This window comes from Pollachius pollachius (genome assembly GCF_949987615.1).
Source record: "Pollachius pollachius genome assembly, chromosome: 3".
Lineage (NCBI taxonomy): Eukaryota > Metazoa > Chordata > Actinopteri > Gadiformes > Gadidae > Pollachius > Pollachius pollachius.
This window is the reverse complement of record NC_136936.1, coordinates 44,982,428-45,193,844: the sequence shown is the minus strand read 5'-3', so window position 1 is coordinate 45,193,844 and position 211,417 is coordinate 44,982,428. Positions and strand designations below refer to the sequence as shown.

At 45.8% G+C, this 211,417-nt stretch overlaps 13 protein-coding genes across 18 annotated transcripts; 9 read left to right on the top strand and 4 right to left on the bottom strand.

Moving 5' to 3' along the window:
* Window positions 1-18,374: 18,374 nt before the first annotated feature.
* pla1a (phospholipase A1 member A) lies at window positions 18,375-26,739 on the top strand (the record flags this gene model as incomplete). Its single annotated transcript, XM_079733834.1, has 11 exons — window positions 18,375-18,438; window positions 18,826-19,045; window positions 19,712-19,889; window positions 20,378-20,486; window positions 22,847-22,948; window positions 23,226-23,318; window positions 23,690-23,863; window positions 24,397-24,486; window positions 24,647-24,752; window positions 26,127-26,282; window positions 26,649-26,739. The coding sequence occupies 11 exons, from the start codon at window positions 18,375-18,377 to the stop codon at window positions 26,737-26,739; spliced, it is 1,383 nt and encodes a 460-aa protein (XP_079589960.1).
* A 659-nt stretch (window positions 26,740-27,398) lies between these two features.
* popdc2 (popeye domain cAMP effector 2) lies at window positions 27,399-33,592 on the bottom strand. 2 transcript variants are annotated; one of them, XR_013811731.1, is made up of 4 exons: window positions 32,836-33,592; window positions 31,301-31,409; window positions 30,573-31,174; window positions 27,399-28,699 (listed from the first exon to the last, which is right to left on the bottom strand). XR_013811731.1 is itself a non-coding variant. In XM_079733371.1 (4 exons), exons 1-4 carry the CDS (start codon window positions 33,330-33,332, stop codon window positions 28,608-28,610), a joined length of 1,155 nt encoding a protein of 384 aa, XP_079589497.1. In that variant the 5' UTR covers window positions 33,333-33,592; the 3' UTR covers window positions 27,399-28,607. The 2 variants fall into 2 exon arrangements, 1 of the variants encoding a protein (XP_079589497.1); XM_079733371.1 differs by having other exon boundaries at window positions 30,718-31,174.
* Window positions 33,593-34,799: 1,207 nt separating this feature from the next.
* On the bottom strand, window positions 34,800-36,721 carry cox17 (cytochrome c oxidase copper chaperone COX17). 3 transcript variants are annotated; one of them, XM_079733409.1, is made up of 4 exons: window positions 36,628-36,721; window positions 35,968-36,087; window positions 35,439-35,539; window positions 34,800-34,942 (listed from the first exon to the last, which is right to left on the bottom strand). In XM_079733409.1, exons 2-3 carry the CDS (start codon window positions 36,078-36,080, stop codon window positions 35,455-35,457), a joined length of 198 nt encoding a protein of 65 aa, XP_079589535.1. In that variant the 5' UTR covers window positions 36,081-36,087; window positions 36,628-36,721; the 3' UTR covers window positions 34,800-34,942; window positions 35,439-35,454. The 3 variants fall into 3 exon arrangements, with proteins under 3 accessions (XP_079589535.1, XP_079589536.1, XP_079589537.1); XM_079733410.1 differs by having other exon boundaries at window positions 36,619-36,689; XM_079733411.1 differs by having other exon boundaries at window positions 36,646-36,683.
* Window positions 36,722-43,833: 7,112 nt separating this feature from the next.
* hcn5 (hyperpolarization activated cyclic nucleotide-gated potassium channel 5) lies at window positions 43,834-50,483 on the top strand (the record flags this gene model as incomplete). The annotated part of the gene is made up of 10 exons (XM_079733833.1): window positions 43,834-44,012; window positions 45,286-45,472; window positions 46,609-46,713; window positions 46,827-46,964; window positions 47,714-47,875; window positions 48,395-48,488; window positions 48,699-48,826; window positions 49,152-49,298; window positions 49,436-49,673; window positions 50,199-50,483. 10 exons carry the CDS (start codon window positions 43,834-43,836, stop codon window positions 50,369-50,371), a joined length of 1,551 nt encoding a protein of 516 aa, XP_079589959.1. The 3' UTR covers window positions 50,372-50,483.
* A 6,432-nt stretch (window positions 50,484-56,915) lies between these two features.
* On the top strand, window positions 56,916-61,564 carry ska3 (spindle and kinetochore associated complex subunit 3). Of its 2 annotated transcripts, none has more exons than XM_079734021.1 (11): window positions 56,916-57,042; window positions 57,215-57,282; window positions 57,434-57,599; window positions 57,822-58,041; window positions 58,367-58,660; window positions 59,112-59,345; window positions 59,666-59,753; window positions 60,054-60,209; window positions 60,710-60,789; window positions 60,880-61,013; window positions 61,283-61,564. In XM_079734021.1, exons 1-11 carry the CDS (start codon window positions 56,931-56,933, stop codon window positions 61,438-61,440), a joined length of 1,710 nt encoding a protein of 569 aa, XP_079590147.1. In that variant the 5' UTR covers window positions 56,916-56,930; the 3' UTR covers window positions 61,441-61,564. The 2 variants fall into 2 exon arrangements, with proteins under 2 accessions (XP_079590147.1, XP_079590148.1); XM_079734022.1 differs by having other exon boundaries at window positions 60,880-61,036; window positions 61,283-61,442.
* Window positions 61,565-63,261: 1,697 nt separating this feature from the next.
* On the bottom strand, window positions 63,262-65,454 carry sap18 (Sin3A-associated protein). The gene is made up of 4 exons (XM_079732793.1): window positions 65,286-65,454; window positions 64,791-64,900; window positions 64,130-64,252; window positions 63,262-63,633 (listed from the first exon to the last, which is right to left on the bottom strand). The coding sequence occupies exons 1-4, from the start codon at window positions 65,355-65,357 to the stop codon at window positions 63,477-63,479; spliced, it is 462 nt and encodes a 153-aa protein (XP_079588919.1). The 5' UTR covers window positions 65,358-65,454; the 3' UTR covers window positions 63,262-63,476.
* A 252-nt stretch (window positions 65,455-65,706) lies between these two features.
* Window positions 65,707-69,785, top strand: LOC307073873 (uncharacterized protein; the record flags this gene model as incomplete). The annotated part of the gene is made up of 2 exons (XM_079733832.1): window positions 65,707-65,884; window positions 66,123-69,785. The coding sequence occupies 2 exons, from the start codon at window positions 65,707-65,709 to the stop codon at window positions 67,409-67,411; spliced, it is 1,467 nt and encodes a 488-aa protein (XP_079589958.1). The 3' UTR covers window positions 67,412-69,785.
* Window positions 69,786-70,390: 605 nt separating this feature from the next.
* lats2 (large tumor suppressor kinase 2) lies at window positions 70,391-86,067 on the top strand. Its single transcript, XM_079732101.1, is given in 10 exon segments — window positions 70,391-70,569; window positions 72,739-73,414; window positions 78,951-79,083; window positions 79,403-80,868; window positions 81,631-81,858; window positions 82,449-82,803; window positions 83,225-83,407; window positions 83,660-83,766; window positions 84,367-84,851; window positions 84,853-86,067. Coding segments are annotated over 9 exon segments (3,441 nt in total). The 5' UTR covers window positions 70,391-70,569; window positions 72,739-73,066; the 3' UTR covers window positions 84,989-86,067.
* Window positions 86,068-88,345: 2,278 nt separating this feature from the next.
* On the top strand, window positions 88,346-122,267 carry xpo4 (exportin 4; the record flags this gene model as incomplete). Its single annotated transcript, XM_079731754.1, has 24 exons — window positions 88,346-88,408; window positions 90,271-90,376; window positions 90,793-90,934; window positions 91,311-91,449; window positions 92,102-92,218; window positions 92,727-92,880; window positions 98,732-98,844; window positions 104,581-104,738; window positions 107,687-107,861; window positions 108,203-108,379; window positions 108,738-108,880; window positions 109,013-109,158; window positions 111,578-111,755; window positions 114,028-114,187; window positions 114,341-114,510; window positions 115,038-115,212; window positions 115,747-115,953; window positions 116,335-116,421; window positions 118,681-118,861; window positions 119,042-119,163; window positions 119,896-120,026; window positions 120,382-120,499; window positions 120,849-120,941; window positions 121,026-122,267. 24 exons carry the CDS (start codon window positions 88,346-88,348, stop codon window positions 121,221-121,223), a joined length of 3,453 nt encoding a protein of 1,150 aa, XP_079587880.1. The 3' UTR covers window positions 121,224-122,267.
* Window positions 122,268-122,946: 679 nt separating this feature from the next.
* Window positions 122,947-158,355, top strand: rnf17 (ring finger protein 17; the record flags this gene model as incomplete). The annotated part of the gene is made up of 37 exons (XM_079734018.1): window positions 122,947-123,010; window positions 123,378-123,490; window positions 123,735-123,832; window positions 125,152-125,461; window positions 126,636-126,734; window positions 128,894-128,997; window positions 130,512-130,680; window positions 130,980-131,056; window positions 131,175-131,249; window positions 131,481-131,884; window positions 140,610-140,705; window positions 141,004-141,177; window positions 141,361-141,529; window positions 141,891-142,032; window positions 143,118-143,305; window positions 146,401-146,527; window positions 146,749-146,914; window positions 147,169-147,284; window positions 148,047-148,164; window positions 148,303-148,417; window positions 148,798-149,028; window positions 149,422-149,566; window positions 149,677-149,789; window positions 149,975-150,062; window positions 150,309-150,430; window positions 150,587-150,767; window positions 151,183-151,294; window positions 152,945-153,108; window positions 153,311-153,430; window positions 153,670-153,750; window positions 154,086-154,208; window positions 155,654-155,710; window positions 156,794-156,904; window positions 157,023-157,140; window positions 157,381-157,516; window positions 157,660-157,846; window positions 158,182-158,355. The coding sequence occupies 37 exons, from the start codon at window positions 122,947-122,949 to the stop codon at window positions 158,353-158,355; spliced, it is 5,187 nt and encodes a 1,728-aa protein (XP_079590144.1).
* A 642-nt stretch (window positions 158,356-158,997) lies between these two features.
* Window positions 158,998-171,494, bottom strand: cpap (centrosome assembly and centriole elongation protein). The gene is made up of 20 exons (XM_079732427.1): window positions 171,398-171,494; window positions 170,529-171,004; window positions 169,987-170,113; window positions 169,402-169,584; window positions 168,719-168,866; window positions 168,474-168,573; window positions 167,759-168,301; window positions 167,159-167,383; window positions 165,973-166,783; window positions 165,623-165,755; window positions 164,933-165,107; window positions 163,665-163,796; window positions 163,140-163,262; window positions 162,584-162,671; window positions 162,137-162,297; window positions 161,251-161,334; window positions 160,954-161,094; window positions 160,400-160,484; window positions 159,868-159,988; window positions 158,998-159,652 (listed from the first exon to the last, which is right to left on the bottom strand). Exons 2-20 carry the CDS (start codon window positions 170,991-170,993, stop codon window positions 159,460-159,462), a joined length of 4,038 nt encoding a protein of 1,345 aa, XP_079588553.1. The 5' UTR covers window positions 170,994-171,004; window positions 171,398-171,494; the 3' UTR covers window positions 158,998-159,459.
* A 450-nt stretch (window positions 171,495-171,944) lies between these two features.
* ttf2 (transcription termination factor, RNA polymerase II) lies at window positions 171,945-183,940 on the top strand (the record flags this gene model as incomplete). The annotated part of the gene is given in 24 exon segments (XM_079732255.1): window positions 171,945-171,971; window positions 171,973-172,039; window positions 172,258-172,363; window positions 172,740-172,826; window positions 172,921-172,990; window positions 173,287-174,186; window positions 174,571-174,691; window positions 174,952-175,131; window positions 175,496-175,653; window positions 175,933-176,014; window positions 176,391-176,510; window positions 176,863-177,013; window positions 177,322-177,427; window positions 177,890-178,074; window positions 178,321-178,474; window positions 179,721-179,812; window positions 179,894-179,979; window positions 180,298-180,440; window positions 180,526-180,708; window positions 181,126-181,184; window positions 181,847-182,000; window positions 183,054-183,136; window positions 183,222-183,296; window positions 183,584-183,940. Coding segments are annotated over 24 exon segments (3,534 nt in total). The 3' UTR covers window positions 183,729-183,940.
* Window positions 183,941-185,314: 1,374 nt separating this feature from the next.
* On the top strand, window positions 185,315-209,200 carry mphosph8 (M-phase phosphoprotein 8). Of its 2 annotated transcripts, XM_079733059.1 has the most exons (14): window positions 185,315-185,541; window positions 187,609-187,770; window positions 188,195-189,241; window positions 190,745-190,838; window positions 191,464-191,718; window positions 192,189-192,308; window positions 192,773-192,861; window positions 204,763-204,903; window positions 205,932-206,018; window positions 206,199-206,353; window positions 206,892-207,043; window positions 207,367-207,491; window positions 207,676-207,759; window positions 207,988-209,200. In XM_079733059.1, the coding sequence occupies exons 1-14, from the start codon at window positions 185,440-185,442 to the stop codon at window positions 208,027-208,029; spliced, it is 2,655 nt and encodes an 884-aa protein (XP_079589185.1). In that variant the 5' UTR covers window positions 185,315-185,439; the 3' UTR covers window positions 208,030-209,200. The 2 variants fall into 2 exon arrangements, with proteins under 2 accessions (XP_079589185.1, XP_079589184.1); XM_079733058.1 differs by lacking the exons at window positions 204,763-204,903; window positions 205,932-206,018; window positions 206,199-206,353; ... (2 more) ...; window positions 207,676-207,759; window positions 207,988-209,200 and adding exons at window positions 195,612-198,072; window positions 198,177-204,299.
* Window positions 209,201-211,417: the final 2,217 nt, after the last annotated feature.

Here is a 211,417-nt window from a genome sequence, read left to right as displayed (position 1 = left end):
CTATGATGGTTTGATCCCCAAGACAGGTGCTGTCCTTTTAGGATTGTGTGGTAAAGTATTTATGGTGAGGGATACAGAGATTTAGACCTACGAGTGTTATCTAGCCACCCTGGGTGACGTCAGACAGGGATGCAGAGGGAAACGCTCTTGAGCGAGAACGCTGCTTGGCCAGCGAGCGTGATATGGCAGAAACTGTGATGTGATCATCTCTGATGAAACAGGATTCCCTTTATTACTACCATGTTTTAAAAAAGCTGTTAAAGTCAACGTGAAAGAACATCTTTTATAAAACCAAACTCTGTTTTTACAACGTAGATGTGTGTTGCCCTGTAAAGCCCACCATATCTATTGTCGCCATGGTGCCCCTTGAAATCGATCTGGGTCCAGAGACAGATATAGGATGAATTAAACTAAAAACAACCCCTGAAGCTCCTTCTCAGTCCGTCGCTGGCGTCAGCCCGTGTGTTGGGCAGAGGGTAGCGGGTGCGCCAGGAGGCTAATATTTTAGTACGTGTGAAAACAGACTGTGAGCATCTGATAATACCTCGGGTGATGTCATGCACTGTTTCTGTGGTCCGTGTGAAGATTGGGGGACGGAGGGGTGGGCTGGCGCGCCGTCGCTGAGTAGGTTCGGCAGTGTGTGTGTGTGTGTGTGTGTGTGTGTGTGGCTCATTACGGCGCAGGGACTGGCTGGTTGATTAAGCGCATGTTTGACTCATCCCCTGACGAGCATCAAAGATGGAGGCTCCGATTACGACGGCGCCTCCGCCTTAACAACCGTTGACTCTGGATGCCCTCCGCCGAGGTCACAACTTCCAGGAGCAGCGTTCCGCGTGGACACGTGTACGTATGTGTGTGTGTGTGTGTGTGTGTGTGTGTGTGTGTGTGTGTGTGTGTGTGTGTGTGTGTGTGTGTGTGTGTGTGTGTGTGTGTGTGTGTGTGTGTGTGTGTGTGTGTGTGTGTGTGATTTTCCCCCACCTCTTTAACTTCTGAAAGGCGAAGAACCGGCTCAACATCTAAAACCCAGATCTCCTCGATCGCCGATGATCCTATTTCGCCGTTGAAGCCTTTCATTGGATGTGCGCGTGGCCGGTCGTGTAGGCCTACTTACGGTTATCACCGCCTTCAACGCCCAGCCAGACTCCGTATCTCGAAGGAGCTCTGGACCAACTGCTGTTCCTGAGCGACGGTGGAGGGTGGAAGTGCTGGTGGAACGCGGGAGCCAAGTCCACTTTCTTTGCTCGCTTTTTCTTTCTTTTTTCGGGGCACTCTCTCCTTCGAGTAAATCCCCCTTTTTATTCTCCTTTTTAATGTGTCTTTACTTTTTCCCAGATGTTTCCAGCTGTACTCAAAATGGATTAGCAAGGTATGCGTGTGCATGTCTGCTGGCTGTATGGAAAGCACTTGATTGTGACACACACAAGGCTTTGTGGGGCCTACGTTTCGAAAACGGTTTACATGCAGACATGGAGTTGCTTTATGGAAGGCCGATGTCTGGTGTCAAGCTGCGGGATACAGCCTAATACTCCTGTAATCATAACGTATGTTGTGGGGGCTGTTGTTCAGCCCGCAGCTGAAACATGGCTCTATTTAAAAAATGCTCATATCTTTTACAGCCTCTGTGGTTTTTTACGCCAATTAGTTTAAGTAAGCACGGGGACACACACACAGCCACACACACATACTTGCAAGTGTATGTACACACATACACACATACACACACAGACACACACACTCGTAAACACACCATACACACATTCTTCTTTTAATGATATGTTCAATGGGTATTTCATTTAAAGTCCTTTTCCTGGTGTGGTTGAAATCCAAAAAAGAATATAAGTTCAATAAATTTACTTTCCAAATTTTAACATAACATAAAATTGTGACTCCACATCTTTTGCTTCATTTACAAGGCCAGGATCTGTGAACATTCTTATGTTTACGCCCTTAGATGCTGTTAAATCTTTCAGCAAAACCCACAGACTTCTGCATAAATTCTCAAATCAGTTCACTACACACACAATAAATATCAGTGAAACGAGCCGGCAGATCAAGTCGACCTTTCAAAACGAGTTTATGGTAACAGCTGTGAAAGTGGCAAAGACCCCAGCGTTAACCAAAACATTGACAGACGCAGATATTTAGTGGATTTAAATGTTAAGTTCACCTTGTTTACAAACGGAGTCGCCGGCCGAGATAAGAACATACATGTGGCTCATGAGCTTATCTTCATAAGCCCACTGCGACCATGGGAGGTAGTTAAAATCCTGTTTACTTCATAGCATAAAAGGACACATGGCCTCCCACAAAACCACCAAAACATGAACAACAAAACCAAGAAAACACAGATGATCGTTAATCAGCTGTGGTCTGCATTTGTTATTATATTTATTATGAATCAGACTTATGTTTCGGAGCGTGTAAAAGTGCATCTCTCACTCTTTAGAATGCAGTGACTGCTGTTTCTAGGTTGTTGCCGGGATCGGCAGGGATGGACCCATCGCAAAACACGTCCTCATCAGCGTTGTGTACCATGGTATCACAGCCCCAATTGAACTGGAGGGAAATAGGATATCCACTCCAGGCTATGCTTTGAAAGTTCATAATTTCCACTTCCATCTCTACACATTCTGCAAATCAATAAAGATATAATGGTGCTAGATGGATCAACAGTATGGTTGATGTTGCTTGCCCTAGTAGAAGCAAGACAAGAGCTTGTTTATAAGTGTAGGTTGTTGTGGCACACTTATTTTCTGCAGCGACAAGGAATACAACAATGCATAGTCTAATCTATCCAATCTGCGATTCAAAATTGGAAACCGATTCTTTCCATTGATCATGCAAACAGGAGTTCATCGGCATAGCGTGCTAAGGTACAGTAGCCAGGGCAGAGATTCACTCTTCTTCTACAGGTTTGAGTTGGTGAGGAAAGGCAAAGTGATGGAGTAGAGACTAAGAGTCAGCGGCTGTCAGAAGGAGACAGCAGCTGGAAACCGGTGACACAGGAAATATTAGAGAATAAAAAAAAATACTGAATAAATAAAGAAAATATGTATGCTGTTTTTACTGTAGCATTCACACGCTCAAAGCACACACACAGACACACAGACAAACACCCACACACACACACACACACACACACACAAACATAAATCATTCTTTCTTCCTTTCCCTGTCATGTCTTGTCATGGTGTGTTTGTCTGTGTGTGTGTGTGTGTGTGTGTGTGTGTGTGTGTGTGTGTGTGTGTGTGTGTGTGTGTGTGTGTGTGTGTGTGTGTGTGTGTGTGTGTGTGTGTGTGCAAGTGGTGTGTATGGCATGTGTAATGTGTACACTGCATACCTGTGTGTGTGTCCCGATCACCTGTTTCTGGTTAACCCTCTGTGTGTCGGTGGACGCTAAATCAGCGGCCCATGCTAAAGACACAGACCCCAGGGACAGAGAGAAGATCAAAGAGGGGCCCTATCTGCCTCCTCCTCTCCTCCTGCTCCCCGTCATCTCCCCCCATCCCCATCCCGACTCCCTATCTGCCTCTGTTGTCAACTTACGGCTTTACCTCGAACTTACGGCTTTACCCCCCCCCCCCCCCACACACACACACACACAAACCATAAACTGTCTGGGAGGCCCCTGTCCATTTTGTCTTCTCTCAAGGACAGCCCGGAAGAATCTATGCATGTTGTTTTATGATGTACTATGTATTTATTGAAATATATATACGTATATATATATATATATATATATATATATATATATATATATATACTTAGAACCTATCAAATAATTTCATGAGCTAAAATACATTACATATTCCATCAGAAATCGATAATGTATAACATCTTCAGAACATTCGTTCATGTTCAATTGCTTGTAGCTGGAAGTTTGATACCCCTGCCCCAAAACTAACTGAGTCGTGGAGACTTAGCAGCTTTTATTCACCCCACTGTCTGTAATCCCACTGAGCTGGCTTTAATAGAATTATATTAAAGAGATGACCCTTTGACAGCTCTGTTCAGTTCTTTTAATACTTTATATCCATGGGTAAATGTGAACTATACAGCTGGCCATCTTCACTATTAAGAGCCTCATGAGGACTGAAGCCCAACATGCATTTATTTTAGAGACGGGGGACACAGCAACACCAGGGGAAACACAGGAGGATGTGTGGCAAACTCCACGCAGACTTCCTCAAGTCACGTCTGAAAGTCCATTCAGAAAGACCTTCCTTAAGTCAAGTTCCAAAATCCATCATAGTGTGGGTGGCACACACTTGACTGTGTGTGTGTGTGTGTGTGTGTGTGTGTGTGTGTGTGTGTGTGTGTGTGTGTGTGTGTGTGTGTGTGTGTGTGTGTGTGTGTGTGTGTGTGTGTGTGTGTGTGCCTCTTACCGGTCCAGCGGGGTTCGGAGAAGGTCACCAGTCAGGGTCCTCCTAAAGTCTTTACAGATGCTCCTGGTCTCCTTGGTGGACAGACGGACGGACGGCCATTACTGGCGGCGCACGGGGAAGCGGAGAGAGACAGCGTCAACGTCTAGGGTTTCACCTCAGGAACAGATTGGACAGGGGTTGCACCGTCTCTGGTTCAGGGAGGGCCGGGTGAATGAGCCAACATTTTATTTTATTTGGTTGAATCCCAGGTGACTTTTAGAGAAATGCCCTCAATGAACCACTAGGACTTCGCACGGCGCATTTCTGAAGAGTCTGGTGGCTCAGTGTCAAAGGAGAAGGAGAAGGAGACGTTTGGTTTTCATAGCACGTATTGTTCCGACGGTCAGTGAACCACTGCCCGGACAATGCAGGCAGAGGTGTGCGATGATTCAAAGACAACAAGCAGCATTAACGTCATGCCAAGTACCTGAAACTTTTCTCTACTCTTTTGCATCCACAACGTTTCTCAGAAACGTGCTGAAGCTGCCATGTTGTAATGTGTACAACACTCATGTGTACGCTACCACATATCACCACATGTCAAAAAGCATTCTGAAAAGAGATTAGTTTAGTCATGCTCCTGCACAGCTAGTGGACCGCTGGGGCAGAAAATTAAAAAAAGTTCTGGAGTATTTTGCCCAGGGGTATTCCCACAAACAGATATTGAACCATCATCCACATGGTCATATGGGGGACCATTGTTGCCACGTCACTCGTAGTAATGTTTCCCAGCCAGTAATGGGGCACTGGGGCGAGATGTTCTCCATAGTGTGACGTGTCTGTCTAGAGGCTGATTCCTGACATGCTATCTTCATTACAGGGAGGGATAGAGGTAGGGGAGGTTTAAGAATAATCTGAAACTAACCAAGGGTGTCCATGCAGCCCCATAAACAGGCCACAAGGATAGACCCTGACCCTTAGGCCATCAATTTACTCAAGTCAACCCAGCCTGTTTGTGTATGCCTATGTGTGTGTGTGCGTGCGTGCGTGCGTGCGTGCGTGCGTGCGTGCGTGCGTGCGTGCGTGCGTGCATGCGTGCGTGTGTTTGTGTGTCATCGCTGGAGTGAGGATCCACATGCCATACAGCTCTTTGGGGATCATCTGGTTCGAATGCTCCACTCTTACACTGCTGGAACTAATCGCTGTTCTGAGATATGTGGCCACTAGCAGCACAAATGATGGTTCACTGTGACGCTATCTGCCTTTATATGGGAGCATGATGTGTGTGTGTTTGTGTGTCTGTGTGCGTGTGCGTGTGCGTGTGTATACAGTATGTGTTTGTGCACATGCATGCCTGTGAAAGTCAACTTAGATGTGTTTTTAAGATTAGGGTATTTTTTCAGTCTTGACCTATAGGAAGTAAAAAAAATGTAATCTGATATATGCATTGATATACATATACACACATGGTGTCTGCCTAGTGGATCACAGATGCTTACATTCAGCATCATAGGTAATCACTGCTGTATGAAGGCCCATTAGGACAATTCACAGAGCGGTACTGTTGCGATTCTGGTTTTCAGAATCCCTCCTCCTATTAATTCAAAACCAACACAATTGTACTTTACAAAAAAATCGGTTGTGAGGCTGAGAAAGAAGTAAACAAACAAGCACAGCACCTTCCGCACAGGCAAACTCCCTCCTCGTTGTTCACAGCAAAAATGTGAAGATAAAGAAAGGTGCGACCAAAATGACTGTGCAGGCGGTTTCTGACAAAGCAACCTCTCTGTTACCTGGTCTCATGTGCTTTTGGACGACAACCGAATTATATGAAACCAAAGCAAAGCGCCTGAATGCCGCTCGACAGACGTTACGTTGGAGCAGAGGAAAAACCGTCGTTGATTTTGGTTGGACGTCCAATAAGAACAACACTAGGCACTGTTGGTGTAAATGGCTTGGGGTGTTCTTGGCTATTAAACATGTTGGCTCTCTGACTTCCAACCATACCTCTCTCCGGCTCCATTGACTCGCGGTGGGAATCACTCTCCATTTAAAATTGGTTTTGTATTACTACGCGACCACATCTTTACTGCCGTTACGCAAAGGTAGCAGAGGTGTAATATCATAGTTGACCTCTCTTCACTGGTTCACCTTAGTTTTAGTAGCCTTTTCCACCATGTGTCCGTGTGAATACACTTACAGATACACACAGACACACATACACACACACACAGTCAGCCCTTCGCTTGGCGGTGCTGGGCTACATGCCCACATCCAGCCGGGCCTGCTTGCACTCAGCAAACCCACGGCCCTTCATCGCTTCGTTGTCCCAGAGCCCATACTGTGGCCAGCCAGCAGGCCCCTGTCAAAAATACAAATGAGTGCCCTTTCTATTTCCATTTTACATAAACTCCAGCCGGAGGCTCAATCCTAATCAGGTTTCACCACTAGGACTGTACCTGAAAGGTTTATAGGGGAGGAGTGCCGCCAGGTCGCGGAGAGCCAGGGAATGCCCGACCTCCATCTGCCTCGCCTCCAAGAGGGAGCGGAGGAGGCTGAGGCAGACGGCCAAGCTGGCCTTGGGCAACAGGAAGCGCAGAGGAAGAGGAAAGGTCACAGGTGCCACACATTTCTTGTAGCCCATCACCTAATGGTGATAGGGTCGGTCAACCTGTGGAAATGATGACGTTTTTGGTGTACCGGAAAGCTACAATGAAATACAAGTTCCCGTCGTTGTAGATGGGACAGGGAAGACAGGCCTTACCCGAGTGATTCATCCTCTTTTTTATGTGTTGGCTTATCTCCCGTAGCCAAACTTCTGCATGCAAGGTCACTGAGTTAATTTGATTAATTCCGGCAAAGTTTTGAAAGAAAATGGCGAAGGCTTCGTCAGCCATCGTCACACTGAAACCAATTATGCAGCAGAACACAAGGGCGGAGCCTGTGGATGCTCCTGCTCAGACTTATTAACCAGATGTTCAAATGAGTCCAACTTTAGAATCAAATAGAGTTAACCCGATCGATTGGCCAGCTTTGGTTCTCTATTGAGGTTGGACGAAATTCAAAATAACACTCATTGGCTATCCTCTTGACTGTTCCCCCGTCCGGATTACGTTCAGACGTCAATAAACTGCTCTGCGATGGAATACATAACGGTCGGCCGTGGATAAGGAGTGGCACATAGTTGTTTCCCAACCCCAATCAAATAAATAATGATATAAAGCACTGGGGACGAACGTCTCTGATGAACGCAGCAGGCCGAGGGCCTCTGCCTCTGTCATCACTCAATGTACATCTGGTCATCAGCAGGGAGACCCGACAGACCTCGTACTGTAGATGAGGGGCGGGGCCTGGAGAGCAGCGCAGCTGCACTCCAGGCCCCGCCCCTCATCTACAGGGGTGTCATCGCAGAGGTGGAGGCAGATGACAAACACTCTCTCTGTCCACGGGGTCAGAGGTCGCCCTCTTCGCATGGATGAGGAGCACGAAGCCCTCCAGGCCCAGTCATGGACCGCAACGCCAGGTGCTTCCAACACACAGCCACACTACACTCGGCCCCGCCGCACGCACACACACACACACACACACACATCTTACGGTGGTACAGGCTTTGATAGGACCTGGAACGCAGGTCAACCCTTATGCAGCAGTTTGCGGAGGTCCGCCTGTGCCAGACGCGAGAGAGAGACAGAGAGAGAGAGAGAGAGAGAGAGAGAGAGAGAGAGAGAGAGAGAGAGAGAGAGAAAGGATGGAACAAGCGAGAGAAACCTAGAAAGAGAGAGAGATAGGGAGAGAGGACGGGACAAGTGAGAGAGAGAGAGAGAGAGAGAGAGAGAGAGAGAGAGAGAGAGAGAGAGAGAGAGAGAGAGAGAGAGAGAGACAGGATATGAGGGATAGAAAGAGAGAGAGCGAGAACGAAAATGAGAGTGAGTGAGAGAAAGAGAAAGAGAGAAAGAGAGAGACATGTGAGTAAGAAAGATGGCAAGTGGAAGGGATAAATACAAAATGTCAGGCGGACATGACATACATGGGAAGCAATAAACAGACCCCTGATCCCCCAGACCCTCCATCACTGTATTTCCCCCCCCCCCCCCAACACCATCACCATTATTTATTACCGTCACTAATGCTAATGTTAATGGTGGATCAGCTGCTTCTTGGGGACTGGCATACAGGGAATATCTAAATGCTTAAAATTATGGAGAAATCTATTTATCATGACAACAACAGTATGAAATATTTGATGCAGGCCTATTCTGAGTTCTATAACTTAATGTTCGAGCGCATGACACTGATTTTGTAAACTTCTACTGCCCCTTAGTGGTCAGATAACAACAGCAACAGTAATACATGCAGGTTAACCGTCATTACATTATTAAGTAAGTCACTACCTCTCTATTATCCTATAGATTCCTACTTTGTTTTACTTTACATCATCATTTCATTAAGATCACTATGGGCTATAGCAAGTCGACTTAAGAGAGGTCTAATGACACGAAATACTAGACAATCATACACTTTGTTTTTATAAAGGTTATCCAGTCGAATAAGAAATCCTGATGTAAATGATCTTAGCTGACTTGATCAGGTTTTCCTCGATGTACGGCATTATAATACAGGTTATTTAAGAAGGGCTCAAGCCAGTGTAATTTTAGTAACTATTTAATTATGCACTAGAACCCGCCTTCATACCTCACATACGTCAAAAAAAATTTAAAAAATTAAAAAATGTAAAAAAATCGGAAAAAAAAAATTCTTGCAACGTGCAAAAAAAGATTTTGCACATTGCGGAAGCAGCAGATAAATGTAATTCCTGTACAGTGTATGTCTGACCTCGAATAATAATTTTCCTTTAAATTGTCACCAGCAACATGTCGTTTTTCATTGATTTAAGGGTTTATCCATCATTTTCTTTCGTTCGTATACAGTCCCTGACAAAAGTCTTGTCACTTATCAATTTTGTAGAAACAACAGCTTATGACCTAACTTAATTAATCCATTGGTTTTAGAAATGGCTCATATGAAATCTAAAACCCTCCCAAATTAAGTTTGATCTTCTTCGCCTTGAGGAACTTTGATGTAGAGACGGAAGTATGCAATGGAGCACCATCCTGCTGCAAAACTTGACCCCTTTTATGGTTGGGAATGTAAGAGGTAGCTAATACTTCTTGATATTTTAGGCTATTGATATTGCCTTCCACCCTGCAAATCTCTCGCACACATAGGCGTCGATTACGGGGGGGTCCCCGTAATCCCCATGTCCCCCCCACTTTCTAAAATACGAATTTTGTCACTTTTGCGACCGAAAAAAAAAAAAAAAAAATCTCCCCACATACTCAACCGAAATCGTCGAGTCTAAATCATGCGATAGGCGCGCACGAAGACATCCTCACAAGTCACAGCATGCACAACAGCTGGCTGTGAGTGGAGCAAATGAGGGGGCGGGATTCTGATCATCAGTATCTCTCATTCAGTGCCGCGCCGCGCGAGCTCCTGTGGTTAGTCATTCCAGCAGGCCTACAACTACACTTGGCAGTTGGAAGGCAGCCTAATAGTTGTTTTACAGACGCTTTCCACACACTTCGCAGCAGCATTGAAGACGACAAGCGTCAAGAAAGTCGACTCCTCAAAAATGTACAAGGTAACTATTCCTAATAGTTCGTTTATAATGTTTCCTCCGAGCATATGCTAGCTAGGCAAGACCACGTTGTAGCTAATTGTTTGCGGTTACAGTGTTAACAAATTTGGAGTGAGCGAAAGTGAATAATATTAGCTGCTATCAGTTTTAGGGCTGGCCCGAATTATTCGAATACTCGTTCGGAAAAATAGTATTCGAAGCTTGAATCAGTATTCTGAGCTTTGTTTATTTTTTTTCCACGTGAGGTAGGCCTACGTGACGTTACCAGAGCGAGGGAGGCAAACTATACCCGACACCAAGCAGAGAAGCGAGAGAGGTGGAGGAAGAATAGGTATCTTGTTGTTTCCCTTTACTTTATAACAACATTAGCGGGATCTCGGGAGGAAAAGTAATGCTTAGCGAAATGCTAACCTTAGCTTAGTTGTTTGTTGACTGATGACCAAAGACGGGTTAACTATTTTATGAATTGTAAAGAATCAGGAAAACAAGTATTTGAAATGGATTATGGATTATTTATTAATTATTCTGAACCACACTGAACTGTTTGATTAGCCTACTACATTACAACATTACCAAGAGTATTGTAATCCAAAATTAAGAATGTGGCAGCACTGAACTTGGGCCGTGTGTGTGTGTGTGTGTGTGTGTGTGTGTGTGTGTGTGTGTGTGTGTGTGTGTGTGTGTGTGTGTGTGTGTGTGTAGGTTGGAGAGTTAAAATTGGCCAAAAACATGCACCCGCCTCTCAGATGTGCCAATGAAAGCTGTCGCTATTTCCCTTTTGTCCAAGGCCTTCAGTGTATCCCTGTGGATATGGCAGACTGCAGTGCTGTTGAGCCTCAACTGGGTCATTGTTGTCCTCAGCCAATTCTTCAGCCGTCGCAGAGCACTGAAGCTCCTTTCTGCCTCACAGGATGAAACTGGGACCACGAGTAGCAGTCTCACCAGAGTCTCCACCTGTGAGAAGAGCCCTCTGACCTCTGGTGGCATGCCTCTGAGAATTTGGACAGCTTCTTTGCATGAAGTGTAGGTGTTATTTGCTTTAAACATGGCCAATTGAATTTGTAGTGCCTGTAGGTCCAGTTCTGGGTACAAGCTCACCACCATATTTTTGTTTCCGGTAATCAGCAGCTCCTCCAGCTTGACCAGATTTCCCAGGCTCACCTGATCAAAACGCTCATGAAGCTGGGTGGTCGCCATGTCAATGGCACTGAAAAACTGGACCCGGAAATACTCCTCTGGTGTCGCAGGAGTATGATGCTTGGCAGGACCACCATGTTTCCTGGATGGCATTCGGACATGAGGTAACTGTATTTGCTGGAGATCCAAGTCTGCGGCAAAATCCACAGCTTTGTCATAGATGGCCTTGAACGCAGCATCGGCCCTCAAAGAGAGAAAGCCCTGCCTAACATATTCAACGGCTTTCAGCATTCCACTGATGGTCTTCCCTCTTGCCTGCAGACTTGAGTTCAGCCCCTCCAACCTTGTGATGACTTCTTGACCCAGGAGAAGGCCAAGAACGGTGTTTCCAGCTTCCAGCTTCTGAAGAACACCATGTGCTCTAGAGGCAGTGTTGTCGTTGACCTTTGCAGCGGAGGCCATCTCCTCCAGCGCACTCAAGATGGCGTTGTACTGGCTGAGGACTGCTCTGATGGCTGGAGCACGCACAGTCCATCTGGTGGCACACAGAGGCTTGATGGAGGTGAAGGAGCCTGTGGTGGACATGGCAATGTCTTTGAAAGTGGTCTTGCATTTTCCAGACTGGGCAAGTAAGCATCCCAGCTCATGGATCCAATGCAGGGCATCCCTTATCACCGGTGTGGATTTGCACGTAGCCTGTGTGACAAGGTTTACACAGTGTGGGCCACAGTGGACAAAGTTGGCCAATGGTTGCTGTCTCCGGATCAGAGCTTGTGTCCCTGACAAGTGCCCCGACATGTTGGCTGCGCCATCGTAGGTCTGCCCACGAAGACCAGAGAACGGCAGGTTTAGACGGAGCAGCACATCAGAGGCAATTCTAAAAAGGTGCTCACCGGTCGTTGAAGAGGCCTCGTACAGACCAACAAAGTCCTCCCTTGGCTCAAGGTCAGCATCCACATACCGGAGGCAAATTGAAATCTGTTCCGTGCCAGATATATCCTGTGTTCCGTCCATTATCAAGGAGAACTGCAGTACAGGTAAAGCATGGATGTTTTTAGCTATTTGCCTGATAATAGCGTTGCTCATTAACTGCAGTATCTCATTCTGACACTCAGGACTTGTGTAGGCATGGTTTCTCAGCAACCAGCTTGCCAGTTTTGGGTCACTCTCAGCCTTCTCCTCCAGATGCTGCTTGAAGTTTCCCTCATCATTGTCATGGCCTCTGAGAGCTAATCCCTGTCTAGCAAGGTACCTCAGTGAACTCACAATCTTTACCAGTGCTGACCTGGCTGCTTCTTGTGATTTTTCTGAGATGCTGCAAAGTTGCATCCTGACAGAGTTGTGTGTATGTGTGTGTTTGTTTACAGCAACAATGTGTGCCTTACTGTTGGTGTGCTTGTCGAACGCCCCCCTACCCTTCTTCCAGTTCCTGAACCCCAAGGAAATGAAGGTTTGTTCTGTATTTCTGGCCATTGTTGGAATATTATGTTTAAAGGCCTTTACACAGTAGAAAACACAAAACTCCTTTAATTTCAGAACTGTAATGTAGCCAGGGGTAGTCTTTGAACCAGCTCTCCTGGAATCGGAGAGTGCGGTTGGGCAGAGTTTGTGGCTCAATAAGCTGTGCATCTGGTTGGTATGGGGAAACTAAAATATCCTCAGGGGTATTGAGCTCTTCCTCTGTTTGGGAAGGGTTATCCTGTTGTCCCTCCTGCTGAGGCACCTCCTCCTGTAATGTAGTCAGTGACATGGATGATAATTTGGTAGTATTTCTTTAAATAGTTCCCTGAAATGTTTTATTTATGTTTTTTGTTCATAATTGCACTTAATATTTGTTGTAGTTGTAGCCCTGCCCACTTCACTATAGTGTATGTTTTAAATTGTGCAATAGCATATTTTTTTTTTAGAAACCTCACCTGCTGCACCTCTACATTCTCAACCCCCTGTTCCTGAGCTTCTTTGTTTAGTTCTGTTCCACTCAGTTCCGGTTCCTTATGAAAATGTTAAACTTTGTTAGTAATGTTTCATGTTATAGTTTCTGAATGTTCAAGTTTTCCTTATGTGACCCTCACCTCCACAGCTCCCGGTCCCTGCACTTCTTTGTTTTGTTCTGTTGCACTTGGTTCCTTTTCCTGATGACAGATGGTTCATAAATAAAACAAACATTTATTGGCACTTGTGTTTTTGTTTTTATTTAACGTTTTAGCATAGATTTGGGGTAAATCGTACTTGTTTTTTGCATAGTTTTAGGGTATATTCTGTTTTTTCTTATGAATAGTATGGATAATCGTATAGGGACATCTAGTGGTAAATCCGCAGATTTCAAACGTGTGAAAAACGCAATTTGGTATCTAGTCGTTTGATTTGTCGACTGTCAGCCACTGTAGAAACATGGCGTTGTAAAATGACATGAGTGTGCATTCCCATGGTGGCGCATACAGATCGAACATTGTGAAATGAGAGAACGTGAACTTGGAAGGCTAGCTTTTATGACTTCTAGTACTTGCGAAGGCTAACGCAATATCATGGAATTAACTTGAGATATATATTTAACAGGAACACTAGAAACAATCGCTACTGTACAAAAGGTATTCCACGTGACTCAACCAATAAAAGTGGAAGTCAAATTTGTAGTAGGCAAAGCATAGACTAGCTAAAGCCGGTATGTAGCTAACTGCAGTGTAACTGCTAGCTGACCGTTAACGTTAGCAGTAGATGAGAACTAGCAGTTAACCGAGTTAATATCAAACATCGTAAAACAAGTTGATTTGTAGATTTCTCTAAACTTACAGCGCATTTTTGCTTGCTGAAAAAGGATCTTATATCGCTTCCCGCTTTTCTCTTAGACATTATGGATCCACTTGAATAGCCTTATAATAGCGAATGTTTGTTGTTTTTATATCATCGCGAGGGGGAGGGGGCAGGCGGCTACGTAGGCTGTCTGTACACACAGCGTTATAATAAAGAAGTTTCAAGACAGCCAGCCAAAATTGAAATTTTTATTCAGAAAATAGGCGGTCCTTTTGCTTCCTGTAAAAAGCATGTTTGTGACACTGGATAACGTGGAATATGGATACATCAACTAGCCTGCATGTGGAGGGCCACATAAGGTAAGAAATTGGTTTACGTAAACTTTGCTGCTGGTTTTGTTTGCTCGTGATGACCTGGCTAGATTACCCACGCCACGGTCCTAAGCGATTGTGATCATCTGATTCTGGTTGGTGCTCAAGATATAGATTGCAGCTAGTAGCAGCTACACACGGTTCGATTGCTATGCCAATGTGGTTAGAGTTGTTTTGTCTGATTGAAATATTTGACGTTGGACTTGGAGCCAGTGGTAGGCTCAGGCCTATCCTGACATAAATATCGTATAACCTGCTGTGTGATTATCTAAACTCTAGGGGATTTTATTTGCGGGCAATTTGCTCATGATGTAACGAGTGAAGTGTGAATTGGTCCTTCGCGAGTGTTTACTGGTGGTCAGGATTTGGCAGATCATGCAATTCTCCTCTGGGTGCTTGTTTTTTTAATTTTTTAATGCAGCATAACATTATGCGACCAGCAACCCTTGCTCTTCTTCAAAAGGCTGATGCTCAGTAGTACCTCGTTTCATTTCGTAGCCTACCCCCTTTACAGTCTGCAATTGATTGTCTGGTAAACTTTGTTGATGTCAAGATAAGTGTTAAATTGCCAACACTTTTCTTTGTCCTGTGTGTATTAGTATTACATATCCGAAATCCCGAGCGCCAATACCCTGGTGTTTCCAACGTCGTTTTGCAAAACAAGCCAACACACAAACTGGTTTTTCAACACCTGACAATACACTGCAGAGCATATTTTAATGCAGCGTTGAATGGATGAATAGCTTACATAAGGGTACCCACCACTTTTCAAACCAAACTCAAGCTTATGGTTATTGTCCCCACCACTTCTAAAAACAAACTGACGCCCTTGCTCGCACACCCCCATATTGGATGTAACGCCAGACCATGATTTTTCCGCCACCAAACTTAACTGTTTTCTGGGTGAATCTCGGATCCATGCGGGCTCCAGTAGGTCTCCTGCAATATTTGCGGCGGCTATGATGTTATTCAACCAAAGATTCATCTGAGAAATCCACCTTCTGCCACATTTCCAGCGTCCATCCTTTTAGCAGGCTGTGGGCCTTGACAAATGCCATACGTTTTTTTAATTGCCTTTTGTTTAGTGCTGGTTTCTGGGCACTGATTCGACCATGGAGGCCATTTCGAGACAGACTTCTACAAACTGTTCTGGTTGACACGGGGACTTGAGTTGACCAGGCCTGGTGGAGCTCTGCTGCAGTGGAAAAGGGGCTGCAAATCTTTTTCTTATTCTTTGTACTTGACGCTGAGACACATCGAAGGTGTCAGCTGCCTCAGCAGTGGATCTGGTCTTCAGCGTCTTGATAATCAACGCTTTGGTCTCAGGGTGAATCTTAGGCATGTTGTCAGAGGTCAAGTTGCAGTTGATATGAAGGTCTGGTGTGCTGGGGTTCTTTTTATACACACCCACTAATTGATTGATCAATTATTGATCACAGGTGAGGCTGTAATCTAGGATTGGGTGCATCATATGACAAGGCGACAAGACTTTTGTTTTTGCAAAAACTGACTCAGTGGGCTTTACCAAGCTGTGAACGTTAGAATGCTTTTCAGCAGTTTCGTTTGGCACCAAAACATTATTTCAAAAGCTGTTGGGGTTGAAATTAACCATTTCTTGTAAAAAAAAAATTGATTAGACATATATTTGAGGGGCACTTAAGGTCAACTTGTCTTTTGTCAGGGACTGTATGTGTTTTTATTCACATAGACATCTATTTACAAAGATAGGTTGAGGCTAGTTTGTTGGCCACGATATCTCCGCTAGTCTAGTTCACAATTGTTCACCTAGAGACTCAATTTCACGGATTATATTTTTAATTTCAATTGTAATTGAGCATTTTGACAGTTTCATGCAAAAATACCAGAAACAGCTGAGAGGCCATCAGAGAGAGAGAACCCTCCTCTTCGTCCCCCATGTTAGATTAGCGTCAGGTGTGTAAGTGGTTGCTGGAATGATGTACGTTTTATTTTTATTTTTTTAAAAATAATTAAGTGATAAATAATTGGATTCGAAAGATTAACACAATTTGGCCATTTATCCTTTTTAGGGGAAATATTAAAAAAAACGAGTTACTCGCTCTTGGTAGAAAACAACATCTAGTCTATAACATATACCATCTAGTCTATAGCTATAGGCCTACATACACAAACAACATAAACCCATTGTGCATACCCCCCATTGTGGGGGGTATGCAGGGTCTGGTGGAGGACCCTGGGGTCAACAGGGTCCTCCACCAGAGGGCACTGTTCTCCTTTCCAAAATGAAAAGTGAATTGGCGGAGCGGGGGGATCTGGCGATCTTGCATATTGCAGATTAATTGCGCTCATAGCATTTTTCACGAGTGAAGGTTCTCTCAGCTCAAACCTCCTTGCTTATATTAGTTACGGTGATACAAGTAAGATAAGCACAACGTTATGGTCATATTCTTAACTAGTGTGCTTAGCTAGCATACAGATATTATAACCAGGCAATGTTGTAAATCGGGCTATTATTGTTGCAGAATGATTCTAATTCCTGGTGTAAGTAGTGGGACTTGCACATTTGTATGATAATCTCTTACAGCGTACTTTAAAAAAAAAAGCTTGATTTGTGTGTACAGGAATCTGCCAATGGAACTTGTAAAACTCAACATAAAATGAAAAATAGATCTGCAAATGTGAAAACTAATCTGTAAATGCCTATACCATGGCTGAAAAGTTCACAAACAGCACTGCCTCAGGCAGTGCACTCAATTAGAGGCCCACAGATTACTGTATACATTCACAAATCTCACCACGCATTAAGATTATTTTACACATTTTCAAATCTCATGATGCTTTTCGATTTATTTTTAGGTCATTAAATTGACATTTCATTCAAAGCTGTTATCACACACATTCAAAAACCAAAGGCAGAATCAACCATGCACTTTGTATCCCTTTTCCTAAAATATTATGCATAAATATGAATAATTATGATAATGTAATTCGGTGGTATGATAATGTAATGGTTGGGAGCTTGCATATTTTGTCCCGCGAGACGTTTTAGGCAGACCAATCTGAAGGAACTTGGCTTTTCAACACAGATGTATAGACAGCATATAAAATAACATTTACAACTGTGAAATCCTCCCAGGACCGAAATGAACTTCATTCATGTACAAACAACAACAAACAACAAAATGTTTTGATGTCAACCTGGATTGTTTTGTGTAAGAGGTAATATAAATACTATTTGTCCCCAACAGCTTTCCATAAGAAAAGGGGTTGCAACTGCTACTCTTATGACATTGCCTAATGCAATTTTCACTCCGCTACACCAGTTCCTTCCCCTAGTTCTATATAAGCTAGATCTTTTTTGGGAATGTGCTACAACATGCACAAACACACACATACACACACACAGAAAAGTATTGAACAGTGAGGCCAAGGTCCAGCCTTCAAAACAAACAGCCATTCAGCACCAATGAGGTCATGGACCCTCACAAGCACACACACACACACACACACACACACACACACACACACACACACACACTCACACTCACACTCACACTCACACTCACACACACGCACACGCACACGCACACGCACACACACGAACACACACACAAAGGCTCCCTGTGAACTAGATTCTAAACCACACTGACAGCCTCAGCGTGAACCCCAGGGGGCATGTCTTAAGTGATTCTTTGTCATTTTACAAGGCGGCTGATTAAACTGCTGCTACAAACGGATGTTATTCTAGTGAACAACCGCTACTATAACGAATGGGTTCTGCTTTCATCTGCGTCATGACTTGACCTCAGCCACCTGCGTTATGCCTGCTGGATGCTAGTGGGACAGACCATTGCCCTACAGAGGTGAGATATAGCGTCTTACCCAGCCAGGGTTGAGGCTGTCTACCCCTAACCTTCACCAGACTGGAGGTATGGAGCAAATTTAGGAGCCACTGAACTACCACATAATTACCTATTGACCTCCTATTTACTAACGTTTACTCTTTTTTGTTAGTTGGTTTGTTTTTCTTGGATCCTTTTTAGTTTCTACCGCTGTCCGGTACTTTCTGCTGGGAATTCCCCGTCTGGGATTAATGAAGTACTCTCCGATCATATGGCCGTCCACAGTTCTACGATGGCCAGGGTACTAACCCCCGTTCACCTGAGCATGGCGATGGTCTTGGTGGCGGTGGTTCTGGGTAAGTGTGCCCTCACTCCTTTCTTTAACCCAATGGTCGGTTTCATCTCCACCCACCAGACACCAACACCAACGCGGAAACCAGAATTGTTCTGTAGTCAACATGTTATTAATGATTCTAAAATGATCAATGTAGATTGATCAGGTACCGTTTAGTGAGTCTCACGGCGATAAAGTAGGTTGCATTGGTCAACATTGATGTTTACAGCGATAAGGAACCATTGTGTGTACCAGCGCTGATGCATCAATCAGTGACTGCGATCAAAACGCATTAGGAACAATCATGTGGATAAACATCGACGAGGGACCATTGTTTGACATCGCCACTCACAGTGAAAGGGGGCTGTGGTTTGCAACGTTGATAAAGTTGTGTTGCCGTGACGTTCAGGTGTCGAGATAGAGAGGCGAGACGACGAATGCGCTTACCTTAACAACACCACGTTCCTGGAGTACCGGCAGAGGCACCAGCTCCAGGTCCAGTACCTCCTCCTGACCCGGGCCAACCCAGACTGTCCCAGACTCTTCAGCCCAGAGGACCCTGTCAACCGCAGCCAGCAACCGCCCTTCAACTGCTCCCGGACCACCAAGATCATCGTCCACGGATACAGGTGGCTGGGTGGAGGGGGGTGGAGGAGAAAAAGGATACATATATATATATACAGGGTGCGATTTGCCGGTGGGGATGGTGGGGATTATCCCCCCCTCTGGTTTACACGTCCTACCCTCTGCTGAATTATTTTTATCCTCGGTGGGGATAAAAATTATCCTATATATACACCCTATATATATATATATATATATATATAGGTTTATATGATTGCACAAAGGACACATTTTATGGGGAAAAACTAGCAGGGACTGTTCATTTGAATCACAACAACAACAATTATGAAAGTTCTCGAATCACTCGGGTGTTCATCTTGAGAGGGTTTTATTCAAGAGAGGCTCAAGAAAAACAAGGCATACAAAAGACATTGGAAGTAGCCTAAAAATAGCTGTACAGTGCTGCACAAACCAAAAAAATGGACTGAACATAATGTATTTGTTTTATTGTGAATAATATATATCAGAGACGGTTTACTGCGTGTCTTACTAATAGGGAAATTCTGGAAATAGAACTTACATTCAAACAAAGCGCTTTCTAAAATTGAACACCAGAGCAGCAGTCCACACAAGTAAAACTAAAAGTGTTGCAGCATATTAGGCCACCTAGGCAATCATGTCAGGCACAATGGTCAACATGCTGGCGTGTCTCTGCCGCCCTTCCACCCCAGGGTGGTGGGCAGTAGGCCGTCCTGGGTGGAGGAGCTAGCCAGGGCCTTGTTGCGAGCGGAGGACTCTAACGTCCTGGTGGTGGACTGGGTGTATGGCGCCTCCTTCGCCTACAACCTGGTGGTGGAGATCTACAAGGAGGTGGCAGTGCAGATCTCTATTCTCATCAACAAGCTGCAGGTGAGAGAGGACCCCTGGTGGTTCACCCTCACCTAGCCAGGTGTGTGAGGCCAACCAGGGCCCTATGGGTGAGGTCTAAGTAACCAGGTAAAATAGGCCGGTATGAATACAGATACAGAGAATTATAACTGTAATCGGAGAGCAGAAAATCACTGTAACAGTTTTTTTATTATGACCGCTCATTTGCATAAACTTTAAATAAAAGTTTTAGAATAAATTTAAATTTGATGATGCGGACCATTATGTTGAGCACAGAGTCACAACCTGGTCACAAGTTAAAATAACAACGCCATTCAACGTTATAATGTATTCGGTGTATACCTCTCTCTCTTTCTACGGCACACCCTTGTTAAAATAGTCCCCCAAAAAATGCCCCAATACTATTTCAAAGGAAAACAATTCTGGTTTGACGTCTAAACACTGATGTAAACTATAGACAAGGCCTATAGTGTTGCAGACAGATATGGTAGCGTTCTGTCTTCCAGCAGGACCAGGGCTGTAAACTGGAGTCCTACCACCTGATCGGGGTGAGTCTTGGGGCGCACGTCGCAGGGTTCATTGGAACCATCTTCGAGGGCAAGATCGGACGGATTACAGGTGAGAAGAATGACTTGAAACAACAGTCAGATTTCCTGGTTGAAGTTGGAAGCTGTGGATAATGAAAAACATAATAACAAAACATTTTAATCTGTTCCTGTTTGCCACTTATCTCTGAGAGAGCGTAGCTTGGGTCGAATACGATTCGATTATTGTGGATTTTCTGCAGCCTTAACCGTTTTAGCCCTAAAGGCAGGCTGATCAGCTTTTTCCCTCTCGTAAGTAATTTGTCATTTGCCCAACTAGAACAATATAACCACTGACTGGTTTAACACCAATATTAATGAGTTATGTTTCTCTTGCTCTACCGCTCTTGGGGCAACCAGACTATAACTGGGTGTGACTAATTCATAATGATACCCCAGCTGTTCATTCGCAATGCAGTTTGAGTATGGTCCCACGATGACTGTGAAAAGTTAAAGGGGTGCTTTGGCTGCACAGATTGCATAATATTTTGCCCGAGAAAAAGTGTGGAGATTATAGCAGACAAAGTAACAAATCTATACATTTTTATGTGGACAATGGAGGTCATTGTCCGAACAAAAATGGAAAAACTGTGCATTTAAAAAAAAATTCTAATAACAAACCATGGATGACAAAGGAAATGAAACCAGCCATTAATAGAAAGAAGGCAGCTTTAAGCTTATAAAAATAAGATTAAGCCGCACAGAAGGATTTTAAATGGGTAATTAGGCAGGGTTAATGGGACTTTAGAGAAAGGTTTAAGGAGAAGCTCCACGCTAACAACAGCTGGGCTGTGGGGAACGGTCTGAATCTCATCACTGACTGTGGAGCCCCCAGTGGGGTGGTTACAGTGGGGGGCCGTGAGGGTGTAGATAAGAGCTTGGCGTTGATGATTCATTGCTATACATACAAGTAAGAGTCACTTGAAGTTGACTCGCAGTGCTGCTCGTTCTCGTGTCCATTGATTTTGCGGGCGCTCATGAAGTGTCCAAAAATTATAAATTGTTATCGTCATAGTTTCCGCCATTGCTTGGGTGACGGATGACCTCATCTCCCAGCCTCAATATGTCAAAGTGAATGAAAGTCCTTCAACATCCTCCTGAAAAGAACAGCCCCCCCCCCCCCCAGGGACAAGTTTTATTATCTTTTTGTATTTTCTTATGACACAGCTGCAGTCATCTTGTCTTCTCCAAAAATCATCTGATGACTCTGTCATTTCTAGGCCACCTTTGGGGAGGTAATAACCAGACTTATATGGATGACATTGAAAGTGTTGATATGAGAACATCTTCCTTAATCTGAACATAAGTCAAACCAAATAGTTGGTGATTGATTTTAGGGAGAAAAAGGAGAAAGCTTATCCAGTTTTTATTAAAAGGAAACAAGCTTTTTTACTCCTCTAAATACATGAGTGTCCTTGTAGATAAGGACTTGGACTGGAAAGAGAATACAAATGCAGTTTTAAAAAGGGCTCAAACCAGATGGTTTTTCCTGAGGAAACTGAAGTCTTTGTAGGTTAGTCAACATCTTTGAACATTGTTTAACAATTCCATCTTGGCCAGTGTCATTTTCTTATGCTGCTGTGTGCTGGGGTAACAGTATTACTGTTGAGATCCAAAAGACAATGGACAAACTGATTAAAAAAGCTGGCTCCTCAATCGGCATGCCTCCTGACACTCCAGAGTTCATCCAGAGTTCACGTGTGAGAGGCCTTTGTAATTGAGTCTTAGAGAGTCGGGTAAGAAGGAACCAAACCAGAAGGAGCGTATGGATCATACTAGAACGAGTCAACATCATTTTACATACTAGTAGTTTATGAAACCAGCAAGTGACGTTTAATAATGCTGTCTTGTTCTACTGAGCCTTTGAGGGCGTAATTTGCGCCATACACTATTCAAATGTCCAATGTTTCAATTATATTCTTGGAATAGTTTTTTAAATAAATAAATAATAATAAATAATTAATACACAAGGTACTGCTGCTATACTGAATATATGCACAGATGTGAATCATTGTAGTTAATTGGCCACAGGCAACTGTCGAAGAAGTCACATCCAGCCATTTCTTACTGTGTGTGTGCCTGCCTGCCTGCCTACTTGTGTGTGTGAGAACAAAGACACTTTCATACAGCTTGGCGTCTGTGAAGTTGTTGTCTCAGACCAGCACTAATCATCTACACACACACACACACACACACACACACACACACACACACACACACACACACACTTTGAGTCCCAAAAAACCACCCACCTCCAAAAACCATCACTTGGCTACTCTAATTTCACTATTGTTAACTTATCTTCAGTCAATGAAGGGCAAGATCTGACATTTTTAACCCAATATAAATGAATCGTCTGAATCAGAAATTCAGCCGTGTTTCTTTCCTGTCCAGGACTGGATCCCGCTGGTCCGATGTTCAAGAAAGCAAACTTATTCGACCGTCTGGACCCCAGCGATGCTCTGTTTGTGGAGGCCATCCACACGGACTCAGACTGTGAGGAACACACACACACACACACACACACAGTACACATACACACAAACACATTTAGATACACAGCCACACCCTAACGCGATGTTGCCCAACCTGTGGGTCGGGAACACATTTGGGGTCACCTGACATTGAGAAGAACACAGGTGAACAGACTGAGGAATCAGTACAGGTCAGGTGACACTGAAATGAATACACCTAGTGAGAAGGGTGCATGTTGGGTGGTCGGTACTCCTGGGTTATGTTGTGTGAGAGTGACAGTTGCTTATTTCCTCACCAGACTTTGGAATCTCCATTCCGGTCGGCCATGTTGACTTCTTCCTGAATGGGGGGATGGACCAGGCTGGATGCACACGCTCTAATTTCGCTTCAGGTGAGTTCAGGCCATAGGTGAGAGAACAACCCACCCAACGGCTCAGAAAACTGCTGAAACTACAGTATATATAATATATGCTAAAACTCCACGGGATCTGGGGTGTGTGCAAAACTACTACACTAAAGTGTCTTGGAAAATGAATATTTCAGCAAAGAACTTTTCTTTTTTTACAGAAAACAATGTAAAGTGTAAAATAACACTATGGCACCAAATTTCTAGTTTTTGGAGCTGCTGTGATATTTGACATATTATGGTTGTGACAACTACTACTTAATTAAATCTTTTCAAATAAAATCAAATCAAAAAAATCTGATTATCAAATTAAATTGTCTTTAGCTCCATTATTGTGTTTTTGTCTGTCTTGTCAGTTTTGGTGTACTTCCCAGTATATGGCTATGTGATCTGCGACCACATGAGGGCGCTGTATGTCTACATCAGTGCTCTGAACGGCTCCTGTCCGCTGACGGGGATCCCGTGCTCCAATTATGAAGACTTCCTGCAGGGCCGCTGTCTGTCCTGCAACGGGCCCTGTCCAACGATAGGTAGCCTATAAGCAACCACTGCAACAGCTATATATTAAAACAACGTCTGACTCTCTGTCCCTTTTCCTTAGTGTGTATGCATTTGAAAGGTTTCAAATGCCTTTATAGTGATACATATATATTTTTTACTCACTTAAATCCTTGTAAAATGTTTTTGAGTGTCGCAATCTTCATTATCATCACTCAATTATCATCGAGTACATTTAGACTCTGTTATTGAATAAATTGATTAAATGTAGGAAAAAGCATTTTTCCTTTTTTATGGTTACCATCACACACACAGACACACAAACACACACTAACAAACACACACGCTTTGTATCTATAGGCTCCATTGCAGCTAGGCTCTATGGGGGATTGAGGGTGTATTTTTGGCGGCTGCTATCAGCCTGATAATGTGTCTAAAGCCGATACAGAGAACCACTTAATGTACATAAGAGCCGTGTGTGTGTGTGTGTGTGCGTGTGCGTGCGTGTGTGTGTGTGTGTGTGTGTGTGTGTGTGTGTGTGCGTGTGCATTGGTGTGTGTTCCAGGGTTATTAAAGAACAGTGGCGTGACAGCGGCTCCTCTTCCTAAAGAACAGAAATTCTTCCTGCTCACGACCTCCGAACCTCCATACTGTGGTGAGTCAGTGTGTGTGTGTGTGTGTGTGTGTGTGTGTGTGTGTGTGTGTGTGTGTGTGATAATATGTAGCATACATTCCGGCACAGCTATGTAACATGTTATGTAAAGATCTGCATTTCAAGTTGAGTTCTGAAGGTCAAGTGTTTGTTGGTTCCTCAGCCTACCACGTTCTCCTGGAGGTCAGAGTGAAGAGGATGGAGAAGAGTGGTGAGCTGGAGGTCACACTGACGACAGACAGCCTGGCTACCAACCACAGGTTCATACTGTAGGTCCCCCCACTCACAACCTGCTCCATACTGTTCCAGCGTGAAGGAAAACCAAGCCCTTAAGCAATCTTTATTTTTTCACATAATAATGTCGGTAGTTGCCATGATATGATCCTGGTCCAAATCTCGATGTTAATTCAAAACGTTTACAACGTTGGATAAAACATGGACTCAAATGACTTCTATTGTTAAACACATGCGATAACTTGCCTTACCTGTTACTGGCTGCTTTGGTTTATGAGGTAACGTCAATCAAAGGTTATGGCTACAAAGCCTGAACAGAAATACAGCCCAGCCTTCAATAAAAAAAATCATCATTCCAATTCATTATGGACCTTTTCTAGACACATTACATCATATGACAAAAAAACTGATAAAAGTCAAAACAACTATCAATAAAAAGTCACATTCAAACTTAAATATCAAACAATTGAAGAGGCAAGAACAGGGACTGAGAGGTGAGGAGGGTTAGACATTAAAGCACTCTCAACAAACTGCAGGCTTCACTGAGAGCTTCTAAATTCATCTCCATCAACATGCATGTATCGTCAGTAACTCGAGGAACTGGAGGCTTTTTGTTTTGGTCTTATTCTATACTATAGGCTGTGCTGCCCCACCTCGAAACAGAAGCTGTGCCTTAAACTAGCTTAGAAGTCTTCCTATAACCTTGATACCTCTTTAGGAAGCTTCCTCGTTAGATGTCAAATTTGTGTGTGCTTCACGACAGCCTAACCAGGTGACTATGGAAAAAAGGAAATGTTTGGAGTGACGTCAAAGTCACTAGTGTGATATCCTATAGACCAACACCAACCAAGGAAGCATCTGAGGCTTCCTTGATTTTTTTCCAAATCTAAGTACTTAGTTATGATGTTTCCTGTGCGCCCCATTGAATTGAAATAGTCCTTCACTGCCATATTACCTATATTTGCCCCCTATTTTGGAAGCATGTTCGCAATTGAAACCAAGCCAGACTGTCCTGGCTAGTGTCAGAGAGCTGCGATGCTACGAAACTGGATTAATCAGGAATGGGGAGGGGATGTGTGAGAGGAAAAACCCGACCGTGTGAATAATCCCAATATAGATCAGAGACTGGCAGACCACAGATATAGAAGCGTAGTGTCCCACTCCTGATTGGTTGGCTGGCTGTTTGGCTGCTACATGATTGGCTGACTGGCTCTGAAGCGTCGCTGTTGGTGCTTAAATGTTAATGCAATGGAAGTGTTTCAGAAAAAGCATTGAGTGGACAGTTTTCTTTCACGTTATGATGTAAACATGTAGTTATTCAAACTAATACTATGCTCATAAGAGTGTAGTGTGACATTGTAGCTTTATGTCTTTAACTGTGTGTGGGTGTGGGTGCGTGTGCGTTACAGTGATACAGAGAGTGTGGTGTACAGAAGGGTCCTGGTACTTCCTTCACCTCTGTGCAAGGTGGACTCCATCCAGCTGAGGAGCACTGGCCTCCGCTTCTACCGCCAGGGAGACGTCCATGTAGAGAGCGTCTGCGTCACCCCCATACCTGCTGCCAGGTACACAACATAGTATATAGACAGACATGTCCATATCAATATATAGATGGATGAATGAGATAGCTGGATGGATAGACGCATAAGATAAGAAAATAAAGAAACATTGAGGTCCACAAATGTTTCTTTATTTTCTTCTTTTCAGTTGCTGTACATTTATCTTTCTTTATGTATTTAGATAAAACATGCTCTCACTCTTGCTCCCGCTGTCTGTCACTTGAAGGAAGCAAGATATTTGTTTCAAGTTGTCTTTCACTGTTGATGCCATTGCTTCATATGTTCCACAAAGTACTACGGCTGGTAGCTAACTAGCCAGTAGCTGACTAGCTAGTGTCTAACGAGTCATAGCTACGTGTTGTTCCCCTCTAGGCCAGAGGAGGCTATGTGTGTGAACAACATCGATGTGCGACGAGGAACGCCGTGGTCACATGACTACGTGCAGGTGTGTGATGACTACTGACGGAGCAGTTACTCACTTGAGTAGCAGAAACCAGCCACAAATGATCTGCACTGTAACTACCACACACACCTGAATAACAACACACACACCTGAACACACATATTCACTATCACCACACATTCCTGCACTAAAACTCACACAAACACCAGCATTACAATCACAAACACCAGCATTACAACCACACGCAGCCCGCTGAACTAGAAGCATACACACATCTGAAATATAACACAGTATAAATATTAGCTCACTTTAATGCTCATTGATACCACTTTCAATGTCGATGCTGTTGTGTAGTTAAATATAGAAATACCTTAACAGACCTATGGGTCAGTTCTGTTGCATGATTTTCTATTTATTCGTGTATTTACAAATTGGAATGTCAGTCCTGCTCTGTGTTCAGGTTGTGAATGTCATTACATCTTGAGTGTATGTTTAAAACATTAAAAAAGCAGCTCTGAAAAATGCAAACAAATGCCCATCTATGCTTCCTGTTCTCAAGACCAACACTGCCATAGCTATATCCAGTCCTATTACTGAGACATATCATCTAAACAGCTTTGAGTTCAATGAAGAGAAGCAACACAACACGACAGAGTGAACACACACACAGGGTTAAACAGTGTCTTCACTGCACACAAAGTTCTTTATAGGTAGGAATCTTGGCCCCGTTGAAACACGTGTAAATCTATGTTCTAAACAGTACACAGGTCTCTGAAGAAATCACACAGTTCACAGTATACAATTGTGTATCGTCGTTGGCATACGGTAAAACTTGAGGCTTTGATGGAAGATACAGGAGACAAGAGGTTACAGATGGTCCATCCATAGAAAGTGGAATTAAAACAAAAAAAGAAAGTATGTTGTGAAAAGGGGGCTCTCAGGCAGAGGTTATTCTCCTTCCCATCCGGAAGAAAGTTTCTACCTGGCAGTAGATGTATGTTCTGTATGTTTTGATTGTACAGACCCCATGTATACAGGCCTGATAGAGTTCAGGCGTGGTGCCTGAATTCAGGCTTGAGCTCGGCCATGTATGTTGTCAAGAAAAGTGAAAATAGGTGAGAGGTGCCTTTTAAAATGTCTAGTCAACACGTCAACCTACCTGACCTTTTGATTGACATGTCTGCCACAAACTAGGCATAGTCTACATAAGGAAGTGTTTTACCTTTGTATATTTGCACTGAGGATGGTCTGAATGGGACTGAAAACGTTTTGCACACCACTTTGGGTAGCACTTTACACTTTTATGCAATAAAAACGTATTGTTGCATTGGCTACATGGTGTGCGAGTTCCGCTCCTTTTATTGTTGTCAAGAAAGGCATTTCTCTATGGTGTCTTCGAATGTATGATAATTTCAAGCACAGATAATTTCACTTCCTATCAGCCCTGTGTATATACAAGGCAGTAGATGGTACGATCTGTACACTCAAATGGTATGGACCCCATGTTTAGTGTATTTTCAAAACATACAAAGGTGAAGAGCTACTGAATGCAGTACTAATTTTACTATTGCTACTACAAAACGACACCCTTCGTTGCTTCTCATCTGCCGTCCAAAAAAAAAATCACAAATAAAGATATTGTTGGTATAACCTAAGCGATTACTTTAACCATCAGAAACAGAAAGCCATACATTGCAACGTTAAATGTGAACGGCACAAGGTGACATCAAAGCCTGAACCGTTTCCGGGGTGATCAAATGTTTTCATGACATCATCCGCGTCAGTACTTTCAAAAAGAAGCTGAAGACCACAAACAAACAGGGAGACAATGACATCCCAGTCAGGGTGGAGGACCAGAGGAAGAGTCAGCTAGAGGCATCCAGCTAGAGGCATCCGAACCCAAACCCTCTATGGTGGAGCGGCCGACCTCACAGCTTGGGGGTGTCTGTAGGGGCCAGAGGGGCACGGCCCCGGCTGAAGCGTGGAGGACGGAGCCTGTCGTTCACGGCGTCATCCCTTCCTGTGGAGGCGGACAGATTTAACCGTTAATATCGCTGAGCTTTGCCGGTCATAATCCTTTTTTGAAAGACTGGATTTAGAACGGTTGAGGAGATTTTAACAATGCGACCGCACAGAGCCTGGAGAGGAACACAGGGACAGATGCGGCAGCAATCACATCAAACGCCATGTCTCTTATATCAGCCCCTCATCCGGTTTCATAACAGCCTCGCCTCAAGTCATGCACACTGCAAAAATAATCACTCAGACAGCTCCTTTGCTGGGTGTTCATTTCATTTTATTCTATAAAATATAAAAAACGTCCATAGTAGAATTGTGTACTGTGCAAGCAAAAGCATGTACAAGTACATTTGTGAATTGTCTCTTGAGATAAAATATTTTAAAGGTCCCATGGCATGCCACCAGGTGTGGTGTGATTAGCCGTGATTACACGCCCACCTGTGATGTCATAAGGGGCAGATTTCCAAAACGGCTTGTAACGGCTAATCACATCACACCTGGTGGCATGCCATGGGACCTTTAAAATGGGCTCTACTTTATTGTCTAGTACAAACTCTAGAGTAACACAAGAGTAGACATCAGATTAAATACTAGACAGTCTATTAATCTCTACTCTGGTGCCCGACTGATATATTGGTTGGCTGATTTGATCAGCCTTTATTGGCCTATCAAAGATATCGATATGCGCCGATATGAACAATTTTGAAATAGTGTAGATTTATAGATGAAATTCCCTCTTTATTAATCCGCTATCATCCCCTAACCCTAACCCTAAATGCTTTCCATCATTTTCTGTGTGAAGTTCAGCAGTTTCTCCCCACACAGTTAATTGGTTCCTTCAATTAACTTATGATTTGAATGGGATGTTGCACTGGCCCGAAGCATTTCTGGAGGGTGGGCAGCAAATTCAAGGGTGATGCTCCACCCTGAAGACACCACAGTATATATATCAAATAACGGCCGATACATCTATATTTTGCATATCTGAGTGATATATTGATATCTGAGATTTTTACTCTCTAATATCTTTATTGGCCCCTACAATCCAGTATGGGTCGAGCTCTAGTCTCTACTGTACTCTCTACTCTGTTGTCTAGTCTCTACCCGGACTCCCTGTGGTTACTATGGACTTAAGAGACTTGCATATATAAATTTAGACACTGAAATACTATCCACAACCTGGTACCAACATCCCGGATTGTATCATTCTTCACCACTCAACTGTAACAGCCAGTGTTTGTGGAAATCTCTGGTGCATACTGGCTGCCTTGCATCCCCCATTTAGGTGCTGCACACTGGTGGTGGAAAAGGTGTCATACCCCCACGCACACAAACACACAATGTATTGGGTGATTTGGTGTCTTGTAAAGCGCTTTATAAATGCAATGAACCATTATTAATTCTACTCTGGTGCGAAGGCTCTACTCGTGTCTACTAGTATTTATTTTGATGTCTACTCTGGCTTAACTGTAAAGGTCGCTCAATGGACCCAACAACAGCTGTTCCTACCCCCCACCCCACCACCCTCAGATACTAGCCGGGTGGTGGGGGGGGTTATGGGGTTCAGGGATTCACTCTCGCTATAACCGTCATCAACACACAGCAGACCCTCAGGTGCAGTCACATACGCACACACACACGATGATACACTTATAAACGTATATTTTATATTTATGTATATTTATATATAACTCAGTGGCACGTGGCAGACATATTTCATAAATAATGCGTTTCTCCTGTAGAGCAGTTAAAAGCATGATCAAGCATAACCCCCCCCCCCCCCCCCCCCCTGCGGAAGTCTCAATGCAGGGTTAGTAGGAGCAGTGCAGGCCAGGCAGGCCAGACATGCACTCGGAGCCCTAGTCCATACTTACATGGAGCTGGAGAGGAGCCGCAGTGTGTTAGCTTCACCCCCCTTCTCTCCCCTCTACCTCAAATAATCCCTCTCATTTCCATAGTCCATCAGGGACCCCGCCAAGTCAGCAAAGTCCTCCAGGGCCAGACTGCTGGAGTCCTCACCGGGGTGGGGTGCCACGCCAGAGGCCCGCTGCTCGGGCGCTTCGTCCTGGGGGTCGTCCTTGGACGAGGTCCTGGGGCCTTGCTTGTGGTAGTTCTGGGAGTTCTGGTAGTCGGCCGCGGTGGGGTCGTCTCCCAGCGAGCCCTGCCGCTGGTCGGGCCCGTCGTCGTCGCCGGAGCCCCGCCCGCCCGGGGGGGCGTTCCCGCTGCCGTCGCTGCTGCGCGAGGCCCCGGCGGGGGGCGCCAGCAGCACGTGGTAGAGGCTGGGCAGCCGGATGTCCAGCCGCACACCGCTCTTGACGAACAGCTTGTTGTTGAGGGCGTAGAGCTTCTCGGCGATGTCCAGGCCCAGCATGACGGAGAAGATGCGCGCCACGTAGCGCTCCCGCGACAGCAGCGTGTACAGACGCCGGCGCCGCCACGACACGTAGCGGCAGTCCTCCTCCGCCGTCAGGGTCACCTGCGGGTCAACGAGGTCCACAGGATCTGTCAGTCACTCTCTAACCCCTGAAGTCAGTATTTGAAAGAACATGGCGGTTCTTCTCAAGAGCATGAAATCGCTGACTATCATCTCAGGTGAACCAACCTGGAAGTTTCCCTCTTCGTTGGGTCGGAGGGACTCCCACTCTGGGGAGTCTAGGAACTGGTGGCGGTGGATATAGTGGAGGAACTGACCCTCCAGAGAGACACAAATCCTGAGAGGTGGGGGTGGAAGATTTTTTTTTTTTTCACTCAGACTTGAATAACAAAAAAAATATTGTGAGGGTGATGGAGTGATAAATGGACAGAGAGAGTCAGGGTGATGGAGGGATATGTGGATGGAGGGAAGAGGGACAGAGGGTGGGATTGAAGCCTGAAAGAAGAGAAGGATGGGCATACATAAAGAGGAGGCTAAGAGATGAGAGGAAATCCATTTTATAGGAAAAAGGGAGGAGTTAATAGACTAAGATATGACACCGATAAAGTGGGAGAGGAGATCCTAAAATTTGATATGAAATCGTTACCATGAACTGTTTCCAGTCATCGTTGTATTTCAGATCTACAGGCTCACTAGCTCTGTCCAGGGCCTCTCCTCGTTATATCAACAATATTCCAGAGGTGTCCTCATTCTCTCATCAGCCCTTCTGTATGCTGTCTGTGTACCTTGCCTGATACTAGAGGATTTTTATGCACTCTGCTCTGTATGTGTTTATGTAGTGTCACTGAATACAAATTATGATTCTCAAGTTATCAGTCCTTCTCAAGTTATCAGTCCTTATCATTCCTCTTCCTATTCGTCTTATCAGTCTGTGCCTGTCTGACAGGATTCTTTCCGAGCAAACACTTCTGTGGTTATGAAACTTTCTAAACCCGACCAGCCTAAGGCGTTGTTCTCAGCCTTGCAGTTCTCTCCCACTTCCTGGTTCACGCCAGGCAACTGCAAGCCGTCACCTTCAAGGTCAAAACTAAATACAGGACGCTATCTCTCAGCTGTTGCTGCTGAATCTACTGTTTACCATCTGCATATCCAATACAGACTTAGTGTGAGAAAATAGTTTAACACACTTAACATTCAAGTAGCGGTAAGACAGAAGCCCTTATCATTTCATGCATGCTTCAAACAGAGGTTGTGGAGAGTGCTTCTACTCCTTCACATCCATATCAGTTGTTTTGGTGTATATATTAACATGCAAACCCATGTAGTGCTTTATATGAACAGCAATGCCTCAACGCTATGCCGTTGTAAGAGTTTCTTGGTCTTGCACCAAGTCTGATAGGCCTTTAAAAGTATCATAACTACAGTCTCAAAGGCCTGCGGTGACTGTGGGCAGATTTCAGAAGTGCAGTGTGGAATGGGGAACCGATTTCCTCTCCTTAGAGAGTGGCTATAAATATAGAAGCTATGAAACCGTTGATATACAACATAGTATCAACATAATGCACCAAAATATAATTCAGATGCACCAAAATACTTTTTCGTGTGCATACAGTAGTACTCTGCAAGTAGTTATACTGCAAGAGACGATATCAGGGATGTGAATTACTTTCTTTATGTATAGCCTGAACAGGAAACACTGAATGTGAAATATGACTACTACTAATAATATAAACAAAAAAAACAACAACCGTAAACTCCCTTACCTCCCAGAAAGCAGAAGGGAGAGCTGATCAATGGGCGTCTTTCCTTCCAGGGAATACGTGTCCCCAGCTCTCAGCTCCAGCACCCTGTTGTCGAAGGCCCCAGACACCTCCTGGAAGACCTGCACAGGCACGCCCAGGGGCAGATACACGGCCTGGTACAGGCTGCCGAGCTCCTCACTGGCTAGACCCTGCTTCCGCAGCCGGTAGATGAGGTGGCAGATTTGAGCCAGGCAGGCCAGCATGAGCAGCAGGTTCCAGGTGAACACATCCACACCACACACGGTCAGCCAGCCCCAAAGCTGCATGCACAGGAAGGAGGGCACCATGAAGCCAAAGATGAAGAGGCAGCCGTGGGGCCCGCTGCCTCCCATATAGCCCAGCAACAGGATGGTGTTGCCTAGCTGAAAGATGGCACCCTCCGTGTTATTGGTCCAGCCGTCGCAGGGCTGGTGCCCGTACACGAGACCCCCAGCCAGTGAGGAGTTGTCTGAACTCATGGTGGCGACGCACCGGGTTGGTGATCCAAACTGGGGAATCCAATTTGGGTGGAAGGAATCACGGTCAAAAAGTTCAAACTTGGGACAGAATCGTAAATAAAAAAAAGGTCTGGCCTAAAACGAATAAAAAAATAATTATTTGTTCCCTGGATGTAGAGTTGAAACCTGTTGATCGCCTCAAAAAACTATCTGACCAGAAATGCATGTGGAATGTTCTCTCCTTATGCTCTCCCTTCCCGGACATGCAGCCTCTGCGTGTCCTGTCAAGAGTTCTTTCCACTCCTGCCCCTCACCCGTCTAGGCTGTTCTGGAGGGCTATCCCCCAGAGGCAGGGAGAATGGTGGGGGGGGGGGGGAGATTGGGACGGACGAGGCGTGGTAACAGAACCCCAGCGGGATAACCATGTTTGGAATTGAAACCCAAGAAGAGGCAGAGACAGAACGCAGGCCTGCTACTTAACATAGCAGCACGTCACTGGGAGCAGAGCAGGGATGATAAAACACGGAGTGATGGAACAACAAGCTGGGAGTGTGTGGAAAGGCACAGGAAAACACTACACTCTTGTTTCTAAACACGCGACACTGTTAACTAACAGCCAGCGGCCATTAAGAGACTTGCATGTATAAATTTAGACACTGAAATACCAGGTCAGATTTCAGAATAAACCAGAGCCAGTCCCCTAGCCCTGGGAACCCCCAGCTATCCAACTGGAAGACCCCTTTATTGAGAGACATTTCTACAGCCATGACATTTAGATGTGGGAATGTTGCTGGGGTTAAATTTAATTGGATGGTTTAGATATTGCAGTACATTTTATCAGATTAGTCCGACCCAAATGGTCACAATTTTACTACCTCGATTTAGAGATTAAAACCAAATCTGGCAGAGGTTGGCTTTTAATTTGCTGATGTCTAGACCGCAATGCTTCCAACCAGCAAGTGGAGCAGAGAACCCATTCAGTTTCCAGTACATGGAAAAGGTCAAGCGGATAGGGAAATCAAGCGACAATTGGGCTAATGTGTAATTTAAAGTCCTGAGTAGTTTTGTTTAGGTGGTGAGATCAGCCCACCGAACGCCAGGCTCTTGGGCACCAGAGCAGTGAGTGAGGAATGCAGATAAAGTGTTGCCTCTAGCCGAGGGTGTTATTTTAAGAGCAAGTGCATACCAGGGACCACAACTGTGGTAAGCAACCCTCGTCACAGGGAGAAAGTAGTGACCTTTAGTGGCAAGCCAGCGGACATTATGGATTCATTTATGAAAAATCAGTCACTCCAAAGAAAAGCCTTTGATGAAGAGCGGTTCTGGGGTTTGTGCTGGACGTGATGTGTATGCCAAAGCACTACGAAGGGGGTCTGGTACAATTGTTTTTAAAGTTTATAGTTGTGCTTTTTACATTTTCTGCTCCTAGTTCATAGGACACAAGAATCCCTCTCAAAAAGACCAGTAGAGTTGTATTTTTTTTTATAGTTTTATTAAATACCAATCAGTGCAGTCATACTTTAAAAAATGTTTGACAAAAACATCCCACCTCACACCCAAAAGCCTCAGTGTTTCACAAGTTTCCCTTTCCATGATAAATAACATCCAGATCCTCCAGTCACACCAGCAATCTGAGAGAGAAGGACACAACATATGCTTCACACCAAATGTCAAACGAGCAACGTGACGGGTCAACCATATGCCATAGCTCAACACTAAAGTCCTGATGACTTAAAGGGCAATGGAAAACGTTGATTTGAAACGAGAACAACAGGTTGGGTTTCTGCCTAAATGTGGGAGCACTTAAAGGATGTATATAGTGAATACCATGGGACAGCCCAGTGGCTGGAAAGCCAACAGATCACCTTGAGCCCATGAACCTAGTCACAAGGTTTAACATAGGGGTCTAGGATTGACAGACCCGTCCTAGCTCAGTACCAGAAGAGGGAGACAGTTGACCTTGGAGCTCTAACCACTTGAGTGCTTCAGAGTTGCACAAATACAAAAGGTAAAAGGAAATCTACCAAATGGGAAAATAACCCACTAACATATTGGCTAATAAAGTCACTGCAGGTGACATAGGGTTACAGTTTTAGTGGGGTAGGAAACTTCTGACTTTTTACTCACCATATACACAAAGTAGTTAAATCTTGAAACCCAGAGACCTCATGCATACTTTATGTGCCTCGATGAGGGACGAGCACTGCTCTTCTCCCCTTTCGATGATACTGGAGAGAGAGAGAAACAAAACACACATGAAATATTCACATAGTCCTTGTTTCCGACAAAGAGCAAGGTTCATTATGCACATTGCAGTACCATTGCCATTTTTAGCATTTGCGGCAACATCAGAGCTGGGTTAGAAGTTAGTAGAGCAATCATGAGAATTAATGCAAGCTATTCACAAATGTTAACTTGCTTTAGTCAAACATAGTTTCCTTATTAGTGTGGTTGGAAAGCAGACTACACTATGGTTCAAGTTGGCTCCTTATTTTGTGCAATTATTCAAATCAGTTCAATTAGTCTTTAATTGCAGTCTGAAAATATACATTTATGGATAATTAGATAAAATGTTATTCATTCCCACAAAACTATTCCGAAAGGAATGCTTTGTTGCCACTAAGAGCTTTAGGAGATGGGGTATGGTGACTCTTACCAGGCATCCCTGACTTTCTTGGTCTCTGGGCAGGCACAGCAAGCCTTCAGAGGCTTCTTCTCAGTGACCTCAGCAGCAGGGGTCTCAACACTGGCGGCGGCAATGGACGACATTATCTGGCTGCAAAGAGATCCAATATATAGAGATGGGGTTTAGATGTAATTAAACATACCAAACATAGCCGGATGATTATAACTCTAAAGAAAATTACTTTTACAGACATTTGACGTCCCAACTACGACAGACCACAACAACGCTTCAGACCTGTAAATACCGTTCACGCAAATAGTCAACCTTTAATTTGAACAAGGAATTTGCTCAAAAAAAAAGTTATGAAACGGTCCAATGCATTCGATTAGGTAATCAGTGTTGCACATAAAGCGTTTTTCTCCACACAGAGTTAGTAGGTCAATAATGAATGTCCAACACAAACAAGGGTACACATTATAAACATACACGACAGCCAGATACAATGCTTTCTATTAGATATCAAGAGCACTTTCCGACGCCATCTTCCAAAATCCACATGTCATGAACGCACCATCAGAATTAGCATCAGCAAAAACGTGTGCTGAACATGCTATACATGATATAACCAGATTGGTACAAACAACAAAATCTGCACAGACACAACCGCAAAAAATAACGCACATTACTCACATAGTAGAGGAGGATTACCGGTGACTGTTGTTCAAGTTCAAGCTTGGCGCAGACGCTGTAGGTGGTAATGTGATGTAATATTGCCCTTCCTTATATACGCGCATGTCTAACCAATACAGACCGGGACTTCTGGGATTTGTAGTCCTTTGGACCGCATAAATTGTATGCACTAAACAAAACAGGTACTAAAGGGATTAGTTAAAATCATCAATTTAATTTAGCAACCGGCGTTTCTTTATGGATCATTGAATTTATTTATTTATGATTTTAAGGCAAATCTTATAATCTTTGCAGAGGTGTGTGGCTATTTAGTATTTTTTTCACAACGATGGCAACATTGTTACAATGACAATTAAGATAGGGGTTTGTATAAGTATCACTTCAGCATTATTCGTTTATTTTTAAAGCTACATTTCCGGGACATGTTGATTCTAAAACGGCACGTGAAGCAGTTTTCTCATATCTGATCCCTTGCTGTATCATTGAGTTTAGTTGGAAAATTGGCGATCCAAATAATCAAAATATCAATCAAAATATTTATTTAATATAAATATATATACGATGTCATATCAACAGGTTATACAGCAAACTCATTATATAAAGAGGAAAACGATGGAAAACGTGGTTCAAGACATCCCATCAACTTTTTCCAACCGGCCGTTAAGGCGCTGGAGCCCCTTGGACCACTGACCTCGACCCGGTAATATCGAGGACCAGGTCACCGTTGCACAGCGGTTCGGTGATTCCTCTAAGTGCCCTGAGGTATGACTGCGCGTAATGAATGCTCTCTCAACCAAGCTACCCAAAATCTATAGTGCCACCCTTCTTTTCGTTTCAAGGTCAGTTTCACAAACACCCCACAATTTAGTGAAAATATGTCTTCATTCATGAATGGTTTGCCAATTAACTAGTTTAATTAGCCTATCTGATTGACTGATGTGTTTAATATATGAATCACTTCATCACTCAGGTGGCCAATGACCTTGGCCTGGGGTTCTTATCGTAAGGTGTTATTAAGTATAAATTAGCATATATTCAAGTAAGAATATTAAAATTTGTTCCTTACAGATTTTATTATGTGCTGTTCATGGTGGCCATCACGTTTGGAAACCTCATCTCCATTCCCGTTGAGATGGTGTTCCATGAGGAGGAAGAGGAAAACTCCAGCCAGCTGGGCTTCAGTATCTTCTGCGATGTCGTGTTCCTTGTTGACATTGTGCTGAACTTCAGAATGGGCCAACTGAGGGGAGAGAGCGAGGTGGGTTTGTTTTTTCTGGTTGGTTCACGCTTGTAAGTTAATTATTTAGATGGAATTGGGGATAGTAGAGCAATCAAACAGAATTTTCCCTCACATTTCCGATTGCATATTAAGAAAACGTTTGTGGTTACTTTAGTGATTCAAGCCATGTTTCCACCAAATGACCCAGAACCTTTGCGGGCCAAGGGGAAGCAGCCCCTTGACCCGCAAAGGTTGGCAACTTTAAGTCCATTTAAATCTGGCACATAACGAATATACAACATGAAAATGCGAGAAATACTGAGAGAAAAATCTGCCCGACAAATTTGCGTCACTTATGACGCCAATATTCTGCATTCTTCAATGAAAATCGCGGCTGTGGAAAAGATGAATGGATGACGTGTGTGTGCGTGTGCATGTGTGTGCATTTATTAGGGGGGGAATCTCTTGGCAGTCGATTCTAAAGCGATTATCAGTGCATCTCGATGCAAAAAAATCTTTATGTACATTTCCATGCATGATTTTCCAAAATATATATATGCATATCTGAGTTTGCTACTCAGAGATTGCTTAATACTTCCTACTTTTGTGATGATCCTTAAAGACATCAACAGATGAATGACCTTATCTAATATTTTATTAGAGAAAATGCTTTTGTCACAAATATGACTCATATGAACAATGCAATAATCCATGTAGCTAGCATTACAACATAAAACGGAATGTAAAAAATAAATATGTAAAAAATAAAACAGATTCAGTTTTCTTTTCTTTCTAATCTTTTTTTTCTATGTAATTAAAGAATAAGCTGTTCTTAGTCAATTAGAAGGAGTTAAATCGTGTCAAGACAAATCAGCTTGGCCAATACACACTGAAGATATATTCAATAATTTTAAAAATACTAAAATTATCCGTCTGGTGAACAGAATGTTGCAGCAGGCGAACAAATATATATTTTTTATTACTATTTATCCGATTATTTATTTATCTGCATCGAGACGGAATCGTGGAGAGAATTGCGATGCATCAAAGAATCGTTGTGTGTATGTGTTTCCGACATATAATTCTATTTTGGCAGAGGAGTACTCGTTTTCTCTGTACCGCTCCGTCTCACCATTGTCCTGTGTCTCGTACGGCTCCGGAGACCCACCCACCAGCAGGTCCTCCTCCGCTGCTATAGGACAGGAGGATGTGATGATACCAATCTCAACAAAACACAGGGCCTTGACACTCAGGAAAGTTTCCAAGCAATCAAGCCCTGTGTGCCCCCTGCCGTCTACCAGGCGGCGTAGAGATTTGGGACGATCGTCAGCGTGGTGTCCGGAAACGCTGGGTTCACCTAGGGAACGTACACATGGTGTCCGATACGGGGCACACCGGGCAGCATCTACGACAGCAATGTTGGTATCTTTGTGGTAGTGGCAGTGTTTGGGTGGGGTAGAGACTATGTATGTGGTAGTGGCAGTATTTGGGTAAGGTAAAAGGTATGTAGGTGGTAGTGGTAGTATTTGGTAGAGGGTATGTATAGGCTGATAGTATTTGGGAGGGGTGGTGGCAGTATTTGGGTAAGGTAAAAGGTATGTAGGTGGTAGTGGTAGTGGTAGTATTTGGTAGAGGGGTAGAGGGTATGTATAGGCTGGCAGTATTTGGGAGGGGTGGTGGCAGTATTTGGGTAAGGTAAAAGGTATGTAGGTGGTAGTGGTAGTGGTAGTATTTGGTAGAGGGGTAGAGGGTATGTATAGGCTGGCAGTATTTGGGAGGGGTGGTGGCAGTATTTGGGTAAGGTAAAAGGTATGTAGGTGGTAGTGGTAGTGGTAGTATTTGGTAGAGGGTATGTATAGGCTGACAGTATTTGGGAGGGGTGGTGGCAGTATTTGGGTAAGGTAAAAGGTATGTAGGTGGTAGTGGTAGTGGTAGTATTTGGTAGAGGGGTAGAGGGTATGTATAGGCTGACAGTATTTGGGAGGGGTGGTGGCAGTATTTGGGTAAGGTAAAAGGTATGTAGGTGGTAGTGATAGTGGTAGTATTTGGTAGAGGGGTAGAGGGTATGTATAGGCTGACAGTATTTGGGAGGGGTGGTGGCAGTATTGGGTATGGTAGAAGGTATGTATTTGGGCCAGGTAGAGGGTATGTATGTATTAGTGGCTGTGTTTGGGTGGGGTAGAGGCTGGAACATCAATAAGACCAGGCGGTTGGGTGTAGCTACCTGGTGGTGGAGCTCCGCTGTGGCCAGATGCTGGTCTGTGTTCCCTGCTACAGGTCGACCTGACGGAGAACTACATGCTCCCCGGGAGGCTCCCCGAACAGCTGAATTTCCGCATCTCATGATACTACAAGAAGCGCTACAGAGGCAGGTGGTTTGACAAGAAGAACACGGTGTCCAAGTCTCTGAAAGAGGTACGCCTTAAATCAGGCCAGTGGCCTCATAGGCCGGGACGAGCATGACGCATCAGACGTTGCCCGTCCTGCCTTTCGTTCCCTCTCCAGGAGATCCTGGCGGTGATGTATGGGACGCTGCTGAAAAAGGTGCCAACGTTCAAGGACCAAAGCGACAACTTCATCAACCATGCGCTCTTCAAACTGACGTACAGAGTGTTCCAGGAGGGGGACGTGGTCCTTCAAGCAGGACGCACCAGAAGACTGTACTTTCTTCGCCAGCCACGGCCACGTCAGCGTGGGGACGGACTTCTTCCAGTGGGAGCTTTGTGATGGAGACTTCTTTGGAGGTGGGTGGGTGACAGTGCGGTTAGCAACACACTAACTAAATCCTCACTATCCAGCAGTTGCTTCTGACACTCAGAACCAGTCCTTATCTTTTCTCATAGCACCACTCCAAAATAAATCCCTCCTGCTACAGGATACTACGATGCTACACCTCTTTAGACCCTGGTACCCATGTCTTATATCTGCACATAGAGGATGCTGTGTAGCCACTTGGCTTCCGCTCCATGACCCAATTGGGCTTCTCTCTCACAACCATACAATTGCGTCGCATGCCAAGTTAGTCTTACACACAGCGAGTGTTGTGCGAGTGTTGTGCGTGTGTGTGCGTGCGTGTGCGTGCGTGTGTGTGTGCGTGTGGGTGTGTGTGTGAAAGTGCGCAGGTGAGCTGTGCTGAGGCAGTACGCACTACGAAATGCTGAGCTATTTCTTTGTGGCGAGCCAGCTGCCTGCTGAATTAATGAGCCTGGGAATTTGTTCTCTTCTATCTGTCCTCCTGTGATGAATGGTTGGCCCGCATCGGAACCACAACCTGCACACTGGGGTCCCTGCTTCCCTCGCTCTCTCCTCCCCTCCTCCTCTCCCTTCTCCTGATGTTTACACCCTGGTTTCATCACTCAGGGGAGAGTGCCCTGCAAGGGATTACACACTGTGCTCTCTTTTGACAAAGCGCCCCCTGGTGACACACTGACTGTCAAACTGTACCCTCCCTCCCTCCCTCTCTCTCCCTCTCTCTCTATCTCTCTCTCCCTTTACCAGAGGTATACCTGCTAGAGCAGGGCCTGCGGGCGTTCACGTAGCGAGCACTGTCCCCCTGACCAGCTGATAGCCTGCACCAGGTCATCAAAAGCTTGAGGGGGCCGGCCTCGTGCGACAGCAACTCAAGGAGTAGGCGCCTTGCTGTTCAGGGGGGCTTGATGACCCCAGTAGAAAGACGTGATTCTAGTTGGGATCTGTGTAGGTCAGTGGTGGTTTTAAGCGATATGCTGACTGCCAGTTTTCAAGTGGCTGAGCATCAGAAGACCACTGAAGAAGATGAATGAGGCAGAGCATGTGTATCGTTACATGGTTCACACATACATGTATAATGAACATACATTAGGACACATATACATATATACTATCCAGATATTTACTATATAAATACATAGATAATATGCATGCATAATGACACATACATATATAGTACATGTATGACACATGTTACTTATATAATGACACATTTGTCACATTCATAACAAATTAAATGTCTGCAACTTCCTGCGGCATGGACGTCTTTGTTTACCCATAAGCCACAACAACATGCAACAACATCCCAGACAATATGTGTGTGTTTGTGTCTGTCCATGGAGATTAACAGGATTCATTCCAGATCATGGATCAACACAACACGCACATGCACACATACACACACGCACACACACTGTCTCACACTCACAAACTTGGGCACGCACATTGACAGCTGCTCTTGTAACAGCTGTGCTTGTTACAGCTGTCCTTGTAACATGGCTAACATGTCCTTCGGGTCAAATTCTACCGTTGTAATACATCCCATAATTTAATGAACATATCTCAACATTTATCCCATCAGTTGTCACAAAAAATGAAGTATAATAATAGCAACATTAATAAGAGTCAATATGTAATCATAATATTGAGAATGGTAAAATGACTAAAATAGAATATTCCCTTTTCTAAAAAGAAGCTGAATATGTTTGGTGGATAATCTATCTGGATAATGATGTGGATAATGCTTGTATTGACATTAGGTATTGACGAGGTGATCAGAGAATCTGTACAGTATCAGATATAGATGAGGTGACTAGAGTATCTGTATGATATCAGGCATTCCCAAGGTGATCGGAGTACAGTAGCAGGCATTGATTAGGTGATCAGAATACAGTATCAGGTATTGATAAGGTGATCAGAATCTACTGTATCAGGTATTGATAAGAAGATGAGAATATACTATATCTGGAATTGTGTGTTCTGTTCATTTTCAGGTGTTGATTAGGTGACTGACCAGAGTATCTACATTTTAATTTGTCAGATGACAAATCTGCCAGCCCATCTGCCCTATCTGAACCCATCCTGACTCCCCGGCCAGATGTCTTGTTCACTAGAGGATAATTGTGATATTTAACCCCCCCCCCCAAAAAAAAAAAACCAGACAGACACACACACACAAACACACACACACGCACACACACTAACCCAACTCCATTGTGTTTCAGAATGAATGTGGCCGACCTGTCACTGTGTCCTTGACGTGGCTTGATTCATGTGGTGGAGAGACAGACGCACTGAATAGTTGATGGGAAAGAGAGAGCGAGAGAGCATAGAATAGACAGTCAGTGATGGAGAGAGATACAGACATAGATAGCAAGAGATAGAGGGAGATAATGAGAGAGTTGGGGGATACTGATAAGGGGCCGGATACAGACAGGGAGGCACAGAGAGATGGAGAGAGAGAGAGTAGGGCAAGGGGAGGGGTTAAAAGTGAGAGAAAGATGACGCGAGAGAGAAAAGTACGGGGAGGGTTTACAGGGAGTTGGAGGAAGATAATGAGAAAGAGATACAGGGCATAACAGAGAGAGAGAGGTAAGGGGAGGGTATAAAGAGAGTTAGAGGGTGGTACCAGAATGAGAGAGAGAGACAGGGAGTGTAACAGAGAGAGAGATGAAAGGGGAGGGTTTGAAGAGAGAAAAAAATGACGTAGAAAGTGATAAAAAAATATTGACGGATAGAGAGAGAGAGAGGAAGGAGACGGGATTCATAGAGAGAGAGAGCTACTGGGAGAGGTAATGGGCGGTACAGAGAGAGAGAGGTAAGGGGAGGCTACAGAGAGAGAGAGAGCGAGAGCAACTGGGAGAGATAAGGGGCGGTGCAGAGAGAGAGAGGTAAGGGGAGGGTACGGAGGGGACGGGAGACTGTGTGACTCAGCCCTGCTATAAGAGCTATACCAGCAGGGGAGTGGGGATGGAACGATACCTTGTTGACAAGCAGGAAAGCAGGTCGAGTCCCGCTCACAGCACAAGCCAAGCTCGCTCGCGCCGGGAGCCCGCCAGACACAATGGCGTGTGTGGCTGAGCAGTAGCGGTGCGTGAGGGCACGTGAGTGTGTGTGTGTGTGTGTGTGTGTGTGTGTGTGTGTGTGTGTGTGTGTGTGTGTGTGTGTGTGTGTGTGTGTGTGTGTGCGCGTGTGTGCGTGTGTCAGCGTGAGGAGGGATGGAGAAGCCGAGAGCGTCAATGTCAGGGTCCACCGGGGTGGGCAGCAGTCGGGCCACCAGCGGCTGGAGGTCCCTGCTCCTCCCCCAACTGAACCGCCAGTCCCTGTACGTGTACGGCAGCGAGGTGGCCGTGGAGAAGGAATGCATCCGCCAACTGCAGAGTGGAGTACTCGTCATACACCCCTTCAGCCTCTTAAGGTAACGCTGGTACTACCTCGTACTTTGTCTTTCATAACTACGCAAAACATGTGATGAAAAGTTGGACCATTGACGTCATCGGGAAATGTGCTCGAACGTGATCGGGCTTGGCGTTCTCCGAAGATGACCAACAACATCTATAGTCGACTTTTCCATGTTTTTTCGTGGAAGCTGTGTTGATGTTGCAGACTGTGTCTTTTCGACCACACACGTGTGAAGCGTTTCTCTCTTATGTTAGAAAATAGCAGAATGTGACAGTTCCCCTTTAAGGTAGGACTGCAATGCAACCAATGCCTTGTACTTTATCCAATACAAGACTCCAGAGTGGAGTACTGATCATCCATCCCTTATTTCTCTGATTGCCTAGTACAATACTTGTTCAACCAGTTCACCTTGTGATTATGTTTTACTGTCATTACTTCTTATAATGATGTATTAGCTCTGATGACGTAGTTTAACAAGGCATGAACATTTGTACTATTCATGATTAGGTTCATACTCTAATTAGTACACAGTTTTAATTTTATTACTGCTCATAATGGGTGAGTGTTGATAACTGTCCGAAGGGATGAGATTTGGACGATTGCATGCATGAGTGGTAACAGAAGGAAGCTGGGCTGGTCCTCTTATGCTCTAATGAAATAATGTGGAAACCAGAATAATCCAGAACTTTATTCAGCCTGATGAAACCTGTCATCTCCTCTCCCTCCCCTTCCTGATCACCTGACCTAGCTTCTGGAAGTTCTGGTCAAAAGAGTAACAGAGCAGAGAGAATTAGATGGCAGACTACACTCCCTGACCACCACACATCTTTATATATAGTTTTGTCATTCTGTCTTTTAGGCATTTTTTCATGCACTGCAGAGTCACAAAAATGGGTTGAAGAGGAGAGTAAATGATTTGTTGCGTAGCAGTGAGTGAATCTAACCCATGGTCGCGATGAGCCGTGTCGCCTTAATGGTCAGCACACTAGCAGGTCGAGCCTGACGCCGAGCAAGCTGCCTATCGCATACACCATAAACCATAAGCCTTGTGGAACCGATCGATTGGTCATCACACAGCGGATGTGGTCCAGCATTTTATCCATTATTTACAGCTACAGTTTCGACGTATTTAGGGAGCATAGATTACCTATAGAAGACAGTGGAAGGGTTAGTAGGTTCGCGGCAAAACCTGGATACGAACAATGTGAGAAGTCAAATGTAATTAAAATCTAGAACATCCCATATCTACCATGCATATCATGGAGTAATGCATGATCATTTGTTTCCAGGAGCTACTACATCATGTGCATGATGGCCATCACGTTCCTGAACCTGATTGGCATCCCCATGGAGATCGCCTTCCTGGACGGTGTGAACGGCCTGGGCTGGGAGGGCTTCAACGTCTTCTCCGACACGCTGTTCCTCATCGATGTGGCGCTGAACTTCCGCATGGGCATCATACCCGAGGACAGCGAGGTAGAAGAGGGTGGCCATTTGGCTCTCTTCCTCTCCGCTCTCTGTCTCCCTCTTTCCTTTCTGTCTCTCCTCTATTCCTCTCCTCTGCATTTATTAATTTGAATAGCTCGATTCCCATGACAAAATACATTTTCTATATTGCCAAAGCATACAAAAACCATCTCATTAAAAAAGACATCTCCCTCTCTCTCCTCTCTCATCTACTCTCATCCTCTCTCTCCCCTCTCTCTCTTCTCACTCTCTTTTTTTTTCTCTCTCTCTCTCTCCTCTCAATCTGGAGGACTAATCCCACCACATACGAGCACATGCACTCCATTTTTGACCCCGTCAGTAATCCCCTTAAAATACGAAGGAACCAGATTACCCCCCCCCCCCCCCCCCCCCCCCAACCCCCAAACCAAAAATCCACCGTGGACTCTGTAGATGACCACCGTGCCATGGTTATTTGGTTTATCTGTAAAGAAGATTTCGGATGTTGGGTGAATTACAGATAAATACAAGCATGGCGCCTCCAGTGGGGCATTAAGGAGATGATATGTGGTGTATTTTCTGGCGGTCGACTCATGCCAGCTTCTTTGAAACCTCTTACAACCATCCCGGTTTTTCCTGTAGACGCTTGTTTACTCCCGGCCCTAGTTCCCGTGCTTGTGCGTTTGTGCAAATTTTTAATGATGTTTTGAAGTGTTGTTTGTGTGTGTGCGTGGGTGTGTGCGTGGGTGTGTGGGTCTGCGTTTTTTTTTCAGCAGTTCCATTAACATATGGCGGTTTCCCTCCCGCTAAGACGTTGTGAAATATTAATCTAGACGTTTCAGTCCCTGTTAGAATCTCAGCCTTGAACTCTGAGCCCTGTAGCCCTGTGTGTAAATGTGCCTTATTCACTGGAGAACCAATTTTATTTTCTGCTTTGCCAAAATAAATGGTCTCATGGGCAAATCGGGCAGCCAAGGAGTCCCCCCCCCCCCCCCCCCCCCCCCACATCAGTATCTTAATTAAAAAAAACTGTTGTGACTGTTTAAAATACAAAGGATTTGTATCTAAGGATATACCTCACTGTCACAATTCAACTCAACAGGTTCTGCAGAAATAGTAATATGTACGTGATTGTTGTGTGCATTTCGTCCGGTCCTTTGTTGCAGGTAGCCATTCTGGATGTAAAGCAGATCCGCGTGAGCTATTTGAGGAGTTGGTTCCTACTGGATGTCATCGCAGCCTTCCCCATCGGCTACATCCTCTTTTTCGCGGTAAGCCTTGACTCGAGCTGTATCCGTCCGGTCGGAGGCCTAGTGAATGCGAAAGCAGCTCGTGTGAAGCGCCGTGCTGTGGTTGAAGAGGAAGGTGTTTGTTGTGTTCCCAGGACCTGCAGTACCACAGCCAGGACAACCCTTCCAAGACCAACAGAATGATGAGAATCCTCATGTTCGTCCGGATCCTGAGCCTCATTCGCCTGGTGCGCGTGTCTCGACTCGTGCGCTTCTTCAACGAGGTGGAGAAAGTGAGTGGAGAGGAGCCACACTCGGCATCAGAAACCCTATAGATCTCATCCTGCCTCTCCAGTGGCAGATCCCCTGACCGGCACCCAGCATCGGGTGACGCTCCGAGTCAGCTCTCACTCAGAGCGGGAAACCGCCACTCGGACCAGGCTATCGATTTCTGACATTTCATCTGGACATCGACCACATATTGCCTCTTACCCACAGCTAATTTAAGACTTCATTCATGCTTTCTGTTCATTCATTCCATGACATCATTCGTTTATTCTGCTATTCTGGACATTGACGTCACTGTTGAAATGAGAGCTTGAGAAATCACTAACACCGTGCTCCACTTGGACCAGGCTGTCGAGTTCTGATATTTCATCTGGATACAGACATAATAAATAATAGATCTTGTTTACTCTTTCATGGCCACATTATTACAGGACCTCATCATGCATTCCATCTCTTCATTCGTCCATATATTTTGTCGTCCTCTGATTTCTGGAAGTGTATTCATCTGCAGTTAAGTTAATATTTTTTTAATTTATATTTTAGGGCATTTAACTTTTGCCTTAGTCCTAAGCGACTTACAACCATTCATACACCGCCAGCAGTGTCAACCAAACTCGAAACCAATGACTTTCCCTCCGAAGCTACTGCCTATGTTATGGTTGTAAGGTGATAGAGCTGGCATGGGTTTGATTCATCTGTCTACTTACTAACAGCGAGAAGGTGCTTCACAATATGATCCCCTCCTCCCACTCAGGTCTCCAACGCCAACCTGGAGGTGGTGCGGCTCTTTTTCCGCATCCTTTCCCTGTTCATGATGATCTTCCTGCTCTGCCACTGGAACGGCTGCATCCAGTACTTTGTTCCCATGCTGGAGGAGTTCCCCTCTGACTGCTGGGTCCGCAAGGAGAACCTCATGGTAGGAACCCCATAAGATCAGGAGATATCTTGAGATCATGGAACTCTGAATTCCCTCTATCCTCCATGCATTTACTATCGTGGAAACCCTACAATCCTATTCTACTGGAGTCATGAATTATTATGGAACCTTTGAATCATAGGATGATGATTTAATGGAATCGTTAAATGTAATGGAAATCGTTAAATGTAATGGAATCCTGAAATGACAGACCCTTGGAATCAATGAACCATTGAATCATGGAATCCTGCATCATTAAATCATAAACTCCTGGAGACATGGAGGATTATTTTATGGGATACAGTTTAACTGAGGAGAAAACCCAAAACGGAATTACAAGAGTGGTGCAATCATACTCTTCTAAATTTCACAAAAGATCCTGTTTTTTATCATGACTCACCACTTTTTAATGCATGCGTGGTTTCTAACATCATCCCACGATATCAAAAGGATCACAGAGCTGGAGGTCATTGTTGGAGGATAAAGCGGGTGCTCTGTGTTTCTCCTGTGTGTGCGCAGAACGCCACGGTCAGCGTTAAATACTCCTGGGGGGTGTTCCGCGCGTTGTCTCAGATGATCGCCCTCTCCTACGGCTCCATGGACGCCCCCACTAGTACGACCTTATTCCTACACATACACACAATTTGCATATATATGGCTTCATAGTACTGCAGTATGCATGCAAGCTTACGGCTTGCTTTCAGAGTAGAGCGGCACTGACCAGTGTTATCTCTGCTTGGTTTGGTTCTCGTTTCCTCTCTCCCACTGCGTAGACATGTTGATACTGATGCCCATTGACTTCTCTGTTCTCATTCTCCCCCAGACTATGTGGAGATGTGGATCGTGATGGTTAGCATGATCTCAGGCTGCATGATGTACACAGTGCTGGTAGCTAATGCTACCACCATGATAGCCAACACCGACCCAACCGCCAAGGAGTACAAAAGCAAGGTCTGCATGTGTCCCTGGTCCCTGAGTCGAAATCTTTCCTAATACAGAAATTGTGTATTACTGTGGAAATGCATGTGACTCGTTTGTATTAGCATCCTGACCAGTAGAGAACAGCATCCTGCAGATGCCTGCTCTAAGCTATTAACGTTAGCTGTTGGCATTCGCTATTAGCATTAACCTTTGCAATTAGCTTTAAGTGTTAGCTGTTGGCCATAGCTGTTAGCATAAGCTGTTAACGGTAACCATTAGCTGCAAGCGGTTAACTGTTAACTGTTAGGTGTTGGCAACTTCTTACTGAATATGCTGAAACCTCTTGTTTGTGTAGATGTGTCGCCTGGAGCACTACATGACCTTTATGAAGCTCCCTCCTGAGCTGCAGCTGAGAATCAGTAGCTACTACCAGGCACGCTATGGTGGGAAGTGGTTCGATGAGAATGACATCATGGATACCGTTTCCACTGCACTGAAAGAGGTAAAAACGTGCACTTGTTTACTATGTTCATACTGTCTTCAAAGATCTACCGGCCTTGAACTAAGTTAAACTATGCACAGCCAAACTATGCTATGCTAAACTAAGCTATGCTATCATACGCTTTTCTTTCTCCACAGCAAATCCTGCTGTCCATGTGCAGCAAGCTGCTGCAAAAGGTGCCCATGTTCGAGGACCTGGACAAGAACTTCATGAACGCCGTGCTGGTGAAGCTGAGGTACGAGGTGTTCCAGGAGGGAGACGTGATCTTCAGGCCGAACTCCCCTGGGGACCGCATGTATCTGATCGACCACGGGCAGGTCAGCGTGGAGACAGACTCCGTGGAGAGGGAGCTCTGCGATGGGGACTACTTTGGAGGTGGGTTCAAACTGCAAGGTCATTTAAACCCTCTAGGGGCTTAATGGCCACTATTAAGCTTTTAGAGACCATTTCTCACACACACAGCAGCTGGGAGTCTTGCTCATGGGCACTTCATCCTTAAGCAAGAAGAAGCGGGGGATTGAACCAGCAACCCTCAAGTAACAGCTTACCCTGCAGAACAACAAAAAAATATCTGGCAAACTAAAATCTGCAGCGAAGACAACTAAACTGCATTTTTTATATATACTTACTTGTCTAAAAAACGACAAGCTTTCCCGATTTGAGGGGATGTTTTTTAATTCTGCGGATTTAGCATTGTCAGGATTAGGAGCTGAATCGGTCTCGGTATGTTGAGCAGCGGGTTGCCTTTAGCTACGTTTGGATTCCCCATGAACTGAGCTGCGTGGCCGTGTTGATGTAACCTCTGATCTACCGGCCAGCAGGTTAACACGCATGTGCGACTGCTTGTGTGTGTGTGTGTGTGTGTGTGTGCGTGTGGGTGTGTGTCCTTGGCTCCCCCAGAGGTATACGTGCTGGCCAAAGGGAGACATGTAGCCACGGCGAAGGCCCTGACTGACTGCCAGTGCTTCACTCTCTCCTGGCTTGGATTCCAGCAGGCCCTGCAGGGCTTCCCTGCCGTCCGCAAACACCTGGAGAAAGTCCCTGGCACAGAGCCCGGGGCCTGCTCCCTCTGAGCCCTCACCACGACCGGCACGGCTCTACCAGGGCGGCTGCAGGACCCAGGCTGGTGGATATGCTGTATCTAGGCATGGCCTATACTGTACTGTACATGTACACTGACATTTATAAAAACACACAAGTATACAATGTCTATAAAGTCTATACTACGCTGTATCTATACACTGCAGTTTATAAAGTCCATACGTTTATAACTCCTATATACACTGAATATTGTTTTTTTTACATTAGTTATTAAGTACGGATACACTGACCAATGGTTTTATACAAGACTTGCAATATTCTGTATGAGTGGTAAGGGACAGGAAACAGCAGTTCTGGAGAACGTTTTCTTTTTTATGTGAATAGATCCATGTTTCTGCCTGGATTAATATCAAGATTATTTTAGCAATAATAACTTTCCCTTTACAGAGGGTTGCCCTATACACATCATCTTAAACTCCTCGATGGTTAACTCCTCGATCAATATGTTCTGTGTACATTATACGATGCAATACGATGCAATAAATACATGCCAATGTTTTTCCTTGTTTTGAAATGGGACGTTTATTTTGAAAAGTACGATTTATTTTGAAGTGAAATGGCAAAAGACAAGTCATTTGTTTGTCACTGTGAAAGAAAAAGCAATAAAGCAGACAAGCTGCAGTTCTCTCTTTCTCTCCCTCCACTTTGCACACTATTCCCCTGCCTCTTTCTCTCAACCTCTCTCTCTCCCCCCCGTCTATCGCTCATAGCCCTCTGCTCTGCCTCTTTCTTCCGCCTCACTCTTTCTATGTCACTCTCTCCCCCTCTCCCTAGCACCTCACCCCTTCCATCACTCCCCCCCCCCCCTCCATCCCTCTCTGTCTCTCTCTGTCCCTCTCCCCCCTCCCTCTCTATCCAAACACGCACACGGTGCCGGTAGCCAGACGGTGTTTGTATTCGTACAGGTAATACGATGCGGTTGGGAAGTTGCACTTCATCTCCATGCGCCCGGGCACCACGTGCACGGCCACGCCTGGCCCCAGCCCCTCTTGCAGCTTGCTGAGCATGCGCGTGGCCAGGTAGCGCTGGGCGAGGCCCGGGTCCTTCTCTATGGCGGCGTACACATCTGGGGGCGGGTTGGGGATCTTCCACTCCAGGTCCACGATCAGCTGGTGGATGCGGCTCTTATCCAGCGAGGTGGGCTGGTCCTTGAAGCACGCCACCACCTGGGGGCACGGCGGCTCCGACGCCACCGACAGGAAGTGCTTGGGCTGCCGCTCGGCCGGCACGCCCTCCTCGTCGCCCAACGGCTCCTCCCCCTTGGCGTGGGCGGGGTGCAGCATCACCGCCCAGCGGAGCCAGTCGTAGTTCTTCTCCAGGGCGTCGAGGATGGTGGCAGCGGCGGCGTCGGGGGCGGCGCGGATCTCCTGGGCGGCGTTGAGCTGTGACCTCACGTCCTCCTCCGCCTGCTCCAGGAAGTAGCCGGAGCAGCGTCCACCTGTGGTCTTCATGCGCCGATAGAGGGCGCCCATGCGCTCGGACCAGGTCCGGATGAGCAGCGCCTGGTCGCGGCCCGTCAGCGATGCCTGGGTCAGCAGACACAGCAGACCGGTGCCCAGCACGAAGTTGATCTGCAGGCGGCCAATCACAGGAGGAGGGGGATGATATTGCTGATGGAGCTAGATTATCTTTTCATGGTTGAATGTCTCAACGTTACCTTTGCTAGTATTGCATAGAAATGTATTATATTTTATCCATCTAGCTATGAGCAGCAACAGAGATAATTTCCCCCGGGATCAATAAAGTGATGTTTCGGTAATTAAGTTTGGTAATGATGTTTAAATAAGTGCTTAGTGTGCTCAAGGGCAACTGGCGGAAAGGCATCATGGGTATAATCACCTGCAAGTCACCATTCACAGTCATTTCTAGAGATGTTCCCTCTCTCGTATATAGTGTTGGAGCAACCCAGCCTAGCTTCAATGCAAATTGAAGCGCAGACAACCCAGCCTAGCTTCAATACACTCAGACAAATACTAGATAGACAGCTTGTGTCTATCCGACTGGCAAAACACACTCACAGACTTATGCACGGATGCACACACACACACACAAACACACTCATGCTCCATCTCTGAACACATATTCGCACACACATACACAAACACACTAAATCACATTCCCACACACGCACATTGACACGCTTAAATGCACACACAAACACACACTTGCATGCACACACACACACACACGGCAATCCCATTTACAAAAGACTGTGCCCTTTATCTTCGTGACAGGCTGCAGGACGAGTGCATGAAACTCAATGCAAATGATGTTCGTTGTTGTGGCATAGCGGCAGTTAGTCAGCAGCCAGCCTCCAGAGATCCGTGACCCAGAATAGACCACCAAAACACCGCTAGCGCTCCACAGAAAACTCCCTGCGTCAGGACACACACGTCCCAACCATCGCATGCCCTGCAAGACTCATGAAACATCTGGACTTCCCAGGAATGTAGGCCTGCTACTATATATTTGGTTTTTGCCTTGTGTTGCGCTACTGTTAGATGTGCATTGCCCATTCGGCACCGCTTATAACCCTAACCGTCCCTGGAAGAAGAGGTCCCTCTTCTGCATCCTTCTCCTGAATTTTCCCTCCGGTTTTGAGGAGTTTTTCCTTAAAGTCCTTTAGAGGGCTTAGGGTTAGGGGGTGTCGCATAATGCATGGTCTTTGAAGCCCTAGGAGACTGGAACTGTGATTAAAGGCTAGACTAATTCAACTGACTTGGCATGTAAAACCGAAGGTCTTGCATTGAGTTGTATTGTTAGTTGGTATCTCATTAAATCAGTTTGAAACTCAAAAGACTGCCTGAGAGTAAAATGATATACCTAACACAATTATTCTTCAGAGGAAGAGAGAAACCTAGGATTGCAGCACTCTTCAGTCAGGACTGAAGACACGCGAAGGAGAGACTGTTAAGGTCCCCGCCATGTTTGTAAGTGATAAGCTCTCCAAGGGTGACGTGGTCCATGCCCCACTGAAGGTCAAATAAACGTTCTCAGTCCTGGGGGTGAATTAATGTGGAGGCAGCCCAGCCACGAGACCTGGACCGGGCACTTATCCACACCTGCTATCATAAACCATAACCCTACCCAGTTAATGGGATGAGGCAGCTTGGACATAAAACTATACGATGTCTTGTCAATATTTCATTTCTATATAGCTGTGGTATCTTAACCAATCAACTGCTGTAACAACCCTTCCGCATACAAACTGCTATTGGTTCAGAACATTCCTATGGTTGTGTTGTTATTAAGTGGATATCTGAGCAAGGACAGATGTTCTGTTATGTTGACCCTGGGTAGCAGCCAGTTCTTTATTATATAAATCACCATCTGATGATGCTCATTGCCACAGGCTTAGAGCACACTCACACGCACACACACACACACACACACACACCTATACTCACATGCACACTAACAGCTGCATGCACATCCAAACGCAGATGCATGCGCAGTTTGCACACATACACCCAGACACGCACACATAAACACAGCCATAAAGGGCACAACACACAGATTCACACACTCACACAGCTGCAGGCACATCCACATGCAGTCGCATACACACACTACGTGTGTGGTGTATGTATACACATACATACACCACCTCCACACACATGCCCAAACACAAATTATATCTTGCACACAGAACCACGTGTGCACACACACAGACACACTTTGCCAAAAACAATGCCACAAATACACACACACACAAACACACACACACACACACCTCACCTTAACACAGAACTCCCTCAACTCCCATCGTTTGGGCCTCTGGTTCTGGACCATTTCCTCTAGCAGGGGGGGCTGCTGAGTCAGCACCGTAACCCCCATCAGACGGGCGTGCAGAGCCGTCAGCTGCCGCTCCAGCCGGTAGTCCGTCATGTACTGGAGGAATACCTCCTTCTCCCGCTCGGTGAACTCTGGCTCGGCGCGCACCTACAAGACAGCGTCGCCTGGTCAGCACATTCAAGAAACACCGGTTTTCTGGTCTAATGAGCAAGATGAAAAACGCAGGGCTCAGACGACGGTGCATAAGGGATACGTAATCCTAACTGAAAAGATTAACTTAATGTACCAACGCAGAGTATAATAGAACAGTGAAAGTGGGACCAAAATTCTAATTCCAACTGTTCTTGAAATACAACAAGATTCTAGGCTTTTTTCTTCATCTTCTCTACAGAAGTGTAATTAACACTGTTATTTAGCTCAGTAAGCTACATACAAACGAGTTTAGTTCTTGAGGACATTCTATTGATTCTATATTTATATATTTGGACATTTAACTTGTTTTTGGGGGCTTTACTGGGTTAAACCAGTTACTTCTATCTATCTATTTATATAACTACCTTTAAATCAGTAAAAACATAACAGTTTTGAGAACAATGGCTGTCCTTCAAGGGCAGCTTCACCTCTAATTTCTTCTCTGACTTTCAACAGCTTCCCTCTGCTTAACTCCTGTCCCTCTAGGGCCCTCTGGTGGCCCATCAGAGGCCCCTAAAACAGTTTCTTAAAGCTACGGGTCGGGACCAAAAGGGATCGCAATACAGTTGGAGGTGTGCACCACAACCTGACAATGCATAGACACTCTTATAGTGGAATAGATAGGTAATCCTAAAATCAATAAATAATTTTAGGATCAATCAAAAAACACCAAATAGCGTTTTGTTTCATGAGATGAAGCAGTTGAAAGACCCCTATCCCCTTCCGTTCGTCAGCAGGGTTCTCACCGCAGCCCCGAGCTGGTAGTACACCACTGCCAGGTCCCCCTCCAGTTCATGGACCTCCTTGTCAAGGAGGAGCCCTTGTTTCCCAGCACCCAGCTCCTGGTCGATGTAGTCCAGGTTCTTCCTGGATAGCACTGCCTCCTCCTGTGTGGCCCCACCCCCCAGGTAAGAGCTGATCCCCTGGACCAACCCCCTTATCACCAGGACCAGAACCACAGTTAGAAACCATCTAGAACGCTCTGCTAGTTAAGTTACTAATCTAACCTTACTCCACATTACTTCCAGCTTTGTTTTGTGCTACACCATTCTATATCCGCAAATTCAGATTCTATCTCTCTCCTAACCATCCCGGGAAGGAGGGATTCCTCTTCTGTGTTTGTGGTCAAGGTGACCTCCCTCCAGGGTTTAGGGAGATTGTCTTTGTCCTTCAGAGCCCTGAGGTTTAGACGGTGTTTTATCATTTGGGGCTAGGTGAAGCCCTTTGAGACTGGAACCGTGACTGTGGGCTATACAAATAAAACTGATTTGACTTGACAAGAGGCTGACCTAGACCAGGTCTATAGAGACATACTGACTTACATAATCATCCGTCTATGTGTTTATGCCTGGATGAACAGTGAGCATCTAACTCTCGTCACCTCTATGACCTTCCATCTGCCACCTATACATGTTCTTAGGTTCAGATTTGTAATTATGTGGTCAATGACATGTTCACTGTTCATTCTTCCACTGTAAGAATGTAGTTATTACCGCAGTGTGTAAAGTGTACAGAGAGGCTAAACTCTCAGGTCATGAATGAAGGTCAGAGAAATAAGCTCACCTCATCGTCTGCATGTAGCCCACCGGCTCCAAAACCTTTCCAAACATCGCCATGTCACGCTCTGTAACGAAGACGACAACATTTCATTATGAGCTCAAGTTCAAGTTTAACTGTATTGTGACGTGTTTTAAAGACACAATCAAATACTTTGGCCTCTCCCTGCCTTAACACAAAGGACACATCATCCACAGAAAAAGACAAAAACCCTATGGATCTACATGGACTATGTACACAATGCACTCATATGTATACATTAAATACACAATATATGCACATTTGTTTGTGACAGCTGTTCAGCAATCGGATTGCCTTCGGAAAGAACTATTACTGAGTCGGATGGTGGTTGATTTGATGCTCCATTCGAATTGTAATGCTATAAATGACATGAACTGTACAAACTAAAGTAGGTATGGTTTTAGTTTGATTGTGTGTTTGTGTGTCTTACCTCAGTGGCTTTCTTTGCAGGTGTGCAATGACCTTCATGATTCCTCACTATTTATACTCTCTCCTGATTAACCACTACCTGATAACATGTTCCTTCACCTCCTCCTGATATAGGAGCATACTGTAGCATGATGCTATCCTCCCCTTCTCCTCCTGATAGAGGAGCATTCATCTGCAAAAGATGGACGTTAAGGGGGAGAGAAATCACAATCCGAAAGACATTTATGCAAAGTAATCTGCTTTAATCTGCTCTAGTCATAAAGTTGTAACTCTTTTGGTATTGTTTTACAGGGGTGATATGAATCCCAGGTTATCCCAGCAGGTGGCGGTATTTCCCTTTTAGTTGGATGTTATCCGAATCAAAATTAAGAACAAGAATACTCCGATTACTCCGATTCTCTAGGGGGCGATATACACTTCGCACTCTGTTTTCGACCACCGCAAAAACTATTCGAAAAAGTCCCTGTTTTGTATTTCTTGTGGCGCGTAAAATGTTTAGACTGTAGACTGTAGCTTTGAGAGGAAAGTGTTGAAAATATGGACCCAACGTCGCAGTTCTTCTCCAGTTTGCGGCGCCTCGCCGTTACCCTGGAGACCGAGACGGAGAGCCTACAGGTTGCCTACAAGACCCGCGATGATCACGGTGATGGTCAGTCACACTCTTGATAAAAACCTATGTCTTATGTTGTTGAGAAACCTCAGTGTTTCATCATGGGCAACACAAGTAAAGTCAAGTACATGGACAAGACTTGCATAGTCTCGTAGCTTGATAAGAATTCGTGACGGAACATCAATATGTATTTCTTTTATTTATCTGTCAGATGAGTCTGTGACTGAAAGAGGGATGGGAGCCTATCACACTCTTTGCAACGAATTGGCTGACCTCAAGGTAAGATTCACTGATTAGGCACATTACTTTAATATAACACTGCAGGAAATGTTAAAATATATCGTATAGTTATTTATGAATATATTATAATTTAGAAATATCAATGCAGTATAAATGTAAACAAGATACAAATTTAAGATTTGTGAACCAGAAAGAGATCCGTGTCCGGCTGGAGCAGCAGCTAACCCGGGAGGAGGAGGTGAAGAGATACTTGGCGGCGTGCGGTGTGCTGCAGCGACGGATCTCTAACGATATCAACACGGTGGAGGGACACTATGAGACATACGGCTACCAAGCCCCACCTAAAACACACACTCGTAAGAAACTAGACTCGTATCATAGATGTTCCTTTCATCTCTCTGCCTGTCTGCCTCACTTTCTCTTCTCTTCTCTCTGCTCACCAAACAATGTTTCCCTTCAGTGACGAAAAAGGTTTGATCTCATCTATCGGAGCAACCAAAATTGCAACAGGCCCAAAGATCAGCTGGAGAGTTCCACAATAAACAAAACCACCTTTATATGTTCTTCTCCACCCAAAGAGGTAAAGGGTCACCTTCCAGAGTCCGCCGACCTCGGGTTGAAAGAGGAGTCGGCGTCTGTAAAGGAGGAGGATGGAGCCACAGAGAGGAAGGACCCACACCTTCCCTCCACCCCTCAGTCAACCCAGCCCCCCATCGGTGACCCGCTGCGCACGCCAAAACTGGCTGACTTCGGCCTGTCGGAGCTTGCCCTGAAGGGCATGCTCAGCTTGGCCCACAGGTACGAGCCAGATGCTAACCGTTTTCACTCCCTGTCTCTGTAAAACATTCTTACTACCGTAACCCCGCCACTAATGTCCATTACTAATGAGTACCGTCCGTCTAGACCAGCATAGGAAACAATGTAAGGGGCTCCTCTGAAAAATAGTTTTTTTGCATCATGGTGAGCAGCAGAATAATCTCCAATTGTTAGTTAATGGACAAGTGTTCAACACAGACTGCTATCCCGACAATCAGACATATTTCAACATTAAGCAGTAAAACTGTGAACCGGGATCATTTTGGCTGATCATAGCTCTAATTTCTCCCACCGTCCCCACCCGCAGATGTCCTAAATCTCTGGACATGCCAGTGCTGAGTTTCCCACCGCTGCAGTCTCCTCTGGCCACGCCCCTCGCCCCCACCTTGCTGATGACGCCCAAGTGTTTGTTGCGCATGGAGAAAGAGGTGCTGCCCGTGCCACCGATGGAGGACTTTGGCATCCCTGAGTGCACGCTACAGCCCGACAGTGACCCTGTGGCCACCGTGGACCCGCCCCCCACTACCTCCCAGATGCGTACGCCACAGCTGTCGGACTTCGGCCTGTCGGATGCAGACCTTCAGCGCATCGGGGCTATGGGGTAGGGTGTGGAAATTGAATGCAGAATCCTGCCTTCATCGCGTTTGAGATGAGGCACCTCTCGTTCGCAGAGCTGCCTGCCTTCGTGCTTCCACATCACATTAACGTGTACACAAGAGGGCAGTATAGTGCTTCCAACCCCAAATGCACACGCACCAGAGGGCAAATCTAGAACACCACGCCGGTTCAAATACAGTCTAAAACTGAAAATAAAGCATCTAAGTGCTGCGCTGAAAATGGCATATTCAGAATCGGATGATAACGAGCTCCAGTTATGACTCGATTTTCATTTGAAATGTGATCTCATGTAGTGAAGTTTTTTTTTTCAAATCTTTGTAGATTAAAGTATTGCAACCGAATTTATGTTATCCCACATTTAAATAAAAGCGGGATGTATGTAGTTTGGCTGGGATAATTGTGGACAGAATTTCCTACATCATCCCTTCCCACAGGTTTCATGAGGCCCCGCCTATGCCAGCACTGAGTTTACCGACACCGCAGTCGTCTCTCACCCCGCCCCTCTCCCCCGGCGTGCCACTGACACCCAGGCGTGAGCTGCACATGGAGGAGGAGGAGGAGGAGGAGGAGGAGCTACGCACTCCACAGATGAAGGACTTTGGCCTTGTGGAGCACACGCTGTGCCTCAACAACGACTTCACCATGGACCTCCACCGGATGGCTACAAGGTGAGACTGGGACAGGGTGCCCGTGACGTTGAGAGGGTGCACATGATGCGTAGAGAGCCGGGGAAAGTGGCCCGCATGTAGAGATGTGTGTGATTGATTGTGCATGTGATGAAGAGAGCATGGAGTGAGTGCATGTTATCTGGAGAGGGTCCGTGTGATGTGGAACGCCTGGGAGAGGCTGATGTATAGACTGCACATGATGTATAGAGTGTGCATGTGATGTAGAGAGGTTGGGAGAGTGCATGTGATTCAAAGAGTTACTTGCTGTCCTCCTGTCTTCCTCCCTGCTTAACTCCTGCTTTTATTACATTTCTGCACAGATCATCAAACCAAAAGCAGCCCCAGATGGTGAAACTCACATTTGAGATGCCCAAAATGGAGTCTGTGTTCTGCAACACTCTGATCCAGGTATGGACCCAGACAGCCCTGGTACACGAACAAACCTGGACCAGCTGGAACTAACCCAGAACCAGATAGCTACAGGGACAGGGCTGGCCAGGGAGTGGCGATGCGGACAACCAATGAAATCTTGCCTTCGGTTTCTTGAAGGTGCAGCACGGTTTACCATGCTCTATATATCAGACGTTCAGGAGCCAAAGTGGCGTTGTGCGTCTGCACGAAAGAGGCTGAGAAGAGGGACATTGTGTGCTGCTCTGTGAAAATAAAGGACAGCACCGGTTAAAACTGCACCCCCTGTCTGCCCTGTAGGGAAGGGCCTGTGAGTCTGGGGACCCCAGCACCCTGGATGTGGACGGCCCCACCCAGGAGTTCAACCTGCGGACCCCCCGTGTCAGGCTGGACTACCAGGATCCCTCCACCCCTGAGATGCCTGACCTCAGCTCCATCACCCAGGACATCTGTAAAGTAGGTCACCCAGCAAATATACCCATGTATACTTTATCATTTGTCAACATATATATTTACGTTATCCTAAGTGAATATATACACGTATAAATATCCTGTGTCTATTGTTTTATTTGTGAACACAAACCCATGTATATGTTCCTACTCAATGTAACGCCATTCTTAATCCTGCTGAATGGGACAGTTTTACTCCCACCACGACTAGATCTGATACTACTAAATGGAGCAGTATTACTTATATTGCTACTGCTTATTTTAAACCAATGTATTACATAAAGATGATTATATAATGAATGTAACCACTAATGTATGCACAGTTTTTTCACTGGTGGCTTTTAAATAACGACGTGTAAGCACGAACGCACATGACCAAAGAACACTTGTTCAAACCAGATCAACTGAACTATAGGTGTAAAAACAAAAAGCCCTCAGACAGGATGGGCAGTCTCATGTTATCCACAAGATGCCTGCCATGCTAACCTAGCCGGTTTGTTTGCTAGCTGGTGTCACTCGCTGAGCTAAAGGAGAAGAACACCGCCGTCATCATGCCGACTCCCAGAGGGCTGGGGAAAGAAAACGGGTAGATATATGACCCTATGACCCCTAATATTGTGATAAACTAATTACTTTGGGATTAGTAATGAATGTGAACAATCCATTCCCCCTTCAGAGCTGTGTTGCTCGCCCCTGTGGGCAACTCTGAGTTCCATCTTCTCCCTAACTACCTGAGACAGATGTCCCTCAGGAGCCTCAACGACTTCATCCACAAGATCAACACCGCAGCCGCTGCCAAGCACCAACAAGGTACATCCCATCACCTTCCACTGGTTAGAAGCAACCTTTATTTTAGGGCTGGACTAATCATTGTGGGGTGTGGTACCTTCAGGATTTAATTTGTAAGAGCATTTAGCAGATACTTTTATCCAAAGCGACTGATTCTACTTCTACTTCTAGACTGAGTCTAGAAGTAGCCCCTTTTTATTTAAATTCAGATCTCCTTGACTTTCTATATTCAAATCAAATTCTATAAAATATCTTATCCATGTCGTGCTGTGTTTGTGTGCCCTCTACAGGCGAAGTGCTGCAGTTCCAGATTGAAGAACTGAAGAGCTTTACAGGGGTGGGCACCATGGCTCCAACCTACCTCCTGTGTCTGGAGGAGCTTCACCGGCTAAAGCATGTACAGAGAGTGGGCAGAGGCTCAGTGTACAAGCTCCTCCCCAAGCATTGAGACCTCACACCATAGAAGAAGAGATATTTTCTTACGTCACCCAAAAGTTTGCTTACTTTTTTCAGAAGAATCACAAATATTAAGTCAATTAAAATTTCAGAAAAATAAAGAGACCTATGAGTAAAGCAATATGCCTAGTGCCATGCAAATAGCTTACTGAACTTGTGTATTTTATTTTGTCTTGGTATAATAAATGATCTATAATGGGAAGAAAGTGTCTGTTACTCCATTCTTTTGGATGCTCTACTAAGCAGGATGTCAAGTCAAAACCGTAGACCTATATGGCTATAAAGGCCACTTTTAAAACACAGATATAGCAGCACATCAGGTTCATGGTGTCTTCAGCAGAGATGCTGAACCTGATCTAATAGTACAGCTTTAAGAAAAAAACTTTCCTAATGTTTATCTGATTTCGGCCTGATATTTGGTACAAAGTGAAGATATACGGTGTCATAACACATCAGATTTAATGCAATCACATTTTGTAATCCATGATTACAAATCTGATCTATAATCATTATGGATAACAAATGCGAGCTCATTTTTTATCCATAATGATTAAGGATACAATATAAGTGATTTACTAAGCCCATTTATTCATGTTTGCTGTAGAAAAAAATGTTTAAGTACAATAAAATTATATTGAGATAATACCTTCAGACAAGTGTCCTTTATCGTAAATGCAGCTGTTGCAAACTCAGTACACTATGAATAAGGCGACACAGCGAGCAGACCCCTTGCCGAACAAATTAAAGTAGATCTACATATATGTAATCTTCTCAAACCTTAACCACAGACAGTGTGTGTCAATCACGTATGTTGTATAACTCTACATTTTATAAGTCAGGAGCTCCTAGTGATATGGTGAATATATATATATATATATATATATATATATATATATATATATATATATATATATATGTGAATGGTATTCTTGAAAGCTTGAAAACCAAAACCATTCGCTCAGAGTTGGACACACTACTTTCTCACCAGGAGGTGGTTCAAGCCATTAAAAACATGCAAAATGTCAGGTCAATAAAACCAGATGGAAATTGTTGGCCCAACCACTCAAGTATCCCTAGAGCAAACAATGACCCAAGCTTCAATCTGTACCCCTAAAACCACTGACAAGGTCAAATCAACTGGGAAAAGGAATTGGAAATTTAGTTGACATCTAATCCTGTTTAAAAGGCATACACTATTCAAGAGTAAATCAGTTATACCCATTTACTGATAACATGGGAAAGACTTACAAACTCCAGCAAACCTGACATGCTTTGGTCTTTCCAAAATCAGCAAGATTTCTGAATCTTCATTTCCTATCAGGCATTTTAGGGCTGGCATGCTATATTTGGAATACCGTGAACTATGGTCCGTCTTGCAGGAGATTAAATATCTTTGCATTCTCTTCCCTTACAGCGCAGCAGTGAGTATTATGAGAATTTCCTAGACGCAGCATAGCGGACTTGATGTTCTTTACCAAACCGGAACAGATCAAATTCCCTGTTAGCGGATCAGTACATAAATGTTATACCCTTCGATAACCCCTTTTATACATTTAACATCAGATTAAAATAGGCTGATAAATCCTAAACTTTATTTTTAGTTTTGTAATAACCATTTTTTCTTCTCAGCAAATCAAGTTACAACATTGGAACAATAACCAGCAGTTATCAGTAACTACAGTTTGTATTTGAGCAGAACCCACCAGGGAAAAAAAATCATATGAAACAATAATTTCTCTTCATTCTATTTAAGACTATTAAAAAATGAAGCATGAAGGCAAAATGTAAAAATGACATCTGCTAAACACAAGTGTTAATCTTTTGATTTTATTGAAGACCTATAAAAAAAAAGTATGAATGCAAAATGTAGAAATTACATTGCTTTGCTGAAACCATTTTCCCATGTTTTCAGTCTTACAGTTAAAAAAAAACAAGTTATTTGCACGAAGATCACTTTTAAACAAGCACAAACATCTGCCTGATACACTTTCTAAGAAACACAAGGATGGAGATGAAAGCCTGCTCAACTCAGTAGGGCCTCATACGCATGGGCATCGGGGGAGCCCGGTTAGGGGGGGTAATTGCGATGTCCAGGTAGTCTCCGATCTGGAATCTCTGGGACTGCAGGGTGAGGGCATCGTCTGGACCCTTCCTCCCCGACACTGTGTTGCCGATATCCTTCATCCTGGGATCAGAAACCACCAGGAAATGAAGATGTGGAACCCACAGTGGGACAGGGAACAGAAAGACGCTCTACGTTATTACTGGAGGATGCAGTCTGCATCCTCGCCTCTTACCATTGAGTGTTTTAGCAGTCACTTCCATATTTGAAGTGAAAACAGAGACATGTCGTTGAGGAGCAGGTCGGAGTTTGGGGTATCTTGTGCTAGGATGCCAACAGGTAGAATGGGCATTGTGGATCAAACTCAGAACCGTTTGTCTGGGAGTCAGACACCCCGATCACTACACCACCCATATTCTACCCCTCATTCCCCTCACTATTATCTTAGTGCAGTTAAGATTCTGGCTATCCTACTAGCCCGAACACATTTGAGAAAACTCTCCCATTGGTGAACACATGGTTTGACATAGCCGATCCGGCTATGGACTGACGGTCTGGACGAGGATACATTAATAAATCATGGAGATGGCTGAGGAGTAGTTCAGTTGGTGTGGTTTACCTGTACATCTGTCTCATGGGCTCGGGAAAGACGGTGGCAAAGCTGAAGTGTGTTCCTTTTTTCCGAGCCTCAGGAAACACCTCCTTCACCAAGCTTGTCAGTTCCTTCAGAGTAGCGTCCATCCTGGGAGCATGAATGCCATGTTAAATACTTCATATAACCTGTTCTGTTTATGCAGAGATTATAGTATCGGGTACCGCTGGTTAAAGGGGACATATCATACCACCAGGTGTGAGTGTGAATAGCCATTACAAGCAGGTTTGAAAATGTGCAGCATTGTGACATCACAGGTTGGCGTGTCCATCTATCTGTCACACATCTAGATGGACACGCCCACCTGTGATGTCACAATGCTGCACATTTTGAAAACGGCTTGTAATGGCTAATCACACTCACACCTGGTGGTATGATATGTCCCCTTTAAGAACATTTTAGGCTATGTGAGCAGGTTCCAGAGGCTACTCTCGAAGATTTATATTGTATTTTCTTAAACCCAAATACAAAAACAACGAATATATATATTAACTAATGTATTAAAATACATTGTGTGGTATGGGGTACATAGGGGGATAAATGTGGGAGACTACTAGGAGAAAGACATTTAGCCCTTTCCCGGATAAATAAATGATGCTCCGACGAATGGGTATTTTGGTGGTCTTACCAGGTGTATATCTGCAGCTCGCTAGCCGGGACGTTTCCGCGGGTGAACTCGTCCATGCGGTGATGTCTCCCATTGTTTGTGGTGAACACCCTCAGCAGGAGAGGACATGTCTGGAGGACATCCAGGAACAAACACCATGGAAGAATTATGTCGAGAAAATAAACACAAGAACCAACAGACCGGGGAGGGAGAAGGGGGGGGGGGGTAGTCGTGTATTATTTCATATTCTTTAATGGACGATTTCTAATGTCTGTCTTTACGGCAAATGCAATCGTGATCGTGGTAAAAAAAACATCGTCCACCATTGGGGTTTCCAAATAGATGATCAGGAGGACCTTGAAGTAACACAAACGGGCGTAAATGCATGAAGTAGGCTTTACTAAATGCATGCCCTATAATAAGATAGATAGAAAGAATATATGGGTGTTCAGTGTGGTGTGCTTGTTAGAACCGCACACGGAAAACAAACAATCGCAGACGTGCAGGAAAACTGACCTTTTCTCTGTCGATGGGCTTCTCCGGCTCTTTCTTTATCTCCTCTTGGGTGACTCTTGACTCCACGGCCATGGTATTTTTCGGCTGCGGTTATTGTACTCGTGTAACGGCGAAGAGAAAAGTTTTACCAAACGTAAGGCACTACTACTGTACTGCACAATTTGTGTGTGGGCGCCTAATGATGACGTGTAACCAAACAGGTCCATCTAGGTACCATCCGTATGGACCTAGTCCAATCGCGTTGTCCAACTACATCGTTGGAGCTGAACTGACCAATGACTGCGCATTTACGCTCGGAAGACCACCCCCTCTCGCCAGCCACCATTTTGGGAGTCAAAACACCCACCGACCACGTCTCACACACACATACACTCCATGGGCACCACACACACGCATCCGCACGCCTTTTCCCCGCCACGCTATGGTGCACACGTGTGTGGTGTCCGGTTGTAGGAACAGACGAACCCCGGGGACCGCCTTATCGTTTTACCGGTTCCCCCGGGACCCGGAGAGGAAGCAGCGCTGGGTCGACGCGGTGAACCGGCAGGGATGGCAGCCGAACGACGGCAGTCGTCTTTGTAGTAGTCACTTCATCTCCGGTATGGCGGCGCGGGTGGGGGGTGGGCATGTCAATGAAACGGCAGTTAGTCTGGGGTAAGATGGAGTGGCCTGTTGGTTTCTTAAGGGAGAAATTCGAGGTTAAGCGAGAATATCTAAAAATCTTTTTGATTATCCCTAACTTTATCCATCGGAAGAACAGTATAAAATACATGCTTTTTTTGGTCTTTGGAGACCAAACGTTGTGTTCTCATCTTGTCTATTTATTCTGTTGTCCAGGAAAGCAGGTGAAGAACCCTCGTTCCCCAGACTACGTTCCCTCCCTCTTCTCTCCTCCGGCCCCCGACATGAGGGAACCAGCGGACATGAAGGAACCAGAAGACTCGGAGCTCCGGGACAAACAGCAAGCCCAGGTGGAGGCCGCCAATGCCCTTCTCTTCCTGCAGGGCCAGGGCCGCGACCCAATCCAGACCCAGACCCCTAAAGAAGACCGCCCTGGACCAGAGACCCCCTCGTCGCCCCCCAGTGCCGACGATGGCGACAATGAGGAGGAGCAGGACGCTAACTTTGCGAGGGGTAGCAAGAGAGGACGTGTGGCCGTGAAGGAGGAGGAGTCGGTGGGTCTGGAGGAGGCGCTCAGTGCGCTGCAGAACGAGAACCAGGCCCTCAGGGAGGCGCTGGAGAAGATGTCCCTGTCGGAGAGCTCCCTGAGGAACGACCCGGAGAAGGTCCGCTTCTACACGGGCCTGCCCAACTACTACGTCCTGGAGACGGTCATGTGGCTGCTGGCGCCGCACATGGACGACGCCACCAAGACCTCCCCCAAGAACCCCACGCGTCTCTCCAAGTTCCAGCAGCTGCTGCTCACCCTGGTGCGGCTGAGGCTGGACCTCCGGCACCAGGACCTGGCGTACCGCTTCGGCGTGCGCCTCGGCACGGTGACCAGGGCGGTGCGCCGCGCGGTGGACGTCATGTCGTCCACGCTGGTGCCCACCGCCGTCTTCTGGCCCTCCAGGGCCGAGCTGCGCAAGAACCTGCCCGCCGCCGTGCGCGCCGCGCACCCCGACTGCGCGGTCATCATCGACTTCTTCACGGTGTCCCTCGAGCGGCCTCCGACCGCCCCCCACGGGGACCGACCGGGGAGGGCGGGGCCGGGCGGGACCACGCTCAAGTACCTGATCGGCGTGGCGCCGCAGGGCGTGGTCACCTTTGTCTCCGGGGGCGTGGCCGGCGACGTCGGCGACAAGACCCTGGTGGAGGGGTGCGGCTTCCTCTGCAAGCTCCTCCCAGGCGATGTGGTGCTGGCCAGTCACGGCCTGGACATCGGCGAGTCGGTGGCGGCCCGGGGAGCGTCGTTTAAGATTGCCGGGGGCGGGTCAGAGCGAGAGAGCACCCACTCTCTGCTGGGACACGTGGAGAAGGTCATCGCCATGGTGAGGCGGCGCTACGCCGTGCTGGCTGGGCCCGTGGAGAGCTGCTTCGCCTCCGACCGCTCCGCCTTCGACAAGGTGGTGCAGGTGGCATGCGCCCTGAACAACCTGTGCATCTCCGCCGCTCCACTCGAGTGACAGCGGTCAGGACGAGGGCACCTCTCTCCTCATTGCCCATTGCTGCCTGTAATTGGTCACCAATACGCAATTTCCCTTTTAGTTTTGTATGCCGGGCCCTTTAGTGCCGTTTGGAGTATATTTGAGACCAAAAGCCCCCCCCCCTCTCCAGAACAAGAAAAACTGAGACAGACAGAACCATGGGACCAGGGTGTGACATTATCTGAGTAATCGTGATTGGTTCAGTTGATGGTCAAAAGTACCGAGCGGTAAACCCTTTCCCCCAGTTAGGACTAAGCTTTGTGGAAGCCAAATACTTAAATACCCCACAGATTTATGGGGTGGTAGACTGACAAGTCGCCATGAATGAACAATCAAAACATAGGTGCAATGTTCATCAAAGTTGACGGTCTTTGAATAAAGGCACACAGTTAATATTAACACGTGCATGTAGTAGTATGCACCTGCAAATTATGCACACATGGTAAATACACATGCACGCAACTTCGGGTGCTGTTACCAGGGGGAAAATGATAGGATGTTGGTACACCTAGCATTTCAACCCAACCCACAGATGGGTACTTTATTCACTTTTGTGGCATTTATGTAATGTTCCAATGAAGGTCATTATTTGTTCATCCTTTGTGTCATACATAGGGCTTGTATTTGTTACATGTACAATATGTTGGTCAATATAACTTGTCAATATGCATTGACACCCAGTGGTTAAAATGGGAACTGCAGTCCAAATTCACAATATTTGGAGAGGGTTGTCTCCACCCGACCAAACCCTGACTCTGACCCTTACCTCATGAGCTGAGGAAGTTAACTTCGAACAGGATGGGAATAAAGAGCTTCTCTTCAAGGGTATCAATAGAGGGTTAATAAGGGATGGATCCTATTCCCAGGCAGGGCTTCTAACCTATCTTGAAATAAATTGTTCTTTGCTGCTTTAAAATATTAATTTAAAGGGCCACTATTTTACAACCAGGGGTGAGTGTATTAGCCATTACAAGCTGTATAAAAAAAATTGGAGTTGTTGTATCATGTTTGCTGCCTTCTGTGTCCTCTGTGATTAATTGTAAAGGTCTGAACTGTGATTGTGCGAATCAGAGGCCGTGTCTGAAATTGTTTACTTGTTCCCTTTATACTGCACTTCTTGAAATGTTTGTCCCGGTCTTTGGGAAATCGTAGTGTATCAATTTCGTTCCCTGTATAGTGCATTAACACCAAGGTGCTTAAGGATTTAAGCTATTATTTTGGTGTCATTTGATGAAATGCCATAGCCATCCGTCTGCTATTAGTGACTGAAATGCACTGTTAGAATCTGGCTCTGTATGAGCCTATGTAGATTCTAGACCACTCCCAGCAAAGGGTATCTCTTCCCTTGTGGAATCCAATTTTGCCTGTCCACCACAGGTGTCTGAATGCAACACTTCTCAATGACTGAGAAACTCAGTGAGGGGGGAGGCCAAGGGACAGAGGATGATTTTTGGATTGATTAGTTTCCCTCTCAAATCTTACCTACAGCAGCTTTAATGCCCATAATGCACTGTTAAAATAGTTTCCATCTGATCTACACGTACTTCTGCACTTTCTGCAGGTCTCATGATATGCGACCGACCAACACACGTCACGCCGTTAGTGGTTTACGATTACAGGCTGAATTCCCCCACTGCATTCAGTTTCCCTAGTGTACTTTAAAGTGTTTACTAAATAGGGATTAGGGAATGAGTGAACAACTTTGGATACGGCCTAAGACTAGTTAAGAAATAGGATGTCACTTCATGTTGTGGTTTCCAAAGCCAAATTAATTTTAACCGCTTCTTCCGGCTGTGAGCATCTAAAGCTCTCTAAGGACCTTTGATATTTAATTGTTATTTTCCAGAATCATCTGGCACACGACATTAGCTGGTGCCTTAGCGTGGACTTGGTACTTCTGTTATCAAACAGACCCACTTTCTTTCATGTTCTTACTGTTACATGTTATTACCATGTTATTGACATGCTATTACCTTGTTTCCATGTTTTATTTACCACGTGAACATGCCCAGTGTGATGTTTAAAGTTGTGGACTTTGGTGGTATCACTTCTTGTCTTGTATGTTATAAGCGTGAACAGGAGAAGACAGACATGCGTGCCTGTCCTCATATTCCACTACGTGTTTTTTCATGTTCTACATGTCCAGTTAAATGTCTACCCAGCCTATATGTTGGTTGGGATTTCTGACCAATTATTGTATCAGCCTAACCACTACTACTATCCTCTAGCCACGAACCTTTATTAAGCTCACTGAGCAAATTGTATGACCCTGGTGTCTAAACTGACCTTTATGGACCACAAACCAAATGGGAGAAGTTCCTCATAGTTCCTCAACGATAGTTCCAATCCTTCAGGGGTCTTCTACATTCTACTACCTTCTACTGTGTGCCTGGGCTCTGTATACTATTATCTATGGTAAGGTCTTTATTACTACTTGTACACTGCTATTTTAATGCTTATATATCAACACTAAATAAATGGTTTGATTGATCATTTAAAACTTATTTGTTATAGATTCATAATTTGTTGAAATATTTTTTTTACTATATATTAGTAATACTGTTATTGAAGTAATATATATGGCTAATTGAACATATTATATATATATATATATATATATATATATATATATATATATATATATATATATATATATATATATATATATATATTGTTTTTTATATAGGCCTCTATATACATTTTTTCTTTTTTATCAGACTTATTTATACACTCCCTAAGCATTTTATATTATCTTGTGCAGTGCAAATGTAACAGAATCCATTTCCCCCTGTGATTAATGAAGGAATCAGAATGTGGATCCGAATCTGAATTATATTGGCTAGGAAGCCCCGCCCACAGTATGTGCGCTGTTGACGTGCATTGGTCCGTCACGTGACCTGAGGAATGTGAACTATGCAGTAAGAGTCCAACTTTGTACTGCATTCTCAATCTGCCTACAGTGGCAGGAAAATGGAGCCTCGTTTTATCGTATTTACCAGGGCCCTCCGACAGAAATAACTTCAAATTCGTGCGACACGATCAGTAAACACAACTAGGACACGAAGTTTCCGAAGAAGGAGTCTTTTTTTGGGATTTTACCCTCGAATCAAAGTTACTCGGGTCGCCTTTTTCACATGGTGAGTTACGATCTACATTCTTCTTTTCCAATTGTGGTTCTTGCCATTTCCCCATGCGATTGTTTTGAGGAGGTAAGAACCACTTTCGAAAGTTGGGTTAAAGAAGGAGTTTTTCTTTTTAAGTTCGGTTTTTCCACCTAACACAAGCTCTTTAGGACCACGGGGAGGTTCTCCTTCCCATACTTCCACACTTAAGGAGGCCCCGATCCCTTATTATACATCCTTGGCCCAGGTCCGTGCTCCTCTCGACTGACCAAATGTTTCCCCTGCAACTATGTTATGTAATAACTTTCCCTTCTCATATGCTTTTTTTTGTAGTAATTCACTGAATTTTGCTTTCAGTTCATGCTGTTAAGATTTGTTCATGCCTGCTTATGAACACGTTACTGTTTTGAGACATAGGCTACATGAAAGGAAAAATATATATATTGGATACGATTTAGTTCATACAAATAAGGAACAAATAAACAACGCACGCAATTTGCGAATACATACAACATGCTAATCCCCTTTCATTGTTCATGTTATGTTATGTTTATGTTTATATGTACATTTCAGCTCCTTCTTATGTTCAGTGCAAATCAAACAGATTTGTGTATTAATATTACCCTTGCCCACAGGTTGATAAATGACATAAACCTATATGCATATATTATTCTGAGAACAATTAGATAACGTTGAAGGTTTGACTCTCCCCATCAGATCGATATGGGCTTTGATATGGTGAGACACATTCATACTACCTTGATCAGTCAGGGAACCGTGGCCTCTGCTGTTGATGGATGAGAGACCAGCAGATCTTTATAGCCCACTAGCATTACAACAGCCTGTTTTGTTGGATGCCTCGCATTCCCTTTTATTTCCCAAGGCATTCCAAAACTTCTGAAACAATCAGTCCCATTATGCGTATGAATGCGTGTTACATATACTATTAGTTATTTGTTTTGTCAGTCTAAATTTCTTTGCTCGGAGGCAAATCAAAAGGATTTGTCACGAAAAGAACAATGATTTAAGTCAGAAAAGCATCTGTCTGTTTATTAAGTGGAACCTGTCGTCCTTTGCCTGCCATCCTCTCTCCATTCAATCAGAACAAAGTATACTGAACTCTTTAAACTTCTGTTTCTTCATAAATTATGTATTTTTTAAAGTCTTTGGAAGTAAACCCATTAGGCATTGGACTGATTCTGTGTCCTAGTCGTAGGACTAGTTTATTAGTATATTTCAGGATTGGGTGAAAATGCTTGGATAGGCACAGATGTTACTGGGGGGTGAACTTTAGGGGACTTGGATAGTGAACCATCACTAGAAAAGTAGAACCCTTACGGACTAATATCTGGTTCAAGGTCATGATGCAGAGGCAGTGGTATACGTTATAATATGCGGGTTATAATATCTTAATAATCGATTATATCATCTTGTATGCCTACACTATAGAGGCTGTATATGAGCTGAAAGTAGCATTGGTTGTGGATGCATATTTTGTTCACTTCTCTTTTAAAATCCAGTTTATCAAAATAAACTGGATTGAACCACGATCACCCACTTCATGACGCGACGGTCATTTATGAGGGATATTGTCTTTTGTGTTCACACACACACACACACACACACACACACTTGTGTTTACTTGTACCATGGAATGCTCTGGTCTGACCAAAGCATGGTAGGAATGGAGGCAGTGGAGGAGGTACTAGAGGGGGGTAATAGAGATGTGGAGGGAGGTGTAACAGAGGAAGAGGAGGGTGAGATGGACGAGGTAAGGGATCCCAGCCTGTGCGTCCTCAAGGGCATGAGCAGATAATATTATTATTATCTTGTGTGTCTGAGGTTGTGTCTGATCTGTAAACAGTGAGGCCTGTGTTCATCTTCAAAATAAAAGCCCATAGAGATGTTTTTATTTAGAGACCGCCTTGGGGGTCTTTGTTGTAGTTGTACTTTGAAGTTTGACTGGTCAGAGGGCCTTCTATTGGTCTGTTGTATGATACAATTATCACTGTGATAATGGGTCGTTTTTCCTTTTGAGAAATGTATTTAAAGGGTCATGTATTTTTCCTCTGGTAAATTCTAAATTGTTACAATTTACTACGCTGGTTTTGTCCTTGACGCAAGATTTACCCAGTCATCAATATTGTATTGATCTTACCATGTCGCTTTCCTATCTTTTCTTAGGCCCAGCATGGCAGCCCGGTGGCCAGGCTGCCGAATAGAAAGCTTACATAGCCGAGGTCCTCAAGCACTAACAGACCGAAACACAAGGTGGCAGTGCAGTTCACGGCCTCCGGCCAACTCGCCACAGCCCAAGCCAAGACGCCTCGTACCCTAGTCTACTTGCCATAGTCCCTAGTTGCGGACCCTATCCAACCAGCTGCCGCCCATAGGTAAATAGCCAACTAGCTGTGGTCTGTAGCCAACGAGCCACAACCCCTTACCAACTAGCTAGCCGAGGTCCCTAACCGATTAGCCAACTGCGGCATCAAGCAGCGAGTAGGGGGGCGCCATGCGGCCCAAGACGTTTCCAGCAGCACCGTACGTGGGCAACACGCGGCAGCGGCTGCAGGAGATCAAGGAGGGTCTGAAGCAGCCGGCGAAGCTAGTGAGCCAGGCACTGCACGGGGGCAGCTCACGGTCAGACGGCCAGGGGAAGGACACTGCCAGCAGGCAGCAGCAGCTACGGCCCCCGCAGAAGTTCAACAACTACCAGAACGCACTGCGAGAGATCCGCAAGTCGCTTATGCCCTTCGCCAACGACTCTGGGCCATCGTCGGGGTCAGGCCCCGCCCCCTCTGGCTCTGGCGATGTCAACCGACAGATGCTGCAGGACCTGGTGAATGCTGGCTGTGACCAGGTGAGTCAACGTGTGTGTGTGTGCGTGTGTGTGCCTGTGTATGTGAATGTGTGTGTGTGTGTGTGTGTATGTGTGTGAGTGTGTGTAAATGATAATGCTTTCATGTGTAAGGGTGTACCGGAGGGCTACAATGATGTTCCAATTATGAATTGATACACAAGTAACACATACTCCTACGTGTTTCAATACTAAAGCCAGTTAGGCTGATTTCGGATACCTGCGCTCAGTCTATCAGGGCTCGAGCGGGTCCTAGGGCTGTACACACCCATTCCGTAAGCCGTAGCAGGAATGTGTTACAGAAGGAGAAGAGGTGTGTACGCTGCACAACACCGCTTCTCTGCCAAATCTGTCGCGTAGCGCTTATGCAATCCAGGCCAGCGGCGCGTGATTGCACAACCAACCGCTCCGGACGCTCCATCCAACACCTCCGAGTTGTTTTCTTTAGTCCTTGGTGTGGCTCGGGGTCGGGTCGATCGTAGTGATTGGAGGCCATCACTTCCTCCTGGGGAGGAAGCTTAGCCAACAGAGAAACCAGGAACCTGGTTATGCCCTGCCCACTGACTCTGTCAGTGGGCAGGGCACCAGCTCTTAAGGATGGAAGCCGAGGGTGTGCATATAAAGGGAGAACCAAGATATCGCATGTTTTGGTACTCCAGCTAGTGTGGACAGCTCTTTCTCCAGTATGATAGGATCCGTCTACTCTGCAGAGTAGGGTTGGGCGCTGGTTCGTAGCCTGCTGGTTAAAGATCTGAAGTCTCTTGGTAAAAGTGTCTGATAAATGGCTTATCATACAGAGGCCTAAATGTCATTAAGTGGGAAGGGGTGGGGAGTTACATTTCCTACCAATCATAACCCTTGTAGCGCGTTGTCCACTGTGACTTGCTTACACCATGGCCACTGTTTGATAGATATCAACTCCCATTCCTCCTATGTTGGAGCCTGCTCTGGTACAGTGACTCATCATGGCAGGAGCTTCGTGTTGTCATGAACATCAATGTATGCAACAGTTGTACTTGTAGGTAGTAGGAACCATTAGCTGATGTAATGCTGCAGATTCACCCAGGCTCTCTCTGTCGACATACCTGCAATGAGATTGTTTTTGATAGTTGATTTTCTATTTTCGAATACAGAATTAGCATCAGAAAGTATCAAACCTTTACATTTGCATCATAGTAAAACCAAAATGGCTATATACAGATAAAAGTATGCAAATAAATGGTTCTGTGGCTGTTGAATTAAGGGTTATTAATAGTTAATTGTGATCATATATTTTAATGCTAAATATGATATATAATACAATATTTTAATACTTGCATTATGACCTTAATAAAAAAAACACACAACCTTGACAAAATTGAAGTGAGGCTTAGTGGATGGTGGGAAGGATAATGCGGGATGTAGGTTCTGATTGGCTGGCTGGGGCAAAGTGGGCATGTCCAGTCAATACAAACAGGAAGTGAACATTGAATAGGAACAGGGTGGGACAGTTCCTTCTGATTGTGCTCTGTTGCCACCACACGTCTTCTGCCTTTCTCCCTGCTAGTCTGCTGTCTATCTTTAAGCCCTGTCTGTCTGAAAGACCCATCGGGCTCTAAGGTCTTTCTGTGGGTCCTGACTATCTGTAAGGTTTGTCTGTAAGGCCTGTCTGGCTTTCTGTGTCTGTCTTCCTGTCTATGTGGCTGTCTCTGTATCTTACCGACTCTGCGTTAATATGTCTTTCTGTGTACTTTCTGTGTGTCTGTCTATAAGTGTGTCTCTATCTGCTCTACATTCTGCCTTTGTGTCAAACTATGTGTCTGCTGGCTGCCCGTCTGTGCCTGTCTGTTTTGTTATCGTCCAGCGTCTTCAGTACACTTTTGGAGTCGTCCAGGTTTAAACAAATCGCGTTAAGTCTCTATTTTACTAAGCACTGAAGAACTCTTGATAATGATGACACCCCTGAGTGATGGGCCAATCGGCTGTCAGTGAGAGTATTCCTCTAAAGCTGATGACCTCGTAATCCCCCATTAGAACCCATTAGACTGTCTTCAACCCCGCCAGACATCACCCGACACAACCTCCCACACACGCACTCTCCTGGATGGTAGCTGATGATAACCATCAGGGTGATTCCTTTCTGTCTCTCTTGCTCTCTCATTCTCCCTCTGAAAGGGTTGTAGAGAGAGAGAGAGAGAGAGAGAGAGAGAGGGTATTTTCTTGGCGTTTTCCCAAAGTTCTGTATGCCAGGTTAGCTTGGAAGACTTGCTGTTCGCCCTGTGCGGGCTACAGTGTCCAAAGTGGGACAAGCCTGCCTTCCAGGGCTAGCAGGCGTTTATGTAACGCTGAGGCCCACATGCATACCGTGCGTGCATGTGAGTGCACGTGGGGCCCTGGTATGCTGGGCATATGACAAGGCATTCCTCTGTGCAACATGCAGGCTAGGATTTTGCTACCTGGGCTGGGCTAAATGTATACATTAAACACTGTTGATAAAGATTATAGCTGAGAAAGAGGAGGTTTATGGGGACTCTGGAAGGATAATGGGGGATTATGGGTGGATGATAAAGCATGACCAGTTGGATGTTTGGTTGGAGGATAGATGGATGGATGAAGGTTGGATAGAGATATTTGAAGAATCAATAGATGAGGACTGATGGACCGGATGGGTTGATCATAAAAAATGAGAGATGACCGATCCTGTTCCTCACCCTGTCTCTCTGTCTCTGTCAATCTCTCTCTCTCTCTCTCTGTCTGTGTGAGAGAGAGCGAGTGAGAGGGAATCTCCAGATGTCTTTGGTTTGCAGGGTCCGAAGGAATGCACTTCAAAACTGGGTCAAAGTGAAAACGAAAAGAAAAGAAAAACCACTCACTGTTTGTCTCGCTGTCTCCCTCTATTTTAATCTATTCCATTTCAATAATACATAATATACCCTTCTCTCTGTCTCCCATATTTAATACTACCTCTGTCTTGTTGTGTCTCTAGATGTCTTTTACCTAAATTTCCAAACCATCATTTAGGTTTTTTCATTCTCCATCTCACACCAGAAGATAGTCTTGCTATTATTGGATTGATAAATGAGCTCTGGGCGTCCGAGACATACAGAGAGAGAGAGAGAGAGAGAGAGAGAGAGAGAGAGAGAGAGAGAGAGAGAGAGAGAGAGAGAGAGAGAGAGAGAGAGAGAGAGAGAGAGAGAGAGAGAGAGAGAGAGAGAGAGAGAGAGAGAGAGAGAGAGAGAGAGAGAGAGAGAGAGAGAGAGAGAGAGCGCCTCAGCCCATAACAAGAGTGTTGCTCTGAAATAATATGGCATGTGAGTAAATTGTCCCCTTCACTATCCACCACTGGCCTCATCAGGGGTTCATGGTAGTGATATGCACCTCATAAGAGGTGTGCTTGTCTTGTGGGGACGAGCTTAGAGGAATAGGTTTTCTGAGGTGAATTAAACAGAGGATTTATTCAAATGGAAGCCCCATAAGTCACAAGAGTGAGAGATGGAGAGATAGGTTAAGGGAGAGTAAGAGAAGGGTAGAGAATAAGGGGGAAAAGACAGGAGAGAGATGGATTGAGGGAGATAGATATGTTATATGGGAGAGAGGGGCAAGTAGGATGAGGGAGATAAAGAGATGGGGATAATAGAGAGCGTCCAGATTACCAGATTGTTGGCATTCCTTCTTCTTGGAGGTTGGAATGTTGTAGAGGAACATCTGTCGCCATGGCAGCCAGGGTCAGGGTTTGGAACGCGCCACCAAGACTGTCCACGCTGACCCCACCCAACACGTCAACATACACACACATAAGAACACACTCACACAAACTGACTGAGGAAGTGTGTAGGGAAGTGTGGGTGTGTCACTTGTCTCCACTATTTCAACCCTTCCCTGAATTCCTCTGATACTTCAACTGTACACACGCACACACGCACACAAACACACACACACACACACGGTGTGTTCTGGGCTGACAGCTGAATGTGTTCATGTCGGCTGTGTGATTAAAGTTGTGCTTGTGTTTGACTGTTTCCTCCCTGTAAATGGAAACGCCTAGCTTGCTGTGGAAACTGGCCTGACTGGATCCAAAATGGCCACACTCCATGCTGGGGTTTCAGTAATACTGTGAAGTCAGAGCTATACACTAACCTTGACATCGTTTGGGGTTATTTTTCCTGTGAAGAGCAGATTGTAGAGCAAGGCAATAACACTGGCAGGATTAGGGGATCTATTCCCTGTGTATCTTAGTAGGAAGAGCTGGGCACTAACACTGCCAGTTGTAGTGTTTCTCTTCCCTGTTGAGCTCGAACATGACGCATAGCTCATATTCTTCCAGTGGAACGAAGCCATCCAATCCGAGAGCAGAGAGCCTAGTGCTATCAATAGCACTGAGCTCCCCCCTCTCGGAAAAATTTAAATTGAAAGCATTCTGAGATGAATCATCTAAACCAGGTTCCTATGGAAAAGAAAACTGCTGTACAGGTTCAGTTATGATGCAGACTGGGTGTAGTATCAGGTTGTGGCCGTTGGGAATGCTGTGATGTGAGCTGTAGTGCTTTGGTTTGGCCAGTGGGGGCGCCACTCTGCTGCATTTCTAGGCAGTGAGCTCATGTGACAACCAGGGGGATTTCCTAATCTAGGTGTGGATCACTATGTAGAGTGAAACCTTGTTGTCCATGCAGAGTAATCGCTGATACTTAACACATTCGCTGTCCAAAATGTATGAAAGTAACTGAAATCTGTTGCATTTTAATCAGGGTTACAATGAAAACAAAACATAACATTGCATAGCATCGTTTTCCGCATTTTAAGTACATACGATTTAGAAAGTAAATGTATGTAAAGATTTGCGTTGTAATGTTATGTAGCCACAAATAAACACGGAAATATGTTACTGAACTCAAGCCCAACAATATCTTATTATTATTCGCCTGCTGCAAATTAAGAATGCAACTGTTGAAATGACTGGCATTGTTAAATAATAACCATATGGATGTGTCTGTGTGTGTGTGTGTGTGTGTGTGTGTGTGTGTGTGTGTGTGTGTGTGTGTGTGTGTGTGTGTGTGTGTGTGTGTGTGACCGTGTGTGTAATGTGATTGAGGTCAAAGGTTATGGGAGAACTACTCAACTTGTATGCATACCCAGCCGTGGGTTGGTGTGTGTGTGTGTGTGTGTGTGTGTGTGTGTGTGTGTGTGTGTGGGTGTGGGTGTGTGGGTGTGTGTGTGTTGTCCATAGGAAATCTCTGGCACTTGACCTCACATTCAGAGGATGCAGGTGCAGCTGACAATGCTGCGTGTGTGTGTGTGTGTGTGTGTGTGTGTGTGTGTGTGTGTGTGTGTGTGTGTGTGTGTGTGAGAGAAAGATGGTTTGCAAAACAGTGCGGTAAATGAACCCATGCTGGGCCAGTGTATTTTAGTCTTCATTGTTTAACTTTAACTGGGTCCATGAACGCTGTTGGAGTTCGGATTTTACTTTTTGAATGTACTCATATGCATACATGTATTGTAAGTGTTTTGGTCGTGTTTGACTGTGCATCTATTTAACCACTGTAATATTGCTTTGTGTGTGCAGGAGATGGCGGTGCGCGCTCTGAAGCAAACAGGCAGCAGGAACATCGAGGCTGCGCTGGACTACATCAGTAAGATGGGCTACCTGGACCCTCGCACGGAGCTGATAGTCAGGGTCATCAAACAGACCTCCCCAGGTACACACACGCACACACACACACACACACACACACACACACACACACACACACACACACACACACACACACACACACACACACACACACACACACACACACACACACACACACACACACACCTTAGTATGGACCTAAATCTTGTGAATATTAATGTCCTAGTGTGGACATGAACATATTTATTCGCACTTCATTATTACATTGTTATTATAATATTAACAATAATTGTATTTCTATTTTATTATTATGATAACATTATTATCATAATAAGAATGCAATGTGTTATTGTATGTAATTATAATATCTGATTATCCTCCAGGTAAAGGGGGAATGCCGAGCTCCATGGACCACCGGCCCCCCATGGAGGGATCGGGGGAAGTGGTGTCCATGCCCCCGTACCACCAGATGGGGGCCCCCATGTACGAGGGCCCTGCGTCATACGGCCCCGAGGGGGACCTGCCCCGGCCCTACATGGGAGCCCCGCCCGTCATGAACTACATGATGCCCCCCTCCCCACAGGGCCCCATGGGTCGGCCCCCGAGCATGGGCTCCTACCCCTCCGCCATGCCCGGCCCCAACCCCCCGGGCAGCGGCCTGTACCCTCCTGGGGCCCCCCAGAAGGGCTACCCCGGAGCCCTCGAGCAACACGGGCCCCTGATCAGCTACAACATCCCCGGCCAGCCGCTGCAGCTCGCGCCGCCGCCAGCAGGGGGCCCCGGGCCGGGCCCCCACTACGACTACGGCCCCCCCCGGCCCCACATGATGGAGCAGGGAGGGTACGGGGTGAAGCGCAGCGCGTCCTTCCAGAACAAGATGGCCCCGCCCGACGGCTATGTGGGCATGCAGGGAAAGGGCCTGTACCTGCCCGCCCACGCCCACCCCCGCCAGCCCAGCCCCACGTCCCACCAGGTCCACATCATGTCCCGCTCCCCAGGGGCCGGCCCCTCCGTCCTGGGGCCCGACTTCCCCGACCTCCCCCCGGGCCTCATGACCCCATCCAGGGCCAGCCTCAACCTGGACCTCTACGACCACCACTGGGGGTCCGAGGGGGCCCCGCCTCCCAGGCAGCCCCAGTCCCAGGGGCCCTTCAGAGGGGAAGTCCGGGTCCCGAGCAGGACCAATTCATTCAACAGCCGCTCGGCCGGCCCTATCACCGCCCGGCCCCCCATGGCCCCGCCCCCCACTGACCCCTCCCTCGGGCCCCCCAACACCATCACCGCCGTCACCTCGCCGCCCATTCAGCAGCCCGTCAAGAGCATCCGCGTGATGCGCCCGGAGCCCAAGACGGCCGTGGGGCCCTGCCACCCGGCCTGGATGGTGGCCCAGGGGCCGGAGGGGGGCGAGGCCCTGGGGTACGTCCCAGAGGAGTCGTACTCCCTGGAGCCGGCCCAGGACACCCCCCGCTGCCCGCCTCCCCCCTACCCCAAGACCCTGGACGGGCCGGGGGCCATGTGTGGCCCCGGGGAGCCGCTCCCTGCCCCCAGGGCAGTGCACGGCGGGGGCGCGGGCAGCGGGGGAAGCGGGGGGAAGGCGGAGGAGAGTCACGGCAAGGAGAAGGCCAAGGCGGGGAAGGCGGAGAAGGCGCTCAAGGATAAGAAGCAGATCCAGACGTCCCCGGTGCCGGTGAGGAAGAACGGCCGGGACGAGGAGAAGAGGGAGTCCCGCATCAAGAGCTACTCTCCCTTCGCCTTCAAGTTCTACATGGAGCAACACATCGAGAACGTGATGAAGACCTACCAGCAGAAGCTGAACCGACGCCTGCAGCTGGAGCAGGAGATGTCCAAGGTCAGAATGCATGCCAGCTACTTCCGAAGTAAATACATAACACATACTTACTAAACGTATCATGGTACCTACTGCACACTGCATGTGAATGGTATGTACTGCACACTACTGCTACACGTAGCATTCCCCACTACTCACAGACTAATGGAGGTTAAACAAGGTAATGAATGCAGCGGGAACATTCCCTGAAGGTTTGAACTACGACCTGTGTGAGTTCCCCAGGTTCATTTTTGCCTGATCTTGCGCTAAATCATTAGTCTGTCGACTGCCCTGCTGAGGCAGTTCAAACAGAGATCAGTTTTGAAAGATTTAGCCCTCAGTGGACAGAGAACCCCTTTAAACTCCCAACTATGTGAGGTTGACAGGCTCAGGTCAGGTCAGAGATTAGCAACATGTTGAGCATTTAAAACACGTCTGTTATTTCAATTATGGCTTATGTTGAAATCAGTATTTTTAAGTGGTCTCTTTCAAGAATGTTTTGGTTTGATATTTGTCATGTAACAAAGTTGTACTGTCATAAGCCAAATTCCGATGTTTCCGAGACAGATATAATACTACCACAAAGCGCTTCAAAACGCCACAACTGTACTGTAGTACAGCCTAGTGGTCAGTGGGTTGAACTTGTTCACAATGATATACAAACTTTTTTAACGTTGAGTTAATTATTTCAACAGTTGTGGTTTTGGGAAACATTTCTGGAAACCAGAGAATCGTTATTCCTAAGTGTACCGATGGTTTCCTCCCTCCCCCCCGTGTTGGCAGGCCGGCCTATCAGAGGCTGAGCAGGAGCAGATGAGGAAGATGCTGAACCAGAAGGAGTCCAACTACAACCGTCTCCGGCGAGCCAAGATGGACAAGTCGATGTTTGTGAAGATCAAGACACTGGGCATCGGCGCGTTCGGGGAGGTGTGTCTGACCCGCAAGGTGGACACCAGCGCCCTATACGCCATGAAGACCCTGCGCAAGAAAGACGTTCTCAACCGAAACCAGGTAGCACACAGGGCCTAGACCCAACGTGCATTAATGGATGTGGCTGTTTGTGTGTATTAACGCAGTGCTTCCCAACCTGTGGGTCGGGACCCCAGTAGGGGTCTCTTGATATGCTGTCAGGTTTGTTGACTTAAAGGCTGTAGATATATTAGATTATGTGATTTTTCCATTATGAGAAGTTACGTAAAATGGTTTGAAAGGCCTAATGAAGTACAATATATGTTAAAATAAAAATATACACAAATATAAGAAGTTGGGGTTGAAGACAAAAGGTTGTGAACCACTTGATTGATGCATGTTGTATGTATGTGAAGGAAAAATCTCCAACTGTGTTGAGGACTTTCTTTAAAGGTCTGAAGGAAACCATTCAAAAGTAATCCTCATAATAATGCTAATAACTCTTGGTTAATTCAATATAGAAGTTTAGATCTAAACTTAATATAGGAAAAAGCAATAATGGTAATAAGACACTAAATACGAAACACATTGTTTTCCATTGTTATACAAGGCGCTTCAGCTCTTGAGTTAAGATATTGTAGCAGTAAGAGGTAAAACCTCCAGATGATTGAAACGTGCGCTGGGGTCGGCAGGTCGCACACGTGAAGGCGGAGCGGGACATCCTGGCGGAGGCGGACAACGAGTGGGTGGTGCGTCTGTACTACTCCTTCCAGGACCGGGACAGCCTGTACTTTGTCATGGACTACATCCCCGGGGGGGACATGATGAGCCTGCTGATCCGCATGGGCGTCTTCCCCGAGACCCTGGCGCGCTTCTACGTGGCGGAGCTGACGCTGGCCATCGAGAGCGTGCACAAGATGGGCTTCATCCACCGCGACATCAAGCCCGACAACATCCTCATCGACCTGGACGGACACATCAAGCTCACCGACTTCGGCCTGTGCACGGGCTTCCGCTGGACACACAACTCCAAGTACTACCAGAAGGGTGAGCTGGCCCTGGGTGTGGTCTGAGAGGGAGGAGGGCTCCGTGGGCGCGGTCCGGAGTGAGAGAGGAGGTCTGAGAGGGAGGAGGGCTCCGTGGGCGTGGTCCGGAGTGAGAGAGGAGGTCTGAGAGGGAGGAGGGCTCCGTGGGCGTGGTCCGGAGTGAGAGAGGAGGTCTGAGAGGGAGGAGGGCTCCCTGGGTGTGGTCTAAGAAGGAATGGCACAACTGCCCCCATTGGCATTACCCAGAGGTCCAAAACGTTTTCATGTCGCCAGTGAAAAATCTGAAAAATCGTATTGAGAATTTTGGTATTCAAACCCTTCGTTATCTGCCCAGTCTAATGATTTTCATAGAAAAACCATCCAAACATCTTCATACATGCCATAAATTAGTGTCTCTAACATGGTGCCCTGTGGTTCCCCAGGGAGTCACGTGCGGCAGGACAGCATGGAGCCCAGTGACTTCTGGGACGATGTGTCCAACTGTCGCTGTGGCGACCGCCTCATGACCCTGGAGCAGCGGTCGACACGGCAACACCAGCGGTGCCTCGCCCACTCGTTGGTGGGCACGCCCAACTACATCGCACCTGAGGTCCTGCTGCGCAAAGGTGGGTGGCGGGGGGTTCATACAGAAACATACCTCCCATTACTGCTCCTGTAGTAGAGCTTTGGTATTCCTGAATTATTAGAGCTGTATACCTGTTATATTTTTGCTGTATTCCTGCATTATTTCTGCAGTTTTTCTGTATTATTTCTACTGTATTACTGTATTATTATTATTATTATTATTATTATTATTATTATTATTATTATTATAATAAAGTGTGTGTGTGTGTGTGTGTGTGTGTGTGTGTGCGCAGGTTACACCCAGCTGTGTGACTGGTGGAGTGTGGGCGTCATCCTGTTTGAGATGCTGGTGGGCCAGCCGCCGTTCCTCGCCCCCACCCCCACAGAGACCCAGATCAAGGTCAGTCAAACACCACATCATCCTATAAAATGTACTCTTAATGTCATGTGATGTATTCCAATCTTGATATAGCTGATGTAATCTGGATATGGTGTCATGTTGTCTAAAGCTGGTATAGAGTAATGTAATCTTTATGTCCCGTGATGTAGTCTAATCTTGATAACGTGTAATCTAATCTTAATGTCATGTACTCCAGTCTTTTCTTGACATAGTGTAAATAATCTTGACGTATTGTATTGTATTGTAATCACGCTCTACCATATTTGGTGAGCAGTGATTTCTCAGTATTTCTTGTTGAGGTGCGGTGAGTATTTCCCTTCCTATTTGCAGAGCATTAAGGCCGGGTTTAGGGTGAGGCTCAAGCTATGGGTGAGGTTTGAGTTTAGAGAAAATGCCTGTGTATAGCTCTTGTTAACCGGGGCAGAACTGTGGTCGAGGGCTACACAGATGCATTTTATCACGAAGACAACAGATCATAGGCGACCGCTTTTCCATGGTGGCGATCTGATGTGTTACCGCCGTCACTCAGCATGGGCGCCCTGCTGCGTCTCTGCCCCGGTGCGACACTCACCTGTCCTGTGGCCCCACCTCCTCCTCCAGGTGATCAACTGGGAGAGCACGCTGCAGGTGCCCCCGCAGGTCAAGCTCAACCCAGAGTCGGTGGACATCATCGCCCGCCTCTGCTGCTCGGCGGAGGAGCGTCTGGGCGGGAACGGCGCCGGCGAGATCAAAGCCCACCCCTTCTTCCACCAGATGGACTTCTCAGCCAACCTGCGGCAGCAGCCGGCGCCCTACCGGCCCAAGATCTCCCACCCCATGGACACCTCCAACTTCGACCCGGTGGAGGAGGAGGGCGGGCCGGGGGCGTGGAGCGACAGCGGCGACAGCGCCCGGGCGTGGGAGGCGCTCTGCCTGCCGCACGGGAAGCACCCGGAGCACGCCTTCTACGAGTTCACCTTCCGCCGCTTCTTCGACGACAACGGATGCCCCTTCCGCTACCCCAAGCCCCCCGAGGCCACCCAGGCCCCGCCCAGCGAGCGGCCGGTCAATCGCACGGGCCCGGAAGAGAGGGGGGGACACGAGGAGGGGGGGGGGGGAGGACGACGACGACGAGGACGAGGACGACGACGATGACGACGACGACGATGACGATGAGGAGGACGATGAAGAGGATGACGATGAGGAGGAGGAAGGGGAGGGTTGTGAGCCGGTGTATGTGTAGAGGCCAACTTTGACTGGCTGCCCGGTTTGGTGGGCGTCTCTTATAATCGATGGGCACTTTGCTCCCCTGCCAAAGCATTTCCTCGAGGCGTGTGCGTGCGTGAGTTCTTATCTGTATGTGTAAGTGCACAGACATGCAGGAGACATGAATCGTTGTGTTTTAAAAACACACAGTGTGTTGCTTTGAGTGGCTTGAGGTCCAAGGTTAGCTCTGTGTAGTTTTGACCGAGGGGGGGAAAGGTGCAGTAATGGAGGGACAGAGGTGTCATCCTTCTCCCCTACCCCCAGTTTTCCCACACAGGAAAGAGGCGGACTGGAGTTTCCTGCTCTGTCAGATTTAATCCTGGACTCAAATGGATGGACACTTTGCATGCTGGGAAACTAGACCACCAAGGTTTCCATGGCAACGCAACATAAGCTACAAAAACAAACGATTGTGTTTGACGAACACACACATTTGTGTTTTTTGGGCTCTTTTTTTTTTTAAATACAGAGGGTGTGAACAGGTATGGGAGAGAGTGGAGAGTTGTTGCGGGTCGTGAATGTTATAAAAGTGTGGGGAGGTTCGTTAACGGATCATTTCAGATTGGCATTTCTCTCACGCTTTGTCACGGTAGAACCAACTGGACATTGTCGTGTGGTGAGAGTGAGCAGGTACATCTTGCCTCGTTCCTTAAATGCTTTCATGACAGTTGTTCATTTCCAAGGTCGATATTATCCAGAGTTAGAAAGAAAAATCGGTTAAAAAAGCCAAAAAGTGTTTGATGCTGAAGCTTAAAAACTGAGGCCGGTTCCCTCCACGTGGTATCAGTTTGGGCGGATTGTTTACGCTTCTGTTGCTTGGCTAAGAAGACAAAGACTGTTACACTACCTTACTTTTCTCAGAGTCTACCTTACGATGAACCAACTTAACTCAGTGGATCCTGTGACCAAGTCCTGACAATGCTTCTTCTGCCAGGAAAAACACGTGCGCGCGCGCACACACACACACACACACACACACACACACACACACACACACACACACACACACACACACACACACACACACACACACACACACACACACACACACACACACACAGTATTATGTAAAAAATATGCGACGATCAATCAAAACATACACACACTATAAGTTCACAGGTCTCCATGGCGTTGAGGGAGGTCATGTGACAGGAATTGAGGAGGCGGTCTTAAAAGCAACATGTGAGACGTATAACTATGTGCAATAAAGAAAAAACCTGATCTATACTTTTCACTTAATATCCTCCTTAACGTCAAGTACTGAGCGCGTTATGTACAAATATATTAGTTTATATTAATATTATTGTTTTCCTTTCAGTTACAATGTTCACCATGCTGCTTATTATTATGGTTAAAATGTTATATAAGATATTATAATTGTTATCATTATTACATTTATACCAATGTATTTTTTTATTTGTGAATGAAGAGGGTTAGTTTGTTTATGTGCGCTGGGTGTGGGGTGTGATTCAGGGCGGGTGAAACCATGTGTTTTTCTAGTTGTCTGTTGAGGTGAGTTTGTTAAGAACATCTGTGGTGGGTGGACTCCCGCCCCCTGCGATCTGGCGGGTCCTGGCCACAGGGGGCGGAGCCAGGAGTACGGAGAGATGGAGGATGGCTAGATGGATGGATGGATGCATGGATGGAGAGTTGAGATGGCAGATGGAATCGTTAGAAATGGCAGCAGAAAGATGTCTGTCAGGGATGTTTCCATAAACAGAACTTAGATTAACTCAAAAAAATATTCACTTCCTATCTCTTGGACACAACCAAATATATAGTAACAATGCCCATGCATAACAAGGCCGGTGAATTGGAAAGGGAGAGGAATTATTCTGCATTAATGTAACATTAATGCAGAATCACCCCCAGTGGTTTTCAAATAGAAAAGACCACGTCGTGCCATGTTGTTCACAACCACCTCAAACATCTCTGTTGCCTCCTGACAATCAGCCCATAACAACTCAAACTCAGTTTTTCCAACAGTATTCTGTAACCATGGAAACCCCTCAGATGGCGTGGATGGTTGAACTTAATGGCAGGAAGATGGTTAATCCAGAGTGTTGTTTGTTTCACCTGGCAGTGTACTGAAAGGTATTTTATTATTTTTCCTGTTTTGGTTATTTGTTTTTATCATTTCTAATGTGCCTTCTATGTTGGGCAGAATCAACATACACCGCCATCCTATTTCAAAACATGTATTTATCCGTTGAAAGCAGATATTCACGGTAGCATTCAGGCTGAGGGCTGTTACATATAGTCTGCTCCAGGGGGAAAGAGTTGGAGGTGGCATGGAGTACCTTGCTCAAAGGGCATCCTTAAGGGCTAGAGGGTTGCCAATTTGTTACTCCCCTCACTAGCTCCGCCCACTCACTGCCTCGACCTATCACAGAGGTTACCTGAGAACCTGAGCGATTGGAAATGTTTTGGCGATGATTTAGTTTTTCTCAAAGTTGGAGAATGACGACCGACAATCTTTTACTCAGATCAATCTGAATGTTAGCGAGGTGTGTCCAGCTTCACATTGTGTTGTTCTTCTTCGTGTATCATACAAGTTGTTTCTTCCTGAGTTTATATTTATACAGATATACATATTTTTTGTATCTTCGCGTTTTTTGGGGTTTTAAATTCGCCTGTGCTAATGTTAACGTGTCTATGCAGTATTATCGATGATGTGATTTGGTCAACTATCTCTTTTTTACATTCATATGTATTAATCGAGGATTTGTTAAAAAAAAAATGCTTTCACTGTCTCAATGTGTAAAATATATGTATAAATTAAATTAACCAACTTTGACTTGTAGTCATTTCTTGCTTTTCCCCCAAAACTTCTACATATTTGTTTATTTTAAAATTCAGCTTATTTTGTGAGCAAACATTTTGTTGATTAAGAAAGATGTCAACATATTATCTAAGGCTTAGATAAAAATAAAAATAAAAACCTTGTCCTGCAAATACCTTTGCAGAACTTTATTTTATGCATACTTTTTACATTTTCGAGTGAACATTTTTATCCCTCTCCATACATCCGGCATTCACATAGGAATACTAGTAATATCAAGAGGTTTATTAAAAAGTGAAATATACAATATTACAGCAATGATAAAATATACGGGTAAAATATGTTTTTAAATCGAGAATACAAGTAGAAAGAAGTAGAAAAAACACTAATACGATACAGAGGTGTATTAACAGCTTAAATATAATGAAATATAAAATACTACGTTGAAAGGGACTCTGGGACCATCCATCCGATCCACATGGTGGATTGGCGGGGTGGCGCGTAATCCCACAATGCAGCGCTCGGCGCGTCACTGAGCACAGAGCGAGCATCATGGCGGCCCCCGGTCCACCAGAAGTCATCACACAGCTGGAAAGCGCTGCCAAAGTTTTAATGGTGAGAAAACAACCCTCGTTTCTAACTCAAGATACTCAACATGTATTGGGCTTTGTTTTTAGAGTGAATTTCGATGCGGCGAGTGAGCCAGAAAAAGCCAAGAGACACACATTTAGAGGAAGGGGATAGGGATGCGTGGCGCAGTGCCTCTCTCTCCATCCCCCCCAAAAACACAGTTATCGCCTCTCTATTATCATTAACACCCATCAAGAAACTTTCAGAAGGTCGACAGGTGTGCCGAAATTTCATATTAAGCACAAATGTGTCTTCACTATTGCGAAACTTGGCCAGTAAGGTTGTACAGAGTGTAGTGATAGCGTGGACATAGGGATTATTCATGTCTGTATGCACGCTGTTGAGTGGTTCCGATTACTTTATTGATCCCGGCGATCCCTCACTTTCCACCAGGATCCGAGTGGGTTTCCCACTCTCTGCTGTCGGTGTAACGCACACCCCAGACTACATTTAGACATCGTTACTTATATGTTATTATCATAGACCTTAACAATCAGCCAACAACGTTCATATCTGTAAGTCAGTTCAATGCAGTTGCGGTGTAACCCACTACCTGCCTCCCCTTTCACAAAGCCATGCCATGAGTAAATTAGTCTACATAATACTGATACAGCACGTAACTTCACATTATATAATCATGCTGCTCAACTTGTAGTTTGTGTTCAATGATATTGATAGAAAAGACGATAGAAAATAGATCCCATGCATTTAGTACTCAAACCAGAGTTTTAAGTTTAAACCCTAATGACGAAAAACATTGTGGGTGATTGTGTTTTCCAACTAGTGTCATGTGGACACTAGCACTGTGTGTATAGTTCACCCAGTCTAGCTGCAGGCTGTGTTGATTCAAGTGAACTTGATAAATCATGGTTTGCCCATCTGGTTTGTTATGCCAGCTTTTGTAGTGAGAGACGGAGCTATTTTGATTTGATGGGAGCGTTCTTTACCTAATGGCATCTTGCCAGAGAGTAAACATGCCATTGTAAACACCAATAACATTTTATTATCTGATTTTATTACCACGGGAACCTTTTTATTGGCTAATGGCTAACATACCCAGTTGAGTATAAGGAAATCTTTAATGTACTGTACTGTGAGTAGCACATTGGAAATGGGATCACTATGGACATATGTTGATCATTACAGTTTAATATGATATGATGATGGAACTTTATCCAAGTTCTGTTGTTACTACTTTTGTTTTGTATTTATTTTGGTCTCAATATGGTCTTTCAGTTAACAGTTGACTATATAATGTAATATCAGAAATGCCAGTGTTTTATATAGTAGTTTGTGGAAGTATTGTAATAGTATAATGTAATATTTTATATATACTGCATTACACTATTACTATTACAATACTTCCACAAACTACTATATTACATATATATAGTGATATTGGCTCAATTTATAGATTACAGAGTATATTGCACTTCTCTTGCCTTTGTGTGCTGGGTATGTTCTCTGCAGTGGTTTACAGTAACAGGATTATTGAAAGGTTGAATATGTACAGACCAATAGGGTCTATAAGAAATTTCTCTTTTTTTTTAGTCTTTTTTTGCGCTCTCGCTCTATCTTTTGTATGTTGCCATCATCACACGTGTTTCTGCCTACCTTCAAGTCTCTTCTGCATATAAATAATAAAACATTCAGACAATTCAACATAATGAAAAACCGTAACAGTGGACAAACAGTGAGGTAGTGGTCACGATAAGAGATATTCACCCTAGTAAATCCCTCTCACTTACGCTATTTCTCTTTCTCCATCAATTAAATAGGCCTCATGAGCACTAATGCTTAACAAGTTGATAATGATAACAAATGAATGACTGTTATCCCTCCCCCAGGCCCCTCCCTCCATGGTGAGTCCTGAGCAGCGGCAGCATGCAGAGCACATCTTCCTTTCCTTCAGGAAGTCCAAGTCTCCCTTCGCCGTCTGCAAACACATCCTCGGTACGAAACACACTCTCCAGTCTGCTCACGCACCGATCCTTATGAAAACAACCCATGTTTCATAATCTATCCATTCAGTTCTACTCTGAGCAGAAGCACTTATAAGTCAAATAAGTCTGAAGAATTTGATAAAATGTGGATACTTAAAGATGTAATGACAATCGCATAATGTATATGCAGTGAAAAAGTACTTGACTAAGACATGATATGATGATATTGCAGGAACGTGTAGACATTTTGATTTGGGTTGTCAATAAATTGCCATTAATTGTATAAAAAACTCCCCCCTCCTCCCTGTGTATCTCTCTGTCTCAATCTCGGTCTCCTCCCCCGGTTTGCTGTTCTCCTTCTGCTCCTTCTCCTCCTCCTAACCTTGCTCCTGCTTCTGCTCTTGGGCCCCCCCCCCCCCCTTCCAGAGACCAGTAAGGTGGACTACGTTCTGTTCCAGGCAGCCACGGCTGTGATGGAGGCGGTGGTCCGGGAGTGGGTGCTGCTGGAGAAGAGCAGCATCGAGTCCCTACGGACCTTCCTACTCACCTACGTCCTGCAGAGACCCAAGTGCGACACCCCCCCCCCCCCCACTCTCCGCATGTTTGTGTTTCTTGGAGAAGGGTGCTTTAGTTGTGAGCCATTCGAAGGGTTGCTTGTTCAAATGGCTCACAACTAAAGCACCCTTCTTACACATGCCTTGCTCGACGAAAGGACCAGATTTGAGTGAAAGTGTAAATGCGTTTTACGTGGTCATACTCTACTTTTTTTTATGGTCCATTTACTAATCGTATGATCTACATCTCTCTTTCTCCTTTCTCCTTTCTCTCCTTTCTCTCTTTTCGTTTCGGCCTCACTTTCTCTCGCTCTCTACATCCTTTTACTCCCGGCTCTTTTTCTCTCTCACTCTCTGTCTCTCGCCCCTTCCCCCTGGGGCGGGCGACAGTCTCCAGAAGTATGTGAGAGAGCAGGTGTTGCTCGCGGTGGCCGTCATCGTGAAGAGAGGCTCTCTGGATAAATCCATCAACTGTAAGAGTATCTTTCACGAGGTGGGCCAGCTCATCACCTCCGGAAACCCCACCATAGTAAGTACTCACTTCTACTACTACCACTACTACTGCAGTACTACTTCTACTGCTGTACTACCACTCAATAATGTATGTTCATAGTAAAGCTGCAGCCCAAAAGATTATTATTGTTTTGAGTGTGTTTTTTGCGCAGAGAGGAGGACCCCAAAATCACTTATTAAAAAGAAAATCGAGCCTTTAATTTAAAAAGCAATTTAAAACATACTCTATTCATGTAGAGATCAGGTGTTCCAAGCGTCCTTCATATCCAGTATTGTCAACTTCCCCGCAACTAGATGGCGGCAGAGCGGCAGCTATGTGGGAAGCTGTATTAAAACCTCCATACAGTCTATGGTTAAAGTCAGTGAAACGTCTTTGGTCTCTGTTGTGTTTACCAGAGGAGTGTAAGACAAGGCAGAATGTGTATCCCTCCTTCCTCAAAGGATTTATATTGATGTTATATAAAAAAGTCATATTGTGTGTCAACAATGTTATGTTGTGTGTCTTAACATATCTTAGACATGTAGGATGTATGAATGATTGATCACGTGTTTGTTATATGTAATAACGAGGTACATATGTCTAGTTATGCATATCTTTAGATGTATATTTGTGTGTGTGTTTAGTGTAGGTGTATATATCTGACATGCTTGTATTGCCCCCCCTGCAGCAGACGCTGGCCTGCTCCATCCTCATGGCCTTACTAGGGGAGTTCTCCAGTTCCAGTAAGACCAGCAGTATTGGGCTTAGCATGGAGTTCCACGGCAGCTGCAAGAGAGTCTTCCAGGTAGACGACACCACTCCTAATGGCGATGGGCCCCTTATAACCAATAAGGCCCCCTCAAAACCACGTAGAACCACTCCTAACCAATAAGTGCTCCTCCAATAATGACCCTGGGCCCATAAAGCCGACCCTGGTCCCCTCCATACCACTTTGAGCTCCTCACAATGACACTGGGCCCCGTATAATGAGTAAGGGGCCCTTCATGATGAGTTGGGATCTCACATTGTGTCCCTGGAACCCTAATAATAACCCTGGGCCTGATTAATTAAACCGCACATAAACATTCATAAGGATTGTGTTACAAAGGTGTTACCGTTAAAAAATGCGTGACTCAACCGGTCTTTGTTGTTTACGTGGCAGTTAGAAAAAAAACGACAGCCGGAACAAGGTTGCAATCTAGTGTGCATGAAAAACGTATTACTGAGTCATCGAGTGATATGCTATGTTAGCTTCTCTGCTAAGCTAAGCTCTGGCCACACCTGACTGCCCAACCTCTGACCTCTGCCCCCAGGAAGAGGACCTGAAGCAGATCTTCATGCTGACCGTGGAGGTTCTGCAAGAGTTCAGTCGACAGGACAACCTCAACGCCCAGATGTCCTCCGTCTTCCAGAAATACCTGGCCCTGGCCAACCAGGTGCTCAGCTGGAACTTCCTTCCACCCAATCATATCCTTTCTGTTCCCAAGCCATGTCTTCTGATTGGCTGAGGAGTCTGGTCATTCAGAGTCACACTAAGACCTATTTTATTGTGATGAGTGTTATTTATTCCCATGCGTGTCGTTTTCAGTTGGTAAAAATCAATGCTGGTGCTTTGATCGTGATGAAATCTTAGTACTAAGCAATGTGTGTGGTTGTCTTGCGGTCTTCGTGTGTCATTTTCGGAACGTGTCCGTGTTAGTTTTGCCACTCGTGTTTGTATTTAGGGCGGTGTATGTTTGGGGTCTTGTGCTTGCGTGTGCGTGTGTGACTGGGTTTGGGTGTGTGTGTGTGCATACGATTGGCCGGCGCCTGTATCTGTGATGCTAGCATGTGTTTGTGGAATCTGGAGGAAGATCTGTCGTCCCTCCTCAGCGGATTAACTCCCTGGCACTGCCCCCTCACTCAACAGTGTGTGTGTGAGGTCCGCAGACAGGCTCATTGTGGCTTTAATCTTCTGTGTGTGTGTGTGTGTGTGTCTGTCTTTGTGTGCGTGAGCTACAATATGTGTCTTGGCATGTCCAGGGCGTGTGTCTTGACAGGTCATGGATCATTTTCAAAGAGGTGTCTCCGTGTCCATTCCGATATCATTCCTACACCCGCAGCCTCCTTCCGCACCTTAATAAGCCTCCTCCACCCTGTGTGTGTGTGTGTGTGTGTGTGTGTGTGTGTGTGTGTGTGTGTGTGTGTGTGTGTGTGTGTGTGTGTGTGTGTGTGTGTGTACATTGCCACATAATGCGTGAATACACAGATGCCGTGGTTCTTCCATGTGTGTGTGTGTGTGTGTATCTATAATAGGTGTATGCGTATTGAGTGGCTATAATGATTGTGTATGTATATAATGGCGTGTCTAGTGTGCGCTTGGTGGTCGCTGAAAGGAGGACAGATTGATGAGGACCTCAGGGAGGACTGCTGCTGTCCCAGCATGCCCGCGTGTGTGTGAAGACATGCCAGCGTGTGCCAGACACACACACAGACACGCACACACTCTCATTCTCTCACTCCGCGGCCTCTTCATAGTCCCTTTAACCCCATCACCCCCAAGGCATGCGGGCATCTCTCCCCCCCCCCCCCCCCCTACCAGTCACGCTCCCTGATCCCCGAGCGTTTGTCCGGCGGTGTTTCCCCCCCCCCCCCACAGCCGGCTTGAGCTGGGGGCCAGGCTGTAGAGGGGGAGGTGGGGGAGGATCTAGGGGCTGAACGGGGGATGGAGCGAGAGTCTGGCCGGGCAGTATGGGTGGCGGTCAGAGTGGGGGCGCGAGGGGTCAAGTTCTGGGGTCAGTGGGGGGGGGAGGGGTCAAGAAGGGGGGGCAGGCGGTGTGTGTGTGGAGCGGAGGTCATGGCGGGCTCCGTGAGTGTCAGGTGGTCTGAAGGCCAGAGAGAGTCGGAGGCAGGGACCTGTAGAAGCCTCGGCACCTGCTCGGCGAGGGTGTATGCAATTCGGTGTTGTCATGGTTACTGTGGACCCCCCCCCTTCCCTTCCGATAAACCTTTTTTTTTTTAAATGGGTGACTGGGTTCACCACTTTTGATACAAGTTGGCAGACACCCAACCTATCCCAAGAGAGGCCCCTTCTGCCATGACTTGGTCCAATTGTCACCTCATCTCCTCGGGGTTGTTTAGTCAGAGGCAGACACTGCTTTGTTTGAAAAGGCTTTTATTTTTAGAGCCGAGGGAAAGGCAGAGATCGTTAAAGATTTGGATCACACCGGGGTATTTTTATCCCCCAGGTGGTGGTGGAGGAGCGAGGGGGGGTTTTGGCGGCGGAGGATTGCTGGTGGTCTCAGTGGCCGGGGGAAGGCTCTGGTCCAGCTCTTTATGTGAGCACCGTGGTCCCTCACTGTGGAGCCCCAGTAGAGGGACACGATCGAAGGTTCCTCATTCACATTCAGTCTTTTTTGAACTGACACTCTCGTCTCTAGCACGCAAAGCATGCAATCAAAGTTGGAGTAGCTCAAATAAAAGGTTACACTGCTGCATAACCTAGTTGCAAAAACAACATCTGGGCAGAGTGCAGGGTAACTATAGCAATCAGAAATACAATGTTGTCACGGCATATAGATTAAAAAGAAACTGACAAGATGGCATGTGAAACACGCTGGTGGTCGAGATGCCTTGCCCACCAGTGACCCTAAATTCAAGCCTATGGATATAGAAGAGGGCTTTAGCGCCACCATGCCCAGATAGCAATGGCGCTCCAGACGGGGGGTTGTTGTTGAGGCTGGGCGCTGTCAGGCGGGCTTTGGCTGTTTGCTTAAAGGGAGCGCGACCCGGCATAGCGACTGTAGCCTGGCGGTAATTCATTCAGAGGACCACTCACCGGTGGCAATTGCTGCATACACACAAATAGAATATGAACAGTAGGACAGTGTGTGTGTGTGTGTGTGTGTGTGTGTGTGTGTGTGTGTGTGTGTGTGTGTGTGTGTGTTTGTGTGTGTGTTTGTGTGTGTGTGTGCGCGCACCCGCGCATTCCTGGGTTGTTTTTCCACATGGCCATGCTGCTGGCGGGACTTAAGTCAGGATATCTGGTTTAAACCTCTCCACGCTCCTCTGCATGGCGACGGTCTCCGCGGTGACGCCGTTCGGATGAGGGAGGGGTGGGGGGCTTGGGGTGGGGGGGGAGAAGGGAGACATTTCGGCTGGTCCTGCTTCTGCAGACGAGGTGCTGGATTAACAAGCCCAACAGAGCTTTTTTAGACTAAGACGTGTGCGTCTGTGAGACAAGTTGTGTATTAAGATGAGACGAGTCAAAGATGTGTGCAGGTGTGTGTGTGTGTGACCAATTGCTAACCCTCCTGTATCTTTCGGGCGGTCGGAATGTAATGAAAGATATGTTGGTGTTTAGAAGAAACACAATTGTAAACGGGAAAGCTTGCTCCCATTTCTCTGAGCAAGGGAACCGGGGCTCACTAAGGGTTTTGGTTTGCGTGGTTTGTGGTTCCAGTGGAAAAAGTGTGTGTTTTGTGTGTGTGTGTTGGGATGGCAGCAGGTGAAGACTTTCAAATGGAGACCACACACGCATGTTCTAATCACTCACATCTATTACTCATCCTGCTGGCATGCACACATACACACGTGTGCACACACCGACTAAGAGTATACACACTCACACAGAGGGTGATTAGTGGGTAACACAAATCCTCAATAGTTTGACTTCGCTGACGTTAGTAGGTGCTTCATTCATTTAATGTAAAGGTTTTGGCTGGTTAACTAGGACCCCAGGTAAATTGTTGACATTGTCTATGTCAAGAAATAAACCAGCCATGATTTGAAGCCCTCTCGTGGTGTAGGCGAATGCTGGAGTTGTCAGCGAGAGCCATTGACATCCATTCTATTCCAAATTGGTGTTTAGCAGCTCCCAAAGCTCTATCTTTGTTTTGTCCAACACAAGTAAGCTCCTATGATCTGTCCTGGCTATGTAGGTATCCCAAACAGTGCCCTGAAACAAACTAATCCACAAGTTGAGATTCTGTGTACAACGCAACGGCACATGCTCAAAGATTCGACTGAGAGGCGCACCGTTTGAATTCTGGCTGCAGATTGTGGCTTTGATATTGGCAGTCTGATCATTATGATTTTGAAGTTGCAAGGGTAAGTGTAGGAGGGAGTCTTTTAACTGGATTGGAATGCAGCTTCACCATTCACTTCTGACTTAAGATAAAATGCTCAATTCCCGGTTGTTTGACTGTATTTAGAAGTGTCTCCGTCTCTGGGTCAGTGAACATGCGCAGCATGTATACAGCTGTGAGGTTAGAATGACAATCATCAGGTCATTCTAGCTAGATGTTGATTACAGATGTTGAGGCAAGTCCAAGGAATATCTCTGTTCATTAGAGAATTCCTGGGACTTACAGATGTTGAAGCAATTCCAAGGAATATCTATTCATGAGAGAATCGGGAACACAATATGATGTAGTTATAATAAAGCCCACTAGTGTAATGTATCCAATGGAAATATCCTCTGTTAAATCAGGGGTCTGGAGTGCTGCTCTGTCAGGGAAGCTGATGATCATCCTGGTCAGGATGGATTTGGTTCTTCAGATTCAGAAATTAGCACGGTTCTAGTTTACATAGTGTAATTATTCTGAAACTGGTCAGGGAAATGTAAAACTGTAACTCACAGTCACAATCTAACAATTCAGAAAGGTTTGTGTGTGAATGAAAGACAGACGTGAAACAGACACAATTTCTTGCACATAAAGCTGGCACATGTTCAAAGGAAGCTGTGTGTGTGTGTGTGTGTGTGTGTGTGTGTGTGAGAGAGAGAGAGAAAGTGTCTGTGCCCAACTTCTGTCTTTCATTCACGTATTTCCACTGTGCGTGTTTTAAATATCTTCTTTCTTTCTCTCAATATGTCGTTCTCATCCCTGGGTTGTTTCAAAGAACTTCAAACGATTCCCTCCATTTATGAAATTTAAGTCCCTTGAACAAATTCTTAAACACACACAGTCCTTCATTCAGTTGGACCATTTCAAACACACACAGTGACAGAGAGCAGTTCAAGTGATGACTGTAGTGTGGCAAAGGGGTGTGTGTGTGTGTGTGCGTGCACATGTGTTTGCCTTCCCTGGTCAGTGGAATGATTGGCCTCTGCATGTCTTTCAGACGAAGACTTTGATACACATTCCTGAATGTGTGTGTTAGAATAAGCAGCAGTGATTGTCTGCATGTGTGGAGGGAGTTTTGTGTTATTGCGTGTGTCTTGTCTCTCTCGCCTGGTCTGTCTGTCTCTCGCTCTCACTCTCCCTTGAGTGGTCAAGGCGAAAGCAGGACAGATGTGATTGGCTAAGAGGGGTAGAGGGAGTGCTGTGGGTCTGGAAGGAGTCTTGAAGTCTGAGTGAGAGAGGGTGTAGTGAAGAGTGTGTGGATAGAGAAAGGGAGATCGAGAGTGGGCAAGGCAATTTTAAGAGCTGAGCTTAAAAATAAAAGGGATTTAAACAGTGTGTGAATTTACCAAACATTGAGAGACATTTCCTCACAGTGGGGAGCGGGAGGGAGGGAGAGTGAAGGAGAGGAATACAGAGAATATATGCAGTGGGAGCAAGAGGGGTGAACAAGAGGACAAGGAAAGAGAGGCAGAGAGTGGGGGGGACAGCCAGACAGACAGGCAGACAGAGAACGAGAGAGAGTGGGGGATGCAGTGTGTTTGTGTGTGTGCGTGTGTCCAGTAAGTTGGAAGGCAGACACTAGAGACCACAGTCTTTCTGGTGTGGAAAACAAAGAAGGGGAAGAGAGAGAGACCTCTAGTCCTTACAGTGCAGGAGGCGAGAGAGGGAGGGTGGAAGACGTAGAGGATATAAATGTTCTGTGTTGTATAGTGACGAACCTGGAGGGAGGAAGGAGGGGGAGAACAAAAAAGAGGGAGCAAGAGATGGAGGTTTCAAAGCGGTGACACTACTGGCAGCCACATCGGAGCATCAGAAGAGAGAGAGAACGAGTCACACTTAAAGGAAGATAGTAAGTGGTTTGTGACAGCTTCCTGTGTCTTCTGCATGGTCGTGTAGGAGAGATGTGTGCTAGGCGTGTGTGTCTATGTAAGCGCTAGGGGTGTGTCTGTGCGAAGTGTGTACTAGTTGTGTGTGTTTGAGGCTAGGTTTGGGGTAGGTCTCCTCCTCCTACTGGCGTGTGTGTGTGTGTGTGGTTTAGCGTGTCTCCACCTCCTACTGTAGCCTTTAACCCTGTGGTGTGTGTGTGTGTGTGTGTGTTAGCGTATCTCCACCTCCTCCTGTAGCCTTTAACCCTGTGGTGTGTGTGTGTGTGTGTGTGTTAGCGTGTCTCCACCTCCTCCTGGTAGCCTTTAACTCCATACTGCGTGGTGCACTAGGCAGACACTACATGGCCATGCTGGAGTCCACGCAGAACGTCACCCTGAAGCCGACCGAGTCGTGGAGGGAAGCCCTTCTGGACACCCGGGTCATGGACCTCTTCTTCACAGTAAGACCTACCTACCCTACCTACTTACTTGTCCGTCAGTGGACCTACCTACCTACACATCTCCCTATATACCTACATACCTGCCCAACTGTCTGTTTACCTACCTACCTACCTACCTACCTACCTACCAATCTCTGTGTTCTTACCTGCCTACCCATCAGTCTGTGTACCTAGCTGCCTACCAATCTCTGTGTTCCTGCCCATCCGTCTGTGTTCCTACCTACTTACCCATCTGTCTGTGTACCTACTTCCCACCACTGTGTCTGTGTTCCTACCTACTCACACGTTTGTCTGTGTATCTATTTTTCTGTACCTAACTGTTTTTTTTTAACACCTGTCTGCAAATCAGTCTGCATACCTACTTGTCTGTCTGTCTAGCTTTCTACCAGTCGGTCTGTATACATGTCGGTCTATTGTGGGCAGCATCCACAGGTTCTTAACAGATGTCCGCATCTGTTAATGTTCTTTTCCCAGTATCTTTCTATCACTCCATGAATCTGTCTACCATGCATCTATACATTTATCTATGAAGCTATCCTAAATGTTTTTATCCAGCCTTCTTTTTTGTGTATTATCTATGACCAGTCATTAAGAAAAAATATTATTACCAACCTGCAGTGTGAATTGTCCATCACTGTTTTCTGTCTTATGTATTTCAAAAGTTTGTATCCATAGTGTGAGAGGGATAGTGTGATATATGCAAAACACACAGACATACACAAAGTATATATTAAAAATTATCTGGACGATTGAACCAGATGATGCGACTTTTTGATGACTCACTTACTAGTCTTATTAAGTTCTTGAGGGATTTTAATTTGGCGTTCTCACCATGCAGCCATTAAGTGGAGTTATATTTTTTTTTATAGCAGGCTGCTTTTGTTTTCTTCCCTTGCAGCTCGTAAAAGTGACTGTGTGTTTTCATAATGACCTTGGTGTATATTTATACTGCTTATTGTGTATTTTTACACGCCGTTGTGTATTTTAAGAGGAAACGCAGGCGGCTTGGCCGGCAGGGAGGATGAGAAGGTTGGAATAAACCGGTCACTTCTCCTCACATCAACATCTATCCCTGCCAAATAGTACTCCAAAGATCTGGCCTCCATCCTTCTTGCTGCCAAATAGGGGTCCACTGACCTCACATCCAAATGCCAAATGCTGCACTATTGATCTGAACTTTATCATCATGTGTCTGGCTTTGTGGCTCAGGGGCTGAAATGTGTTTTGTTAGATAGATTTTGTACTGCCAGCAGCCGTCTGTGTGTTTGTTAATGGTCTTTTATGAGTGTTTTTATTTGTGCTTTTTATTTGTGTTTTATTGGACGTCAAAGTGTCATAGTGTAGCCTGACGCCAAGCCATCCACTGCATTGGTTGGACTGGTTTTATGAGTGCTGAACGGGTGTAGGATGACTTCTGTAGTGTACATAGTGTAGGGTGACCGGCCGTCTGTCTCTGTCTTGAGGTTGTCTAATGCAGTTGTGTAAGAAACCAAGATAGTGGTAGGCGTGCACTACCTTTTAGGGTTCTGTCTGAGCCTCCCCCATTTTAAAAGCCTCGACCGCTAAATTAATCATATTGCTGAAAAATTATAAAGGTATAATATTAGGTTGGCTTGGCTGAAGGGTACATCAAGCCATACTGACGGGCCTTTGGGGGTACAGAAGATAAAAAAAGAGGAATATAGCTGCTCTAGAATGACGTTATTTAAACATGACATCAGACCTTTGCTTTAGTTTATAGAAGCGATATATATTTTATGCAAGACGTGTAGTTATATACTAGTGTATAAATTGTGATGAGGGTGTCTGAGCGCTGATAGTAGTGGTTACTTCAGTGATTGGCTTGAACTGCTCAACACATGCTTGATGCAGCTGTTGCTAAGATACACAATTTAACGTTCTAATTAACTCTCTCTGTTCACTGTTTTGCACTGGTTATAGTTTGGAGTGATATCATGGCATTTACTGCTGAAAAATCACACACTTGTGCTTTATGTCTTTGAGTATGATTTAGTTTGAGTCATACAAGTGTGTATGTTGCGTGGTGTTTACACTGAGGTGTTTATTGTATGGTGGTGTTTGTGTGTATGGATAAGGTGGGTAGTTATCCTGGTTCCTGGGCTAAAACTAGTGGTTAGTATTAGTTATCCTGGTAACACCTGGTTACTTTATGGCTCAGTATATTTAGACAGCATTGGGGTAGTATAAATGTGAATATAAATACTTCAGCAAGTTTAAGAGAGTATTTAGGAGGACTGAAATCGTATGTTATACACCAGTAGGTTAGGGTATAAATAGAGTAGTTTGGGTATTGCATACTTGCCTTGCCTTAGTATGTTTAATGTTGGTATAACTGTCAGTAATACAGACTTTGGGAGTATAAACTAACGGAGCATAGATGTCTAGCCTACTTCATTAGTTTGGGTATGAGGACTGGGAGTATGTTTGTAGTATAGAGGAAGATTTAGAGTATGTATGGAGGGAGCATTGGATTATACTGGAATCGTAGTATGTATTGAAGTATGTTGGAGTATGTTTGTTGTGTTATGTATGTTGTGTATGTGTTAGTATAGAAGTCTGTCCTGCCACTGTGTTGGCAGCTGGCTGCTCTCAGAACTTAAACCAGAGAAAAGTGTGTGTGTGTGTGTGTGTGTGTGTGTGTGTGTGTGTGTGTGTGTGTGTGTGTGTGTGTGTGTGTGTGTGTGTGTGTGATTTGTCTCCTTGTCGTCCTCACCATTCATCCTCGCTGGCCTGTTAGCCTCTGACCCTTCAATCGACTCAGCTGTTCGTGTCTGTGTGTGTGTGTGCGCACACTGGTTTGTGGGCGGTATTATGTGAATGTTTGTGGTGTGTGTTTGTGTAAATGTGTGCGTATGTGAGAATGTGCGTGTGTTCGTGCTCTATTTTGAGGGTTGCTCTGATGTCTCAGCTGTTGTCTCTCTAGCCCTTCAGCTGTGTGTGTGGGTGCGATTAGTCTGCCTGCCTGTGTGTGTGTGGGTATGTTTTTGTGTGTGTGTGTGTGTGTGTGTTTACGGTAGACCCGTTGCCGGATTAGATCCTGAACCTGAATATTGACCCTAGTTAACAGCACTGAAACACGCACACGCACGCACACAGGATTTGGTTTTATTAAATGATTGCATCACATAACTGTTTGCTCTCTTTTTGCATTGTAAAGTGCTTTGGAAACAATTACGTTTTATTGTACATGACAGAAAGGAAAAGAGAGAGTGATGGAGAGACATGGACAGAGGGAGAAAGGGACACGGAGGGAATGAGGTAGAGCGAGAAAGAGGCCATGAGGGCGACGGACAAGTTGATACTATATACATTTAGAGTTGTACATGGCTATGTACTGGTCTCCTGTGTTTATCACCCGCCAGTCCTGGTTCTGATGATTCTGTAGTGGCTGGTACAGATCTAGATGGTTATTCACTGGATGGTTCTAGCCTAGAGAATTCTGTACTTAATTGTTTTCTGTTTTCGACCGATGATGTGTGGTTCTTCCAGAACCATAGGTCTGTCATCTGGACACCAAACACTTTGTTTGTTAGCCTTTCTCTCGCTCTGTTGATCCAAATCACCCAATCACCCTCTAATTACACACACTCACACTGGACTGTTCTTTGGTTGATCTTATTACTGTCATTGTGCTACCACAAAAACAAAGAACTAAGCACACGTGGCAGAGACAGAGAGGTATGCAACGTAAAGAGGGAGGGAGGGAGGGAGTAAGTTATGTGATAAACAGGGAGAGAGATGGGGCGAGAGAGCTGTGTAATACAGAGAGAGAAGGGTGGTGGGGAAGAGGGATGGATGTAATATATATTGAGAGAGAGAACGGGGGAGAGAGGTATGTAATATATAATGAGCGAGAGTTTAGAGGAGAGAGATGTATGTAATATATAGTGAAGGAGAGCGGTATCTAAATAGTGAGAGAGATGGGTTTGTGATACACTGGGTGAAAGAGGGCGAGAATGGTATGCAATTTACAGGGAGAGATAGAGGAACAATAAGTTGAGGCATGATGCTGATGAGTCTCTGTGGAATAGGACACCAGGCATTGTTATAGACTTCTATAAATACACTGTTATTGTCTCTCCTTCTCTATCACTATCTATCTCTCTCTCACTCTACCACTCTCTCCATTTATCACTCCATCGCCCTCACCTGCTCTATCAGTCTTTATCCCTTTCTCAATCACTCCATGGCTTTATATCCTGTACAGTTGTGTTTAGCACACGTGTTGTTGTATGTTGTTGTTCATAGCAGCAATTCCTTTTATATGTAAAGTTTGAGCTCACTTATGTATTGTTCGGTAAAATACTAAACAAGCCTCTACTACACAAGGGTCTCTCTCTCACTCTCTATCTGGCAGAGCTTTGTCGGGCCTTGTTTTGATTTAAGTAGCCCTCTATAATAACAAAACACACACTCCTGCATGTCTTTCTCTCTTTGGGCGAGGGACATAGCTAGCGTGGTTGTCAGCTGACTTCCGAAGCTCTATCTCTCAGTCTCTCTCTAACCATCACTCTATCACCATCTACCCTTCTGTCCTCTCTATTACTCTCTACCTTCCAGTCGAGTTCTCCTGGTTTTTCTCTCTCTCTCCCTCCTCCCCCCTCCATCTTGCACGTGTTATGATGGCCTGATTGAAAGGGTTGGGCTAATGTGTCCGTGGTTGTTTGTGAGTTGGTGTATGTGTTTGCCGGTGGTCCCTTATCTTTGATGATGGTTCCTCCATTGCTGGCGTGACCGCTGAGCACTATCGACTCGATGCCAGAAATTATTGTTTTTTTCTCTCGATCGCTCTTGGTTTGATTGAGAAGAACTGTGGATCAGGATAACCGCTGCGGTTGTTTGACCCTCAATGTGTTGAGAGTCCATACACCGGTGAGTGTAAACTTCCACGTGTGAATGTTCAGTAAGAAGTTAGTATTGCTACTACATCCTGGCTTTGTTCTTGAATGGCTTGGTGTTCATGTCTGTCTTTCTATTTTACTACTCAGACATTTCTCAGAACTTTGTCAAAGCATTTCTCAGACTTTTGGCTAAAACGACCGCACAACTAGACAAACCTGCTCTTTTGGCTGCCATCAGTATATATATGATATAAATGATATAGGTTTATTATTTAACCAATTCATGTCAAACACTTATGTATATATATTGGCCACAAGCTGTGTTGACTACTGCTCGGGCGCAATAACTTCATGGGCATGAGGGAACTTGTGTACTTCTGCTGTTGTCATCAAGCAGAGATAAACGGACTGAACTTAGAACAAATAACAATACAATTACATGTGTATACCTATATAAATTTATTTCCATATTTTTTGTCATTTATCTGTAAGATGCTGGGTCGTGCAATATTATTAAAATATAAAATTGTGTTCCAAGTAGTATTAAAAAGGTGTTTCAAATTGTTGATTTAAAAGTCTGGTCTTGTGTGTGTGTGTAAGTGGAGTCAACTTTTTTTTTTGAAAACGACACTTTCCTTGCTGACACACTGTTTTCCTACTGGGTTTCCTACTGCGCACCTGTTGCAAACCTCTCTGTTCCCTTTACTATTTAGGTTCAGTCCTTTTAGCGGACACTTTTACATAAAATGACTTGAGGTGAAACTGCATTCAGACACAAGCCATAAATGGACAGAGCGTTGCTTGCGGGATCAAACCCAGACCCTTTCAACCAACCCCCCTAACCCACTACAATGTGTCTCTCTGGTCCCTCCAGGTGCACAGGAAGATCCGGGAGGACTCGGACATGGCGCAGGACTCGCTGCAGTGCCTGGCCCAGCTGGCCTCCATGCACGGGCCTGTCTTCCCCGACGAGAGCGCCCAGGTGTCCTACCTGGCACACCTGGTGGAGGGTCTGCTGAGCATGATCAACGGGTTAGTACAGCAGCTGGAAGCAGCCTGGAATGACACATTCACGTCGCTCAATTTACTAGCTGGGATCGAAAGTACATCTTAAATGATGACTCTGAAATGAGCTTGAGACCCACGCCAACGCCAAATCTGGATTGTTTTTAATGCTATTTTTACTTCAATGCTATTTTTACGCGTTGATCATAAGTCTTATTTTTGTCATCGTTACTCATGGTGCACAAGCACTGTGTCCACTAAACCCAAATGTGGGGTTGTGGGTGGAGAGAAGAGAGGCTTTCCAGAACGTTGTATAAAAGCAACAGTGAGTAGTGTGTAAGTAGAGTTTATAACTTAGATGGCAGCGCTGGTTAAGGCAACATGGGCTAACAGCACGGCTATCCTTCAGGAGATGTTTACGCTCTTCAAGGATGCCTGGGAAACAGAGAGAAACTGGGGGGGGGTGAGGGGGCTCTTCTGTGTTATTTACAGGGGGTAATTGCTTGTTGAGTCTACGCAGTACTCATCCCTGCGTCATTGTAATGCCAGCGACACCATGATACCAGAGTCCCTGTGATGGTGTGAATAAATATTTAGATTTCACAGCGAGGGGAAACTCTATATGCCACTTAATGTCAAGACGGCGCTCTAACCAGCATCTGAACCAGAACTTCCTGGTTCAGATTGTAGAAGGTCTGCCCGGTGTATATATACAGTAAATAGCTTTATTTATAGAGCGCTTTTCGTGCAAAGTGGCAACACAAAGTGCTTCATAGAGGGTAATGAGACGAGAAGAACAAGAATTACATGGAAACATTTGAGAGGTAAAATTAAACAAACGCATTAAGGTATTAGGAGAAAGCTAAACTGAAGTGCTGTATTTCAAGAAGCCGCTAAAGCATATTGACAGCTTGTAAGACACTCGTTTCTCTGTCAGGCTGAGCCACAGACACTCAACACTGCCTCCCCTTATATCTTTGGCCTCACTTTATGAACAATGAAGCCAATGCTATAGGAGTCAATCATCTGCTGTATTTAATGTTTTGTCATTTGGAAGACACTTCTATCCAAAGTAACCTACAGTGAATTCAGCTTCATGTCATTCAGTAAGAGTTAAGGCCCTGGGATGCCTTTGGCTCGAAGCTTCTGGCTGAAAGTCTAAGTAACAAAGCAGACATGAAATCAGTGCAGGGCTGAAACTAACACCTGACAGCAGGTCTCTGAACCCTGTTACACAGAGCTTTCTTAAGAGCTGTTTCTACACATGAAGACTAAAGATAAGCTAGGATGACACTCAATTAATCCTGTGAGGGGTCAATTCAAGTGTGAAGAATCTGCGAGCTGAGCTCATGTTTAATTGCTCCGGCAGATTCTTCCCCTGTCCTGTTCACCAGATCTCCGGCCTACCTGGCCCTGGTAGAGCTAATCACACCCGTTTATCGTATATGGGTCGGGTATGATACAATGACTGTAATGAAATAAACGACCAAGATGTCTGCGGCTGATGTGAAATGGTCTGTTGAATCCGCTATCGGCACAGTATTAGACAAACTGGACGTTTTATATTTTCCCCCAAGGAACGTTGGTCAAAGTTCAAATTACCAACTGTCTCTGCGGGTTACAGCATGATAGCTCAAGCCTGTTCGATACCTGCAGTGAACCCAGCGGTTCCAGACTAATACGCATCTGCAAATTGGTCCGGCAATGTCAGGCTAGAAAAAGAAACGTTGCATGGTCACTGCATTCTAATGTGCGTTGGCAGGAGGCATGCCCTGGTGAGGTGAAGTCGAAATCCCCTCAGACCTCTCCCTAACCTCCGTCCCACAGCTTGGTTATTTTTGGAGTGGCCATCAGCAGGACTCTTAAACCAGCCGTAGGGTCTTAGGGGGTCCAGACCTCCAGCATTAAAGAGAAGGGGATGGTTCTCTCTGCGTCTGCCTGGGGTCTGGGAGGCGTCTGAGAGGTTCCTGGAGTTTGTTTCCATCGCCACGTAACGCCATCGCTATGGAGCGCACAGCTGTCTGTTATTTGTGTGCACAGGGAAGCCGCCAGTTTCCAGTTTTGTGTGTGTGTGTGTGTGTGTGTGTGTGTGTGTGTGTGTGTGTGTGTGTGTGTGTGTGTGTGTGTGTGTGTGTGTGTGTGTGTGTGTGTGTGTGTGTGTGTGTGTGTGTGTGTGGTTGCGTGCATGCACACAGTGGAGGTGGAATTGAACCTGATCTAAATGAAAGGGGCTGGGATCAACTATGTTAATAATTATGTGTGTGTGTTAACACACACACACACACACACACACACATTGGACAGCATGTGTGTTTCTAGCGTGAGCAGGGACCTCTATGTCATCTGCTATATTTGGAGCGTATTTCCAATTGCCTCATCAGGAAACCATGTGGGGGGGGCCGGAGGGTCTCTGCTGTCAATTGAACCCCACCTGATTGGGATTGGCAGGAGAGCATTTTGAACACAGCCATGTGGTTCAGCTGAGACATAGATGCAGATGTCTGCAGCTTAATCGTAGTAGGCGTCCTTTAGTTAACATCTCCCAACCTCTACCTCCTCCTTAAAGTTACAATCGTGACGATTGTATTTACTTAAATGTCAGTTAAGTAACTATCTGTTACCGAATTAAGTAACACAATGGTGATTGAGCATATGGCCCATTCTTAGTTTGGCATTTGCAATATTAAGGATGTTACAAACTTGGTGTCGGTGGCGACATTCCCGCCAAACTTTCAAATTAACAAAGTTTTCCATCCACCACCAGTGGTTTTTCCACCAGAGAGGGTATGGTGGGTCTACTGCAACATAATCCCACTTCATCTAGTTTATGTATGAACTACTGATTTTTGCCAACGCAAACGAAATATGGATCTTCTCGGTTACCACTTTAATGTGTCAGAGTGTCTGCTAAATGATAGACTAGTATTGTAAACCAAACGTTGTATTTGTCCTTTATGTGTGTGTTCTTAATGCAGGATTGAGATGGAGGACTCTGAAGCTGTGGGTATCTCCAACATCATCTCTAACATGATCTCCATGTTCCCCCGGAGTGTGCTCACGGCGTTGCCTAGCGACCTCTTCACCTCCTTCATCAACTGCCTCACGCTGCTCACCTGCTCCTTCGGACGCAGCGCCGCCCTGGAGGAGGTGGTGGGTTCTACACCCAGCAACGCACAACTGACACTGACATTCAACACCGTTTATTATGTGTCCCTCAAACAGTAATGAGTTTTTGTTCAGTGGAATGGCATAGGTGGCTGTACCTTCGAAAGATTTTCTCTCTCCCTCGTTACTCTTCCTTCTCTCTCTCTCTTACTCCCTAACTCTTACTCTTACCCGCTCTCCTTATCCCATTCTTCCCCTCTTTCCGTCTCCTCTCACCCTCTCCCTCCCTATCCCCCATCTCCTCCCTCTTTCCTATCCTCTCCTTCCCTCTTTATTGATTTTGCTCTCTCTTATTCTGACTCTCGCTGTCTCTCCCGCCCCCTCAGCTGGATAAGGATGACATGGTGTATATGGAGGCCTATGACAGGCTGTTGGAGGCATGGCTAACTCTGGTCCAAGATGACGAGCACTTCCCTCGAGGCTGCTTCGTCCAGTCGGCCGTGCAGGTGTTCAACGGCTACATCCAGTGTCACCTGGCCGCGCCCGACGGCACACGCAACCTGGTTCGTAACACACAAACACACACACACAAACACACACACACACACACACACACACACACACACACACACACACACACACACACACACACACACACACACACACACACACACACACACAGGGTAACCCTAACCACAACTGTAGTATATTTATTTCAATATTTTCTTCCCTCTAGAGTTTCCTATGAGTTACCCTTTCTACATATGATTTAGATCAATCAATGACGATGAGGAATGTTAAAATGACGTGAGGCAGACGAACGAATGAATAATAACACAGTTTTCAGATTGAACATGTGTTTAGTTGGTGGCATTTAAGGTTTGTCCTTTCTTTCTTTTTTCTGTCCTCCTCCGCCTCCAGTCGGGCAACGGCGTGACCTCTACCGAGGACGAGGAGATCCATGAGATCCAAGAGGACGACAGGGAGCTGTTCTCAGACCAGCTGGCCAGCATCGGCACACTGGGCCGGGTCGCTGCCGACCACTGCATCCCCCTGCTCACAAGGTACCCGCGCCGGAACCTCAGCCAAGACCGCCGTCACAATATCCAACACCACTATACCGCCGTCGGCCTTTTCCACCGTCTGTATGACATCACGGTGTCCTTGGCTCGACCTCTGACCTCTGACCCCTGCAGTCTGCTGGAGGACCGGGTGACGCGGCTCCACGGCCAGCTCCAGAGGACCCAGCAGCACCTGATGGCCGCCAGCGACCCCGCCACCGTGGACCGCAAGGTCCTGGACGACCTCTACGAAGACATCCACTGGCTGCTGCTCGTCTCCGGTCAGTAGGCTTGGGACCGGGCACTAGAACAGACACCTGTCCTGCCAGCGTGTCTAAACCTCCCTGCTCCCCCCTACCTGTGTAGACACCACCTGTACTTATCGATCTGTCCTAATCCTCCCTGCTCCTTCCTACATGTGTATACACCACCTGTACCTATCGATCTATACTAACCCTCCCTGCTCCTTCCTACATGTGTATACACCACCTGTACTTATTGATCTATCCTAACCCTCCCTGCTCCTTCCTACATGTGTATACACCACCTGTACCTATCGATCTATCCTAACCCTCCCTGCTCCTTCCTACATGTGTATACACCACCTGTACCTATCGATCTGTCCTAATCCTCCCTGCTCCTTCCTACATGTGTATACACCACCTGTACCTATCGATCTGTCCTAATCCTCCCTGCTCCTTCCTACATGTGTATACACCACCTGTACCTATCGATCTGTCCTAATCCTCCCTGCTCCTTCCTACATGTGTATACACCACCTGTACCTATCGATCTGTCCTAATCCTCCCTGCTCCTTCCTACATGTGTATACACCACCTGTACTTATTGATCTATCCTAACCCTCCCTGCTCCTTCCTACATGTGTATACACCACCTGTACCTATCGATCTATCCTAACCCTCCCTGCTCCTTCCTACATGTGTATACACCACCTGTACCTATCGATCTGTCCTAATCCTCCCTGCTCCTTCCTACATGTGTATACACCACCTGTACCTATCGATCTATACTAACCCTCCCTGCTCCTTCCTACATGTGTATACACCACCTGTACCTATCGATCTATACTAACCCTCCCTGCTCCTTCCTACATGTGTATACACCACCTGTACTTATTGATCTATCCTAACCCTCCCTGCTCCTTCCTACATGTGTATACACCACCTGTACCTATCGATCTATCCTAACCCTCCCTGCTCCTTCCTACATGTGTATACACCACCTGTACTTATTGATCTATCCTAACCCTCCCTGCTCCTTCCTACATGTGTATACACCACCTGTACCTATCGATCTGTCCTAATCCTCCCTGCTCCTTCCTACATGCGTATACACCACCTGTACCTATCGATCTGTCCTAATCCTCCCTGCTCCTTCCTACATGTGTATACACCACCTGTACCTATCGATCTGTCCTAATCCTCCCTGCTCCTTCCTACATGTGTATACACCACCTGTACCTATCGATCTATACTAACCCTCCCTGCTCCTTCCTACATGTGTATACACCACCTGTACTTATTGATCTATCCTAACCCTCCCTGCTCCTTCCTACATGTGTATACACCACCTGTACTTATTGATCTATCCTAACCCTCCCTGCTCCTTCCTACATGTGTATACACCACCTGTACCTATCGATCTATCCTAACCCTCCCTGCTCCTTCCTACATGTGTATACACCACCTGTACTTATTGATCTATCCTAACCCTCCCTGCTCCTTCCTACATGTGTATACACCACCTGTACCTATCGATCTGTCCTAATCCTCCCTGCTCCTTCCTACATGTGTATACACCACCTGTACCTATCGATCTCTCCTAATCCTCCCTGCTCCTTCCTACATGTGTATACACCACCTGTACCTATCGATCTCTCCTAATCCTCCCTGCTCCTTCCTACATGTGTATACACCACCTGTACCTATCGATCTGTCCTTATCCTCCCTGCTCCTTCCTACATGTGTATACACCACCTGTACCTATCGATCTATACTAACCCTCCCTGCTCCTTCCTACATGTGTATACACCACCTGTACTTATTGATCTATCCTAACCCTCCCTGCTCCTTCCTACATGTGTATACACCACCTGTACCTATCGATCTATCCTAACCCTCCCTGCTCCTTCCTACATGTGTATACACCACCTGTACTTATTGATCTATCCTAACCCTCCCTGCTCCTTCCTACATGTGTATACACCACCTGTACCTATCGATCTATCCTAACCCTCCCTGCTCCTTCCTACATGTGTATACACCACCTGTACTTATTGATCTATCCTAACCCTCCCTGCTCCTTCCTACATGTGTATACACCACCTGTACCTATCGATCTGTCCTAATCCTCCCTGCTCCTTCCTACATGCGTATACACCACCTGTACCTATCGATCTCTCCTAATCCTCCCTGCTCCTTCCTACATGTGTATACACCACCTGTAGCTATCGATCTGTCCTTATCCTCCCTGCTCCTTCCTACATGTGTATACACCACCTGTACCTATCGATCTGTCCTAATCCTCCCTGCTCCTTCCTACATGTGTATACACCACCTTTACTTAGCTCTCCCTGCCCCCATTTACGAGACGTATAAACTGTCTATACATCCTGCCAATCCTTCCCCCCCCCACCCCCCTCGGTCTAACAGCCCTCTACCCCCCCCCCCCTCTCCCCAGGGTGCCTGTTGGCCGACGACCCCCAGGGGGAGACACCTCTGATCCCGGCGGAGGTGATGGAGTTCTCAATCAGCCACTCCACGGAGGTGGACATCAACACCACCCTCCAGATCATGGGGTCCCCGGGCGAGAAGGCCTCCTCCATACCCGGCTTCAACCGCACCGACACCGTGGTCAGGTGGGTGGGCGCCACGCACCTCCCTCCGACTGGGGGTGGGCCGATGGTGGGGGGGGGGGGGGGGGGGTCTTGTTTTTAGGGTTGTGTCGTTTTGATCCTTTGTATTGTAGTATCTTTGTGTTTTGTTGTTGTTGTGAGGCATGATATAGTTTCTGGTGTAGTATGGTAGAGGTGTATCATCATAGCATTGCTTTGGTAGAGAGCCGTTGTCTGTATGGTGGTGCAGTATGGAAGAGGTGTATCATCATAGCATTGGTTTGGTAGAGAGCAGTTGTCTGTATGGTGGTGTAGTATGGTAGAGGTGTATTATCATAGCATTGGTTTGGTAGAGAGCAGTTGTCTGTATGGTGGTGGCACCATGGTCAAGGGCGTGGCAGCCAGTCAAACTTCCGTCGTCAAGGAGACATTCCCTCGCTTTGTTCCCACTCAGCGGGAGCCATTAGGCATAGTTCTGCTGCGGTTCTGGCATCTGTCACTCATAAAGCACAGAGGGAGAGACCAGGAATAGGACGCACCCCCTCCCCTCTCTAATATACTTACAAAACTCTCATAAACGTCTGGGTCACACACCTGCTCCACACTCTCATTCTCTCACCCCCTCACTCTCCCTCTCTGAGTGGCGTGGCCTGGTGCTAACAGGGTGACATCCCAGCAGACCTTGTGGGGGTAGAAAGTGTCTCGACCCTGGGTGGCGCGTGTCAGCGGCGGTCCCTCTGGCTGGATGTTCAGCCAAATAGTCAGTTTGTGCACACTGTTGGGGAGACTCCAAACTAGGACAAAAGCTTAGTACACGCACGCACAAGCAAACATGCGCGCACACATACATGCACACGCAACTTTTTCCAAGTGAATGGTGCTATTAACCGTATCATCACATTGGACTTTTGGAGTATCTGAGGTCACCTTTTGGATCAATATTTTTTGGATAACGAGCCCTCATAAATCTTGTGGCAGCCTTCTGCTGTTGACGTAAAAGGCAAGCCTGTAGCAATGGAGGATCGTCCACGTCTGAGAGAGCTTTGAGACTAGTACTTGTCAAATAAGAAACGGATATGTACCCTTGTCCGCTTCATCCCTTTTCATAATCATCTTCATCACGGATCATCTTCATGGCGTTAGGCTAAGAGGAGACAGGGGGCCTTACCAGTCCTATTCTCATACACACGCACATGCATATGCACACACACATACGCACACGCAAACTCACACACACACCTTCAGCACTGCCCGTGGTTTCACATTGTTCTGGGAACAACAAAAGCTTGGTGACATTTCCCTGAATTGGTCATACACCCACCGCCAGACCACCTGACACACACACACACACACGCTGACACATGCAAAGAGTGTGCTGGACCTTCTACAACAATGCAAGGTCTACTGTGACCTTAAAGAAACAAACTCAGTGACACATGCTGCCCTGTCTATTGTTGTCTCCTTGTTGTACGTGCGTCTGTGCATCACACACACGATCACTCACTCAAACTCTCTCTCACACACACACTAAGCAGAAGGTAACCGGGCCCCTATCCAATTAGCATTCACCCTGACCCTAAAGATGGTGGAGTTACCGCTGGTGTGGCGTTATCAGAGATGGGCTTTAATTACGTATTGTCTTACGGTATCAGGGTCTCTCTGGGAGAACGTAATGACAAGGTCTAAGTTTAGGAGCAATCTGTTGTCCTGAAGTTAGATAATTGGTTAAGGAGGCATTGTCAAGGCTGAAGAACCTGCTGACGTCCAGAAAGAACATCACAACTGTTAGGAAATGCAAGGAGAGCGAGGGGGGGTTAATGTCAAGGCTGTTCTCCTTGAGTGGTGATAATATTCTTTATTATTCTCTGATGCTCATCGTGGTTTTTGGTTTCATGCAGTCTCCTATCAATTACATTTTCCTTTCTCTCTCAACCTTCACCATGTACCCTCTCTCTGACCTTCTATTTCAACACCCCTCCTCTCATCTCTTTGTTTCTCCCTGTCATGCATTCCTCTCCTCCCTTTCACTCATCCCCTTCTTCTGCTTGTCCTCTTCAATTGTTCCCCTCATTCTCTCACTATGGGTCATTCATTCTTTATTTCTATTGGGTCCAATCCCTCCCTACATCTCTTTCATCTCTCCTTCTGTTTAACTTCTTCTTTTTTGGCACTTAATTGATCAACTTACTTTGTTCCTTTATTCACTCACTCACTCCCTCCCTCACTCACACACACACACACACACTCACTCCCCCCCAACCTCTTCCTCCTCTAATCCTCTCCCTCCTCTCCCCAGGCTTCTGTCTGCGGTATTGAGGACTTCTGAGGTTGAGTCGCGGGCCACCAGGGCCAGCCTGACCACGCTGCTCAGTCCCCAGATGGGGAAAGACATTGTGTGGTTCCTGCGTCGCTGGGCCAAGACCTACCTGCTGGTGGACGAGAAGCTATACCAACAGGTAGAAGCAGGGGGGCAAATGTGTTGGAAATGGTGTGTCAGCCATGTCACCCTGTGTGTCTCCAACAAGCCACTACAAAACCATTTCCCAGGCCGCCTAGGTGTATATTGAAGTCTGAAAGCTGTATCATAATCTTATTATCCGACCCCTTAGGTCAGTATACCTCTGGTTACGGCCTTTGGTGCCGACACGGAGGGAGCCCAGTGGATCGTGGGGTACCTGCTGGAGAAGGTGATCAGCAACCTATCGGTGTGGAGCTCGGAGCCGGAGCTGGCCAATGACACAGTGGAGCTACTGGTGACACTGGTGGAACGGAGGGAGAGGTGAGGAGCGCCGGTTAGCTCTTGGCTCTCTACTGGCTGTTACTTAACAATTGTTTGCCGATGGCGAAGTGAATTGTGGGGAACATGAATTGTTTTTATTAGCGGTTTATTTTTTTTATTAGCGTGACGAGACTGCTGCCACGCAATATGCCGACTTTGAGATTTCAATCATGGGATATTGCGAGCCAATCAAGTTGCGCCATCTTAGGAGGTTCACGTGTAGCATATACTAATAACAGTTATTCTCAAGGTGGATTTATCTAACTGATAATCATTTAAATCGGTGAAATGTATAAAGTATAAAAAAGAGTGGCGTGGTCTGCAAGTTACCAGAGTCCAAAGTGATGTCTGTGAAATGTTCTTCTATTATCTGACAAGCAGCAAAAAGAAGGAACATATTCATTTAAGAATGGCCCATCAAACAAACATTATTTTAACTTATTTTCTATATTTTTGTGTTCGTTCTCCATCCAAATTGTAACATTGAAGCTCCCAGGAAGTGCTGACGGTTACGCTTCCTCCAATAGGGCCAACATGGTGGTGCAGTGTGAGAACTGGTGGAACCTGGCGAAGCAGTTTGCGAGCCGCAGCCCGCCGCTCCACCTGCTGTCCAGCTCGGTGCAGCGCAACCTGATGAAGGCACTGGTCCTGGGCGGCTTCGCTCACATGGACGCCGACACCAAGCAACAGTACTGGGCTGAGGTGGGCTCACTCTCTGTGTGTCGCTCTCTCTTCAACGCTCTTGCTTGCTCGCTCTCTCTCTTTCTTTCTTTCTTTCTTTCTTTCTTTCTTTCTTTCTTTCTTTCTTTCTTTCTTTCTTTCTTTCTTTCTTTCTTTCTTTGGGTCATGCAGTCTCTTAAACCCTCTTTAACAACTCGTGTTCTCTCTTCTACTCTCTCTAACTCTCTCGCTCTGTCTAAAGGGCTGATTATGGTTCAACGTCGACGCAACGCAAGGGGGTTTACGGACCCATTAAGTCCTTCCGGACCCTCCTTGCAAAAATTGTTACCTTGCTTCGAGGCAATGCAGCATCAAGGGCTGTGATTGGTCCGCTCACTAAAACCCGACGCAGAACCAAAACAGGGCCACGACTGGGTTGAAGTGTCTGCGTGGTCCTTGCGTTGCGTCAACGTTGCGTGGAACCATAATCAGCCCTTAACTCTCTCGTACTCTTCCACTCAGCCGACCCTCCGCCCTTCAGTCCTTTTCAGCTGTCCCTCTCTCTCCCTCCACCAGGTGCTCCACCCGCTGCAGCAGCGCTTCCTCAACCTGATCAACCAGGAGAACTTCGCCCAGATCAGCCAGGAGACAGCGGTCCGGCAGGAGATCACCGCCACCCTGGAGGCGCTGTGCGGTATTGCCGAGGCAACGCAGATCGACAACGTGGCTGCGCTCTTCTCCTTCCTCATGGAATTCCTGTCCAGCTGCATCGGCCTTATGGAGGTGTGTGGAGAGGGGTGGTCGACAACGGTTATTACACAAACCTTTTAGTTTTATCCTTTAGAAGGCAAGGGTTGGACTATTGATGTCTGCGTTCCGGCATTTGCATTCTGTTTTTTATTTCTTATATTAGAAAATGGTTGACTGTCTGTTCCCCTTTAAGACAATCTGAATGTACTCAAAGGGATCAGTTGAAGAAAATCTGAATGTAAGGTGTAATGGTTTCAAGGAGGTTAGGGCTCACTTTCCAGTCGTCTTCTGAATGCCGGACCTGCAAAGCCCTTTAAGATTCATCACAATGTTTTATCGGTTGTCACCATGAAAATGGGTGAAAATTAAAGAGATGAATGTATGTTTGTGTGTGTTTGTGTTCTCGTGGCGCAGGTATACCGCAACACACCAGAGACAATCAACCTCATCATCGAGGTGTTTGTGGAGGTCGCTCACAAACAGATCTGTTACCTCGGAGAGGTGGGTCTTGCGCTCCTCAGTCTTTCTATGAGGCTCTCTCTCCCCGGTCTAAGTCTATGAGGCTCTCTCTCCCCAGGTTAAATCTATGAGGCTCTCTCTCCCCAGTCTAAGTCTAAGATGCTCTCTCTCCCCAGTCTAAGTCTATGAGGCTCTCTCTCCCCAGTCTAAGTCTATGAGGCTCTCTCTCCCCAGTCTAAGTCTATGAGGCTCTCTCTCCTCAGTCTAAGTCTAAGATGCTCTCTCTCCCCAGTCTAAGTCTATGAGGCTCTCTCTCCCCAGTCTAAGTCTATGAGGCTCTCTCTCCCCAGTCTAAGTCTATGAGGCTCTCTCTCTCCCCAGTCTAAGTCTAAGATGCTCTCTCTCCCCAGTCTAAGTCTATGAGGCTCTCTCTCCTCAGTCTAAGTCTAAGATGCTCTCTCTCCCCAGTCTAAGTCTATGAGGCTCTCTCTCCCCAGTCTTAGTCTATGAGGCTCTCTCTCCCCAGTCTAAGTCTATGAGGCTCTCTCTCTCCCCAGTCTAAGTCTAAGATGCTCTCTCTCCCCAGTCTAAGTCTATGAGGCTCTCTCTCCCCAGTCTAAGTCTATGAGGCTCTCTCTCCCCAGTCTAAGTCTATGAGGCTCTCTCTCCCCAGTCTAAGTCTATGAGGCTCTCTCTCCTCAGTCTAAGTCTAAGATGCTCTCTCTCCCCAGTCTAAGTCTATGAGGCTCTCTCTCCCCAGTCTAAGTCTATGAGGCTCTCTCTCCCCAGTCTAAGTCTATGAGGCTCTCTCTCTCCCCAGTCTAAGTCTAAGATGCTCTCTCTCCCCAGTCTAAGTCTATGAGGCTCTCTCTCCCCAGTCTAAGTCTATGAGGCTCTCTCTCCCCAGTCTAAGTCTATGAGGCTCTCTCTCCCCAGTCTAAGTCTATGAGGCTCTCTCTCCTCAGTCTAAGTCTAAGATGCTCTCTCTCCCCAGTCTAAGTCTATGAGGCTCTCTCTCCCCAGTCTAAGTCTAAGATGCTCTCTCTCCCCAGTCTAAGTCTATGAGGCTCTCTCTCCCCAGTCTAAGTCTATGAGGCTCTCTCTCACCAGTCTAAGTCTAAGATGCTCTCTCTCCCCAGTCTAAGTCTATGAGGCTCTCTCTCCCCAGTCTAAGTCTAAGATGCTCTCTCTCCCCAGTCTAAGTCTATGAGGCTCTCTCTCCCCAGTCTAAGTCTAAGATGCTCTCTCTCCCCAGTCTAAGTCTATGAGGCTCTCTCTCCCCAGTCTAAGTCTATGAGGCTCTCTCTCCCCAGGTTAAGTCAATGAGGCTCTCTCTCCCCAGTCTAAGTCTATGAGGCTCTCTCTCCCCAGTCTAAGTCTATGAGGCTCTCTCTCCCCAGTCTAAGTCTATGAGGCTCTTTCTCCCCAGTCTAAGTCTATGAGGCTCTCTCTCTCCCCAGTCTAAGTCTAAGATGCTCTCTCTCCCCAGTCTAAGTCTATGAGGCTCTCTCTCCCCAGTCTAAGTCTATGAGGCTCTCTCTCCCCAGTCTAAGTCTATGAGGCTCTCTCTCCCCAGTCTAAGTCTATGAGGCTCTCTCTCCTCAGTCTAAGTCTAAGATGCTCTCTCTCCCCAGTCTAAGTCTATGAGGCTCTCTCTCCCCAGTCTAAGTCTATGAGGCTCTCTTTCCCCAGGTTAAATCTATGAGGCTCTCTCTCCCCAGTCTAAGTCTAAGATGCTCTCTCTCCCCAGTCTAAGTCTATGAGGCTCTCTCTCCCCAGTCTAAGTCTATGAGGCTCTCTCTCACCAGTCTAAGTCTAAGATGCTCTCTCTCCCCAGTCTAAGTCTATGAGGCTCTCTCTCCCCAGTCTAAGTCTAAGATGCTCTCTCTCCCCAGTCTAAGTCTATGAGGCTCTCTCTCCCCAGTCTAAGTCTAAGATGCTCTCTCTCCCCAGTCTAAGTCTATGAGGCTCTCTCTCCCCAGTCTAAGTCTATGAGGCTCTCTCTCCCCAGTCTAAGTCTATGAGGCTCTCTCTCCCCAGTCTAAGTCTATGAGGCTCTCTCTCCCCAGTCTAAGTCTATGAGGCTCTCTCTCCCCAGTCTAAGTCTATGAGGCTCTCTCTCCCCAGTCTAAGTCTATGAGGCTCTCTCTCCCCAGTCTAAGTCTATGAGGCTCTCTCTCCCCAGTCTAAGTCTATGAGGCTCTCTTTCCCCAGGTTAAGTCAATGAGGCTCTCTCTCCCCAGTCTAAGTCTATGAGGCTCTCTCTCCCCAGTCTAAGTCTATGAGGCTCTCTTTCCCCAGGTTAAGTCAATGAGGCTCTACGAGGCGTGCCTGACGCTGCTGCAGGTGTACTCCAAGAACAACATGGGCCGGCGGCGGGGGGAGAGCACTGCGGAGGAGGACCAGTACCAGGACCTCCTCCTCATCATGGAGCTACTCACCAACCTGCTCTCCAAGGAGTTCATCGACTTCAGCGACACAGGTCAGCGCCCCAGCTCCGATGGTACAAACCTTCCATCTATGCAGTCATCCATCAATCAAGGTTCTGGGTCCAAACCGCCAAAGTCTGCAGTGTAACCTGCAGGCACACCCTTAATCCTATGATCAGTCGGGGCCTAGTGTGTGACTGTTTTCGTATGTGTGTGTTTGTGTGTGTCTGTAGACGAGGTGTTCCGGGGTCAGGACCAGGGCACGGGAACCACCACCAGACCGGTCTCAGCGGCCGACGTGGTTCTGTATGGAGTCAACATCGTCCTCCCGCTCATGTCTCAGGACCTGCTCAAGGTACACCTCAGACTAATGCTTATCCCAAACTAAACATGCTCCATTACACCTGATTCTATTCCTGTTAAAATGCTACTCAGACTAATCGTCAACCCAGACCAAAACCTGCTCAATTACACCTCATTCATTACACCTGACCTGACTCTATTCCTGTTTAGGTAAACCTAAGCCTAGCCATTGTCCCAGATTAAACCTGTTCAAATACATTAGTAAATAAGACTCTATTATTCCAATCCCAGATTACATCTGTTCAGACTTCAAAAATAACCCTAATTCCAGATTGAACCGTAAAATACACCTCAGTTTAACCTTAAATCAAAGATGCAAGCTAAAACATAAAGTCCACTTATTAGGAATAAAGAAGATGATAGCAGTCCAAGGAAAACGGATAGATGGTTGCCCAAAGTAATTCGCTGCAAGTGGCACACTGAATGTATTGTACATCAATGTTAAACGTACTGTAACAATCTCAGAGTCTCAAGTGTTTAGGACTCTATTATTCCTTGAACCAAAGATAAAACCTGTTCAAATACTTTTTGGATAAATATGAATCCCAGATCAAACCAGTTCACTTTTATCCTCATATTAATCCTAACCCTCAAATAGTTTGCCACACAATGGGTCTAACCTGCTTTTGATTAAACCTTTTCTGCAGTTTAACTTTAATGCAGTTCTACCAGCTAACCTTAGCTCTAACAGCTAACTGTGTTTATACATGCATCTCTGTTTCAGTTCCCCTCGCTGTGTAACCAGTACTACAAGCTGATTACCTTCATCTGTGAGATCTTTCCAGAGAAGATCCCTCAGCTCCCAGAGGAGCTCTTCAAGAGCCTCATGTTCTCCTTGGAGCTAGGAATGACCTCGTATCCTCCCATCTACCAGAAACAAGACTACTAGGATAGGCTAGGCTAAAGCCCTTGTCTGTTAAGGCTGCTAGGCTAGGCTAGGTCTTCTAGGCTATTAAGATCGCTAGTCTAAGACATGAAGACTGTAGCTGTCACTGATATATACAACATCTGGACCAAGGGGTACATACAATAAATTGCAAATGTGTTGACATTGGAAGCTAAATTCTTGTTGATTCAACGTTTCCATGTGGCCTCTACGCAGTTAAGTTATCAATTTTACCCAGGCCACTGCAGGGTAGTATCTACGTAGCCATTAGCATGTGTACCTGCTACAGATCACTGTGTCCGGACCTTGACCTTTGCCCGGCAGGATGAGTTCAGAGGTCAGCCAACTGTGTCTGGAAGCCCTGTCCCCGCTGGCAGAGCAGTGTGCCAAGAACCAGGACAAGGAGTCCCCGCTCTTCATAGCCACTCGCCACTTCCTCAAGGTAGGGCTGCTCTATTATGGAAAACCTCATCATCACGATTACTTTGGTCAATATGGAAATCCTGATTATTCAAACGATTATTTTTGAGTTTGAAAACATGATGCATCATTCGAAATTTCTCTCCAGAAAAACACTTTGTAAATCAGAACTTTGAAACGTCTCCTTAAAAAAATATACACAATTTTCAAATAAATAATGTAAAGAAATAAAAAAAAGCGAAAATCGCGATCAAATTTCAATTAATGCCCCAGCCCGACCTCAAGGTCCACCGCACGCAGACCACCCACATGTCGACCGGCCTCGGCCACACTGACCTCGCCCCTACCCTAACCTTTGACCCTCTGTGTAGCTGGTGTTTGACATGCTGGTGCTACAGAAGCACAGCATGGAGATGACGGTGGCTGCCGGAGAAGCGCTTTACACGCTCGTCTGTCTCCACCAGGTCAGTGGAACACCGCCGCAGAACAGATGGTGTACCGGTGTGTTATGTCGATGTCCTGTAACCCGCGGTGTTGCTGTGTGTCAGGTGGAGTACTCTGAGCTGGTGGAGGCCCTGCTGGCGTCGCAGAGAGACGCCGTCATCTACCAGCGCCTGGCCGACGCCTTCAACAAGCTGTCTGCCAGCAGCACCCCCCCGACCATGGACCGCAAGCAGAAGGTGGCCTTCCTCAAGAGCCTGGAGGAGTTTGTGTCCAACGTCGGAGGACTGCTCTGTGTCAAATAACCACTGGGGAACACCCCCCAACCCCGCCTCCCCACACCATGCCACCTTAGCACCAGTCGCCCGAGCTTTGTGTTTGGACTTTCTGAGCGGGAAGCCAAGAGACTAGGAACTGCGTCATCGGAGCAGGGACTCCCGAATTACACACCCACACTACGGACACACACGAACGGACGTGCACACACACACACACACACACACACACACACACACACACACACACACACACACACACACTACTGCTTAGACATCATTGAAATTATAGGGTTTTAGGTGGAACGTCCCATAATATCCCTCACACACTCAGCCCTTTCCACAGTGCCTTTTGTTCTCTTGATTGTCCTGTGCATGTCTTCTTTCAGCATGCACGCTGCTTGAAAACACATTACCATAGCAACCGTGCCTGCCACGCGCAGGTGCACACACACATACACACACAAAAACACAAACAGTCAGTTGCATTCAGCCCGATGGGGGCAGGAATTATTATTCAAATGAGAGGGTTGTTCATAACGGTTTCAAAAACCAAATCAGAATTGCATTAATGAAAGGATGTATATATGTTTTCAAAAAAGGAAAAAAAGTTATGTTATGTCTCCAAACCTGACTGAAAAGTTTTTTTTTTAATACGACGAAATATGGCAGGAGATTTTTATTTTAATGAGAAAGGTTGACTTAGTGCATTGATTTTCTTTTTCCCTGTTGGGGTTTAGTTTTATTGTGTGCCCCCCCCCCCTCTCCGTTTCACAGCAGGGCAGAACTCAGACAGTCTGTCTCCCTGGGACTATAAAGTTTAGTGAAAACAAATGGAAAGACGTGGGAAGGTTTCGTGGACATTTTGTTTTATTTTTCTACATGACGCCACTCTCCCCATGGAGAGACACTGGATTGAAGCGGCATAAGGACAATGGAGGGCGGCACAAAATAACCAAAAAACAGCCAAAGTGGAGTGTTACAAGGATTACAATACAACGCCCACACCTTCCATTTCAGAGTGCAAGCCCTGCCGTTGTATAACGGCTGAATAATTTGTTCATTAAGTGTAAAAGTGTACATAAAGTTATTGTATAAAATGTTCTGGCCTCAGTTGTTTTTGTTTGGGGTCTATTGTATGGTTTTTGAACTATTTTGGCTTTTTAATAAAGATTTTAAATGAAGTGGACGTTGAGAAGTATTGAATATTAAGTCAATTATCATGACAAAAAGTATTAATCTCGTACAGAAGGCACTAACCAAGTGTACCAATGAAATCGGTTGAGAGGGTAGGTTATGCATTTGATATCTGAAACACGGGGGATTGCAAACATGAATTTATACTTTATAACTGCAAAAGTCAATTTTCTTTAAAGAAAAAGTTTACGCTCATGCCATTACAGGTGTCCTTACTGCAGCAGCAGGGACGCCCAAATACGATGAAAACTAGAGCCGATTTTTTTATATATTCTACAATATAACGTATACATATATTATATATACATCTATATGTTGTGTTTATTAAAGTTGTTTTACATATTTATGGATATATATTTTTCAGCTCTCTAAATAGCGGGATTTGACTGTGGGTCCATCCATACAAATTACTTTCGAACCAACAAAAAAAGTCAGTCTACGTGAGGTGCACTTGTTAATTGCACCCGGGCGCGCCGCTAACACGTGACGCGGTGTCAGTCACTTCCACGCTGCTCACTTGACTCAACCGTTCTTTCGACTCTACTGCAGGTTGGAGATGGAGAGAAATATCTCTAACTCGTTGGTTTGCAAATTATGCGGGGATGCTTACACGCTACCTGGTAAAATCTTCTTTAATAGGTCCATGGATAAAATCCACACGACAGAAAATAAACCCGCTTATACAATTTATAATGTTCTGTTGCTAATTATTATTTGAGGTTTAACTTGACCGCTAGCTAGCGTGCTAACTTAATGCAACTACTGACCACCTAACTTTGTAACTTGGAAACTTGCAACTTCAACTCTGTGACACAATTGTTTACGTTTTTTTCTGCCGTATATGCCGTCGAATGAACTAACTGCTCATTTGTTAGAAATATAGCATACCGAATCATTTCGACCGAGTTTTACGGTGGTTTCGGGGGAGTGGTTCGGTTCTATGGTCTGGTTTTTACTTCACGGACTCGTTTTATTCACGCTTTCCAGAGGTGGATAACCAGGGGAACCTTCCCCACATGTTGCTGTGCGGACATGTGTTCTGCGGCGGCTGTCTGCTGTCCCTGGAGGACAACAACGCCGTCCTCTGTCCGGACTGCGCGGTACTTAACACACCCTGAGTAGCGGAGTGATCTGAAGTCTCAAATCTCAATTAAGTGCATCCAAAAAACCTGTATGACATGTCCAACTAGTTACTACAATTTTTTACAATTCAAAATATTATTATATTAGAAAAATAAGGGGACGCCAATGATTTAGGAAAGTTACTTGATTGTTGTGAAATAGAGGTTGCAATGTAATAAAGGTGTCAAAAGTACACCTTTATTGCAATGGGTGTGGTTCTAGGTGGAGTCTAGTCTTCCAGCGAGTGGTGTCTATGGCCTGGAGGTAGAAAGTCGGATCATCGGCCTCGTCTACACAGTCCGGATGAAGCAGATAAAGAGGTGAGGGACGGGTGCTTCAGCTACTCCACTCAAGATGCATCATATATTTCTGACCAGCAGAGGGCATCATACCCTCTCAATCAATTAAGAATACCGCTGGGTAAAGTCTTAAGTTTTCCCCACCTTTGGTGCGGAACCCCACTAGGGGATGCATGAGGGGCACGCTTGATCGATTGATCGATCGATCGATAGATGGATACACATACAGATTGCGTAATGATTCAAAGCCACAAGAAAACTACTACAAACTACTTTACTGTTGCAGTTTTAATATGTGTCTTACAAAACAGGGAAGCAGAGGCCCTAAAATTTAAGATGTTACGGTTGCAGGAATTTTTCTATCCGACACGTGTGACACACGTCAGACAGAATAGCTATGTCCTCTGGCACTCAGTGGACCAATCTTTAAGTCTGCAAAGGGAATAATTTGGGATGTAGAACAGGATAATGTGAAAAGTGTTATTGGATAGAAGGGATTGATCTGACAGCAGGCCCATAGAGGGTTATGATTGATTGGTTATTAAGACCCATTAACTTAGGGTGCATCTGAATACTAAGTATATACTATTTCTGTTCAGTGTCTACTACTGCAACCGTAACATCTTAAATTTTCCTGAAAATTCCTGCAACCGTAACATCTTAAATTTTAGGGCCTCTGCTTCCCTGTTTTATAAGAAACATATTAAAACTGCAACAGTAAAGTAGTTTGTAGTAGTTTTCTTGTGGCTATGAATCATTACGCAATCTGTATGTGTACGTTCTACAGCTATGCGTAGAACGCTTCCGAACACCACCGAAACGCCACCGGATGTTTGGAGATTACATATTTCCCCTCTGCGCTGTACATCAGATACCAGCAAAATTAAAGTCACCTGCAATAATTTACCGCAGCTGGAGCCGCTGCTGCTGGTGGTGTAGGCCGGGTCAGCCATCTAGATTTTTTAATTTTTTATTCACTGCGGCGTTCTTCTTCGGTTACCAGACTTCGGCTGAATTGTTGGATAGCGTAGTGACCTACTGTTGTATACTGTGGCGGTAGTACGCATTCGGAAACTTTTTGCCTAGTGCACAATGCGTACTGAGCATTCGGACGCGCTATATTTGTGACGTACTACAAAATGCCTACTATATAGCAGTCAAGTATGAGTATTCGGATGCAGCCTTACTGACAACTGTGCAACAACGGCTATGTCGCTAAAAGTGAACATCCCTAATGCAGATGCATAATATGAGTCGGGGAAATACGCTCAGAAAGTGAAAAGAACATTAATTCAGGGAAGAGGCTGCTTATGATGTGTGTTGATGTGAATGTTTCTTAGGGAAAGGATGGTCTTGGGCAGTCGAAGCAACAGCGCAGCAAGGCATTGCAGGAAACCCCAACATCCCGCATGGCGACCCAACGTCTCAACAGACGACGGCAAAACTGCAGAAGTCATGCAAACTGCCACTGGCAAAACGACTGATACCGAACCAACCGCCAGTGCTACTCCAACAACCTACAACGAACAGGTCTCTGGCAAGGCAAAGGGCGACGCAACAAAGAAGTGCAAACCACCAGGCAAAGTGATGGACGATGTGAGAGACGGTGAAGCCTTAAAGGAGCAAGGCCATGTGGCGCATCCAGATCAGGTAATCCGATGGTCTGATGAGCATTGGTTGTCATATGGTATCTGCTAGCCTGGCTCCGCCCGCCTAAGTACTTCCGCTCAGTTAGAATTTCCCTTCAGTACTAGGTCTGGGTCTGCGGAATGTAGTGGGTTTTCTCCGTCTAAATTTTCTGCGTCCAATCAGCAAACAGAGGGAGTGGCTGAGAACAATGACATTAAAGTCAGCTCTCGTTGACGGACATCTTCACGCATGGTGTTTGGTTTGTTTACAGCCTGCGCGTAACGTGATTCCCGGCCAAACGTTAGTGATTGGTTATGGCAGATCCAGAGTGGCACTGGGCAGATCCAATAGTTTTAAACTTCAACAGACACCCGCCTTCAAGTGAGTTAACATTTGTCTATTGAGTAGGTCCAGACCCTCTGTACAAATGAAATGAAGTACGAGAGTCTGGTAGGACCAGGCTAGGTATCTGCTAGCAGCAGTTACAAATACTTAAGATTCAGAGTCCATTTCGGAAGTACTTCAGGTGTGATGGACATCGGCGGATTTGATTGAAATCCTGATCCAATGAGCTAAGACTAACACAGTAGTAGGGGTGTCAATGTATTGAACCACATGTTGGTCACTTAAAATGTAATTTTCTTCTATATAGCATTTGAGAGCATGGCTACAGATTGCAAACAATATGTATGACTGAATGTACAATAACTAATTGCCAGCCTGTTATGATTAGAACGCAGTAAGTTTGAGCGATATCCATTTTGCAAAACCTCTTCCTAAACATTGAGGTTGATGGTTAAACCGTCCAATGTGCCATGAGCTGCTATGATCTCTTCAGCCAAAGGGTCGACGCAATCCTCTGCAAATCAGTTTTCCCCCGGTTCATATGTAATAAACTCATTAACATATCCAGTATAAGGGCTACTAGGCATGTTTGAGTAATAGATGAGCGATGAATTAGGTCTTTCATAGGCTTGCAATTCTTAACTATGTTAGTAGGAGTTGGAGTTGCACCTGCCGTTTAAAATCTTGTGTTGTGGATTTACAGTGATGTACACGGTCAAGTTGGATAAAATTGATATAAAGCTTTAATTTCATTTAAATCATCGCCTTGACTTTACTTAATGAGATAACAGCCCTAGTTTAAACCATTGCTTCTCACAAAATGTGTGTGTGTTTGTTTTCTCGTCTGCAGTGCGTTAAACCCCGTGCAGATGAAAACCGGGTAGAGCTGGTGGATGAAGCTTTGGCCAAAGCTGCAGAGAACATGGCCCACCTGGAGGACATTCAACGGGTAAAATCACCATGTTCCACCTTAAATTATTTGTGATTATCTAGTGCACTATAGCAAACTTTGTTGAGCTGTTGTGGAATTGTTCTGGAATCTAGAAAGTACTTAATGTAATATCTGTTTGCACTAACATTTGAAAACATTGTTAAATAAATAGTTGACTATCAACTTAAGCGCCTAAAACGTAAACTTTTGTAGCAACTTCCTTTAAATTAAAACATCTGCCAATCGACTTAAAGCAAATGTAACAACTGATACACAGCTAATAAAATCACCTGCTGAACAGCACTTCACACTTCAAAATCTACAAAATCAAACAACCACGAATCATGTTATCACAACATATATCTTAACCACTTAATCGTCAAATCCCGCTGGCGGGCAAGTTTTAGTTACACCACCCCTTCCCCCCAACATTCTGGGTCAATTTTCAGCATCATAAGGTTGAGTGATATAGTCATGTCATACACTGTTTGAAAGCTTAGAATCTCAGGAATGTCATCCAATGCAAACCATTTGGTGGAATAAATATGTTTAGCGAATATAGATCAAATATATCCTAGTGTCTTAGGTCAAAATAGCCCCCCTCACCCTCCCCCTCCCTTGGTGCATTCTTACTTTATCGTCGTTGTGGATATCCTTAGCAATGAGTTGATACTTCATGTTGGGTCTTGAAATGTTCATAAGAGTCCACAGAAATCGAATATCAATATTATTTTAGTCTAATTACATTGTGTATATGCACAAGCCATCTTATACAAAGCAGCCGAAAAATAGAAAACCGAAACGCTGCAATGTTTTTTTGTAGAAAACTGCGATTTAGGGTTTGAATTCCGCTATTGTCGTCTGATTCATGGTATCGCCAGGGTCTCACGTTGACGTAGAGCCCTCACACATGTCTGTAAGACAATACTTCCTTGTTTACAAGCCTTACAAGCCAATGAGGCAAACACTATCAAAACAGGGCATGTATACTTTGATTGACAGCTACACCAGCAGACAGCAAGGGTCGGGGACGGGCCTTAGATATCCTAATAGCCAACGAAAACACCTTTCTGACGATATCCAGCATGTCAAACACTGTCTCACGTGTGGGTGAGAAAACAAATGCGCAAGGGGTGTGCGTAAACTAGCAGGCTCTTCCCCAGAGTGCGAGCAGGTGGTTGATTAGTGCGCTCATGTGTGGTTTTATTTTTATCTATTTTTGTGAGTTTGGTTTTATGAACATTTTGAAAGATAGCTAAACGCCCAGAGAAGAAAGAGGGTGAGGAAGGGAAGGAGGGAGGGAGGGAGGGAATCATGTAAATAGTTATTTTTGTTTATTTGTACATTGTTATTGTAATTTTACTTATTTTTGTTTATTTGTACATAGCTTTTTATAGTATTTTTACTATTTCAGTTTTGGAGTTTATACCATTGCAGTTTTCACTTTTTAAGTAAAAAGAATAGCCAAAACACACATTTTTTCGTCAAAATTGCATAGGCGGAATAGCTAAAAATCGGATTTTTGTGTGATTATGCCTGTCTCATTACATATCAGAACATCTGGTATGCTATCTAAATGGTTCACAAGAAAGCCCAGAGGGTAACCTTTCATTTGAGACCAAGATTATGCTTCTACATGTTTGGGTTCACTTTTTTTTACAGTATGCATTTTGGGTAGCCAAAGGTCTTTTTTGGAGTCTCCAAAAGGACCCTGACCAAAACGAATGGACATATCAACACATGAAAGGAGCTGGAGACTTTATCTTTTATGCTTTGTTAATCTGCTTTTACACACAGCATCTCTAGGGCTAGGGCTCAGTAGTGTTTCCAAGGGATATGGAGTTACCCAGGGTACTACAATCAGCTTGGTTTTAGAGGTGTGTGTAAACGGGTGGAAGGAAAAACAATATTGTAGCCTTCCCAGCACTGTGTCAGTACATGAAAGTTATTCTGATAATGTCATACAATTCTACAGGTTCTCAGCTTTCCAAAGAGACCAAGTATGTGATTTAAGGTCATACTATGAAGAAGCAGTGCTCTCTAGAGTAGGCGCAGTGCAAAAACTAAAAAATGGCCAAAAATGGCCCGAAGACTGGTTAATGCTGCAATATGACTATGAAATGTGCGTGGTGATGTGGTGTTCTGATGGTAGGGTCATTTGTGTGTTCTCTGTCCAGAAACTGGTGTTAGGACAGTCCATCCAGGCCAAGAGAGACAAGGAGAGGATGCAGATCGAGGTCAATGAATCTGTGTTCCAAGCTAACCAGCTCCTCTTCAAGAGGTATAAACTATCTGAGAGACACTACCAAACACTTCCTTCATGAGGTACAGAAAAAAAAAGTACAGAAAGTATCATTGGAACCAGAAGGTTGTCAGAACGAAGATTGTCATCCAGCTGTCATGTCTCTTTCTGCCGGACAGAAAAACATCATTCTGCTTGGCTTGATTCCATCCTTAAATATAAATATAAGCATCAATCGCAGGCTTAGTATTGCGTTTGATAAAGTTGTATTTATATTCCAAGCGCTGTATTAACCAGGGATTGATACGAGTTGTCGATCGTCAATAACTCGTCTGTGACGTGCCTGCTCTGCTTTTTCACATCTTTATTTTTTCTTCACAAAGGCAATGCATGTCACCACTACATGTCATTTTGTCATGTTACTTGTGTGAATAAAATGGTTTGCATCATATATGACCTTGCAATAGGCTAAGCAATAAGACTTTGATGTTGCTGTTAAATAATTGAAAATCACCTTGCCTAGTATCATCGTCTACCGTATTGAAACCACCAGGAATAGAAAAATGTTAACTAATTAAAATGCGTCAATAAAGGTACGGCCACACTCAACGCGTAACGCGCCTAACCTGACGTTTGATCATTGTGTGTTACAAAAATGGTTCAACGCGCCTACGCAGCTAGGTAAGCCCGCCCAGCGGGTGTCTTACTTCGCCCTGAAGGGGCTTATTTTTGATAATGACCGGCAACGTTATATACATTATCCCGCTTATTACACGGCTACTTGCCAAAACGAAAATAACTTCACATGGTGTGTCTTTTTACAATTTATTCGTCACCAGCATTCGTAGTGTTGATTAGCAGAGAAATAGCCCGCGAAAGACGTTGACGTCGCTTAGCAACCGAAGGCGCTGGGGTTGACAAGTTACCAGACTACTACCCATGCAAGTGAACGGAGCGTTCCAGGGCATTGAGAAGACCTGTGTAATAAAGGCCTATAATATTTCTGTTGATGGCATAGATTTCTCCTCAGAGTAGGCCAATAAAGCAATGATTAACAACAACAAAAAAAAAAACGCCCGATCAAAGGCCTGGCCCGAGGATAGTGGTGGGAATAATGGCCCGACCCGGCCCGCGGGTCGGCTTGGGCTCGGGCTCGGGCAGAGAATCTAAACTCTAGTGCATGACATCCTCCGTAGACGCTCATAGCTGGGTGAGTTTCACCACCTCTTTATCGTTTCAGCACACACTTAAACAATGACTTGGTCGTCCATGTTCTTTCTGCTTCTGTGCGTCCTCCGTCTCTCTGCCAGTGAGAGTCTGTCAGGTCAAGCTCAACACTGATTGGCTCGTTGGTGTGTTGGGCGCGTTATTTAGGTGCATAAAACGCATCTAACGCGCTGCTTTAGCGTGTGTAACGCATCTACGCGCCTAAACCAATGGTTCCCTATGCAAAAATGCTGATTTTCAACGCCTCTAAGTCGCGTAACGCGTTCAGTGTGGCCGTACCTTAAGACTACATTTTTTACCACGTGTGTATTTCCGGGGCCCAACAGGCAGGAGGTGCTGCTGAGTGAGTTGAAGGCGACGGAGGTTCACTTCCCCAGCAGCGAGGTGCAGTTGGGACGGGTCCAGAAGAGGATTGAGGCAGTGGAAATTGCCATGAAGAAGGCTCGCCAGGTCCGGCTCCACCCTTCCCTTGAGCTCTACTGTGACCTACGCGAGGTATGGAGCACCAGAACTCAACGAGGCTCAGAACCTCTGTCCTGATCACTATGGGATAGAAGCCACTCTGGTTAGCTCTATATTGAGGAGGCTTCCTGTCACCATGATATCTTTGGATATGGCTTTGGCGTTTCTGGAATCCTGTCCTTATTAGGATACTTCTACTACTTGATGAGTAGATAGGAACCTTCTAGGGATAATATAAAGTGTGTGTGTGTGTGTGTGTGTGTGTGTGTGTGTGTGTGTGTGTGTGTGTGTGTGTGTGTGTGTGTGTGTGTGTGTGTGTTTGTGTGTTCCAGGTATTGGAAACCCTGCAGGCACCTGTGATCAGGGAAAGTTATGATCTGAGCTGCGTCACCATGGGATCAGGACTCAGGTAGATCATGTGATACTGACTGTGTTCCTAACTGTGTGTAGTGTATAAAATGCGTGTTCCTAACTGCATTAAGCATATCAATTGTGTGATCCTAACTGTATTTAGCATGTGTTAACAGCTGTGTGCTCCAGACTGACAGTCTGTCTGACTGTCTCAACGTGTCTCTCAAACTCAGAACTGGACCTCCCAAACCGTGAGAGAGACACACACACACACACACACACACACACACACACACACACACACACACACACACACACACACACACACACACACACACACACACACACACACACACACACACACACACACACACACACACACATTTGGTAACCCTTATCATCTAATCTGGCTATTTATTAACGAAAAGTGTCACAGTATGATGGTATTCTAATCCAGTTTAGTAATAAAATCTTTTTTAAAGACTAACTGTCTTCCAAATCAGCCTGCCGGGGCAGCAGGCTGCCAGACCCCTGCCAACGAGGGGTAGGTCCACTCTCCCAAAGGCTGAGGCGCTGCGGTGGAAACCCCCTGCAGTAAAGGAGGTGAAGGGTTCTCCAAAGAAAGAGGTGGCGGGTTCACCTCACAGAGAGAAGGAGCAGCATGCTGGACCTCCTCCGGTGATGGTAAGGAGCTCCAGAGAGGAGCAGGCGAGCCTCACGGTGAATGGCAGCCGGTCAGAGCCGACCACCTGTCCCAAGCCCAAGACGGAAGCTCTGAACCCAGTCAAACCTGCTGCTCCCTGCCCCCTCATCGCTGACGTCATCATAGAGGGCTTCATCGAGGAGGAGGAGGAGGAGGAGGAGGAGGGAGAGCAGCGCTGTGAGGGTGTGTGTGTTTCCTACTGCCCCTATTTACACTTGCATCACATCATTTAGCAGATTTGTTTTATCCAACACGATCTGCACAAAATGCATTTCAAGTCATCACTAACTTTTCTCCATTAAATTGGATTTCAGTTAAAATAATGCTTGAGACCTCAGTGTTTCCCCTAGGATGGAGTTGCAGCAGCGGATGTGAAATGTTTTTTTTTCCAGTCGCAAATAGTTTGGTTTGCTCACAAAGCGCACCCTGCCGGGAGGTTTCTGTGTGTCTGCCGGCAACATACATACAGTACATTTGTGCACAGTAATGAGCAGGGGAAATATGGAGAGATTGAACATATTACAAGTATAATCTTTAAAACCATTATTTACATTTATTTAACAAAAAATATATTATATCAACAACCACCCTATACAGTAAAATCACATAACACAAATACTACAACAATCGAAAAGGTCTGTGCCTCAAACCAATGCATCCTCCCACTCCCTCCCCTCTCCCCATCACAAAGGTTGGACCATAAAGAGGCCATGCCTCTATTGAACAAGTTTTGGGGCTCTAGAGTCAATAATGGCGACGCTACTGAAATTGTTGCTAAAAAAATGTATATTGACATTTTTGCTAAAAAGGAATTCCTTAAAAATAAGTACATATATTTTTCAAAACTTAAGGTTGCAGTAAGACCATAAAGAGCCCATGCATATGGAAAACGTTTTGGGGATCTAGTCAATAGTGGCAACGCTATTGAAATTAAATAAAGAATCCTCAAAAATAAGAGATATATACTTTTCAAAACTAAAGGTTGTAGTAGGACCATAAAGAGGCCATGCCTCTATGGAACGAGTTTTGGGGCTCTAGAGTCAATGTCGACGCTTTTGAAATTTTACCATTGTGGTCGTTTTCAGTTTTGCACTTTGCAGACGGTCCCTAAGCTCGCGGCTGAGAGCCGACAGCTCATAGAAGCCAATGCAATTCACCGTTCGCTAAAGACGGCTTGTTTGGATGAAAACAATGTTGTAGCTGGTTCTCTTGGTTACTTACATTTACATTTAGGGCAGACATTTAGCAGACGCTTTTATCCAAAGCGACTTACAATAAGTGCATTTGTTACAATAAGTACATTTGTCATAAGAAGTGAAACAATATATCGCTGTCGGTACTGTAATGGGCTCGCTAGCCAAGCAAGCTAACTATCCACTCAGTTAAACGTTTCCCAAAAAACTCCACAGCGTGTTGAGGATTACTCATGTAGTTTAATGGTAATTTCATTCAACACATGGAAAATAAAGATAATACTTACAGACGTTGCTTTAACAAACAAGAAGATGTAGAACTGCATCTTAATGGAAGAGCTGATCAAGCTGTCGATCCTGCATGCTCTCTATGTGAATAACGTGCTTGTGACTTCCGGTCACCTAACTAGTAGCCCCTCCCTTAGAGCATTCCCTCTTAAAGGTACAGGCACCTATGCCACATACATTACAAAAAGCACACTTTCAATGCCAGGGGCAGAACACTCCCCACTTAGGGTCTTACAAGACTCTACATTAATTAACAGAATCAGTCTTAGGAGACAGAAGCAGAACAACTTCTGTAACAGGACGAAAGAACGTCTTCTTGGTTCCACCTTTGACGGCTTCCACTTCAACTTTCCGAACTAGTCCATCTTCTCCTGGAAAGGTCTTGGTGAGAATGCCCATGGGCCATTCATCTCTCTTTGCTTGACTATCTTTTAAGAGAATGATGTCCCCTTCTTGGAGACAAGGCTTCTTTCCTTGCCACTTGTGACGTAGCTGCAGGGTTTTGACATATTCACGCCTCCATCTGCTCCAAAAGATGTCAGCTAGGCTTTGAACTTGCTTCCATTCCTCTTTGAAGAGATCTGCCTCATCAAAGTGGCCAGGAGGAGGAGGAGGAGGAGTAGAACCTGTTTTGAGGGTCAGGAGCATTGCTGGGGTGAAGATGAGAGGCGACTCCGGATCTGATGACACTGGGATGAGTGGTCTCGCGTTCATGACAGCAGTTACCTCGGACATGAATGTTGTGAGAACTTCATAGGTCAGACGAGATTTCCTTTCTTCCAACAGCATACAATCCAGTATACGGCGAGCGATGCCAATCATACGTTCCCACGCTCCCCCCATGTGGGATGCGTGGGGCGGATTAAACACCCAGGTGCAACTCTGAGTGCTCAGGTACTTTTCCACTTTCTGGAAAGTAGGACTTGTCTTGTCCATCTCCAGCTCTCGGGAAGCGCCGACGAAGTTCGTGCAACTGTCGGACCGAATCTGTTTTGCGGGGTCCCTGATGGCAAAGAACCTTCTCAAAGCGTTGATGAAGCTGCTGGTGCTCATTGACTCGATCACTTCAATATGAACTGCCCTTGAACTCATGCATGAGAACATCACAGCCCATCGTTTAGAGTTAGCGTGTCCTCCTCTTGTGCGGCGTGAGACGACTTCCCATGGCCCAAAAACATCAACACCGACGTAGGTGAATGGAGGTGCTACTTGGAGTCGTTCTGCTGGCAGATCGGCCATCTGTTTATGTTCGGTTTTTCCTCGCAGTTTCCTGCAGGTGACGCATCTGTACAGCAGACTGCCGATACAGCGTTTTGCTCCCACCAGCCAGAAACCAGCAGCCCGTATTGCACCTTCAGTAAGATGTCTTCCCTGGTGTTTCACAGCCTCGTGATAGTGACACACCAGCAGAGTCGCCAGATGATACTGGCCAGGGATGATGATGGGGTGTGTTTCATTCATGTTTAAACCTGCTTGTGCTGTGCGTCCTCCTACTCTTAGGAGTTGATCTGGGTCTTGGAGAGGATGCAACTTCCAGAAGCTGCTGGAGGATGGAATGGGGAACCCTTTGGCTATGCACTTCAGCTCTTCTGCATAACAATGGTTCTGAACACTCCTCATGATGCACACTTTAGCTCTCGCCAGCTCTTCCTCTGTAGGACGACAGATGTGCCACCCTTGGCACTCGCCTTGCACAGGGCGGATGAAGGAGTGTAATACATGGATCAGGTGTGCAACTGCTGTGACGAGAGTGCTGAACTTAGAGAAGCGTTCAAAGCGTTGAGGATGAACCATACCTATGGCTGCATGTGTGATACTTGTGGTCACCTGAGGACGTACTTCAGAGTCAGAGGAAGGATCGATGAGGTCGTAGCTCTCTTCAGTTTCAGGCGTGGACAAGGATTCACTCGTAAGAAAGTCTGGCCCGGTGAGCCATGTTGTGCTGCGTAGGAGGGCTGGAGTAGCTGTTCTTGTTCCAACGTCGGCTGGATTAAGGTCTGTACGGACGTACTTCCACTGGCCGAGACAGAGTGATTGACGGATACGTTGAACCCTGTTATGCACAAACACATAGAATCTCCTCGACTTGTTGTGGATGTATCCCAAGACAACCTTGCTATCTGTGTAGTATGTGATGTTGTTGAATGTGACATCCATCTCTTCAACTATCAGCTCGGCTATCTCCACAGCAAGTACAGCAGCGCACAACTCTAGTCTTGGGATAGTGAGGTCAGGCTGAGGCGCCAGCTTTGCCTTCCCGAAGACAAAGCCAACCTCGGGTTGGTTTTCGTGGTTCGTCACCTTAATGTAGGCCACAGCTGCGACAGCTTTCACCGATGAATCTGCAAAAACACAGAGTTCTCTTACTTGTGCACCTGCGGTAGAGAGGGACGTGTAAGGACGAGGTATCTGGAGGTCCTGTAAGTCCTGAAGCGACTCTTTCCATCTTGCCCACTCGATCTCCATGTTTTTTGGGAGTGGTGAGTCCCAATCCTCTGCCTGCGTGGTGAGCTCTCTGAGTATCAGCGTTCCGTGAACAGAGACCGTTGCAACAAACCCTAGAGGGTCATATAGACTGTTTACGGTTGACAGCACCCCTCTGCGAGTGAATGGCTTTTTGTCGTTTTCAATCTGGAATGTGAAGGTGTCTGCTCGCATGTTCCAAGACAATCAAAGACTACGTTGGACTGGCAGGTCATCGACAAAGAGATCCAAGTTGTTGACGTCTTTGGAGCAATCTTGAGGTGGGAATGCGTGAATGACTGCTGGTCGATTTGATGCAATCTTGTGCAACCTGAGGTTAGAGGCTGAAAGCATCTTCTGTGTTCTTCCAAGAACGCTGATGGCCTCTTCCTCAGTAGCGAACGACTTCAAAGCATCGTCAACATAGAACTCACATTCAATGAGTCTTCTTGCGTCACTGCCATACTCTGTCTCTGCTTCTTTGGCCGCTCTTCTCAGACCGTACACGGCCACAGCAGGAGAAGGACTGTTCCCAAAAAGGTGCACTCGCATCCGGTAGTCCACGACATTGCAGGTAGGATCATTGTCCCTGTACCATAGGAAGCGGAGATAGTCCCTGTGGTCTTCCTTCACCACGAAGCAGTGGAACATGTGTTCGATGTCAGCCGTAATGGCTACTTGCTCCTTCCTGAACCTCATAAGTTAGCCTAGCAGGCTGTTGTTCAGGTCCGGGCCGGTGAGCAGGACATCGTTGAGTGAGACTCCTTCATGTGATGCGCTGCTGTCGAAGACCACTCTGATCTTGTCCGGCTTTTTGGGATGGTACACGCTGAACAGGGGTAAGTACCAGCATTCCTTCCCTACTTGCAGGGGTGGAGCGATCTCTGCATGTCCTCTGCTAAGCATGTTCTGCATGAACTCTAGAAAGTGGGCCTTCATCTGCGGTTGTTTTTCCAGAGTGCGGCGGAGCGAGAGGAGGCGGTCATGCGCTTGTCTCCTGTTGTTGGGCAGCCGTTGTCTTGGGGATCGGAAAGGCAGAGGTCCGACCCAGCTTTTGGAGCTGTCTTGGTGGAACTCACCATCCATGATGTGAAGGAACTCTAGATCCTCCATAGAAGGTGCAAGTGTGTGATCATCAGCAGTACGAGTGAAGATGGCTTGGCCTAAGCTGTCTTCTGCTAGCTTTCCTAAGCTATATGCGAAGGTAGGTACTGGATGGTTTTGATATGTAGGTGCTTGACTGAAAACCTCTTTAACTTTGATTTGGTTGTTGCATGGCTGTAGATGGGTAGCACGACCGTTCTCTAGGATGGATGTTTTATAGCTGTTCACCTGTGGTGATCTGTGTGCACCTCCAAGGCAAACGTCACCGATGACGACCCACCCTAGGTCCAGTCTTTGGGCAAAGGGTGCATTGCCTGGACCATTAATCTGATCCCTGACCTTGTGTAACCTCAGAATGTCTCTTCCCAGAAGGAGGAGTACGTTAGCATCAGGATCGAGAGGTGGTATTTCATCTGCAATACGTTTCAGGTGAGTATGGTGGCGTGCGGCGTCCGGGGTAGGTATCTCAGCTCGATTGTCAGGGACTTCGTTGCATTCGAGAAGCGTAAGTAGAGGAAAGCTAAGTTTCTTGTCCAGTGACTCGATAGTGTAACCGATGACTCTTCTCCCCGCTGTCTCTTTAAGCCCTGCACATGTCTTGAGAGTGTATTCGTAGGAGCACCCAGAGATCTTAAAGACATCAAAGAACTCTGAACGTGCAAGGGAGCGGTTACTTTGATTATCGAGTAATGCGTACATCCTCTTGGACTCCTGTCTGTGTCCAGTGGGGTACACACTGACGAGGCAGATCTTAGCACAGGCTCTCGCACTTAATCCTTCGCCACACACTTGAGTGCACCTCAAAGTGACCTCCTGGGCCTCCGCTTTGTCCTCTTCCCCGCTATGCTCTGAAGCGGGAGGGGACGAATTGGACTTCCAGGTTGCTGGTCCAGGGTGTAGTGCTGTCGTGTGGTTGGTGCTCTCACATTCCATACATTTGACATCGGCGGAGCAGTTCCTGGCGAGATGCTCTGTGGAGGAGCAACAGCGAAAGCAGATGTAGTGTTGTTTGAGTAACTGTTTGCGTTCCTCTAAACTCTTTTCTCGAAAGCCTCTGCATTTTATCAGGGGGTGAGGCTTTCCATGTAGGGGGCAGTGTTTGCTTGGGTCCGCTGGTTTGTTACCTACTCTTGACTCAGGCTTGTCCACTGAAGAGACTTGGGTCTTGTGAATGTATACAGGCGCCTTCATAGGCCTCTCCCACTTGTTCTTTTTCTCTGCTGGAACTTGTGTGAAGAGGTTGAAGCTTGGGTCTGTACGTGCTTTTGCTTCATTGCGAATGAAGTCGACAAACACAGAGAAAGGAGGGAAACTGACCGAATGGTCACGTTTGTATCGTGGTCCGAAATAGATCCACTTTTCCTGAATGTTGTGTGGGAGTTTCTCAATGATAGGATTGACTCCTCTTGAAGTGTCCAAGTATGAAAGACCGGTGAAGTAGCCATCTTGTTTAGCTGCTTCCAGCTCTGACAACAGATCTGCTAAATCTCGAAGTCTCTGTGGATCCTTTGTTGTGATTTTGGGGAAGTTTTCCGGTTTACCAAAGAGGGCCTGTTCGACGGCCTCCGGTGAGCCGTATAGCTCGTTGAGCCGCTCCCATGCCATAGTCAATCCAGTAGGGGGGTGGCTGATATTGACCGATTTAATCCCTTTAACCTGTTCTGCTGACTCTTTTCCGAGATACTTGGTGAGAAGGTCGAGCTGTTCTCCAGCAGACAAGTCCAGGTTGTCAATAGCACTATGGAACGACATTTTCCATGACCAGTAGTTCATTGGTTGTTCATCGTATACAGTGAGTCCTGATGTCACGAGGTGGCTGCGGGCCAGATATTTAGCGAGGTCATTGGTGGTTTGACAGTGGTCGCATCCAACTCTACAGGGCGCTCCATGGACAGGCTGATGTACAGGGGATGGCAAAGGCTTATTTAGGCTATAATGTGGCGACGCTTTAATATGATGAGGGACTTGCGGTGTGTAGTCAGGTGTAGTCTCTCTATAATGCGACACTTGAGATGCGTAGAATGACGTAGTCTCATCAGCAGTGGTGTCTTGGGCTTGGCTGATGCTTTGTGGGTTTGGTAATGTGGGATTGTCACCATTTATATTGGCTGGCGAATTAACTGCAGTTATACTGGCTTGCTCTGCCACGTAAGCAGCAGTACGCTCTTCTTTGCTTTTTTTTGATACTTTATTGGCAGCCTCACTGACCACTTCGAACCACTGTTCTCTCATACCAGCCATCAGAGAATCAGCCTCCGCTATGGCAGCATCTTTTTCTTTCTCTTCGTTTAATGCATCAAGATTGGCATTAATCCGTGCTTGCTCTACCTTTAATTCAATTTCCCTTTTTGAATGTGCCGCTCTAGCTTGCGCTGCTTCAGCTTTTGAAGCAGCGCTAGACATCTTTGAGCTGGACGATGTACCGGAAGAGCGAGAGCTCACGGACTTATTATCTCCATTTTCTTTGTTTTTACTGTTAGCTGCTGACATAATGACGGTGCGTTTTTAATACCAGCAACAGATATGACTTTCAATGCCAGGGGCAGAACAGGTACAGTAAAGATGTTCATAGAACCAAGTGCAAGTATTACAATCGCTAGGCTAACCCATTCCCCGTGTAAAGCAATGATAGCAGCTACTGTAGATGCTACACAATTAAGTACCTTGAATAAGTGCAATGTACAAGTGCCAGGACGTTCAACATTCAATGGTGGCTGTGCATTGGTTTCTATGCAGAGTCGAGGTGAACTCTGAACAGGTGAGTTTTGAGACTTTTGCGGAAGCTGGTGAGCGACTCTGCGATCCTGACATCGGTAGGGAGCTCGTTCCACCACTGAGGTCCCAAAACAGAGAAAAGTTGTGACTTCGCTGATCGACCTTTGCTTGCTCTTAGCGATGGCGGTACCAGACGTCATCGCTGTACGTCCTGGCACTTGTACATTGCACTTATTCAAGGTACTTAATTGTGTAGCATCTACAGTAGCTGCTATCATTGCTTTACACGGGGAATGGGTTAGCCTAGCGATTGTAATACTTGCACTTGGTTCTATGAACATCTTTACTGTACCGACAGCGATATATTGTTTCACTTCTTATGACAAATGTACTTATTGTAACAAATGCACTTATTGTAAGTCGCTTCGGATAAAAGCGTCTGCTAAATGCCCTAAATGTAAATGTAAAATGTAAATGTAAATGAATCAGTTTTTAAAATCGTAAAAGTGATGCATGCCTCGTATCATGTGATGCGTCCGATGAGCTGCGCTTTTGGAGCTAAAATAAGAGCGATGACAGTAGTCATCGCTCTTATTTTATCCCAAAAAATATCTAATAATATAATAATAATTATCACACCGTTGGTCTCCCACCATATGCTCTGTTATCAGCAGAAATGATCTGTCCCTAAAAGTTAAAATCCACCATCCCCCCTGGCTTTTTTTTACAACTCGACCGCTGCATATAGGGGAAACACTGGACCTTTTTGCAGCTATGCTGCATGCATACCCCATATCTTTTATTCACAAAGAACCGATAAGAGTACCTTTTGAAGTACTGAATCGATAAGCAGAGTTGATAAGATTAGATAATATACCGGCCTATATCTAGATAAAGCACCAAAACTACATCCTCCAAGCTGTGAGTGTCATTTTGTTTGATTTCAATTGGTAAATGATGGGTTTATTCGCAGTGATGTTAAGTGACAAGAACATTTATTTACAATTTGGCAATATTTGAGAGTTTATAATTACAGTCATTTATACAATTGTTGGTATTTGGGACAGTTGGCCGCGACATGACTGAATGCAACGCATCTCTATGTAAAACCTTCTCTTGACGGAACTGTTTACATTGTGCAACAGCTCCGCCGCCCACTGGCCCTGAACTGGCCAATAACAAGTGGAGGACCCAGAAGAAGAAGACTCGATTGGCAATTGCGCCGCTCAAACAAGGGCCTGGTAGGGGCGTAGCGCTGTTATACATGACCATATGGAAGGAATACTGAATACAGAGTATTTTCTTTTTAATAGTTGGCAAAAAAAACATAATTTCATAACATTATAAACCAAACATATGTTCCAACATATGGGCTTAAGTTCCTCACATTGCATTAAAGCAATGTTACTTCTAGTTAAAAATCATGTATTAAAGGGGCAATGATTCTGTCCCTCTCTCCCCCTGCCCCTCTGTTTCCCCCCCTCTTCCTCTCTCCCTCTCTACCTCTATCCCACTTTCTCTTTCTTTCTCTTCCCCCAGTCTCCAATGCCTCCTTATATCAGTGGGTGGAGGTGACCTATGTGTTGAATCCTAACCACTTCTATGTGCGTTATGTGGCGGATCAGAGAGAGGCGGCCATGTTGTCTCAGAAGATCAACCAGCTGAGCTCCAGAGCCTCCAGCTTCTTCACCTACGGAGACACGCTGGAGACGGGTATGTTGTGTATTGGATAGACGTTATATCCAAAGGACGCTTCATGCTCCAAATGTTCTTCTACTCATTCATTTTTACAATGCCCTATTGCAGCTTACAGACCTGGCATGCCTATGTGAGTGTTCTATTATAGGTGGAGATGTTTTCTATAGAAAAATAATGGTGTGCTTGCATGCTCTCCAGGCGCCCAGGTGCTGGTTAATGATAAAGTCCATCGGTGGTGTCGAGGGACGGTCGTCCGTCTCTCCAAGATAGGAATGGATGATGTCACTTCCTGCCCCGCCCACCTGCTGACCAGTGCAAGCCTGTTCTTACAGGACCACGGCGTTAAAAGTACCGTCAACCTGAACATGTGTGTACACGCACGCACACTGTCACACACATTCGCGCAGGCATTGCTATGGTTACAGGTTCCGATATTTAATGGGGCTACCCACGGCAATTATGTTTACACTCATGGTATTGTAAAATGCCTTTGATAAAATACTAGTATACATAAATGGCATCTCTATACTAATCTGTATAGCGCAGCCCTAGAGGCTGCACATTGCCTCGCCTCATTATATTCCCCTCTCTTTCGCAACATTACAGTTCCCCCAGTTCTGTTTTTAATAAACCATCTCATATACTTTTAGTGTGATATTGTTGCAACAAAAGCATTCATAGGTTAGTCTTGTTCCGTTTGTCATCCGTCTGTCCTTGTTCCTCCACAGTGAGCTAGGGGAGGGAATGGACAAGTTGTCTGTGGTGATGGAGCACCTAAGGAAGATGGATGACAACATGAAGATGGAGCTGAGTGGCTGGACTCCCTTTGCCATCAGGTGTTCCCTCAAAGACCTGGTGCCTGCTGATCTGGTAACGTGCACCTCATGCTTATGACTTGATGAAACTGACCAACTCTAAAGGTATGGCCACACCAAACGCGTTACTCGCGTTAGGGGCGGCATTTTTGCATATGGAACCATTGGTTTAGGCGCGTAGATGCGTAACACGCGTTAAAGCAGCGCGTTAGGGGCGTTAGATGCGGCAGATGCACGTAATGACACACGTAAACGCACCAACGCGCCGAGTTCAAAAAATTGAAATTTTAACGCGTGACGCTTGCACAGAAGCACATGGCGGACATCTTACTCTTTATTCTGGGTGGAAATAGTAACATAGTTACGCCATTAAAAGTGTTTAGGTAAAAACTTTTAACGAGAAATGTGCATTTTACTTTCATAATGTTCGCTCGATGAATGTGAAGGATGTTTGGTTTGATAGTTATGACGAAGAGGGAACGCTCCATTCACTTGCATGGGCAGCGTCTTTGGTTGCTAAGCAAACTCAACGTCTTTGGCGTACTATTTCTCTGCTGATCAACACTACGAATGCTGGAAACACACCAGACACACCATGTGAAGTTATTTAACCCGATTATTGTTGTTTATATCCGAGATTATTTAATCTATCCCGATCAAAACTGTATCATGCACCCAAACACGGCGGCGTTTTGGTTTCCTACCTCAGACTCCTAAATACAGCGCAGCGATGGTGGCTGCGTAGGCACGTTAGGCGCCTTGAACCATTTTTGTGACACACAATGATCAAGTGGCAGGTTAGGCGCGTTACACGCGTTATCCAACGCTAGTAACGCATTTGGTGTGGCCGTACCTTAACAGACACACCTTAAGCTACGCTAACGTGGAAAGACCTCACTTTTAAGCTGCACTAACTCAAACAGACCTCAGGCTAAAGCTACGTTTTCTCAAACTTACCTCAAGCTCAAGCTACGCTGACTAAAGCAGATCCCACCTTAAAGCTATGCTAACTCAAATTGACCTTGCGCATGAGCTACACCAATTCAAAGTGACCTCATGCTAGGGTTGGCTGGTTTTCCGTTGTTTACCGGTAAGGTGCGGATAACGTGTGTGTGAGATTGTGTTTGCCTGTGCGTGTAGAAGAGCGGTTGGGGTAAGGAGGCCCGGCATGCGTTTCGTCGGGCTGTGGGCCCTGCGGTGGTGCAGTTGCAGCTCTTCTCCCGGGAGAGAGACTACCTGCTGGTGGACCTCCGGAAGCCCGCCATGGACCCCACCATCATCTGTCCTGTGTCCGTCCGAGAGTTCCTGGTATTCATAGACGTGGCCAGGTGTGTGAATATACACCTATTAGGGCTGCACGATTATTGCCAAAATGATTATCACGATTATTTGGATCAATATTGATATCACGATTATTTACCACGATTATTCATTGATTTTAGTGATACATTTTTTTATTGAACATTCACGGAAACTTGAATACATAACATAACACAATATATAACATAAACTTGAATACATAACATTAACATAACACCAACTTAAAACAACAGGGCAAAGATTCTACAATGTTTAAATTGTAAACGATTTATGTTGAACTTGTAAAATAGGTTATTATTCACGTGACCTCCTAGAAGCGAAAAAAAAAATTAAAACAATTAAATGCAGGACTATGCAGAAAGGGCACTGCCTTAGAGTTTACAGGTTTTTGGCAAGAAACACCAGCCTGTCAACATTTTCTGGCTTGAGGGATGAGCGAAGGCAGGTCACCACATTTCCCCCAGTGCTAAAAACCCTCTCTAAAGGGGAACTTGTAGCCGGGATGCACAAGTACTTTTTTGCCAGCTTTGCGAGTCGTGGGTAGAGTCGCTGGTGTTCCCTCCACCAGCTCAGCGGGTCCTCCTCAGTGTCTAGGTTACCTGACTGTAGGTAAGACTGTAGCTCAGAGGCTATAGCCTGTTGTTGCTGCTCGGGAGAGGGTCTCGTGTGGTTCCCTCAGTGGTCTTGAAGAAGCTCCCCAAGGTCTTTTTCTTTTTTGGATGTGTGACATCCTCAGCAGTCTCACCATGGGGATCAGTTTGGCCCAACTCCTTGAAAAGTGAAAAATATGAGTATCAATGATCTAGAACAAAACAAATTTAACATTGCTTGATTATATTCATAAATGTAATCCACTTAATGTAATTAATTTGTATTAAATGTTGTATTTATTCATTATAAATACCTACTGTCATGGCTGCATGTGCAGTCCTCCCCATCTCCAAAATCAGCCGGGTTTGGATTAGTCCAACATCGTCCTCACTGGTGTAGCTTAGCTTGAACCGGGGATCCAGCGAAGAGGCCACATTTAGCAGTTCCTGTGTGAGAGGGTCGTTGGACTTCCGTCCAAGTAGGTCATGATTTTATTCTTGATGGTGCAGGTGAGATCTGACTCATCATCCTGCACTTTAAGGATGGAGAACCTGAACAGGTGGAGGACAGGCTTCACAAAGGAAACACTGACGTACTTTTCGCTGGAAAGTGCATCAGTGAACTCAGTGAGAGGTTGAAGGGCTTTACTGATGGACTCCAGGATGTCTGTCCTGCCAGCTCGGGATGAGGTGTCTGGCCTTTCGGTCATCGGACAAGACTTGAGCAATGGCCTTGTGCTGCTCCAGGACTGTAGAAATCATAGCCTGCCTTGATCCCCACCTTGTGGGACACTCGGTCTTGAGCGTATGCTCTGGCAGCTTCAACTCCCTCTGTGCCTCTGCTAGCTGCCTTTTACGCCGCCAGCTGTAAGAGAAGCTGCTTACCAGCTTCTTGCAGAGACCCACTGCTCTGTCAATTCGAGGGTCTTTCATTGCGTTCTCTAAAAATAAACATGAAATATACATATGTTAAATTAAAGCAAGTTAAATCTTCTCTTCTTGTGCTTTTTAAACAATTGATAAACAACAACCCCAATCATATTATTCAAGATTAAATTAGCATTGTTGTAGGCCTATCTAATATACGAATACATTTCTGTTACTAAGTACATTTATTTGGTTAGTTTAGCAGGGATAAGAACAGTCGCTGTATAATATAATTGTTACTTAAAAAGTATTCAAACACATTAACACAATCAGCATTTTCTTTTTAAATCTTTTTATAAATATATTATTCAACTCACCTATTGCTAGATGGAGCCTGTGGCCAAAGCACTGCAGCCTAGTCCAGTTATTGAGAGAAGCTGCCTTGACAACATTGGACCCATTGTCTGTTGTAATGCAGACAAGTCTCTCCTCCTGCAAGCCCCAAGAGGCCATCGCTTCCCTCAGTCCCTGGGCAATTAACTCTCCAGTGTGGTCTTGCGGGAAAAATGCCATTTGCAGGCATCTACTCTGCATCGCAAAATCATCATCGGTGAAATTAACTGTCAAGCTCATGTACGGTTCCATCGTTCTACTTGACCATAGATCAGTGGTAGTGGCAAAGTACTCGACAGCTGTGAGATCCCTCTCTATTTCTCCTCGGCGTTTTGCATACAGTGCAGGTAATGCAACTGTGGAAAAATAATTTCGCGAGGGTATTACATACTTTTTGTCCAGTGTGTTAACCATTTTTTTAAACCCTTCATTGCTGACGGTATTTATTGGAAAGTTATTGCATTGGTGATTTCTGTGTGTCGTTGTGACTTGGAGGCATATGATGTTGCGCTGTACATGCTAGCCTTGATTGAAGTCTGAGCTGCAGCTGACGAGGGACCGGGACAGCTGATGTTAGCAGCCGATGCAACACTTCTGGCCTTCATGCAAACCTCATATTGGATTCTGTGGTGTGCTTTCAGGTGACTGAATAAATTTGTTGTGTTGCCATGCGAAGCAGCCACAACTCTCTGGCACCCTTTGCACATTGTTTTTTGCTGGTTTGTATCACTTGGCCTAAATCCGAAATATTCCCATATAACGGAAGAAGATCCGCGACGAGGGACGAGCTTATCGACCTCAACTGCTTCAGACATTGTAGGCCTAATTGTGTTTGTCTTTCAAAGTAATCGGTCTTTTCCAGGCTTCGCGCCGCCGCCGATGTACTCACGCAGTCGCAGACCGCAGGTGTACAGCGAGCGCTTGGTTTGCAGCGGAGGTAGAGCGTATACTGCATGGGCGGGGCTCGTTTCTTTTTTCGTTTTCCTTTTTTTGTGGAAGCATTATTTAAAAAAGTATCGCGAGAACACAACATGTCACCGTGGGAAGCCAATATCGTCATCGCCATAAAAATTTGATATATTGTGCAGCCCTAACACCTATCCATATATTTATAAAGTGTGTTTATAAATATGTCTACACGCAGACACATGTAGTCTGATGCACGCCTCAACCTTTTTAAATGGTTCTCTGTCCTCTCTTTTCTAAATCTGTCTGTCTATGCATCTCTCTCTGTCCCTCTCTCTCCTCATCAGGTTCTACTCTCCGTTGACCAACAGCAGCACCCTTCTGTTCTACCCCCCCGTCCACCCCAGGATCCAATCAGAGCACAGCGCCTTGGTCACACACATCAACACACCCCAAGACTTCTACATACAGCTGGTACAAACACACACACACACACACACACACACACACACACACACACACACACACACACACACACACACACACACACACACACACACACACACACACACAGGTTCTTGCATCCTTCACTCTGCCTCTCTCTTGCCCTATGTCTCCCTGTCATCTTACTCCCTTCGCTTCTTTCTTAATCATGTCTCTGTTTCATTCTTTCCTTCCTTCCCCCTCCCCCACAGGTGGGCAACATGGAGTTCCAGCTCCTCAGCTCTAAGCTACAGACGTGCTATGGCTCCTTGTCGGTGGCAGGGAGTGGCTGGGGCCTGCAGCTCTACTGCCCCACTTTGATGCAGGCCTGCGTTGCCCGTTTCCGCGACAACCTCTGGTACAGGGCCCGCATCACAGGTCAGCGACTCTCCATCTATGTCGCACGCATTTCAAAATAAAAGCCCCATCCCTGGCATGTAAGTGGCCACACTCAGTAGAAACACAGAAAGATGTTGATCTACATGTCTACTGTTTTGTTCATGATGTATGTTTTTGTGTGTGTTATTGATATATATGTTTTTGTGTTGATTGTGATATGTATATATTTATATGTTTGTGTGTGTGTGTGTGTGTGTGTGTGTGTGTGTGTGTGTGTGTGTGTGTGTGTGTAGGCATGCTGGGTGGAAGGAGTGTGGAGGTTCAGTATGTCGACATGGGTAATGAAGGGATTGTCTCCGTCAGCGACCTGAGGAAGATCAAGGATGAGTTCTTCTCCCTCCCTGCTATGGTCTGTCAGTCCACCCACTATAACCCTGTTGATTCAGTCATCATTAATTTATTCATTCATTCAGTCATGCACCCCATCCTGTCATTTAATGTGATCTGTCACTTTACCTCCTTTTGTCACTTTATGCCCCTTTATCCCTTGTGTATATTTCAAGCAGTTGCACTATTCGTATTTTATTCTATTTTTATATTACTTACCTTTGAATATTTACTTCAATTAAATATGATTGTTATTTGTTAGGAACCATTAAATTCAAACATTTTATGGTCATTATAACTGGATAAAGTGTCAGTGAACCCAAAATCTTGTTTATTTTGTTTTGGACTTGTTAGCGAGTCTTAAGGAGTGTAAGATGCGATGCTTTAACCAGTGCCCGCCAACCTGTTTGTGATTATTGTCCTCTGCTCAGATCTGGTGTTGTGTTGGGGATGTGCCTTTCTGTGGGTATGGTACCGCCAGGGTGTGTGTGGAGCCCTGTATGAGGAGCGCTTAATGTTGTTGGCTGCATCCAAGGGGATGAAGCTTCTCGGACACTTGTAGTGTAACGCCATGGTGTACGGCGCTCTTGATCCTGCAACATCGCTCGTTAGCACACTCGCAGGCCAAAGTATGGCCATAGCCGTAACCGTGGGACACAACCTCCTCTCTCCTTCATAGAAGATGTGCATCGTTTGACTATCGATGCACATGTGAAGAGTACACTTGAAACAATCATCCATTTATTACGTGTGTGTATGTGCTTGTGTGTGTGTGTGTGTGTAGGCAATCCAGTGTAGTCTGGCTGATGTAGTTCCTGCTGATGGGGTCACCTGGAGCCAGGCATGTTCCGACAGGTTCTCCTCCCTTGTCCTCAACAAGCCGGTCACAATCCTGGCAATAGGTAACGCTCTCTCACACGACCCCCGGCAGTGTGTGTGTGTGTGTGTGTTTTTAATTGTATTTCTGATTATTGCTACCACCAAAGCCTAATTAGACACAGGAACCACCCTGAACAGTGCACGGTGTGTTGTCTCTGCAGGTGAGATGCGGTCCAAGCAGCTGGAGGTCCGGCTGCTGGACGGGGGTCTCCAGGGTCCTCAGGTGGACCTGGCGCCACTGCTGGTAGCTGAACACCTGGCCTGCTTCAGGGACGGGTGAGTCATTCATCTACCTTCTATCGGAGATACTCTGTGTATGAATGTGGTACCCCATATAGTGTACTACTTTTCAACCATAATTCACCGTAAAAGTGAACAACTGATGCACACGTATTAACTGTATCCCATGATGTATATCCGTTTTCATTGTTGACGGCTTCATCCAATAGAAATGGTCGGCACATACAGGTTCCTTATGCCAATTAGGGGACATTCAGTGTTCACTATGTGGGAATAGGGCATAAGGACACAAGTTAGCCAATTAAACTCGTCCCTAATTCATCTACTTCCTTTCTGCCAGTCTCTTACCATATATGTCCTTATGTTCCCCATCCTCCCTCTCTTCCGCTCTCTCCCTTCCTCTATCCACTCTCCAGATATACGAGTCCCCAGATCAACAGCGAGACCACCATGTGGAACCAGCCAATCGACAAAGAGCAGGCGTCCCTAGAGCCCCGCCCCCAGCCTCCTGTCAGTCAGGACTCAGAGCCCTGCCCCCAGCTACAGCTGCCCACCTTCCTGGAGAAAATCAAGGTGAAGGTCACCCACTTCACCTCGCCCAGCAGCTTTTACGTCCAGCTGGTGGAGAACGACGCGTTGTTCGAACGGTCAGTACAGAAACACCTCACCACACGACCTTAAAGGGGGATCCCGCTGTAACACCATTTGTATATTGGGTTGCATGCATAGCCTGTGACTGCCTGAAGGGGTGGCGAACACCTGCTGATGAAGCGTTGATGTCAAATAAATCCCAAAAATATTTTTTAAGGCGGGTTTGGCTCTCCTCTTTTAAAGGAAAATGTCAGTAGCTCCGGTGGAGCACATGCAATGTGAGCTGTCCTATCAGAGCAAGGCTACCAACACACACACGTGGTGGAGGTTTGTCTCCACACGTTTAGTTAATGTTCAATCTGTAATTCCTTGTTGTAATGTGTGTGTGTGTGTGTGTGTGTGTGTGTGTGTGTGTGTGTGTGTGTGTGTGTGTGTGTGTGTGTGTTCAGGCTGTCTGAGTGTGTCCAGCAGTTTGCACAGGGCTCGGATTTCATGGAGCTGGTGTGGAAGGAGAACATGTTCTGCGCTGCGCTCGTCAATGGAGTCTGGGAGCGCGCTCAGGTCCTCTCCGACATCTCCGATAACATCGCTGAGGTCACGCCTACATCCTTTTAATACACTAACTTCCTATCTATACACCTAGTTTAAATAATAATACTAATCCTTAAGGGTTTTTGTCCCTCCCTGGTGGTGGTGGTGTGTAGGTTCAGCGCTGTGACTTTGGCAGCAGGGTGAAGCTGCCTGTGAGCAGCCTGCGACCACTGAAGCCCGCACTGCAGGGCTCCCTAGCCCTGGAGTGTAAGCTGGCCGACATAAGGTTGAACACACACGCACGCATGCACTATAGACATTACCTGAGGTATATGGCTGTAGACCTTGAGCTACAAACACGCCCAAGCCTTTGGGGATTTCCCTGTATCGAGGTGGTTGAAAAATGTTGGAGGAAGGAGAGTTAATGTGCACCAACTCTCTCATATATTCCCATGTGTGTATGTCTTCCAGACCAGCAGGGGGTCCTAACTGGACGGCCACAGCATGCAACTGGTTTTCCTACCACCTGGACAAAGGCCCGTTACTGATGACCATCAAAGTACGGTCACACCCCTCCATCCAACTACTCTAGTTACACAGAATGAGATACAGCATCTCTAACTAGAGCAGGGGTTTTCCATTGAGCCCTGACTTGAGCTGGTCAAATTGTTTGCGTCTGTCTCTCTTTCCGTCTATCTCTCTGCCCTTGATCACCCTCCGCCGCTTTGCCTCTGTGTCTACACTGTACTTTTAGTATGTTTATCGATCATCAGCTGTGTTCAATCCCTTCCTCCTCCTCTCCTAGGAGGTGACGGAGGAGAGGCCGTTGTCTGTCATTCTGTCGTACCTCATAGGAGTCGGACAAGAAGTGAACTTTGCTCGCCTTCTGACAAGCCAGGGCGTCGCGCTCAAGGAGAGAAAACCCAGGTGTGTGTGTGTGTGTGGGAGAGTGATGGAATCGGTGGAAGTAGCCCCAGGATGGACAATTATTATTTGCTTATTTTCTGCAGGTATAAACACACGCAAAAATATGTCAGGGTGTGGGTGTATGTGTTGACATGCATCTCTACTCTCTCTTTCCAGTGAGGCTTCAAAGGCCCAGCCAGCAGCTGAAAATCAGGGAGGGGGTGACACACAAAACAAGTGCCCCGCAACTGCTCCGCAGCCAACATCTATTGCACTTCCTAGCCCCGCCCCTCTCTTCTCATCCCTTGCAGACTCCGACCTGAAGCCGGCTCCTCGCACCTATCAGTCCGCTGAGAAGGTGAGGCTGGCGATCACTCCAGCCAATCAGATTAAAGAACCAAGTGACTCCTAAGCTCACTTCATTCAGGCAAAATAAGTAAAGCAAAATAAATTTTTCTCTAATAAGTCTTATGATCTTAAACCTTGTTATGCAGTTTCTGAACTTTCTACTCTAGTATAATCCTTGGGCCTCGCCATTCTTTTTGTAATTCGACAGGCATTCCTTGTTCATCTTGAACTGGAAATCCTTCCCTCCTAGTGTTTTAACATCTTTGGAAAAGGCCTGGAGGCCATACCGATCTTCAGAGAGAAACAGAATGTGATCTTGAGAGAACGGTTTCAGGCTAAAATATATTATTCCCACGGGAGTTGATATTACTGAAGTCAGGTGTGGTGTGTGGGTCTGGGTGTGTGTGTGTCTGTGTGTGTGTCAGGTGAGGACCAAGCTGTACAGGGCTCCAGACCTGCCAGGACTGGGTCACACCAGGATGAGAGTCTCTGCTGTCGGGGAGGACGGCCTCATCTACCTCCAGACACTACACACAGGTATGACCTCATCTACCTCCAGACACACAGGTATGACCTCATCTACCTCCAGACACTACACACAGGTATGACCTCATCTACCTCCAGACACTACACACAGGTATGACCTCATCTACCTCCAGACACACAGGTATGACCTCATCTACCTCCAGACACACAGGTATGACCTCATCTACCTCCAGACACACAGGTATGACCTCATCTACCTCCAGACACACAGGTATGACCTCATCTACCTCCAGACACACAGGTATGACCTCATCTACCTCCAGACACACAGGTATGACCTCATCTACCTCCAGACACTACACACAGGTATGACCTCATCTACCTCCAGACACTACACACAGGTATGACCTCATCTACCTCCAGACACTACACACAGGTATGACCTAATCTGGCTCAAGACACAACCCATTTTTTCTGAAAGGAAGTTGAAATTCCCCAATGAAGAGCAGTAGGTTGCCTTGGATGTAATGACTGAATATTATTTATATTTATAATAAGGGATGTAACGGTTACCGGTCTAACGGTAAACCATGATAAAAATGTTGTCAATAAAAATTTCAGTTTTCATTTCAAATAAAATGATTATCGTGGTGGATAACCGCGCCCGCGGTGTGGAAACCGTGTTCTTAAATCCTTCACAGCGCTTCATCCGAGTCTCCTGAAGTTGCCACGCAGGCGCACTGTGTAGCCTACAACATAATGTTTTTAAGATTCTTGAAGTTGGAATCATGGTGGAAGGAGGAGACGACAGCGCTCAAGACATCCATCAGCCTTCTAATAGGGATGTGCATTTCTGCCAAAAATACTATTCAATATTCACTGAGAAGTATTTGAATAATATTAGATAATCGGGTCAATCAAGAACCGCCCACGCACACACGCACCTCGGATACACGCACACACAATGACACAGGGAGAGGCTTTTATGATTCGTATGAAATCGATCTGTTTATTTCACCAACTGCGCCATCAACATTCAACATCAAAATTATTTCAACGTGGGCTTAGGCAGATAGGCCTACATGTGCTGAAAACAGATCGCTATTTCTTTATTTATTTTACTGAGCACAGCCTGCATGACGGTGAACTAGGCACGTCGAAAAAATAATTTCACACAGTGTGTCTTTTTACAATTTATTTGTTACCAGCATTCGTAATGTTGATCAGCAGAGAAATAGTTCGCCAAAGATGTTGACGTCGCTTAGCAACCGAGGACCCTGGGGTTGATAAGTTACCGGGCTACTTGCGTAGTGATACGATAGGAAAAAAAAATCAACTTTCCTAGATAGCGGTCATTATATGCTTAGCAACAGTGAATTATCAAAAAATGATTCACCACCGGAAGTTGTGAAGGCCCATGCAAGTGAACGGAGCGTTGAACAGCACTAAGAGCAGTGTAATAAATAACGATAGTCACATTCATTATTCGATATTCTACGTGACTCAGACTATTCGACGATCGTTTTCCATCCCTACCTTCTAACAGGACTGAAGTCTGAAGGATGGGCATATTTTTGGTATTTAAAAATACCGCGATAATACCGAAAACCGGGATAACTTTGGTAGCAATAACCGTGAGGTTAAATTTTCCTACCGTCACATCCCTATTTATAATCCACTGGTGGGTTGTGGTCCGACCAGAGAGCCAGCTGGAGGTGCTGAGGACTAGGATCCAGGGCAGGATGAAGGTGGTCCCCCAGAATAAGCCCTACACTTGGAAGTCTGTGCTGGGCTGTGCCCTGATGGGCATTGACATGCTCTGGTACCGAGCACAGGTCCTGGAGGTGCTCAGAGAGATGGTCAAGGTAAGAGGAGTACATGTGTACTCACTAACCCACTGATGTATACAAACATAAAAAACATACACACTTTCTGACACTCGCGCACATACACACTTTCGGACCCTCACACGCACAAATAATTATAGCAGAACATTGACACAAACATGCATAACAGGTGCTCACTGCACACGTATAAAGAAAAACACAAAGGTGTGTGTGTGTGTAGGTGCGCTACGTGGACTATGGCTTAGTGGAGAACATCCCTGTGGTGCACGTGTACCCTATGCTGCTCTGTGAGGAGGTTCCTCAGCTGTGCATGCCCTGCCAACTCAATGCCGTCATCCCAGTAAGTCATCACAGACGGATGAGGACCTGGTTAAAGAACTCTAAACAGACGCCATCTGAAGACTTTTTAGAAGGAAAGACGATGGGTTATCTGTCTGTTAGGGGTTTTCTGTTTCTGTTTCACCGTGATGGCATCACTTTCTCTTATGAGTCAATCCAATACACACTACACTACTTTTTATAAGTTTGCTGTCATTGAGAGGCTAAATTCTGTCTCTCCCCCCAATCCCCCCACAACAGATTGGGAGGGCATGGGAGAAGGATGCGGTGGGTCTCCTCAGAGAGCTACTGATCCAACGAACCGTGGACGTGCAGGTCTTGGTAAGGTCAAAGATCATGTACAGCTTTTAGATACCCTCATGCCCTGTGCCCTATATAGTGAACATGGAATAATACACTATTTAAGTATAGGGGAAATGCAGGCACTAATTATGAGGCAGAAATCTTATCAGCTTGATGTGTATTGGACTCCTATTTGACCCATTGTGTGTTCAATGTTCCTCTGTGACACATTATTTGAAATAAGTAACAAAGATGGTTACGTGTGCATCACCTCGTATACGGTGCGTTATGGCTATAAAGCAGTGCACTTTATAGGGGAACCAGATTTGTGTCACAAAGAAAAAATTTACGCCCCTGTGGTGACCTGGTTATAGGAGGTCCCAGGAGACCCTCGCAGCGTCCTGACGGTGGATATCTTTCTTGACGGACTGTCGCTGAGCAAGATCCTCTGTCACCACCAGCATGCCTACATGGACGAGAAGCTCCTCAGCCAGCAGGTTATATCTACCTGGTCACCACCTACCTACAGTACTCAACACTCATACTCACTCACCACACACTAGATACATGTAGCAAGGGTATGCTGTGTGTGTGATTAGTTCTGTATCAACACGGAACCACAGCAAGTATCAACACTAATTTACACCAAGTATCAACACTCAACTACACCATGTATCAACACTCAACTACACCATGTATCAACACTCAACTACACCATGTATCAACACTCAACTACACCATGTTTAAACACTAATTTACACCAAGTATCAACACTCAACTACACAATGTATCAACACTAATTTACACCAAGTATCAACACTAATTTACCCCATGTATCAGCCCTAATTTACACCAAGTATCAACACATCTACACCAAGTATCCATATTTACCGTATTTTCCGCACTATAAGGCGCACTTAAAAGCCGGTAATTTTCTCAAAAAACGACAGTGTGCCTTTTAATCCAGAGCGCCTTATATATGGATCAATTGGTTAATTGGTTGATCCATACTGGTTGTAAACGGCGCTCTGTCAAAATGTTTCAGTATGAAAAACCAATAAAAACAATTTAATAATAATAATAAAATGTTTCACTACGACTACGATAAAGCCACACCGCTTGCAGCATTACGGCTATCGTAGTCAGTGCACACAGCATTTTACTGCGCTTACTCACAGTCCCACACCACGTCACGTATGTCCGAACTCTTCAATTCGGACACTGAAGGGGAAGAATTCGAGGGATTTGTGGAATGAACTGGAAAAAGTAACTGAACAATTTTGAGTTATGCTAACGTTTGAATTAGCGGTATAAGTTTCTTTTTCTGTTTCGTGTTTACAAGTGAACAAAGTTGTCAGAACGCTTAATAAAGTTTGACTTTGTCTGACTGTTTTGCTGACATTCCCTTTATGGCTGGTTCAGACCACACGACAGATATTCCTCCACTATTAGGAAGGTCACACTATACGATCACAGAGCCAGGAAATCGGGCGGAAGACTGGCCACACTACAAGATTCGAGGGTGCGATGCTCTACTTTGTATCATTCACGTTTGCAAGATATTTTAAAAATCTAAGGTTTGGAACTGCGTAATTGTGTTTTACTTTTTTGTCATAAAGGTTCCAGTTTTATATCTGCTAAATGCAGCAACTCGTCCTCACAGTTGCGTTGCGCGTGACGAGCTATACAATTAGCACAGCTCCATCTAGTGGATGCATAACGCATCCCCAGTCAAAAGTTTGACTGCAGTATCTTCTATGCTATGCGCCTTATAATCCGGTGCGCCCTATTTATGAAAAAAGTTCTAAAATAGGTCATTCATTGAAGGTGCGCCTTATAATCCGGTGCGCGTTATAGTGCGGGAAATACGGTAACTCTGAACATTGAGGACAGTTACCCCAGATCCATAGGGCATTAAAATGAAGCTCATATTTTCCTGCAGGTCCAAATCTCAACACCATGCCTGCCCCACCTGGACCATTGGGACATCTCCCTGCAGGTATGACACAGTCCCTAGAGCAACCACATGCAAACAACCTAGCATCCACATGCAGTAGCCTAGCTACCAAAAGCATTCATCCAGCCACCTCCTCTGATCACCTAGCAACCACATACAATCACCCACCAACCACGTGCAATCACCTGACAACCAAGTGAAATCACCTAGAAAACAGCTGCAATAAGCAACCGTATCCAATCCCGCAGCAATCGTATGCACAGGAAACAGAAAAGGCATAAAAAGACTCCCATCTGGCCCCCTAAAGTGACCCACAGATTGAGATCCCCTGTACTAAGCACTGATCAAGATTATTTTGAAAACCCCTGTTCTAACAACTGAATGTAACCTGTTTTGAAAACCCCTGTGCTAACAACTGAATTTATCTTATCTCGAAAAACCCTGTGCTAAAAACGGAATAACTGTTGTCTTGAAACCCCTGAAACTGTTGTCTTGAAAGCCCTGGTGCTACTGACTGAACGTGACCGTTGTCTTAAAGCCCTTGTGCTACTGACTGAACGTGACCGTTGTCTTAAAGCCCTGATGCTACTGACTGAACGTGACCGTTGTCTTAAAGCCCTGGTGCTACTGACTGAACGTGACCGTTGTCTTAAAGCCCTGATGCTACTGACTGAACGTGACCGTTGTCTTAAAGCCCTGGTGCTACTGACTGAACGTGACCGTTGTCTTAAAGCCCTGGTGCTACTGACTGAACGTGACCGTTGTCTTAAATCCCTGGTGCTACTGACTGAACGTGACCGTTGTCTTAAAGCCCTGGTGCTACTGACTGAACGTGACCGTTGTCTTAAAGCCCTGGTGCTACTGACTGAACGTGACCGTTGTCTTAAAGCCCTGATGCTACTGACTGAACGTGACCGTTGTCTTAAAGCCCTGGTGCTACTGACTGAACGTGACCGTTGTCTTAAAGCCCTGGTGCTACTGACTGAACGTGACCGTTGTCTTAAATCCCTGGTGCTACTGACTGAACGTGACCGTTGTCTTAAAGCCCTGGTGCTACTGACTGAACGTGACCGTTGTCTTAAAGCCCTGGTGCTACTGACTGAACGTGACTGTTGTCTTCTCCAGGGACTCTGCATCCCTCAGCGGCCCCCACTCGGGCCCTTCACCTACTCCTCCCTGCCACCAGAGGGTTCTCAATTTAGTGTTAAGGTCAAGCACATCTGCACACCGAACGAGGTTCGTACAAACAGCCGACTGTAGCCTACCACGAGGAAAAGGTTGAATAAAGGGATGCCATACGACTCTGTCGGTGCCCTGATGACACTCAATGTTGTGTGTGTGTGTGTGCGCGCAGTTGTTCGTATGGCTGATAGAGAGCAGCAGGGAGTCAGATGTGACGGGCCTGGACGAGATGCTGTCCAGGGTCACCGCCGATGTGGCCCGGCTGCCCCACCTGTCCTACTTCCCTTTGGGTGAACCATTCTTTCCCGCCGTCCTAACCCTCTCCCTACCTCATGGGGAAACATTTAGCAAACAAACACTCACACTTTGGTCTGAATGCAAGATGTTCTTGTGTCAATGTTAACAGGATACTTACTCTCTCGCTTTGTCCCACTCAATTCCATTTTAATCACGTTTATTTGGCCAAATGATCTAACGATATGTTACAAGAACAAGAAACGGTAGTCACCGCTATGGTTGTATGCGAACAGGAGGGGCTTGTCTCGCCGAGTATAGAGACGGGCTGTACTACCGGGCCAGGCTGATGGAGTTCTCCAGCTTGGACCCGGTCAGGATCATGGTCCAACATGTGGACTACGGTTCCTACGACACCCTGCCCACCAGCAAGTAAGGCACAACCACCCAGTGGTAGGCCAGGAAGTCTGCAACTTTTTTCATGTATCTTTTTTTTAAGACTTCACCACTGTTTATCCATTAACAGAGGCCTCATTATTCCCGTACGTATACACTGTGTATCGTGTGTCTCTCAGGCTGAGGAAGATGCCAGCAGAGCTCCTGAGGTTCCCCGTCAGGGCTGTGAAGGTGAAGGCTGCAGGGTTTAAGCCACCCAAGATCCTTCCAGACAGCCCCGCGCTGTCCTACGCACCCCAGTGGAGCTTAGAGGCTCTGGAGCAGATTCTGGAGACTCTGCACGGCGAGGTCACCGCCACGGTTGTGGTGAGCATCCATAGCTTCGTCTTAATACAGAATGTTAATAGGTGTTACTCGTGGTTGGAACATGGATGCAAGCCTGCGATCAGAAAGGCTTTTTTTTATATTTTTTTTTTAAAGGAAACAAACAATGGGTCTTTAAGGCAATGGGTTCAATCCCCAGTGTCCACATTATACATGTAGGCATCCTTGAGCCAGATACCTGACCCCTACCTGCTCCTTACATTCACTCTCACTCCCATTGCATATAATTCTGTTTGATAAAACACAAAATCGATGAGTATTGCACTAAATGAACGTCTGGTGTGTTGACTTGAGTTATAATTGACTCTGGTTTCCAGTCTCGGGAGCCGGAGCTGACGGTTCTCCTGTATGACGAGAACAGGGAGCTGATTCACCTGCCGTTAGTGGCCGGTGGGCTGGCTGACCCAGATGACGTCACCCCTGGCCCCCCGGCTGCTACCCCCAGAACCCTGACTGTTGCGTCACCCAGCTTCTGTATCATCACCGACTGAATGGGTCCCGGAATCGCCCCACGTTAGAGGGCCATTACTTGATATTTGATCTTGCTGCCGCTGGGTCCAGCGCTAAACCCTGAGAGCATGGGGTTCCTCTCCTGCTGATGTTTAATTCTGATTGTTTTCCCAGTTCACCTCGGTTTGCATGGTTTTGGTCGAATCTCTGTTAATGTTGCTGTGACACAACGGTGTTCAATTTATTTGGTGTTTTTCTAAAAGCAGTTGTTTGATGCATTCAGATTAAAATGTTCTGTTTAATTTACCAAGAAGGCAACGTTTCAAGTTTTTTGTTCAGCCAAAATTGGTCGAGAGGAAGCAAAAAACATTTTCTGCTTTTCTCTTTACGATTGTTGAATTGCTGTCGCATATCTACACAAAAAAAAAAAAGTCTATTATGAAGCACATTCCTATTATAATTGAGTCAATTGACTAGCATGAAGGTTCAAGCTAGTTATTTTTGACCCTGTGTAAACTACCACTTATTCTCCCCCATGCTTTTAAATTAGGACAACTTTCCAAAGTATTTAAAATTTATTTTACAAAAACAAAACATACATTCAGCTAGAAAATAAATATGTATTAAAGATTTTTACAAATAAATTATATAAAACTAAAACGGCATACCAATTCATACAAAGCGGTCACATGAAACTCATCACTCCAAACTGCTAACATTCACTGATCCAAGGTTAAAATGCTAAGTTGCATCTAGCAAATTTCAAGTGCACCCCGTGATGATCACGCCATGCTGTTTCCTTCAAACTAAAAGCGTGGAAGAACCATCGCATAGAAAAACTGCAAGTATATTTAAGGTACACCATTCTTGCCGGGTGGTGTCTGCAGCGGTTTCGAAAATAAGAGCATACCAGAAGAGCCATGCTTTGTTCCCAGTAAACTCATACCCAAAGTGGCCAGCCTCCCCACCAGGGGGCGACAGAGAAACTTGATTTAAGGTGTCTTGAAGTGTTTTGGGGTCGGCACTGGTTTTAAAAACCATGGGGGCACAACACTTGGTGCTACGTACTGTGCACCAACCGGGAGTTGAATGTCTCAACCTTTGGACCCTCCACCACTCCCATCGGGTTCTGGGCTCTTGGAGGACTACGCCTTGTTGTCAGACAGGACGTTGCCGTCCTTGTCCTTGATGCGGAGCCGCCCGGTGGGGTATCGGGTCTCCTGACGTCCGTCACTGTACACCGTCTTGACGGTGCCGTCAGGATACTCTCGTCGCTTGTAGTCGGCCGTGTGAACCTCCTTCTGGCCTGTGTTGAATTGGATCTCCTTGGTGCCGTCCCTACGAAGAGAGAGAGGGGAGGTGAGGACAAGACTTATTTACCTAATGCACCTAGGAGATGGTTGTCGTGGCTAATGGGGATTGGCATCTTTCAAAAATGTTCAGGTTCTGTTCTGGTAAATTGTTCCGGCCTCTCTCTGACTGCACAACAGCAAGTTGGAGGGTATATCCTAAAGGCTGTAAAAGAGCTGGAAGCTGTGTGGTTCTGTACGTACGGGCTGACGTGGATGACCGTTCCATCGATGAGCACGCTCTCCTCCCTCCCGTCAGGGAACAGTGTCTTCACCGTCTGGTCCGGGAAGGTGATCTCCTTCCTGCCGTCAGGGAAGTGCTTCTCTGACAGACCAACCCCATCACAAGAAGAGCGTTAAGAGAGAACAGTCACAAGACCAGCATAAAGACCCGTAACAATAACAGCATGAACATCACCACAGTGCTATGGTTTATACCGGTGCGTTGGGAGATCTGTTCTTACAGGTATCACTTGAGCCATCAAAGTAATGTACAAGACCAAGAAGTTTTTGATTGGTGACCAATTTACTTATATGCGCCATTTGGTGGACATTTTTTTTATCCTAGGCTTCGGACAATACCATGAGGGCATACATTCTAAGCATGGGAAGATCAAATGGGAATCAAACCCCGAACCATGGCAGTGTTAAAGCCACGCTCTACAAGTTTAACTTGACAGGACTATTTATCTCACTTAGAGGTACCAGTGATGTCTGCGGTAACACTATGTCTTACCATTCTGGTGGTTCGGGAACTGCAGGATCTCCATGCCGTTGGGGAAGGTGGTGTGGGTGGTCTGCGCCTCTGCATAGTAGTAAACCTGATGGGACAGATGATGGCTTATTAACCAGAACTTTCTAACCAGAGAGAGGAACTAGACATACAGCAGACCAACAAACGTCCCCTCTGGTGTGGTTCATGGTCACTGGTATTCAGGACTAGATCTCCTGAGTGGTGCAGTGTTAGTTTAATCTGTGGTTAAAGTGGACTGTGCCTTTTAATCAGAGCCTGATCCATCAGACGAATGGATAACTCCATCTCCACCATTCAACTAAAAATATTGTTTTAGACTTCCAGCAATATTCCTTTCAGTTAAATAAACCTGTCTATAAAGTCTTGTTTTTAAGGTCCAAGTTAGGACTAGTTTATCAGTCTGCGTGTCAACAGCCTAGGAGACTGCATGTCCCATGGAAATACTGTCTCATCCCCATAGGTGGCGGTAATCTGCCATATTCTGAAATGTATACGATGGCCTAAACGGCGTCGGATTGGTCGATTGTTGGTCTCACCACTCTCTGGTCGGCCATGACCTGCTTGGTGTCTCCGTTGAAGAAGGTCACGGTGGTGGCGAGGCCGTCCGCAGACAGCTCCTTCCTGGTTCCGTTGGGGAAGACGATGAGCCGCCCGCCGCATGGAAGAACCTGCTCCGTCTGACGGCACAACACGCACACCTTAACGTGACACGTACACACCTTGAGCCACAGACACAACATGTAACCAATGGGGGAATCCGCTCCCCTCTCCCGGGCTCCTGGCTAGTCCCATGGTGTACGTTTGAGGAGCCGAGACTAGAAGCTCCTCCTCACCTTGCCGTCGGGGTGCGTGGTCACCTCCAGGTTGGACTCTGGGCTCTCGTTGACCTCCTCAACATGAGGCAGCAGAGGCGTCCTCTGCCAGGGACAAACACACGGGCTGAGGATACTCAATGCAATGCATTTGTCAGTGTAAAGTGGTGTCGTGTGCCGTTCCTTTCATGACGTGATTTGTGTGAGATGCGAATACCACAATGTCTGAAAAGTTCTAATAGTCGAGAAATACTTATAGAGCACCTATTATGCTTTTTCGACTTTTATGACCGTTGTTATAATGATTTATACTCTTTTTTAACCATACTAAAGTGTCAAATAATGACGTGCATGCATTTAGACGTGTTCCCTGCTGACCGTCTGGGGCGGCTGTGCAGAGCGCTAAACACTAGGGAAGCCGGTCGCCTTTCACTTGTTCAAATTTCCAGGATTTATCTACGTAGAACAATCCGGATTTTCCATGTATGGTAATGCCCTTCGCAGGTCTAAGGACGAAGCCGAGTGTTGACAGAGAACGCTGAAAGCGCCCAGATGAGAGGAAGAGTTTCCCGAAAATCGACAGTTTTTTGTGCTGTGATTCGTGTCAGGTTGCTCTATAGGAGTCATTAATAAGAAATTAAGACCAGAAAAGTAGTATAATAGGAGATCTTTAAGGTTATTGGCTGCACTGAGGGTCAGTAGGAAGGGTCAAAGTTTGAACTGATTGAACTTAAGTGGAGAGTTTTCACTGCCAATCGCACCTGACAACCATGAGGTAAAGAAGCCTCTGTGTGTGTGTGTGTGTGTGTGTGTGTGTGTGTGTGTGTGTGTGTGTGTGTGTGTGTGTGTGTGTGTGTGTGTGTGTGTGTGTGTGTGTGTGTGTGTGTGTGTGTGTGTGTGTGCGTACGGTGGTCAGGGCAGTCTGCAGGGGGGACTCCGGGACCAGGGTCTTGTCCGGCGGTCTGGCAGAAGGCGTCTCCTCTGCTGAAGAGGAGGCAGAGGACGAGGCAGAAGAGGACGAGGACACTGGCCCGGCCGGCCTCCTCAGGCTGCTCTTCATCGTCCCGGCTATGATCAGACCAGAGGAGAGAAACACACATGAAGAAGACGTCGCCACCATGTGACCCCACCAAGGATGGACGGCCATACAGACACACAAAAGCATATCCAACGTCCAAAATGCAGAAAAGGTAATTTGCATGATTTAACTGACAAGCAGCATAGATAAAGATCAATAATCTTTTAACATGGTCCATGAACAAAAATATGACCATCTCTGAAGCAGATACTCATTATATTTTTCTGCTCATCTGATGGATGTACACTCGTTGTGTGGGTGGTGGTTAGACAGTACCCGGCCCGTTGAGGCTGTTCTTCCTGGAGAAGCCCCTGGCGTCGATGCCCCCCGGGGGAGGGCTGGCTCCCCGGGTGTCCAGAGGACTCTGGGGGATGACACACACACACACACACACACACGTAAGGATCCAGCACAGGCCATCACCATGACAACCTGCCGCAGCGAGAGATGCTTGTAGTAATGTATCAAGAGGCTTTTACCCAGAGCTACCTACAGAGGCTTCAGATACACGGCACCAGGGGGGAGGTAGGGGTCAGGGGGCGTCTCAGCTCAAGGCTGAAGGACTTTGGCTGTTACACCCACTACCTTTTGGCTGAGGGTGGAACGCCAGAGCCACTGGTTTATCACCGTTCAAAAAGGTTACATTTTTACAGGAAAAAACAAACACTAGGTGCTCGGGATGGGGCACATTTAGTTTATCTTTAACCTTTACAAAAATATTATCTTTATTCTAAATTCTTAATAGTCGACCTTGAGCAGAGCAATTGTAACAGTGACGATCTCCTGAGGGATTAATAAAGGGCTCAATGTGATGACATGGTATCCATCTTACAGCAAACTTGACCCCCTTGGCGGAGGAGGAGGAGGAGGAGGAGGGGCCGCCGGGCTCCCTCCTCTCCCCAGGCGAGGAGCTCCTCCTCCAGGAGCCCAGACGCAGCCTCTCCAGGGTGTTCACCTGGAGGAACACAGCCAATCACAGCGCAGAGGTCAACTGGACGTCCCGCTCCAGAGACCACACAGCCAATCACAGCACAGAACACAGCCAATCACAGCACAGGGCTCAACTGGACGTCCCACTCCAGAGACAACACAGCCAATCACAGCACAGAACACAGCCAATGACAGCGCAGCTGGTAGGTTACTCGTTAATGATGTTAAGACGCATTTCCACTAAGGTTAATCATCGGATTAAGTCAATACTCACACGGCGAGGTATTAACACACTGATTAACTGACTGATAGTGTTTGTGTTTACGTGACAGACCACTCGACCGAATGCCTTGAGCTTCATTAAGGTGGACTCATTCAGGTCTGCGTGTAAGTGTCTCCAGCAGAGGCAGCGGGGGGACACGCCTACCTCATCCTTGAGGGCGCCGTTCTCCGTGTTGAGGGCGTCAATCTGTTGGCGAAGGCGGCCGTGGGTGGTGCCCCAGCGACTCTCCTTCCTCCTCACCTCCTCCTGCATGTCCATCAGCTGCTGCCTTAAAGACTGCAGAGAGAGAGAGGGGGAGGCGGGGGCGAGAGACACAGGGTTATACTGCTGCTAAAGGAGAGGGAGAGGGGGCGAGAGTCATAGGGTTACACTGCAGCTATAGGAGGGAGATTGAGGGAGAGAGTGAGGGAGAGGGGGCGAGAGTCATAGGGTTACACTGCAGCTATAGGAGGGAGATTGAGGGAGAGAGTGAGGGAGAGGGGGCGAGAGTCATAGGGTTACACTGCAGCTATAGGCAAGACAAGGTACATTTATATTATTGGCACATTTCGTACCCCAAAGAGTGTAGAGCGAAGCACTAAAAACAGACAAGAACAGTAATCTAGCAAACCGTATGTAAACAGTATACGGTGAGCAAAAAAATAAAACATTCAACAAATTTGGATATAGGCCTATTAGTTAAAGTAAACATTTTTTTAAAGCAATGTTCAACGGAGAGGTCTTTAACTTCAAATCTCCACTGCTCTACTGACAAATTTCCTGAACCGAAGCTCAAAGCAGCTTCACCAGTTTGGACTCTAGGAACAACCAGTAATCCGTCACCTGCTGACCTGAGAGGTCTGCGAGGTCATGCGGGCTCAGGAAGTCTGATAAAGGCCTCACACCATTTAGTGGTCTACGAAGACGCAATAGGATTTTGAAGTTAATTCTGTGAGGATCCAATAGCCAGTGTCGAGTTCTGAGAACTGGAGTTATAGGCTGAGCTTTTGTCTCGCTCTGTAGGAGAGAGAGCAAGTGGCGAGAGTCAGAGGGTTACACTGCTGCTAAAGGAGAGAGAGAGAGAGAGAGAGAGAGAGAGAGAGAGAGAGAGAGAGAGAGAGAGAGAGAGAGAGAGAGAGAGAGAGCGAGAGCGAGAGAGAGAGAGAGAGAGAGAGAGAGCGAGAGAGAGCGAGAGAGAGAGAGTCAAAGGGTTACACTGCTGCTAAAGGAGAGAGTGAAAGAGAGAGAGGGGGAGGGGGGGGGGGGGGCCAGAGTCATAGGGTTCCATTGCTGAAGGAGCGAGAGAGAGGGGGCGAGAGTCATAGGGTTCCACTGCTGCGAGGAGAGAGAGAGAGGGGGCGAGAGTCATAGGGTTCCACTGCTGCGAGGAGAGAGAGTGTGTGTGATTGTGTGTTAGCAGGTCTCTCCCTCACCTGGATCTCCTCTCTCTCCTTCTTGTCCGGTATGGCCCGGGCGGCTGAAGCGTGCTGCTCAAACAACTTCCTGTCTCTCTGAAGCTTCCTGTTCTCCTCCTTCATCACCTCCTCCAGTTTGACCACCCTGGCCAGCTCCTCCTCCCTCCTCCTCTCAAACTCCTCCCGCTCCCTCCTGGAACACATAGTAGAGCATATCATAGTATAACATAGCTTAACATAAGATAGCATCACAGTACAGCATCAAAGCCTAACATAGCATAGACTGATGTAGTACAGCATACCATAGAATAGCATGGTATAATATTACTTTTTTTTTTGCACAGCGTAGCTAAAACATAAAAGTACAACTAGACACTGCCCGGGCCTGCTGGCTGGATGTCCTGCTGCTTGACCTACTTCACATGCAGATAAAGCCATGCATGCCACACACATGGCTTTACTACATTGTGTAACTAAACTCCACCTGCTGCGGCGGCTTTTCGTTTTGGCTTCCGCCAGGCATGCCGGCTATCTCAAGGGTCCTTCTACCCGCTTCAACCTCTTCTCCACCTCCCCTCCACACAGCCCTCCCCTCCCAGCATCATTCCTCCTCCTCCAGCCACCTCCCCTCTCTCAAGTCATCCAGCTTGCCCTCTCCCAGCGCCAGTCCTCCACCTCCCAGTCCTCCACCCCTAGCTCCGGTCCTACCTGAGGTCCTCCTTGCTCCTCTCGTTCTCCTCTCTCAGCCGGCTCAGGGCGTTGTTCTCCTTCTTGAAGCGTTCGATCTCCAGTTCCAGCTCCACCAGACGCTCCCGCAGCTGCTGGGACTGCACCTGCAGGCCTGGGCACCCCACGGTGACCCCAAAACCCTGGTTACCCTCCCACTATAGTTACCAAGCTACAGTTACCAGACTCTGACTTTTCATACAGAGAGAAACTAAACTTTAAGTCCCTGCTTGCTCACCTAAAATGCATCATTTGCTTCCGTTTAAATCAACTACTTTTACTGTTCAATTGTTTGTGGATTCTTAAAACTCTAGATCAGGCTGTTTTCTTACCAGGTGCTTTGTCATTCTGCCTGGGCTCCGGCGCTACAGGAACAGGTGCATTCTGGGACTTTGGCTTAAGAGCGGGAAACAACCTTGTCATAAGCTTGGAGGGGGGAACGGTGGGCTCTGCGAGCTCCAGATTGGACGGGATCGGTCCAGTACTCGTCTCTACCCCTCGGCTCGCCGCCACCTTCCTGGTCAGAGTCCTCTCCGATGGAGAGCGCTGATTGGCTGTTGCCCTGTGCAGTGGACGGGTGGGCAGCGCCACGGCGGTCTCCTCCAGGTCGTTCCAGGTGTCGTCGTCGTCAAACTCCAGCCCACCCTGGTTGCCGTCGCTGTCCTCCAGCAGGGTGGAGTCATCAGGAGTGGTGAGGACACTGTCCCCATCATCATCATCATCCTCCTCCTCTTCCCCGTCCGCGTCCGTGGTGTCTGCGTCCGTGGCGTCTGACCCGGCCCCCCCGCAGTCGTCCTGGTACGAGCTCTTGTCGTACGGAGGGTTGGGCCGATCGGGGAAGCAAAGGCTGCTGGGAAATGCGGTGTGCTCCTCGTCTCGCCGGTTTGAAAGCTTGCCGTCGGCTACATCGACCCCCGACTCCTCCTCCTCCTCCTCCGACTCCTCCTCCTCCTCGGGCTGCTCCTCACCCCCAGCTTGCCCCCCCCCCAGCACCAGGACCTCCGAGCAGGAGGAGGCCCCCGCCTTGCTGCAGTCCGGCGGGCCTTTAGGAGGGGAGCGCCGGGGGGACTTGATGGGCGTGGAGGAGAGCCGGCGCTGGTGGAGATCCTTAGCGGCCTGCAGCTGGCGGTCCATGTGAAGGACCTGGCAGTACAGAAGAGTGACTGTTACACATGGGCATGACCAGGAACGCCCTAGACAAGGAACCCTCAATAGGCATTCATCCAAAACAGATGACGTGGGACTTCTCTTAATAGCTCTTGAATCTTGCCCACAGCACATTTTAAGGACAATTACTTTTTTGTAGGACACCTCGCACAAGGATGCTTACAGGTAGGTTTTTGACAATGGGGTTTCAACCCGGAACCTCTCAGATGGGAGTCCGGCACCCTTTTCTACCCATCGATCACAACCCTTTAAACAGAGTGACTGCTTTGGTGCTTCCTGGGAACGCGGTGGATCGTAACGAAAGGCGCAGCAACCGGATCTAGTTATCTCTGGGGAGGGGCTCCTCCTCACCTTCATGACGAAGGAGGAGTTGGAGGAGAAGGAGAGCTCCTCGGCCGCCTGCTCTAGCAGCTCAAACTCGCCCAGCTCCTCGTACTCCTGGTGCACCTCCCCCTCCCTGCCCCGCAGCCTCTCCTGGAACGACACCTCGAAGGAGTACTCTGCTACACCTCCTCCCTGCTCATCCGCGGCGGCGGACGCCCCGGCCCTCCTCCGGGGAGGAGCTGGGCAGGACGTCTGGGGGTTGCAACCAGTTCAATATAGGAGCTGTTAATACCTTTTCAATAACCCCTTGGAACACAATTAAATACAGATTTCACGGACCAACGACGTGTAGGGGAATGGCAAATCTTCACCTGGAATTATCTTTAAGAATACAAATGTATTGACATAGTGCAGTACAGCACAACGCTGCTTGCCGGATATCCAAAGTATCCTGCACGTGCATGAAGTGTTGCAGTGCAGTGGGGGGGCACAGCTTGTTCATGCCGACTAATTACTATAACGTTGATTGCTTTGAAGTCTATTACTTATCCACTCCCGACAGTCGCAAAAAAAAAAGGACCTATGTAATCTTGAGCTGACATTATTGGATTGAAGACTTGTTCATACCTCCTCATGGACCCTGGCTGGGGGTCCATTACGCCTGGCAGTGGCGTGTCGGCCCTTCGGCCCCGGCTGTCGGGTCCCGGTGCTGGGCTGGACCGGGTCGCTGGCCGTGCGGCCCCTGGAGGTCGGCCCTCCGATCGGAACCGACCTCCTGGCGCTGGGATCCCCGGCACTGTGAGCTGGGTGCGGCCGACCTGGTTTCCGTCGGTCCTCCGGTTCCTCTGGGTCGTGCTGCCGTTGGGGGACCAGGGCCTTCTGGCGCAGCGGCCCTCCCACCGCCCTGGGGTGGCCCCTGGGGACGGCAGGCGGTGGCGGGGAGCGGTTCTCCTTGTTGAGCGAGGCGGTCTTGCGCTGGACAGGCCTGTGGTGCTGGGACGAGGTGGCGGGCTCTGGGTTGCTACGGGAGACGGGCCTGGCGGAAGGCGGCGGGCCGCTGGGGAGGGGCGCTGGACCCCTGGGGCGGCCCTTGTACCGGGACAGGCCCTGGCCCCGCCTCAGGAAGGCCCGTTTGGGCGGAGCTGCCTGAGGCTCCTCCCCCTGGCAGTTCTGAGGGAGCCAGACATAGCCCAGGCGATAAGACACACACGCTATTGACCCAACCCAATTCCTCTTCCAACAGGTAATAGCCTACTTTCTCTGGCAACAGGAAATACAATATACACAGCTTGCTTCCTCCTCTCAACAAAGTTAAAGAAAAGTAACGTGTTCGGTGTCCGACCTGTTTGGGCTGCGTGACCTTTGACCTCTGCTCCTCCAATCTGAGCTGTTCCTCCAGGAGCTCTTCAAACGACTGTTTCTGACCCCCAACCGGGATGGGCCTACACACACACAAACAGCTACATTACACACATGCTACAACACACACACACACACACACACACACACACACACACACACACACACACACACACACACACACACACACACACACACACACACACACACACACACACACACACACACCTCTCTTCCAGGTCGCCGTGGCTCTCTGTGTGGGAGAGTCCGGTTCTCGTCGCTCCATCACATGGGAGCAGAGAGTCCTGGTGGTCATCTTGCTCAGAGCTGTTAGCCCAGCCCAGCTCGGACTGCTCCTCCCCTGACACCCACGCCGCTGATGGGGCGAGCCAAAACGTCACTGGTGGTTTATTACACTCAGAATGGGCTTGGTAGGCTGATGCATCTTCAAGTAAAAGTCTCTTTCTATAGCCCTTATTCGCAGTTAGAGTCAAAGTAAGGTCAAGTGTCAAAGGGATTCAGGGCCCAACGGGATTTATTGTTTGATACATTGTTACAGGACATGATTACTGATACAGGGACGAAGCGACAACATCCCAAAGGAGTTTTATGCATTTAAGGGGTTGGATCTCATCCCTCGGGGTGCAATTACAGAATAGTTGCTTTAGAAAAGAGCAGATGAGGTAAAAAGTCTGTCTCTCATATTATCCTTATAATGTAATAAAACATAATCACACTTATGTAATTTGATTAAAGTGTGATAAATGTATCACTTGAAATGTGGACCAGTAAATCGTTCCAAGTTCACCAGTAGGTCGCTTTATATGCTTCAAGTAATGGCAAAGTATAACAAAAACGTAACAAAGGAGGTGCCTCCAATTACCAACATATGCCTTAAGACTGATTCTCACCCTCCGTTATGGCCTCCACGGGCCCAGAGTCCTCTCTCCCTGCCTGGGGAGACGGTGACTCCTCATGGGGAGTCTCCCTGCCCTGGTGAACTCCGGGGCCGTGTGAGGGGAGACTGCGGGGGGCTTCACGAGGAGGAGAAACTGCCTGCAGTGTGACCTCCCTCGGCAGCAGTCCCGACAGACCTGCCACAACGTTCCCTTTTATACATGTGACACTCAGAACTTTGCGGTTTGAATGAGAGGTTGTGTATATCCATTAATGATTTTTTTTACATTTTTGTTGTTTAGTTTTTATCTATTAGCTGTAGGTTGATGTTATACAGTGGAGCAGAGGAACCTAAACATTTCAACAAGGAAATTAACCCAAAAGTCCATTTAATAGTCTCTGTGGGACCCAATCGCACACTCAAAAAACGAAAGGGTCACCTGTTAAAATCTGCTGGTTCTGTGCGTTGTCTTGACAAGACCCGTTTGAGACCTGATCCTATACAGCTAACCTAACTAAACTATATTATACAGCAGAGTTCAATAGTACTAGCTTTTATATCCATTAGATGTATGCTGAACGCAAGAGTTTCACGGTACCTGTTCCAAAGTACTGAGGTCCGTTCATCACTCCCAGAATCCTTTGCTGCTCCTCCTGCAGCTGCACCAGTTCCTCCAGCTGGTGAGCTCTCAGCTGCTCCTGCATGTGATGCTGCCATCTCCGCAGCTACACACACGGGTAACATTCCACACACACAGGCATGTACATTAACACATTATGTACAGGAGTTCACCACTTTTTCCACAAGCATGCTGCACATTGTCGCTCTCCTACCATAAGTCCTTATCTCCTCTCCTCCCAAACGGCCCTGTTTCTTGCCCCACTAATCATCTCCTCAGACATTAACTAAGGCTCCTGTCTGAACAGGACCAGTTCCTGTTCCTGTTAAACCAGTGAGAAAAGTGGAGATGTTCTAGAATAAGAACTCTTACGTGCAGACCGTCCACAATCCCTTGCTCCAAGACCCCAAGAGGATCATAGGTGACGGGTTAGGTTTAACCCTGGGTAATCCTGGTACATGTACTTCTCAGAACGTTTAATCACCGATCGCATGACAAACAACCAAGACAGCGACACTTACCTGTTCTAGCTTCATTATCAGAGACAGGTCATGTGGTTTGTTGTTGCCCGGCTCCTCGCCACTTTCCTTTGCCCCCGCCGAATGCCCAAGTGGTCCACCGTTAAAACCGTTCAGAGGCTCTTCACAGCCAGTTCTTTCCACTCTAGCAGGTCCAGGTCTCCGGCAAACCTCCCCCGGTTCTGTCAAACACTCGGACTGGGCCGAGACACCGATACAGCAGCTACTGTTGGTGGAGGTGGGGAGTGGAGCGAAACTGGAGTTGAACGAATCGTCGGAGTTCCCTGGTTCGGAGCCCCAAGGCAAGCGGTTCCCGGGGGACTCGGCCAAGCGTTTCCCGGCTGAGTCAACCATGTCCGGGGACAGGTTGAGAATTACCCCGGCGCGGCTACTGCTCGGCATCCATCGAGCCAGGAAATCCACCTGGGAGAAGTGCAGCCCAGCTGAGGATGACATGCTCTCTTCCATGGCACGGTTGGCTAATCCGGGATTAAGAGGACAGATTATTGTGATGGGTTTATGGCCATTCGCCCTTTAATTACATTTCCGGGCATTTACAAGCGGCGACTGTTGCTGAGAGACTGCCCCAAGGTTGGTTTAATCACATAACGACGGTTTGCATGCATCGAATATTTTTATGTTGGAATAATACAACTGAACAATGCACCAAAACACATAAGTGTTATCAATGTCAAATCGATCAAGACTCAAACGGCGACCAGGTGACAGAGTAAATCGTTGTTTAAACGGGATGACAAGGGCCCATCAGGTAACATTACGTGACAACAAGTCCGACAAAAAGTTGAACAGAGGTTTAATGTGGGAATCTGTTGAGCAAATGTAGCTTAAACAACGTCAATTCACGTAGTTACCTTTAAACGTAGAGTTTATTCGCCCGGCATTTGCTTCGGGTTCAACTTTTATAAACAAGCAGTGGAGATTCGAAAGGCTGCCGCCCTATCAAAGCTGAGCCCGCGAGAGAACGGACAACAAAACAGATTGCATCGTGGGAAATGCAGTTTTAAACGTATCCGTAATCCTCGAATTAAATGTGCGTTTGTATTCATTTTATATTAAACCTAAGGTGTATAAAATCTAAAATATATCTTTTGTGTAGGTTAAAACTGATTAAATTAGCCGCAAGTTTATTATTGATATGCGATATTTGTTTTAAAGAATAGTAAAATGTCATTTCCATGTATGTTTCAAAATAAAGCTACTCACACAAAATACAATTTCTGCTACTTTTTTTCTCATTTGGGGATGGTCTATAACTATTAGTTGTTTTTGTTTTTGCATGTTAAATGGTGTTGTTTGTTGTTTGCTTGCGTAGAGTTGTAACGTTTTGTCATTGTTGCCAAGTTCACAAAGATGGAAACATTACTTTGATAGGAATCTTCCGGTAGTAATTCCAAGCCAATGATTGGGCAAAACAAAAATTACAAATTTTCATAGCATTCATCGGAAGCAACGTTACTGGTTAGGTATGGAGAAGGTTTATTGCAAGGCCCATGGTAAGTAATGATATTACATAAATCAAGCTCGTAAGAAAACAGTACGAAGTCTTCAATGCACAGATGTACTGTCTTGTGAATATAGCTGCGTTACTTCCAGTTTCTAACGGGATCTATCAAATGTCATGTTCGATCCCTATCATAATCATATACTGTTCGTTTCGTTTTTGTTTTTAATGTTGTTTCTTATTAAGGTGTGTTTCCTTTGGCATTAACAGGTAGGGAGTGTATGTTGAAAACTGGCGTGAAGGAGGGACCGAATAAGGGCAAAAGTTTTTATGTCTGCATTGACAAACAGGGGTGTGATTTCACCCAAGTGGCAAGGTAACTGAAATGATCATATTCATGCGTTGTTTTAAGTTATTTTTTTATTTTCTGACTTACTTTGGGTAAATCAATTCAAAATAATGATTTGCCCAAGTCTGTGTGATATGAATTAAGTTTCGATTATTTTACCCTTTGCTTTCAAAGTTTCTTTAATTGACTTCATACCCTTCCAATACTTTGAAGTTCATTAAATGTAAACCATCTGTCAAATGTGTCGTTCAGAAACTCCTGCTATTCCTTAAAGAAGCCTAAGTGTATGCATATCCTGACCTCATAAACTAGTGAACTCCTACCAGAAGAAAAAAGATAGGATATAGTGTACTTTATTAATATTTCATCCCAAACGTGACCTCCCTGGTCTTCTTCCTTCCAGCATTCCAGCATCTCACTGCCTCCACCACCATGACTCCATGGTCGAGCTCCAGGCCATTTCCCACAACCCAAAGCAAGCCATTCACAGGTGTGTGTGTGTGTGTGTGTGTGTGTGTGTGTGTGTGTGTGTGTGTGTGTGTTCTGTGTTCATAGTGTAGTGACTGTATTGTGGCTTGTTTCAGGTTGTACTACCGCTGTGTGTCGGGGAAGAAGGAGGGTCTGAAGTGGTGTGGAAACGTCCCTTGGACTGAAGTAAGACACACACACCCTTCACATAGAGTAGGAAGTCTGTGTAGGTCCTCAAGTATGAATTGTGTGGAAAGTGTGAACAAAATGTACACTAGAATGAAATCACACGTGGGAGTGTCTATCCAGGTGAATGATGGATGGATCTTCTTAACAAAGGATTGATCTATGGGTAGATTTTGAAATGGACAATAAACGTCACATCTGCAGGAAAAGCAAGGGCCCTTTTAGAGTACAAATTCAGGTTTGGATAAGTATTAAGTGTGTGAGCTCCTAACATGGCATCTATGTTATCTCGGCAGGGGGAGAGAGATCGGCGCAGCCCCCTGGTTAGCCGTCAGCTGCAGCCCTCTGTCTTGCCACCGGTCCGAAACCCGTTCAAGGCACCGGAAAAAAGCGGGGAGGAGTCAGAATGGAGGAGGATCCAGAGCGGAGCGGCGAATGGAATGAGAGGAGGGCGTGAGGAGCAGGACGAAGGGAGAAGAACGGGCAGAGGAGGGAGTAGCAGTGACGAAGAGGATGGAGGAGAGAATGTGGAGTCCTACCGGGGAAAAGCTCTCCCTACTTGGATGAAGATTAAGAAGAGAGGTTCCGATGAGAAGGGGGGCTGCTCCGACGGCGAGAAAACAAAAACCACAACAACTGAGGTTGAGCCGAAGGACAAAAGAGGCGACGGAGAAGGAAAGAAAGAGAGAATACGTTCTGGTTCGACATACACTGTTGAAACGCCATCACCAAACTCCCTGAATCCTCTAGGAGACCTTCCCCAATCACCACCTGGTCTCATCAGTGCTGCTGGGTCAAAGGTTAACTCTGTGGATAGGTCCTCGCCACGTCTTACGGTCCCGCCTAGGTCAGCCCTCCCCACTACAGGTGAGAAACCAAACCGGTCCCTGGACCCTGCACCTAAAGACGCCCGAGAGGACCCACAACCGGCCAGAAGTGAGACCACCGACCCCTTGACTTCCTGTCACTCACCCCGAGGTGAGGAAGAGGAGGCAGAGGAGGAGGATGATGACGACAATGACGTCCAGATCATCTCAGTGAAGCCCGGCAAGCAGACCACCAGGCCGCCACTGGCCCTTGTTCAGAAGACCCTCACCGCCTTCCAAGGGTTCAAAGCGGCGCCCCAGGTCAAAGGACAACCGGATGACCCAAGGGGGCTGCGTAACCTGCTCCTCAACCAGCTTCAACAGAAGAAGGTATGTGTGATATAACATGATCAGTGATTTCCCCCTGTGTTCATCTCAGATTGACGGAGCAAGACATGGCCCAGCCAGCTGCCTGGCCAAATATTGCAGAGATATAGTCATTTAAGACCTTATGTAGTCTAAAGTCCCTCTGGGAAAGCACTGGCCCAGAGGGTAATGCTGTATTATAAAGTACGGCAGAGGGTATTATGCTTGTCTCTCTAGTGCTACATGCGGTGCTGAGCCTGAACCTAAGTGTGTGTGTTTGTGTGTGTGTGTGTGTGTGTGTGTGTGTGTGTGTGTGTGTGTGTGTGTGTGTGTGTGTGTGTGTGTGTGTGTGTGTGTGTGTGTGTGTGTGTGTGTGTGTGTGTGTGTGTGTGCGCGCGCGCCCACCAGGCCACCCTGTCTGTGGTGAAACTTTCTGCTCTGCCAGATAAGGGCGAAAGACTGAGGACTCAGGTGAAGGAGATGGAGGACGCCCTGAATTCCCTGAGTCTGAACGTCGCCTCCCAGCCGGGTAAACACCATGATGATAATGAATCCCACATGGGAAAATAACCAGCTAAAACAAGGCTTCAGCCTTATTTTAGCTGGTTAATGTGGTCCACCTGCTGGATTTTACCAGCAGGTGGACCACATTAACCAGCTAAAACACGGCTTCAGCCTGGCACAGCGCCACATGAATGGCCAGAGGTTATCACAGGTCATTTCTGTGATACTTCCACCAGTGATGACATGTACCTGAGATGACTGGTTTGTGTGTACTCCTCATGACAGAGCCCCAGGAAGAGGCTAATTCTGACGTTAAGCACAGCAGCGAGGGTCACTGCCCTCCCAAGCTGTTTAGTCGCGTGGGGGGAACCATGCTTCTCCCGGCCCCCGGACCCTACCAGCAGCAGGCCTCAGGGGGGGGCCTGGAGCTGGGACTGAGTCAGGGATACGGCCAGATGTTTGGAGGTAGGAACCGGCTCTCTCCTTCTCTCTTTGACTCCTTCTAATCATCTTTGGATCCTCCTTACATCTCCTTAGCCTCCTGTTAGTCATTATCATTTTTAAGATAAGTCATTAATCGCTTTTCTCCAAAGCAAAGATTCTACAACAATAGCGCCATTCTGCAAGGTGTTGTAGACTGTTCTAGCTAGCCACAAATGAACAAAAGCGCACAATATATATACGTTCTTCATCGTCTTTATACATTTCTCTCTTTCTTGGTCTCACTGGGGGAGAAATAATGAAATCTAGTTTCTTGGTTCTCTCTTTTCATGCCAGGTTTTATTAGTTAACTTTTGACAAGGCATTAAACCCACCTTTCGTCCCCCAGCCAACTCCACGGCTCAAGCGTTCTATGGTGGCCGGATGACTGAGACCCGGGGACTGGCAGTGAAGAATGCCACCAACGAGGCCATTGACCACCTCCACCGGTCCCTGGAGACCTGCCCCGGGCCCGAACAAGAGGTCCCAGATCCCAGGGGCATCAAGGTCCAGTCCCCTTCCTCTTGGTCCTTCTCCTGATACCTCACTACAGCATAGAACACACTTCATTCTTCCCCTAAATCTGCCCTTTGATTGTTTAAACTGTTTTTAAAATTGAAAACAATTTTAAGGTTATCGGTTTTTTGGACACAAGGGATGTCTACACTCTTCTCGTCGTCTCTGGTGATCTTATTGGAATTGAGGTGTTTTGTAACTTAACAAAATTGATTACACTGTCTCTGAATTTTGATTGGTGACGAGCTCTGCCTGTGATTGGCTGTTCAGGTGCCACTCATGACTCACCAGAGGCAGGCTCTGGCTTGGCTGCTTTGGAGGGAGAACCAGATGCCCTGCGGAGGAATTATGGGTAATGAGCACCATTGTTTATTACTGCCTCTGCCCTCAATGACAATTTATTTTGGACAAAACTTATTTTAAAACTTTTTTTTTTTTTTTTTATTCAAAGTAGAATTCATCCTCAATTGACATGGACTATGGTTTGTTTAATTTTCAATTTACTATAGTTGAATGGCGCTTATTTTCGAAGAAAATATCCCCAATATTTGTTCAAAATACTACAAAATATTCACTAACCACTGCTAATTCTTTAGTTGAAGACTGGTTTTCTGACTTTGCGCTACCTGTACTATTGTGTCTTACTAAGTGTTCACGTATGTTGATCGATTAGTCACTGTATGAATACACATTGTGGTATTTTATCCCTGTTGTGTTCCCTTGGCCAGCTGATGACATGGGTCTCGGGAAGACGTTGACCATGATCGCTCTCATTCTGGCCCTCAAGAAGAAACCCAAAGAGGAAGAAAAGGAGGACAAGAAGGTGGAGAACTGGATCTCAAAGAACGGTAATAAGAAGCCTTTAACTGTATCTATAATTTTTTGGGTTTTACCAGAGTGAGGAATTTATCTATCTGAATGTGATGAGAATTGTTCAGTTTGGCCATTGAATCGTTTAATTTCATACACAGCTTTTTGGTCCCCCCTAGTGCCTGCTAGCACCTAGTCCGCAGAACTGTTCCTGACCTACTGTTACCACGGAAGGATCTTAAATACACAGAGAAAAATATTTTGTAGCTCTAACGTTGCTTATGTAGCTATATGCTATATAGCGTGTATATATAGTGTTGTTTCTTTATCTTTATGTTTATATACCACTGGTTCAGATGGGGTAGTACATGTGGATGCTCTCTCTTCTAGACTCCAGCCTGGTGGTTTCCAAGGCAACGCTGGTCATATGCCCCGCCTCCCTGGTGCACCATTGGAAGAAGGAGATTGATAGACACGTGAAGACGGGTCGACTTAGCGTCTACCTCTACCACGGACCCAACCGGCAGAAGAACGCTGCGCTGTATGCACAAACAGATATTCACACAAGCACACCCAAGCTAACTTTTTAATTTAGACTTGCCATTCATGAGATAATGCTAACTGACTTACTTCACTGTGAATACCTAATTTAGTATTTTATTATAATGCATAGGGCAGTGGTGCTGTGCCACTGTTGGATGCATGTAGGAGAAACACTGCTCAGGCACATGCAAACTTGTAATGCATACACTACCTGACTCATACAAATTCACGTTTCTATGTTTGTATGTATCAGGCTCATATTAACCTATGTTTCTGTGCCTCTGTCTGTCTGTCTTTCTCTCTCAGACTTGCTAGTCATGACGTTGTGGTAACCACCTACAGTCTCGTTTCCAAGGAGATTCCTGTTGCTAAGGACGGACCTGGGCATCCCACCAAGGATTCGGAGTACACGGTGCTGGTGTTTTCTCATCTGGTTTGGGAGAAGGGCTGTAGGGTTGATTAGGCTCAACCAGTGCATCGGATGTAGCTTGAATGCAATGAACGTTCGCCTTTGACTCTAACTCAATATTATTCTTTTCATGCATGTCTATATGTATAATGTCCTGTATTTCATAACCTCTCAATTGACCGTCTAGTAATTAATAGGGAGCATTCCCTCTGAGAATTTGTGTTTAATAAGTGACGGTGCAGGATAGCCTAGGGCTCTTTGACTCTCATCACAAAGTTACTGTCCACAGCTGACCTGTAGGCATGCAAGACCCCCCCCCCCGGCCCCCTACCTTTTTTGGGAGGGTTATATTCAGAATCGTACTTTCTTCTGCCCTCTTCTTTTTTTATTTTTTTATGTAACCTACAGCACCTTTTTTAAATCCAGTAAATATTCAATAGTAGTGTCCTAACCCCCCCCCCCCAGGTGTGTGAGTCGGCGCCCCTCCTCAGCGTGGCATGGGACCGGATCATCCTAGACGAGGCCCACAACATCAAGAACCCCAAGGTGCAGACCTCCATGGCCGTGTGCCGGCTGAGGGCCCGGGCGCGCTGGGCCGTCACGGGCACGCCCATCCAGAACAACCTGCTGGACTTGTACTCTCTGCTCAAGTACGCCCTCTCTATACTGCCCTGGTTAACCTATCCAATACATTACAATTTTTTATTAATATTGTTTGCTATCCAGCCCTTTTTAACCTGTGAAACGTAACCTCTATTGAATATAAATGACTGCTGTAATTATGAAAAATAACATGTATAAATAAGAATTCTGTGCAAATTAAATATCTAATGTCATGCTAAAATGAAATGAGACAAAAAAAAAAGATGACTGAACCTCTCCCCCCTCATCCCCAGGTTCCTGCGGTGCGCTCCGTTCGATGAGTTCAAGCTGTGGAAGTTCCAGGTGGACAATGGCTCCAAGCGAGGAGGAGAGAGACTCAACATCCTGACCCGGAGCCTCCTGCTGAGACGCACCAAGCACCAGGCCGACTCCTCTGGCAAACCCCTGGTACAGCCAGCACACGTTTACAGCTAGGAGGAGCACACCCGTTTACAGCTAGGAGGAGCACACCCGTTTACAGCTAGGAGGAGCACACCCGTTTACAGCTAGGAGGGGCACACCCGTTTACAGCTAGGAAGAGCAAACCCGTTTACAGTTAGGAGGTGCACACCCGTTTACAGCTAGGAGGAGCACACCGGTTAACAGCTAGGAGGAGCACACCGGTTTACAGCTAGGAGGAGCACACCCGTTTACAGCTAGGAGGAGCACACCCGTTTACAGCTAGGAGGAGCACACCCGTTTACAGCTAGGAGGAGCACACCCGTTTACAGCTAGGAGGAGCACACCCGTTTACAGTTAGGAGGAGCACACCCGTTTACAGCTAGGTGGAGCACACACGTTTAAAGCTAGGAGGAGCACACCCGTTTACAGCTAGGAGGAGCACACCCGTTTACAGCTAGGAGGAGCACACCCGTTTACAGCTAGGAGGAGCACACCCGTTTACAGCTAGGAGGAGCACACACGTTTACAGCTAGGAGGAGCACACCCGTTTACAGCTAGGAGGAGCACACCCGTTTACAGCTAGGAGGAGCACACCCGTTTACAGCTAGGAGGAGCACACCCGTTTACAGTTAGGAGGAGCACACCCGTTTACAGCTAGGTGGAGCACACACGTTTAAAGCTAGGAGGAGCACACCCGTTTACAGCTAGGAGGAGCACACCCGTTTACAGCTAGGAGGAGCACACCCGTTTACAGCTAGGAGGAGCACACACGTTTACAGCTAGGAGGAGCACACCTAACCTAACACAAGGGATGCGAAGGGGAAGATTGTCACCAATGACCAAACAATGTTTGGATTAATGTTTTAATGAACATGTTGTGAAAGACACAAGCATATATAATCGGACGACTACAACACGTGTACACTTGTATATAAATGGATTTATTATTAATAGATGCTTTGAGAATTAAAAAGAAGTCGAATGTAGAATGATAATTGCAAAAACTGTACAGAAGTTTAGCCAAAACGACAGCATAGTTTACCAAGCCTTTTAGTTATTTGGACAAAAGGACTATCGCTTCCTACTTTATTTTACCAATGAAGAACAGTGGCATGTGCAGCCCTTTTCTTTTCTTTTTGTGGTGTAGCTTGAATCAATGGTGTGCCTAGACTTTTGGTGGGTGCCGCTAACTAATGTTGGGTGTACCAGTGCTCCTCAGTAAAGAGTAAAGTCTGACCCAGACTGGTTTCAGGTGTCTCTTCCTTCACGCACCTACCTGGTGCACCGCCTCACCCTGTCAAAGGAGGAGCAGTCGGTCTACGATGTGGTCTTCGCCCAGTCTAGGTAAACAAAGCACCTTCTCATTCGGGCAAACATGGCTCCTCCCGCCACCTCCTCCCCCTGACGTGTTTCCATGGGACCCAGGTCTACTCTGCAGAACTACCTGCAGAGACATGAGGGGAGAGACATGGACAAGGCCCACGTCAACTCCCCCAACCCCTTCAACAAAGGTATGTCAGACCACAATATGAACCACAACTGAGTCAGTTCATTTGTTCATTTATTTTTGTTGTTTAGTTCGATAGGTCAGCTAACTTGTTAGGTCAGTTAATAAGTTAAGTCAGTTTGTTAGTTCTTTAGGTCAGTAAGTTAGGTTTGATTAGTTAATTTGTTAGATAAAGGAAGTAAGAAAGGTCAGTTAAGTTAGTGAGTCAGTTGGCAAGTTATGTTGGTTAGTTAGCTAGCTCAGTTGCACGTCTATGCAGTTGTCATACTTTAAAGCATAACACTTTTCATAGCTTAATCTAGATTTGTGTTTGTGAACTCAGTGGCCAAGGAGTTTGGTGTATCGCAGGGGGACCCTATAGCCCCCATTTCCCAGAAGCCCGAGCAGCAGTCCAGCACCCTCCACATTCTGTCTCTTTTGCTACGCCTCAGACAGTGTTGCAGCCACCTGTCCCTGCTTCACAAGGTAGATACACAAACACACAAACCATGTCAGTTATGGCTGAATGATATTGATCAATTTTCTGCCTCGGGTCTCTATCTCTCTATAGACTCTGGACGCCACGGAGCTGGAAGGTGACGGGGTGGCTCTTTCCCTGGAAGAACAGCTCAACGCTCTGTCTCTCTCCACGGGGCCCCCTTCGTCCTCAGGCCCAGGGGCCGAGGATACAGTCTCCCTCAACGGGAGCCGCTTCCCCTCCTGCCTGTTTGAGGACCCCAGCACGAGCACCAAGGTGTGTTCTGTTCACCACTCAGCCTATCCAAAGCTTTCAGTGAATTCAGAAAAATCTCATTGAAGGGGCACCTAAGGTGGAAATACAAGCATATTATATAAAGCTAATGTCACTTCAAAGAGTAAATTAAAAAAAAGTGATCAAATACGGTTGATCATAATCTGATATCTGCTGTGTTTCCTCTCATTACTGTTTAAAGTAAGGAGTATTGTGATCACCCAGTCTATAATTAGTCTTTATATTGTATCAGTCTGGGGACAGTCATTACAATGTTGATTTTGTTGGGTTACTTCATAGTTCTGCCAATGGAGGCTACAACAGCACGTATAATAAACTAGCTACTTGATTCTAGCTGCTTGATTCTTTTAGCAAGAGCAGGACAACAATGTAACGCGATGGAGCTGTCTTTGTGTCTAGATCTCTGCCCTTGTCTCTGAGCTGAAGGCCATCAGGAAGAGTGACCCAGATCAGAAAAGGTATGTGACTCCCGCCATCCATCGTAACATGCCAGACCGGAGATTAAGGAATACTCTTGACTAAAAACAAGAAGCACCGTAATCTGTCAATTATATTCTCAAATCAAGCCAGTGCTCATTTCGACAGAGTTGGCATTTGACTTTGAGTTAGCCAATCTAATTGAAGCAGGTGAGATATATTTGCTTCTTAGCTGAAAATTTAATAAAAAATAACTAATCTTGATTATTTTAGAGCTCCATTTGGATTCTGATATATATTTTTTTTCACTATGCTCTAGTGCAAAATGCAGTTGTAATGTTAGGCACAGGGACGAAAGATAAACAAACTAGAGACTGAAATATCTTTACTTTTAAGAAAAGGTTGATGGTATGCTGATTCTAGCCTGAATAAGGGCACGTGGAAAACACCTTATTTCCCTAAAACTCCAAGAATATTCCTTTTAAGACTAAGTTCTTAGTCTTAAACCCATAACATAAATAAAGGAAAGCTTTGCATGAGATTCTCCCCAAAATATCCAATCTGGGATTAAGAGTTTCTTAATTGATCAATGTAATTATTATAGGAATATCCATTGATCATTCAAGATTTGTTGCGTGAATGCAAGAGTAATTTGAGGTTTGTGTGTGTGTGTGTGTGTGTGTGTGTGTGTGTGTGTGTGCAGTGTAATTGTGTCACAGTGGACAACCATGCTCAGAATTGTGGCAGTGCACCTGAAGACTCTGGGCCTGAAGTACGCTGTCATCGACGGCACCGTCCCTCCTAAGAACCGCATGGACCTGGTGGAGGACTTCAACACCGACCCCAAGGGTCCCCAGGTAACACGCAACTGCTCAATGGCACTACAACAGCCAGAACCCCTAATCACCAATCCGGCAATGAACATAATCTTTAACCTTTATCTACCTCTCAATTGTTTATCTCAGATTCAGCAGGTTTTTTTTACATAATTTTCTGGTTGTGCGAGAAAGAACCGGCAGGAGTATAAAAAAGCAATTCTTAAACACTATGTTGTGTGTGTGTGCGTGCGTGTGAGTGTGTGTACTTGTTTGTGTCCATGTTAAACACTATGTAATGTGCGTGTGTGTATACTCTGTGTTTTTTTGTCTGTAACCGATGGGCTTCTGCGTTGTGTCTGGTATTCGGAGTGAGGCACACACAGGAGTCGAGTTATGGAGGTTTATTTATTTTAAAGGAGACAAAAGAAACACCGGCGTCACACACAATCCAAGATATCTCTCTCCACTCCACAAAACAAAGGAAACAAACAATTGACCACACATACCGAATCACACAACTGCATTTCAAACGTCAACACAGGACATGCAACGATCCTCCTCCCATGCCGAATCTCACACGGCCGGGAAACCCCGTAGCCCATGCTAAATCTCACGGGGCCGGCTCAAGCTAGTTCACAAAACCCCTAAAAGCTAAACAAACTAAAAGTCTGCCCTTCCAACAATTAAATGACTGAAAATTGTCTACACACCAGGGAATTTCTCCCACGTGCCCAAAAGCACGCCGCAAAGCAGTGTGAACCACCACCACCGTCCATGGGCAACAAACAAAAGTTTTACAAAAAAATCAAAGGGAGAGAGACACAACTCACCAGCTCCGTGCATCAGCACCCACTGAAGCTTGACACACAGGTGTAACGCCAAACCACTCCCCAGGGAAACAAAAGGCATGCCATAGAAAACAATAATGTGGAACCAACTTACACAGGAACCAATCTTTGGAGAAGTTTACAATAAAACAAAAAAATATGAACATTGACCAAAAATAAAACAAAATCAAATTAAATTTAGCTCGGCTACATGTCCATGTTAACCACTATGTAATGTGTGTGTGTATACTTGTTTGTGTCCAAGGTGATGCTGGTATCTCTATGTGCTGGGGGCGTCGGCCTCAATCTGATTGGGGGAAACCACCTCTTCCTCATCGACATGCACTGGTGAGTCACGCCCACAGCAAACAAAAAACACATATTCATCCCATGTGGAAATGTTTTCACCTTTGACCAATGGGATCGCTTTCAGGAACCCGGCATTGGAGGACCAAGCCTGTGACCGGATCTACAGGGTTGGACAGTGCAGGGACGTCACCATCCACAGGTAAAGACACTCACCTGTTCTGCTGTGTGCTGTAGAAATATGCCACGTGTCTAAGTTACATGCTGTTTAACAAATACACTACCAGGGCTACATGCAATTGAATAAATACAATATCAAGACTACATGACACATTATAAATGCACTGTTTCAGCGATGCAAGATGGTTTAGAAATACACTGTATCAAAGCTACATGTTGAAAAACACGCTGTATAAATGTATACTTTAAAGTTGGCTACATTCAATTTGTAATGTTCAGTGTGTGTGTGTGTGCTTGGGTGTGTCCCAGGTTTGTGTGCGAGGGAACGGTGGAGGATAAAATCGCCACACTACAGGAGAAGAAGAAGGAGCTGGCCCAGAAGGTCCTCTTGGGAACAGGAAGCACCTTCGCCAAGCTCTCCCTGGCTGACCTCCGAGTCATCTTCGGAGTGTGAGCACGGCCCAGCACAACTTCCCCACAGCTCCTTACCTCACTCCCTCACTTTTTGCCTTTATCATTCAACTTGATGGAAATAATGTAACATATAGTTAAAGTGTTCGTTATAATCATTTTTTGTTTTGTTGTCCGTATATATATATATATATATACACATACACACACACTTCCTGAAACATTGTTTGATTGAAGTGGATGCTTTGACTATTGCTGATGTATATGTTAATAAATCATATTAATTGAACAGGAGGAAATGTAATTAGGTGAGTGCAGCGCTCAACTATAGTTTGTCTTTCTTTCTTATTCTCTACAAAACTTGGGACCCTACTCCTTCCACAATTTTTAATTACTTTTAAGATGTTCATATTAGCTTGGAATCGCGCGCTTTTGTTCAATTGTTGCTAATATTTTTTTACTTTGTAACATATTCTACTTTTAAAATATTCTATTTTATGGGAGGACGGTGTCGTGGCAATTGCAGATGTCAATAATCAAATCAGGTAATGTTTGCTCAAGACACAGAGATGCTTGTGTTTTCATTGAGCAGAAGAGTGCACAAGAGGATGTCCTATCCCTTGTGACTGTTTTACCCAAGTACGAAGGTTAACATTACGATTCTGAGGAAGGTAGGCCGGTTATCCATAGGAAAGGGTTATCATTTTGACGACATCACTCACTCCAGCGGTGAGGTGACTGAACCAAGCACAAAGGTCAATATATAGATGGCACTGAGGAAAAGCAGGGTGGCAAGACAATACACAGAATGGAACACTGGTCACATCAACTACCTCAGACTTCTTAACTTGGTCATTTTTTGACCGTTAACCAATCGTTCAAACATTTAACAAATCAACATACTTTGATCTTCAAATATGTCCAAACATATTTTCAATATCATTCATGCAATTTTCTTTGAATCAATAATTGAATTTCACCCCTTCTTCGTTTATTTTTAGTTGGTTACTAAAACATATTTTCAACCTCACTTTGCACTACAGCACTCACTGCATTTTCTGCAGGAAATGCATTATAGTGTGCCTTACTATCTATACTTGTGAGATAAGATGTATTTTATTAGACCGTTATATGTCTATTAATTTTAGGGAAGGCCTTAGACAAGGGAAGGCATTTACATATTTTAACTATGCCATGTGTATCTAAATGTGTACCTCATCTTAATGAGATAATATCTTTCTCTTGAAATACAATTAACACTTACTTGAACTTTACTTACTTTACACTGACCATCCCCGACATTTTCTTTGTCTGTGACAAAATGGAAATTCATTTTGCGATACATTAAATTGCATTCATGTGGCTCAGACCACAGCTTAAAAAAACCTCAATATCAATATAAATTGCCTCCTCGTCCCTACTAAACTCGCTGATGGTCAGCGGCGAGTTTAGTATTGGAATAAGATATTGGAAAGACACGCCCCGCGGCGCGGCCAGCAGGTAGCGGAATGTGTCGGTGGCGGTTTAGTGTGCCCACAGCGTAACCAGTGGTCCTGAGCTGAGGTAGGCGGTGCTACCAGCCACTCGCTTCCAGCTGCTGCAGGAGGGCGGGTTACAGTTGCGGTAGCCAACGCTGCTAGTGCTGGTAGTAGCTAACACGGCCTTTTGAGGGCTCCTCGCTGAATTGTTATTGTTTTTAAATATAGGCTAGTATCCTCACTCTTGGGATACTAGAGTGTGGAATACTATCCGCCATGGACACTGAGGTGGAGAAACCCGAACCCGCGGACAGCGAACAGGACGAGGAGGAGGATGTTTACGAAGTGGAGAGAATCATCGATATGCGCCTCGAAGAGGTAACAGATCGCGCTAACTAGCTAGCTGGCAAAAACATGGCTGGCAATGCTTTCGTCCACCAACGTGTACCTCAAAATAAACACCGAACTGGTTGCACCTGTTGTACATCATACTGTACTGTTTTATTATAAGATTGTAGCCAATGCAAAACATTTTGTAACATGGGGTCTTGCACAGACTTCATTATTTGTATTTAGACAGCGGTCGCGTCTGCACAACTTTTGTCAGGTCCGCTTCTCCCCTGCGGAGGCCGAGGAGGATCTGGTCCCGTGTAGACATGGTCCACGGCCCTAATCATGTATATTCTAATATCTCCTCTAAACTTTTGCTACCAGCGCTATTGATTATGGGGATGTTAATCTGTGGTATTGGTGAAAAAGGAAAGATAGACGCCAGAATCGGGAATGCTTTGTGTCTCAGCAACCCGGCCAACACCGTCCAGGCCCCGGATAATATATTCCTGTCATCAGCTGGGAGGATATTAATATTATCCTTTTGTGGATATTGGTGGTTATTGGTAAAAAATGACAGACCTCGGCATGCTTTCTCCTGATCGATCATCAGACAATAACAGATGTGACCATGCGCTGTTTAGGACATGGGCTGGACTTCAGTCCGCTTTAACATGTTATGTTATTTAACATATGAAGAGGTTATTACTATTTTTTTAACATGTGCTCTGGTTGGTTCGCTTAAGAATGGTTAGCGTTTATCCAACTGTGGCTGTTCCATTCGTATATAGAAAGTCGGAGGAAAGCCACATGCTCTGATGTTGATGAAAGGTTGTCATCAACAGTAGAGGGCTTGTACATCGTGCGTACCATTGCAATGACCACCTCTATTTCGGAAATATAGGAGAATAGGATTTTTATTGGTAGTAATGGTCATTGTTTAGTAGTTAATCGTGAAATAAAATCTGTTTATTTTTGGACATTGATGCGTTTGAAACTACCACAGCGTTTCTCATGCTCGATATGGCAAAATAAAGTTTTGATTAGCCTAGGTCACGGTATACTTACATTTGCTAAATATTTTACATCACTCAAACTGTAATGGCATCACAAAATAGCATTGCCAACAAAAAATCCCATGATGCATTCTGATGTATAAGCGCTAACACTAGTCTTCAGAACCTAGAATGGGTTTAGTGGTTGCATCAAGGCTCACAAGTCTCTCGACCCTAAGCTCTTGGAGACAATCTCACAGGGTTCTTTGTTGAACTAGAAAAAAAACAACTAAAAGCAAAATATATATATATTTTTATATTGGACAAAGTCTCATTATTCCTTAATTTCCCCCATCTTGTAGAGTGAGCACACATTTGATGAAACTGAATAATTGAATGTAACACTGCTCAGGACATCCATTTTCAATGTTTCAAAAGCTCTGTCCCCGTTCCAAAGTGATTCCCTATATCGCTAAATATGTTATTTTTACCTCGGTAGAGAATTGGGGAGAGCAGTATTTCTGCTGAAGAGTAACTTCATGTCAAATACCAGGTTTAGCGGTGAGATCTCAGATTGTCTGGTATCATGGTACTAAATTTAGGTAATGTTTGAGACCTAAACCTGACCATAGCTAAGATTTTATACATCCCTAAAGGGTACTTTGAATAAAAGGGTTGTGTCCGGTTCTGTGTGAATTGTCCACATTTCGCTAGTCCCCATCAGGTAATTTTCCACCTGTCTGCACTGTGTTGCAGCGCCTTAAGGACAGTCATGTAGGTTGTGTTATTTAGTGAACCAACTTCTGCCAGGCAATTATCATGCTCCTAGAGCCCCCGGATAGGACAACAACTCTTCTAACCAGCTGGTTGAGCTGTTTTCCATGTCGAGTCAAGCGATTATGAGTTGGATTATATTTAAGTAACTGACACTTTTAACTCTGATGAATCACTAAGGAAGCATTTCTTTACCAGTTGGTTGTGCAGCCTGACAATACACAGAACTTCTGTAACTAAAGTTATTCTGCACCACAGAATCACATCTTTCATGTCATGACCCAACACGATCCTTTCCCGTATCTGTTGCTTCTGTCTCGTGACCTTGTGTGTCTTGTGTCCTCAGGGGGAGGTTCTATACCGGGTCCGCTGGAAGAACTACTCCTCGGACGATGACACCTGGGAACCTGAGGCCCATCTGGAGGACTGCAGAGAGGTGCTGCTGAACTACAAGAAGAACAACCTAGAACTCAAGCTCAAGAAAGATGCAGAGGCTAAGAAAGTGACGGTGAGTCGCCATGGTAACACGTGGTGACCGTTGGGCTTGTCAGCGGCGTTGTTTGCACAGCATTATGCACACATCATTTAATCGAAGAAAAAAAATTACCTTGTTTATGCAATTTTTTTCGTTTAGCAGATGCTTTTGGCCAAAGATGGAAACACTGCAAACACTTGATTCATGGAAACACTGCAAACACTTGATTCATGCAATCAGAATTGATGGTGTAGCGACAAAGTGTTGCGCAGCTATAGGCTATAGGATAGGCACAGCTATAGGATTCAGAAGTTAATATAGTTGGGTTTTGTTTTGTTTCTTTTTAGAAGTATTTTACTAGATTGCACAATGCGCTTTGAATTTTTGTCTTGACAGACAGCATAACAAAATAACGACGTACAGAAATGCTGACCGGACCTCTGTTTCCTGCCATAAGGTCCCGACAAAGACGGACGAGGTCGAGGAAGACTCTGAGAGCGACAGCGACAAAGAACGGCCTAGCGACATGCCCCTCAAGAAGAAGAAGAAGCTGCTGCCGAAGGAAGGGGAGCCTCCCCAGAAGGAGAAGAAGAGGAAGAAGAAGGACAAGAAGAGAGAGGAGATGACGAAGCCCCTGCCAGCCCCCGAGACGGAGGACGAAGAGGACGCCCTGCCGCCGTCGCCCCCCAGCCCGTCCCCCTCGCAGCCCAGGGAGAAGCCCGTGGAGAGGAAGAAGCGTACGGTGGACACGGACGAGGAAGAGGAGGAGCCGGCACCTACCAAGAAACACAGGAAGGACAAGGGGAAGGAGGCTGGAAAACTCAAAAAGGACAAGGCGGAGGACGGACGCAAGAGGAAGGGGAAGAAGGAGAGGAAGATGGTGTCGTCTGAAGACGAGGACGCCGCTCCCCTGGAGCAGGACCTCAGCGACGAGCCGTCGGGCCGCTCGGAGGAGAGGGGCAAGCAGAAGAAAGGTCCGAGTTCGAAGCTGCAGTGCTTCATGGACCTCGTCCCCGACAAGAAGCTCAAGAAGACTGAGGCGGCCGCCGGGCCCTCGCAAAAGGAGGCCAGCACCCAGAGGACCAAGAGCCAGGCCTCCAAGCTGAGGGAGGACACAGCTCCCAACTCCTCCGACTCCTCCGATAGCTCCTCCCTCCAGAAGAAGCCCCGGAGCAAGGCGGCGCCAGAGGGCGCGGCCCCACCGCCCGCCCCCAAGCTCCCTCCGTCTTCCGCCTCCTCCTCCTCCTCCTCATCGTCCTCACTGGCGTCAGCCGGTGGCGGGGGTGCTAAGGCCCGGGGGGAGGAGGCCGGGGGGAAGGAGGCGGGGATGAAGGAGGCGGAGTCTATCCCGGGGGGTCAGAAGGAAGGCGCCGGCTCCACCAACCTGTTTGAGAAGTTCCTGCTCAACTGTGAGGCCAAGGACCGGGTACCGCGCCGGCACGCCGTGCACCCGCCTCCCGCCGTCGCTACGGAAACCATCAGCAGCGCAGGGAAAACACCCAAGGTCGGGACCAAGGCACCTCAGACCAAACCTAGTCGCTTTGCAGACATTTGTATTTTGTCTTGAACTATTTAGTCATTTAGCTAACACTTTTTTAGACATGCGTAGGGCTGGGTATTGCCAGGTACCTCACAGTTCAATTCAATTCCGAACCTTTAGGTCACGATTCGATTCGATATCGATTCAATAATATGTGCAGATGACAAAAATATCTAAATATTATTTAGGTGTTTTTGTAATTTGTATTGGTTTAAAAAAAAAGGTGACCCCAAAATGAATTAACCATTTCATTGTGCTTTAATTAGCAAAAAGGGAATACAACATTGTATAGAATTGGAATAAAACATTGTATTGTATTGTTCCTGAGCTAAACTTGCAGCATAAAAGTAATAATCATAACATGGACAAATGTAAAAGTGCATGTAAATTTAGGCATACTTGGTTATAGATTACAGGACTGAGTATGCTTCTTTTTTTTTTACGGAAATAATCGATTAAAAGAAAATTCGAAATTGAATCGAGAACAAATTAATTGGAGTGCACTGATGATTCTATATTTTTACCCAGCCCTAGTCATACGATGACATGCAGCATAGGACGACAGGTGGAGCCTGGGTTGCTACAAGGCGTAATGCATACATGGTTGGCACATCAGCGGTTTGAGCCACAGAGCTGCCCCCCTTCTTAAAATTTTTGTGGGCTCAAACTTTGGTCTGCTCTGTTTTCATGTTTTAGTCTGGGCCTCTCTCTTGGCTCTGCCCACTCTGCTATCTACACAGCTGGCAAGTTTGGCTTCTTCCTGCTCTTAACTTTTGGGGAACCTTTTTGTCATTTGGTTACGTTTTTATTCTGCTTATTTGAGCAAATTATTTTGATTTTGTGAATTATTTTGATTTTTACTAGTGCATTCAATCGATAAAAATAATGAATAAATTCATCGCATTATTTGATGTGGATAACTTTTATTTTCTCCAAAGATCCGTTGGGTAACTGTTGCATGCAGCGGTCCAGTGCCACAGGAAATAAACAAAGCTGCATTAATTGCATGGAAAAGACAACTATACGCTGTATCTTTCGGAATTTTGACAGAACTAGTTTTTACCATTTTCATATCTTGAACACTATTCTCAGGCTTCATGCTGCATGGCATCACTTGTTCTGACAAAGACAGTTCCTTGTCTGTCATTTTAGTTTCAGGCTCCATTCAATTATAAGAAACTTGGGAACGGGCCTGTCAAATGCCTCGACTCTTACAGGCTTGGTTCGGAAAGGATCAAATTTTCAGAACTCTTGAGCTCTTTCTCTACGAAATAACTCTGGTATTGCCGAACCATGTTGCAAACACATTGCCCTGTCTGACAGCGATCCGATCAGTTAACTGGCTACATAATTTAAACCATGTCCAATGTTCTGAATAGTGTAAAATAGTCCTGGCTGTATGCATAATATGATAATTAAATCAAATATAAATAATAACAAGAATGCGTATATTTTCTCTCCCTCCAGCTGATAGGGAAGATTGAGAAGAAGGGAAAGGCGACTAAAGATTCTCCTGCCCAGAAACCAGATGCAGAAAAGTTGGCAGCCAAGCAGACAGAAGGTGAGGAGGGACACTATTTATAGTTGTTATTAATGACAATAGAACTTACTGCCATCATAGATATCTTATACCAGTCACTTGTATGGATTCAAAAGTAATTTCCTTCATACTGTTTCCTTTTGAATTGTTACAAATCTTGGTGAATTATCCAAATAGGTAAAATTAACGATTTAATTTCGTTATCGATTTAATTTCTACATAATGTTTGCAAGTGAATTTATTTTTAGCCTGAGAAATTTCAGATAGCACTTCCGGCAGGGTGAGAGGAAATGGAGAGCCAAGATAGCAGTCCTTGTTGCGCATTTGTGGTGCACTTGTAGTAGTGCTCTCCATACAACCAGTGGCTGTTCTGGACTAGCTTTTGTACAAATACATAACTGACAAAAAGAATAATGGTCAACACATCTACAAATTAAAACAATATATATGGTACATATTAACACCGGATGCAGTCTATAGGTTTGTTTGAATATAACTCAATTTAAAATTTGCCTAATGTAAATGTTTTGCACCATCATTAGTATGTCCGTATGTGCCATGACGCCTCAACTTTTGTCGAAGTTGGGGTGTAGGGCTTGTGCGGGGGTGTTGCTTAGCAAACTGTGTCCCGTCCCCCTCCCTGCAGCCCCCCGAGTGGGCCAGAGCCACGGCTTCAGTCTGGACAGCGATGAGAAGGACGTGGAGGAGCCAGCCGCACGGCCCCGCACGGGGGAGGACAGGAGGGACAAGGGGGAGGAGGTGCAGAGGCCCGGCTGGGAGAGGAGGACCCCCACGGACGAGCGGAGGTGGAAGAGGAGGGAGGACAGCGAGCCCAGGCTGTTCATGGCCTGTGACGATGCGCCCGACCCCCAGGACTCCCAAGAGGGAGCAGACAAGTCCAGTGAGTGTGATGCTATGGGGATCTCATCCTGATGATAATGATGGGTGTTTGAACTTTAGTCTGGTGTACATATTAAGTGCCAGCACGTTAGCTTTTGTACATGATAAATGCCAGCCTAATTTCAATACTAGGTTCTAGCCAGGTTGAAATAATGGGTATTGGCACGTTTGCCTCAGGTCAATTCATAGGGCTAGCATGTGAGCCCCTTGTAAATGCTGGGTGCTCAAATGTGAGCCTGATGTCAATGCATGGTGCTAGCATGTTATTCTGTTGTAAATAAAAGGTCCTAGCATGTTTTCCCAGTATAAATATGGTTACTCTGATGAAATTCTAGTGCAAGTTTGTAGTTGCTAGCACACAGTCACTGAGCGACTTGATGCTACGTGCTACTCAACCCCTAGTCGAGTATTCCCTCCCCCTCCCCCGCCTCTTTTTATTGGTTGGTTGACCTACCTCACCGTGCTGTGTAGGGGGCCAAGCCACCCTGAGTCTGGGCATGGACCTGAACCTGGACTGGATGACCCTGGAAGACTTCCAGAAACACCTGAACGGAGAAGATGAGATCTTGTCAGGTCCACCGCTCTCTCCCAGTGAGTAGCTCAAGTGCATTTCCCTTACAGGGTTAATAATCTTTGAATTGCCCCTCGGGGACGAATAAAGTGATTTGAATTGAATTGAATATTAATGTACTGCTTGAAACCATACTTTTATTGATGGGAAATTCAGCAAACTTTTGCAGATACTCTGTGACGGAATCTGTAAAGCCTGCAAGTAGAAAATTCTGAGAAAGTTGACCTCATTATTCACGTTTTGTCACTATGGATATACACATCCCCTACATGCTGTGGAGTGGAGTGAGTGATGACATTTACTGTTTAACGAATTTAGCAGATCCTCTTACCGACTTCCGAGACATGTCTCTAAAGAGCCGGTAGGGGTCAGGGCATCAAGCTCAAGGATGTTGACGGTTGTCACGCAGGTTGCTGACAGTAGGGATCGAACACAGTCCCTCTGTGCCCCCTCTCCCCCATGACGCTCTAGCTTGTGTTCGCAGGTGAACTCCGGGATGCAGTGAAGAGTGGGGACTACATGTCTGTTAAACTGGCGCTCAACTCGAAGGAAGAGTACAACCTGGACCAAGAGGTCAGTCCCACCACTCACCTCACCCTGTTCCGTCTTCTTTAGCGGGTGTTCTTAAGCCTTTTCATCGCTCGAACCAAAAGACAATATCCGGGCATCCGTGGGACCCCATACGCACACTTGTAGAAGTCGGGGTCTATGTAATCTTGTTGAGGTTTGGTGACGATCATTTGCATCTTTTCCAACTGGATTCTGACTCAAAGTCAATAAAAACGCTGTTCTTCAGCAGCTTTATGAAAATTAACAATTTAAAATCTTTGTTGGGTTGTCTGTAGATTTCCCCTACAACAGAAGATCTCTTTAGCCTGCACCTTGGTGGCCCCTGGCGTGTGTCTGTGTGTACGCATTTGTTTGTGTGTTTGTATGCGTGCGTCCGCGTGTACGCACATCTGATGTGATAATTACAGCAGTGTCTTTTTTTACACCTCTATGTCAACAGGGTGCTATAGCACATAAACACCTCTACTACTGTGTCACTATGATAAACACTGTAAAACTTAAAGAAGCACCAAACCCAATAACATCGCCTTAAATAAAAAATCTAAATTAAAGAGTGAAGGGTTAACAAGTTACAGCTTTACATTCACAAACCAAAATGGGATCAACGCAAGTCGCCATATAAAACCACAAATCCTTCTTGCAAATTGACTTCCCTGGTGCAAGTCAATTTGCACCAGGTGAGTCCTGCACAGCTCATATTTTGCAAACCCCTACCCGCCATACTTGAAACCGCATCCGACCCGTTTTTCCGACAGTAGCCCGAATTTCATTCCGAACCCGAGCCGATCCCCTATGAATTGAAACCGACGCCCGACCTGCACCTGAAGAAAAATTACACATTAGATGGAACGCCAGGGATTTCCGATATCTGTTGTTTGGTGTGGTGGTTTGATTGACATGCAAAAAAAGCACATCATCCACGGCTGACGGTTTTAGTAGACTCCTCTGCTCCTGAATAACATATCCAGCAGAGGAGAAGGCTCGCCTGGTTGCTGCGCTGGATGCAGGGACGACGAGGATAAATCGGGCAATCTGAGAAATATTGTAAATGAACGCTCTCCCCACAAAGATAACACATGAAAGGAGTTATCTTTAGGTGTTTTGTAATCAATGTAAGCAGCAACTTCGTCCAGATATTGCAGGGCGTCATCCCTGGAATCCTCTACGTCCGACAGTGTGTCCACTGACCCTCGAGCTCGTTTCTCGGATGGGGGCCGGGGTCCTTGCTGTGTTATGAATGTTATTACCAGAAGCGGCGGTTGTACAATAGAGTGCTGATGTCCACATAATCCGACTGCAGCGGTTGATATGTTGATCTACAAAGACATTTTCTATCTGCTAAAAATTGGAGATATGGGATTTTACAACCAAGAAACCCATTACCTCAAGTTCCTCACCTGCTCCAAAGGACCTGGCGTTTTTGCAGCACCAAAGGTAAACATTAACCCATATTTTCAACTTTTAAATTTACCTTGTGGATTATCTTTACCTTCTGAAATTCAACTATTACTCTTCAACTATATTAGATGAACATAATACGTGCATGTTTAGTGTAAAAGTCAGTTTACTGTAAGTCTCATTTTATCATATGATGATTTATTAAAATACATTTTAAATTATCAATGTAGATATTGGAACCAATATTGATATATACCTCTCATATATATATATATATATATATATATATATATATATATATATATATATATATATATATATATATATATATATATATACTGAAAGAAAATGCTGTTACCGATTTCCTATTTTCCACAGATATAAGAAATTGGATCCTAGAACAGTAAAGAGAAGTTTGGACAGAGGAATTCTGCGATGCAGGTACACCATTGCTCTCAGAACACCTTTGTCTGTCATCCTCATCAGCCCAATTTAAGCAGAAGTAATTCTATTTAATGCACCAAATGCAGCCCGTAACATTGCTCTGAACACAGAAATGATTGTAGACTTTACATATCAGATTCATAAAAGCTTAGTGGTTGGCAGCTATAAACAAAATTCTAAAAGTATGATCACTGCATCCTATGTTCTTATGTTTGGCCTTGAATTGCCTTTTTAAACTGGCATGTAGATCTCAGTCTTGGCATATATTATAAAAGAAATTCAACAATAAAAGTTAAATCAGTTTTATAGTAAGGAATTTAGGATTGGTAGTGCATGCATATTCTGTTTTGTACACCATATTCATGCAGCATTTCACCCCTACATCCCATAATACTAAATACTCTTGGTCGGACATTTACCATGTTCAAACGTTGTAGTCGCTGCTTAATCCAAATAAAGCCGTTAACTATTTCTCGAATGGGTCACATGTGGTTTTTGTACCGACAGTTTGAGAGTGCTCTGTTTTATTGTTTTGAGGGAGGATGGGGGTTATTTCGGGTTGACTTTTTACTACTTCAACACAAGCCGTGCGTTTCATTTACCTGTGCTTGAATGAGCTTGGATGTTTGGCTGGGGTGTTGCCAAGGTGCTTAGAGTTCAGCAGTCGAAGCATCAGAACACGCTTCTCCATTTTAGTAGCCACAGTTTCAGCGATGAGGGGTCCCCAAGGACATAGGTCTACCTTTCTCTTTTGCCGGGATATTTTCTTCAACTGTATCAATCACTTTCTCCTCAACCTATTTAAATATTTAAAACTGGACATGATATCTTCTCTATTTAGATTCAGATGATATATCTGACCCTGAGCCCAGCTCTGTATGTGAGTCTTACGTATGCTTGTTCTCTTACAGGCATGTTCGGTTGAGGAGAAGATGGCATTTGAAGGAGACAAGAGTTTGATTGAGGAGAAGATGGATTTTGAAGGAGACAAGAGTTTGATTGAGGAGAATGCAGCTTTTGAACGTGACAAGAGTTTGATTGAGGAGAGGAGCTCACACACTTTGAATAGGTTTAATCTTGGCATGGAGAGTGTAAAAGAAGAGGGCACTTTGAGGCTCAATAACAGTCACCTGCAAGATCTTGCGGGCCAAATCTGTAGTTATGCCCTTCCAAATACAGCAGATTTACCACAGCAGGTCCCAAACAAAAAACAAGATGAGCGATTTTTAAATAAGGATGAACACACTGTTGGTAACCTGTTGCCAGAAGTTCAGATGCCAATGGACACAAACGTGGATTTTACTGGTGAGATGAATTTGGGTTTAAAGCAGGATAGTTTGAGCAATGGCTCTGAAATTATCTCAAACAATGAGCTAAGCAGCCCTGCTGACCATAACAGGCTAGAAGACATCCGACCAATGCAAACGGATGACCAAGTGGATGATCAAGTTGGAAAATGGAGCCTTCCATCTGAACCTGCAGAAAGCACAGATAGCCTTCAGGCAGCAGATGATAACACCATAATTACATCTGTAAAGAGCAACACAGAGAGCCCAAAAATTAAGACCGGACGCAGGAAAATCAAGGAAAGACGACAACCAACCAGATTTAGCTCGAGGATGTGCAAAAAGGTACTCCAAACTAGTACGTTGGAGGAGGATGACGACGACGACGATGATGATTATGATGAGGATACATCCAAAGAGCACTTCTGCTTGTATTGCAAAAATCCCTTCCGCCGATTACTGAGGCATTTAGAACGCACACATTCAAATGAGACAGAAGTCACTCATGCCATGCACTTCCCCAAAGACTCCAAAATCAAACATACCTTACTGGATCAAATCCGCAACAAAGGAGATTATGAACACAATTGCAGTGTCCTCCAAAGTGGAGAAGGAGAAATTGTCACAAAGACAAACATGAATAATGCTATGCTGTCTGACAGAGACTACTTGCCTTGCCAGCACTGCCTTGCATTTCACCGCAAAACCGATCTTTGGAAACACGAGCGAGCGTGTAAGAGGAAAGGAGATCAAAGGTCAGACATCGGAACAAAGAGATTCAGAGTTCAGAGTGCTGCTTCTCGACTACTTCCCATGTCAGAGTTCCTGACTGGGGGCTGTGAGGAAATAATTGACATCATGCATCAAGATGAAATCTCGCACCATGTACGGAATGACCCACTCATCTGTAAATATGGCAATGCACTGTCTGCTAAGCATGACTACGACAGATCCCAGTTTGCTTACATTGCACAGAAAATGAGGGAGCTGGGTAGATTTGTTCTTGCTGCCAATGAAATTGACAGCAGCGTACACTTTTTGCATGAAATGTGTACACCTTGCAGATTTGAATTGGCTGTTGAAGGGGCTAAGAAGTTGGCTGGTTTTGACCCAACCTCCGGTCGCTATAAGACGGTTTCCCTGGTCTCAAAGATAGGCTACTCTTTAAAACGAGCTGCAGAAATTGCTTTTGGGGAAAGCCGAATGACTGAGGACAGGGAAACAGAGGCCCAAATCCAAAGATTCATAAATCTTCTTGATAAAAAGTGGGATCAAAGTTTCTTCAAAAGCTCTCGTACGGCCTCTCAGAAAGTGGAAATAGATAAATCAACGCTGACAGAGGACCTGATCAAACTTTATAGATTCATAACGACAGGAGGCGAAGAAGCTTCCCAAGAGCTGAAGGAGAACCCTGGTTCATTGTCATGGAGGAAGCTTGGTGAGGTCACTCTCACCGAGGTCTATCTCTTCAACAGAGGCCGAGTGGGAAACACTGGGCGAATGCTTCTGAAGGAGTACAATGGCAAAAAGATAGAGGTACCATTCACGCCTTCTGCTGAACAGATTCTGCAATGCACAAAACTAGAACTGGAACTTAAGGATGGTCTTACAATTTTGGAATTAGAGGGTCATGGCTGTAGAAACATGCTTGTCTTTCTTACTCCAAGGATGGTATCATCCATTGATCTACTCAATGAAAATCGAGATAAGGCTAATGTGGCAGGAGGCAACCCATACGTATTTGCAAGAAATGAATGCCTTTCCCCTCTCAGGGCATTTGATCATTTGAGAAAAGCAGCAGCTGAATGTGGTGTTGCAAACCCAGATGCCATTTTGTCTGCAACCCTTCGAGATCAGGTTGCCAGTTATTGGCAGCTTATGAGCCTGAAGGAACAGGAGTTGAACAAAATTGCCAAACTCCTAGATAGGAGCAACGAGGAGTGCACCAAGCTCCAAGAAAACCCTTCTATGTTGCAGGAAATGAGCAAACAACTGCTCAAGTTGGATAGGACTTTGTATTTCCGACCTAACCCTAACCCTGAAACTTCAGGTCTTGCTGAAACTTCAGGTCTTGCTCAAACTTCAGGTAAGTGTTACTTCTTTGCCCCCTGAAAATATACTTTGGATTTTATGGTTGTGTGGTTCAATTGCTTATTCTTTTCCTATTTTACTGTCTTCTCCAACCTCCAGGAGCCGTCCGGATGAGTTTTGCCAGGAAGAAAGGTTGGAATGAGGAGGAGCAGGAGGCGGTGAGGCGTTACCTTGGCCACTACTTCACACTAATGAAGCTCCCTGGGAAGAAGCAGTGCTTGGCCTGCATCACAGCTGAACCCGCCCTCAGCGCCAGGTCCTGGACTGACATAAAGAATTACATTCACAACAGGTTGCAGTCAATGAAAAGGAAATGTTTCCACCGTAAGGCTCAAGGAGCTAATAAGTTCTTGAGGAAAAGGAACCAAAGAGGGGGTCGGCGTGCTATGAAGAAGGAATTTCCAGACAAAAATAAGGATTTTGTTCTCAGCCGGACAACCAATCCACCAACCGAACATAGAGAAATGTCTCCAACAAATCAGGCTGTTGTACTATATCCTCAAGTAAAACAGGCCATGAACACTGTGCATTTATCGATGGTCGGTTCTAAAACAAACCGAGCCGTGACAAATCCACCAATGATTCCCACGTTTACCCCCTTAAATGCACTTACAAAAACATTTACCCCAGAGATCGCTAGAAGTACGCTCTTGTCTCCGCCGTATTCACCGCAGCGCGCTACAAGTATGCCAGTTCATCCTGCATACTCGCCACAACATGCTACAAGCATGCCGGGACATCTGGCAGGGTATTCGCCACACAGCAGCAGCCCTCTGATGATTCCAACATTTATGCCGTTAAACGCGCCGTGTTCACAACAGCTCCCTCGGTTCACACCGCTGAATGATAGACGTTCAAACATGCTTTCCTCCTTCAGACCCCTGAACCATTCTAGTGCAACAGGTTTCCCCGCAAGCCCTCCCAGAACGCACAGCACGACCCCTCTCTCAAGCACCCTTACGACCAACCTAGTCGCAAGTTCCCAGTGCACAACCACTCTCCCAAGCTACCATGTGACCCACCCAAACCCCAGAACCCACACCACCAACCCAAACCCCAGAACACAAACCACCAACTCAAACCCTAAAACCCACACCACCAACCCGAACCCCACAACCCACTTAAATCACCAGAGCCCAAGCTCTCACACTACAAACTCGGTCCCAAGCACCCATGCACGATCCAAAGGTGTTCAGCACCGGACACCGTCAATGAAAAGTAATGACTCCTCCCCTGATACTCCCACAAGTTCTTCCTCCCAAAAGACTCCCAAGAAAGCCAAGAGGTTGTGGAGTGAGGCGGAGCAGACAGCCGTCCGACGGCAGCTGGGTGACATTGGTGCACTGACGAAGGTGCCCGTCAAGAAGGACTGTGACGCGTGTCTAGCGGCTGAGCCTGCTTTGAGAAGCCGGACCTGGCGGGAGGTCAAGTACTTTGTTCACAACACTATTCAGTCCAAGAAGAAGAGAGCAAACGCTCCTCCTTCCAAACGTTCTGCACCCCTCAGCCCCGGGGTTCATAACGCCATTGCAGAATGGGATGCTCCTGTCTATCTTTCCCTGTAAATACTACAATGAAAAAACATTGTAAGCGACAATTAAGAGAAGCGGGATGGTTGGTCATCCTAAAAAAGGAATCATCTTAAACTCACGGCAAACAGGAATAGCAGTGAATTATACTGATAAGGCTTTGAACAGGATTTATATGTCCTAAGATTCATATTTTGTTTCCCCCCCACAGTGTCCTCCGATTCAGGTAATCATACTTAGGATTTGTGACATCATACAAATAGGAATTGTTTTTGCTTGTTTTTAGAGCAGATGAAGATAAACTCAGCCCGATCTACCTCGAGGCATGGCCTGCCGTTTCTTGCATATTGTCAAGCAAGGAATAAAACAATTATTTGGATTGTAATCCAGAATATTAATATGGAGTAATTGTCTATGGTAGTAAATCTGTGCCACCGGATTTTGAAAATAAAAAGCCATTGACTTCTAAGCACTGAATATTTATGTATTGAAATAAAATAACTGGGTTTTTTGCCTCTGAATTTAACTCAATAAATCATATTCAGCTTTATTTTTCAACGTTAAAAAATTAAACGTAAATATTTTCAACCTCCTCAAATTCAACATTCCAATTTCAGCTGCAAATTTTTTTAAAAAAAGCGTCTGCTAAATGCCCTAATTGTAATTGTAATACGGTCGGCTCTGCGCGCTCGTTCCTCAGTGGGCAGCGGGCTTCAGCATCACATCACAGATCGCCCCAGCAAAACACCAAACATAGGCAAAGTGACCTCGGCGGATTGCCCCAAATTGGTGCCCTAATAAATTGGGCTCCTTGACCCACTACAATTACTCTTGCGTTGCATGTAAATCCAGCCAAGTCACTGCAATCACACACACACACTTCACATGCAGGCATTAGTTCATCGTTTACTTAATACTGCAGTAAAAAAACTAAAAACGGTGTGCATTATAACTAAAACATAAGTCCCCCCCCCCCCACCTTGTTATTAAATGTGCTTAATAAATACATTAGATTTGATTTGTTTAGCATTTTACAGACCGATACAATGGATAGGGCGTTTAGTAAGGTCCACCACCGTTGCTTCTCTCCCCATAAAAAGCTACAGTCAGTGTTTAATGACGTTGATTTACCTTTGAGCATTTCCTATTATAGGCTACTGTGTAAAATGCTGTTTAGAATTAACGTTTGTATCAAGAAAGAAGAATCGAGTGACGCTCTTATTCTCGCTCTCCTTGCTTGACCGCAATCTAGCATCTAGGATAGATGGGTCTTCCTTGGGTCCCCGGATGTTAACACTGAATTTTCCGACATTGAATTTTGCAGCTGAATTTGGCATGTTGAATTTTTTAACGTTGAATATTTGATTTTGAATTTTTAACATTGAAAAATAAAGCTTTATATGATTTATTGAACATTTTAAGAGTTGAATTCAGAGGCAAAAAATCCAGATACGTTATTTCAATGCATGAATATTCAGTGCTTAGAATTCAATGCCTTTTTATTTTCAAAATCCGATGGCACAGATTTACTTCCATAATTGTACTTTGTTTGTAGTTTGTACATAGTGCCCTTGGGTGCTAAAACAGTGAATTCCCTTTTTTTCACCTTACATTAAATAATGTTGAAATAGCTCATCCGTCGTTATCTAGGGCACCCAGTTCTACATGATAAGCTCTATGTTGTGATTGGTTGATTACTCATTAGGGTGCAAGGAAATGCATCTGGTGAATGCTTAAACGCCACCTACTGAGAACGTTGAGACTTTATTTTACCAAGTGGTGGTGTGTTGTAGTATAATTGACACCACAGCATTAAGTAATCCAAGTATGTTTGTAGCTCTGGCTCAAGGGGAGCAAGTTCCATAACATAGTTTGTAATGTATTTATGATCAATGTACCTTTTTAAAAATCATTGGAGATGTTCTGTAGGGATGGTTCTGGTCTGGCTCGGTGGTAGACACGTGAGATGCGCTATCCACTACTCCAGATATCCAAGTGGGTGTTTTCCTTGAATGAAACGTGTCAGCCCAAATTATTTGTCCTGTTAAAGATTTGTCTTGCTTTTCCCAAGCGTTGCTAGCTTGTTTGATTTCTCACTGAATCTTGAATGAACGGGACATTAAAATCAAGTTCGCATTGCGAGATTTTCACTGTTTTTTCCCTACATAATAACCCTCCTTTGTTTTATGGCTTTGGAAAAATGAAAAATACGACATATCTCTCGACTTTGAGGATATCTTCTGTCTGACTTTGAGGTTCCTTGGGCCAAAGATTCATCAATTTCCCGTTCTCTAAAAGCCTGACAGGCCTCCCGCACCTAGTAAAGTTTGCAAACGTCGGATTGGACAGTGGTCATTCTAGGGAGAGATTATCGAAGTGTTAAATGCAATGTACAATGTCATGAAGTAAGCTGCCCTGACTAAATCAATTTGTTGAACTTTTCATAACTCTGCACCTCCCTGTAGGTTTAATATCTTTGTCGACTTATGAACTTGACACAATGTTGCCCACTTGTTATATATACCTAATTTAGCTAGTAGCCTACATTATAGATGGCCTGTAAAAGCCAAAATGCCATTAGCTTCTAGTTACTGCTAGCTAGATATTAGAATACCAAGTATATACCCTTGGTGGGAATCGGTTTCCAAAATTTCCTTTGGAATTTTTAAAAACATGTTTAAATGTTTCTGTTCCTCATGCTCGTGTCATTAACTTTGATTTTTACTAGTGTGTATTGACAAGTTTCAGATTATTTTTTACTTTTCTATTTCTGCACATTTGTTGATAAGAATGGCGATTCGCACATTTTATTGTATTTGTACAAAATTCCTCTAGGCAAAGAACCGTGCTAAGCATTTTTATTCTTGTTAGAAATATAATGACGCCTATAACATGTTACTGATCTGGTGAACTGCTAACATATTCAAAATTAAATCATAATGTTTATCGTTTAATTTAAAAAAGTATTGTTAACTACGCTGCACTAACCAATTACAGTGTGAAAACTGCAATTTGTAGTGGTAAAGGGTTAAACAGAAGTTCTCCAGATGCAATTAATAAATAATTATTTTTGATTTTAATTGAATATTGTAGATCTTTGATAATCTCCCCACCTTCAACGTCTGCACATCAATTTAATTACCAACAATCTGGAACATTCTTTTACATTTTTTATGCCATTTACACAATATCAATTATAATTGAAATGCACCTACAGAACATTAATTTTATGTTTTTTTACCGTAAAGCGATAATGGACTTTTGCTTAGTCCATCGCATTGTAGAGTGCAGCTAGCTGTTAACAGGTAGTTATTTCCCCATCGTCACAATTGTTTTATTATATTGTTTTTAAAACTAATATAATTCCTCATACCGTACAGGGTACATTCATAGTTATGAAGTAAATTTCAGTTGCAAATTTGAGGTATTTTAGTTTTAAATGTGGCACTTAAATTGCCAAGTACAATTTAGTAAGCTGGGTAAAAGTATTCCTGTTGGAGTCGAGATCCACTGAATTAAAGCTTATTTAGAATATCAATAACTTTAACCAAAACGTGTTCCATAGCTGAAAAGTGTTTTATAGTTTTTTTTGTTTGGCCAACAGGCTGTTCTTTTCATGCACTTTTTATGTATTAGCATCTAAAGCGCGTTTCCACCAAAATGACCCTGGAATGTTATTCCCAGGAGCTACACATCAAGGGACTGAAATGTTACTTCAGCTCCTTGTCTGTATTTCCACCCCTGGGTTAAGACCGGCGAAGGTTAGGCAAATTAAGCTCCTTTCACATCAGACAGATAACGAATAAAAAAGCAAATAATACTGAGAGAAATCGGATCAACAAAACTGTGTCAACTATCACTGACGTTGCGAATATGCAGCATTTTCCAATGAGTCAGGGCAGTGAAAAATACATAGATTCCACCCTCAACCTCATATTTTATACTTTATATTTTATACTGTAGCGAATAACTGTTTGTTGATGAGGGGGATTAAGATAATTGGGTGTGCAATCTTAAATACATCCATGGTTAAGAGGCATTAAGCTATCAACCTGGATAATCAACTGAAATAATTTGTGAATGTAGTTAACCTCTAATGGATGCAATATGAAGATTGGTTGGTTTAAGCTGACTGCAGGTTGAAATGAACCAATCAGAAATGTTCAGCGCTGAAAGCTCCTCCCCAAAAGGTTCCTTAACCTTTGGAAAGTCCGACCCCCAAAGAAGGATGTTTTTGGGAGTAAAATAATGCCCCTGGAACTTAATTTAGACCCTGTTTCCTGCGTTGGAAACATACTTAGTTCCTGCAAAGATTCCTCGTTCCAGTGTAAAGTTCCTACGGTGGAAATGCGGCTTAATGCACTATGGTTTTCAAAGTATTTGTGTTCTTATTCAGCCACCGTATTCTACATTTCCATAAACCATTCAGGTATTATCAGGAATGTTTGGTGCTCAACCCAGGAAATATATGATCTAAAGTTTATCTCTAACCATGATCCACACGTTTTTTTGTAGTAGACTGCAAATAACACTTGTATAAACACATTTCACTGAATGGCCATCCTCTTATCATTTACTGTATGGAACCTATAACTTCTGCTTGGACAATAAATTGTTTCTTGGCTTAAATGTATTTCATTGTACCATTATTGATGATTCCTCATAATTGAAACTATATTTCACTGGTTTCCATAGCTCTGATAGCTCCCGGGTCTCGCATGTTGTACTGTTAATTGTTTTTGGTACCTCTGGATTTTTTGAAGTCCCAATGTGTAAAAACGAGCCCCTTCCAGTTAATGGGTGTTAGACTTTCAGATAAAAAAAAATAGTCTTCGTCCAAAATAGTCTTCTGAGCATAGCTCTGCGGGCTTAGTTGCATGAGTGAGAAGAGTTTTCGGATTGTTTTATTTATTTATTTTTTAACAGAAAGAGCAGGACAAAATACCTTCTCTTGGTTGTTTTCCATCATGCATGTTAAAGTGTGTTTTATGTTGTGTGGTTGTTATGTTGCATTTTCATCATGTATGTTATCCATGTTTTATGTTGTTCATGTGTCAAATGTTCTTCCTCATGCATGTGTGGGCTTCCTGTCTGTTATGTTGTTCCTCATGTATGTTCTTGATCACGTGTATGTGGTCATGTATGTTGTGTGTCAGGACTCCAGTGGCATGTCCCTGAGCATGCTGGCGGCGGCCGGCGGTCAGGACGACATCCTGCGTCTGCTCATCAGGAAGGGGGTCCGTGTCAACGGGCGCCAGAAGAATGGGACCAGCGCACTCATGCACGCCGCCGAGAAGGTGACCTAGAACCAGTACTAACCACCCTCCACCAGAACTAGGCATCTAAAACTGGAACAACCTAGAACCAGTATTAACCACCTGGTGCCAGAACCAACCACCTAGAACCAAGATTAACCACTTAGAGCCAGAACTAACCGCCTTAAACCAGGATTAACCACCTGGAGCCAGAAGGAACAACCTAGAACCAGTATCAACAACTTAGAGCTAGAACTGAGCACCTAGGACCAGTATTAACCACTTTGAGCCAGAACTAACCACTTAGGACCAGTATTAACCACCTAAAGCCAGAACTAATCACCTAGGACCAGTATTAACCACTTTGAGCCAGAACTAATCACCTAGGACCAGTATTAACCACCTAAAGCCAGAACTAATCACCTATGACCCCTATTAATCAGCTAAAGCCAGAACTAATCACCTAGAACCAGTATTAACAACTTTTAGCCAGAACTAACTACCTAAAACCAGTATTAACCACTTTGAGCCAGAACTAACAACCCAGAACCAGTATCAACCACCTAGAGCCATAACTAACCATCTAGGACCAGTACTATCCTCCTACAACACAGGACAACTAATACCAGACTGCCTTTCTACTCTAGTAGCATGTCAAATGTATTGAATTCAGTGAGAAAGGTAGAAGTACTCATTAAACATAGGGACTATTTGCGGTACTTTCAAATTCCTTTGTTAATGTGAAAAAATCGGTTGTACTTTTACCTCTCGTTGTTGTTTTCATTAAAGAAACCAATCCAGCAGTTTGTTTTAGCACAGAATTACCAAGTCGGAATCAGAAGTGCCAATAGCATGCCAAGACATTGTTACAAAAGACTTCTTTCAGTACATAAGGTAACATCAATTGCAGAAATCTATTACTTTCCATGCCTAGTAACCATGAGCCTGTAATCAATCAGTAACCAGCTGCAGGATAGACCATCAATATCCTCACCTGTCGACTGAAGGATTCCTTTGTAGGGGATGGCGTTAACTCCATGACCTCATAACCTCTGCTTCGCTTCTGTCAGAACTTCCTGACGACGGTTGCTATCCTGCTGGAGGCCGGTTCCCATGTCAACGCCCAGACGCTCGGAGGAGAGACGGCCCTAATGAAGGTCAGAACACAAAACAGAATAACCTCCAACTCATAAAAAAAAATAACATGTCAGACAGCAAAAAAATTTCAACCTTCAAAAAAGAAAGTAACGTACAAATGTATAACCCTGTGATGAACATCATATCGAGTAAAGAACGCAGAGGTCTGGGAGTGTGAGCTTCCCCTCTTACCTCCCCAGGCCTGTAAGCGGGGGAACGCGGATATAGTGCGCCTCCTGCTGGAGTACGGCGCAGACTGCAACATCCTCTCCAAGCACAAGAACACCGCCATGTACTTCGCCAAGGTCAGCAACAACCTGACCGTCTGTGACCTCATTAAGGACCACAGTAACACGTAAGTGTCGCGCGCGCGCGCACACACACACACACGCACGCACGCACGCACGCACGCACGCACGCACACACTACTCCCTCTCTCATCTTGCTTCCCTCCCCCTCAACTCTTTCTTTTACTTCCACCTCTGACTCATCCCATTATCTCTCCCATGTTTGTATGCCTCTTCCTCTCCCTATTATCTCCTTTCATCTCTCTTGCTCGTTTCCTCCCTATTGCTTTCCCTTCAACTCCCTTTTCACTTCCTCCTTCACACTCCTGTCTCATCCCTCTCTCCCTCCATCTCATCCCCTCTCCCTTCTTCTCATCCCTCTCTCCTCAAATGTCCTCCTGCTCCATCTCTCTATCCCTCTTTTCCTCTTCCTCCCTCTCTCCCACCCTTTTACCCCTATCTCTCCCTCTCTCCCCCTCCTTGTCCCCTTCCTCCCTTGTCTTCTTCCTCCCTCTCCACTCCCCTCTTTCTCCCACTCTCCCCTCTGCACGATCCTTCCTCCACCCTTCCTCCCTCTCCCGCTCGTCCACCCCTCCTCTCCTCCAGGTTATCAGGGGTAGCCGAGGATACCATCAGGGCCTACTTTGAGTCCCGCCTGGCCCTGCTGGAACCCCTGTTCCCCCTGGCCTGCCACCGCCTCTGCGAGGGACCCCACTTCAACCTGGAGTTCAGCTACAAAGCTCAGCAGCAGACTGAGGGTGAGCGCACACACACACACGCCTGCACACACAATACAAACAGACGCACACAATTGAAAATGTGAACCAGCTCTTTCCGGAAGAACACCCGAATCCCAGCAGGATTAGAACCCCCGCATCGAGATCCTAGCCCCTCTTTGGATCTCAGATCTGTTTTGCACGCTTTTAAAAGAACACTTTTATAATCATTAATTAATATTAATTATATTAATATTATTGATCATAACCATTAATACCTTGTGTTTCACACCCGCTCCCTGCCTCTCTTTCTCTCTCAACTTCTTCCCTCCCTCTTTCTTCCCCCCCCCCCCCCCCCCCCCCAGGCTCAGGCGTCCTCCTCTTCATCTTCCACGCTAACTTCCTGAGTGACATCACGGCAAGGCTGTGTGGGCCGTGCAGCGTGCACGCCGTGGTGCTCAACGATAAGTTCCAGCTGCCAATCTTCCTGGTACACTGCGCCAGTTACTCCCATCATACATGTGTGAACACCCGTCAGCTGTTGATATGCCTTAGAGCAAGACTTGGTTTGTCTTGTTCTATTATTTACAATGTTGTTCTCCCTATCTGTACCCCTCTCTCCACATCTCTCTTTTGCCGTCTCTCCCTCTCCATCTCTCCAACTCTCTCTCCAGGATAGTCACTTCATCTATTCCTTCAGTCCGGTTCCAGGCCTCAACCGCCTCTTCCTCCGCCTGGCCGAAGCACACACAGCCAAGGTACGCACACAATATATACACTGACATACATATACCACGCACTACACAGGCAATACACACCAGATGAAATCACACATCGTATCCAGACATGCATACCAACCTACACATCAATGTAAACTGTGGCTAACACAATAGGGGTATAAAACGTATAAAAGACGCAAAGCATTGCATGTTTTTCAAGGTATTCTGGGTACTCTCCGCTGATCGTTGTTGTTGTTCTTCCCTCAGGTCAAGCTCCTCATCTGTGCTTACCGTGTGCAGCTGCAGTGACAGCTTCCTGAGTCAAAGTTGAACTCTCCAGAGGGTTCACACACACGTACACACACATACACACACGTACACGCATACACACACAGACACACACACACACACACACACACTTGTACACACACACTTGTACACACACGTACACGTACAGACACACACACAAAATATCAACATCTGTGCACCTGAGAGCCACATCCACCAAGGGCTCTGCCGACTGCACCTCCAACCATATTCAATACCGTCCTTCAAGGTCAATGAAAAGGTCAATAAGGATCACACCATCCATCCCCCAACCTTCCATCCATCTGCCCGGGGACTGGTAACCATGGTTACCAGTGAGGAGAGGCAGGAAGTGAACCATTTCTCCAGTACTGGCCTGATGCGTGTGCTTAGTGTGTCCTCTGCCTAGTTGTGTGTGTGTTAGGAGATGGTATTGTAGATCATAGGTTTGTTTTATGTGTTTTGGTTGGTTTTGTTTTTATATGTTTTTGAACAATGAAATACGCACTAATGTTTCAATTGTTCAGCTGTGTAAATGAACTGATACTCTTTAACAAAAGAAAAGGTATCCCCGTTTGCCAAAGTTAGTGTGGAGGGGATGAGATCCGTACTTCAGAGGATGGTTGGGTTTGAGTCGGGTCCCTGGGACCTGGTTGACCCTGGGAGACGCCCTTTCAACCCGGTGCCCACCTAGTGGAGCTGTTGGGGTGTGATCATATGGTGTGAATGCCCTTGTTTTCGGGTGGTTCTTTATTAAACGTACAGGTACTAGTCTAGTGTTGACTTCATGGCTACGACAGTTAACTAAACTATCACTGATCCAGGAATCTCCCTTTATAAACAACCGACAGACCTCTTTCAGGAGTGGCCAAGATTCACTGGACCCATCCCCTCGACAACCTCATTGGTTACAATCCGAAGTAGAAGAGACTGCAGTTAAACCTGATGGGGATTGTCTTGGCTTCCTCTGTATGAAGGGCTGTGTATATATATTATTTGGAGAATTGTAGATATGTTGCCTTAAAAGCCACATTTGCGGGTTTCAATTTGTTTTTTTTGTTTTCCAACCTAACGTTCCAAAGAGCACTGAATTAATTTTGTTTTGTGTCCAGACTGTTGTGATGTCTCTAACCAACAATAAAGTGTCAATGTTGTCAACAACCTAGTACTTAAAGCTAGTACGTACGTGTCTGTTCTTTCAATAACCTGTCCCCAGTTCTCCACCTACATGCATACAGAAACTGTTTACCATCGGAATATCTTTCCTTTCAAATACATTATCCTCCTCAAAGGTCTGCTCTTGGTCTACACCTTATCGCTTCTATTTAAGTGTATTGATCTCACATCATCACTGTTCACATCAATTCCCCATACCCCCACCCCTAGCACCAGCTCCTCACCCCTCACCCCTCACATCACCACCTCACCCCTCACATCCCCACAACCTCACCCCTCACATCACCACCTCACCCCTCACATCACCACCTCACCCCTAACATCACCTCCTCACCCCTCACATCATCTCCTCACCCCTCACATCACCACCTCACCCCTAACATCACCTCCTCACCCCTCACATCACCACCTCACCCCTAACATCATCACCTCCTCACCCCTCACATCACCACCTCACCCCTAACATCACCACCTCACCCCTAACATCATCACCTCCTCACCCCTCACATCACCTCCTCACCCCTCACATCACCACCTCACCCCTAACACCCCCTCCTCACCCCTCACATCCCCACCACCTCACCCCTCACATCACCTCCTCACCCCTCACATCACCACCTCACCCCTAACATCACCTCCTCACCCCTCACATCATCTCCTCACCCCTAACATCACCACCTCACCCCTAACATCATCACCTCCTCACCCCTCACATCACCACCTCACCCCTAACATCATCACCTCCTCACCCCTCACATCACCACCTCCTCACCCCTCACATCACTACCTCCTCACCCCTCACATCACCACCTCCTCACCCCTCACATCACCACCTCACCCCTAACATCACCTCCTCACCCCTCACATCACCACCTCACCCCTAACATCATAACCTTCTCACCGCTCACATCACCACCTCACCCCTCACATCATCACCTCCTCACCCCTAACATCACCACCTCACCCCTAACATCACCACCTCACCCCTAACATCATCACCTCCTCACCCCTAACATCACCACCTCACCCCTAACATCATCACCTCCTCACCCCTCACATCACCACCTCCTCACCCCTCACATCACCACCTCACCCCTCACATCACCACCTCACCCCTAACATCATCACCTCCTCACCCCTCACATCACCTCCTCACCCCTCACATCACCACCTCCTCACCCCTAACATCACCTCCTCACCCCTCACATCACCACCTCCTCACCCCTAACATCACCTCCTCACCCCTAACATCACCTCCTCACCCCTAACATCACCTCCTCACCCCTCACATCCCCTCCTCACCCCTCACATCCCCCCCATCTCGCCCTTCACATCTCCTCCTCCCCTCTCACATCACTACCGCTTTAACCCGCACGTCATCACCGCCTCACGGCTCACATCTACCACCACCTCGCTGCTCACATCTACCACCACCTTGCTGCTCACATCTACCACCACCTCGCTGCTCACATCTACCACCACCTCACTGCTCACCTCTACCACCACCTCGCTGCTCACATCTACCACCACCTCACTGCTCACATCTACCACCTCCTCACTGCTCACATCTACCACCACCTCACTGCTCACATCTACCACCACCTCACTGCCCACATCTACCACCTCCTCACTGCTCACATCTACCACCACCTCGCTGCTCACATCTACCACCACCTCACTGCTCACATCTACCACCACCTCACTGCTCACATCTACCACCACCTCGCTGCTCACATCACCATACCCTCACACTCCCTTCCCCCCCGCAACAACTCACCCCCAACAACCACCTCCACCCCCCTCACATTCCGACAGCCTCTCCACATCTCACATCCCCTCCTCATCCCTCACATCCACACTGTCTCAGCATCATACCTCCACGACCCCACTCCTCAGAACACATCCTCACTCCTCACATAACTCACTCCTGCATGTTTGATCATTTTGATATCAATTTTTACATTCAACTCCAAGACTCTATAAGGGCTGTATGGATAAAGTTGAATTGACGTTGGAAGTGGTCGAACCAAAGATGGGCGTCGCTGTCAAACATCTGATCACAAAGGAACACAATGTGCCCGAATCCTTCCCCCAGTGATAATGACTTTCTATCTTGCATACAAGTGAATAGTATGTACATATTTAGTTTATATAGTGTGTATATAATTTAGTTAGGATACCATAGTGTTTATATTGTAGTTCTATATGTATAACA

Bases quoted from the DNA above. Each gene is read 5' to 3' on its own strand.
- popdc2 (XM_079733371.1), bottom strand. From the start codon at position 33,332: ATGAGTTCAGACAACTCCTCACTGGCTGGGGGTCTCGTGTACGGGCAC. The intron at 31,410-32,835 runs GTAAGGGAGTTT...CCCACCTCTCAG, and splicing joins TCCCTTCTGCTTTCTGGGAG to GATTTGTGTCTCTCTGGAGG. The intron at 28,700-30,717 runs GTGAGGACTCCA...CCGCCTCCACAG, and splicing joins TGGCGTGGCACCCCACCCCG to GAAGGGATGACGCCGTGAAC.
- cox17 (XM_079733409.1), bottom strand. From the start codon at position 36,080: ATGTCGTCCATTGCCGCCGCCAGTGTTGAGACCCCTGCTGCTGAGGTC. The intron at 35,540-35,967 runs GTAAGAGTCACC...CTCTCTCTCCAG, and splicing joins AAGAAAGTCAGGGATGCCTG to TATCATCGAAAGGGGAGAAG.
- ska3 (XM_079734021.1), top strand. From the start codon at position 56,931: ATGGACCCAACGTCGCAGTTCTTCTCCAGTTTGCGGCGCCTCGCCGTT. The intron at 58,661-59,111 runs GTAGGGTGTGGA...CCCTTCCCACAG, and splicing joins CAGCGCATCGGGGCTATGGG to GTTTCATGAGGCCCCGCCTA. The intron at 61,014-61,282 runs GTACATCCCATC...TGCCCTCTACAG, and splicing joins CGCTGCCAAGCACCAACAAG to GCGAAGTGCTGCAGTTCCAG.
- sap18 (XM_079732793.1), bottom strand. From the start codon at position 65,357: ATGGCCGTGGAGTCAAGAGTCACCCAAGAGGAGATAAAGAAAGAGCCG. The intron at 64,253-64,790 runs GTAAGACCACCA...TCATGCTCCCAG, and splicing joins GAGCTGCAGATATACACCTG to GATGGACGCTACTCTGAAGG. The intron at 63,634-64,129 runs GTAAACCACACC...TTCTGATCCCAG, and splicing joins CCCATGAGACAGATGTACAG to GATGAAGGATATCGGCAACA.
- cpap (XM_079732427.1), bottom strand. From the start codon at position 170,993: ATGGAAGAGAGCATGTCATCCTCAGCTGGGCTGCACTTCTCCCAGGTG. The intron at 165,756-165,972 runs GTAAGAAAACAG...TGGGGTGCCCAG, and splicing joins GCAGAATGACAAAGCACCTG to GCCTGCAGGTGCAGTCCCAG. The intron at 160,485-160,953 runs GTGAGACCAACA...CTGTCCCATCAG, and splicing joins TCATGGCCGACCAGAGAGTG to GTTTACTACTATGCAGAGGC.
- mphosph8 (XM_079733058.1), top strand. From the start codon at position 185,440: ATGGACACTGAGGTGGAGAAACCCGAACCCGCGGACAGCGAACAGGAC. The intron at 187,771-188,194 runs GTGAGTCGCCAT...TCCTGCCATAAG, and splicing joins CAGAGGCTAAGAAAGTGACG to GTCCCGACAAAGACGGACGA. The intron at 198,073-198,176 runs GTAAGTGTTACT...TCCAACCTCCAG, and splicing joins AGGTCTTGCTCAAACTTCAG to GAGCCGTCCGGATGAGTTTT.